The 283564-nt window shown below is 44.6% G+C and overlaps 2 protein-coding genes and 1 long non-coding RNA gene across 12 annotated transcripts; 2 read left to right on the forward strand and 1 right to left on the reverse strand.

Annotated features, from left to right (window-relative positions):
• Positions 1-47481: 47481 nt before the first annotated feature.
• Positions 47482-200872, reverse strand: Arnt2 (aryl hydrocarbon receptor nuclear translocator 2). 10 transcript variants are annotated; one of them, XM_021647270.2, is made up of 20 exons: positions 170196-170371; positions 170041-170103; positions 161946-162060; positions 154510-154557; positions 147205-147418; positions 143214-143427; positions 114326-114428; positions 108366-108431; positions 107953-108038; positions 87844-87920; positions 86691-86825; positions 84720-84794; positions 77948-78099; positions 72061-72130; positions 71165-71288; positions 69057-69156; positions 66641-66779; positions 65897-66047; positions 53437-53573; positions 47482-51631 (listed from the first exon to the last, which is right to left on the reverse strand). In XM_021647270.2, the coding sequence occupies exons 3-20, from the start codon at positions 162056-162058 to the stop codon at positions 51533-51535; spliced, it is 2103 nt and encodes a 700-aa protein (XP_021502945.1). In that variant the 5' UTR covers positions 162059-162060; positions 170041-170103; positions 170196-170371; the 3' UTR covers positions 47482-51532. The 10 variants fall into 10 exon arrangements, with proteins under 10 accessions (XP_021502945.1, XP_021502948.1, XP_060223463.1 ...); XM_021647273.2 differs by lacking the exons at positions 170041-170103; positions 170196-170371 and adding an exon at positions 200662-200872; XM_060367480.1 differs by lacking the exons at positions 170041-170103; positions 170196-170371 and adding an exon at positions 200419-200655 and having other exon boundaries at positions 53405-53573; positions 147205-147406.
• On the forward strand, positions 183373-183612 carry LOC110554592 (transmembrane protein 258-like). Its single transcript, XM_060366267.1, has one exon. It carries the CDS (start codon positions 183373-183375, stop codon positions 183610-183612), a length of 240 nt encoding a protein of 79 aa, XP_060222250.1.
• Positions 200873-202776: 1904 nt separating the features above from the next.
• On the forward strand, positions 202777-204672 carry LOC132647052 (uncharacterized). The gene is made up of 3 exons (XR_009585337.1): positions 202777-203257; positions 203982-204152; positions 204572-204672. It is a non-coding gene; the product is annotated as an uncharacterized LOC132647052 (long non-coding RNA).
• Positions 204673-283564: the final 78892 nt, after the last annotated feature.

Genomic DNA, 283564 nt, shown 5'->3' on the forward strand with positions numbered 1-283564 from the left:
TGATGGAACTAAAATTTGGGGGTCCCTAATAACCAAACAGAGCATTATCCTTTTATAGCTTTCAGATTTATTTTTAAAAATATCTCCACATTGCTTATGTGCGGGAGATATATTCTTTGTGATTAGAACAGCTTCTGCTGGGAAGGAGAATATGAATGTGAAAAGATAATTACTGCATGGTATCAGAAGTGCCACACTAAAAGGATGTCTCCGACAGCACAAAAGAGGGAGTGACGAGTGCTGCAGAAGTGGGAGAAGGTTTTCTATAAAGGAGGTGGGTTTTAAGATCCCTCTTATACAATTAGGCCAATGTGTTCACACGGGAGGAATAGCATTTGCTAAAGTACAGAACACTGCATGAGCGCAAATGGCAGGAAGTATTTAAGATCAGAGTTTGTATGATCTTAGAACTTGAGGTCTTCGTGTTTTACTTACAGGAGAAACTGCAGGAGCTGGGTGGTGGATGGATGCAAAGAGGATTCGGCTGTTCTAAAAAGTTGTCAAATACCATATGAGGTGACGGGACTTGGAGGCCACTGAGGGAGACTCCTTACTTGGTATAGTGAGTTGGTGGCAGGGAGCAAGGGTGGGGCAGGAAATCATTTCAGTGGGAGAAGAGAAACAGGGATCGTGAAGATACAACCTCAAGTGAGAATGGCTCACAGATATCAGCTGCCACGTAGACGGGGAAAAGGTGGCAGGAGTGGGAGATAATCCAGCTGGATTTTGGTCATGTGATTTACTCACAGAACGTCCAGTTGGAGTGGTCTGATGAAATGAAGCCCAGTAGAGAGGCGGCGATACAATACCACGAACGCCTGTTATGATTCTTTCTCTGGGACTTCTCCCTTGATTTAAAGAAAATTTCCAAACTAAGTCGGGTGGGACAGCACGTATTTGTAATCCCAACACTTGGGAGGCAGAGGCAGGCAGATCTCTGGGTTCTGGGCCAGCGTATACAGTGAGACACTGTCTCAAAACAACAACAAAATTTCCAAAATATTCATACATAGTGTAGGGGACCACCAGGGGGTTAATATCGTTTCAATAATGATTCAATAATGAGTCAACGGTTACTCTGTTTCTTACCTATCTTATTTGAAATATAATATTTTAAATGAACTCTTTTATCCATGTGTACAATGTATTTTGTTTATCTTCATCCCACACTCCTCCTCCACCTTTTTCTAAGTCCATTACCCTGCGTCTTCACTCCTCTCTTGATTTCATGTCGGCCTTAGTTAGGGTTTATTATACAGTGATAAAGTACCATGATCAAAAGGAGGTTGAGCAGGAAAAGGCTTAATTTTATTTTTGAACTCTCAGGTCACACTCCTTTCCTGAAGTCAGAAAAGAAACTCAGAGAAGGAACCTGGATGCAGAAACAGAAGCAGAAGCTGTGGGGAAATAAATGCTTCTTACTGGCTTGCTTCCCTGGCTCGGCTCAGTTTGCTTTCTCATACAGCTCAGGACCATTTGCCAAGGGTGGCCCTGCCCACAGGGAGCTAGTCCTCCCATGCCAGTCATCAATAAAGAACATGTCTGCCAAACCCGTCTATAGTTTCTCCAGCCCAGTCTTACGGAGGTGTTTTCTCGATGAGGAGTCTCTCTTCTCAAATGACTCTAGCTTGTGTCAAGTGGACCTAAAATTAACCAACAAATTAAAAAAAAATAAGCCACTGAGTCCAATTTGTGTTGCCCCTATATGCAGGGGGGTGGTCTTTGCTAATTACTTTGATTCAAGTACCTTGTGTCTGGGATTAGCCCTTCATGTTTAGCACTCAGGTTTCTATCATGCCAAGGAAGCCAGCTAATGTATGAGGATGAAACAGGTGTAAGGAATACGCAGAGCAAAAGAGTCTCCATACTTTAGAGTCTAGGACTTGAGGGTTCTAGAGTCTTCCCTGCAGTTTGGCTATTTGACCTAGGGAATCTTTGACCACTCCCATCTCTGAATCACCAGGCCCTGTCACAGTGCCCTCACATTCTCTAGAGTTGCCCTAGAGCTGTTGGAGCCGCGTGGTACAGTTAAAACTTTCTAAAACCAGCTGCGTAGCTCCCCTGTCTCACCACCAACATCCGTATACGCTGTCCAAGGTTTCCGCAAAGGTCTGACAACTGTATGAGGAAATAAAGGCAGTTTCACTTTGCCATGCAAAAGTTGAGAAGAATAGTTACAAAGACTGGGGCGGTATCTCAGAGTTTCTAAGTTATGCGTATATAATAGAAAGTGAGCATCAAAAAAAAATTAGAAATATAGACATAATAGGATCAAGAAATCAGCATTACTGTTCTATTATTGTTTTTGAGACTATGTGGCCCAAGCAGTAGTTAGAACTCATTCTGTAGCCCAGGCTGTCCTCAAATTAGTGGCAATCCTCATGTCTTAACCTCCCACTATGCCCAGTTTATGTTCCAATTTAACAAGAATATTAAGGCTGCCCACATGAACATGAAGCCATTGTCATTGCTCTTTCTAGCATGTCCCCCATAAAGATGACCAGGACTGAAAACAGAGCACACTTTATACCACAGCTTCTCAGACTACAGACTTACCCTAGAGACTCCTGCAGGCCCTGTTTCAAGACAGAGTCTCATTCCATAAATCTGCAGTGACCTGGATTAGATTCTGACAGGGAAAGCGCCTGACAATACCAACGTCCAACTAGGTGAGACCGCTCTATGGCACAGGCCTGTTTATACATCAACGGTCTACAAAGGAAACAGCCAGAGAGATTCAAAAGTGCCTAACATCTACACCTAGTTGCCACGATTTGATTCATCCAGGCCGAAGCTGAGCTTTGGGAATTTAAAAAGATCTCCAAGCTATTTAAATATGCAAACAAGCTAGAGACATGTTTTTTATACATACAAAAATCGAGATATTTGTGGCACTGATGCTTTAAAGAAGCATTACATGTTTTAATATGTAACTACAGACAGGCAAAGAGCAGAGAGATAGCTTATGATTGTGCTCTGAGATTAAATATCAGTAACACATTACCGTAGTATGTCGTTTGGAACATACATATGTATATATGCATATATAAGTTCAGATAATTTTGTTTCTGCCAAATGAAATTATATCTATAGAACCCTTTAATTAACCATAATTTATTTATGGAGCCAAACCATTTTGGGACACGTGAATTGTCTGAGCGTTGGATCATTAAAACTATTTCATCTTAATTTCTATGTTATGCTCATGGGTTTAAAAGTATAACTAGTGTTTCGCTCTGCTTTTCCTTAGCATTTTTGTACATGATTGTCTTTCCTTTGGGGGATTTATGTGTAAATGTGTGCCTGCATTTGTGTCTGTCACATATACGCAGGCAGAAGAGGGCATCAGATCCCCTGGATCTGGACCTTTCTGCTCCTTGATCTCCTTCTTCCTTCCATGTTCATGTCTTTTTAATTCTTTTAAACAACCTAATGTGTTTTAGTAAGCTTGTTTAAAGGAGCACATAGCATAGGGGCTACATTGCAGAAAATGTATTCTCTTCACATTAGCTGTGTATAAATTCGCAAGGAGGGGTAGAGCCTTGGAAGCCCCTCCTCTTTCCATGACAGAATATCAGTAGGCTCAGTCTTGTGCAGATCATTACAATTACCCTAAGATCAAGAGTGAATGACTGTGTCATGCTCAGAAGTCAGTGTTTCATCTCACTCTTCATCCCCTTCCTCTGGGTCTTATATTCTTTTTTTTTTTTTTTGCTCCCTTTTCTCTGATGTATCTTGAGCTGAGGCTTAGAAGAGGTGGTATAGATGTTCTGTTCATGGCTGAGTTTTCAAGCGCCATTTACGCTTATCACCGTGACCAGTTATGAGCCTCTGAAGTTCTGGCTACCCACTGCAAAGAGAAGCTTCTCAGGTCAAAGCTGATAGCATCATTTATTTTTAGTTATATCATTGTCATTAGAAAGCAATTTGACAGGCTCATCATTCCCTTTTGGCAAATCAGCTGCAGTAGCGTCCCTTACCAGGGCCTATGACGTTCCCTCCTGGTCATGGGCTTTTGACTGGGTTTACCCCTCCAGATGTGCCTTCCTGTGGAGTGGGTCTCAGATCAAATCAGAAAGTGGTTTGTTACCCTTACAACAGACTTGCCACTATTACACTGGTGGGTTCATCTTGCTTGGGCTATAATGTTGCATTTAAGGTCCAACTAACTGAGTTGATGACATTTCTCCTCAAGCAGACTGCATCCGCAGTTTTCTGGTGCTATGAGTGCTAGCCAGCAAGAAGGAGGCTTCCAGCCAGGTTTCTGTTTGATTTCTCCGTGTCTCCCTGCAGTGATTTTAGTAACTACAGTCTCCTCACTGTTTCTCATGATTTTTCATGAGCTGATGCCATTTTGGTGCTTGTGGTCCTGAATTTGCTGGTAAATCATAGGCTAAGACCAAGCGTCTTTGCTTTAGAGAGGAATGGCCTCCCCAGCGCCTCAGTGTTTTCTTAGACTTGAGGTGGATAGTCAGCTCAAGGTCATGAAACTTTTTCCAAGTCCAGATAGAGCCTTGAATCTCACTTTGGATTGGAGATGGATCATAAAGAATTCATTCAGTGGGCTTAGGATGTTTAACCTCGAACCGGCCCTGGCCCCCAGTATTCCAAAGAGCAGGCTGGCTCTGGACATACTCCTAAAATGTAGCCTCTGATAATGCAGTGTTTCTGTACTGTATCAGAACGCTTAAAGCTTCAAAACAGAGCAGAAGGCTTAAAGCTAACTAACACTGATTTGGGAGGAGGACCTGCTACATTGTATCAGTTTGATCTCCGGAGCAACCAGAGCTAAGGAACAAAGCCTCCGCCACCAGGTGCTGTGGTTTGAATGTGTTTTATCTCCAAAAGGTCCCTAAGATGGACTCTTACACTGCAGAGTAGAGGTGTTAGGAGGTCATGGGACCTGTTAGCAGATGTGTGTGTCAGGGTACGGGGCAGAGGGAGGTTAGACCACCAGGAGAATGATGCTAAGAAGAGATAAAAGTAGCTCTCACAGGAATTGTGTAGTTTCTGTAAGAGTGGGCTGTTATCAAAGGAGCAAGGCAGCCTCCTGGCTTCTCTCTCACATCCTACCTTGCCATGTGATCTCTCACTTTCACACCTGCTCCTACCATCATGTCATCTATTGTGCTGTGGCACAGCTATGGTGGCTCTCAGCAGAGGCCAAACCAGGGGCTTACCCTGACTGGGACTTTTTGTCTCAAAAAAACTGTGACTTAAACATACCTCTTTTTATCTGCCACTCAACTTCAGGAAATGGAAAAAGTCACCAAGACTCTGGGAGTTCTGTGGGTGGCAATACGTGGTTTTTGAGTGAACTGAGTACCGCCGGAGGACCCTGGAACATGTGCCTGGTCTCTTCTCAAGTCCCCCTTTTGCTCACCTCTCCTTAGGCATTTCCATCGCCGGTGAAAACTGTATAAGCCTAACAGCTTTTCTAAATCCAGAGTCACCAAACTCGAGAGTGACCGTGTGTCTTACTCAGAGTTACCATTGCTTTGATGAAACACCATGACCAAAAGCAAGTCAGGGAGGAAAGGGTTTATTTGGCTTACACTTCCATACCATAGTCCATCACTGAAGGAAGTTAGGACAAGAACTCAAGTGAGGCAGGAACCTGGAGGCTGGAGCTGATGCAGAGGCCGTGGAGGGGTGCTGCTTACTGGATTGCTCTCCATGGCTTGTTCAGCCTGCCTTTTCAAAGAACCCAGGACCAGCAATCCTGGGATGCCACCACCCGCAACGGGTTGGGCCTCCGACATCAACCACTAGTTTAAAAACCACTTAAAGCAGGCTCTTAGGAACATATTTTTCTTGATTGAGGTTCCTTCCTTTTAGATGACTTGAGCTTGTGTCTTGTTGACATAAAAGTAGCCAGCATACATTGGTACTTCCTAACAATGGACATCAAACTAAAACTAGAATAGCTAATAGTATAGTAGTATGGTTATTAGAAACTCAAATCTCAGAAAATCATAAAGGTTAATGTAACAAATATCCACATATCCATCACCCAGAAGAGATGAGTACCTTTTATTATATATGCTTTGGTTCTACTTTGTCTTTTTTTTTTTAAAGAAATAAAACATAATATAAACACAGCAAGTTTCCTTTATACCCCCTGTCATGGTTCCTGTGGTGTGGGGTATATTATTTGGAATATTTATACCGCCTTCCCAGATATGTGTGTATCCCTTCATGAGTCACAGGGGAGCCTTGCTATCTTTTCCTCACTACAATCTTGACAAGCGAGCGAAGCTGTCACACTTGACTTAAATGCTACTCAAAAAAAAAAAAAATGCCAGCTGAGAAGTGTTCGCTGGATGTCAAGTATTATACCAAGGTCTATGGTGGCCACAGTGTCGGCTTGGCTCTCATGGCACTTCTAACCAGGTAAGTGTAATCCAGGCTCACTGAATTTTCTATGTGTTTTCTCTCTAGTCCTAGAACAGTACTACTCAATTATATGAATATTTTTTCAATCATATCATGCATTAACATGACAAGAAGAGAAAGTGAGGACAAGGCCCAGGACATACTCAGAGCTGAACACTTCTCAGACGTTGGACAGCTCAGCAGCAGAGGAGAAGAAGAATGTTCGGCTCCTAGGCTTGTTCATGAAGCCTATCACCCACCCCTGTTCCCTGCATATTGGGCTCAGTCACTAAACCTTGCTGTTTTAGAACTTGGGCAGATCTCACAATGCGTGTACTCAAAAGGACCCAGTCCACTGGTCATCGACTTGACTTGATGAACTGTTCTGTGTGGCCTTTGTTTCTCCAGCTGTAAGACAGATGGCTTTGGAAGACTGGTTTGTCTAGCTCTCACCCTACAAAACAAAGAAACAAAACCCACAAAAACCCAAACAACTCAAAATGTATCAATGATCTGAATCTTAGACCTAGAATGTTCAAACTGTTAAAGGAAAGCAAGAACACAGGCATGGGCAATGTTCGCATCCTTAGCCACTGAGATTACATCTCAGTCTAGTCAGATTGACCATCATCAAGAAAACAAATGACAGCAAATGCTGGCAAGGAGGTGAGGAAAGAGGAACCCTTCACCACTGTTGGTTAGAAAGTGAGCTGGTACAACTGTTATGGAAAGCAGTGTAGAGGGTCTTCAAAAACTGAAGAGAACTACCATATGCCTCGTGATAGCATTCCTGGGCAGGCACCAAAAGATACCTAAGTTAACATGCAACAAAGCCATTTGCACACCCATTTATGGCTGTTCTGTTCACAAAAGCCAAGATATGGAAGGAATCAGCCTTGATGTCTATTAGCAGATGATTAGATAGTAAAAATGTGGTGCATATACACAATGGAATGCTATTTAGCCATACAGAAAAATGAAATTCTCTCATTTGCAAGAAAATGAATAGAATTTAAGACCATTATGTTAAGCAAAATAAATCAGATACAGTCTGAAAATACCATGTTTTTCTTGTAGATAAACAAATATATATACATATATATAAGCAAAGTACAATGATATATAAGTATGAAGGTTATTATTCAAATCATTATTTTATGTGCCAATTAAAATTCATTAAAAAATATGACTATTTCACCTTCCCGGTACTTATAATGTTTGCATTCAATCTATTTGAATTTCTATGACCCTCAAAGCAGTAACAGACATTATTTGTTCCATGAAACTCTCCTCTCAAAGGAAGGTAAAGATGCTACACAGATGATTCTGCATGAGAATCCATGTTCTTCCCAGGGTTTTCAGACTGCTGTGTTTTCAGCAGAAGGGAAAGAACTCTCCTGGGCTCAGTGAGGGGAGCAGGGCTCACTCAGCGCTACCGTGGACAAACCACTCAGTTTCTTGTCAACTTGCATTCAGTAAGCACTTTCCAAGTGCTAAGTAGAGCCACAACCAAGGAATAGAAAACCTTCAGAGAAGCACAGTTTATGGGGTGTGTGTGTGTGTGTGTGTGTGTGTGTGTGTACACCCATAGGGATGCTTTCTAGGAAGAATCAGGATGCCTTCATAGAGAAAGTGGCCTTGAAAGTGGACTCTTTTTAGATATTTGCTTTTATTTGATACAGAGCCTGCACCACACTAAAGCCCTGGAAAACCAGGGAGAGTTAAGACAAAATGTCAGACTTCTTGGCTGTGCAGGTTGCCAAGCACAGAGGGATGCTATAGAGAGAGCACAACAGAGAAGGCTATCTAAGGATACCCACCTCTCTGAGGGAGGGGCTTATGCAGGTTTCCAAGAGAAAGGGTTGGGGCTAAGCAGGGCTGGGAAGGATGCAATGTCAGAGTGATGAGCAAAGGCCTTCTTCTCAAAGCCAACACTGGCAAAGGCATGGGGAAGGGTGCCTGGAGGGCGATAAGCACTCTACTATATCTGAACAAATGCTTGTACACAGGGCAAGCATCCAGATGAACACAGGGATCCACTTGCAAAGAGCACAGCAATCAGTGAACAGACATGCCCATTCACTTAGCTCGTACTTGCTCTCAGGCGAACTTCAACTCAGTGACATAGAAGACTGACACTGAGACCGAAGGGAAAACATGCAAACATCCACTGATGCTAATGAGGCATGGATTTGGAAAGTCCCGTGTTTCAAGCATGACAATACCTCCTTGCAGGTGATTGAAAAAGCAAAGAGGAAATGGGCTTTATCATGGATTGAACAACTGGGGTTTACCATTTTTTCTGCTAAAGCAGAAATGACTTCTCTCCCGGAAAACCACAACCCACAGAGGAGGAGAATAAGCAAGACATAAACATAAGTGAGGGGCTGGCAGCAAACACAGGCTTCCTAAAGAGATGAGTCCCTGATTGCAAAGTGAGGTCAGATAACATGATTCATCACCAGGGAACTAGTTAAGCGGAGGAAACCCAGGAAGGTCACAGATACCACGCTGATTGTGAACTGTCCTGGCTAAAGTCACCAAGCCAGGTACTTTCTGCTTATGCTCTGGTGATAAACAGGAAGTGCTCTTCTGGAAGCTTCTTGTCCTTTATCCATTGCTAACCCCCCTGTGGGTAATGGTGTATTCTGTTTGCACAGCATCCAAAACCAGAATCAGAGCCTCAGCCTTCTAAGCCACTGCTTTCCCCAAAGCAGAAGCTGTGAGTGTGTTTCCTGCTCCTGGGCCCCAAGCTGCTGACAGCGCTGCTGCTCTTGATGGGGTACTCTACGCAAACCTTTCAGGGCCCTGTATATACCCTTCCCAACTCCATTCTTAAAGAGCTTTACAGGCCAAGGACCAAACGTCCTCTTCCTCTCTTTCTGAGTCTCACCATTCTCCTCTGAACTCACTGCAGCTGTTCAATGACCAAAGAAAAGAAATGTGACTTTAGTTTGCATTAGCAGACATACAGAACTGTCACAAGAACAGAAAATCAGTATCCTACCCATGAGGCTGTGGAAGGAATTTTATGCGAGAGAGTTCAGAATTAGGTACAAAGTACTATATAAAAAGCCCTCGATAGTTATTTCCTCTATGTTCCTCTGCTGTAGATTGCACAGTATCAAACTACTATGCCACATACTCTTCTCTGAGGCTTTCATGGTCAAGAACAGGGGCAGAGAGGCAGTGTTTCCACTCTCTGGCCATCTGTAGTCAGTCCACAAAAGGCCTGGGACCAGATCTAGTTGGGTCAGAATCTGAGAAGAGTTGAAAGGTGGGTCATGTGTTTAGAATTCTGTCTGAACTGGAAATAAACTGTTACAATCCCTTTTGGCTACAGTTGCAAATGGTTGCAGAGAGAGTCTCCCAGAGCCAGGCCCCATGGGTCCTGGGCAGTAGTGTCTGTCTAGCCACAGTTCAGGCTCATCTCTCTTCCAAACATTAATTACAACATTGACTTTGTTGCCATGACGTCAGCTTGCTAGTTTTTTGTGGTGCTCAGTGGACATATTCAGAAGCAGAGAGGGGCAGCGATGTGTGCGTGGCTGAAGCCGCTCACTCATTACTGACCCTTGTGTCATCAAAAGCCAGTGACGCTCTTAGGTTGTGAAAAGAACTCCGGAAATGGATGGCGATGGTTGCACAATATTGTAAATGTACTTGCAGATACTAGAAACGTACACTTAAACGCAGCCAAGATGGTAAATTTTATAGCAGTTGAAAACAAAGATGATGATATCAAGTGATCATGAATCAGCCTCCAGGAGGCTGATTTTTCGTTCGGAAAGTACAACTTCCATTCTGGGTCAGCTGGCATCGCCTCTCCCCTCTGGTGTTACCTGGGCATGTTTACTAATTACTTGCCATTCCACATGCTGGTTTTTATAAAGCAAAGAGGTGGTGGAATGATTCAGTGAGATCAGCTGAAACTTTAAGTACATGGATGTCCAACCACTCTGATTTTCCTGGTAATGGGGGATTCCCAGGTCATGGGACCCCTGGTGCTAAATCCATAATGAATGCAGACAAGAGATGATGACCAGCTACTTTTCACTCCTGTCTGTGATGATTAATATCAACTTGGTGAGACCTAGCATCACCTAGAAGACCAGCCTCTGGCCGTGCCTGTGAGGGATGAGGTTACTTGCAGTGAGATGATCTACATTAATTATAAGTGGTACCATTCCATAGCATGGAGTCCTAGACTGGCTGAAAAGGAGGAAGCAAGCTTGTACTTATCTCTGCTTCCTGCTATGGAGAAAATGTGAACCCAAGCCCTAAGCTCCTGCTGCCATGACTGTCCTGCCATAACAGAGACTAATCTGGGACCGTGAGCCAAAAAAAATCTCTCCTTCCTTAACTTACTTTTGCCAGGTACTTGTCTCAGCAACGAGATAAATCACCAAAATACTGTGATAGAATAGATCACCCATGACACAAGATATTGGTAGAGGGTATTGCTGCCTCCACTAGCTTATAAAGCTAGCACTTCATGCTCGCTGTCAAGTCCTATTCTATGAGTCTTCCATGCATTATCTCGATTCATGTTAACAGCCACAGGGAAGTGGGTAGCAGTTATCTTTTCAGAGGAGAAAACCAAGCTGCCAGAATCTGAAGCCATGCAACATTTGGGTTAGGATCTGATACCATGAAGTCTTAATCAACAGGCCATTCTCTGCAATCATGGACTCTTTGGTAAAGCTCTTGTCTGGCACACGCTTGTCCCTCCTACTTACCAAGGAAATGCCAAACCTATCACAAGCATCAATGTTTGCCAGACGCACAAACACTTCAAATACTAATGATGACCCAACGCACGCAAGTTCCTGGAAACTGGTACACTCATCCATTGTTGGGGGCACGGTGAGACACCCAGTGAGATGTTGTGTGGTTATCAAGCTGATGAAGTGTGTGTAGCAACATACAAACAAAAACATGTGCTTCCCAAACAAACAAAAACATGTGCTTCCCCCATTTGCACTAATGTCGGCACTCATCCCCAGGCTGGGTTTTAGGTGCTTAAATTGTGACATCATTGAAAATGATCCTATTGCTACTGTTACAGAAAAGGGGAAGGGGGCCAATGTGGAAGGGCTGGGAGGACTGTTTATTAATAGATCGATAATCTGTTCTATTGCAGCATGTTAGTTACTAATTGCTGAGACAAAATACCAGACAGAAGCAACTTGTATGAGGAAGAGTTTAGTTTTTGGCTCACGGTTTCAGAGCACAGCCCACTGTGACAGAAAATGCGGGACAGCCAGAGGTTAAGGCTGATGACTGCATTGTGCCAAGGTGAGTGTGCAACTGGCAAACCACGCAGAAGACAAGGTGACCACAACTTGCCTTGGAGTTAAGACTCAGAACGTATTCCTCAGACTTGAGCAAACCCAGATTCACTTATGTGAAGAGTGTGCAGGTCCAGGAAAGCCAGAGAAACCGAGAGATTAACACAGGCAGGAGGAGCTAGGCCTGGTAAACAGAAGAATTGACACACGCTTGTCCCTCCTACTTACCAAGGAAATGCCAAACCTGTCACAAGCGTCAATGTTTAACAGATGCACAAACATTTCAAATACTAATGATGACCCAATGCACGCAAGTTCCTGGAAACTGGTACACTCACCCATTGTTGGGGGCATGGTGAGACAACCAGGGAGATGTTGTGCAGTTATTAAGCTGATGAAGTGTGTGTAGCAACATACAAACTTGCTTAGTACTCGAGCCTAAGGGCGAACAGCTGAATTTGGAACTCTGGAACCGGGCCCGAGCTGTGTTTACCACACAGCATAACATTTTTGCATAAATGTCACCGAGGCCTGGAAAAATAAAAACATCTCATGTGTTGAGGAGGAGGACTGTGGCGGTGCTCCCCTCTCCACCCTCATTTCTACTGTTATTTTGTTTGTTTGTGTAATAGCCACAAGAGAGAGAACACCACCCCAGTTGGCCCACTTTTCCACCCCCAGCTCTATTCTGGCCTTTGGCCCTCCCAACTCGCTGGGTTATTCCAGACTTAGCAACCATCCTGCTTCTAAACTCAACTCTTGCTTCATTCCTCTCCTCCGGCTTCATTTGGCTCTACCTGCACTCTGGGAGCGATGCTCATTACCACACCCTCCTTGTTTACATGTGGTACAGACAACACTTAACTAAGGGGGAATTCAATCCGACACTTGGCTGGTTTCCTCTTCCTGGTATTGTGTGAGAGGCCAATGGGTAGGCAGAAGTAAAGGTGAGGTGAGAGTAGTCTGATGGTCCAAAGTTAGGGCAAGATGGATTGTGGGGTCGGGGACCCACTAGGTAATTTGAGACTTATGAGTAATGAGAATAATGAGAAGATGAACACAAACATCCTAACATAATCCAAGGAAAGGCCCCAGCCCCATGCTGTGTATCTCAGGACTCTAGAGAAAATGAGATGTGAGTGGAAGGATCCCAGGAGGCATCCAGCTTGTTCTTCAGTGGACAGGTTGGTGGTGCCCAGCACTAGGACGAGTCACAGGCCACTCAGGCCCATATCCCTTGTTCTTCTCTATGAGCCAGTTTTCTCAGGAGTAGTACAGATCACCCGGTCTGCCAAGGTTCTAGAATTTAACAACATTGTGAGTCATTCCCTTTGAGATTGCCTTCTGGTGATAAATATCGGTTACGTTTCCTGGAAGTGGGAGCTGGGGAACTCATTTGGAGCCGTCATCAGCTCAGCCTGGATCACATGACCTTAGACCTGGCTTTACAGAACCTCCCTTCTCTATGTTTACCATGTGTTTACATATGTTTGTGGGTTTGGTATGTATGTCTAAGGCGGGCATTGATGTGAGTGGTGAAGCACTGGAATTTCAACTGTAATTATCTGTAAGGTCCAGACCTTTGACACAGATATCTGTTCAGAAACCATTTGTTGAAATGTTGATTTTTTGTTGTCGATAATTTGAAATGCTGCTTCATTATGTATTATATTTTACGACAATATATTTGGTATTTTAAAGAAGAATTTATTACCTAAATATAATGAATACCTAGTTTTTAACTAGGCCCCAGAGGAGGTAGGGAAAAGGATAGACTTTTGTAGAAAATAACTACAGGAAGATAGACTTTCCGGGGGAGGAGGCAGAAGACCAAATGGAGATACAGCCCTGGAACCCTGTGTTTTAATCCATACTTAGGCAGAAACTTGGCCATCAAATGTGACAGCCATGGAAAATGCCTGCACTACCAGCTGTTGTGAGGATCAAGGAGTCACAATCTCTTAGTTCTAGAAGAAGCCATTTAGAAAGCACTCGGCAAGGGGAGGGAGTCTATGGTAGAAAGGCGATGGAGGTCAAACATGTCAAGAAAAAGCAGGGACTGCAGTGGGCTGTGCTCGAGCCAGGGTGTCTGATGGACACAGAAATCTCTATGGTTGTAAAGCATGTCCTGGGCATGTCCTGGTTCTCACTGGGCAAGTTCATCACCCCATACAGCATCACTGGAGAGGGCTGACACCTGCCATAATGAACAACAAATGTTCCAAATCCCTAGAAACTTTTCTTTCAAGGACTTTTTTTTCCAGGACTTTTCTTTCAAGACTCTCTCTCTCCTCCTCCTCCTCTTCCTCTTCCTCCAAGCTCCCATGCCTTCTGTCCCCCAATGAGTGTGAGGATCAGCTACTTCCATCACAGGCCTGACAGGACACAGGATTCCAGGACATGTCATGGGAAACAGGACACAGTGAGGGGAGTGTAGGGCCAAGGTGAAGGGAACTTAGGTTAAGATGACAGCAGCAGGCCACGATGCCTCACAGGCGTGAGAATAACTGCCACTGTCTGAAAGTGCTGGCTCTGTTCAAATGCCTTGTAAGAATATGATGGGGAGGGGGATTCTCCTTGTTACCAATAAGGAAACCAAGGCACAAGGGAGGTTAAGTTGTTCTCACATCGAATACAGATTTGAACCAATATTTAGCCTTTGTCTTGCTCACACTAAGATACTGAAATTTGGACACACTTAGAGAAAGTGCCAACGCAATGCTTACTGCCCACCCAGGATGGTCTTACAAAAATACAGCTAAAGAAGGTGGCAAATGTTGGCTCCATTCCCAGCCGAGTTGGGATCTCAACAGAGGCACTTACGCTTCCCAGCATTCCCCTATAAAACAGGAGGTGAAGTCTAAGATGCATCTCAATTCCAATGGGAGACATTTTCCTATTACATCCAGGGCTTTCCCAACATCATGTGGTGTCTATTTAGGTCAATAGACAATCTAGAGGACATTTGGGACTTCCAAATCAGTTAAATACTGTTTGGAAAAGTATTCTCAAAGATGAAGGGAGCTTGTCAGAAACAATTGAGGCGTTTTCTTTGCTTTCCAAAGGAAGTGATTCAATCTATCCAAAGGTCACTAGCAAAGGAGATGAGTTCAATCATGTTATAAACACTGCAGCTCATCTGAGCTAGATAGGGAATCAACATTGCCTCTGCTGTGTGGGTCTGTCATGTGTACACAGTGTGTGTGTGTGCATGTGTGTGTGTGATGTACGTGTATGTATATGTATATGGTGTGCATGTAGTGTTTGTGTCCGTGTGTGTGTGTGTGTGTGTGTGTGTGTGTGTGTGGTGTATATTGCATGGTCATGTAGTATGTGATGTATGTATGCTGCATCTTTTAAGCTTTTGATTGAAGTCTCTCTTTTCAAAGTGTAGTTCTCAAACCCAGCTATTACACTCTCTGGAGGCCTTGAGAAAATTCCACACCTGGGCTTCCCTACATGGCACTGAATCTGAGTTACCCTGAAGTGTGAGGCTTTGGTATTGGCTTTTCACACAGTTCCCCGGAGGTCTTTGAAGGCTCAAGATGAAGACAGTGTTCTAAAACAATGGTTCATAGCTCCAGTACCCACAGAACCACCTGGAGGGCCTCGTCCAAGAGAAGCTCTTGGCAGCGTTAGTTCGGCAGGTAGGGTCAGGGGTTGAAGAACATTTACAACCCGTTTCCCTAGAGGATGCTGATGTGGAATAGTGCAACTCTTTACATCCAGTACGGGACGACTCCCATGCTTTGTCCTGGGCTCCCCAGAAGCCCTGGACCTCTGGAAACTCCAGCCATACTCCTAAGCCCTTCAGCTGCATTCTCTTGGACAAGTTTTTGCTGCCAACTCTCAAATGTTTCACGATGCGTTCGTTACCTTATTGAGATCCAAACATGACCAGTAGAAGTCAGAGCAACTCCCATTACTGATTCATGGTAGAAATGTGAAAGTTGCACTCACAGAAGCAGAGGCAGGTGGATTTCTTGTGAGTTCGAGGCCAGGCTGGTCTGCAGAGTGAGTCTAGGACAGCCAAGGTTACACAGAAAAACCCTGCCTCAAAAAAAGGACAGAGGCTGAGACTCCTTTTCTCCCACACCATACACAACCTGTCCTTGCTCACCAACTTAGGGCAGAAGAAGACCCAGGAATAGACATACCAGTCCCCATGAAGCCTTAACTTTTATCTAGGCACACAGTGCCTCAGCTGTTTTCAGGAACCATACCCAGTAACAGGCAGAAATCTCAGATGTACCCTAGGTGTGGAAAGAGAGACTCATCTGGACTGAAACTGGTTGAGACCAGATAGGCTTGGAGTCCAGGCAGTCCTTCACTCTTTAGAATAGCTTCTTTTCATTGGTTTTCCAACAGTAGCTTCATTATCGTAACCGATACCACTTTGCTGTTTGAAACCATCTGGATCCATGCTGCCTACAAACAGAATCAGGTCAATGGCCCCCTTCTATGTTGTGAACCATCCACGCTGGCTAATTTTGAATATCAGCTTGAACTAAGGGATGCCCAGGTGGCTCATTAGCTGTTATTTTGGGGTATATTGGTAAGGAAATTTCTGGAAGGGGTTACTCATCGAATCAGAAAACTAAGCAAAGTCAGCCCTCCCCAGTGCGGTGGTTGTGCATTGTGCAATCAGTTGAGGGTTTGAGCAGAACTGAAAGAGTGAGGAAGGGAGTCTTCTGTCCCCTGAGCTACAACATCCTTTTCTTCTGCCATTGGATGTCAATGCATTTGGTTCTCAGGCTTGTGCTTGGACTTGGACTTAACCTCATTGGCTCTCCTGGTTCTCAGGTCTTCAAGCTTGGACAGGAACCACAGGATTGCAGATGAAAAATTGTAGAACTTTTCAGTGTCTAGTCATTAACAGAACACCTTTCTGTGCATTTCTATGTCCTAGTTGTTCCTTTTCCCTGAGGACCTCCAGCTCTTCTATGACTCCTTCTTAGAAAGCATGATGTAATAAACTGAGGTAGATCCTTATTTTCTAAAGTTCTCCCCAATATATGTGGGTGGTCCATTCAAGTAGAGTCAGGCTGGCTCCAGTATTCACAGATGCCTCAAGTCTGGACATCTGTACTGTGTTTTCTTATGGAAAATCAACACTGGAAAAAAACTCATCTTTTTTTGAGGTCCAAATGGTTACCAAAAGAATCAGTTGAGAAACGCAGAAGGAACACTGAAATTTTGCAGCCCAGGCGGGAAGTTGCACAGAGCAGGGCAGCTACACTTAGAAGCGTGACTGCAAATCTGGTTCCACTGTAATCCACTGAGGTGCTTTAAACACTGATGTTTTCACTAGTCCATTGTTATAATTAAATCGGTTTGTGTTATGGCTTAGTTATTAACATTTTAAACATCTTTAAAAAATATCTCATTCCTAGGTGTGTATACATTTAGTAGAAACAGGATTGTATTGAATTACATATAGTTTCATATTTTCTTTTTTCACTTTATTAGGGCTATTCAACAAATATTTTTATAAGTCAGATATTGTTTTCTAGTATTATTGCAATATCTAAGCAGTACTTTATAATGTGGATTTATAAATGACATAATTTATTTAACATCATTCTGCTGTAAGCTGTATATGTTACTTCTTCCAGCACTATAAATACTGTAATAAAAATCTATTACATCATCCAGTTTGTATCCATCAATAATTATTTCCTGAGAATTTTCACTTCTTCAGAGTTTGTTGAAAATAGAGGTAGAAAATTGTATTGCAATATATTCTTTTTTAGAATAAAAGTTATGGATGACATTGAATATCGGTATATGTGTGATGGATTACACAATTTTGTTGTTGTTTTGGTGTTTCTGTTTCTTTTCTTTAAAAAAAATAATTAGGAGGTTTTTTTTCCCCTTTGAAATACCTCTTGGAGCCCTTCAGTCCACATCTTTGGAAAGATAAGAACACGCTGACTTTCTGGACATGTCTTATTCCTATGTTGTTCAGCCTGATGATACCCAAGTCTTCCTTTAGAACTCAAGGAGTATACCTTTGGATGGTGTCTACGAAACAGCTCCAGGCTGTAGTCCTCAGGCTTGACCTTCCATAGGTGAGACCACAAGCTGGGAGATGGCAGCTACTGCTGCTGGACTGATGCAGGAAATGGAAAAATGAAAGAGATGTTCCTCTATCTTCCCTTCTCCCTTCAGACTCTCTGTTTACTTTTGAAAAAACTTAAAAGGTAGTAAGGGACCTAGGAAAAGCAGCTTGCAGACTCCCAGATCCACTCCCTTAAGCGGCTTACTGAAGGATGAGTCCCAAGGGCACAGCCCTCCTGGGCTATGATCTGCCTAGATGTGATTTCCACGGGTCTCCCCTATCTCGCTCTGCTAATGACCTTGCCCTAGCTCCGCACTCCAAATGGTTCATTCCCACCCACAGTTTACCTCATGTCCTCAGGAGTCTTCTTCCCAGCTAACCATTCTCTCCTGTGCTCTCAGGAAGCTGTTTAACTCTTAGTTTTGGAAGAAGACACCATCAAAGTCTTCCAAGCTGGTGGTAACTCCAGACAGCAAAATAACATTTGACAGCCAGGTTATGATATGCTTTAGTCGGCGTATTTATGGCATACATGAGATGATCAAACTTTACCTTTGGTGAATTCTGAAATGGTAAATTACTGAACCTCCTCCACCAGGACAGATCTCATGCTGCCCTTTAACCATGGCTCCCCAACACTGATGAGTCTGCCTCATGGTTGCTCCGGCCACAACACAGGACATCAGAGGGTTGTTGACCAGCCTTTGGCTCTTCAGATGGGGAGAGGCCATGAGAAAGCATGCCAAGTAGGATAAAACAAGCCAGAGGCGTTATCCTAGTAGCTTTTCAGTTTCACTTGCTTCTCGTGTTTGTGAATTGCTTCTTTTCTGCTTCTGGTCCTGGCCCCCTACCCAGGCATTCATGCACCAAATGCCTGTCCCTGACCCTTCTTCAAACACCTTGGTCAGCCCATCACTAACCCAGACAAGCACTAATGGGAATCTGCCCCCACAAGGCTACTCTTTTCACCAGCGCTCCCAGCACACACGAGGGACACTGGACGAAAGAGAGTGGGAGAGCCAGCTCAGTGAAGTATCCTGAGATTGTTAATTAACACTGATAATCAGTTTCATGGGATGGTAAAGCACATAAGAGATCAATGAGGCACACTGTGTGTGTGTATCTGTGCGTGTTTCCAAAGAGAATTAACTAATTGGTGTAAAAACCCACTCTGAATATGGAGGACGCTTCCCCAAAGGCTAGGTGACTGGACAAAATAAAAGGGAGAAAAGGAGAAAGCCAGCAAATTGTCTCACCAATTCCTGGACACCATTAAGTGAGTGGCAAACTTCCATACCTTTCCTGCCAAGATTGTCAGAAACTGTGAAGCAAATTAATCCTTTCTCTCTTAAGATGTTTTGCTCAAACGTTTTTGTCTGGGGCAAAAGACTAACACACCTGTTTCTCCGCCTTTGTACATGCTTTCTTCCCAGTGGTCTGGGGCTCTTGCAACTTTCCAACTGTCTTGTTAATGCATACATGTCACTGGTGCATTTTACTGCAGATAACTTTATTTTGCTTTCCCTTAGGGACCCAACATTGGCTCTTTCCTTGTTTCCATGTCTACCCTACCCAGGGATAGCTCAGCAAGATCCATTCCAGTCCTCTGGAACTCACGCCTTTGATCCAGAGACTTACCTCTCCTTAGACTGACCCCGTTCTATGCTTGCATGGGCTTCTCTGGATGCCTAAGCCTTTTGTCAGAAGAACGTGATGAGTGTTTTTTAAGGACGTTTTTGCTTCGGCAGGGAGGAAGCCATTTGCTCATGGGTATCCGTCTTCCTTTAGCCCGCCAGAAGCAGAGCTATCACCTCCTCTAGCTTACTTCTCTTCCTCCCATCTCAGCAGGTTCTTCCAGGTAACTCCTGGAGAGGAGGCTTATGGGCTCTAAGATCTGTTGTTCAGAGCACACAATCCTCCATATGCCCAGTCCTTGGCAGGTCAAGGGGCCATGGCAGTCACCACACACAGTCTCACTGGCCCCTTGGCTTGGCTCTGGCACCTCTGCCAGAAGTTGGTATGTTGAAGGCTCTGAGTTTGATGGAAAGATATAGGGGAGGACACTGTGATGTCATAGAACTAAGGAATGCTCCATGTGACAAAAAACAAAAACAAAACAAAAAAAAACCACACACACACACACACACACACACACACACACAAACTTTTAGAATTTGGTGCCAGAGGAGAAGCTCATTTCTATAAAAAAACAAAACAAACAGACAAAAAAAAATGCTTCTGCCTTTTAAGTAAAAAATAGCAATGTGAACTCAGTTTTTGTCCTCCCCTGGGCACAGTGAACCAGGAGTAATGACAAAATTGGAGGGATTCCAGCAGCAGGCTGGTGGTCTCTTCATAGTGTCTCCAGGGAACATATTTTTGTATGCTTGGACCAGAGCCTCCTCACCCGCTCCTGCCTTGACGTTGGTTTTAATCTCTGCAGAAAAAAAATGACTACAGGGATTCTAGAATCCCAGAAAGACCCTGGAGATCAGTAGGCTGTAAAAGAAGAGTGATGCAGTCATTAATGGCAGTCACTATTCACTGCATTAGTGGATAACCCACTGAATGCGTATGAACAAAGAGTGAATAAAATAGACAAGTAAATCTGTCTGTATTAGATAAGGTCAGTTTTTCACAAGCTCAAGCTCTGTCTGGGATGGACGTTAGTTACTTTCTTCCCCTATTTAGCTACTGCGACCACAAAATCTTCTCTACCCTTGCCAGGCTAGTCATTTGTCTCTTGATGGCCCCCTTCCTGCCCCTCTGCTCTGTTCCATTTGGAAGGAGGTTAGGGCCCTTCACTCTGCTTAAATTCTGCATGCTGGTTACATTATATAGATCCTGCCCATTGGGACTTGGTTGGGGGATGGGAAGGCAGAGAGGGACAAAAGAAGCCTTCCTGATTTTTCTTACTGTCTGTATCAGCATTGTAGAGGGTGGGCTTCAGTTCCAGTAGCAATAACAATGACCGTAGAGAGGATGGCTATTTAAATAGCATGGTGTTTAGTGAGCCTTGGCTTAGATCATGCTGGGATCATCTGGCAGCCTGGACCCTACAACGTCAGGAGGAGGATAATGTTCGGCTTTCCCAGTGCCAGTGTGAGCAGGGAGCCCCAGGCCAGTTCCTCCCAAAGTGGGGGGTCCCAGACTACAGAGCTGTTCTCCTGGTTATCTCTTTATCTGGAGGCACAACTTCTTGTAGTTCCAGTCTCCTTCAAGCCTCACTGCTCTTTTTCTCCTGCTTTAGCTTTCTGAATACTTTAGTAAGCAATGCTCTTAATTTACTGCCTGTATCTGCAGCACACAGAGCAACTTCTGAAGTCTGGACTAGGTGCTGACTGACACATCTTCCCTCTGGATCAGGGGTGGCTTCCAGCCCCGGCCTAGATAGGCTGCTGGGCCTGTGACCTTCTGAGGGAGCTTCTTCTACTAAAGGAGCTGAGGAAAAGAATGTCTGTGGCTGGCCATGTTTTCCCTATAGTGCTATCAGCTTCCTCTCCATAAACTAAAAAGAAATCTCTCATGTCTTAGGGAAATTAAATGTGCCAATTGTTGGACACATTACTAGAAGCTCCCATTAGTACTCTGCTGCATGCAATTTATGGCCGTGTAAGAACAAAGCAGGATTCCCTGTGGGAGGAGGAAATCTAGAAGATACGCCCTTCCCCCGCTCCCATCCCCACTCCCACCCCAAACATGGCTGTGCTAGTTACAAAGATCCATTCTGGGGCTTCCCTTCTTTATTTTTACATCTTCTATTCATATGGCACTTTGATTCCAACCAGCATGTCTCAGGCTGTTCTTTCCCTTGTCTGTGAGAAAGTAAATATTAGTAAAAGCCTGTGCCTGTCCTTTTCAATGCCAATTGTCATCAGAGGGACTGTCACTGGGCAGCTTCCTTCCCTGACTCACTCCACAACGAGATAAAGGGGATGTTTACATATTTCTTGCCAAGGAACAATCTGTCTCCTTAGATATGTGGGTATAACTTTTTAAATAATCTACTTTTGGTTTAAAGCATAAATAAAGGAGTATGGTGGTTTGAATGAAAACGGCCCTCGTAGGCTCATGTATTTGAATACTTGGTCCTCATGTTGGTAGAACTGTTTGGAAAGGATTAGGTGGCATGGTCTTGTTGGAGGAGGTGTGCCACTGGGGATGGGCTCTGAGGTCTTAAAGGACCTGCATCATTCCCAATGTCTCTCCCTTTCCTTTCTACCTAAGGATCAGGAAGTAGTAAGCTTTCAGCTGTTTCTGCTGCCATCACAGACTCTAACTCTTTGATAGCATGAGCCCAAATGATTCATTTTGCCTTGTAAGTTGCTTTGGTCATGTGTTTTATCAGAGCCATACAAAAATAACAAGGATAGCTGTACATCATCGCTATTATGTAGTTATAGATTATTTTTATAGTCTATAAAAATAATTATAGATTATATGTTCAAAGAACTCCCGGTGCTTTTATCAGCGGTTCCTATTCATTCATTCTCTTAGATATCCAGCTGACTACTAATTTAGTTTACGTTTCTGTGGATTTTTGTATTACGAATACTTCCTATCAATGGAATCTAGCCATGCAAGAAATATTGTCTCTTCTATCTGGCTCCTTTTACTTACTGTAGTACTTCTCAGGTACCTTTATGTTGCATTGAGGGCCAATACCTCCCTTTTAATGGCTCCATAACATCCCATTGTATGGATATAACACATTTTAATTTTCCGTTCATGAGTTGATGGTCATCTGGTAGGATGGTTAATATCCTCAACAGCAGGATCTAGAATCACTAGGAGATAAGGTTCTAGGCATGCTTGCAAAAGATTACGTCAGATGAGCTTTTGGGCACGCCTGTGAAGGATTATCTACATTAGGGCAAGGTGGGAAGGCCCAGCTTAACTCTGTGTGGTACCATCCCGCTGGTGAGGACCCTGGACTGTGTAAGAAGGGGGAAATGAGCTGAGTGCAGCGTCATTAACCTCTGTTTCCTACCTGCACATGCTCAATGACTAGCTGTCTTAAGCTTCTGACACTGTGACTTCTCTACTAAGATAGACTGTTTCCTCGAACTGTGAGCCAACATAGCCCAGGGCAGTTGCTTTGTCAGTTCCTAATAATCATAATAACAAAAAAAAAAACTAATACAGAAATTTGGTACAGAGAAGTGGGGTTGTTGCGGTGATAAATCCGACCACGTGATTCTTAGGCTCTGGAACTGGCGTAGGGAAGAAATGCAGGAGACTTGGAAACTTTGGGCTGGAAAAGCTCTTGAATATTTCAGTGGAAACTAAATTGCCAAGAATGAGCTTAGGAGACAAGAATTTTTAAGAGACATGTGGATAGTGAGACTCACTCATGAATTTTGTGTGGGGAGCAAGGACTTTGTGAAATGAGGCAAAGAGGCACTTGTGCGGTATCCTGGCAAAGACTCTGCCTGTGTCCTGAGAACTTGAGTGAAGTTGGATTTAAAGGGGATGGACTACCTTGCTGGGAGGAGGAAATTTAAAGACATGAGAGTCTTCAGCTGTGCTACGGGTACTGCTCACTATTCACAAAGGTTTAGTGAGAGACAGCAAAAAGTGGCCAGAAAAACCAGGAAGGGGAGAAAGGCGTGGGCTCAGTGTAAAGTTTCAGACAAGAAGGATGCCGATGATGAAGAGCTTGAAATTGTCAAAGGGATTAGAAACATTAAATAGAAACGCAGCGCTATGGTACATCAGGAAAAGTGCTGTGAGGGTACCGCTCAAGGCTTTCTCTCGTGAAAATGCAATCTCATTTGAAAGGAGAGAGCCTAAAATAACAATGCTGCTCAAGGAGCTCCCTGACCTTAAACACACCTGTCCCCGGAAATGCGTTCTGAGTCAGCACACAGAACCTGATGCGACTATGTTCCAAGCAGGCCAGGCTCCATCCTGAGCTGGCAGCAAAACTTGGCAGTGTCACTGTTGTAACCTTGTCAGCTTCATGCAATAGCCTCTGAGGCTCTCCTTTGCCCTGGTTTTGTAAGCAGGAAGGATTAAGGGGTCACGGAATCTTACTTCACAGTTTCAGAGAGCCACTGGATGCTGGAGACGAAAGGACCATGGGAGACAGGCAAAAGGAAGGCTTAATCTTGGAATGATGCTGCCTTCAAGGTGAGACAGAAGAGCTCGATGAGCTCTGTAGCCCAGATGATCCCATCATGAGCTCCAAATGCCAGACATGAAACCAAAGGATTTGCTGTTGGGTTTTACTATGAATCTGATCATTCCTTCTAGCTCCCCATTCTTCTGTGAATGGGAACATTTCTTCCATGCCATTATATGTTAGAAGCATGTAACTTACATGTTTTTGTGTATGCGCTGCATGAATGCATATGTATAAAGTGTGTGCACATGCATGCAAAGGCCACAGGAAAGTGGGTGTCCTGCATAGCAAATGCTCTGTCCTGCTGAAGCCATCTCTCCAGTTTGTGTAACTTGTTTTTTTATTATTCAGAGGCTCCCAGAGGTTTCCTGTGTCTCAGAAGAAACTCAGCACTTATACTTTTAAACAGTGTTGGATCTGTTAAAGACTATGTAGTCTTTATGTGCTGGTTTAAGTACATTTTTTTCCAGTATAAAATGGCCATAAGTCTATGGAGACCTGAGAAGAAAAGTGGCTTAAAGTGATGTATTTGCATGTCAAGTTGACAAAGGATGGAATTGTTATGGTTGATATGGCCAACTGGACAGTATCTAGAGCCATTCAGGAGACAAATCTCTGCGAATGCCTGTGAGAGATTATCTAGGTTAGGTTAATTGAAATAGAAAGACCCACTTTAGCTCTGGTGGTGTCATTCTGTTGGCTGGGGTCCTGGGCTGAATAAGGAGAAAAGTGAACATCTCTTCTATACCATGATGGACTACCCCTGAAATTATGAACCAAAGCACACCCTTCTCTTGTTTCTCTGCTCAGAGTGCTTCATCACAGTGACAGAACAAATAGGGAACACACCTGGGTTATCTCTCCTCTCTGATGAAGATGGATAGCACTACTATCTGTTATCATACACAAGCTCCACTGTGAAGAGCTTTCAGCTTTACCGGGCAGGGTTTGCTAAGAGACGGACTGCTAGGCCATATGGAAAACCGTGTTAATTTTTTTTTTTTTTTTTGAGGAACCGATAGAATGGTTTACAATGCTGACATGTCATTTTATATCCTCACCTGCAGTCTGAAGGTTCTAATTTCTCCATGGCCTATAATTTGGCACTAATAAATTCATGAAGTATCCAGGGCCTGAGAAATTCTCATTTAAAACTCAAGATTAGGCTTGGTGACTTGTCAAAGGTCTTATCTGGTGGTCGTAATCCCTGGCATATCTGTTCCTCTGATGTCAGACACGGGTGTGGTAGGCCAGATGACCTTGATTTCTACACACAGTGTTCAGTTTTTGGGGTGGTTTGAATAGGGATGGCCCCTTACAGACTCATGTGTCTGCATGCTTGGCCCATAGGGAGTGGCACTATTAGGAGGTGTGGCCTTGTTGGAGGAAGTGTCACTGTGGGTGTGGGTTTTGAGGTCTCCTATGCCCAAGCTATGCCCTGTATGGCACACAGTCTCCCTCTGCTGCCATCGGATCAAGATGTAGAGCTCTCAGCTCTGTCTCCAGCACTGTCTGCCTGCAGGTCACCATTCTTCCTACCATGCCAATAATGGACTAAACATCTAAAACCATAAGCCTGCTCCAAATTTTCCTTTATAAGAGTCTTACTTTATAAGAGTTGCCCTGGTCATGGTGTCTCCAGACAGCAGTAAAACCCTAACTGAGCCATTTGTTAAGTGTCATCTTACAGGGAACCAAGGAGACGGACAAGGAGGTAAGGGTGCTTGCTATGCAGGCAAGAGGACATGAGTTTGATTCTCCACAAACCGCTGGCATGTTCTTTCCCCTGCTCTGGGTCCTCTAAGATGAAAGCAGGAAGGCGTATGCTCTGTTCCCAAGGCTGTGCAGGTCCACAATCCACAGCAGCTTTCTCATGTCGATCCTCTGCTTCCTCTGTGACCATGTTTTTGTGCGTCTCAGTGAGGCCCGCATGCCGGTGGATTGGTCCAATTGGTTGCTGGCAGGCTGACGCTGGACACGAAGTAGTCTTGCTTGGCCTTCGTGATTTCCTGAAGACTGGTGAGTCCCCTTGTGTTCTACCTTAGCTGGAAGAAATGAGAGGTTTTGGCAGCCCTGGGCCTGTGTCTCACGTGTGGCTGAGGGATGTGGTGGGAATGAGGTGTGAACTCAGTTGGCCACTATGTTCTCTCCTTGCCCTTTGACACTTATTTGCTGTTTATTTTTATTATTTTTTTAATCTCACTGATGATTGATTTTGAGAAGTGCTGGAACTCCTCTCACATATCTTCCTATGTCTTCCCATGGCATTAGCTGCCGCACAAGGTGTTTCCATGGGCCCACAAGCTGGTCGTCTTTATCATAGTGGCGTCCAGCCCCTGCAGCATGTCGCAAGTGCCTGAGAGTTCTTTTATGTTCTAGGCCCTGGTTGCATCACATCACAACTTCTCATCCCTCACAAACAGCAGTAAGCTGGAAAAATCCTCTCTAGAGGGATAGAAAGTTGTGGAAGTGCTCTGGTCTGTAGCCCTTAGTGACCTGCAGGCTGTAAATATCCCACTTGTGGCTGCTTTCAAACTACTCCCGTGTCGTCACTGAGGAGGGCTGGCAAGAGACCCTCAGGAGGCAAACACCGCGTCTCATTTGTACCCAGGAAGTAGAGGTGATCTCAGGAACTTTGATGCTAGCTGAAGAAGATGGTTTGGAGGTGGCAAGTTTTGAAAACGTACTATTTTTATTTTAAATACAGTTTAGTTAGTTCTGTGTTTATACAATTTTTAAAATAATCGCTGTCTCTATGCTAGAGAGATGGCTCAGTGGTCGGGAACACTTGCTGCTCTTGCAATGTACTTAGGTTTGGTTTCCAGCAGCCACATGGTGCCTTACAGCCATCTGTAACTCCAGTTCTAGTGATCTGGCACCTTCCTCTGGTCTTGGGCACCTACAAACATACAGTGCACATACATACACTCAGGCATACCCACATGTGCATAAAATAAATACTATAAATCTTTCCCCCCTTTGGATTAGGTTTTAGATAGTCTAGGGTGACCTTGAACAGTCTATGTAGTCAGCGTTGCCTTTGAACTTCTGATCTTCCTGACTTGCCACATTTTGAGATTACAAGCATGTGCCACCATGCCCAAATTAGTTTGGGCAATAAGTTGGGTTTCATGAATGTTAGGTAAGTATTTTATTAACTGAGTTAAAACACAGATCATGCTTCTGGCTGAGGATGTCTCAGGTAAGATTTGTCTAACCAGTTCCCAGGTGACTAGGCTCTGGCTGGTATGGGGACCACGCTGGAAGACTGAAGACATGCCAACAGCAGCACACAGTTAGCTTCCTCTTACAGAATGGGCCAGGTTTATCTAGAGAAAGTCAGCCCTGATGCCTGCTTTCAGGGAGTAAACCCTATCAGGGGACAGCAGGCATGACAACCGATGGGTGCCTTCTTATATCACTGCAACCTGAAGTTGATGGGAAGTCTATTAAGCTCCCAAGACAATCTGTGAATTTTCACAGAGCCTTCCCCCATCTCACCCCCAATATCGAGGGCAAAATGCAAAAGTAGGTGGGGTTGGCAAACAGCAGAGCTAAGGCCATTACCAGCTTCCTAGGGGCAGCATAAGTGTCTCACTTCTGTCAGTATGGACACAGATTATTGTTGGTAGACTGGGAACTGAAGAATGAGAATGGAGTGCAGAAAGAGAGATTGCTTTTTGGCCCTCTATGTGCAAAAGCTAAGGGAAGTTAGAGGCTAGGTATAATTTTTTAGAGGAGCATAGCCAGTAGGAGGTAAACTCCCACACATACTTACATGTGTACCTAGGTGTATCTATATTCTGCTATATGATTCTGGCTCATACATCATGGAGTCTGAGAAGCCCAGAGAGTGTTGTCTGCAAGCACCAGGAAAGCTACTGGTGCAGTTTGAAAGCCTTAAAGTTGAGATTCCTGGCTGTGAATCCACATCGGATAGCCACCGGCACCGAGGGCAGGAGATTGTCATTCCAGTGGCATCTTATAATTTTGATTTGCATTGGCTTAATGGCTAATGCTGTTAGGAACCTCTTCATCTGCCAGGTATATCCTTTTTACAAGACAATTTGGCAGTACATTTCAAAAATTACTAAATGTGCATATAATTTTATCATAATACTTTGATCCTGGAAATCATTCCAAGAAACAATTATGGATAGCTAAGAAGTTCTCTGAAAAGATGTTTATAGGAGATTATGGGAGATGTGTAGGTCTTTGTGATCACAAATAAGTACTAGGGAAACCATGGATGTTAAAAACACAGGGTTGTCTCTGCAAAGGGAGAGATGTATAACCCGTTTTCCACCCAGAAGGCTGGGTACAAATGTGGCTAATAGCCTGGTCACCCCCAGAACCTTATCTTAAGCCTGTTTATCTCAGTCAGTCTGTATCTCTACCCTCCCCAGACCCTTTTTAGGAGCATTGTTTTCCTTGAGCCTGTTTTCCCAGTTAATCTATAGAACCCATCTTTATGGAAAATGTCATTTGTATTTTACAAGAGGTTTGATGTAATCTTAAGTCTTGTTATGCACATGGGATCAAGTTAGTTATCATCAGGAAACCTTTTCCAAATTGTGATGTCAGACTCCTGAAGTTTGAACCAACACTGTCTGCTGGATCGTCTTCATCCTGACTTCCTTCTTGCTTCTCCTGGATCGACACTCTGCTGGCTGTGGTGTTTGCCGACATGCTCACTCTCTCACACCGTGTTATGTAGAAGTGGGTGTTTCTGTAAGCAGCATTTCAGCATACAGGAGGGCTGCTGAGAAGTAGTGTCTTCCAGCCGTGGCAGGGCCGCTGCACTTAAGAACTCACAGTAGTTGTGGTGACCTGCACAAGACCTGTACAAGATCAACCCAATCAGCAGTCTAGCCTGGATGAGGAGTGGACCAAAAGACCCCACATCTAGTTGAAGAGCTATTTATCATTAATAGTTCCTTCAATGATATAGCCCTTGGTAGGTTTCCCATGCTCCAGCGGATGGCCCCACATCCACACTGATTAGACTTAGAGGATTATTTAAAAACTTGAGAGAATGTGTACTTGGGAGAGGAACATGGTTATAGAAGGTCCAGAAAGAGTTGGAGGATGAAGAAGGGTAGTTATAATCAAAATATATTGTGTGTGTATATGACTTTTCAAAGAACAAATTAACACATTTTTTAAAAAGTCCAACCTTAGAGCATTGATTAAATGAATTCATTCATGAAATACAATCTGATAACTGGAAGTAATTATATAAAGAATAATGGCATGGTTGAATAAAAATGCAGACCATGAAATATTAAAACCCTAAATTTGAAATATATGAATATATGGAGAAGAAGACTCTAAAGGCATAACCCAGAATGTTAACAGTGAAATAGATACAGAAAAAACTAATTGACAATGCATTAAAGATGATCCTTCCAAAATAAACATTTCCAATAGAATTACTATGCGAGTCTGAATTTTGATTCTGGATACACACACACACACACACACACACAAAAAAAAAACCCAAAAAACAAACAAACAAACAAAAACCACAAAAAAAAAAAAAACAGTAAAAGCAGTGTTTCAAATAGATATCTGTAGACTGATCCTGGCAGCATTATTCACCATAATCAAAGGGTGGGCACAAATTGAGGTTTTGCACTAACTGCTTTAAGTTGCAATCTATGTACCACAGAACTCATGCACTTAACATACAGAATACAGTCTTAGTAAAATTGTGAAGTTTTCCACCATCATCATAATCAACTTTAGAAAGGCTTTGATGCTTCAAAAGAAACTGTGAGCAATTATAAGTAATTCCCTATTTTTTCCCACCTAGTCCTGAGCCCTGGGCAAGGACCAGATGCTTTAAATATGTTATTGTGTCATAGAATAGAAGATGTGGTCTCTCCTGGCAATCAGCTTAGTGAAATATTTCCAAGGTCCCTCCGTGGTGGAGTATGTGTTTGTAAAGAGTTCTTTCTATGAACAAATATACATTGTGTGTATTAAACGTTTTTTCATTTGTTTATCCATTTATAAACAGTTTTTCAGTGGGTTCAGCATGATAAGTAATGCTGTTAAGAGTATTCTTGTACAAGCTGTGTGTGTGTGTGCGTGTGCGTGTGCGTGTGCGTTTGTGTGTGTGTGTGTGTGTGTGTGTGTGTGTGTGTGTGTGTGTGCTGTTTGATTTTCTTGGTCACATAGTAACCATTTTATTTGAGAAACTCTTGGATCTTTCCTAAGTGTTTGTACCATTGAACAATCTCTCAGCAGCAAATAGAGATTTAGATTTGCGTTTTTACATTTAGGTCTTTGAAAACTTTTTCAAAATTACATTTTAATGTGTGTGCGTGCGCGTGTGTGAGTGTGCATGTGTTTGTGTGTGCATGTGTGTGTGTGTGCATGCATACACATAGGTCAGAGAACATCTCATGGAAGTTGTTTTTCTCTTTCCATCATATGGGTTCTGGAGCTCAAACTTAGGCCATCGGGCTTGGTTATCTCCTGAGTCATTTTTTTGGCTCTGGTACGTTTTATTTAGAAATGGTGTGAGACTAAGCTCCATTTTTTCCCCTTTTGTGTGGGGGTGTCCAGCAGTACCTCCATTATTTATTGAAAAGACTATTCTTTCTCTGCTGAATTGTCTTGGCATGCCTGTGGATAATCACGTGGCCATCAATATGGAGGTTTATTTCTGGCCTTTGTTCTAGTCCATTCATCTATGTGTTGATCCGCTTCCAGGTCCAAACTTTGGTTATTATAGTTGAAGTAAGCTTAAAATTGGGAAGCATGAGCCGGCCAGCATTGTCTGTCCTGAAGACATTCTTATTACTTTGAACCCTTTGAATTTCTGTACCTCTTTTATAATTCATTTGTCACTTTCTGCAAAGAAATCCATGGAGATATTGACAGGGATCATATTGAATATTTCTTTTCTTTTGTGCATTAAAAACCTTTTTATTGTTTGAGAATTCATGTATGTATATGTCTCTTGGTCAAATCTATCCCCAGTTCCTCTCCTCCAAGTCTTCCTTTACTCTTTCTTTTCCCTCCCACATGTTTTGGTGTGTGGGGATGGGTGTAGGGCCATCTGTTTGGTGTAACCTCACCAGGACACATTCCTAAAGAAGATGGACTTTTGTTCTGTGAGCAGCCACTGATTACCAACAGTCCCTCAGCTATCGTGGGACTTCATGAGCCCATCTTCCTTCCATGCTGGGACTTTGGCTGATTTAATCTTTGATCTTGAGCATATATTCATAGCCACTGTGAGTTTATGTTACAGTCATTGTGCTGGGGAAATAGGCCAATATGATTTGTGTTGCCTTCAACACAAGAGTAGGTCTTCTGACCTACAAACATGCTTGTCTCCTGATTGACTTAAGTCTTCTATAATTTCTTCCAATACCATTTTTCTTTTAACAATTTTGAATTATTTAATAATTTTCTACATCATGTGTTGAATTGTCGTTGTTTTCCACCTCACTCTCTTCTCTTGACTTCTCGCTCTCCCACTGAAGCCTTATTCTCAACAAGTCTCCCTCTTACCTCATGTCTTCTTCTTCTGTTTAACACACTAAGTTTAGTTTCTTTCCGAACCATGTGCAACTTTTGGATTGTAAGTCATATGAGTCTTTTGTAAATGGGTACATTTTTGTGATAAAATATGAAATATAAAATAAAATAGAAAACTTGCCATGTTAAGATGTAATTTGATGTCATTAAGTGCATTCTTATGGCTGTGCAACCACAACCACCGTCCATCACTCGAATGCTTTCATTCACCCAAGTGAAACTCCCTGCCATTGAATAGTGACTTGTCACTGCCTTTTTCTCAGAGGGCCTTGAAACAAGTATTACACTTTCTGTCTTTGATTATTCCAGATCCCTCACAAAGAATCATATTCTACATGGCCTGGTAAGCAGATTTTGCCTAGGCTGTTACAATTAGATTCCAGGAAGCAGAATCAGGAATTAAATCTTTTGTTTTGTTTTGTTTTTAATTTATTTATTTTTATTAATTACAGTTTATTCACTTTGTATCCCCCCATAAGGCCCTCCCTCCTTCCGTCCCGTTCCCATCCTCCCTCCCCCTTCTTCACTCATGCCCCTCCCCAAGTCCACTGATAGGGGAGGGCATCCTCTCCTTCCTTCTGATCTTAGTCTATCAGATCACATCAGGAGTGGCTGCATTGTCATCTTCTGTGGCCTGGTAAGGCTGCTCCCCCATAAGGGGGAGGTGATCAAAGAGCAGGTCAATCAGTTTGTGTCAGAGGCAGTCCCTCTTCCTATTACTATGTAACCCACTTGGACACTAAGCTGCCATGGACTACATCTGTGCAGGGGTTCTAGGTTATCTCCATACCTGGTACTTGGTTGAAGTTTGAGTCTCTGGGAAGATCCCTGTGTTCAAATTTTCTGGTTCTGTTGCTCTCCTTGTGGGGTTCCTGTCCTCTCCAGATCTTACTATTTCCCACTTCTTACATAAGATTTCAGGCACTCTGCTTAACAGTTGGCCATAAGTTTCAGTGTCTGCTTTGATAGTCTGCAGGGTAGAGCCTTTCAGAGGCCCTCTGTGGCAGGTTCCTAGGTTGTTTCCTGTTCTCTTCTTCTTCTGATGTCCATACTCTTTGCCTTTCTGGATGGGAATTGAGCATTTTAGTCAGGGTCCTCTCTCTTGATTAGTTTCTTTAGATGTACAGGTTTTAGTAGGTTTATCCTATGTTATATGTCTATATGAGTGAGTATATACCATGTGTGTCTTTCTGCTTCTGGGACAGCTCACTCAGGATGATCCTTTCTAGGTCCCATCATTTACCTGCAAATTTCATGATTTCTTTATTTTTCATTGCAGAGTAATACTCCATTGTACAGATGTACCACAATTTCTGCATCCATTCTTCAGTTGAGGGGCATCTGGGCTGTTTCCAGGTTCTGGCTATTACAAATAAAGCTGCTACAAACATGGTTGAACAAATATCCTTATTGTGTACTTGAGCCCCTTTTGAATATATGCCTAGGAGTGGTATGGCTGGATCTTGAGGAACTGCAATTCCTAGTTGTCTGAGAAAGTGCCAGGATTGCTTTCCAGAGTGGTTGTACAAGTTTACATTCCCACCAGCAGTGAAGGAGGGTTCCCCTTTCTCCACAACCTCTCCAGCATGTGTTGTCACTTGAGTTTTTCATGTTGGCAATTAAATCTTAAGAATGTGTTTTACAGCCAGGCATGGTAATGCATGCCTTCAGTCCCAGCACTCAGGGAGGCAGAGGCAGACAGATCACTTTGAGTTCAAGGCCAGCCTGGATTACAAAGCAAGTCCAGGACAGCCAAGCAAACACAAAGAAACCCTGTCTCAAAAACAAAAACGCAAAAGAAAAAAAAAAGTGCTTTATTCAGAGCTGTCAATCTGAGAAAACTGGATTTATGTCCTAGAGATCTAACTTGGCTTTATCTCCAGCCAGCGGGGACTATGGGGAGGACTGGGAAGGAACAAAGGCACTCATTCTGTAGTTCAGTCTTGCTTCTCTGGTCAGGTGGTCAGCCATATTTTTGAGACTTGTGATGTCTTTGTTTCTCATGTTAGGATTCCTTGCACTCTTCCTTCACTCAGTAGATGTCAGGGCTCCGGTAATCTTTGAAACCTCAAGTCAAGCTAGGTTCCACTGGCATCATCCTTGTACTTCTGATGTCTTCTGTAGCAATAGGCTTGTCTCTTGGATACTCTGCCCCTCTTTCCTCCCCTTCACCCCCAGTGCAAAGGCATTGACCTCCTTTGGTTCTGGCTCAGGTTCCTGCTAATGACACTCCAGCAGCGTGGTCTTCCTTTTCCCAGGCAGTACATAAAATGGGAAGGACAGAGTTCAAGTGAGAAGCCTAGCTGAACATGCCAACATGCAAATGAGAACAAGAGCCCCGGGACTTTCCTAAGACAAACAGAGGACCTAGAAGAACAATATTTAGCTGAACTCAAAGCTCCCCCTCCAAGATTAAGAAAACAACTTGGAGGAGAAAACATTTAAAACTCGCCTTAGTTTAATCTAAAAGAGACTTTCCCTCATCATAGTTTCAGACAAAGCACTTAGAAATGGAATTTGAGAGATCCGTTGTAGATGGGCAAGCATTACTTTTATCTCAAGATAGATGTCTTGTCTGGCCTTGTCTGGCCCACCCCTAGTAGGTCTCTTCTCTTGCCTATCCCTTGGTTCCTTCCAGCTCTCCAACTGTCCCATTTCCTGTTGAGTTGCTGTTGTCCATAAGCCCTCAGGATTCCACTGAATCCTGTTATTTCTCTTAGGAAATCAATCCGCAGACATTTGCCCTTTGGCAAAAGTGAGTCAGGGCTCTAGGCAATTGTCAGACCTTCCTCTTCTGCAGGGCAGGCTCTCCAAGGGGTTACACCACAAAGTTCAGACGCAAACGGAAGTGACCAGGCTCTGAACCCTGGCCAAGGGTGGCCTGAAAACAGGGATGGAGCTGTAGGGAAGAACCCACAGAGCCCGGATATACACTGTTTCTAGAGGAGTCATCTTGGCCTCAAATCCCAGATGGCTCAGATTTGAGTTTGGGTCAAGAAACTCTGGTCTATTACATAGATCAGTCTCTCTCACCCTAGCTGACAACTGGGGCTGGTAAACATTCCAGATCAAAGACCCAAGCCTTGCGATCTCTTAAGTGACTTGTCTAAGTGATTTTCCTTTCAAATTAAAATATATATTATTGTATATTATGTTTTGCATGTGAGGTGTGCTTTACATGTAAATAGGACAATCTTGCAGCATTTTTTTTCTACTTTAATGTGGGATCCAAGGACTGAACTAAAGTCTCCAGATCTGTGATGAGATTTTTAATTACTGACCCATATTGAAGGTCCAAGAGTAATTTTGTTAGTGGGATGAAGAATAGAGCTATTCCAGAGGTGGATAACAACAATACTTTCACAGAGTTAAGAATGCTGTAGACTCTACCACCTATGACCTACCCATGGCCTGTGGGTTACCTCCAGCAAAGGAGAGCTTTGAATGTAGACCAACACAAGACCACAACTTTATTTCTGGTTCTCTCTCTATCCTGTGTGTGTGTACATGTTTTCATTGGTGTGGGCACACCTGTGTGAGTTTCCCATATATATGCACGTGTTTATGTAGAGAATCGATGCTGATGTTAGAAAACATCATTCTCCTACCTTATTCAGTGAGGTAGCTCTCTCAGTCAAATCCAGTCCTCACCAAGATGGCTAGCTTTGCTGACTCCACCTCCTGAGGCTAGAATTCCAAGCACCAGCCCACTTTTGGAGCTCAAATTCATGCCATTGGGCTTGCACAGCAAGCACTGTTACCGACTGTTATCTCACGTCCCTGAGACTAGTCATCTACTCTCAGAAGGAAAAGATCCCAGTTCAGCTCCAAAGACTTGCCCGGTGGCAAGTTTGGACACTTGCTTAAGACAAATTTTACATGAATAAGCATGGCTGGGATGCTGCGTGCCTTTCTTACACTCATGACCCAAGCTCCATTCTGAACCATGGCTGTAGCTCAAGGCTGAAGACAGCTTCAAAACTGCATTGTTGTCTTGTGGAAGAATAGGTCTCAAGGTCAGAAACAGGCTTAGTGGGTGGAGCAACAGGAAATTTGGTGGAAGACTCTGTGTACAGCATTTGATGAGCAGAGCCAGAAAAGGCTGCTGTGGAGAGCAACTGCTTCTTGAACAGAGTGCAGTGGAAAGGGAGGCAAGTTGTGGTCAGAGGGTCACTGGGTGATGGGATTCCATCAGTCAGAAGATTATGGCTCAAGAGTCAGGGTGAGAGGAGGTGAGCACTGAAAACATTAGCTAAGAGCATGATGTTCAAATCCCTGCTCCATCACTTACTCGTCATTTGGCCAGCTAGCTAAGATGAAGTTCCCTTCTCAAATCCGTACAGTGGGAATGGTGGTTGCTACCACACCAAGATGCTGTGAGGGTGAAATTGCAGCCGGTACCAAGTGATAGACGCTATTGTTGAAAATATACTACAAGAAATTGTCATGTACAAAGCCCAGCAGTAAAATTTCTTTCTTTTGATATTTTGTGTGTATGAGTATTTTGCCTACATGTGTGCTATGCATCACATGCATGCCTGGTGCCCATGGAAACTAGAAGAGGGTTTTGGATCCCCTGGAACTGGAGTTAGAGGTGGTTGTAGACAGCCATACAGGTGGTGGGAATCAAACCTGTGTTCTACTGTGTTCTAGCTTGTTGCAAGAGCAACAAGCACTCTTAATTGCTAAGCCGTCTCTTCAGCTCCTCTCCCTGTTTTTTATCCTCCATTTCAAAACTATCTGAGGGCGGTAAATAAAGGAAATAAAATAGTCTTCATCAGCACCCAGGCAGACGGTGACCATCCATTGTGTGTCTTCCCTAAGACCTGTGACATAATGCACACTTCATTACAACTACTCCCTCAGACTGACTTGTTGAATTTCTCTCCACAATTCAAGAGGTCTGAGCAAAGAGGAGACACTGCCAGATGCAGAAATGACAATGTGTTACAGATGATGGCTGGTAGGGGCTCAGGAAGTAAAGAACAACACATTAATTTGTTTTTCTATTTCTGCCTAATGTTTTACAAAACCATTAATCAAGACACCCATTTGGCTGAAAAACATCGGCGATAAGTAGCCAAACACCAGCTCCTGTCACCATTGCCCGTTCTGATGGTTTCAGAAGTTCTGGACTGAATGGCTTAACAGTTTAGCTACTGTGAGAGTTGTTTCACATGGTGTAGGTCCTCTTGGCTGCTTTCCAGCTATCAGGACTTTCTTAAACAAGCATAGACAGGTCAGCTTAACATCTGGGAGGAGGAAATGAAGATTCCTAAAATTCCTCTTAATCCACTTCTCATACTGGGTGCTTATAAGACTTTGGTTAAACAAGGTAAATTGGATATTGTCACTGCCCCTAATGAGATCGTCTCATGAAAAATGCGAGGGTGAAGTCATTAGCTAAGGTTTTGAGCCTCAGATGCAAAGCTACTGCAGGGTCAAAGGCAAAGGACATCAGAGACTGGCAGTCTGCACAGTTACCAAGGGAGGGTCAGGAGGTAAGGAAAGGAGTAGCTGGACTGAAGTTGGAGTCCAGTGGGGCCTTAAACATTCTGGTTTCATCAAATCATCGCAGACTCTCATATGGGAAATATAAAGGGTTTAAGAGATACAGGACAGTCTGATTTGCATTTTTAAAAATATTCCAAGGTGTGTGTGAGAATATGGGTGCCCATGAGGTCATCAACTGCCCTGGAGCTGGATTTAGAGACAGCTGTGAGCCTGCTGACATGGGTTCTCTATAAGAGCACTTACTGCTCTTAACTGCTGAGCCATCTCTTCCTGCCTCTTGATTTGCATTTTCAAGTAGACAGCTTGTAAGGCGATGTGTGGAGGATGAACGCGATGACGGCTGCACAAGGACCATGCCCCTCCCTCCGAAACCTGGTGTCCAAGTCTGGGATAACTCCGCTGTCACAGTGCTGCTTACCTACTTGACAGGGAGCTGTACCCTGGTGTGGCACCGTAAAGCATGTGTGCTGGGAGTCTCCACCTTCCTGGCTGACGAGAGGGAAGCCAGGTACATCCGACTTATTATCAATTCCTCCCATCCTCGTTTAAGTTGGCAGGGGGAGGAGAAACTGCTGCAGTGAAGCCTGCTGCTGGCAGTCAAGTCCTGCCCTTGTGGGAGGTAAGAGGATATGATTTGAACAGCAGCGTTGCCAGAAAGAAAGGGGGTCGGACAGGAATGACATGAGGGTTCTCAGGGATATGTGACGCTTCCCACACAACTCCCTGAGGCAGCATTTTGTCACCCAGCTTTATGTGTGAAAGATGTGGCTCAGGCAACGCATCAGAGGCTTGAGCTCATCACTGCCTAGATACTGTTCACTCCTACTAAACGCACTTCACAGAAATCTCAGGGTGGAAACCCACGTAATGGGGTGGATTTCTTATTTCTTAGACCTGGTCTCTTACAGGTTGAATAGGAAATGCCCTCCCCCCACCCCCGCCTTGTAGAGGCACATGCCTGCACAATTGGTCTCCAGCTGATGCTGTTGCTCTGGGACACTGAGGAACATTTTGTACATGAGTCTTAAGGGTGGGGCTTGAGCTCTACTGCCCAGGTACAGGCTTCAGCCAGAACTGTTTTAAGACTGCTCACACCAGATAGCCAGCAACTGCACAGCCTATTGCAGCCACAGGGACCTTGTCTTCCTGCCAGGATGGACTGTATCCCCTGAACTGTGAGTCAGAATAAATCTTCCCTCTTAAATTGTTTCTTGGAAGGTCACAGAATGGGAAAAGTGACTATCACAGTCTTCCTCGGTATACCAGGCTGGCTCGGCACCCATCTTCTCCTCCACTAGCTCCAAAGTGCCAGGAACTGAGTTTTGGATAACTGCTGTGGCACTGTCTTCATGGTAGGTGTGGGAAGCTGAGCAATGTCTCCCCAAAATATTCATATCTGAATCCTAGAAACCTGTGACTACACTGCCTTAAATGGAAAAAAAGGAGTGTGGTAAGAGGAGGACAGGAAGAGCAGTATTAAAAAGATGAAACAATGGTGACAGAGGTCGAAGGTATTTAAGGAAGGGTCTGAACATCAAGGAATAAAGGGAATCTGTAAACTGTTTACATATACATGTAACAATTAACAATTAAAAAGAGATGGTGAATTTGAGAGGGAACTAGGGGCTGAGGACATGAAAGGATTGGAGTTAGAAAAGGGAAGCAGGACAGGTTGTAAGTATATCTTAATTTTTTTTTTTTGAGGTAGGTTATCTCTGTGTAGACCTGGCTGTCCTGGAACTTGCTCTGTAGACTAGACTGCCTTTAGACTCTGAGACTTGCTTGCCTCTGCCTCCTGAGTGTTGGGATTAAAGGCATGCACTACAAGCACCTGGTTTAATTCAAAGAAAGAAAGAAAAAGGAAGGAAGGAAGGAAGGAAGGAAGGAAGGAAGGAAGGAAAGAAGGAAGGAAGGAAGGAAGGAAGGAAGGAAGGAAGGAAGGAAGAAAGAAAGAAAGAAAGAAAAAGAAAAAGAAAGAAAGTTGAAAAGGGCAAGGCACAAAGCCAGGCGTGGTGACGTACACCTTCATACCTCCAGACCAGTACTCAGGAGGCAGAGCCAAGATCTGGAGTTGGAGGTTAGCCTCAAGTAGGAGGAAGAGTAAGAGAAGGAGAAAGAGGGCAAGAAAGGAAGAGGATGAGAAGAAAGAGGAAGAACAAAATGAAGAAAAGAAAATAGGAATTATTAAAGAAAAAAGAAAAGCGTGGAATAGATTTTTCTAGGAGCTTACTAGTGGACCACCCTGACACCATCTAGACTTTAGTCCTGAGTCTAGCTTCAGACTTCTGACCTCTTGAACTGTAAAAGAATGAAGAAAGCTTTCGTTTTCAAAGTTCAGTTAGAACACCCGAGAAATCCTTTTCACTTTTAGGAAAGACTGGGTCTTGTAAATACGTGCCTGCGTCTTATGTCTTGAAACCACCTTGTCTCAGTTCCTGAAAGGCATCATCTGGAAAGGGCACCCTTTCTCATCTTCACTGTGCAAACAGAAGCCCATGCCCACCGCCACAGCCAGACAGCCTAGGTTGCTGTCACGGCACACTGATGCTGGTGGGGCACGGCATCTTACAGCACATGCGCTTTCACTGCTGCAAGTAGCGCGTTCCCAAACAATGAGAAAATGTAAAAGTCACGAGTAACATTGTCAGCTATCATCAAGTTCGGTGCACTGTAAGTATTGTACTTCCTGTGGGTGTACGTATGTGATAAATACGTTTCCTCACCCATGCATGTGCACGTAGAAACAGAGGTGAACATTCGTTGTCTCCTATTCTGCATCTTAATTTTTGAGACAGCTGAAGCTTGCTGCTTCAGCTAGGCTGGCTGGCCAGCAACCTCACAGGATCTGACTGCTTTCACTCTGGGTGTTGGGGTTATAAACACACACTGCCACAGCCAGCTTTTATGTGGGTACTGGGGATCTGAACTCAGGTCCCCTTTTTCTTCACCTAAACCTCTCAAGTCCTATACTTTCACATGGCTGTCAGTACAGCTAGTTTACACAAGCGTCTTCACAAACATACGAGTGGACTTGATGGCTATACCATCAGGCAATAGGTACAGGCTCTATTAATATTCTCATAGAACCAGCACTGTGCATATGTGTATGTGCCTCTATTCCTGCGGAGACATAACAGAAAGGTCTATTCACCCCAGCTCGGGAACTGATGACAGATCAAAGTAAGGATACTACTAAAATCCAACTGGGTGACCAGTGAGTATATTGGGGTCACTTAAAGGAGCAGAGACTATTCAAGTGCAGTTGTAGCACTAAAAGCCTTGCCCATCGTGGGTGAAAATTCATTAAACACAGAGAACCCTGGGGTTCTCTGCAGAACGTGCCATCAGCTTGATGAGTCAAGGTATCTCGTCCTTTGTACACAGCTGTGCTGACCTGAGTCTCCTTAGCAGTGCTTACTGCCTTATAACCTTGAGAAGGGGGAGGTCTTGCTTTATTTGCCAAGTTTTGGGGGAATTACTGAGACTTGTAAGTTTTTTTTACTTCCAGGATCTGAACAGCATCCCTTTAGCACTTTCCGAATCTTAGCGTTCCCGGGATGGAACGTTCCAAAGGGAATTGATTTGCAACAAGATGGCTCATTATTAGCCAAAAGGCATGGTTCTATGACATTTAATACTTTCATTAACTCCTGCTCATTCTACTCTCCGCTAGGGGTTGATAGAGCCTGTTCCTGCTCTTAAGGTACAGTGAGAATAGGAAAAAGTGGGAAAGAGGTGATAAAATATCCATAGTTTGATACTAAATTTTACTTTATTATGTAAATTAATGAAGATATTTTGTGAGCTTTTCCTCTTGTATTGAATAATTTTTCCATAATAAATTCTGGGTTTAGATGAAGAGGCCACTGGGTATACATATTAGCTTTCATGGTTGTATTTAGAAATGATTTTGTACTTGGAGAAAAGTCAGAAACTTGGAACGATCTCTAAGCTTCCTGTGACCAATGCTACATCACTAGGATGATATAAACAGGTAGTGAAGGACAGTCTACAGGTCCCATTTTTTATTTATAAGACAACTGTGCAACAACAGAGCCTTCTCCTGTGAGGCTGAGAACATGAATGAGGATCCTTGTAGACTGATGCTGGGATCATTGGCTGGACAGCTCAGTGGTTTGACTTGTCAGCTTTCAGCTTTGTGATGCTGCAAAAGCCATATGCGCTGGGGAGAAGCTGTAATTTTCTGGTGCCCATGTACTGATGCTGTGTGCCCATTTAACCAGTCCTTCTTCCTTCTCAGGACACCATTCAATAGACTGCACTGAATTATAAGACAGGCTTTGTGGTACACGATTGCTCCAAACTCCAGCAGTGTTCTCGGCCTGTTTAAGGCAAGCGTGCCATGCCATGATGTTCAGGAAGTTAAATTTATTACACACACTTTGACTTACCATATCCTTAACTTAAGAGCTTAAGATAACCTCATGAGAGTATCTACGCATTATTTGAACATCTGCTGATACAGGAAGTGGCCAAAAGGGCCAAAACAAAACCAACAAAAACACCCAATCCATATATACATGCATATGTTTTACCTCTTTTGTTTATACATTCTCCTTTCTTTCCTTTTTCCTTTCTTCTTTTTTTCTTTCCTCCCTTTTCTTTTTTTTGAGACAGGGTCTCACTACGTAGCTCCGGTTGTCCAAAAACTCATTATATAGACTAGAATGGCCTCAGACTGAAGAGCTCCACCTGCCTCTGCCTCCCAAGAGCTGGGATTAAAGGCGTGAGCCACTAAACTCAGCTTAAACCTCTTTTCTAAACAAATGGGAAGTTAATTCCATGAAGAGTCCCTTCTGTGAAAGTTTGCTAGGACAACTAACCCATCAGCCTTTGCAGATAGCTTCACTGCAATAATCAAGGTTGCCTTCAGCGGCTCCTTGCAGGCCTGGCTTCCACACTTCTGAGGTAGAGCCTCTGGAGACTTGCATTTTCCCACGGTGGGTGTGCCACAGGAAGACTCCCATCGCCCTTCCCCATGTCCTAAGACTGTTCCCGCCATAAGTTTGTGTAGTTCTCAACTGCTGCCGCCGATGTGTATGATTTGTGTGGAAGCAGGGTCAATGCAGGTCTAGCAGAAGCCTTGCAATACTGTTGTCCCTGGATTTATGGCAGACCCCTATATCAAGTGGCTGCTGTCCTTGGGAGATGAGACACGGTGGTAAGCTGATGTGGACAGAAGCTGGAGATATGCTGCCCTGTGCCTTGTTGCTACCAGAAGCGGAAAGAGGCAAGGAGCCTGCCGTCTAAATCACCCCTGTCCATGCCTGGGCTTCAGACTTCTGCTGTCGAGAATGGTGGGAGAGGAACTTTGCTCTGTTTTAAGCTGCCCAGCTTGCGCTAACATTCTACTGCAGCTGGCGGTGTGGAATACACCAGCTGCACCGAGAGGACTCCTGGGTGTGGCACACAGGCGGGGGAGAGTCCAGACTGTATTACTTCTTCCCCAGGACCTTGCCCCAGCCTCTTTCCTTCTTCCTCCTCAGAACTCTGGGGTCACACACACACACACACACTCACGTCTCTAGATTCCCTATGAGAAAACATGGTATTTGTCATTCTCCAGCACTATCTCTTTTCCCACCTTGTTTGCTTTTATCCCTTCTTTGGCTCCCTAAAAGTAACCCTTCAGGTAAAGTGGGAATAATGGCCAGGGCTGTTTAAGTGAGGACTAGGATGGGAGGATGGAGTGGAAGGAGGAGTACATGTGTGGGAGGATAACACTAAGCGTGTTTAAAGAGGCCACAGGCTGGTCTTGAACTCACAGATTTGCTTACCTTTGTTTTCCCAAGTGCTGGTATTAAAGGATGTGTTCCAGGGCTGGAGAGATGGCTTGGTGGTTAGACCATTTGTTGCTCTTGCAGAGGACCAAAGTTAGATTCCCAGCACCCACACAGAAGCTCACAACTGTCTGTGACTCCAGCTCCTGGGGAGCTGACACACTTCTCTGACCTCTAGGCACGCATGTAGTGCACATACACATATGATATACATGCAGGCAAGACACAAATACATGTAAAATAATAAAGTAAATGAACTTAGAGAAAAAAGGACATGTGCCACCAAGCCTGGCTGTCTGTCTGCCTATTTTTCTTTCTTATAAAAGAGTTTAATAGGAGCTACTCTACAAAGGGATGATGCTTCTCCCAGAAGCCACAGGTTGCAAGTTATGGGATATCCCTACTCGAGTTGTTGTTCCAGGGCGTCTTAGAGACCACCAGATCAAAGCCCACTAGAAACTTGAAGACACACTTTTGTCACAGGACATGGGAACATGAAGTGGTAGTTAAATGGAGGGAGAACTAGACTCTGCTCTAAATGTCTACCGGTCGATTAGTGCAGCTCTAGACCGTATCAGCTAAGTTTGTGTAGTGGTCAGCTGTTAGTGAGTGGACTCCCAGCCAGCTAACGTGCAGAGAGTGTCTGCAGAATACCCAGCCACAAATCACTCATCAATATCACCCTGCTTCTCTGAAAGCTCAGGGTATAACCTGGAAGAGGGGGTGGCCTCTTGATGATAAGAGTCAGAGGTCAGGGAGAACCAGACCAAAGCACTGCCTTCTAGACAGCTGTGGCTGCCTGCACAGGACCCGTGCAAAATTAAGCGTGGAGCAGGCACTCCTGAGTACCTCCTCCCCCCCCCCCCCCCCCCCCGCTGAGGAGATAGTGACAGCTGTTTTCCAGGAGAGAAAAAGTCACTTTTCTTTAAGTGTGTGGCCCCTGGTAGGTGGACTGAGGAGAAGTTAGGAGAGTTGGGAGTTTAAATAGGATCAAAACATATTATATGCATATATACAATTCCCAAAGAGTTAATGAAAATGTTTGAAAAGTACCCCTTCTACATTCATGTGATATATACAAATACATATGCATACATGTATATGTTTACATATGAATGTATTTAAGCCTATCTTTTGCGTAAGAGAGAAAAATATGCACTACTTGTCTGAGACATGTTCTTTAGTCCTATTTCACTCCAGATGACCTATCTTGTTCTTTTCTGCTGAATAAAACTATGCATATCACATTTACTTCTTTGATGGACAGTTAGGCAGTATACACAGGATTCACAAATCATGCAACAGCACACATGTGCAAGTGTGTTATGGTAACTTAGACAGCAGGCTCAGCAGAGATCATGAGCTGGCTTTCCCCAAAGGAAAGCGTTTTCTTCAGAAGTCTGGCTCCAAGTCAGTTATTCCTTTAGGGGTAGAATTACCAAGTCAGGCTCTCAGCTGCCACTCTCCCTGTGGTGTAGACTCAGGTAACTTTGACTAGGTCAGGCTCCTCCCGGTCAAGGTGTAAAGGTCATTCTAAGCCTGTTTTGTGAGTTGTATGGAATGGAAGTGTTCCTCAGTTTCTTGTGCGCAGGGTCTGACACTTGGTCTTCAGGTTCTGGAAGGTCTTAGCCGGGTGCAGCTATCATCTCTTTTTCTTGTGTGTGTGCTATACATGTGCCTATTACCTATGTTCATGCATATAATATACACACAGTCATATAGGCAAGTGGGCACACATGTATGTGTGGAGGCTGAAGGCTTATGTCAGCTGTCTCCCTTGATTGTTTTCCCCTTATATGTAGAGACAGGATCTCTCGTTGAACCTGGAGCTCACTACTAGTACGGTTAGGGTAGCTAGCCAGCTCGCTGTGTGTCCCTTCTCTTCCTCCCAAGGGCTGGGATTATGGGCTGTCCCACTGAGATCTCCCTTTGTTTATGTGGGTTCTGGAGAGTCCTCACACTTGAGTAACAAGCACTTGACCACTGAGCCATACATACCTCGAGCCCTCAGCCTTCCTCTCTTCATCAGGCTTTTGGTGAAAGAAAATAAAACTCCTTTGAACCTCTAGAACTTCTCCTCATCTGAGAAGACAGTCTCAGCTACCCCTAAGAGTCATGCCAGCTCCTGTCTTCTGTGGTGTTGCAAAATCCTGTCTACTTCCTCCTCTCCAGGACCTTGCTTTCCTTGCCAAGAAATCCTGGGGTCCTGGGCTGGGTGACCAAATGTGCTGGTTTCCCAGGACTAAAGGCATTTCCTGGAACGTGGGGCTTTTGCTGTGAGCAGTGGAAAGTCCCAGGTAAACAAAGAGAGGCTGCTCCTCCCAGCTCTTGGAAAAACAGGTTTCTTTGAGTTCAAAGTCTTGTCCACATCTTCAGTATCAAAATAGTACAGACACAGTGATTTTTTTTAAAAGGAAAGATTAAATTGTGTCTACAGCATTTGTGAATGTGTGCATGAAGAGTGTGTGTGCATGTATGTGCCCTTATGTTGTGCATTTGGTATATGTGGGTGTGTGTGGCCAGAAATGTCTTTCAAACTCTCTGTCTTGAGTCTCTGAGGCAAGGTCTCTCACTGAACCTGAGGCTCGTTGACTCTTAGGCTGACCAGTCAGTAAGCTTCAGGGAGCTGCCTGTATTCGCCTTTCCTCCAGAGCACTGGATTTGTGAGCATGTGCTACTATGCTGTGTTTGTTCATGGGCACTACCATCCACAGCCAGGCCCTCGCACTTGTACAGCAGACAATTACCATCTCTCCAGCCCGCACTGCGCCCTTAGTACTTAAAATGTCATAGAATAATCTCTACGCATGCACTTCCAAGTTCGATCACATTTTAAGTGCTAAGGGCATAGTCTGGCCTGGAGAGATAACAATTGTTTGTCTTGAAGGTAGAACATGAGTTCTAGTCCAGAACCCAATAAAAAAAAATGCTTGGCACAACGGCATATGCTTGTAATCACAGCACTGGGGAAGCAGGGACAGGTGTGTCCCTAAGCTTTTCTGGCCAGCCAGCCTCACCTATTTGACAAGTTTCAGGTCAATGAGAGATTCTGACTAAAGGAAAAAGTATGTGAAGGGCAGGAAAGATAGTGCAATCAGTACACCATCTGCCTTTGAGGAGCCTGGGGAGAAGAAATTGCTCACAGGCTGAAAGATTGCGATGGTAAAATGTGTTCTTTGCTCATTAGCATCAAACCACTTAAATATACATATATATATATATTTACATAAGCATTTGACTTTAGTAAAAATGTGGGAGGGATCAGGGACTGGGAAATTGTAGCTAAAGAACCAGAGGCAGGGTGCGTGCCAGGTGTTCTAACCGAGCGTCCCGCTGAGAGGCCGCACCTGTGGCATACCTTTACTAGTCTTGGGTTTTGAGATGGGAATGCTTTAAGTGTTCCCTGCACAATCTGAGCTCAGAAGCTGTGAGCCCAGCCAAGAGACACCATTGTGACAGGACCCGGTGCTTAAAGTCACGCTCATCACCCCATGTGTCCTCCAGCCTTTCCTGAACTCAGCCCTCTTTCATGTTGCTGTTTGATGGATGACCTATTCCTAGACTCTTAGCACATTCCAGAAAGCCATGCTCTGCCTGCTCATCTCTCTTTCCCTATGGATGGGGGACTCCAAAAAAATAGATCTGTGATGAGCATCGTCAACGTGACAGACTCTAGAATCACAGGCAATATCAGGCATGTCTGTGAGGGGGTGAGACCACGGTTAGGATTATTGATGTGGGAAGACCCATCTTAACTGTGCAGGACTGTTTTCTGGATAGAGGATCTGGGCTGTATAAAATGTAGAAAGTGAACTGAATGCCAACTTCATCCCTGTTACCTGATTGTGGATTTGAGATGACCAGCTGTTTCACGCTCGCCATTCCTTCCTCTCTACCGTGACGAATCCTATCTGGAACTGTGAACAAAAAACACCCCTTCTCCCTTAAGTTGCGTTTGTCAGGGCATTTTATCACATCAATAAAAACTAAGAAAAAGGCCTATTAAAATTTTGCAAGGAAACTTCATGTGAAGAGGTCACACTATTTCCCATGAATAAGGGCTTCTTTTTTTTTTCTTATCCTGAACAACACTTGCAATTTTTGGCCACATATTAGGGTGGTATCTCGTTGACTTTTTAGTTTGCCTTTCTCTAGAACTAAGGATGCTAACCAGAAATGTCATATGCATATATGCTGTGTGTGAGCCTGCCTGTGTTTAAGAGAGCTTCACACTGTGTTGCCTAGGCTCGTCTGGAACTCCTGAGCTCACTAAGACAATCCTCCTGCTTCAGCCTGCTTGATGCTGGAATTATAAACATGGGCCACAACCAGCAGCCTGTATAGAAATTCTTGGGAAAAACATGGATATGCAATGTGCAGCTAGTTTTTTATTGGTACTAAAATTTCTGTCTTAAGTTGTAGGAGTAGTTCCCTGCATTTTATGGATACAAGTCCTTAGATAAATGATTCAGGGCTACTTTCTTCCAGGTATTCTCTTTAAAGTCTTTTGAAAAGTAAATGCTGTTAGTGTTTGTAAAGTCCAGTTTTCCAGAGAAGGGTCTAGAGAGCCTCGCCTAACACCAACTCTCAAGAATCATTAGTGTCCCTTTCTGTCCTTAGTAGTTAAAAATTTGCAAAGGTTGGCTCTTTGCATTGCCTGTACCGCTTATTTTTGATTTGTTGGAGATACACTGTGGCTTATCCCTGACTCCCAGGGGAAGGTGCTTCATGCTGATCAATTACCAAGCCGGTCCAAGGCACTCACTGTTCAGAGCAAAGTCATTTTTTATTGTAATGAAAATTTAAAAGGCAGTTACATTAGTTATACACATACCCAGTGACTTAATACCTGTTAGTCATACAGAACATTCAAGAAATACAAATGATTTACCCACGGCACAGTTCACATCCATAAGAAAGGCTAAAAGAGATGAGTAAGTGCTTGCTGTTCTTGGAAGCCTGTTTGTGATTTTTTATTTATTTATTTATTTTTTAAGGATAGATGGTTAGATGAAGCAAACTGTTAGGCCCTGGATGGCCTATGAAAAGTTCCGTTTTTGCTAGAGCCAGTACCCACAAGGCTTTGCAGGCTGCCTGAACAAATCCAGCTCAGGGCACAAGACATGGCATGTCACAAGTGGAAATGTGCCCGGGCCCTTGTGAGCTACCTCAAAGCTGTCTCAGATTCTAGGCGATGGAGGACGCCGGCAGCCAGAGCGCTGGTAATTCCTCAGCACGTGAAACTTGGCCAAGTTACTCAGGTATGTATTTGTTTTTGACATTGGTTTCATTATGCTGCCCAGGTAGTTCTTGACCCTTCCTGCTTCAGTCTCTCCAGTGGCACTTCAAGTGAGGAGCAGCTTGGTAGGGGAAGGGAGGGTGGACTGACAAGTTAGGACATAGAAGCCCGTGGCCACATATAAAGAGGCTTTTAATCTTGCCTTTTACTGGTGGTTAGAAAATGGCTTGTTTTTGCTTGTGTGACAGGCCGTAGCTGTCACGAAGCAGGTGAGCTCACACTGGGAGTGGCTACTTCTCACTGGCTAAACTATGCTGCAGGAGCACCTCCTGGACCTGCCAGAACTGGAGGGAATGTGGATGTTTGCCAGGTTAACCTAAGGGCCCCACTGTCCTAATTACAGGGGAGGGTGAGTTCCTCGGTGTGGGTTCTGTTGCTCATCCAAACTTCACTACCCATAATAGTCACTTTATAATGCACGTAAGGGCTGCACTGAGCGCGATGAGTTGTGAGTGTTCATTTTGACTCATTCACTCCCTGAAACCAAGATGAAACTAATCAGGAATGACACAAAGACAGGGTTCTAGAACCATCCTTGGCTGGCCTGACGGTCTTGGGCCCATTCTCTGGTGCTTCTGTGCCCTTGACAATGACTCAGGTGGTCCCTGCGTGTCCCTCTCCTGCTCCCTCAGCCTAAGAGGAGCCCGTTGCACTTCAGCATCAAATGAAGTGGTGAGGTACAGAGCTACAGGAAGACAGCATGCCTTATCCTTTGCTAGCCTGCTAAGACAGTCACCAGGACAGGTACCCGGATGGACATTAACTGGAGGACCAGTATCCTGGCTTCCTCAGCAGGGAAGGACATACAAGGGAAGTTCTTTTGCAGGATGATGGTGTTGATTCTGACTCTGGTGTGTTCCAAAAATACTTGGGTGGAAGAAACCTTGTGTGTGTGTGTGTGTGTGTGTGTGTGTGAAATTCTCCATTTCTGGCTTCTCCCCCAATTCCTCCACATGTGGCTTCTAATCACAACATAGAAGCAGAGGAGCTGTAAAAAGGACCCAGAGTTCAAACCAGCCTGCTGAGCTCCCTAGATAAGACTGTGAGGAAGCAGGAGGCATTTGGTATTGTCTGGCTTGTGGCTGTCCACGAATCTCCCCCGTACCCCTGCCTTCCAGGACCAAGGACTAAGCTGGTTATACCCTAAACTTCTTACGAAAGAAAAGACATGAAATGATCCCAAGCAAGAATTCTGTCCTATTTCTTCTCAGTGCCTTGGGCCCAAAGCAGTATGACAGCTCATGTATTCACCCGTGTCACATATGCAAGAAAAGCCCCGACTTAACTCCAAAGGCAGTACAACGGAACCCTCAGCTCCCACACGTCTAAACGCACCAGCTAAAGGCCATGGCTGTTTTCATCACTGAACAGCACTCTTTGCTCCTGAAGCTAGCTTTGGCTTTTTTCTCTCTCTCGTGCTCACCACCTGGGGTCAGCTGCAGGCTTCCGGGGACAGAAACTGTGCCCGGCAGCACATGTAGAAGACTGTCTGGGGTTCTGAGGCTGGGATGAAAGTAAGACTGTTGTCTCCATGGAAGTTCGAAACTGCGTGAGGACCTCTGGGGCCACAGTTTGTCACGGACGGGGATTCCTTAGGGTGGGTTGCTCCAAGGGCATTCTGCTAAGCCAAGTACAGTTTGCAGCTGAGTCCTGTAAATGCTTTGGTGCTCCCTGGGTGCCAGGCAGAGCTGAGCGTCTGAGTGGAGTGGTACACTCCTAGGCCCTTAATCCACATGCTCATTCTGCCCTTGGGCAACCTGGGGCCTATTGTACCCCAGCTTCCCAGGAGCCAGGCAGCAAGGCAGGGCTCTTCTGAGAGCCTGCACCTCTACAGTTCTAACAAGGGGTTCCTGAAGGGACTCCGGGGAACCCCAGGGCCTGCCTAATAGAGCTTTGACTCTCACCTTTGGGCATCAGTGGGCTGATACATGGTGATGAGATACCTGAGATGAGGGTCAGTTAAGTGAAGGGAGGTGACAAGCACTTACAGTAGCACATGGGATGTGGGAGGAGCAGGGGACCTTAAAAATGGGGTGGGATCTGAAGCTCTTTAAAATCTGACCAACACAGCGACTCTGGTGTCAGGGGTAAGCCAGATAGAAGCTTGTAGGACAGCAGTTCTCAACCTTCTTAAATTCTCCAACCCTTAGAGTTCCTCAGTTCCTCATGTTGTGGTGACCCTCCAACCAGGAAGTTATTTTTGTTGCTGTTTCATAAGTGTAATTTTGCTTCTGTTATGAATTGTAATGTAAATACCTAATATACAGGATATCTGATAAGTGACCCCCGTGAAAGGGTTGTTTGACTTCCAATGTAACCCACAGGTTGAGAACTACTGTTCCAGAAGTTAGCTCAGAGTTCTCCCTTAAGAGCCCTGAGGAATTTGTGACTTTGCATGAGGGTAGCCAGAGCAGAGTCCCTGGCCTCTCAGGCCTGGCTGTGTCCCTTCTGAGATACTCCTGGCTCTCCTGCCTGCTGAGGACAGAGGCTGAGCTGGCCCAGAGCACCCTTCACCAGAGTGTGGCTCCATCTTCTCTCCAGGTCTCTGAGCAGAAGGTGTCAGGGACACTGTGAGGCAGGGCATACTAACTTACACAGAGGGTCAGGTGTGGCTTCTTGAAGGGGCTGGGCAGAGAGGCAGCTCAGCTCTGCTACACAGCAGCGAGGTGCAGTGACCTGCATGAAGGCAGGACACTGTCCCTCAGGCCGAGTGAGAGAAGAGTGAATGCTCTCCTAGGTCGCAAGGAGGAAGGACTAGGAACTTTAAGAGGTGGAGGATGTCTGTGAAAGGGGCAGGGGACCAAAGAACTGGCTTACAAAGGGAGCAGCAACCTAGCCCTGACTTCTGGGGACAGTGCTGGAGGGCTGGCTGTCAGCCCAGCTCCCAGGCCGCAGTCACTCTCTCCTTTGAAATGCAGCTGAGTGGGGACGGCTTCTCACTCTCACTGGCCACACACACCAACACGCCACAGTACATCTACCAAGTCACAACTTTGATTCTCACTGTATAAAGCACACTTGACCTCAGGCTATCAAGGACAGCGCGTGGTAGGAGCCTCACATCCTGTGCTCCCGCCCCAGCACAGAACGCACAGGTTACCGCCTCTCACTCTGACCCAAAGCCTCCAGGCAGCAGCTGTGAAAAGGCAGAAAGACATCCAGCTTCTGCGCCAGGCAGGCCTGCTGGTGCTGCCTGCCATTGTGGATGCCAAGCACACACTTGATGGGTGCAAACTGTCCATTAAGAGATTATTCACAATGAAATTTAAGGAACCTGGAGGTCCCCTTCCGAGCACACGGATAAAATACAATAAATACAAAGATCCCAAAGCCAAGAAGCCAGGCTGTGGCGTACAGCCAGGTGATGCCATGTCCAGGGAGGATGGGGAGTAAGAAGGACTTCTGGGGGTCCTGCAGCAGGGCAAGCAGGGTGAGGGGGGGCCCTTTGAACATGGGCATCTATGCCATGACAAGGAGAGTGCCTGGGCAGCAGGAGCCTGGCTTTGCCTGGAGCTACTCAGAAAATGGAGGGAACATTCCCAGGTCAGCAAAGTCCTCGATGTTGTAGTTGGCAGTCCCCTGCGTCGGGTCCCCTGGCATGGGCAGCATGTCCTGGAGAGGAGAGGAACAGAAAGCCCCGGGCATCAGCGGCCTCACCCAGAGCCTGCCCTTGTCCCGGAGTCCAGCCTGCCACTGATCCCCACGGCCATCTCTCTAGTGAGCAAGTGTTCCTTTGCAGTTTGGTGTAGAGAGCTCTCTTCAAGGGTCCTTCAACACCTGACCCTCCCCACACCCAGTAACTGTTCTCCTGGGAGTGTCATGCTGAACGTAAACCCCACTAGGACACTTCTGAAGCTACTCCAGGCCCACGGATGGAAAGAGGCCAGCTGGGCAAGTGAGCCTGGACAGCCATGTGGCTGCCAACCAAACAGGAGCCTGAGCATATGAGCCTGAGAACAGTGGCCGGTCAGGGTGGTGCCACCCCAGAATGAAGGGGCAGTTACTTTATCTAGTCCTAGTTTGCTAGACCTTGAACTACCTGCTCTAAACACTTCGAGGGACTTCCAATTCCTTAGGGCAAAAATCCCACTGTTTACTGTGCTTTGTCCAATTCCCAGCCCATGTGATAACGGTGAAAAAAGAATTCTGTGGACAAAAGTGCTTGGGAAACAAGGCACGCTTTCCTGCCTCCTAGAAATCCATGCCTCACTGGTTTAATAAAGGCTCTGATAAATCCTGCAAGAAAGACACTGAATAACTTGCTTTAATTGGTCTTTCACAGTTATTTGACCAAGAATTCTTTTTATCAGGGCGACCTTAAAGACACACTGTCAGAAAATTGTGCCTTTCAGGGCTGCTCTGTGAGATGAACAATGGGGTAAGGGCTGGTGCTTACAGTGAGAGGAAGGAAGAAAGCCATAGGGAGGCCTGGGAAAGGCATTTCCCTCTACTGGGAAGGAAATATAACCATGTGGACCCATGAGTGATTTCTAGCTCTATACATGGGTCTGCAAAAATGACATTTGACCTAGTGGGAGTGAAGCGTGTGTGTGTGTGTGTGTGTGTGTGTGTGTGTGTGTGTGAACAGAGCATTGAGCCTTGGGGAGGAAGAGTGTGGCCCCGAGCCTCCTACACCTTGGCTCTTGCCTGGAGCCTTCCTCTACAGGGCAGGCAGTACTCTGGGGACCCCACAGAGGAGCCTGGGCTGCCGCTCAAAGACTGGCTGGCAGACCCACCTCCAGGTGAGGGGAGCCAATGGGCATTTATAGCATTCCAGCAAAAACTGGGAGGCTGAGTCCTACATGATAGGAGGACCATGTCCTTGTCATCAGCACAGTGAGGTTGGTGTGTGCGAGGAACTGCGAATGGCAAGGCATGTCTTTAGTAGCAGAGGTCTGGAAGCAGCCCTGGGACCCTCCGCCTACAGAGTTGAGCCCTGACCCAGCTGACATGGGCTGATCGGAGTCCCTCCTCCTGGTTGCCATAGCAGAGAGGAGACAGATGGAGGCAAGCAAGTCCCTGCATACTTGCGAGTCTTAGAGGCTGTGTGTACTGCCCATGGCGAGCCCTGAGGGTCTTGAGCTCTTGGGGGGGGCATGGACCCTGCCCCACAGTGAACCCCCTACCATCTTTGGCTCCATACATTCCTCCTGGGCAACTTTGGGCTGTGGGTCAGAATGCAGCCTCTCCTGTGTGGGCGCTGCTGAAAAGCTGATGGCCCCTGTGCCTCCTGCGTACCTGCAGGCTTTGACTGGGCAGGGCAGAACCTTCTGTTTGTGGGCTCCCCATGTTGCAGGCTGGGCGGGCTCTCTTGCTGGTTACCGGGCAGGGCAGGCAGAGGTGCAGAAAGGGGCATAAGGAAGCAGAGAAGGCGCAGGTACCTACACCTACGAGAAGGCGCTGCTCGCTGGATTTACCTGGAACACTTCAGTCTGGCCAGGCTGCTGGTGGGAGTGCTGCTCACCGCTCTGCTGTCCGTGGTGCTGGCTCTGCCACTGAGACCAGACCTCCGAGGGCCGGCCCTGGAATTGCCCGCCACTCTGTCCACTCTCAGCTGAAACATCCAACGGACAGGATACTTTAAAAATCATCATGTGTAAAAATACCACCATCTCTGTATCCATTCCTCCGCTGAGGGACATCTGGGTTGCTTCCAGGTTCTGGCTATTACAAATAAAGCTGCTACAAACATGGTTGAACAAATGTCTTTGTTGTGTACTTGAGCAAATTTTGGATATATGCCTAGGAGTGGATCCTGAGGAAGCACAATTCCTAATTGTCTGAGAAAGCACCAGATTGACTTCCAAAGTGGTTGTACCAGTTTACATTCCCACCAGCAGTGGAGGAGGGTTCCCCTTTCTCCACAACCTTTCCAGCATGTGTTGTCACTTGAGTTATTCATCTTAGCCATTCTGATGGGTGTAAGGTGAAATCTCAGGGTTGTTTTGATTTGCATCTCCCTGATGGCTAAGGATGTTGAGCATCTCTTTAAGTGTTTCTTTGCCATTCTATGTTCCTCTACAGAGAATTCTCTGTTTAGCTTTGTACCCCATTTTTTAATTGGATTACTTGATTTATTGCTTTTTAACTTTTTTACACAATGGAATACTACTCAGCAATCAAAGACGAGGAAATCATGAAATTTGCAGGCAAATGGTGGGATCTAGAAAAGATCATTCTGAGTGAGGTATCCCAGAAGGAGAAAGACACACATGGTATATACTCACTCATATAGTCCTATAAGATATGATAAACATAATGAAATCTATACACCTAAAGAAGTTAAACAAGAAAGAGGACATGGGGTAAGATGATCAATCCTCACTTAGAAAGACAAATGGGAGGTGCATGGGACATAGGAGAAAACAAGTAACCGGACAGGAGCCTACTGCAGAGGGCCTCTGAAAGACTCTACCTAGCAGTGTATCAAAGCAAATACTAAGACTCATAACCAAACCTTCAACAGAGTGCAGGAAATCATATGAAAGAAGGGGGGGGAGGGTTTTATGACGTGGAAAGGATAGGAGCTCCACAAAGACCAAATATACCTGGGCACAGGGTTTTTGTTTTTTTTGAGACTGACACTCCACGAAGGACCATGTATGAATATAACCTAGAACCTCTGCTCTGGATGTAGCCAGTGGCAGCTCAGTAACCAATTGGCTTCCCATAGTAAGGGGGACAGGGACTATTTCTGACAGGAACTCAATGGCAGGCTCTTTGACTCCCCACCCCCCAAGGGAGGAGCAGTCCTGCTAGGCCACAGAGAAGGACTTTGCAGCCAGTTCTGAAGATACCTGATAAAACAGGGTCAGATGAAAGGGGAGGAGGTCCTCCCCTATCAGTGGACTTGGAAAGGGGCAGGGAGATGAGGGAGGGAGGGAGGGTTTGGGAAGGAATGAGGGAGTGGAATACAGCTGGGATACAGAGTTAATAAAATGTAACTAGTAATAATAATAAAAAATGTATATTAAAAATAATAAATAAGTAAGTAAGTAAATAAATAAATAGAAGAAAAACATCATCATGTGGCTCTGGGAACCTAAGACGTGCGGACCTGCTTGTCACCTTCTGTCATTCCTCCATGCTAGTGCTTTTTGAGGGCTCTACACTCCTGAAAGGCACATCCCATCCACACGGGCCTCTGCCCTTTCTGACAGAGAATAAGCTGAGTGGAGAAGAATGGAGAAAGCAGTGTTCGAGTGCCTGGCCAGAAGAACAGCTTTTTCTAGAGTGTGCCTGTCAGGTAACTGTGCTTCAATCCTCAGAGCCCTCCATGCCCCTTGTGGCTGCTCATGTTGTCCTCAAAACAGAAAACAGGAGGAACGAACATTTTGCCTAAATTATTTTTAGGTGTGTGTGTATGTGTGTGTGTGCGTGCGCGCACATGTGAGCGCCTGCTTGCATGCATATGGGTAGTAAAATACATATGCATGTAAAGTACAGAAGACAAGCTCAGGCGCTGATCCTCACAACTCGAGCAGCCACCTCCTCGCCTGCTCACAGCCTCCAGCCAGGGCTCCCCTCACACTTCCTGTCTCTCCCTCACTGAGTCCAGCACAAGGCCTTGCTCAGTCCCCGCTCCCTCAGTTTCACATCTCACCACACTGCCTTTCCTTCAAGCTCACTGTCCCACTATCACCCTCACTCAGACCTATAGGGCTCTGCCTCTGCCCTCCTGCCTACTACAGACAGCCGAGGGTTCCTTGGATGCAGCTTCTCTCTGCTCCTCTTCATGTCTGTCTTCATGTCTTGGTAACCCCAACCCTCTCATTCTATTCACTTGCTGGTGCTCGGCTACCACAGTCCAGTGCTTTCCTTTTCCTTGTGCCCTCATGTTCTTTCTTTTTTAAATAAATAGAATTTATTAACCTGTACATGTATGGTACATGTGTGCAGATGCATGTGTGGAGGTCAGAGCTCATCTTCCACTGTGGGTTCTGGGAATCATCACACTCAGGTTATCAGGCTTGTGCAGCAAGCCTTCTTCCTGCTGGGTCATCTCACTGGCCCTGCACTGTGTTCCCTTGGCTGGCCCTGCTCCAGCATTTTCTTGGTTATCTCTCATGGTCCCAAGGAAATGTGACCGCAGGACCTAGCGTCCGTTCTTCCTGAGGCAACTGAGCCACCTGTTAGATGGTGTTCTTCACACTAAACTGGCATCGAAAGTAGAGTCACTAAGGTCAACTGTCCTATGTCAGCTGGACCAGGCTGTCTGAGACGGTGTCTGGTAGATACATGGCTTCAGTAAGTGCTTAAAGAAGGGAGGCGAGGAGGAAGGGATGACATAGGAAGGAGAGAGAAAAAGGAGGCAGGAGGATGAGATAAAGGCAGGAGAAAATGGAAAGAAGAGGAAGAGAGGATGGAGAGGGGGAAGTGAGGGAGAGAAGAGGGGGGATGAGGAAGAGGAGTAAGATGGGAGAATGTGGGTATGTTGTATTAGTCCTCTTCACCAATGAGGCCTCCATGTTCCACTGATGTGTGATGATGTTTTCTCAGCTGCACCTCAGGGGTACTCAGAGGTAGAATGAAGGGAGGGGGAGAGGACTGGAGAAGATGAGCTGAATATTCATATCTGGGGGTGCATGCCTCTATTAATTACAGATAATACATTTCGAGGAAAAATCAATTAACTATGCTGTTGTTGGGAATGGCATAAAACACTGAAGGATGAAAATGACAGTATTTTGAAGCAGTGACAACTGCATGCTACACATTAAGCTTGTCTTGGGTACCCTATTTTAATTCACTTCCAAATCTAAGAGATGAGTCCATTACCCATATTTTTCAAATAAGGAAGTTGAGGGCTCAATAATATCAACAGAGTTGTCCTATCCATTTATTACATACACCTGGAGGTTGAACCTAGATCCTCCTGACATGGAGTCTGCATGCACTCATTTGATAAATACAGCTAAAGTCAAAGACATCGAGCGGTGATGGGGACCAACTCAGTCTGCTGAGGCTGGCAAAGAGTTCAGAGGTCAATACAGTTGAGTGTTCTTCTAAGGGAAGCACAGACTACCATGGGGCATAACAGCTGGTCCCACCTAACCTGACTCTTCCTGGAAGAAGAGCCTGTGGTGCCTGAGCTGAAGAGGGAAGGTGCTAGCCATGGGAAGGGAGACTTACGGGGCTGCTGAAGGTGTTTTTGTTTGTCCTGAACTGGACTGGTAACGTTTTAAACTACAAAATGAATATGACCTTCACCATGACCTCTCCTGGCTAAGAGAGCATTGTGCGCCCTTTGTTTGAACCCAACCAATCTGCAGATGATGAGCAGGGGCTACACGTGGCCTGTTCCTAAGGTATACCTAAAACTCCTTTCTGGAGTCCCCAGCATCTTTATTAGGTCATTGTTCCAAAAGCCACGAGTTCAGTTAAAAGCCATGAGCTAGATTCCAGTCACACTGCCACCCATTTCCCAGCTTCCAGAGTAAGACCCAGGATGCTGCAGCCTTGTATAGATGGTTATGTTTCCTGCTAGGTCAGATGTCTAGGGTAACTGAACTATTCCTCCCATGTGGGGCAGCTGAGGACTTACAGACCCTAGGGCAATTTCTGGTCTTAAGGGACAGAGGCAAGGCTGGCATCATCCATCTTCTTTTTTAGCTGACGTTTAATGATATACTTCATTCTTGCCCACTATCATTTTTCCTGGGAGGTGGCAGTGAGTGGAAATTGCCCTAAGATTCCTGTGAAACCCTATGCAGACGTTCAGTAAGGTCAGCGCTGCTGGGTTTAGCTTAATGGTTCTTGGTGAGGGGAACTGCTGGCACTTCTCATTCTCACAAACAGCAGGATGCAGGCGGATAAACACACAAGAGCCTGATAAACATCCTTAGTAAACAGACATCCCACTCCAGTGGGGATTAGACCAACCCATCAGCGGTGCAAAAGCTGAGGAATCCTGCTGCGTAAAGTCAATGTGCCCTGATGGAGGCAGCTGCTTTTTACCTAGCCTACTGAGCACATCAGACAAGGACCAGAAACTTTTTGACTCCTTTGGAAGGGAGGTCACCTTTCAATATGGATTAATAGGGTCAGATATGTCTATAATACCTCAAAATTTGTAGGTTAAAAGTGCAGGCTCTTCTCCACCCCCCCCCATTTGTGCATCCCATTTGTCAGTGGAAGAAGTGTCAGACGTTTTCGGAATGATAAATTCCATTTTCCTTCAGCCTCCACTCAGCCTGGACTGGGTGGGGCATGCGGGGGTGGGATGGGAGGGGATTTCCTGTCTTTGCAAAAGAAGCTTGCCCAGGGCACACTCACGTCTTCTTCTGCGGCCTGATTTGATCTGTTTTCACCTGTCTGGACTTGTGTCACCATGACTGAGTTGGTGGAGCTACCTCAGCCTAAAATTGAAAAACCAATGCTAAATGCAAGACACGGGCATGCTGGTGCTTGCCAAGCCACTGTCTCTGGAAGCATGCTGCTCTGCAGTGCAGGCCATATACAAGCCACAGTGAAGGAAGGGAGGGAGGCAGAGAACGCCTGCATGCTTTAGCATCTGAAACTATCCTTTCTGAGCAAACTGTGGGTTTGGCTTCTTACATGTCTACAAGAAATATTATACACCGAAGACCACATTAAGATGGAGAGATTAATCAATTTGGGGATTTAAGTTGTACACTCCCTGACACTTACCAACCTATTTTGTCTGAGCTCCAAATTCAGCTTTCATTGCCTATCTTTGAGATACTGGCCTCAGTTTCTTTCTGCTTGTGCCAGTGGGTGCAGAGACCTACCAAGATTAGCTAGCCTCTCCCTCACGCTGTACATAATAAACATGTTGAAGTTTTGGGTTGCTGCATAGTAGGTGCACTCTGTCAGAGTGAACACAGGTCACTGGATCCTAGCTTTCCTGTATGTGTGTCTGTGTCTGTCCTTCCTGTCTCTCACTACCCCAGTCATGTTTCCTGGTACAAGTCATGATAGAATTGGCACAATTGGCCTGTCAGCTGTCTGACCAGGATCATCCCCTGCCCAGTTGATTCTTCTGGGGACATGGCCAAGGAGATGGGAGGAATAATTATGCCCTCAATGAGATAACTCAACTACACCCTCTAGAAGCCCCTCTCTTAATGCAGTTGCTTACAGACCTTTACTGTTAAGCCTGCCTGACTTTCTAAGTTCTAACTCAAGAAATGTAATTTGTCCTTTCTTCTTTGAATACCATCCAAACATCTAAACATGCTTGAACCGATGCTCTGAATGTTCTCACTGTTTCTCTGAAGACCCTGCTTGTAGGCCTCCATTACTGACATCAGCCAAAAGGCATGGCCTTCTTCCTTCTCCATCTCCCTTTTCTTGAGAGATGCCAGGATTTATGTCTTGCCTGTTCTGCTGTTTTTCTCTAAAACTCCAATAAAATTATTCCCAAGCTTCCTTTTGTGTCAGATCTTAAATAATTTTATGAAGGAGACTAAGAACCTACAAAAGGGAACCTAGATTCTCCAGTACATGTGGTGAGCACAAACAGACTTTGAAGCCATTCCACTGGGGACAATATTGGTGACCATATTCCAGGATATTTCAGGTTAAGCTCCTTCTGGTGACCAAAACTCCCAGTGGTTACTCTCTGGCTTAGATTCCTTTTGGAAAGATTTGACCTCGAGGGTTATCTTTCCATCTTGCCCTTTGGTATTCTACCTTCATAGGAAAAACAAGTCTCTCCTTCCTTCCTCTCCCAGGCTCTCCCATGGGGATAAGGGCCAGACATGAAGGGCACATGTAATGTCTTTCTCTCTTGGATTGTTTCCCCACAGGTCTGTGGCCAATGGTCACATGGTGAAATGTAAATGTCACTAAGTTTAACTTCCCTTTTCTCCCTGGTACCAGGATTATCCCTTGTATCATAACTGTCATTCCCTAGGAGACAGAGAGGTCACAGACTGAAAGGAAGAGATAAATCAACCAGCAGAAATGGGCACACAGACCCCTAACCAAAATAGAGGGCACTGATACTTCCTTGGACCATTTGTACCATGCTCTCAGCCAAGGCCCTCAGGAAGTTGCTTTTCCAATGGATGAAGGTTTCACATAAAGGCTGATGAGACTTCAAATCAGAGTTAACTGTTTTTTAACAGCATGGGATTAGGAACTCCGGTGTTTGCCAACACGGACGGTCACAGGGCCTCTGGTCTCAGCCCACCCCATCCTCATGTGGAACCAGGGCATCCATGTTCTAGAACACTTTCTTCCTACTAGCTCTTTCATGTGCTACCGAAGCAGTAACACAGATGCATGCTGGGCATGTTTCTCCCTCTTAGGTCTTTCATGGGTTTTTGCTCCTTCAGCAGCTTATAAAGCCAAGGGAAATGAAAGCAAGATCCAGGTGACATCTTTTGGTGTTCCTGGTCTCAGATCTCTTTTTGGTAAGGTGTGGACTCCCCCACCTTCAATTGAGACCATAATGCCCTCTACTGTTTTTTTTTTTTTTTTTTTTTTTTGCCTACAACTTTCTTCTATGCAAGTAATTCTGTGTCAGTGTCCAGGATCTGTCCAATGTTTATGATTATACATCTCAGATCACTGACTCTTATTTTACATGTTGTTCTGTTTCCTGTCACATCTCTGCTAACCTAATTCAGGCACGTTTTAAATTAAGAAAAAAAAAATGTGGTTAAAGCTTGATCCTTACCAATCAAGACAACTTGTAGGTCATGACCCTCACTGGCTGGGAAACCATTCATGCTGACTGGTTAGGTATGCCCAGAACTGGGGAAAGCGTGCTATCCCAATTCCCAGATTTGGGCTTTGGTTCTCACCATCCAAATTAACTCATGCCATGCAGGGTATTAGCAGAACTTACATGGCGCAAACAAGATCATGCATTCACATAGCTGCCTAATGGGACTCACCTTGGGAGGCAGCTGTCAAGACTGGTCCATACCTCATCTGTGAAATCATGAATCCTATGAGGACTAGTGTCCTCATGGTGAATGAGCATATTCTATTCTGAACTGTCCCCACCACAGGTACAGGACATCTGCGTGATCAGCCAAGATGTAATATGGCAAGAGCCATGTGACTTCTCAAGTGGTGGTAACCATGGGATTAGGACTCCTAATGCAGCTAGGTCCTTCAAGGATCTACATACCCCCAAATGTTTCTGTGGCACAGGCATTCATTCATATATCTCGGTCTCTGCCCCCTCAATTCCTCCCCATTTCTTTCTTCTTTTCACCTTCCTGGATGCCTGCCAGGATCATGGAAACTAAAGACCCTGATAGGCCTGATAGGTTTCCCACATGGTATTATCTCAGTTTTCTCCTGTGCTTCCCTAGCATCCTAGCAGGATAATTTTCTCAAAGACCTAACACTATCCAGATGCTTCCTGGGTGGGGAAAGAGGAATATAAGGTAAATGTTGACTCTATTCCCAGCAGGGTCCATCTTTAAATTCTGCTCATTCCTGGTGTCCCCAAGCTTACTTTCTTTTTCTGCTCCCTCTAAGGAGAAAATCTTGTGGAGTCAGAATTTTGAAGTCTAGGATTTCATCTCATTAGGCTAGAGAGTAAGAGCGGATAGGAATAAGAGCAAGTAAAAGAGTAAGAATGAGATAGGTACCGTCTCTGTCCAAAAACTAAATAAATGTCTAACCCCATAGCTGGAGAGTATAACATGAAGCAGGCTGGTACTAAGTGTCCTTTCTCCTCTCAGGACTCCAGTGCAATTCACATTTGTAGCACTATAGTAATGTTCTCAGCTCCTCTCTGTTCATTTACTGTTGATAGTCCTGTCCTGTTGATAGTGGGCATGAAGACAATTCCTCAGGCAGAAAGAAATTCTCTTGAGAATTATAACCAAGGTCGGGGGAAACTTTGTCTGCTTACACTTTTTACCTCTAAGGGGAATTTAAGGCAAAGAAAACCAAAGCCTTTTATATAAGCAAGTTTCTTCTCTGAACCTATTAACCCACTAGTTCAGGTTTGCCTTCCTTCCTTTCTTTTCTTCTTCCCTCCCTCCCTCCCTCCCTCCCTCCCTCCCTCCCTCCCTCCCTCCCTCCTTCCTTCCTTCCTTCCTTCCTCAAGAGTCCTTATTCTACAAAGGTGAAAAAGAAAAACCTCAGAGTTGCTCACCGCAGGAACTTGCGTTCATCATTTATGACTTAATTCTGAGAGAGATTATACAGGTAGTTGGTTTAAACTCTGGCAGGTTAATGTTAACTCTCAAAGGCATTTGGGACACAAATCAGTGTCCCTGGTCCTTTGGGGGCTATACTCAGACACCTTTAAAAGCGATTGGTGGAGGTGTTAGAGGATGGAGGAGGTTATTTTGAGTGGGCAAGGGGACACTCCTTTTTTTCATTCCAGAGGGTCTAAAACTTCTCTGTGTCTACTTAGGACCACCACAGAAAATTTGCCTTCAGTTTCCCTGACTACACTTTGACACAGCCTTGAGAATTAAAGTAAGGTTAGACCTGGGAATCTAAAAAGAGAGAGGGGGCTAATATTTTACAATAATACCACCTGGCCCCATTACAGGATCAGCAAACAAAAAATAAATAAAATAATAGATAAAAACTGACACTATCATTTGCATAGCTGGACCCATTTTGTTGGGATCAAGGAAAATGGTCTAAAGTACCTATGTACAGGCAGACTTCATGGCTGTCAGGATAGGAGACAAGAGAAAGAAAAGAAGAAAGGAAAAAGGGAGGGAGGAAGGGAAGGAGGGAGGAAGGGAGGGAGGAAGGCAGGAAGCCCAATGCCCCTGCAATGCTGCAAGGTTATATATGGTGTCCCGGGATGCCCACAGGCAGGGTTAAGCTCGGTGTTCACTGTAGTATGCACATTGCACTGTCTGTTTTAACTGTTTCATGCTTCCTTAATAATTAATGAAACTGACCATTAATGGAGACTGCTCTATTTCTCCTCTACTTTCTCCTACACCCCATGAGGTTGACAATAACCGCCTCCCCCAGGTCCTTTTTCTAATCATAGACTTTTCCTCTGACCTTGACCAAGGTTGTTGCTCCCCCTCCCCCAGTAGGACTCTGCTTCTTGAAGTCCTGGGCATCAGAGGCTGAGGCCTCCAGGAGCAGGGACCCATAGCCACCTTCTCAAGACATCATTTTCTGCTGAGGTAAGTTTCCTTAGCCCTCTGAGGCCCTGCAGCCTCCTGGGATGGTGGCAGCTCCCTTTCAGCTGGCTCCAACCGTCTCTCCTCCTCAGCTTCTCAGCTCTGTTTCCATTGATTTTCTCCCCTGGTCATTTTCACAGGCAGACTCTCAAACATGTGGTTCCTGCATCCTGTTCTACAACAGGCTTCTGGAGTCCCTGTGTGATGCCCTGAGGGTAGGGTCACATCACATTCCTCAGTTCCCTAACTTCTCTGCCTTGGCTTCCCTTCCACACCTTTCCAAAAGAGTTCTCACCCTTCTCATTATCACAAATCAAAGGACACTTGGCAGATGCCCCTTTCGCCTATTTCTATTCCCTGAGGAATGGGTCCAAAGGGATAGGAAGCACAGGGCAGTGAACAGAGGGGCACAGCCTTGATCCCTTCTTGCCTCCACCACTGATCCAGTAGGATCCAGTGGTTCTCAATCTGAGGGCCACAATCCCTTTGTGGGTAGAAAGACCCTTCCACAGAGGTCACCTAAGAAAACAGAAATATCTACGTTATGATTCATAACAGTAACAAAATTGCAGTTATGAAATAGCAGCAAAAATAATTTTACAGTTGAGGATCACCACAACATGGGGTACTGTATTAAAGGGTTACAGCATTAAGAGGGTTGAAACCACAGCATTAGGAGGACTTGGGGCTTCCATTGTCTCATTGAAATAGGAATAAGAACGATCTCTCCCTTATGGTTAGGTAAATTCGAAGTAAACCCAAACATATGAAACACCCAGTGGAAGCCTCCTGGGCAGTGTTCAGTAAGTACCTAGTAATGACAAGCTCCTGACATACTTACTCCCTAGCAACACACAGCAGAACTGGTTGAGTTGGAAGTCACAGTGTGTGATGTTGTTGGTCATCAGAGTTGGACAATGGCCTCTATCTAGGATCCTACCTCCATTTACACTTTAGAACCTAGCCATTACTTCATAGAGAGTGACCAACCAAATGCAGACAGTAAAGGGACTGGACTGCTGGGACAGGGAGGAGCCTGCCCGCCTGTCTTGTCATGATCACATGATACTCCTAAGTCCTCCCAGAGATACAAGCTGTCTTGCTCTTGAAGACCTCCCTGGTCCTGTAAAAGTGATCATTCTTCCTGTCTCTAGGGCTTCCATGAATATATCTGGCTGTTGGACCCTTGGTGTTTCCTGTCTCTATCTCTGCCTAAATCTTTGACTGTGCCTCTGGCCTGAGCCCTTTTCTGGGTCAGGCCAGTCTCTTCTTGTCTCCAGTGCTGGCGCTGGACCTAGCATTTATGAAGGATGGCTGAGAAGTGCCACTGCTCCCAGACAAAGGGAACATTCCGATAATGAAAGCAGGAAGGGGCACTATCCCTGGGAAGCAGGGGCCCTGTCCTCAGGTTGTAACAGAGCTGAAGGCCTCGCTGACTGAGAAACTGGCTGAGGGGTCTGCACTTCTTACACAGTGTCCCTCAGTGACCCAGTAAGAGCATTTAAAAAATCAAGATGTGTGCTACACATAAGTAAGGTTTATGCCTGGAGTACTGTTGGCTCGAAAGGGAACAGACAAACCTGGGGTCTTGGCATGTTGTGGCCAAGACCTTGGGTTTTAAGGCAGAAGCATTGCTGTCATTGGTGGAAGTGGAGAGAGGTGGGGACAGCTCATAATTACATAGTATGATGGGCTACCGAGGGACACTTTGCTGTAAGACTGACTGGCGAGCCACTCAAATGGAAGTTTTTAACTTGACAAGTGAAATCAGGAGGTTTAGGCTTGGCTTCCTGCTCACTTGAGGGTGATGGGGCTGCACAGAAAATCTCTGGGTGCCTCTCTCTTGGATGTCACCCAGTGACTGTACTACAAGGAATCTCACAGGAGTGTGACCCTGGCCCTGGGAGAGATTCTGGCATTTATCAAATGCACAAAGAGCTGCTGGCAGGAGTGTCTGAGACTGAGCCAGAAGACACAGCCATAGCCACGACACCCTTTATGGCCTGAGCCTTTCTCACAGAGCTAGGAAACATTCACACGAGGTAGGAACCATTGGTGTGACAGGTAATATTAAGGATCTAGAATCAACCTAGGAGACAAACCTCTGTGTGTGTGTATGTTTACAAGTTAGATTAATGGAGTTGGGAAGACTTGCCCTAACTAGGGGCATCACTATTCCATGGTCTGGGAAAATACAAATAAATACAGAGGAAAAAGTAAGTCGGGCACCAGCGCTCACCTCCTGCTTCCTGACTGCAGCTACCACGTGACCCTTTCCCTGTTATGATGGACTGACCCGCAAACTGTGAGCCAAAACAAATCCTTCTCTCCTGAAGTTACCTTTGTCTGGTATTTTGTCACAAAATGAGGAGAAAAAAAAAAACCAGCAAATATTCAAAAAGGGAACTTTCTGGTTTCATGGACACAACTGTCCATCCCTGGCTTCTCTGGGTTTCTGAATGGAGAATGGAAAATCTTTCACTTCTGGGATTCAAAAGTCTCTGCATTTGGGTCAAACTAGCAATTGGGTCACATCACAACGCAAGAATGAGGGCTCAGGCATTGAAATAGCAATGTTGAACCACAAGGTCAAGGTGCATGCTCCCATGACTTAGGACACCTGAGGCCCTCTTAATTATAGCCAGACAGGAGAGGAGCTAAGATACTTTGCAGCCCTGCCCATATCCTGAGAGTCTGGGGCCCTGCCTTATGTTCTGGAAGTCTTGGGGCTCAGCCCCTGGATACATGATGCTCAGAACAGGAATTCTTTTCATTGTTTCCCACCTACCGAACCCTGGAGTCCTGTTGGCAAGACTAGGGTACGCATTTCCGCTTGGCGAGGAGGCAGCTGGGCTGGAGAGAGGACTGTAGGAAGAAGGGTCAGCCGGGTAGGGGTGGCTTGATCCAATCCCGAAGGCGGACGACTGTGTCTTGCTGGGCTAGGGTAGGATTTGCTATGGTCAGGACAGAAAGAGGCAGGGCCCACCAGCTTCCCACTGAGCTCCACCCTTGAGGTCCCTTCAGGAGCAGCAGGCCCTGCGTCCCTCACTAGCCTGGGATGAGGCTGGTGTGGGGCGGGGGCAGAGTCCTGGCCCTGGACAATTGGGGTGGAGCTGGTTAAAGTTATTCTGAGGACTCCAATGTCCTGGATTTTCTAAGTTCAGCTTATGGAGGAGGCCTCTCAGCTGATAAGTCCTTTCCTTCCAGGTAACCAGGAGTGTTGGTTGCATGTTTACGTATTTACGGGCCCCTTTTTGGCATAGTAGCTACGAGTTGTTCTTGCTGGAGAAGCTTTGGGTGCCCAACCTCCTCTTGCTCCCTTTCCCAAGGGGAGGTTGTAAGAAGAAAAGGGTGCCAATCAGACTTGGCGTAAATATTGCACACAGCTCTCCAAGTGCCCTGTGGATGACAAGGACTCTTGGCTGTTCTAGGTGGGAGCACTGACTACTGTCAGAGCTGGGAACCTAAACAGCACATGGTAGGTGTTCTGCTACTCTGGGCATCCAGGGCCATGTCTCACGGTCACTCATACCTGCCCTGGGAAGGGTGGACGGCTGCCTGTCCATGCCACCTGGCCCTGGTTCAGCTGCCGGGAGATCTGGGATATGTTCTGGCCCGTGGAGGAGGAAGACTGAATGTCACTCACTCCAGGCACGTGGACCACGGAGGAGCTAGGAGAAGAAAATACATTTAGTCCCAGGGAATATCCCGCTTTCTTAAGGCACCGTGGTACGATCCCATGTTGGCTTGTCTTCCTGCCCTTCTCCTCCTTGTATGCTGCCCAGAGGTCCTTGCTGTTTCCTATCCTCAGCCTATCCCTCCCACCCCCGCGCCCCACCGGCCTGGCAGCTTTTTGCATTTGCCCACCACTGCCTTTCCCTGAACAACCGCAGCTCCCTATAAAACATTTCATTCCAAGAAGAGACATGAGCCTCAGAATACAAGTCAGACTCCAGGCTACCTGCTCTTTGTGCTCTAGTTAATTTGTTCCTTTGGGGCACTGAGAAAGCTTACAGACTCTGGATGTAGGCTGCAGGCTGTCAGTCTCAACACTGAAACAAACCTGAGAATGGCAGGCGGCTGCGTGTGGCTGTTGGTTTCCCTCTTCCGCCTTCAGACGGATTAACGTGGTGTGCCTTTATCCGGCACATGTAGTATGTATCATAACGGGCAGCTCGCTGCATGCCTGGTGAGGATGTTCTGACACCGCCAGGCCCTTCTTTCAGGAGCTTTTTGGGCTATGTGCAGCGTAAGGTCATCCAAGCTGGAAAAGGCTGGAGGGAGCCCTGTGCTTGCTATCTCCCTGGGTCTGTGCTGGGGTGGGGAGTGGGGGAGGAGGCAGGGGTATGAATGCATTGAGTGAGGTGGGCTCTCTCTAATTTTACTTTTTTGACAGAGGTAGATTTTTGGGTGGATTTGGAGGGGAAGAGAGTTACAGACCACAATTTCACTAATTGTATTCTAACCTTTTTCTATCTTCTCTAACCCCTTGCAGACTGTAAAGGAAATTCTGTTGTTTAAGCCCCATGTCTGTCTTTCTAAATGAGTTTACTTAGCACACTAGCTTCTCTCCTTCTTCCTACAGATGTACGTTTCAGTTCAGAAGATATTTTGTTGTTGTTGTTGATTTTTTTCAAGACAGGGTCTCACTCTAGCTCTGGCTTTCCTGGAACTCATTATGTAGACTAGGCTGGCCTTGAACTCACAGAAATCTGCCTGATTCTGCCTCCCAAGTTCTGGGATAGAAAGCATGAGCCAGCATGCCCTGCAAAGGATATTTTCTTTATTTTTCATTTAGTTTCCTTTTAAAAATCATCTATATTAATTGTGCAATGTATAATTAATTCTGACCCTGAATTCATAGTATTCTTGCTGCCTCAGACTCTGGAGCACTGGGATTACGGGTGTCAGCTACCAAGCCTATCTTCAAAGTAATGGATTACACTGTGGCACTATTACATGTACCCATTACACACTTTGGTCACACTACTTCTGCATCTCCCTTTCTTTCAGAAGACATTTTCTGGTCATTGTTCCTCATGGTTCATCTTTAACACATGCCTCAGCCTTCACAGCCCTCCTTAGGATGCTGACCAATAAGAGACAGTGTAACTCTGCCTGGGATCTTTGGAACAAAGTGCTGGCCTTTGTGTCCAGCACTCCCTAGGACCATTGAACACACCTGCCAATGATGGAGGAAATCTGTTCTTAGAACAGCAAGGAAAGGAATTCCTATTCCAGTGGCCAATGTAGTTTCTGGGCACTGGATTTGCCTGTCCAACCCTGTTTCCTGCATGGGCCCTAACACACTGTTCAGAGTTGGGCCAAGTGGAATGTAGGGAAAATGCCACCTTGCTGGGCCTGAGACATGTGAAGCTTCTAGGGAGCTTAGAAACATTTGTTGTGACATAGGAAGATGCCTTCCCTGAGGACTGCTGGCCTGTCCTTTGGCAGTCTTCCTGGGTTCATGCTTTTATTTCCCAGAAGACACTTGAGCCAGATCTGGCTCTCAGTGGTGATGTCAAGTTTCCTCAGTAAGCTACCGTATGCTTTGATGCTTATATCCAGGCACCCTGCTGTACCCTTGACGGCCCTTAAGGCAGAGGCTCCAATATGACGGACCATCTTTTCTCTTTGCCCTTGGCCACAGCCTCAGCAAACTAGAGAATAGGGTACTTCTGACTACTTTCCCAACTAGCCCCTACTTGAATCTTGGCTATAGACCATCTCTTTTCCCCTTTTCCTGTAGAACCACAGAGAGGCTGATATTGTCTGTGCCTGAGAGTCACTGACAACCAGTGCCTCTGAAGGGGCTGATAGAGCAGCATCAGGAGTCGAGAGTATCTATCCTGGCTCCATCCCACAGTACGCCTGATTCCTGCTCGGCTCACAGAGCCAATGCTGGCACACAGGTCTTTCCTCCCACCACTCCCCTCCCTGGCACCTACCTGAAGGCCTTGCCCGAGTGCCCGGCAGGGAATGGACTTCCTTGGGAGTAGATCTGCTGACTGCCTGATGCTGAGGCTGAGCTCATCATCTTCTTCTCCGCTAGGAAAGCCATAGGAGTTGCATGTGAAGGTCCCTGTTTTTTCCACAGGCATGAGGGGGCACCCCAGAATAGGGCATGGGCATGGAAACTCAGGAAGTCCACATAGAACAGCCTCCTCACCTTCACCTTTGAATGTCCTTTTTTAAACTTTGACTCCCAGGGTGAGCCCAGCCACCTGAAGGCAAGCCCTTGAGTGGGGAAGGCACGACTGCATTCAGTCCTTCCAGTTTCACAGGGAAGTACATATTAGAAAATGTGGAGAGAGGTGAGCACAGCCAGGATATCCTCGGCTGCCTGGCCTTGGACCTCAGCCTGGCCTTTTATATTACAGATGTCACCCAAGACACTCTTTGAACTCTTCCCTGCCTCAGTTTTTCCACCTCAAAGAAGCAGGAATAAGACGTGAATGGATGCAGCCTCTAGACCGCTGAGCGTCAACTGCACCCCTCCCTTGGTCACATGGTGGCCCTAGAGCATCCCATGCCTACACGTCTCATTTATATAATCACCCTCAGGACACGGGGAGGAAGGAAATCTGGACCTGTGGTGTGAGAGCCTGCCCCTCTCTCTAGGGTGGCTATCCTCAGAGGCTTTGGATGCATGGCAGTGACTATGCAGCACGCATGCTCTTCCGAGCCCGGGGAGGGTGTGAGCAGTAACGGGCTGTTGCTGATCAAGCTCTTGGGCCAGGGTCTGGGAGGCAACACAGGAACCCAATATCATACTCCCATTTCTGTTTGGGTCTCTAAATAAAGTCATTGTTGTATTGCAGCTGTGGGACATCCTGAAGGGACGGGAGTTCAGTTTCCAGTCTAATACAAGGCCTTGAGAGTAGGGCATAAAGAGCAAGACTAGAGTGGTGAGGAGACAAGGTTAAAACGTACAGAGTAAAGAAGACTCAGGCCACCTTCTTGTCAATAAACACATTTCCTAGAGGCTGGAGGTGTAGCTAGTGGTAGAGCTCTTGCTTAGCTTGTCCATTCTCCAGCACCACACACAAAAACAAGTGATAGACAAATCAACTACCACTACAAAAAGCATGACTTTGTGCAAGTTATTTTTTTCTCATGTGATTTGCTGGAAAGTAATAAACGCATCGCTTACACATTTATATATGCATGTGTGTACATGTAATCATATAGATGTATATTAATGTATATATATTATTTAGTCTTCTAAATTTTTTCCTGTTTTTGTTTTTGTTTTTTTTTTTTTTTTAATTTTCATCTACCTGATTTGTTAAGAATGAAAGAAGGCATCCTGACTTCCACTTACTTTGCTTTTATCCGTTTCTTCCTGTATTGTGATTATTTGGGCTTTTCTGTGTTTCGGAGTTCATGAGATTTACAGTGAGTTCGGTTCTATCCTTTCTGCCCATTGTCATGTCTTTCTCTGGTGATGCTGCCACTCTACTTCCGTGCTTGCGTGTGACAAGCATCTTCATCACTCTCACGGAGGGCTCGATAGTTCATCTCCTTTTTCCTTTTTTTTTTTTTTTATTATGTTGAATTTTGACAGCATGCTAACTGGGGATTATCAATCTGCAGTTCTTGAATATCCTGTCAACTTATCAGTCTCGGCACTTTCTGATTTTTTTTGTTGATTTTCTAAGTTTCAGAGTCAAAACCATCTTTCCTATAGATTGTTTTCTTAGGTATTTTGTTGCAATGATGAAGTCTGACCAGTGACTAATGCGTTGTGTAATAGATTAGATGTCGTTAGAAAGGTGTTGTGTAATAGTTTAGATGTCGTTTGCTCTGACCCTTTACATTTTAAACACGAGATACCGTGGCCTGAGGTTGGGTGTGACAGGTGATCCGGAAGTAAGAGGAAGGACAAAAATACAGGGAATCTGTTCTGACTCCTGTACAGCGTGCTTTTTATGCCTTGTGGCAGTGACACAAACGTCACCTTACCTGCCCTTCTCTCTAGGGTGGCTATCTCCAGGTGGTCTGAAAGCAACTGTAAACCCACAACTTCACAGCCTAGCGCTGTCTGCACACTTACATGCACTGATGCCTGCAAACATCTCAGCAAAACGAGGGTCTCTCTCTTGGGAGAAGATTGTATCTGCCTTATCCACAGACTTCCCTGCCTCATGAACACTGGCGGGTAGGTTGGGTACAGGGACCTGTTGGCACATAAAACACAATGGCAATCTATACATAAGGCACATGCTGTCTCCCCACATGGTCCCTCTGGGTGGAAGAGCTAGCATTTCAAGGCTTGACTATTCTTGCAAGGTTGGGAACTTACCCAGGAAGCTCCAGGGCATCTGGGTTGGGGGGTGTGAACTAAGGGTTATAGGAATAACAGCAGTCATGGCGACTGCTTTCCTGTAGATAAACAAGAAAGTACCAACCTACTGTAAACATCAGGAAGAGATTCTAAAGGTTAGTTTGAGAATGAGGGCAGATGTTGACCTATGTCAGGTTCTCTGATGGCCAGCTGTCAGGAGCAGGGACAAAGAGAGAAGGAGAGAAGAGGGACTAGAGGAAATGAGAGAAGGAAAGAAGAGGGAGAGTATGACAGGAAGAGACACATTAAAGCAGGAAAGGCATGGGGACAAAGGTGAGAAATGGCCAGGAAGCCAGACAGCCCACATCCAGAGCCTGCTCTTGCTGGCTTCTGGCCTGTGAGACTGGGGCACACACTGTAATTTCCCTGACCCCTAGAGGTGCTCAGTACTGGCTCACCACCTGCTCTTTTACCTGAGTTCTGTGCCTTGCGGCTCCCTTCAGGAAGGAGGAGCCGCAGCAAGACACAGGAAGCTGAACAACTAGCATACCTGAGGGTGGAGGGAACAGGGTGCCTTGGAATGAGGGGAGGGCGTCAAGTTCTGTGCTGAGTTTAGTTCCCAGTCCTCTGAGTGCCAAACAGAGAAGAATTCCCCAGAAATTCACCTGAGATAAGTCATAGGACAGCCCGTCTCGCTGGTGCACCTCCAGTTCGGCCTGCTGCTGTTGGAGCTGCCTGTGGAACCAGAAGTCAGCACAGGTGTGAGGAACAGAAAGGGAGGCAAAAATCGCTGTTCCAAAGTCACGTAGCCCATGCTCAACAGATCGCTAAACGGCTTTCCACTTTCATTTTACTCCAAGCCCTGTGTTTCAGGTTTTGCCTCCGACATGGGCTGTTGAAAGGTAAAGCACATGTGTGTTCTGGTGTATGCGCATGTGTGTGTGCACATAAAGACCAGATGTTGGCATCAGGAGTTTCTTCTCAATCGTATTCCACCTTATTCTTTGTGACAGGATCCTTCATCAAACCCAGAGCTCACCGATTGGCTAGACCGGCTTGCCAAGGAGCTGCAGCCATCCACCTGTCTCCACTCCAGCAGCTCCAGGGTTATGCTGAGCTGTTTACATGGACGCTAGGGATCCAAAGGCTTTATCCACTAAGGATCTCCTCAGCCCTCAAATTTCATTTCTGACGAACAGAGTCTTGCTATGCATCCCGGACTGACCTGGAACTCTTGATCCTCCTGCCTCAGCTCTCCAGTTCTAGGAGGATAGACAGGCACCACCATGCCTGGCTTAGATAATAAGCTTCATCAAATGACTTTGTTTTCTTCAGAGTAAAAAAAAAATACAGTGTTAAAATTGTTTTAAAAACAAAATTCAGGAAAGCAGTTGCTTTAGCACTGAGCAAAGCTGCTGGTTGTACTGGGCACACCTACTGTAGGGGTGAACACCTTCTTATTCATGCTCAGGCTGAAGTTTCATGGGGCCTACTTCATCCACATGCTAAAATCAAGAAGCTGGAGCTCAAGGCTGGGGCTAGGTCAGAGCTGTTCTGCTACAGCAGAGCAGGGTGGACTCCCGTGTGCTTGACTGCCTACTCTGCCAGGCTGTTCTGTTGGGGGTGGGGGATGGTACAAAGGGTTGAGAGAGAAAACTCATGCTTCAGGTTTCAAAGTAGGGAGACTGGATTGCTTTCAGTGAAGCCTATACTTCAGATGCTACAAAGAAGGTAGAACGCAAGGTCCTTAGCTCTGGACAGCCCAGTGAAGAGGCTCTGTAGGAGGACCCGCTGAGCAGCTGCTCTGGAATCAAACCCAGAAGTCCATTCAGTGAACTACGCTGAGGCAAAGAAAACAGCCATAACAACCGTAACAAGCCATGTCCTGATGACTCAGAACCCCCAGATTCCTGCTCTGAGGGAGCTGGGGCTCCAGGGAAGGACAGATGAGAAGACCGAGGTTCTAAAGGAGTAAGGGATCTGGCCTTCCACTGTGGTACAGGAGCCCAGGAACAAAGGCAAGGACGGAATCGGAAGCATGTGGTATACTAGCAGGCAGTGTAAGCCTGTGCCTCTCACATCAGCAAAGTGCAGCATCAAGAATACTTTCCAGAACAAACAGAGTTTTCAAAAAATTTAAAAAGAGGGCTAGGATGTAGCGGAATTAGAAGAGAGCTTGCCTAGCGTGCATGGAAACTGTGTGTTCAGTTCAATTCCCAGCATCGCACAAAGGCAGTCATGGTGGCCCATACCTATAATCCCAGCACTAGAGATATGGAGGCAGAACCAGTAATTCAAGGTTATATTCAAGGCCAGCCTGGGCAACATGAAACCCTTCCTTAAATCAAAAAAAAAATCAATATAGACATTACTACAGAAGAAGCATCACTGTCCTTCCTTGTTCTTACTCCATTATCTGCTGTCTCCTGTACCCTGCACCTTGGGGAAGCCTGATGACTCACTGGCAGGCTGCTAGTATCTGAAGAGAAGACAGATCACCAGCCGGCATTTTACACCTTTACAGTACAAGACTACTAATTACCAGATAAAGGAGAGGAGGCTCGGCAAGTTTAAGGGGTGTTCCCAGCTGTAACGTGGCACGGAAGGGGTTCAGATACACAGGGTTGTGGACCTTGTAATCTCCCTTCTCCCCAGCCCAGATTAAAAACCTTCCATGTCCTGGGGGAGTCCGGACACACGGCACTGATTTGATAAGGGCAGGGAATGGCATGGTCCTGCATGGGTTCAGAGACCTCAGAGTAGTGCTATTCTTATAACAAAGGCTTGGCCTAAGGATAATTGTATGCCACTTGCCCTCCCCCCCTCCAAGAGAGGTGAGAAATGAATGTCCAGGAGCTAGGTTGGGCAAATACGAAAAGATGGACACGACTGGCACTCAGTCAGCTCACGACCAGTCTTTCAGGATATCAAATCCCAAACACCAAGCCCTGGCACAGCTCAGAGATGTGCACCCAGTGTGTTGCATCAGTCTGTTTTTCTGGGCTTCCATCTGTGTGGAAGGAACAGGAAAAGTCAGAGGTGACAAAGAGCCTTTTCAGCAGCTTAGCAAAAATGCTAAACACCCAATGCTTGCTTAACTTCTTCAGGAAGTTGCTTTTGGATGCTCTCAGCTGAAGGCTACTGAGCAAGCAACTCCTGCTCCTCCCCCAAAGCACAAGGCACTAGAGGAGGATCTTTCTTAATTAGCTGGCCTACCGCTGGCAAAGTTGACTACAGGGATTCAAGGAAGGGCTGGTCTGCTCACACTCATGGTCAGCACTGCCCTCTACCGTCCAGAGTGAGCTTTTCAGTCTTGACACTGAACACCTGGCTTAGAAAACTGCTTGCTGTTCTGCTGCAGCTGCTGCAGGTGCCCCGGGGGCTTTCTGATTCACCTGTCTTCCAGGAGCTGTTGAGACTGACTGGCCTGAGGCAGCAGGACGGCCCACTCCTGAACAAAATGTTTTTCTGTCTCATCAACACTGCCTGGCTTCAGAAAAGGAGGTCAACCTTCTCAGCCAGGCTGGCTTGCAGAGGAGAGTGACTTTGCTCTCTGGCCCTAAGTCAGGGCTGTCTCCAGGGGGTGCTCCCCAGGCCCTGGGAGACTGGTTTGTCACCTTCTTCCTATTATCCATCCATTGTCTTGTGTTTGCTCCTTCCTATGTGCTCATAGTTTGGAAGCCCAAGCCTTAGGCTTCCTGGGACAGGGTTCCCCCTTAAAAACAAGAGCCACATCCGGTCATAGTGATCAGGGAATATCAGCTTCGTTAGCTGTGACCAAACATTCGACAGAAGAAGGTTAACAAAGACTGGAAGAGAAAAATGATGAAAAACTTAAAAGTGCCGAAACCTCTCCCAACAAGGATCATCAGTCTGCTCTCCACATTCAAATGGAGAAAGCTCCTGAGTTCTCAGCCATAATTCAGGACTATTAGAGTAGATGGGGTGGCTCTGACATTCTATGCAAGTTGCTCATCAACAGGGAGGATTCAGACTTGGCAGTGAGGCACAGATGACACCTTAAAAGCCCAGTCTCAGCCCAGAGCCTCTGTTGTACACAGGCTTCTGCACACAACCACATGTTGAGAAGGAAAAAAGAGGGAAGAGGAGCAGAGAAGGAGGCAGAATCCAGAGAGGATGTGGCCTTCCCTAAGATCCAAAGGGGAAGATTCTGGAATAGTGTCCAGGATTCTGAGTAGTTGGTGTGTTTGTCTATTTTCATGACTTCTTGGCTCAGCCGCCTAAACTGGCAGATGTTGAGGCCATATTGGGAGAGATAAGCCTAAGGGCAAAGATCTGGCATGCACAGGTGCTAAGCAGATCAGGGCTGGCATCATCCTTCTTAACTCTCTTCTGTCAAGGACCTGGCACCCCGGCTTATGAGCACCTAAGAAGCCTGCTCATAGCCCTCTATACCCTGAACACATTAGCAGCTAGGGCCTTCCTAGTCCCATGCATCTGGCTCTAATCCCATGTCTCAACCATTCTTATTTCCATCAGACCTAGGACCAGATATAGGTGTGACAAAAATGGGTGTCTCTCTGGTCCCTGGGTAAAGAGCACCCCTCTTCCACATTGTGGCACTGATGAGGAGAAAGTCAATATGACTGAAACCTCAAGACAGAAAAAAGACGAGATAGAATCATCTTTTGCCCATCTGGATCTATGGCTTCTCAGATTTGTTCTGTACTATTTACAGGTTTGACCAGCAGATGGGGTAGAAAAAGAATCCAGTTGTTGTACGAAGTACACAAGAAGAGAAGATGTTCAAAATGAGAGCTGGTCCAGGAGACAGTGGAGGGAGGAGTACCTGGGAGCAAGATGACAGGCTGGCAGCTGTTGGGCTACTGTAAGTGTCAAGCTGCAAGGGACTGGGACAAGCTAAATGGCAGTGGTGGTCCAGCAAGGCCAGGTGGGAAGGAATGCTCTAATGGAGGGGTCTGGCAGGTCTTCAGAAGGATCCCCTTGTGTCAGGAGATGGGGACAAGAAGAACATGGGCTCAGGACCAGCCCTGACTGAGTCAGGGAAGTGGAGACGGAGAGTTCCAGTGGCCATGAGTGGCAGACACAAAGGCAGTCTTCAGTATGCCTGTCTCACTCCACATCCTTTGCCATCCTAGGCACAGCTTCCATGTGCTTTAACTCACTGGGGCACCTCTGTGTCCATATGTTTGCATGTGTTGGTTCCTTCGTGAGTACATGTGTCCCTTAGCTCACACCAGGGTTGCACCTAATGAACCCAACATAAGTGTGTGGTGTTGTAAATCACAAAGGCACCTCTTTCCCTAACCTACAGCATCATGCTTAGCCACACACACAGAGTGATGGCTGTTTCCCCTCGTGGATGTGTGGCTGGGTGGAGCTGTCTCTCGCTGCCACAGCTTAGCATGCCATGGTCTTCCTCTAGTACACTGCTAACCCAGGGAAGGGAAAGTATGGGTTCCCTCGAATGCACATCACCTTCACAGCACAGTAAACTCAAATTACAGCAAATGCAGAAGCAAGTAGACCTCTGTGACCTCCAAGTCAACCTTGTCTACACAGTGTGTTCTAATTTAGCCAAGGCTGCAAAGTGGGTCACTGTCTTAAAAAGAAAGAAAGCATCAAAAATAGTGTAATGGAAGCATCTAAATCAGACTTCATCTGTATTTCCTCCATGTCTAATCTGAAGAGACATGTCTTGCCCACAGCCATGCTCCTGATGGCAGGCACTGTGCCCACAAGTCTGTCTCACAGATCTAAGCTTAACTCCTGATAGGAGGGGCCATGGGTTGGGGAGATGACACAGTCAGCGAAGCATGCCAAGCTGTGTTTGATCCCTAGCACTCATGTAAATAACTCAGGCTCAGCAATGCTCATGTGATCCCTGGGAAGCAGAGTCAGAACCTAGCCAAACCTGTGAGCGCTGAGTTCAGTGAAAGACTTCATCTCAAAAAGTAAGGAGGAGCAACGGAGGAGAACTTCAGATGCCACGCTCTGGCTTCCACACGCATGCATACGCCCATACACACACAAAAGAGGGCACGTCGAGGAAAGGAAGGGAAGGGTAAGAGAGGAAGTGACTCCCTTGAGGTCACAAAGCCAGGCACCAGCAGGGCCAAGACATGAACTCAGGTCTACCCACCAACTCCATGGATATGGAATGTATACATACTGTGAGTGGGGAGGGCGGCCTCCAGGCTTAGGTGGTGCTGCTACAGCAGGCTGCCTGACCTTGGCCAGGGCTTCAAGAAGCCCTGTCCCCTTCTTCTCTCCAGTAGCTTCAGCAGGACCAAGAGACCTGGCATAGAGGCTACCACAATAGGATGTGGAGGTGGGCACTGACAGAGCTCTCCTCTGCTTGACTTGGTGTCAGGAGGAAAAGAATGGAATGGAGACTGTGGTACATGTTAGGTATACACCCCGCAGTAGCCTACCCTTTTCTTGCTCCTTCACCCTGTAAGGGGTTTTGGGTTGCAGCTAGAGCCTCTAGGGAAAGGGAGCCTCGAGCAAAGCAGTTCAGATGAGACTCGTTATGTGAGTGATGAGCAAACGACGGGGTCGCGTACGTACTTGACATTGGTGTTGGTGCAGATGACGTACTCGATCTCATCGGAGTAGGGGTTCTGGAAGGTGAAGCTGCTGGTGCGGATCAACAGCCACTCTCGGTTCTTGGTGCGGAACCGATACATGACCGACAGCACTTGGCCCTTCAGCTTCACCACCTGAAAAAACATTTGGACAAGGAAGTCAGCAGGAGGAGGAAGAGGGAACAGCAAGGCAGTGCGGCCGGCTGCTGAAAAGGCCAGCAGGACTGCAGAATGGGGTGCTGCTGCCAACGGCAGTAAGGGGGGCTTTGAGAGTAAGAGTGACAGGTAGCAGCTAAGTTCATGCTTCCATCTGTTTCCCTTTGAAACAGGGACGGCCCTGCCCTTGGGTCACTTTGTCATCCCTGTGAGAGACCAACAGCAATCATGGTTCTAACTTAGTGGCTACAAATCAGATGGTGAGCACACTGTCAGCACAGTGCTTGGAACAGAGTAGCACCAACACAGAATTATTGTTGTTGTTATTATTATTATTAGCCTTGGAGTAACTGTCTCACTGATGTGTGCAGCTACAATGGATCAGACTTATTTCTTAGGTGGACTTAATTCACGTAAAAATTTTAACCTCTGTTTGACATTGTAAAATGGATTCAATAAACTCTCAGGAAGGAGGTGAAATAAACGGCAAATCTGTATGCATTATTTATTTGTAATTTATTGATCTACCACTACTTTCATGTTGCAGTATGGTTCCTAGAGTGCTTCCACAAACACCTGTGGTATAGCCCAGCAAGGGTCTGGCAAAGTGGCTTCACTATTTACAGATGATGTTACCAGGGTGCAGAGAAAGTAATTAAATTCTTCAGGACCAGGCAGATCTTAGTATCAAAAAGGGACAGGAACTGTGACCTTATATCCAAGTTACAAGCCTGTCTCCCTGAGGACAGTTTGCTTTTTCTTTGTTCACCCTGGTATGCAAAGACACCCCCCAACCCCCCCCCACACAGCTGGAAGCATCCAGTTGTTTGTCTCACTAAAAGAGAAAGAAGTGGGAGATGAAAAAGCTATAAGAATCAGTGACAGACCTCACCTGGATGTGATTGTCTCCAAAGACAAGATAAAGTAATCAGAAGTCCTCTTTGTAAGCCTACAGCCCCTGATCCTGGGAATGTAAATCTTTAGTCTTCCTGGGTGTGACTGCAGATTGATTGTTGACAAGAGCAGGGCCTGATTCTAGAGCCAGGTAAGCTCTGGCTCCTAATATCATTGCATTTGCAGCCTGCTTCACATTAGGAGTTTGCAGTATCAACCATACTGTAACACAGCCTGGGAACATGGTGAGCTGAGCCTCACACAGCCCAGCCCAGTGTCTGGCACAGAGTAGCATATACAGCACACCTCACAAGCTGGTTACATAGCCTTAATCATCCAAGATTGAGGCAGAAGCAGCTAGGTGACTTCTCCCACACTTCCTGGGGAAACCAGGCACTGCAGAGTATCAGATAAGACCCTCTTGGGGGAATACATGATGAAAGACAGAAAGAGAGAAAGAGAGAAAGAAAGGGAGAGAAAGAGAGAAAGAAAGAGAGAAAGAAAGAAAGGAAGGAAGAAAGAAAAAAGAAAGGAAGAAAGAAAGAAGCAAAGAAAGAACAAAGAAAGAGAGAGAGAAAGAAAGGAAGGAAGGAAGGAAAGAAGGAAGGAAGGGAAAAAAGAAAGGAAGGGAAGAAAGAAAGAAAGAAAGAGAAAGAAAGAAAGAGATAGAAAGACAAAAAGATAAAAAGCTGGAAGAGGGCAGAGGTTAGAAGGAGGCTGACTAGTGGTGGAGTGAAGCTGGCCTACTCAGAGAATGCTGCCCCATAGACAGTTGGACCCTATCTTAGTCACTGTTCTACTGCTGTGGACAGACACCATGGGACTTGGTAAGGGTCATATAAGAGACATGCTTATAGTTTCAGAAGCTTAGTCCATTATCATCAAGGCAGAGAGCATGGTAGCAGGCAGGCATGGTGGTAGAGAAAGGGTAGACAGAGAGAGAGGGAGAGGGAGAAGAAAAGGGAGAGAGAGGAGAGGGTGAGGGAAGGAGGGGTAAAGAAAGGGAGAGAGGGAACACACACACACACACACACACACATAGAGTGAGTGTGTGTTTGGGCCTTTGAAACCTCAAAGCCCACCCCCAATGATACACTTTCTCCAACAAGGACACATCTATTCCAACAAAGCCACACCTCCTAATCCTCCTCAAATAGTACCACTCCCTGATGACTAAGCATTCAAATGTATGGGCCTGTGGGGATTATTTCTATTCAAATAACCATAGTTCCCTAACTGGGAGCTGTCTTTTCTCTCACAGGAAACAGAAGTCAAAGCCACATTCTCTCAGGCCAGCAGTTGAGTTGCTCCCTTAGTGCCTACAACATATATAGACCCATGTCCTCTGTCCTGAGTGTGTGTGCCTTCTGTTTTTTCCAACAGAAAGAACTGATAGGGTGTGAGAGTTTTACAGACGAGCAGCAGGTGTTACCTGTGTACAAAGGTGAACTTATGGGGCTGAGGATAGAGAACAGAGGAAGGGGGATGTCAGTCCTTCCCCTTTAGCCCATGAGTCAGCACAGCAGTATAATGTGTATTAGGAACATGAGATTCAGAGCTGATAGACACCTACCAAGGCTTTGCAATCATAGGAAGGAAAAATGCATGTTCTGAATCCTTGATTTACTAGCCTTTACACCCAAAGTCCCCATTGCCAAGGTAAAGGTTCTGTTCCAAAGTACCTGTCACCTGAAGGGGCTAGAAAGATATGTAGATAACCATAATCCACAAAATCTGCAACAAACCCATAATCAAATGTCAGGGGCCCACCAGGAGGGCCAGAAGTTGGACCTACTGTTAAGGTCCTGACATGAATGAAGGATTGGAAGGATTGCAGAAAGGAAATGAAGTTTGGGAAAGAGTTGGAGGGTAGGCATGATGCTGGCAAATGAGATTGTTTGCTGTCCTTGCATAAACCACAGCGTAACAATTGTGTATAGGCAAGAAAGCAGAGAAGTGATGGAAGATCAATTCTCGTTGTGCTGGTAAACAGGGCTGGTAGCATGATCCAGGTCTAAGTCCAGAGTGATGCATCTACTGTGCTTCACTCAAATGTGGGGCTAGAAATGCAGGAGGCTGCAAAGATCATAAAACCTAGCTTACCTTGGCTCTTTATGAAAACAGCTGCCATAGGCGTCATCACCAATGTTCCCATCACCACCATTCCAGTCATCATCACCTGAATCATCCCCACCATCACTGTCTTAACATTCTATCACTGCGAAGAGACATTCTGATCACGGCTACTCTTACAGAGGAAAACCCAACTGGGGCTGTCTTATAGTTCAGAGGTTCAGTTCATTATCGTCATGGTGTGGAGCAAGGGGGCATGCAGGCAGATTTGGTGCTGTAGAGTATCTGAGAGTTCTATCTTCAGTTGGTAGGCAGCAGGCATAGAGAGAGACCCTGGGCCTGGCCTGAGCATTTGAAATCTCAAAGCCCATCCCCAGTGACATACTTCCTCCAAGAAGGCCACACCGCCTAATCCCTGTTAAATAGCATTACTCGCTAAAGACCAAGCATTCAAATATATGAGCCCATGGGGGCCATTATTCAAAACACCACAACTACTGTCACCATTATCACCCTCACCACTAACACAGCTACTACCATCACAATCATTGTCATCATCTTCATCACCACACTAATTACTATCACCACACCATCACTGTTATCGCCATCATGGCATCACAATCATTGCTATTCTTATCATCATTAGCACCAAAATCATTACTATCACCATTACTGTCAGCATCAGCACTTTCACAGTCACTAGTATCTCCATTATCACAATTATTACCATCACCACCATCTTCACTGTCAGTGCCATTATCAGCATCATGATGACTCACAATTATCACAGTCAAAGCCATTACTATCATGACCATCAATGTCATCATAGTCATTACCATTATTATTGCTATTACCATCACTATCAACACTATTAATGGCCACCAACCATCACCTGCCACCCATCCTGGCCTGGATCATAACAGCAAGACTAGAGAGCCTCCATCCACCTCTCACCTGCACTCCCTCTATTCCGTGTCACATTTGACAATGTAAGCTACATATGCCACAAGATCCTGGCAGGTCTGAAAAGAAAAAGGAATTGGGCGTCTCCTCTCACGCTAGTAGCCAGCTTTAGTAACTTATACTGAGACCAGCTACCTCATCCCTAGTGAAAGGGAAACCAAGGCTGTGGCATCAAAGGGGGAAGCCCTGGCTCAGGCCCAGGACACACGGGCAGCAACTGTACAGCCACAGAGACATCCCAGGGCACACCCAGCCTTGGCCTGAGTTTGTGTTCTTTGGGCACCGGCCACCAGCAACGAAGAGGGACTAATGTTGATAAAGGGAAGTGGTTTGTTCTTGAGAAAGCTGAGTCAGCCCTTGAGCTCTTGTTTTAAACAAAAGCACTGAGCTGTGCAGACAGGAAGCCCACAGAACACACACACACACATTCTGAGTTTGGTGTGCTGTCGGTGTACCTTCCCAGGGGCCAGGAAAGTATCCATTCCCAGAACCCATTTCTCAGTCAGTTTGCCAAGAGGTCAAATGACAGAGAGAAACTTCTGGTAGGTTCCTACTCCACACCCATCCTTTCTGTTTAGACAGGCTCCATCATGATGGCAGTGGTGGTAGATGACACTCAAAACTTTCTTAGTCCCGTTGTCTACTAGGAAAAACATGGTGACAGTATTCATGGGGTAAGGCTAGGGATTCCATGGGAAAACACAAGAAGAAGGTTCTGGATAGTTACTGGAAACAGGATGACAGGCCCATCACCATGAGAGATTCACATCCATGCCCTCAGAAAGATGAGACCAACAGCTCTACATGCGGTTATCCTCACTTTCACACGCTTAGCAAATGTGGCACAAAGCATCCTGGTAAAATTTTACCATTCTGATTTCACAATTTCTGTAAATGGAAGCCACCTGCTGTGAGTTCGGATCTACGTAGGCAGCTTGGTTCAGATCCACCCTCACAGAGATGATGTGCACAAGTACAGACATGGGTGTCTGCCCACAGTAAAGCCAGGTTTCAGTGGAAACCCAAAAAGGGGAGGCGGACAAAGGAAATGACATGTGGTAAAGGAGAAAGCAGGGAGACATCATTCTCATGAAGGTTCCAGGAGGGCCTGTCATGGGCTCTGTTCTAAGGCTAAACTTTGTCCTGAGCCACTGAGAGACGAGGCAGTGTACTGGGTCTGGAGGTGCCTGGGCACTCAGATGGAATGGTGCAGAGCTGCCTGGAAGAAGGCAGGCATAAAGGTGGAAGGCAAGTGGCCTCTTGCCATCTGGTGCTTGAGGTTATGAAGAATAAATGGCTGATGTCATGTCCTCCCGTCATTGTTGCAGAAGAATGTGAAGAAGCCAACCGAATAAGAGCTAGGAAGTGGAAGAGAAACAAGTAGTGGGAAAGAAACTGGAAAGCAGAACTGAGTACAAGGAGGAAGGCGACCTCAGAGTGTTGCCCATGTAGGTATGAAGCCGGAGGGCAAGTTCTCTGCAGATGGGGAAGCCTTCCACTGGCTGGGCCTGAGATACTTGCAAAGCAAATGCTAAATTAAGCCCACACTCCAGTGGATGACAACAGATTTCTCTCTTGAAAGGTTACCCACAGGTCTCTTTTCTTACGTTCATTTTCTCCTTTTCCTGGAGTATTATCAGAGTCTAGTGGAATGAGTTTTCTCCTCTTCCCAGACTAGCTCAGGAGCTGACAGGCCTCATTCTCAGTTAGCTGTAATTCACCAGAGTGTGATACTCTGGTCCTTTGCTTCAGTGAGCTCCTCCTGTCCCCTCCTCCAACTCTAGGAACCATCAGGCCTTCCTCCTGTGACCCATGCTATGGATGCCTGTCACAGAGTGTGCGCTTAGTAAGTAGAAATGATCTATAGAGTGCCACTATTATGGTGGCCATTCTGCCAGGCTGCCTCTTCCTCACTATCCCTGTCTGAGTGATTCTCTCCTTAAGTTGCTTCCCAGTTCTAATTCCCACAGGTCCTGCACAGCTCTGGGACCCATCACTCATTTTGTATTTTTGGTTGTGAGCCTAGCCTTTAATGGCTGAGTCATCTCTCCAGCCCTCCATCACTCATTTTAAAGGTCTTCTGACTTATCTTTGTTTTCACTTATTTGCGAACCTGGGCTTCCCAAGTTGCTCATAAAGCATTGTTCTGCTTATGTACTCAAAGGAATTGCTACTTACCTTTATGTGACCAGGGAGAGAACTGAGGCCCTGTAGCATGACTCAGGAGGCCTCAGATCTGGCCTGGCCGGTCCCATTGCCAGCTGCTTCCTCCTTGTCAGCCCTAGGAGCTGCGGAGGATCCTCCTAGCAGGCCACATTCAGCATGTGTGGCCTAGTCCCTCCCTCTGCTATGTTCGCTCATTTCTTTTGTATTCTCCCTTTACAACTCACGTCAGCTGATCCCTCCCCTGGGAGCTAGCTCTTCTCCCAAGTCACCCTCTGTAGCATTCGTGCTTGGGGAGACTCTTCAGGGCCTGATCTCCACTCCTGACACATAGCGATGACTTCCTCATGTATCTTACCCTCCTGCTTGAAATCCTGCCCAGAATGGCTGGCTGACATCGAAGCAGGGCACCCCCAGCCTGGTGGCTTACAGTAGGCCTTCATCGATCTAGCCACCCCCTAGGTACCTCACTCAGCAGCAGCAGGAGCAGCAGCCATGGACAATACCTGCTGGAAGCTCTCCCGTAGGTGGCTCTGATCCTCAGGGTGGCAGAATTCCAAAATATCCTTTCCCAGAAGGTCCTAAAGGGGACAGACAGCCGAAATAACCCCAAAGTCCACTCGCTCTTTTACCCCTACCCTGGAGACAAAGGTGTTGTTTGCATCCCCTCCCTGTGAGCCCACTTCCTCTTACCTGCCCACTGGAGTATTAAACATAAAATGGTCTTCCTGCTCCTGTCTGCTGAGGAGTCGGCTTCCTTGCATCCATTCTAAATTCCCCTGGCTTAGTCCTCACTTATTTCTAATTTTGCTTGGGCGCTAGATCAGCAGCTTTACAACACAACTTTATTTCTGTTTGCCTTGGAGAGGCAAACTGCAATCAACATATTTTTAAAAACACCCAAAGAAAGCTCAAGGACAGACACGCTGCCTACGAAAACTAAAACTGTTTAAGTATGGAAACCAGTGGCTGAATGAGGCTATAATAACTGTGCTTGCCTCAAGCCTGTTCATTATTGACCTTCACTAGTCTACGTGTTATTTGAAAAGATCCAGCGTTCATCTAAAACGTGTGTGCTTCACAGTGAATAGGAGTAGACTACAAAAACCATCAAAGGGCAGTTTTGAGCATGCTCCAGGGAAGTGTCTTAAACAGCAAAATGTAAGCTATCTCAGCGATGAGAACCTGCATCAGTACATGATGCCTGAAGTGAGCTGACTCAGCAGCAAAGGGCGGATCCTATGCCCAAGGAGCGCCCCAGACACACAGGGGAGTTGCTGTAGGATGCAGGGTCTGTCCAGAAATCCACTGCTGTCAGGGACAGTCTATTCTCACCTTGCTCTATCTGAGAGGGTACCGTTTGCTTGAATCTAGCTTCAGAATTACAGAAAGCTCTGCTAGCTCTTCTTTGGACTGTTCCTAGTAGTAAAAACCTACACACAGGGCTGATTCCAGCACAGATAAAAAGTTAAGTAAATAAAATAAAGATACACATGCAGTTAAAATAATTCATGTTAACATATTCCAAAGCTTCCCAAAGATTTTTCCTTAGGACAAAGAGCCTTATCTTTCTTTTTTTAAAATGATTTTTATTAAAAAAAAAAAACAACTCTATAGACAAGGTATACCTCAAAGCTTCCAAAGTCTGTTCCTTAGAACAAAGAGCCTTATCTTTTTTCCTTTAATGTTTTTTTTAATTTTAAAAACACTTGTATATCCATTGCATTGATTCAATTGTCAACATGTTACTAATATTTTCTTTATAAATGTCCACATACAAATGCAGACAGGAGACTCTATGTGTGTTCGTGTGCATGTGTGTGTATGATCTCTTAACAAAAGTAGTAGACTTTCTCCATAAAGTCTTTTAGCATTAACATATTAAGTGTCTCATCATACTACAAAACCAAGACATGATCAGGAAATCAATACTCATTTGCTAACATATCCATACTCCCCACACTGTCCCCTAAGTGTCTCCTCTGGGTGGAAGTCCCGGGGCTTAGGGCATGGCTCATGGTTTTGCACTACACATGGTTGTGGTTCCTTGGCTTCAACTGGGTAGCTCATGACTTGGTTTCTCATGTCACTGGTTTCTCAGAAATGATCTGGAGCAAAGACCTGAAAACATGCCCTAAGTAAAAAAAGGTTTCCCCAAAGACAAGGCAACATTCCTCAGGTATCTTAACAGATGTCCAGCACAGACAAGGTCTGCAGTTAAAATAAACTGATCTTAACTCCCCATCCTTTATGAAAGCTCAACTAGAACAACAGAAAGGCTAGGACAAAAGACAATGAGTCCACTTAAAGTGGTGTTGTCTTACAACAAACAGTTTTGCTTATGAAGAGTGTCAGCCTTGCTGAACAGGGAATCTGGCCTCATGTCACTTCTCCATGATATCATTGTGCTGAGCCTTGAACAAGTAAGATAAATACATTTTGAGTGAAGTTAAATCTTTTGCCAGTTCTCCACTGACCTGGGGCTGGTAGCCAATCACACTGATGCATCTTGGGTCCACAAATGTGATGATCCCGTCAGAGTTATGACGTGACAGGAACTCTGTGGGCACTGACATGCCACTCATGTCCATGCACACAGGAGAGCTAGTCACCTGGAATGGAGGGTTGATAAAGATGCAGATGAGGATATGACAAGAACCCACAGAGCTTGCAGTTCACACATCCTTCTGTGTCACCAGAAGGATGAGTGTGAGGGTTTTAATTAAAGCTTGGCCACTTTCTTTACATTTCTGAGTATTTGCCTCCTTATTAGTCAGTGGGAATAATGAATAATTACAACAAGTTATAATGCCAGTGGACACTTGTGATGACAAAAGAGATACTGCCCGCTTTGCTGCCAAATGGTTGATGCTCAGCAAATGCTCTTACGTTCTCCTTCTCTCATCTTCCCCTCTACATATAACTGGTGTAGAGACTTGAATTCTCTTAACACTGAGCCATCTCTCCCACCTCAAGTAAGTTAAATTTTAACAAGACAGGGTCCCTGCCCCAGAGGGCCTAGTCAGGTGCAAACATACCCTCAGGTAACAGTGTGAGAATGAAGTTGAGCTGAGAGCTCTGTTGTGTGAGAACACAGTGGGAAGCTACAGTGTTAACTATGGGGATTTTGTTAGGTCTCAAGTGGCAAGAAGGTAGGAAGTACACAGAAGGAATTTTGAAAGCATGAGGGCAACCAAGAAACACAAGGTAGAAGAAACAGCTTGAAAATCCCCACAGAAGTGGGGACCATGTGGTGGCTTCATGACAAGGGAAAATGTGGTTTGGTAGGAGGATGTGGTAAGGTGGGAAGAAGGGAAGGAAAGGGAGATAGAATGATGAGTTTGGACTTTGCCCCACAAGGCCCTTGGGAGACTTTAAAGGTGGTTAGTAAGGATTAGACTTCTGGAGGAATTGGTGTAGGTGGGAGGGAGCTGTGTGAACCCTCAGCACAGAAAGGTCTCTGTGGTGTATCTCTCATGGTAACCTCCCCCCTTTTTTTCTTCAGAGTGAGACACATAAGCCAGCAAATATTGAGCACACAGGAATTCCAAATGAAGAGGCATCCAAACCCAGTCTCTTGTCCTGTGTCGAGCCCTCACTGAAGATGAAGAAGACAGGCTTTTTGCTTACCTGGAGCCGCCCGATTGCCACAAGGCAATATTTACTGCCTTGTCCTACATCAGCGTCTTCTTCAGGTATGGTCATTCCTAAAATGAGACATGCTAGCATCATCAACATGCCCAAAGTGACTGCCAAGTAGGGAAAGAATGCATCATTTCATTCATGCAACTGAAAATACAGCTCCTTTGCTGCCACTCAGAGCTGGGAAGCTAGCCAGAGACTCAGCAGCCCCACACTGTTTCCTGTTCCCCTTTGCCTGACAGCGTCTGATGATTTCATGACACATCACCATCTGCATCTGTGAATGACACAGAGGCAATGAAGGGGGCTAAGATGCAAGTCATTCATCTCTACGTATGCAGTTTCACTGAAACAGGGGTGAAACACCAATAAGAAGTCTCGACAGGTCTTGTTGATCATACAAACAATTAACTTTTCTGTTGACAAGGAATCAAATACCATCATCAGAGGTGGTGCGCAACTTGTTGATTGTTTTCTGTTATCTTTTGCTTGTTTGCTTGTTGAAGGCAAGGTCTCCCTATGCAGCCTTGTCTGCCCTGGAACTTGCTATGTCTATCAGGCTGGCCTCAAGTTTACTGAGCTCTTGCTGTCAGCTTCCAAGTGTTGAAACTAAAGTCATGCACCACCATGTCTTAACTGGTGCACACTTCTCATCCCAGCAAAGATGAGCAACCAACTGGGGCTTGCTAACCAACTAGCCAGCTTAGATTATTTGGTGAGTTCCAGGCCACTGAGAACAAACAGACAGACAGACAGACAGACAAGAACAAGAACAAACAAACAGACATCCAGACAACAACACCTGAAATGGCCCTCTGGCTTCCACATACATGTTCTTACATACATGTACACAAACATGGGCCTGTATATACACAAACATACATGTGTACAGACGCACGTGTACCACTCTTAGAAACCCTCCAGATTTGCTCACAGAGCTAGCTCTTCCCCAGTGTCTTTTCAGGACTACATAGCGCTTCGTATAGATGCACCATGTGTAGCCAACCATTGCTCAGGTGTGAAGGGGGAGGCGTTTTCAGTGCTGTGCAGTTAGAAGCAAAGGGCATTCTAGCATGCATGTATTTTCAGTCACTGGAGTTGTACCTGTTGCGTGGCAGTTCTCCAGAAGGGGGATTACTGGGTCAAATATAGATACACTTCTGCTTGGTTAAATTCCCTCCAGAAGGGTTGTACCAGTTTGCATTCCAGTCACTGATGTCTTAAAGTCTGTTTCTCTATGTTCTTGGCAAACAGAATGTGCTGTCAGTTTTTGTCAGTTTGACAGGTGAGAATCGATGTCTTAATTTGCATTTCAGTAATTATAGTTATGTTTGAACACCACTTTTATGTTTAGAACTGCTTTTACATTTTGAGTTTTAATGAATTGTCTGTTCATGTTCTTTCCCATTGTTTTGCTGGGATTCTGATTACCTCATCTCCCAATGTTGGCCTTGAACTTGGGATACACTGGAGGATGACCTTGAACTTCTTATCTTGTCTCCACTTCCGAGGGAAGACAGGATGATAGCTATGCACTATCATGCCAGGTCTCCCTATTAAAGGGTTGTCTGCAGGGGATATTGTAAACATGTTCTCCCACAGGGTCCTGCGTCTTCTAACTCTGCTTACAGCAATAAGCCTGAGCTGCAGTTGAAAGCCATTTCTCATGTGGAGATTAAAAAAGACTCCTCTTTGTTTTCCTGTGGCGCTTTCCTGGCCCCAACTTTTACATTTGGCTGTCTTGGGCACTCAAGTTACTCTTGTGTAAGGTATGAGATACATGTTTGTCTTCAAATGTGTGACTCTTCAGTTACCCATTGACATCTGTTTAAAGTACAGAGGTCTGAGAATCTACTTTCATCTTGTAATAAATCCCCATTGGGTCTAATTATGGACCTCCCCTTTTATTCTATTAGTCACTAATCTACCTCAGCCCCAGTGCCACACTACTTGAATCCCAGAGACACTACTGTGTGTTCTAATATCTGCTGGGGCTTCCCCTGTAGGATATTTTGTTTTGTTTTTACGGGGATGGTGTTGTTCTTCCACATAAAACTTAGTATCAACTTACCTAACTTCATAAAATGGTTTGATGGTATTATTAGTAGATTTGATTAAATTTATAATTTACCTTCGGGAGAACTGATGTCTTTGCAATGTTGAGTCACCCTCCCTAAGCAGAGGGGAAGGTTTTAATCACGTATTTTTCATCCTCTTGTTAAAATTATTCTCTCATTCATGGTGGGATGTCATCTGGTGTTGTCACTGTGCTCATCTTGTTTGGGCGACCATATTGTTAACATTTCGTGGGTGTGAAAGAAATACAAAGCAGTTTCTACTTGATGGGATTATCACTGCACTCTCTCCCACTTTCTGAGAAGACTCAAACTTTGGAACGTGCTTACCACTACCCTGTTTGGATATTGTGTAACTGTAGAAAATGATTAAGTCCGAGATGCTCCCAGCAGAGGAGATGGGAGTGAGGATGAGTGTTGTATCATCCATGGCTAGGACAGGCATTTCTGAGCTCTACCCTTACCTTGTGTGGGCTTCATAAATAAGTATTCATTGGGAAAAAAAGATTTAATGAATGCAATTCCCTGTTATAGAAGACACTATCGCACAACAGACATCCCGATTCTTACAGTCTTTCCACTCCCTTTTCTGCAATGTTCCAATAGGTATTGGAGTTTGTTGTAAATGTAGCAACTGGAAATGAGCACCCCACAATCAATTGTTTTCTGCATTTTGACCACTTGTGGACGTCTGTGATTATCTCTGTCTGCTGCAAAAACAAGACAAACAAAAAACCCTTCCTTGATGAGGGGTGGGAGATCCATTTATCTGCAGATATAAAGATAGATATTTAGAATTAAGTTGAGAATTATACTGGTTTAGGAACATGGCAGTAGTGGGTTCTCCTCTAGGGTTCATGGCCTCATCAGTCATAGGCAGTTGACTAGGTTTACAGTACCAGGCTATTGAAGAAAATAAAAGCCTCCTAATGAGTGGGCCTTATGTCCAATTACATGGCTGTTGGTTACTCCCAAAACATAAGTGCCACAACTGCACCTTTGGTTTTATCTTCTTATTATTATAGGTTGTGGGGCTTTGAATTATTCTTCAGAGGAGGCTTTGGATCAGTTCCAGCTTGGTTCCTCCAAGCTCTGTGTCTTATGCAATAGGATCTTACCTTCATGCCCTGGGAGGCAAACAAGGGCAATAGCCTATATTATTTTGGGATTCTCCTGAATTTCCTTGACCAAGAACTCAAAGGATTTCCATGCCTGGCACTGTTTTGTTTTTGTTTAGTTTGGTGTGTGTGTGTGTGTGTGTTTGTATGTTTGTGTGTGTGTGTGTAAAAGAGAGAGAGTGTTTTAGTCTATGTCTCCTGAAGCATTATTACCCACCATGTTCTAAGTTCTGTGCCAGTGGTGTGTGTGTGTTAATGCTATAGTAATGCCCCTTTGGAGAACCCAAAAGAAGATGGACAAATAGATGTAAAAACTGTTACAAGGCCAAGTGCAAACTGATCAGGTCAAGGCAAACCCAGTGGCTGGGAAAAGGTAGTTGCTGACAGAATAGGGCAGAGCTTCTTGGGTTCATTAGAATTGAGCTCCATACATGTGGAGATGACCAGAGATTGGAGAAAGGGCTCCTGGAGCACACAGCCTGGTGGGGGAGGATGGACACTACAATACAGTGAGGGGTCTGGTGTAGATACACTTTGTCTTCTAAGTCAGCAGCTGAAGCTTCTGTGCGCCCCTGTGGATGTGAGGCCTCCCCTGACACTCAGCCTGTATCCACTGGGAATGGCAACCCAGCCGTCTCAGCTAAGGAGAGCACGCCTCTGTACAGCAGACATCCCATGGGCCTTCACTGGAGCCTAGACCTTCAGAGTCTTATGCCAACTGACACGGCTTTGCCTCTCTTTTATACACATTGTACTGATGGGCTTTGTGGTTTACCTTTATAGACCATGCAAGATGAAATACTTTGTGACTGGATAAGGTCACCAGAAAAGTAATACATGCAAAGCGAAATGATAGATCAGCCGCCAGAGAATTCTTATGAAGAAAAAAGAGAGCTGAAAACCAAACCAAAACAAAAAAACAATCAACAGCTTAGCACCCCCCCACCCGGTTGTTAAAACTCTTTATACTTGGAGAAGCCCAAGGGAGGACATCTAAACTGCAAGCTCTGTGTGTCTAGAAGAAGAAAGGCATAGGTGCAGTTTTACAGTTAAGCAGACAAAATATTCTGTGGGCTGGAATACAGCGTAAGCGAGAGTTGAGGGCAAAGTCAGGTTAGAAAGCAATGTTAGCAACACACATAGTGATCAGGACACAATTGTAGCAAGGTCTCCTAGAAGAAAACAGGAAAGGCACAAATCATCCAGAGAAAAAGAGTACACACTATGAACAAGCAACTCGGAGACAAACACCCACATATTTGTGTGTTCAAAAAGGACAGGGAATTTCACTACAAAAGAACATTTTATTGAAAACATCACATCTCTTCCAAGTTTATGCCAAATATCAGACTGACACAGCTTATAAAATGATGGAAATTTCTAGAGGTATTAGGAGGTGGGGAAAGGGCACTTTACTCTATCCTGCAGGATACTTTGGTGGTAGCTTAGCCAATTTAAATCATCTGACTAACCTTCAGAAACACCAGCACTCATAAAGTCCCCTGCAATGTGTAGACCTCAGCAGTCCCGTCCCCCCTCCCCCCGTCCCAAACTGGAGATGAGCATCATGATCCCATCTGGAAATGAGTGACTCATGAAACATCATGCAGTCATGTAAAAGAAGGAAGCCACAGAAACTGCAGCTTTTAAAAAGAGAAAAACACTAGGAAGCTACACACTTGGCATTCAGGGAAAGGAACAGGTTTAGTTTAAACCTTTAAACAAATTTACAATGGGCTTATGAGTGAATTTTACTTTTATCTTATACGTTTTTCCTGTATCTTCCAAATTTTATTAATGAACATGTTTTGTGTTTCCGCAATTTTTTAAAAAGACACAAAATAAGGTGGGTGGGTGGCACAGCCTATACTGCCAACACCGGGAAGGCTGAGGCAGAAAGAATGTACATTTTGATTTTAAAAAGGCCAGCTCATGATGCTTTGGTCCTTATAAAAGTAGGTCTCCCACTCTGAAGAAGTTTGCTTGTAATGCCCTGTGCTCTCCAGCAACACAGAAACACCAGTGGGCATGGTGATATCCAGACTTAGGGCCCTGCCCTTCGATTAGCAAATGTGCCTGGCGGTAGCAGAGGCCTAACCGAAAGGTTAAGCAGAGACACAGTGTTCCCCTTCAATCGCCTGGCCACCGAGCCAGGAAGCAGAGAAGTTCCTTCCTTCCCTGGGCTGACTGGGTGGTTACTACTGAGTATTCTGATAATTAGATTTGGACCCGAAAAGCAAAACTTCATTTCCAGGAAAAGGGACCTGTAAACACAGGGGTATCTTAACACAGACGTGGTAAGTCTAGTAGGCTAACTAGAATGAGGGCACATGGCTCTATACCTTGCCTCTCCATCAAGAAAGCACAGTGAGGAAAAACTGAAGCCTCCCAGTTTACACCCATCATGTAATTCTGAGTTTGAATTATCATTCCAGTATGAGTAATGTGGTTTCCATGGGGAACAGTAGCCCTTTCCCAGGAAAGCTGAGGGGTTTCTGCTACTGTTGATGGGATGCTCAGAGAAGTACAATGGGTTTCGCTAGCTTCTCCCTTCACTCCTGCTTCTAGATCGGTGTCCACCTGCCATCCACCTGCCTAAGGTGACATCAGAACTCCCACCACCATGCTTTCTTTAGGTGTTCTTGGTCCACTGGTCACAGTCCCAGGACATCAAGGTCTGCTCACCTCCTCTCATACAGTGGCCCCACATCCTGTTCCACTGTCCCTTCTCACAACCATGGCATGTACTTTCTTTGTCTAGCAGGATTGGCCTCCACTGCCCTGCTCATCTCTCCTGAACTAATGAGGCCAGAACCACTTCCTTAAGCTCAGCCCTGGGAATGCTGCTTTTCTTACTGAAAGGCCCTGACCTTACCAGCTGACCTGAAGGTTCTGTGATATCTCCTGTTCTATGGTACCTCCTTTATCATGACAACCGGCCCCAACAGTTACTTTCCAACTCTCCTACTCTGGGGCTGCTTTAAGACAACTCTCTTATGACTGAGGTGCAACGGTCTCTTTTCTTTTCAAACACTTCCCACCATCCACTTCCTGATCTCTCCTCTTGCCCTGGCTCTGGACATCTACTGTACAGCCATGTGCACCTTGGCTTTGACTAGGTTTGAATGCTTTTATTTTTTAATACCAAAGCTCCTAGCAGTTTCACAGCCCCCACTCCAGTTCCATTTGTGAGAACAATGCTAGTGCTTGCTGCTGTGATAGCCTCTCAAGATCTGAGATGGCGACCTGCTCCTCAGAGGAAGGTGGCTGTGATGAGGAGGATGTGATAGAGAGACCAGAGCTTCCTGGGAGGAGGGTGCAATGGCTTTTTTGCTGCAGGGTAGCTTGCTGCCAGTATCTTTCTGCCTCTTCCTGCAGCCTCTGGTCACTTACAAAGACCTTATGGAAAGTGATCTATGGTCTGAGCACACGGAGTTGGCAACCGCATCCATTGGAGATAATTACCAGAGCTCATTAGCTCATTGTGAGTTACTCTTCCTTTGTGAAAGCACAAATATCCAAATTAAGAACAATGGTGAAAAGATTCTCTTTGGATGTTAGAGTCATAGGCAGCCTCTCAGGGGGGCCTAATGATGAACCCATTGAAGGCCAAAACTGGCTTCAGGAAATCAAACTGGCTTCAAGGAACCAAAAAGTTGACAGGAAGACATTCTTATTAGTGTATGGCTCCATGGTATTAACAATGGGCTTTAGCTCTGGGGTAGCCAAGGCCATCCCGAATCAAGAATTCTGAGTATGCCATTGATGGAAAAGCCTGTGGCCCTCTGAAGTTCAGGAAACAACCAGTCACACTTATCATGTGACACGGGTATGAGTACCTTTCTTCTATGGTGCTTCTGTAAGCATTTGGTGGAGTAATATATATGAAGCATCAACATTGTGCATGGTACAGAGACTCAACACATCCAGTGTGGTGATTTGAATGAAAATGGCTCCATAGATTGGGAGTGGGATTATTGGAGGTCTCGCCCTGTTGGAGAAAGTGTGTCACTGGGGGTGAACTTTGAGGTTTCAGATGCTCAAGCCAGGCCCAATGCTACTCTCTCTTTCTGTTGCCTGAAGAGTCAGACATAAAACTCTAAGATACCTCTGCAGCAGTATGTCTGCTTGCACTCTGTCATGCTCCCCTCCATGAACATAATGGACTAAGCTGCTGAACTGCAAGCCAGCCAGACTCTAATTAAATACTTTTGTTTGTAAGAGCTGCCATGGACAGAGGTCTCTTCACAGCAATAGAAACCCTAACAAAGACACCCAGTCTCCTAGTTTGCTTCTGTTGTGAGAAACACCATGAGCAAAAGCAACCTGTGAAGAAAATGATTGACTTGGCTTACAGATTAGAATCCATCATCAAGGGAAACCAAGAGAAGAAACCTAGAGTAAGGAACTGAAGGAGAGGCCCTGGAGGAATGCTGCTTACTGGTTTGTTCCCTGTGGCTTATTCGGCCTGCTTTCTTATGCATTCAGGACCACCTCAGCTACGTCCCCTGCCAGCTATGTCAACTGGCAGAGGAGGTAGGGTCCTGCTGGGGCTGAGCCAGCTCTCCTTGTGCTGATCTCTACCTACATGCAGGGCTCAACCTTGGTTCAGAAGGGCCTAAGACCACACTGCTTCTTCAGGATGGGTGTTGCTGGCTTGCGATGCGGCCCAAGGCTCTCGGGCTGTGACATTCTCTAGGTACAAGCACCAACAAGGGCCCTGACGCTCTGCTGTAGAAAAAGGAGAACCTGTTCTTAACTCTCCGGAGTTTACCAGCTTGATGGGAAAAACAGACCCAGCTTATTCCAATGCCATGTGCTTAACTATGTCACAGGGAACAGAACAGTGCCTGGAGGAGGGCCACAGGGCCACTGTTGGGTGCCAGAGAGGGTGGAGAGAAGTCAGGAGAAAGTGCTTCCTGGCAGGAACTTTGAAGTGTTTCTTTAAAACACGAACAGGATAACTGCAGCTATTCTAACAGATTTTAGCGAGTCTCTAATCGGCTTCACAAGCTCATTTCACCCCATATTAAACTACATGGCCCTCCTTGGGTAGCCTCTCCTCTCCTGCCAGCTAGAAATCAGTCTGGAGGATATAAGCAATGCAAATGAGAAGGAACTGGAAACCGCTGTTGGGAAGGGAAGCCAGCACTGCCCCGAGGAGGCTTCTTCATTCCTCACCAAGGATTACAGGAACCCAGAGCAGACCGGTGGAAAGCGGTGCTGTTTTTCAGTCTCTCTGGAAAGAGGCCATCCTTGGCCTTCACCTCCTCATGTGAATTAAGACATATTTTTACGCTTCACAAAACAAAAGGCAGAAGGGGAACAACTGTCTTCTGGCTGCAAGCAGCTCAGGGCACTTGCTCACGGCACGCTGCCAAAGCCTTCCCCGAGGAACATTTGTAAACTTTAGGAAAAATTTACTTTTGCAAAAACACATTTGGGAAACAGTCTCAATAAAGATAAAGAGTTTTCATCACCATGGGCTTCTCAGAGACGGTGCTATGCTGCATCAATGAGTCCCATTTGCCAGGAGAGAAATGCAGAATGTGGCGTTTCCCAGCGGATTGCATGGAATCCTTTTGTTGCGGTCTAGGGACTAATATCTTGGCAGGTATTTTGAAAAAGATGTTGACCTGTGGGTATCTTGTATTTCAGGGATCTTGCCTACTAATTCTAAAAGTGGATTTTCAATTTTGCAAAGTAAAGCTTATGGGTGTAACTGGTGCTTTTGTACCTACTTGTCTCTCCCAGAGAACAATGAAAGGTGCCAGGGACTGAGAGAAAGAACTATATCTCAGTGCCAGAAATCGGGGAAGGTGAGCGAGGGTGATGCAGTTTTAGGATGCATGGATCAGGCCAGATGGTGGTAAGGAATGATACAACAGAGCCCTGTATCAGTCTGTGGATGAGTGAAAGGTTTGTACCAGAACAGTCAAAAGCTCAGAGCAAGCTTGGCGGGAAGTGAACCCAGAAGAGAGGCAAGTCTCAGCGAAGAGCCTGAGACTCCTAGGAAACCTAAGATTGTCACTGGGACGATCTGTGACTTGTAACCTGGCACTCCTGCTATAGCCCTGGCAAGAGTCAGGTGAAACTGTTCAGGTGTTCCTAAGACTGTAGCAAAAGCAAACATTCCTCGTCTGTTCTTGTCATGGCTACTCAGGTCTTTCTAGAACCTATGCAATGGATGATAGAACAATTCTCAGATCTCAGAGTGGACCATCACACAGTAACATGTCTATCGTGAGTCACATGGAAATTAGAAATGTGAGAAAGGGGACATCAAGGTAAGGAACCAGAGCACACATTTCCACTTACTTTTTAAGAGAGACAGGAAAATCTAAAATCAGCCATCTGGGAGTCTTGAGGATGTGATATTTACAGAAAGATACTAACTTTATCAGTGAGGATTGAGTTTAGATGAAAAGCACTTGTCATATTAAAAAACAAAAAAGGAATGGTAGTCATGAATAGAAGATTAGATCAAGAAATTAATATGAAGAACAAAATTCTAAGTGGGGACAAAGTAGACCCAGGAAATTGGTGTGGGGATTGAGGCAGGACCAGAGTACCTGAGGCACGGGGCAACTCTGAAGCCTGAAGGACACTTCTCCACAGGAAGAGACCAAGCCTGCAGTGCAGGTGAGAAGCAGCCTGGTCATTGGAATGAGTGGACGCAACCTCCCTAGAGTATCTGAACAAAACTTTTAGTTCAAGGACTTCAGGAAACAATCTACCCATGTCATAGCAGGAAAGGGGGAGATTCTGAAACAAAAGGCAGGGGAGGCTGAGACATCTGTACAACAGAGGGTAGGAACTAACGAACTGCTAAAGATGCGGAAGAAATGTCCACTTGAAAACCCTTTGACCTCAAGAACTCTCTTTGCAACTGCACAGGGCAGTTGGAAAAATTCTCAAACTGGAAGGATCCAGGAGTATGGGGCCTGCTCACCCTTCTAGATGTAAATTATTTGGAGACTCATGTTGGCATGGTGGGATGGATTAAATAATGGCAGAGTGATGGTGCAGAGAAAGACAAGATGAGCAACAAAACCAATGGGGACTGATACTGCGGGTAACATACGAGTGACAGAGAGAGATGATAGAAGGTAGATGACGGTTTGATGGATGCTAATAGGTTTGAGAAACAAACAGATGAGAGATATAATAGCTGATAGATTTGATCAGTTGGTGACAGACAAATGATAGGTGATAGATGACAATTTTGAAAATGTATTTTAATTTATTCTTTGAGAATTTCATACATGTATCCAAAGTATTTTGAGTATGTTTACTCCAACTCCTCTTGGACTCTCCTGCCATATGCCCTTCTCAATTTCACATCTTCTTTTATCTTTTTATATTAAATTATTTTTTTTTCTTTTTGAGACAGGACCTCACTGTGTAGCTCTGGCTGGTCTGAAACTCACAGAGATCCACCAGGCCTGGCCTCTTCCTTTTTAAAAATAATCCACTGAATCCAATAAATGTCCTCAACATGCACATGGGTGAGGGGACTCAACAGAGAGCAGTTCTGACAGAGTATAGAAGATGGATGATAGATTTGAGAGATAGATTTGATAGACGACAGACGACAGACAGATAAATAACTTATGTAAATAGATGGCATAACATAACAATGACCGAATAGCTGAAGTACAAATTCCAGTCAAAAGCCCATAGCGATCTGTACACTATTCGAGGAGTAAAAGAAGCCCGTCAAGTTTAATAATGATGTGTAAGCACACAGACCCTGCAACCGGACTTCCTGGGTGTGAGCTGCGAATTTCCCACCTGCCTCACGTGGCCCTCGCCCACTGCCACTTCTGCCACCCGTACCCTGCTATCTCACATCTCTATACCAGCACAGCCATTGTCCTTCGTTTTCTCCCAAGTGAGACAGAAGCACTAGTCTACACTGGTCCTTCGAGCAAGTTCCATCTGGTTCACAAAATAATCTTCAAAACTCTGTACACAAAACCCATAGAATGATCCAAGCTTTCAGGATTAGCATTCTAGCCCTGTGGCAGTTAGAATAAAAATGGCCCCCATAGGCCCATAGGAATTGTCACTATTAGGAGGTAGGGTCTTGTTGGGGTAAGTGTGTTTCTGGGGGTGGGCTTTGAGGTCTCAGATGCTCAAGCCAGGTCTAGTGTGATTGTCTCTTTCTACTGCCTGCAGATCAAGATGTAGAACTCTCAAAGCTTTTTCTCCAGCACCATGTCTGCCTGTACACCACCATGCTTCCCGCCATGGTGATAAAGGACTAAACCCCCGAACTTTCAGCAAGCCCCAATTAAATGTTTTTTCCTTTGTAAGAGTTGTTGTGATTATGGTGTCTCTTCACAGCAATAGAAACCCTAACTAAGGCAGGACCCAAGATCTGATGCTATCCCGTGCCTCACCTCCAGTCCCAGCCCCAGTACCCCTTTTCCTCATGGCAAATGTACAATAGTGAATGCACCAAGATGACTGACTGTACAGCCCAACCGTACTCCTTTACCAGCATGTGTGCTTGGCTAGCTGCTTCACAAGGCTGTCTTTAGGTATCTAGAAAGCAGGAAAAAACAGTGCCTGTACCACATCAGGGTTCTCGTGAAAATCAAATACAAAGAGGAAGTCAAGGGCTTTTCACTGAGCTGAGCTCTTGACAGTCTTCCCAAGGGAAGGTGTTGCTGTTCAGAGCCCCACTGCCTACGTTATTTCCCTTGCTTGTAACATGTTTGTTATCCAGCAAAGTTCTTCTCCTTTATCCTTCCGCTTCAGCTCAATGCTACTCTCTTTCTCCACCAGCCAGCCTGGCCTGCAGGATAAACAAGCTTTGCCTTGACACATTCCAGCAGTTGAGTTTGTGCCTTGCTTAGGACTTGCAGCTTTGCATTGACTTGGAAATCAGTGTGTCCCCTCTACAGCACTGACAGCAGGCACTGTCAGTCTCACCTCAAGATCCCTAGGACCCCACAAAAACTTGGTCTGCACTAAGAGCTCTGAAAACATTTATAAAAGGAACAAGAAGAGCCAGTTCTCCAGAGTGGTTGTACAAGTTTACATTCCCACCAGCAGTGGAGGAGGGTTCCCCTTTCTCCACAACCTCTCCAGCAATGTGTTGTCTCTTGAGTTTTTCATCTTAGCCATTCTCATGGGTGTAAGGTGAAATCTCAGGGTCGTTTTGATTTGCATTTCCCTGATGGCTAATGGGGTTGAGCATTTCTTTAAGTGTTTCTCTGCCATTCGATATTCCTCTATTGAGAATTCTCTGTTTAGCTCTGTACTCCATTTTTTAAATTGGATTACTTGATTTGTTTGTTGTTTAACTTCTTGAGTTCTTTATATATACTGGACATTAGTCCTCTGTCATATATAGGGCTGGTGAAGATACTTTCCCAATGTGTAGGCAGTCGTTTTGTTTTGATGACAGTGTCCTTTGATTTACAGAAGATTTTCAGTTTCATGAGGTCCCATTTATTGATTGTTGCTCTTAGAGCCTGTGCTGTTGGTGTTCTGTTCAGGAAGTTGTCTCCTGTGCCAATGAGTTCAAGGCTCTTCCCCACTTTTTCTCCTAAGCGGTTTAGTGTGTCTGGTTTTATATTGAGGTCTTTGATCCACTTGGACTTTAGTTTTGTGCAGAGTGATAAGTATGGATCTATTTGCATTTTTCTACATGTAGACATCTAGTTAGACCAGCACCATTTGTTGAAGATGCTGTCTAATATCCAGTATATATAAGGAACTCAAGAAGTTAAACAGCAAAATATCAAGTAATCCAACTAAAAAATGGAGTACAGGGCTAAACAGTGAATTCTCAATAGAGGAATATCGAATGGCAGAGAAACACTTAAAGAAATGCCCAACCTCATTAGCCATTAGGGACATACAAATCAAAACTACCTTGAGATTTCACCTTACACCCATCAGAATGGCCAAGATGAAAAACTCAAGTGACAACACATGCTGGAGAGGCTGTGGAGAAAGGGAAACGCTCCTCCACTGCTGGTGGGAATGTAAACTTGTACAACCACTCTGGAAAGCAATCCTGGTGCTTCCTCAGACAACTAGGAATAGCACTTCCTCAAGATCCAGCTATACCACTCCTAGGCATATACCCAAAAGAGACTCAAGTACACAATAAGGACATTTGCTCACCCATGTTTGTAGCAGCTTTGTTTGTAATAGCCAGAAGCTGGAAACAACCCAGATGCCCGTCAGTGGAGGAATGGATGCACCAATTGTGGTATATCTACACAATGGAATATTACTCAGCAATAAAAAACAAGGAAATCATGAAATTTGCAGGTAAATGGTGGGGTATGGAAAAGATCATCCTGAGTGAGCTATCCCAGAAGCAGAAAGATGCACATGGTATATACTCACTCATATAGACATATAATATAGGATAAACCTACTAAAATCTGTACACCTAAAGAAACTAATCAAGAGGGAAGACTCTTGCTAAAATGCTCAATTCCTATCCAGAAAGGCAAAGAGGATGGACATCAGAAGAAGAAGAAAAGAGGGAACAAATCAGGAGCCTGACACAGAGGACCTCTGAAAGGCTCTGCCCTGCAGACTATCAATGCAGATGCTAAGACTTAAGGGCAACCTTTGGGCAGAGTGCAGGGAATCTTATGAAAGAAGTGGGAAACAGTAAGATCTGGAGAGGACAGGAGCTCCACAAGGAGAGCAACAGAAACAAAAATCTGAGCACAGGGATCTTTCCTGAGACTGATACTCCAACCAAGGACTATGCATGGAGATAACCTAAGACCCCTGCACAGATGTAGCCCATGGCAGTTCAGTATCCAAGTGGGTTCCATTGTAATAGGAACAGAGACTGTCTCTGACATGAACTGATTGGCCTGCTCTTTAATTACCTCCCGCTGAGGGGGAAGCAGCATTACCAGGTCACAGAAGAAGACAATGCAGCCACTCCTGATGAGACCTGATTAACTAGGATCAGAAGAAAGGAAAAGAACACCTCCCCTATCAGTGGACTTGGGGAGGGGCATGCATGCAGAGGGTGGAGGAAGGGAGGGATGGGATGGGAGGAGGGAGGGAACCACAGGGGGATACAAAGTGAATAAAGTGTAATTAATAAAGAATTAAAAAAAAAAAGAAAGAGTCAGTTCATCCTGTTTGAGAATGAAAAACCAGAAGACTGTGACAGTCATTCTCCGTCTGAGAAGCTAGCGTAGTGGCTTTGATGTCTGGAGAGATCCCGAGCATACCACATATGGGCAGGGCAGGGTGGATGGGGAGCACAGGGGTATAGCTATGGCCTGTGATTTAGTTGGTCTCAATACCAACAAGCAATTTTTGGAGACTTTTGTCTTCAATAAGCAAACTGCCAGAAGCCCAGAGCTGTCGGAGATGAGCTCATGGCAGAGCCGAGCCGTCGGGTGAAGTACAAGCACTGGCCTGACCCCAGAGGCTTCTGGGCAGAACTGCCAAATAACCTCAAGCCTGTGGCATGCTGTGGCCACAGCTTACTGAAAGTCAGCAACAAAGTGAGAAAAAAGACACCCACCTCACCACTAGTGAGGAAATGCCTAGTGCCAACACAAGCTCTTTCCAGGTCTGGATTGTCTCCGGGGTAAATCACCAGGCCTGGGTTCACCTAGCCTGGGTCAGACCTTGGCTCTCTTGTGCAGACATTTGTCCAGGCAATAAGGCATTCTACATGGGCTGATAGGTGGTAAGCCATGCCTCCACTTTAGAAATAACATCTATTCAAAGATAGACCCTCTATGAAAGGCAAGGGGCTGGGTGGTGACAGTGGGTGGAAATAAGTCACACTTCTGAAAATTTAGTGTCCTTCAGCCTCTGAATACACCCCCAATGTATAAAATGCATTCTGCCACGAGCGGTTTCTGACAAACTAAACAACTAAATGATGGGACAAGGGAACTCAAAGCCTATCAGACCCACAACAGATAATGAACTATTAATAATGTAAAATGTTGTCAGGCTAATTAGAAAGGCTACTGTACTACAGAAATGGCTTCTGGAGAGGCAGAGAAAAGGAAGATTCATGGATGTACAGCTAACCTACTGAGGCCTAAGGCCTAAAGTATACATATGCTTTTTTTTTCCATTTATAATGTTAAAACCATGTTATAAGTTGCAGGCAAGGAAAAAGGCCACAGAGCTCCAGTTTGCATTACAAAGGCCATCCTGGCTGCTACCTGTTTTGGGGGGTTGGCTTTTTTATATTTATAGTGACTTTAGTTAGCTGCCATAAATCTTTACTGTTGTAACTCTGTCATTGTTTATGATTGCAGAGCTTAAGCATGTGAGCATGCAGGGCCAGAACTGTGACTTCATAAGGCTTTGATGGTCCTTACAGTGAGCTGTTTGCTGCTCTAGTACACTAACTCCAAAACCTTAGGAAGGGGTAAGAGAGTCATGACTCCATTTTAGCCACTCATCCAAGCCACACAACTGTCTCTAACCATCTCAAGAGTTCCACAAAACTTAATTCTATAAACTTAGAAACTCTAGCAAGAAATTCCTTCAGATATGTATCCCTCTAGAGTCACCATTTTTCTTTTGAGCAAGAGCCTTTCTTTCGCTACCATCCACCCACTCACCCATCCATCCATGCATGCACCCATCCAGTCTTCATAAATACAATGTTTGCTAAGTAGGAACGATATATGGGTGTGAGAAGATGAACACAACATATGCCCTTGGGTCTTGCAGGATGCCAACAGTAAGCCAGAATTAGTATTCTATATATGCCAAGAATGCAGCTATTAATCAAGAAACAGTACTGGTAGCCACAGAACAAGGCATCAGGGGCAGCTAAGTCCCTGTAGGCATGCATGAGTCATGATATAGGAAGATGGCCTTCTTCTCTAGAACCTCTGTCCTCACAGAAACACCAAGAGCAGACCAAAAAGGCAGACAGTGACATACTTCCAAGTTCACCGTAAATCACGCAATCTGATCATTTAGGACACCTCTTTTGAAAATTCAGATTGATATCTCAAAACATCATTTTCTCTTATTTTTAAAATTAGTTAAAACTTTGGGAAAACGCAGGCATGAGCAGAAAAGAAAAATGCTCCAACAATCTTAGACAGAAGTAAATGATTAATATTCCAGTTTTAACATATACATATGCTTTATTCATTTATAATGTAAAAACTAAAATGTGTATGTCTTGAAACATTTAAAAACAGTTCTTTGCACTTTATTTTGTTCTCAAACATCCTTGAATAGCACATATGCTCATTAGTGTGTGTCCAATGTGCTGCTGTATAGACTCCACAGAATTTTAGCCATTTTTCTGCCATTGGCATTCAGATTCATTTGGAGCTTTCACAATTGTTAACAGTGCTTAAGAACATAATATACGGACATCTCTAGTCAATTTGTTAGAATAAATTTCCACAAATCTGAGGGCTGTATCATAAGTCACACATTGTCAAATGTTTGATACATACTGCTCAGTTATTCTACTCAAGCTTTGCACTAATTCACATTCCTAACAGCAGTGTGAAAGTGTCTTTTCTTTACTAACACTGTGTATCATTTGCTTTTTCTCTCTTTGGACCATTAGAATGTAAGAGAAAATAATATCAAATTCGTGCAGTTCTGGTTAACCATAAAAACTGTTTTTTGTCCTCATGACTTAATGAGTCTATCTTGCATTTTTAGTGCCTTTTCATGGCTTTGACTCACTTTCTCTTCTGTAACTTTCCTCTTTTGCTCCGAGCTGTGCCTTCTGGAATTATCCTGAGACCAATCCTTCCTTCACATGACACCCCCTCAAATACTTGAAGACAGAAATCATGTCTCATTTTCTCTAAGTGAAACACCCTGGCCCCTTCAGCAATTCCTTATGTGGCAGTTTCAAGGACCAGTATTTAAGATGATGACTAAGTCCTAGGACCCCAAACGATCTAATACCAACAGTCTTGAAACACATGCAGGTCCAGGGTTGCAGCCAATGCCTGCATCTTGGACCACATCTTTTTTTCCCTGTCCACAGGGCCTGGTGAGTTTTACCACACTCATGGGAATTTTATCACACTTAAGTGAGATCATGGGCCTGGAACCCCAGGAAATGGGCAGAAAGGCATAATATTGAGTCCATCAGCAGAGGAAGAATTTACCTGGTATAGTAAGCATGATTAATTAACTTAAGTGAAGAAAGATACAGTAAGAACCAAGGTATCCTCTTGGCATAAATTCCAAGAAGGTTGTGGAGTACTGATGCAGCCTAGGTATGAGCATTCTTGAGGACAACTTTCCTAATCTCAGCTGGCTTAGAGACCCTCCTATCCCCAAGGATGACTGCCCGCTAACACTTGCCTATAATCACCTGTATATATGTAATATTTATCTGAGCACTTCTAGAAGGATGGGCCTGGGGTCTGTAGCCCTAAGTCCTTGCTCGACAATGGCCACAGACAGGCCATGATACACACTGGATAACTAGGGATCTATTTGTTTTCTGTGGTTCTGACTGGTTCTGCAGCACTATCAGACTATGAGTGAGCCAAGTTGAGGGCTAGATGCATTCTGAATCTCTGTCCTTGAGTCTGGCTCAGGCCTTTGTCAAACAACACACCGATAGTTTTGTAAATTACACTTCCTGTGGTTTAAAGATGTCTCTTGCGGGCTGGAGAGATGGTTCAGTGATTAAGAGCATTGGCTGTTCATCCAAAGAACCTATGCTGGATTCCCAACATGGTGGCTCATACCATCTGTAATTCCAGTCCCAGGGGATCTGACCGCTACAGGCATACATGTAGGCAAAACCAACCATACACATTAATAAGAAAAGAAAGAAGGAAGGAAGGAAGGAAGGAAGGAAGGAAGGAAGGAAGGAAGGAAAATGTTGCCAAAAGTTCATATGTTAGAAACTTGAAACCCCGAATTCCTATGTTGATGGTATTTTGATGGGACCTTTTGCGGGGGAATGAGGATTAAATCAGATCCTATGATGACGTAATGATGATGTCAGTAGCTTCTTAAAAGAAAGGGGCTATGTGTGGTGGCACACCCCTGTAATCCCAGGACTCGGGAGGCAGATGAAGGTGGATCTCTGTGAATTTGAGGCCAGCCTGGTCTACATCATGAATTCCAGATCAGCCACATGTATAGTAAGACCTTGCCTCAAAAATATAGTAAAATAAAATAAGGAAGCAAAATAAAATAAAATAAGAGTCCTAAACTCACAGGCGTCAGTTCTCTCCCCAGATGACATTCTCTGGCACAATATGACACATAGCAAGAAGACCTTGTCAAGCACAGCCCCTTAACCCCGAAGTCCTCATCCTTATAAGTAACTGTGAGAAGAAAATTTCTTTTCATTGTCAATAACCCAGTCTGTAATATTTTGTAATAGCAACCCAATAAAGACCAAGACAATGTTGTAAGTAGAAAAAAAAAAAGCAAAAACAAGACAAAACAAAACAAAACAATACCAAAAAAAAAAAGATTTTACCTCCAACAACAACAACAAAAGCCTTTAAGGGCATGCATATATATATATATATATATATATATATATATATATATATATATATATATGGCGCTGACAGGCTGTGCCATGCATATCTATGTGTATACATGAATATATGTGTGTGTACATACACAGGAAGTCAGTGTGGAGTGTTTAGATTGATGAGTTTTGAATTGCAGATGCTCAGAATCTGGCAATTCCATAGCTCTGCTGTGATTGTTCTAATTACGTTGGTCATGGTAAACACTCAACAAACAGCCACTCCTGTTAAGAGCAGGCAGTGCATTTCAGAACCACAGTAAGGTGCTAATGGTGTTTGTGGACTTAGAACCTTTTTTCTTCGAAAACCTTAAACAGTGTCAAGAAACTATTTTACTTCCAGACCACCTATGGTGTGGGTGAAAATCAACGTGCTAGACCAGAGGTGCAACCTGCTGGGCAATAAGCAGCCCAACAAGTGCCACGCTATCTATAAAGCAGGTAGTGCTAGACACTCAGTGAAGGAAGGGTCACCGTAGATCCCTGCATTGGCCGGGGAGGGCTCTTGGATAGCCCCCTCCAAAACAAAAATCCAGTTCATACTGAGCATAATCCACAGCTCACTGCCCATAAGAAGCAAAGCCACAATAAGAAGCTCAAGTCACCTCATCTTACAGATCCTTATTATAATCTGCCTGTCAAAGGCCAGCATACTGTATGTAAACTTTTTATTTCTTCCAAGCAATAGTCTGGCTATTGATGTATATTCTTTAACTGAATTATAGCCACAGGCTTTGTGTTCTTTCCTTTGTGGCATTACTATGCTTCACAGGAATATCCTCTGTATGGATACATGACATTTTATTCATCTATCCATCACTTAGTGTCTATTGGCTATTCATCTATCCATCACTTAGTATATATTCAGGTTGTCCATTTTATATATATATAAATTTATATTTAAATTTCTTTGTAGACTTAGATCTTCAATTCTTTTGGGTTGATATCTAGGAGTCAAGCTGTGAGGTCATACAGTAACGGCATGCTTAGCATTTTGAGATTGTTTTTCCAAGTGGCTACGGTATTTTACATTCCCCCCAGCAAGATATGATGGTTTCAATTCTCCTTTCCTTGCCAACGCTTGTTGTCTGTTATCTCACTGTGATTTTGATGTGCGTATCTATGGGGATACAGCTGCAACTGTCATTTCAAATCTGCACACTACATTACAGAGGTTGATGGCGCAAAGGCTCCACTCATCCTTAAATAATCAGCTTTTTAGAAATGTATTTTAAATAGCTGTGCTTTCTCTAGTAACAGAAATGACATTCTAGCCACACACACAAAAAAATACCTTCCTGCTTTTTCTCCAAGAATATTCTTAACCCAATATTACAGTCGGGGATGGAGGCTCCTTCAACCTTCTTGGAAATACAACAGCAACACTGCTCACCTGCTGGTGGCCAAGCCTTGATGTAACCTGTGCAGTGGACCACAGCATACTGGGCTTCTCCTTCTTTTACAGGGCCAAGGCCATTTCTGAAAAAGGACATACATGAAGTTGTCTTCATTTCATGAGAACAAGGCAAGCTGCTGATAAGCCCTTTAGTATCTAAGCTGCCCGTTTGATTAATGGATTTAAATCTTCATTTCCCACCATCCTGACCTCGTCCTTCAACAGGGCCTGAAAGTCACACATAAACTCCACCCAGCTCCCAGTTCCCACCCTGGGCATGGCCACCCTAACACATGCCCTCATGGTTCTCCATTCTTAGCCTCTCTTCAAGCTGAACTATCCCCCAGTGTGGGGCCAGTGAGCCATTTACTAGCATAGTCCCCAGGTACAGCACAGAAAGGAATGCCCACCTGAACCTTTTCCTCATGGTGGTTATTCTGTTCAAAGGCAGGTGATCCAAGGGTGCATTTCCACACCTAAGAGTCAACACATGTTATTAGAACCAGGGAGGATGCAGTGACTATATGAGGCATGGTGCTGCTGAGACAGACAAGGGGCATTAGGCGAAGTGTTAAGATCACTGTTAGTGTAACTTCTTCGTGTGTTCAAGCGTGTGCAGGTGTGTGTGGTTGCAGGTGTTACATGTGTGCATGTGTATCTGGAGGCCAGAGGATGCGCTCAGGTGCCATGCTACTTTTTCTTTTGTGGTAATGTTTCTCACTGCCAAGCAGCTTACCAAGTGAGGCTGGCTGGCGGCTGAGCCCCAGGGACCATCCTGGTTTTTCGTCTCCGATGCTCGGACGAGCTAAAGTGTGCCACCACACCCAGTTTTTTTCATACGGGCTCTGAGGATCAAGGTCAGGTCTTAGCTTATAAGGCAAGTATTTGACTGACTGAGACATACCCTCAACAGAAATGAGGAGTTCTTTAATTAGTAAACACTCTTTATGATGTTTACTCTCCTATAAATGAAGGTATTTATTACAAATGAAGGGGAAGCAATTAAAAATTTTCACCCATGGCCATTGGACTTCTTGTACCTGAGACTATCTTGAGCAATATGAATACTAATCAAACAGTCAGTCGGACTACCCTTATGTGAGCACTGGCTGCTCCGAACTCTTCATAGACACCTTATAAAAAACTACCCTTGATGGTGAAGCGCTAGCCAGAGTTATTTGAAATAGTCCTTACTGGAATTTTTTAACTGTTAAAAGCCTTGTTGAACTCTGGATGACCCTAGTACATTGTCTACCTACGCCAGGCGGAGAGTATTTCTGGTGGCCTAGAAGAGGGGTAAGCTTGTGACTGGGGCAAACACTTGCCTTCATTTGCTTGCAAGCCTTGCTATAACGGATGCAAACATCCTTTTGGCTACATAGCGGACTCTTCAGCTCACTTGGAGAGCTGGCTGAGAGACACTCTTGTGTGCCTCTCCTGTTATTACATTAAGCGCAATGAAAGGCTTTTCTCAAGTAGTCTTTTCTTAATTACTTTTTATTATTAAAGCTTGAGCTAATGACACACACACACACACAAAAGAAACAGCAGAGATAAGAGAGCATCAGTGAAGGCAGAGGCAATAGAGCAGCAGTGCTAGCTAGCAACAGCTAAGTCACCAAAGGGCTGAGCTGCGTAAACGGCAGGGTGGTCCTTGACAGCAGCAGGCTAGAAGCCTGCGTAGCCAGAGATGAGACACTGCATGTCTGATGGTTGGAACAATTATATATTGTCAGGCCTTTAGGGTCAAACGTCTCAGCAGCGCAGGCCTGGGAGCTGTAACCCCGGCTGTTATCAAAGGCTGAAGAATGTGATACCTAGATTGCCTGGAAACTGTAATGCCAGCTGTAGCCAAGAGCTGAGGAATTTCAGTGTCTTAGACCAGCACTCAACACTGGCAGGGCTAAGGATCCTTTTACCCAAGGCCTACACAAAAGCCCTAACACTAAAAGATGCCTTCCACTGCTGCTCCTACGTGCCACCACATGCTGCTGTCAAACACCAAGTGACACAAAAGCTGCTAGGTAGGACCAGCACTTGAAGAATTTCTCCCCTCCCTTCACTCTCTATTCCTGCACATGTTGAAGGGTAACCCTGCTATCAAGTAGATGGTTCTCAAGTGTCCTGTGTTCTGGGAGTCCATGGCTATTATCCTTCCAAAGCGCAGAAGTGGGCTTGTTGGGTTTTGGCATTTACTTGCCATTAGAGTTTGGCCAGTTTTTTTCAATGCACGAGAAATATTTCACAGCCCATCTTAGTACGAGAGACTTACAGAAAGACTAAAGGAAAAGCCTAGCCAGCTTTGGTCCCATAGATCATTTCAGTGGAACCAGTGGCTTTGTGGAAAGGAGGAGGGTGATGACAGCAGCAGTGTCTCCTCAGGCCTGAGCAGAGACAACCAACTCAAAACAGATGTTGCCAGCTGATGAACAGTAGCATCTTCTCAGGCTTGAGCATCACACTGTGGACATCCCCCCCTCCCACCATGCTGGCTCTAGGAACAGCTACACAGCTGGAAGCCTGCTGGTGGCAAAAGAGAGAGTAGAGACAAGGGACTAATAGACAGAATTAGGTCTGCCTGGAGGCCTCTCTTTGGAGCTCAGAGGATGAAGCACTCTCCACAGTGGTGGGACCTCTCTGATCACTTCTTTAATGGCTCTCTCAGCATCCTAGGTATGAAGCATCCAAGCTCTGGACACCACTTGGCATGCCTGTTCGCTTAGTGCCTTTCTATTTCCCAACTGCATGCCCAATGCCAGCCTGGATGTCTTTATTTGCAATACGGAAAAAAAAAAAAAAAAAAAAAGAGTCCAATTATGCTTTGCGACCTTGGAGAGCTGCCAGCACTGGAGTGGCTTTCACAGCAGGGTCCATCTGTGACATTGCCTCTCAGGGATGCCAAAAAGGCCCTTTGCCCCTTTCTGGCAGACTGTGTCCTGAGGAAATAGTGTTGCTTTGTTGATGATGTCATGCTCTAAGCAGAACAAAGTGCTGCACACCTCTCAAGCCATTCTGAGTAGCTTGGGAGTAATGCTCCAGTGAGCAACTATGAGCACATTCTCTGGAGGTACCCCTGGGCTTGGAGAGATGTAATAATCTCGGTGGTAACAGTGGCACCATAAGCTGCTGATAGAAACGGTGTGCTTGATGCCTCCAAGCAATTGATTCACAGGATTGTCTGGGAGGGTATAATTAAAAATTTATATCGCTTGGGCTTGCTAACTGCCCCCGAGCTATGATGGGAGGATCCTTCTGTGACCGACTGCATTAGCTGATAATGTGTTGTTTCTGGATGGATGCTGTGCAGATGAGTCCTATGTCTGGCTCACCCACAACACAAAGCCGGCAGCCAGTGGAACTCTATCCCTAAATCAGAGAGCATTTATGCACTGCCACCCCAGTGCCATCTTGTCGCCTGAGGCGGGTGAAGGAGTTTCATCAGGGCTTTCTGGCAGAGGTCCAGCATCCAACCTGGAGAGGAGCAGATGCAGGAGAAAAAGCAGCTCTCTCACCTGTCCTCTAAAGTGATGTTTTGTAAAAGACACACTTAGGGTGAGGAATGTAGGTCACCCCTCACTAAATTATATTGGAGATATGACTTGTAGAGTTGTATATTTCTCTCTCTCTCTCTCTCTCTCTCTCTCTCTCTCTCTCTCTCTCTCTCTCTCTGTGTGTATACATGTATACAGGCACATGAGTTCAGAGATGCACACAGAGGACAATTTTAGCTGTTCTTCCTCAAGTGGCATTCGCTTGTTTTTAGAGACATGGTCTCTCGCCTAGGATCTGCCGAGTAGCCAGCAAACTTCAGAAATCTGCCTGTCTCCACCTCCCCATCACAGAGATTACAAGTGCACACACCATCATGCTAGACTTGTTCTTCTTTTAGAGTAACACAGCTATCTCTCCAGCCATGATGAATAGACTTCGTTAAAACATACACAGCTTTAAAAGATTACTTTGAATCAGAAAAAAATTAATATTTAAAAGCATTTTCTCTTTAGAAGTGTATAGGACCCACAAGATGTGCAAGTACTAAGTCACTTCAGGCAGCAGACAACTGCGTAAAAGTGACATTAGGTAGTGGCTCTGCTGAGCCTGTCTGGGACGGGCACTTCAGTGGGATCACATAGCTTGAAGGGGAGGAGAAGGGCTGAAGAAAGGTGTAGGCAATGCTCTTAAACCAAGATGGATGCAGAATCCTACACTGGTTAGGAGAGGTGTTTGAAGACAGCCCAGGGTAAGCACATGCCAGGGCAGGCTGGGCAGAGGAGGCTGAGTCTGCCTTGCTTGCCTGCCTGCAGCTCCAGTTTCTCGTTTCTCACTCTGAGGAGCAGCCTTGAAGCCCCAGATCCTGCCTTTGGGACTCAGTAGCGGCATTTCAGATTCTTCCTTAGTCCTCTCTGTTCCCTCCTCCCTGCCTGGATGCTCAGCTCAGCTTTCTGCCATTGGTGCAGCAGGGCCAACGCTCTCCCCAAGTGCTGTCCTAAAGGATCCTCTTTAAACTGCCTCCCGGCGACTGTCCTCTCAGGTCAGCTGCCATCTCAATGTCCATCCCTGAGTCTTTCTTCATCCCCTGCCTCTCCTCTGGGTTTCAGAGTTACATAGCCAACTGGCTTCTTATCTTTTTCCATTTAGCTGTCTGGTTAACATCTCAGTCTAGAAAGGATGACCACTCCCCTCCATGCTGAAGAAGCTCCCAGCCACCTTTCTCATCTTAGTTCACCCCATTTCTCCAAGGGGACAAATACATATCTAACCTATCTCATTATTTTATACCCTGCGTGTGGCTGGCATATTTTATATTTCATAATATATATCTGCAAGTATATTATATATCTCAATACCTACTGAATGGTAGGTATATTATATATTATATTATATATTGGTATATTATATATCTCAATACCTACTGAATGGTAGGTATATATTATATTATATTATATTATATTATATTATATTATATTATATTATATTATATATATTGGTATATTATATATCTCAATACCTACTGAACGGTACAAAAAGCTGCCTTGGCCTTTTTTTTTTCTTCACTAAGAATCAGAGAAATCTCTTTCCCTCCTCTTTATCTCTCTACCCCTTTCCCTTTCAGACTTTGCTAGTGGTAAGGAAGGAGTCTTGGACCCAATCTTCCATGAATTCAAGCAGTAAGCATATACAAAACATTCTCTTGAAAGTGAGGGAGGTGCAAAGAGCCATAAATCATCTGGGCAAGGTGGCTTAAGCTTTTAATCTCGGTTCTCAGGAGGCTAAGATAGGAGGATCAAGAGTTGGAGGTTGGACTGGGCTACAGAAGTGGCCATCTTAAAAAAAATGAAAAAGCCAAAAAGGTATAAATCAGTCTCTATCCTTAGGATGATGTGATTGAATTATGAAGCCAAGCCATTTGCTCACTGATTTAAATACAAATCAACAGGGAGTGGAATATGGCTCAGTGAATCAGTAGAGTGCTTGCCTAGCATAAAGGACGTTCTCTCTTTGAACTTCAACATCCTATCAGGCATGGAGGCCCACACCTGTCATCTCAGACCTTAGGAAGTGGATGCAGGAAGATCAGAACTTCAACGTCATCTGCAGCTATATATATATATATATATGTGATGCCAGTCTGGGACACATGAGACCTCAAGAACAAAAACCAAAACCAAACAAAGAAATCTAATCAAGAACAGTTGGGGGCGAATTAAAAAGGTATGATGAGGCACGGGATCAGTGGTTTCAGCACAAACCATGTTGAAGAATACAGAATCTGGAGAGGCATGGCATGTGGAAGGCCTTGAAAGACAGTTAGGAAAAAAAAAATCAAGAGGCACAGAGGAGTAGGGTTATTGCAATGCACAGGCTAAGGAGGTAGGGGCGGGAGGATCAGGAGTCCCAAGCCAGCCTACACTGCACAGAGAAATCTTGTCCCCAAAAGCCAAGGGCTGAAGAACAGCTCAATGGCAGAGCACTTGCCTGGAGCCACAAGTCCTGGGTTCAATCCCCAGCACAATCTCTCCCCAAAAGGACAAAAAAAAAGTACTGGTGTCATAGTACACACTTTTAATCCCAGCACACAGGACACAGAGGCAATTGAATCTTTGTGAGTTGATGAGCCCAGCTTCATCTACATAGCAAGTTCCAGGATAGTTAGGGCTATATTAAAAGACCAAAACAAAAATTTTAAAGAACAAGAAACAGAGAAAGGAAAATACAGCACACAAAGGTGTGAAAACGGGATGGGTGAGAAATGGTGGATGACTAAGATGGATAGGTGGCAGAAAGGGAGCGTTTTCATGCTGGATCAAGAACTGGGGTGTATTTCTTGTCTGAAGTCACACAAGGCCTTGGCCTCTGCCAACCAACAAACCTCATCCTACAGATGAAGGAGCGCCGAGAGCCCATACACATGCGCATGGACGACTGCTGTCCCTCCTTCTTCACTGTCCCGGTCTTCAGGTCCAGGATGCGGCCTGAGGGAGAGAGAAGCACAGTGGCGTGTGAGCCTCTGCCTGAGATTAGGGTTGAGATGGAAGGTGGGGGGGGGGGGAGCTCTCCAAAGCTCTGCCACGCCAGGTCAAGCCAGGCAAGGCTGCACAGACTTTTTTTCTTGGCATCCCCAGTGTTCTTTGGCAGAAACTCACAGAGAAATGGAATCCATACGGTTCACGAGGCCTTGTTTTCTTCAGTGCAATTTCTACTTGTCAGCTGTACTGCTGGATGCCTGTACTTCAAGTCACTCTAGTTTGGCCACCTCCTCCCCCAGCCCATGCAAACAGCCTCTGCCAAGGTCACCGACAGCTTCCCCACTGCTGAATCCAAAACACATCTTTCCTTTATTTGATCTGGCTGCTTTGCTGAAATTTGTGAACTATACATAGATTTCCTTAAGAAACAAACAAACAACAACAAAAACATCAAGGCAGGCCTGGTAGGTGGACCTTGGGGTGTTAAGGCCAGCCTAATCTACAGAGTGAGTTGCAGGCAAGTTAGGGATGCATAGGGAGATTCAGCCCTCCCAACCTGGGTTTCTCACTCCTTTCCGGCACCCTCTGGTCTTTTCCTGTGAGTCTTTTCCTTCTCTGGGCTCTCCATCTCTTCTATCTTTTCTTTTATCTCTATCTCTTCTGCCTACACATCCCTTGTAGAGTTTTATTCTTGTCAAAGTCTCAGAGGTCAGCTCTGGATGCCAGTGACCTAATGTCTTCTTCTACAGCAGCCACTCAAAGTCCTCTGTCTGGTAGAGCTGTCCCCTGTTAAGCTGGGCTCCGCATTCGGCTTCCTCTACTGGCCCAAAGGGTACAGTTTTAGAAAGACTCCTTAAGTTAAGTCAGTGTTAAAAGTTTGCATGAGTGACCTCAAAGTCCATGTCTCAAATACTTGGTCCCCAGAATGGCATCACTGAATATGGTGAAAATTTAAAAGGTGGAGCCTAGTAGTGGTCCTTAGGTCACTGAGGATGTGTCTCAAGATTGCGAGACTGTGGGCTGTTCCTCCTTGTACTACCTAGCTTGTGAGTCAGGCAGGTATGTGCTGCACCCCACCCCACCACTGTCATATAGCACATCTATCAGAGATCCAAAGCATGTTCCAGGCCACCATTCTCTGACTGGAACTTCCAAAGCCATGAACCAAAGCAAACACTTTATCTTTCATAATTATGCCAGGTATTTTATCATAGCAGTGGAAAGCTGAGTAACACTACTGGGCAAAATCCCCACCCTTAGTATGTGACCTCCACTGCTATCTTATCACCGTGGCCTGCGTTCCTTCGGTAAGATCTCTGCTGAATGGGTCTAGAAAGAATTCTCTTGACTCTGTTGTTCATTCTTAGTAATTCCCCACCCAGCTGGTCTCATCCTTTCTTTGGTTCTAAATTTCTGTCTTTGTTGGGGTCAAAGTTCAGTTCTATCTCTTCCCTCACTGCAGAACACCACCGCTGTGGTTCTCACAGCCTTCCCCGTGGCCTTGAACAGTGTTTCTCAGCACATTCGATGAGCACCATGCAGCCAGACCCCCTCTTAGAAGCTTCAATGTGTCTGAATGTCTCTTAGGCATCACAGACATTTTATCATTCCCAGGGGCAAATGTGTCATCCTTTCAAAGCTGCCCTTTCTCCATGGTCTTCAAGCCTACTACTCAACTGCCCAAGTCCTCCACTTAAGAGCAGGCGGTACTGAAGAGATGGCTCAGTGGGAAAGAGTACTTTCTGTGCAAGCATGACAACCCTAGTCCAGACCTCAGCACCCATGTAAAACAGCTGGGCATGGCTACATAGGTTTGTAACCTCAGGGGTGTTGGGGAATAGAGACAGGAGGGTTTCTGGGACTTGATGGCTGGCAGCCTAGATCAAGGTTCAGTGAGAGAAGTAAGGAGGAGTGATAAACAGTCAACATGGTAGACTTAAACACACAGTCATGCCCTTTCTTGAACATCTCTCCTGCTCCTTACCTGTGGTCTTCAAAAATCCACACCCCATACACCAGGATGAAAGTATACAGGCTGAGCTCTGCTCACCAAGTGACCCTTCTCAGCTTTGCCTGGAGCCTGGACACCTGGTGCAATGCATGGTTCCCCATTGTGCTCCTGGATGCTCTCTTGGCCCTGAGCAGTGCTTTTCTCCAAGCATTTCATCACGATACCCACTTGTTGCTTCAGTAATCACAAATAATCACTCAGCACTAACAATGCACTAACCTAAGCACAGAGAAGGGTATGGGGAGATAGGAAGGAACCAAATAGAAAAGAATGAAATAGGACAGGAGAGAACAGACTTTCAAACAGAGACAAATGCTAACGAAGGATACAGGGTATAAGAAAGTGGCCCGAGAGCCCCCTCCTTTGAGTCCCTCTCACTAGAAAGAGAAGAGCATTGAGAAATACCTCACCCCCAGTTTGGGCTTGCTGTGCTAATGGAGACAGGAGATGAAGGACAAATATGTGCAAGACATATAGTCACTTCCCTGACCCAAACTGCTGAGGCACGCTGTGCTTTCCTGAGCTGGCTCTCTGGCACTGTTTTGGGCTGGGCCTACCAACTTGCTCTCCTCACCCCTGCAGTACTCTGGGACACAGCAGCCTTCTCTGCAGATGTGGTGCTTACAGCTCTGTAAGGTGGAGTGTTCTGTATCGACACTAGGCACTGCTGAGGGGCACCTCTAAGCAAGGTGTGTGCCCACAGACTTCAACTCCCCCTGGAGGCAACACTGGACTTGAGCGCTGTTAGTGACCTTGCAGAGCAGACCCGGAGCTCCGCTGACTGTGCTGTCTGCGACTCTGCTTTTGACACCTGTCTGTCTCATTCACAGACAGCATCTTGTACAGCCCTTTCAGTGTAAACCGTCACTTGCTTTATCATCAACCAAATGGCAAAAGGTTTCAGCTGTGAAGCAGGAGGCAGGAGGGTCTGTCAAATTCCAAAGTGCTCTGAAAATAAATCCCAGCTGCGAAGCCAGCTCGTGGCGCAACATGAGGAAATGAACAAACACATCTCCTATGATCTGCTGTGGGGATCCTGAGAGACAACTGCCCCAACGTTTGTTTCTCCACGTGCTTCTCGAGTTTCCTTGAGCCCAGTGAGCCCCCTCTCCAGGCTTCTCAGGAATGCAAGCATGCTTAACTGTCCTGTAGGTGTACTCCTGAAAAGGAGTGTATGAACTGGATCTGACAAATACAGTCGTAGTGGAGATATGTAAAGGCAGGTGGTCATCCCTGGTATTGGCCCTGAATCCCTATGTGAGCTGATATGAATGTGCCTCTGCTTACAGGCTCTGGGGCTTAGGCTGGCTCACAATGGGATTCCAGCAGGAATGAACACGGACCTCATGTTGATGTTTAAGTTTTTGACCCATGAAGCCTTGGGGCTGGTTGGTCTGGATGTCCAGGCCAATGATGACTTCTTCCAGAATCTCTCCTCTGCCCCCATACTCTTCATGAATAGGATGATGTGTTTTCATGAAGTTCTGGGGACTGAATAGAGAGTTTTCCTCATGTTAGGCAAGCACTGCTGAGCATTATCTCTAGCCCCAGGTGAGAGGACTTGTTCTCTCACACTTGTGTCTCTGGCTCATCCCACCTTCCACATTCCCTCCTGCTTTCCTTGGTTGGATCCCCTAGTCATCTATTTTCATCATTCGTGGTCCATGCCCCATTCTCTCCTTCCCATAAACATGTCTTACAAGTGCCCTCTAAATGCTGCCCTCTGAAATAAGCTGACCTGTGAACACTCAGCTCTTCAGAGATTCCCTCAGCCAGTGCCTCAGGAAGAACCAAGCTCATCTCTTGCCTTCCAAACAGCAAAACCCTGGGACAGGAAGCTCTTGCTTCCACACACACAGACTAGCTCTCTCCCTCAGACCCAGGCCCATTCTGCCCTGGCATCTGCTGTGCCGACCTGCCACTCCTCTGTTACTGCAGTCTTCCAGTAACAGCCACGCTTCCTCCTTCACTTTAAATGTTTTCATTGTTCTAGAGGTGCTGTGGACAGAGCCCAGGGCTTTGCACATCCTTGGCAAACACTCTACTACTGAGCCATATCACAACTCATTCCTCTTGTAGTTTAGAATTTGGCAATCACTCCCTTTCTTTCTCCTCACTTCAAGACCTGCCATCATGCACTGGAGTCTCAGAGTCCATTTTCTAATACCCCCCCAACTCAGTACTCACTCTCATCCATCCCTGCACTGCTGGTCTCCTCCAGGGAGCCCCTCCCTTGCTATCACATCTACTGGCCACGGGAGGCCAATCTTCCGGGTAAAATCCTGGCCCTGCTTCAGGTCTGACTCTGTTCTGGTCCAGCCATAATGTAAGAAGCTTGGACATATGCTTCTATCACCATGAACTCCACCATGATTTTCCCTCTATGACGGACTTAAACTGTGAACTAACATAAGCCCTTCCTCTATGAAGCTGCTCCATAGACACTTTGTCACAGAGATGAGTAAAGTAACGAATTACATGACGTTTCCTTGTTCTTTGAATTCTGTGAGAATCTAGTCATACAGGCATCCATTTTCTAGTAAATACATGAGAAGCTTCTCTGTGGCCCTGGCACCCTGTCACCTAAGCCAGGAGGACTCATGTCATGCAAAAGCAGCTTTTACCACGGGCCCCCAAGCACTTTCTACTACATCAGGAAATAGCCACCTGATCTGTTATACAAAGAAGAGCCAGCAGTGAGTGAGAACAGTGAAGCATGCTATTTCAAAAGGAACAGAGAGAAGGATCCAAGACATAGCTGATTCATAAGGCAAGTATGAGAGTTTGAACAGGTCACTTACATTCTTCGTTTCTTTGACTCGAAAATAGGGTCACATACCCCTACTTTATAGGGTTACGTGAAGATCTGACTTATGCCAGGGGTCCACTAGGCTAGAGTGCCAAGTGCTGACAGGTCTAGGCAGCACTCTGTGAGCCCCAAGAAGACAGCCTTATGGAGCAGAGAGCCAGAGCGGTGCATCTCTGAGGCCTCTGGTCTGGTGCAGCCCCTGCCCCGGCTTCTCTGGGGGACAGGACATCAAGCCAGCCTCAGAATATGGAGCCTCAGGCTGAGAGCTATACAAACCTAGTCTAGTATTTTTCTCCTGAGATGCTTTTCTGTTCTGTAAGTAACATGATCACTTGTTCTACGCCACCCACACCCATATCCATATATTCATACACTCCTCAAGTAAAATCTCAGACAAATTTCTACAGAGAAAAAAAAAACATACTTTCCATGTAGGCGTACTTACTGTCAATCTTTTTCTCTACATGCTTGCTCTTTATTTTAATTAGCTGAGGTTTCACGGATACACTTTCCCACCTCATGTCACTTAGCATAAACTAATAAAGGATTTTATAACAAATTTCATTTTCATGGTTTTATAGTATTTTGCACGGAGAATTTACTCCTGAATATTTAACTTATTCCAAGATTTTCCATATGGTGAGGGTAGTGTGAACATCTATATGCACACGCATATTTACATGTTGGTACATGTATGCATACATACATGTTTGTGTATATGTATATGTGCAAATGCATTTGCAGGTGTGCATAGGTGTGCGTGTTTGTGTATCTGTGTGTATATATGTTCATGTGTGTACATCTATGTGTGTTTGTATCTACATTTGTATATGCATATGTGTGCATGTGTATACAGGCATATATATGTATCTGTGTGTATATATGTACGTATGTGCTTGTATATATGTACACATGTGTACATACGTGTGTATTCATATGTGTATTTGTGTCCACACATGTGCAAATGTGCTTGCAAATGCATGATATGTGTGTGCAAATGTACATATTCATATGTATATTATCTCAGCTTAGGATGAGTTCTCCATCATGAAATCACTTCATCATTAGACTAGCCTCACCATTTTTTCATCTCAGACCTCCAAAGATCATAGTGAGCCTCACTCTCAACACTTAAGCATTCAGTTGCTCTACCCCACTGCCGTAGTTAGGGTTTTATCGCTGTGAAGAGACACTGTGACCACAGCTACTCTCATAAAGGAAAGCATTTAATTGGGGCTGGCTTACTGTTCAGAGGTTTAGTCCATTATCATCATGGCAGCACGCAGGCAGACATGGTGCTGGAGAGGTAGCTTAAAGTTCTACATCTGGATTCTCAGGTAGCAGGAAGAGAGAGTGACACTAGGCCTGGCTAAACTTCAAAGCTTACCAGTGGCACATTCCTCCAACAAGGCCACACTCCTAATAGTGCCATTCCCTATCAGCCTATGGTGGCCATTTTCGTTCAAACCACCATGCCCATGAAATGGTGATAAAAATGTCAACCATCCACCTTAAAGTTTTGAACTGTAATTTTTCTCAGATAGTCAAAAAGCAGGAAATGCTTGAGAACTAGGGTTAGCTGAAATCTGGCCCACCATCTGCTTTTGTAAATAAAGCTTTAATGAAAAACAGTTCTGCCCACTCATTTGTTTCTGATCCATGGCTACATTCAAACTACAATGACCAAGTTGAGTGACTACATAGTCCACAAAGATATCCACGACCTGACCCTTTACTAAGAGACATTTAAAAGATTCTGGAGCAGTGCACCTTTTCCTGCGGGCATATGTTCCTTTTGTAACATTTTTGGTAAGCTGGCTTTTACGTTTTATTTTTCTTAGTAGTGACTTTTTGAAAAAGAAGAAACAGAAGTTTGTCTTGGATAAGATTACAAAAGAAGACTCTGTGCACATAAAAATGCTCCCCAGGCTACAAGAGAAATACAAATATAAATTAGAAATATTTCATCAAAAGAACCTTGAGAAAACCAAAAACATCTTATCTTGGTTTTAAAAAGGAAAACCAAGATAGCAAGGGAGAAAAACAAGAAAAAAGATACCTAGTGACAAAAACGAAGTAATGGCCCCACAACATGACAATATTTGATGTGGTTCCAAAAATGTGTGGTCCCCTGAAAAGGGGACTTGGGTTGAAGATACTTTCGTTGGTGTTCCAGCGATAATGTGTTCCTTTTCTCAAAAGGTTGACCCCACCATCCTAGCAGCTGTACACACAGGAAAAAGCACCCTACTCCAGCTCAGGAACCCAAGCAGTGTGCAATGAGCCTGAGACAGTATGAGAAAACAGGCTCTCCACCACGAAAGGTGTGTTTTAACCTTCTGGAATGCTGTAACAAAATGCCTGCCTGACAGGATAACTTGTAAACAGTCGACTTTATTGTCCACAGTTCTGGAGGCTGAGAAGTTCAAGAACAGGGCAGATCTGATGTCTGATGAAGGCCTGTTCTTCATAGATCTCATCTTACCACTGCATCTTTGTGAGGACAAAGAGGCAAGCAGGCTTCCATGAGTCTGTCTCATCAGAGCATTGCGGTCTGAACCAGAAATGTCCCCCACAGGCTCATGTTTTGAGTGCTCATTCTGAAACTGACAGTGTTGGGAAGGATATTGAATCTCTAGGACATGGGGTCTTTCTTGTGGAAGTGGTACCCAGTTCCTGGTCCTGCTTTGCTCCATTTACTGTCTACTGTGAGACTAAGTAGCTGCCTCTAGCACACAGTCCTATTGCCACTGATGTCCTGCTGATTGACCTGGCTGCTATAGCCTGAACTTTCTGAAATTCTGAGACAAAACAAACACCTCCTTCCTTAAGTTATTTCTGTTGTATGTTTTGGTCACAGAGACACAAAAATAGCTGACACAGGTACTAACCCCATCAGGCTCTCACGGGATAATCACCACCTACAGGCCCTATCTCACAGTGAGGGAAAGCGTCAATATGGGAACAGGGAGACAACAACACTCAGATCACAGCAGGTGGGTACAATTCCCTCATCTTTCATAATGTATGGCAGGAGTTTGGGTCATGCATTAATCTCTTCACTAGTTCTGGTCAAGCCAATTCCTCTCCAAAGCAAAGGAAGAGCATGGAGGGCAGCAGAGCTGTGTGGAGACACCTGCTAGTCTATCTACCAGTTGCTTCCTATTGCAATGCATTTTTAGAATGGTGCTCAGGCTAGTTCTCTTTATTATGAACACGGGGAAAAGAGCTGCCATCTTCTTACAAGAGCTCTCCATCCTGGCCACAGAGATTGGTTGAAGGCTAAGCACCTCATTCAAGCTGGGCTCCCTTCTGCTAGCCCCTAGGCCTCTCACCCACCTTCTGCCACAGTGACTGGGTATAAAACTGGTATTCTAAGCAGGCCACAGACAATATGTAAGCTTTACCACTCTCCTCTCTTTTTCTTGCAGATCTGAGCAGCAATCTTGGGGATTGCAGCAGAAACGTGTCACAGAAAAGCTAGATCTATAACTTCAGAAGAGCAGTGGAAACACAAAACACAGGAGTGTGTCCTTCCGGTGTCCATGTCTTAGAGCCAACGAATTTCTCCACCCCTCTTTTGTGCAAGGTCACAAGTTCAATCTCAGTTTTCTCCATTTTCAATCAAACAGCCAAGATTAATATGAGGCTCTGTGACTGTGATAGTTTGAATACAAGTACCCTCATGTATTTGTGTGCTCAGTGCCAGTTGATGAACTGTTTGGAAGGGTTAGGAGGTGTGATCTTGTTGCAGTGGCTATGTCTTTGTTGGAAGAGGTGTCACCTGGAGTGAGCTTTGAAATTTAAGAAGCCCATGCCAGGCCCACTGTGGTGGTTTGAATGAAAATGGCCCCCAACAAATGAAAATGGCTCTTGCCTTGTTGGACGAAGTATTCACTGGAGGTGGGCTTTCAGGATTCAAATGCTAAAGTCAGGTACAGTATTATTCTCTCGTCCTGTTGCCTGTTGATCTTGATGTAGTTACCTCTCTAGCACCACCCCTTCCCCTGATGCTGCCATGCTTTCTGCCATGATGATACAGTGTAAGCTAGCCCTAACCAATTGTCCTCTTTAAGAGTTGTGTGGTCATGGCATACTCTTCACAGAAATGTAAACCCTAACTAAGATATCTAGTTTTTGTCTGTCTCTGTCTTTTTCTCTCTGACTGCTGCCTCTGGATCAAGATGTAAAGCTCTCAGCTCCTGTTCTAGCACCATGCCTGCCTGCTTCCTGCCATGATGATAATGGACTAACCCTCTAAAGCTGTAAGCAGGCCCCCAAATAAATGCTTTGTTTTATAGTCGCCTAGGTCATGGTATCTCTTCACAGCAGTAGAACAAGGACTAAGTCAGTGGCCTTTAACATAACAGAGCTAGAGAATTAACCACACAGTCTACACAAGATCCAATATTACACAACAAATGTCTACATAGATGATTTTTTGTGATCATATAATAAATGTAGGAAGTAGCTCACAGTGCTCTACCATGGAGGAACACTGTCCTAGTTAGGTTCGGCTCTCAAATTGACACAGCATAGAATCATCTGACAGAGTTTAAATGGAAGGATTGGCCAGATCGGACTATCTGAAGGATTTTCTTGACTGGCGATAGACATGAAAGATCCCAAACCCATTGTGGGTATCACCACCCCTAGGCAGGTGAACTTGGACTATATGGAAAAGCTAGCTGAGCATGAGCAACAGTGAGAGCGAGAGAGCAAGAGAGTGAGGGGACAAGAGAGAGAGAGAGAACTAGGAGGTGACATTGCTCCATGGCTCCTGCCTCAGGTTTCTGCTCTGACTTCCCTCAGTGATGGGTTATAACCTGGGAACTGTAAAGATAAAGTAAACTCTTCTTTTTTCCTAAGCTGATTTTTGTAAGAGCGTTTTATCACAATAACAGAAATCAACTAGAACAAGAACGAAGAAGGACATTTAGAAGCCAGCCTTAGTGGGAAAAAAAATGCCTTACCACTGACATACCAGAAACTGTTGAAGCACAGAGTAAAGGAAAACAGATTAATTCCCTGTAGCTTACTATTGTGAAGATGGTATGGACAGTACAGCTCACTTCTGTATATGCTCTAGGCAGACATTCTCAACAATGTCCCCTCCTTGCTCATACCAGTAGGCTTTATTTTTTCCCATGAGGAAACTGAAGTCCAGGTACATTCAATAATTCAACAAAGATGGTGTCCACAGCTGAGGAGTAGGGAGTTGGGCTATACACTGCACAATCCAACCCCTGCATAAGAGCTTGATGCCCCATGACAGAAGACAAGATAATACCCACCAGACAGAAGCAGATGGGCAGTGAGGGGACAGAAGGTCAGCCATCTGCAAGGGACTGTGGATAGCCTGTGTCTGTTTCAGGGTCAGAGACCTAAACTAGGGAAATCAGGCTTTGGTTTGGTTTGGCAATTCTTTCTGTGTATTTGTTTATTGCTTTTTGCTTTTTCCTTTGACTTAATAGAGTCTTTTGGATCATTCTAGTCTGTCTCAGCAGTTCCTGGGAGAGCGGGGTCAGGGAGGTGAAAGTTTACACGTCCCTTTGGGTGGAGTTATAGAAAGAACAGTTCTCTCAAAGCAGGCGCGGCTACAACTGCAGCCACATCTTCCTGTTCTGCCTGCGGTGGTCCAGGCTTTTAGCTATTACACTGCCAGTTAGCTTTCGTTCTCAAAACATGGAACCGTGAGCAACAGATAATCCACCCACTCACCCTCTACAAGGTGGTAGCAAAGGAAGAATCCTAGCAAGAAAGGAGCCCCACCTCACAGATGCTAAGCACCTCAGGCTGCCTCCTGGCTTTCACTCAAGCCTGACTGCTCATAGACAGGGCTTCAGTTTATTTTTCAGGATAGAGGGTAATGCTATAAAAGCTCCTAAAAGCTAAGTATGCCATCAATGCAGTATCTGCTCCCAGGAGGGAAGGGAATACAGCTGGACTTGATCATTGAGGTTTCAAGTTCATGTGAGTTCAGTCCAGCAAGGTGGGGTGGGTGGGTAATGTTCACACACAGTTAGAAAGCTCCAGTCTTCCACAGAAATGTTTTCTGTGGCCCAAATGGAGCTTTTGGCTGTACCTGATAGTATTTTGGCCTGAACTCCTCACAGGCCAGCACTCACTCACATTCAGCGGTTCAGCTTGCAGCAAACACTTGGAGACTAACTGGAAGCTGAAACCCTAAGGAGTGAGAAAGTCTCTCCCTTCTCTTCTCTGAAATCCTTCTGGAAATAAGGCCCTTCTCTATCACATCCACAACAACACGCCCAAGCTTATCAGCTCTCAAATACCTTCCTCCTCTCAACATACATCAATGGGCTCCCCTGTGAGGATCTTAAATGCCAGAATCAAGGTACAGACTGAGCTGAGCTGAGCCTCTACCCATTCAGCTTCTTGGCAGGATTTGGTTCTATGCAGCTGTGAGTTGTGGCATTTGTTTTCTTACTGGCCGTTGGCTGGGGTCACTATGAAGCTACCCATAGGACCAATCAGCAGTGCCTGTGTCAGAACTTGGAGGGCTTTCTGAATGGCACAAAACAGTACTGCTACTTGGGTGATGATGTGCCTCCTTTACTATGTTAAAAACTGTGAACCCAGATAAGCAGTGGGTGAGCAGGTGTGTATTACTGGGACAGGTACCTCATACACCAGAGGTTTCTGATAGCACCGTCCAGAATTATAGCTACTTCTTGGGAGGTTACAGTCACTCACACCTGGACAGAAACTGAATCACAATTCCTTTGTATTTCTGTGGATGTCCATGTGTTCTTCTGTTCCCCATTTTCTAGGGTATTGTTAATGATTTAACAGAGTCCAGCCTCTGAGGAGAAGTCCCTAACCCAATCTTTCCTTCAGCTGCAACTGCTCCAAGCAGCATACAAAACCTGCTGACATCTCAACAACCATGAGGCACCAAGCACAGGCCCTTCCTGATACCTGGGCCACCAAGTAGCAAATGCAGCTCCTCAAGCCTGGTTTCCTGTGGCAATCCAGGTAGAGCAAAGACAGTGGCATCCAGTTCAGAACTATTTGCCCACTTAACACGGTTTAAAACTCTGCAGTTGACCCAGGCGGAAGTTGCCGTGGACTGACAAGTTCTCCCATATGGCATGAGATGCTCCACACTCAAGTCAGCAGAAGAGACAGTGGGGCTGGAAGTGTGATGAATTCAGTCAGGAATGGACTGGAGGGAAAGAAAAAAAAAACCCTGTTTCATCCCACCTATGGGCCAGGATTATCCCACAGGATAACAGAAAATGTTTTCTCAAAATAATATTGTTAGAAGAGAGTGCACAGGAGTTCATGAACCCTCGGAGGGTGGGTAAGGAGCAAGGATCTGTGATATCCCTCCTTCCAATAGAAACATTGAGATGTAAGCTACTGTTCCAGCACAACAGCACAGTCTGGGATATTGCGGCAAGATGTTGTTCCCACCTCTCTGCAAAACTAATTCAGCTGGAGCTGGAGAAGAGCCGAGAGGAAAGTCTGCGCAGAGGCAGCCTGGGATCAGAAAGAGTGGAGACAGCGCACTGAGGATCAGAGATGGCAGAGGGGTGTCAGGGATGGAGCATGAGCTGTTAGAAGGAGCTCTGGGCTCCACAAAATGTCATGCTCAAAGGGAAGGAGCCCCAAGGGATGGGTGACCTGGGAAAGGGGGGTCTGAGACTGGGACAAAGGATTCCTGCTGGGCTGGAGCTTGGAGGCCCAGAGGCTATGGGCAGGCTGGAGTGGCTGTAGGACACTAGTGAGAAAGGGGCTTAGTGTTCCCTATTAACTTGACTGCATTAAAAAAAAATCACTGGAGAGACACACCAGAGAGTTTGGACTGAGAGGGAAGACCTGCCCTGAACGTGGGTGGCATCCTTGCATGGGTAAGGATACCAGACTAAGCAAAAATGGAAGAGGGAGGAAGCCAAATAACTACTGGCCTTCACCTCTCTGCTCCCTGATGTGGACCTGGTATAATCAGCGGCTTCACAGTCCCATCTGCACACCTTCCTTCTGTGATGGACCCGTATCCCTCCTTAAACCATGAGCCAAAGTAAGTCTTCCCTCCTCTAAGAGTCCTTCAGGTTTTTCTCACAGAGATTAGAAAATCAAGGGATGTAAGAAGTTAAGTTGGGCAGTGGTAGCACACGCCTTTAATGCAGCACTCAGGAGCCAGAGGCAGGTGGGTCTCTGAGTTCGAGGCCAGCCCGATCTAAAGAGTGAGTTCCAGAACAGCCAGGGCTACACAAAGAAACCCTGTCTTGGAAAGGAAGAAACAAAACAAAACAAAACAAAACAAGAAGTTAAGCTTTCTGGAAGTTTCTACACCTATCCCTCCTCCCTGACTACCTTATTCCCTCTCTTTCTCTTCCCTTCTCCACTACACTGAGGCATGTGCTTCTGCTGGACCCCACCGACACCTTCATATTGTTGATAGTGAATGTGCCTTGCAAAGGCCAGAGCATATGACCAGAGTAAAACCCTTGCTACCTCAGAACTTCCCAGGGAAGTTACCGTGATTTTTCCTTTAACATATATTGATAAGGTATATTTTAGAAGCAAAACTCTGTAACTTGAACAGTCACATCCAGTACTGCCCTTATGTAACACTTGGGGAACAAGCACACCCTATTTGGAGACCAGTGTCCTGAAGAGTGGGAAAACACCAATCCAGGAAATGCCTGCTGGGAAAAAGGGATGACTGGTAGCCACGGTCCCACCCACTCAGCAGAATACTGCACCTTCACAGTTGGCAGGTGGAACTGTGGTCCGTGTTAGGGGCAGGTTTGGGGAGAACCACACCACTCATCCCTCTCTTGCTTTTCTGACCACAGAATAGGGCCCTGGGTTTGACTCCAGCCTGAAACAGTAGAGTCACAAAAGAATCTTTGGGAAGGCTGATCAGGACTGGCAAACGGCCACGGATGGGCCCCTGTCCCACTGACACTCAGAAGGAGCTTTCCTGCCAAGGAGTCTGGTTTGTATTGTCAGCCCTCTATCCCCCACCCTCCATCTGGGAAAGGCGCTAATGAGGTGTTAATTAGCAAGGGGCAGGCAGTAGATGGCAAAACAGGGCAGTGGCAGTCTGCAGCGAGCATCAGAGAGGACTCCTCTCATACACAAAGAACAGACTAAGGCTAGGGGGACATCTCTACCAAGGGGCAGAGAGCACTAAGGGAACAGACCCTGCCACCTCTACCACCTCAGCAGCTGGGCCCCTCAACTCTCAGCAGAGCCCCATAAGTCTTTCCTACACTTGAATTCCAAACATAATGTGGAATTACGGGGGCGCCTCCTGCTGCAGCCTGCTGCTCTGCTATTCATTATAAAATCATCACCCCGCAGTCCCCCCACGGCTGGCACCTCTTCTGCTATTTAATCTGTAGACAAGAGTACAAATTCCTCATCCTGTTTAGAATATGTTGGAGTGTGATTTAAAGAAATACATTTCTCTTGGGGGATCATGCTACAAAAATGCCAGAAATGTGAGCCTGAGGGTTTTCATTTCAAGGGTAAATGATTGTCCATTCGGGGCTGAAGACAGTCAGGGTGATGGACGGCAGGAGGCCAGACTGCTAGGACGTTTGAAAAAAGGCAACTTCAGGTCTGGACTCCTCTCCTTCATGATTTGCTAATGAAATGATTAAAAATATCAAAATAGCAGAAAAACCCTACATCCAGGAAGAACAGTGGGAAGTGATTAGATCACTGAAGAATTTCTGAAAGAAAGAAAAAGAAACAAAAAAACAGTGTACCTGGGGTGGGATGGGTATAGGAATGAGCAGCAAAGTAGTTTGACAAATACAGTTGGCCATCTCTCTGTGTTCATGCATTTCACACCTGCAGATTCTACCCATCATACTCTAAGAAACGCATCTGCACATTTTATTTTCCCACCATTCCCCCTAAACAACACACCATAGCTACTATTTACAGAACTTGTCAGTCAGATTTCTCTCTATATAACAAACATACTGGAGTTCATCAACTTATAAGAAGATGAAACTGCTTAAGTTCATGGTTTTGGGTTTTCCCCCCACCATCAGTTGGTCACACTGTGTTTGTGATGAGGCAGGAGTGCATGTTGAAGAACCCTGTTCACTGGTGGCTAAGAAGAAAAAGAAAAGACCTTCCATCCACAATAGTTTTATTAGTATGTCTAATAATCCAAAGACTTCCCACTGGGCCCCAAGTCTTAAAGGTTCTACCAGCTTCCAACAGTGCAACACAAGGAGATTTGAGATGTATTTGTGATCTACAATCACATAGCACTTACATTGTATTGGATTGAATAAGCCATCTAGAGATAATGTTAAGTATGTAAGAGGATATGTTCAGGTTACAGATGACTAGAGACCTCTATGTAGGGCATCTGAGCATCCCCACCATGGTCCCTAATCCAAATGACCTTAGAGGTCCATGGGTGACTGTCTAAAGGAATTGCATGCCAGGGAAGGAAGTAAAGAAATCTGCCAGATGTGTCCACAGAAGATGGAGGACAGGGAGTCAGGAAGCAGAGACCTAGTCGACAAGGGCTCATGGCAGAGAGGCCAGCAGGAAAGGTTCTTTTGGGCTGCTTCCAAGGGCAGGGCTCCAGTGGGAGGAATGTTTGAGGAGCCTGTTCCCTGCAAGTGACCAGGACCAAAGTATACATCTGCCTATTGCTAAAGTCCCTAGACACTTGTTCCCAGATTTTTTTTTATTATTGTTAACGCCAATCTTATTAAACATTAGGAACTTAAGTTGAATGGAAAGGGGAAGAGGTGCTATTAAGTGCAGAAGAAAAGAAATGATGGGGTAGTATATGTATAAGGAAGTCCACTCTCCTTTCTGAGGCCATCAAATTCCACCAAAAAGCTCTCAAGTATTGGTGAGCCATAAGAGACAGGGAACCCTGACAGACTTGGAAAAAGCCAAGAACCAAGTCTCCCAACTTGGTTGGGAGAAAGCAGATGGTCTGAGACAGATGCCACACACATGCAACTGATGTGCAGACGCGGTCCAGGAGCAGAGGCTAGGCCTCAACCACGAGACTGGGACAACTGGGCAGCCCGTGCCAAAGAATGAATGCCCTGTTTAAAGCCGCCCTGAGGATTAAAGGAAAAATATTTGTAGAGTCACCTTGCACAGCACCTCTAATAGTACTTAAATATTAGCTCTCATTCTAAGATTCCAAAAACACATTTCCTTCCCAGCAGCCAGACAGCTTTTATCAATAAAAATGCAAATCAGACCATGCTAACATTCTTCCAGGGACTGTGCCTTGAACTATGAGTAAATCTTAAATGTAAAATGACTCTCTGGGGCCATCACTGGCTATCCTGCTTCCTTATCACATCCACAGCAGCCCTCCCTCCTGAGACGTGCTAACTCCACAGCCTAACCCTCTAAATTATGAACTCAAATTATGTAAATGATGAACTCAGGCATAGCTTCAGCTCTTGCTGAGTCATTTCCCTGGCCCACATCCCCCAACATAGGAGTTAGGGTATCTTAGCATACTGCTCCTTTCTTCTGAGCACACAGAGCCTTTTCATCTTGGGTTTACCTTGTGGCCACCAGTCCATGCACACTGGGAGTTCCACTGTGGATGGCGACCATGTCTATTTAATCCCTGACTGCATCTTCCATTTCTATCAAAGACATGTGCTTAATAATTTGTGGAATAAAAGAGAAATAGTGGCCTACCAGAAGGAGGCCCTCTTCACTCATGAAAAGTGGGGACTAAGCCTTAGGGATTAAATTCAGCCATAAGCCAAGCTGCTGGAAGTCCCAAGAAGAGTGGGGACCAGAGAGCCCCATTGCCTCAGCTCCAGTCTTAGCGTGCCTGACACCTGCTTTGTCAGATTATCCTTGGAAAACCTCAGCTGCTCTGGTGGCCCAGTCAGCTTGGGGCTCATCAGCTCTGCCTTGGAGATCCCTTACTCTGAAGGACCTTTCAGATGTTCCACAGAGGCTCCCTTGGGTCTTTTGTCCCAGGAGGACTGGAGTGTCCCTCCCTGACCTGTTACAGGCTCCCACCTGCATTTTCTTCACAGAATTGTCCTAGAAACCACTTGGCCTGAAGTCTCCCCTCTCAAAGCCTGGGGTCAGTGACTGCTTAGAACAGGGTGTCCAAAGACTACTTCCTTACTCCTGATGGAACAAATTTTATGCAATTTATACTCCGGAGGCCCATTTCTACAGGTCAGACCCGTTCTGAAACTGGTTTCTTTTCTGACCTCCCCTAACCTTTCCCCATCTCCCCTCAACCATCTATCCCAATAGTGTTCATATATGTGTACATGACTGTCCATCCAGCTTGCATGTCTAGGGAACTCCACGAAAGACAAAGGTACCAAAGATGGGGGAAAAGAAGGTGGTGGCTGAGATAAGGCAGGCACAGTCTGAACACCTCACGTCAACACTGAAGAAAAAGAAGAGGCTTAGGGAGAACCTGAGCTTTAGTCAAGGTCACCCAACAGAGCACATTCTGTCTCTGCAGCCCCTGCCATTACCCCACTGATGATCTTTAAGTCTGCATGGGTCCAGCTCTTCCAACCAATAGGAGCTGTGGTGTTTGAGACAGGTATACAGTCATAGGCCACAATACTTGGTATGCTGAGTACAAGCATAGTGTTCTGAAGTGGAAACAGCTCTTTCCCAAGGTGGATGGCTTTACTGCTACCTACATTCAAAACCATGGGCCATGTCACAGACAAGTCATAGAGGGAGAGATGTGAATGACAGGCAGGGCTGGCCCCCACCACTCCACTCTATAGGGCTCTTATGATTCTCAGTCCTTAGAACATGTGCATTGGGTCAAGGTTAAAGAACGACATTGTAAATAGCTCACTGGGGAGTAATTTATGTCATCACTCGAAGGGGAAAATTGCAAGCCATCCATGCATCTTTCCATTGGATCAATGCCTAAGCACGCAACTGGCAGAGGAAGCTTTCTGTCCGGGTGTAAGCAAAGAATTTACAAAAATAAAGGGAAAACTGGATGCAGATGCTTTCTTCAATTAGCATCCACCAAAATGGCAGTGAAGAGGAAAGACAGAGCTTATGAGTGAATTTCCATTCAACCGTTTGCCTTGGGTCATGCCACTTCAGGGGGAGATGTGTGTCATTCTTTGGTGAAGCTGGAGGAAACTATTTTAATTTTCTTGAGCACGCTGGGGTTTTGCAATCAAGCTATTTTTAACTGAATGCTTTAGAAAGTCTGACCATCACGTGAGGCTTTTACCAAGATCTAAATCAGAGCACCAGGAAGCAATGATTCAGTGTCCTCTAAAAATGTTCCAAACAACTCAGAATAATTACATCTTCCTAAAAAACAATACTATTCCCGTGCTATTTTTTGTCATAGTTTTTCTTTCTAGAAGGGGTGGGGGTTGGTCTGTGGACTTACTACTTGCATATCAAGGTTAAGATGAAAGATACTTGCTTAAGAAATGGAGATTCTGGCAGAATGTTTAATGTGCAGATGCTGTGCGCTTTCCATCATGTTATATATCATTAACGTTCTGTTTGTTGGTAGAGTAAAATCAAAAGTAGCTTTTTTATCTTTCTGAAATTTCTCTCCTGGGTATAGGACAGTTGAATTGTACTTTATTCGTGGTCTCTTTCCTTTTATTCTTTTGTTGTTCCCAGAGATTGTACTGGGATGTGGGAATTCTTAGCCTTTGGTTCATGTTGGAACCACAGAGTTGCTTTGAAAAATAGAGATTTGGGGACGGGAGAGATGGCTAAGTGGTTAAAAAAAAATTGTTCCTCTTGCAGAGGACCTGGGCTCAGATCTCAGCAATGATGTGTTGGCTCACATCAGACTATCACTCCAGTTTCAGGGTATCGAAGGACCTCTTCTCTCCCCATAGGCACAGGAATACACATGTCTGCCAATGCAGACAGAACAAAGTGGCAGGTCTGCTCCAAGGCAGGGGGAAGCTCCACATCAGATGGTGAACTGAGTCACAACAGAGGAAGGCAAATGAAGAGAGACAGAGCCCAGGTTTAGAATTCAGTCAGATATGAAAGCACAAGCCAAGAATCATGAAGAGGTAGGCTGGCTGCTTGGATCTGACAGGGTCTGAATGCCAACCCCAGCATATCCGATCATTGTAGACAGGAATATACTGCTCTCTATTATTTCGCCTAGGGAAGACTTAAACCTACTTCAGCTAGGTGGTCTGGCTGGAAAGAAATGAAGAGAAATCAACTGAGGAGCAGCGGAGAAATTAGGCAGCATGGATCAGTCTACATCACGTTTCAAGCTGAATGGACATGACCAAGATGTTGAAGCAAGTGAAGTCACGTGCCACCCCCAGGACTGCAAGATCCACTCTTGGGATTTTGATAATGCTGACTCATAGAACAAGATGGTTCACAGTTATAAGAGTAATAGCGCTGAATATGCTTGGGTCTGAACAGCTCACACTGCAGCTGAGTTGATCTAATCAAAGATGCTAGGTGAGTCCAGGAGACCATCATTAACCACAAACATACCACAGGGAGGGATAAATTCTGTGACTAGATTCAACAACAAGAACTCAGGGACAAGGAGTCAAACTCTATAGCCAAACCCACTTCCAGTAGAAATGATGTATTCGTGAGAACACAGGTCAGCTAAAATTTGAGAAAGGCCATTTCTATTTGGATATGGAAATAACCAAACAAAGCCATTGTGTCAACTCCTCTGATTGATTTTTATGCCTAAAGTTCTCTTGGATATACCTACTCCCTTCTATCTCCATGTGTGTTACCTGGACTTGATTTGGTTTTCTGCTCCCCCAAATTCACACCTTCTTGGAATTGTATGTCATATATATATATATATACATATATATATATATATATATATATGAAGTCATGCTGGATTAAGGTGGGTTTAGCCCAACATAACTGGTGTCCTGATAAGAAGGGACACTGAGACACCAAGTAATGCTAGAAGCACTGATCAAGAGGCATCTACAAGGATAGGCATGGGGAGGCTTAGACATAGTTTTACCCAGAACCCACAGAAGGAACCAATTCAGTTCACACTAGGCTTTCAGAAATCTGGCCACTAGAGCTGTGAAAGAAGAAATTCCTGTAGTTTAAACTGTCTCAGATTATGATCGCTCGTTACAGCAGACAGAGGAAAACTTCACCACCTAGCCATGTGTCTTACCTGGATAGCTCCCACACCTGCACAAGCTGAATACTTCCATCCCTGGAGCTAAACCCCCCCCCCCCCACACCTTCCTGAGATAAAGCCTCCGTATCCTCCTGAGATGAACTCTGCCTCCCACACACAGCCAATCTTGCTTTCCACTCCCCCACCCTGCCCTCACATACAACAGGGACGCAGGAAACCCTTAGGCTCTAAGGTGCAGAGGCTCATGATGCTCTGGGAATAAGTACCACCTCCCTCCATTGGCCACCTTACCTGGTTCACCCTTGGCTTCCTTGACAGATCTTACAAAGCAGTGCTCACCCGTCTACACAGGCCCAACCCTGTGTTACTAGCTTTTGTTACCATTGAGGCCTTTACCCTATGTCCTACCATTTTATGTGAACTAAACAGAAGTCCTTTTCTGGGGTCTGTTTCCCCTTAACTGGGAAGTCCACAAGAGCCTGCCTCCTTTGGTTTAATTCATTACCATATCGCTAACACTTAGCACAGTATCTTGATAGAATTCATTGGTACCTGGTGAGTCTGTGCTTTATGGATGACTGAATGAACAGAACTTAGAAAGGATAAGAAGCCCAGCTTTTTCTCTCTGTGTTCCTTCTAAGCCTGTACTGACAAGACATCTCCAAGGGATAAGGGAAAAATGAAGCAGGGCAGGCAGTGACATTTGGAAAGCCACCCATCTATGTTAGTGGGTTCCATGCCACTCTTGCTTATTCAGTAATGAATGATGTATCAGTTTCCAAACACAACCATCACTGCTGTCTCACAGATGAGTTCTGGAATGCTCTGTATTGGTTCTTAGAGGATACAATGTTATCTGTATCTACAGAAGAGGAAATGAATCCTCTGAGTTAGTTAGTTCTCAAGGTAAAGATGCATGGCTGCAAATGTCACCAGGGCCAGCTGACCAAGGGCAGGATCCTCCACCCTTCCATTTGCCTCCCCGGGTCCCCATGTCTCCTCCTCACCCCCCACTTGGTCCTGTGCTTAAGTCCCACTAGATCACCTCATGGGACTTTTGGCAGCATGCAAAGAAGGCAGCCCTGCTGGAGACTGCAGTATGTGCAGAAACAGTGCTCTGGCTCCTTCATCTATTGTGGCACCTCCACTATAATGAACCCAGCATCTCAGGCTGGAGATCTGTCCAGATTCATGAAAAAGCTTTCAAAATAAAATATGAGAGAAAAACAAAAACAGTTCCGGAGGCATCAGCATGCTATGTATTCATGAGCAAAACAAGGCAGGTTGTGTAAATATTTAACAAGAAGAAAGAACTGAAACAGCTCCAAAGAAGCATCTGGGGTGGAAGGCGCTGTGGTTTCCAGTGGGAGTGTCTCTGTAAAGAGGCAGAACAGCCGGCTGCAATGCTCAGTTCCGTACTAGTGTGCACTTACTGGGCATCTCTGACAGCCCAACTCCAAGCACTTTCCCTGTGGCTTATGTGTTTACTACACAGCTGGGCAATTTCCAATGGCTTAACTCAAATAAACATGCTTTTCTAACCATTAAGATGTTTCATTTTTCTTTCAAACAACAGAAACTCAATAACAGTGTTAATAGTTGAGATAAAATCCAGAATTATTTTTTCTTCTGTGTTACCTAATATGGCAAGAAATGGACTGCTGAGTATGCTTAGGGTTTCAGATTCTGGCATTGGTCCAAAGACTAAGTTAGGGTGTTCCAAAGAAAATAAACTATGTATCTGAAAATATGGTTTTCATGAAGTTACCTTCATGACTGACAGTTGGAAACACACCATCTTTTTCCTGAACTGATACCACAGGGTGGACTGCATAGTTCACAGAACTCCTGTGGGACCAATTATCTGCCTCGCATTCTTCCCCTAAAGGACCCAAACGCACGGCTCAATTCCACAAAGTCTGTCTTTGCCCTCTCTTGTGAAGTGTTACAAAGGCAGCCCAGCTGCTTGGGGTGGGCTGAGACTGAATGGTAACTACCGCCGGCTATTTTCCCAGGACCACGCATCCTGTGTTGTGTGTTCCGTCTCTGCCTGGCCTTTGGAGCATCTGGCAATGGCCTTCAACGAGTCTATATTCCAAGAAGTTCCTAGAAGATTCAGATGCTAATGGCCCATAGAACACTCTTCCAAACCTCACCAAGACTGATCTGCCCAGATAACTACGAATAGAATTCCACAATCAATAAGAGACTCCACAAAATATTCTCTTTCCTATCCTTTCAAGGTGAAACTTCAGTGGAGGTCAAAAAGCCTGACAAGGTAAAGAATAAAGGTAGATTCAGTCTGAGGAATTTGACATAAATTTCCAAAATGGTGCCATGAAGTCAGTACGTCTCAAAGTTCAGTGTGCATCTCAAGGACATGGGTAGACAGACAGACTCCTGGGTCCTAGTTTCTGACTTAGTGGGTACAGGGTGATCCTCATTTCCATTATGTTCCAAACTGATGTTCACATAGCTGATTGAGAACCATACTGAGAAGCAGTGTTGGAGACCATGGAGAGTGATGAGACACCTATCTGGACTATCTGCTTTAGTCCCACAGTCCTGATACGATCCACCTCTCACGTGTACCTGAGCCTTCAGTGCTACCCTGCCCTGTCTGGAATGAGCTGCTGTGCTGGACTGACTGACTGCTGCTGCAGGGATACTGGTGGCAGTCTCTATGCTCAGAACTGCAATGTGACAGAGGAGGCCAGAAAACACTGCTCCTTCGTGCCTCGGAGTCATCACCTGGACCAGGTCCCTCCGTCAAACCCTGGGTGAGTATATCTGCCGGCACTCTGTAAGTGGCTGTCGCTGGTGTGCAGCGTGGGTGGTTATTCTCCACAGTGCATAAGAAGTGCCGTAGAAATGTAAGTGGATTAATTATAGGTATTAATATTTCACTGCAACAGTTGAATGAGAAAATGAAAGTCATAAGCATCTAAAATCCCACAAGTGCCTTCTCTCCCAGACAGGCAGGGAGACTCTTGAGTGTATGTGGCATCTTGAGGCTCTCATGAAAAATGCCTGATGAGAGGCTGTGAGCACAGCTGGCTGAAAATGGCTCCCTGATGGCCTGCTCTCAGAGCAGCTATCTGTGCCCAGACCGGAGCCTGGCCAAATACTATGATCCAAGATTCAAAGCATCCTTGGACTTCAGCAAAACTCAAAGGGAGATAGAAAAGCTTAATCACAGCTGATTGGGGTGAGTGACTCATACACAGGGGCTTTCCAGATGAAGCCTTGGGGACCAACCAAGCTTGGGTTCTCCCCAAATTACTGCAAAGAATCTAGGCTGCAACAGTTGGGAAATGGGGGTTTACTCATAAACAGAAGCTGGGAGAGTCTATAGGTGAGAAGCTGAAGAGGATGAGCACAGGGAAAGTCAAATCCCATGTGACCTGTTCACAGCTGCACAAGACAGGCTATTCATGAATTAATGAGTGCACAATCATTGAAAAAAGAAAGAAGAGAAGAAAGGATGGAAGTAAAGAAGGAAGGGAGAAAAGAAAGAAGGTAAGTGAGTAAGTTAGTTGGTTCACTCCTTGCTTGTATCCACTTCTACCATTGGGCAGTCTGTTTCAAAGTTATTCCCTATACTGACCCAAAATGCTGACCCAATTACCTGAATGCAGGAGAACCCTGCGGATCCTTAACCACAGAAGGCAATGCATGGCACGTGGTCCAAATGAACTTCCTTTTGAAATGTCCACAGATTAACCTCTCCCACATCCTCTTCCTGGTTGGAGAATCGAGGCCATTTCTCCCAGTGAGGTGCTGAGGTCATTGGCAAAAAGCCATCTGTTTCTACTCACCAGGATCAAGGTTTTCCAGAGTTCGACCACCAGGAAACACAGAGAGGATGTTGGCTCACTCCTTGTCTCTTGGGTGGCATCTCTGCTGCCCCTGCTTGCTCTCTGAACCTGGTGCTTGGGTATATCCAATTACAGCAAGAGGGCTTGCTGGGCCTTTCCATACCCTTCCCCACTGAGCGTGACTACTCAGATCGATCAGAGATCTGAGGTGGTTATTTCTGTAGCCCCTCCCCTACAAGGCACTCCTGAGTCTCAACCACACCCCCTCCTCATAGTGATCACCTTATAAACCACTGCTTGGCATCCTTCCTTCCTCTGAAGAGTTACTTAGAAAATGGTAGGAGGAGAAGGGCTAAAACCTGGAGCAGTAACAAGATAGGCCAGTGTTGTGTTGACTTGCTGTCTCTACCATTCCGGAACGCAGCAATGGCCTTATGGAGGAAGTAGGGGTGTGCCCAATAACCTCTGTCCAGCTTCTAGTTACAGTGTTGATGGCTCTGAGTGCAGTGCGGGTCCAAGTGCCTTGGATGAAGAGACTGGTCTCAAAGCCTAGCTCTGAGTCTCCTTAGCCCTCAGCATGGGTCAGGGCAGGACAGAGCAAAGGTGTCTAAACAGTGCTAAGAAAGGCAAGCCAGGAACACTCACAGACTTTGGCAGAAAGCCATTCTGGATATTACATGCTGCGCAGCCAGAGGCCTGAAGCCCAGAGCTGCATATGAATGTGTGACATAGCTTGAGAGCCCCACACGAAACAAAGGAGAACTGGGGATAAATAAAAAAGACTCAGGGTCAATTTACATTATTTGGTACAGTTATGCTTCATAAAGCTACCGTGGACACTGAATGAGGAAACACTGACCCACTGCTCCCAAGGGAAGTTCAGGGTTGGGTTTCTATAAGCCTTGATTCATGGATTCATGTTTTTTGTCAAGCAGTCAGTACAGAGCCTGGTTTTATGAGTAGCTCTATTGAAAAGCACACTGACACTGCCAGTTGGTGACCATTGCACTCAGAGCCATCAACACTGTACCCAGAGGCTGGATACAGGTTATCGGACACACCCCTACTTCCTCCACAAGGCCATTGCTGCCTTCTGGAATGGGAGTGACAGCACTGTAGCACAGCACTGGCCTATCTTCTTACTGCTCCAGATTTTAGCCCTTCTTCCTCCTACCATTTCCTACCTAGTAGATTAGATCCTATTTGGTAACCTTAGACGAGAGAATAAATTCAGAGCTCGTAGGAGCTTTAGGGATCCCCTGCCCTGGGATAAGAAGAACAAAGATCAAAGAAGAAAAGAACTTCCCAAGATCACCAAGACAAGACCAGAGTGAAAAAAAGGAGAGTCTCCTAGTTCCCTTTCTACAGCTCTATTTTCAGCATTGCTGTTGCCAGCGGAGAGCATCCTCATTGTCTCCCAACAACATTAGAAAGCTTATTCACAGAAAGACCAAAGCACTGCAATGATCCACACTTCTGTGGCATTCCATGCATCTTCTTACTACCCTTGGTCACACTTGAGCAGCTATGGAAAGATTTAACTCAACAAGGAACCCCACTATCTCTTCTTGATACCACACCTCTGTGCAAATATCACTGCCTAGGTCCCTGGACCAACAGGGCAGGCTGAACACGCTGCTCTGGCTCCCTCTTTGTCCCTTCTCTCACTGTGCACACACACAGAGCATTCCCTGCCTACGTTCAGTACAGATGGGGCTGCAGGTCCAATGAATGGGACATCTACTCCCTAGGAGAGGGGTTCAGGGGAGGGAGTCTTCCTTAAGGGAAGGGCTTGGCTGTTCTCCTTAAGACACCTCTATTCTAGCAGGCCTTGCCTAGATTCCTGATCCTGGACCTGTCACCTTAACTCCCTTACTTATTTCTACCTTAGACCACAGAGGTTCAGGGACAAAAGGATTTGAGACCCTTGTCCAATAATCAAAGGCATCAAGTAACTCTTAAGACTTTCTAATGAAAAAAAATTGTATTAAATGTGCACTTTGGATACTCAATAATCAAACTGCAGCCTGTTCTGGGCACCAGTGAACCCCATGCCTGTCAGCATGCAGCCATGCTGCAAGGAGCCATTCTAAGCTATCTCCCCCAGCTCAAAAAGTCTTGTATCTTGGAAGAGTCTATTTCACTACGTGACTCCAAAAAGAATCCCATGGCCTCTTATATTCCCTAAGGATCAGGACCCACTGTATCAGCTGTGGGTACCGTGACTATTGCTCACAATCCCTCCAAAGTCGTTTCTGCTCAGCCAGATGCATGAAGACTTCACACAGAAATTGTCCAGGAGCCGCCTGTGAGCCAGTTAACAACACTCTTGGACTGAATCCGCACTGCCTTTGGCCACCACTTCCCCTGCCATACGCCCCTGCTGTGTCTCCTGATGAATCTTGAAGAAGCCACATACTGTGGCCAAATACAGAAAGTCTAGGGAGAACAACAACAACAAACCAAACCAAACCAATAACAACAAAAAACACCCCAGCTGTTTCCAGAGGGGATGACTTCAGCTTTACAACCAACACTTCCTGGCTGACTTCTTTTCACACAGTTCCTAAATATTGAACTTTACATTCTGTGTTCCTTACAACAGTCAGCCCAAAGAGGGAGCTACAGTGTCTGGATCTGTGCTTGGGTTCTTCTTTCACATACAAATCCCATCCCCACGCTAAATCTCTATCTGTGGATCACTCGCACTAAGAAAACGAGTACCAACCTTCAGAAACAGCTTAACCTCTGCCAGTCTAGACACCATAGGACTGGATGTGATTCTAGGTATTACGGGTAGAATTGTGACCCTCTCTCAAAAATTCATAGGCTGAAGACTTAACTCCCAGAACCTAAGAATATGACTGCTTTTGGAGCAGGGCCTTTAAAGAGGCAATTAAGGCAAAACTGGGTCATATGACTGGTATCCTTCCAAAGAGTAGGGGAGGTATGAGGAATGCAGGCAGAAACAAAGATCTTGGGGGACTGAAAGGGAAGCATCTGGAAACTGACGAGAGGTCTCAAGAGAAACAGGTATGCTGACACCATGATCTTGAATGAAATGAACCGAACGCTTGACTGCAACTTGGCAGGTTGGCATCCTAATCCCCAGGGTGATGGGAGCATTAGGTCATGGGGATGGAACCCTTGTGGCTGTGATAGTTCTTTCTACCCTTTGAGGACACAGCTCGAAAGCATCATCTATGAGCCAGAAGGTGCACCCTCACCAGACATATTTACTTACAGCTTGATTTTAGACTTCCTAATCTCTAAAACTATGAGAATGTATATAAACAGAGATTTAGCATGAGGACACACACACACACACACACACACACACACACACACACCTTTTATTTTTAATTTGTGTGCATGAGTATGTGAATGTGAGTGCAGTTGCCTGCTGAGGCCAGAAAAGGGCTTTGGAGCCCCTGGAGTTGGAGTTACAGGCAGTTGTGAGCTGCCCAGTGTAAATGCTGAGAATTGAACTCAGGTCCTTTGGAAGAGAAGCAAGAGCTCTTTGCTACTGAGCTATCTTTTCATGCCCTTAAAGCTACATGGTTCACAGTAGTTTGTTGTAGACGAAGCGAACTGAGAGACTAAATTTCCAGCCTCCAAAGTAAGAGAAGATCAATTCCTGAGTTGGAGTTACCTAGTCTATGGCACATGTCACAGAGGCCTGAGTTGACAACAGCGAACAGTGACTCACTTATTCACTAGGTTTCTGCTGAGTGGCTACTGCATGCAAACTATCAGAATTTAGCACTGTACTAGACACAAATGAAGAACCCCAGCAGCATATAATCAGGGAGGAACATAGCGCATATGTATGTTATATAGAAGGATGCAAGTATTTTGATAGAACGCATCTGTGACTTTTGTTAAGAAAATATAAGTTTGTTCTTTTTTGAGGGATACGGGAGGGAACAACTGGAGAAAATGTGAGTTTTGTGTTTGCTTACCCATGAAAAACAGTAGATGAGCAGAGAAAGCTGCACCTGGCTGAATCAAGCCACACAGAGAGCCGTATCATTCACATGCCCCAACCATCTACCAGCAGTTGAGTGAGTTCCCCATGAGTTATCTACAATTGGTGTAGAAACTCTGATTTCACATAGCTGTCCTGGTAGCACTTTATGAGAACCCACAGGAGACAACATCTCCTAAGACTGGTTTCCTCAGCCAAAGTTGCTATTTTCCAGGTCAAGAATCAGGCTTAATATTATTTATGAATTTCCACTTGTCACTTAAAGCCATGCTGTCATTTTCATTAAGTTCCTACTTTTACTTTTGTCTGTTTTGTTTTACTTCCAACCCACTTTCCCCAGTGAATTCTATAGATCTTATTTCATGTATTGTATAGCGAGGTGATTTTGAAGAAGGTGTCTATTATGTTATGGCAGACTTACTTAAATATTTCAATATGGAACTGTATCTCAGGTGGCTAAGGCCTAGGTTGTTAAGTGATGGGTACCATGGAGATACAAAGAGAACATTTGGGTCTCACTAATGTAGCAAAGACACCTCCTACTGACCACATACTCTAATTACGGTAAAAATTAGAAAAAAGTGACATATTAAATGAATATTTTAAGATACTATTAATGAAGCCATTACACAAACTAAATAAAATATATCATCCCATCTTTAGGATATTTTATGAATTCTAGCTTGCCAATGTGTCAATGTGTTTACTGAAGAAAACACTTTTTTTTTTTTGAGACAGGGTTTCTCTGTGTAGCCTTGGCTGTTTTAAAACTCACTCTGTATACCAGGCTGGCCTGCCTCTGCCTCCCAAGTGCTGGTGTTAAAGGTGTGCACCACCACCGGCGGGAGAACAACTTTTTTTTCAAGACACGGTTTCTTTATGTAGTCTTGGCTGTCCCGGACTCGCTTTGTAGACGATGCTGGCCCCAAACTCACAGAGATCCACCTGCCTCTGTCTCACCAAGTGCTGGGATTACAGACATGCACCACCACTCCCTGCTAGGGAGAACAATTTTTAAGGTCAAATGGCCATCCCCGCAAAAGTTACACCGACCTGTCATGGAGTTTTCCGAAGTGCACAGCTGCTCTCTCAATTTCTCCACGTCATCAGGGTGCACCTGTTCATAGAGCGTGCTCCCAAACCACTCGGACTGTGGCTGGTTCAGAACAGGAGTGACAGAATCAGACACATAGATCACTCTCCCCGTCTCAGCTGCCACCACAAACAGAAATCCATCAGCGGCTTCAAGGATGAGATGCTTCAGTTCCTGGGGAGAAAAGGCCATGGTCAGCAAGTGTACTAACAGACCCAGATCAGTTATCGTCTCTTAATTAGCAACTTCAACTTCCTTTATGTAACTCTTCATTTTGGTGTACAAATGATTAGTTGATGAACATCATTTTACCTGTTTAGCTTATTTTTAGAAAAAGGCACAAAACTTGCACCATCCCTAAGACACACTGTCTTTTCTTGGAGAGAGTGAGTGGGGAGATGTCTAGTGAGGGGAGGTGAGAGAGCAGGGAATGATGATCAGGAGTGCAGAGTTGCCAGTTATCTGAGCTACCTCCCTCAGGTACTGAAACTGATGTCATCATGCTGCAGAGAGGCCCAGCACATGGCACATGACTCATGGCACAAAGGGTCCTAGATGGTAGGAAGGGACGGGGTGAGAGGGAGACAAGAGAGAAGCAGACCAGAGTCTTCCTACTGTGTGGGGATACTGCATTCTTGTTCCTGCATGTCCCAGCTCAATTCTCACACCGTGTAGAAGGGTGTCCCCTTAACTTATATGTGTCTTTTGGGCTTCCAGAACTCTGAAAGCCATCATCATCATCTCTGCAGACAAGAACAGCACAGGACACAGCAGAGAACAATGAACTAGCCACTTCACCAAGGAGAGGCTGGTGTGCTGGCCGGGGGAGCACATAGGCTTACCAGAGATATGACAGTCATTAAAGGCAGAAAGGAAGTGCTTGCAACTAATAGATGAGCAAGTTGCCCTGCTGTCAGGGGCCACAAAAGAGCCAATTTTTATAAAATGAGTTATCCATGCCTAAAGGCAGCTCAGTGGTGACTATCTATACACTTTCTCATCAAGCTAAATAAAATACCCGGACTCCTGGCCTGTAGGAGGTGTGGAGCTGACTCTCCCACAAACACTAGAGTCTGTGCCCACCACTCCAACCTTCTCACACACTGCCCAGGTCCCTTGGGGTCAGCAGTTAGCAACCGTTTTCCCCATCCCAGACTCAAGTGTTCAAACATAATCCCACATGGAATGGTTACCATACAACAGTCAGGGCCAGCTGAGAGGAAGCAAAGGATGGAATCCAGGACTTCTGGTCAGAGTGCCCTCCTGATGCCCAAGAGGGTCCAAAGACCCAAGTCTACAGAAGATCTTAATCTTCTTGGAGCACAACCTAGGAAATTTGTGGCTGGGGAGCCACTCAAACGCACCCAGCCTGGGAAATCAGATGGCAAAAGCATTTTTCAACCAAAAGTTTACTCTGTCAATTTTCCATGTGCACCTCTGCTTCCTGTGTCTCTTAGATTCTTCCGTGGTTCTAAGAATGTCAGCATTTTTATTCACAGTGTCAGGAAAAAATCTTCCCAACAGGAAGATCCTTTAAAAAAAATCGGGGTAAGATGTCTGGGGAAGGAGAGAATTCTATGTCACTGGAGGAGGTTGGGTGGCTTTGTTTATGCATGCATGCATGTTTCTACACAGTTTGCAAGGATGCAAAGGCCTAGTGGGACAGAGCCACCATTACCCATCTCTTCCCACCCTTCCTCCCAAGGTTCATCGTCTGAGAGCTTGTTACTCATAACTGGCCTTTCCTCCTTTCTCTGGTAAGACACTATGGGTTTGGGAGTGAAAAAGATCCCATCCATGCCCTTCCATGTAACTGTACAACCCTGGTGTGGTATTTAATGGCTTTGGCTTCTAATATTTTATAAAGATTCCTTTCAGTGAAGTTCTGGGAGGTTAAGTGAGCTTCTGGTGTGCAGGGCTAAGTAAGGGTTTGCCACATAGTAGGGCTCTTTAAGTGTACATGTGGCCAAGAGAGAAGCATGGATAGGGCACATAAGTGTGTAGCTGCCTTCTCGCTGCCATCTGTGGAGTCACTTAGAGTCCTTTGGCAAGAATTTAATAAATTCAGGGAAAACATTCTGTACTGACCCTGAGGTTAGTAGTACTTAATTCTGTCTAAGACAGGTCATGTCTCGCCATTCATCTTCATTACAGTAACACCCCACCACAATCTGCACAGGGATGCCTTCCCCACCACAATCACAGAACTGGGGGCTAGCACGCCTTTCATTTTCATAGAGACGGGAATGTGGGTGGAAGTCCGTACCTGGACCACCATGCTCCATTATCTCTAAGACCAAATATGGCCACTACCTTCTTCCTGAAACCCTCAGCATGAGGGACCAAGTGACCCTTGAGAGGAGTTAAAAGGGATCAGAGTGTGTACGGCACCTGCCCAGGAGGACAGAGGGCAATCTAGTTGGTTTATCTTCCTTGTTCTTCTAAAGCTGCTGCCACAACATAGACAGATACCCTGCACCAGCACAACTAGAAACCCCTCGTGCCTTTTCCTCTCCTCCCTCTGTACATACTGTGGCCCTCTTGAAAGGCCCCAGGCTGACCTCTTCTGTGCTCATTCTGTGGTTCCTTCACTGCCTCTGTCCTGAGCACGGCCCCTGCAACACAGTCACTTTCCAATTTCATTTTGGCCTCATGTTCTATCTTCTTAAATACTGTATTACTCAAGATTCCACACGCGGGGTACTTGGCACTTCCAAATTAACACCTCTGACAACCATGTAATTTCATCTCTTTCCACCGAGCCCATCGGCTCATTTATCTTAGGAAAGCCATGGAAGTCAGAAGTCAAAGCTTCATGTGTAGTTAGACAAGTCAACTAAAGCTTTAAGTGCCAGCTTATGCTCACTGTGACCACCACAGGAAGGACAAGGACTCGGAAGACAAGCTTCCTGGCTCGTATAAGCCCCTCTACCAGTGCCGCCTTGCTATTTCATGTAATTTTCTCTTCCGAGTTAGCATGGGTATAAATCCATGGCTTCAAGGAAGTCCAGCAGACCACTCTCCAGTTCCTTCTCTAAGCAAACAACCCGGGGGAATGCCTGCGAGGGATGCTCTCGAAGCTTCAACTTCCTCTTCTGTCAAACAGCGATGAAGAGCAGTGGCTTTTCAGTGAAAGAAAATGAATGGCACAAAAAGATGTGACTTGGACCAGGACCACGGATGCCTTCCAGTGCTGGCTGTGATGACCCTGTAGTCATCACCATCACAGCTGTTGTGACTCTCATGGCAAGACTACCCGCTTGCTACCTGTCACTGCCATCTTCCGGTGTCAGTATGCTCATCACATTTTTTAAAACTACTCCTTAATGAGGTTTATAGGATCTAAAAGAGTAGAATATAGACAGATCTGGCACTCTTGAAGAGACCTACAGAGTATACTAACCTGGGTCCATGGGGCCTCACAGAGACTGAACCACCAACCAAAGAGCATGTATGGGCTGGACCTAGGCCCCCCCCATATGTATGTGGCAGATGTGCAGCTTGTTCTTCACGTGGGTCCCCTAACAATTGTTGTGGGGACTGTCTCTGGCCCTGTTGCCTGCCTTTGGATCCTTTTCCCCTAGATGGGTTGACTTGTCTGGACTCAGTGGGAGAGGATGTGTTTGGTCCTGCTGCAACCTGATGTGCCCGTGGGCCATGATGTGTTGATACCCATGGGGGAGGCTCCCCTTCTCTGAGAAGGAGGGGGGTAAATGGGGTGGAGAGCGTGAGGATCAGATAGAGGAGAGGAGGCAGGGAACAAAGATTATAAGACCCGGTGGGGGTGGGTGGGGAATACTTCCTGCCGAGATATGGAAGCAAACTTCCTTGCCTTCACCCCTTCCCCAATCCCGAACGCTACGCTACCACATAGTTTATCTCAGGCTTGTGACCCCAAGGCTCTCTCCCACTTCCACCAGCCACAACCCCAGAAGAGTAACGCTGTGGCACCTGCTCGGTGAGGAAGGAAGGCTTGTATGCGCCGTCAGTAGATTTGTTCCCGGTGCCCCTCATGGACTTCATGTGTGAGACCGCCATGCGCAGGATGGTGAGCTTGTCTGGCTTCCGAGCCAGCGCACTGCAGGTGGGAACCATGTCGGAGAGCTCCGTAATATATTGAGTCATCTTGTTCCGCCTGCGCCGCTCAATCTCACTGTGGTTCTCTCTTCCCAGAAAGCAAGAGGTTAGGGGGAGGGAAAAAGAGAAGGATCAGACCAGGGAACACCAGACATTGGGATAAGATAACACACTGTTAATATCAGATGGCCAAATTCCTGGGCCTAACTTATAATGGCTCAGTGCTTTGGGCACTTGTGGTTGAAGCTGAGCCCTGATAGAGCAGTAAGCTCTTGTCTATGTGTGGGGAGCATGGACCTCCGTGATCTCCTTTTCCAAATATGTACTGGCCTTTCCTAAATTACACACATGCCTATCGACTTTTCCTGGACATGCAAAATTAAGACCAGGGACCATGGAAGACTAAAACATCCTAGCAGGTTTTCTGTGTATAAGCATGATCTTAAACATGAATCATGTTTGGACATATACTTAAACATGAATATGTGTGGACATAGACTTACTAATGTAGCTTCTGACTCCTTACACATGTGATTTATATACCTCATGGTATGAGGCACTGTAAGATAGCCTTTAACTTATGCTCCTTTAATGTTTTTGATGGTGATCATCCATTCAGTAAACACTGTACCTCAAAATACATAAAGCAGCCAATACTGATGAATACCCACACTACCATGCTACTTTTACCTTCAATACAACATTCAATATACCTCATGAGTCCTCAACACCCCACTCTAAAGTAGGAATGTGCTGGATGCTTAATCTGGCTGAAGGCAGCCCAAGCCAGGCTGAGATGTTGGCAGGGGCTTTATCCAATGCCTTTCTCCTTAACAATACCCTCAGCTGACAATGGACTGGCAGTATCTAATGCCTCACAAGCCTTACTACTCTTTGTGTCACTAAGGAGCCCACTGATGACACAGATTTACTTTATATAAAGTTGTGAGTGTGCCTTTGTTCTACACCCAGTGCATTCCCTGCAGCACAGTGACAGAACAGGTGTGATCCTGGCTTATCAACCAATAATCAATTAAAAAAAATACTGCAAGGAATTACCCAGCTCCATCTCTGGGATGTTTAAAATGAAAAAATAACAGAAGGGCTGGGAGAACATTTCTGCCTCAAATTATTTTTTACCTTTAGGCTCAAAAGAGAGTAAGAGCCAACCTCATTTGACACACTTAAGACAAAAGTGATTCCTGGGATGAAACAGTAAAAATACAATCTGTGTCTGCTGCTGCAGGACGGAGGGCTTTGTGGTTTCTCCAGGAAGGAAAGTGACACTAACAGCAAGAAAAGAAGATCTCCAGGCAAGGCTGCTCCACACACTGCATGTATTCATCATCTTTACACCCCTTCCTTCCATGACGACCAGCCGCAGAGGTGTGACGATATGAATGCCGTGTGTGCCGAGAGGCCCTCTGTGAAAACAGCAGCCATCCCTTGGGTGAACTAGTGTGAGCATGATTTCCATTCAAGGAGTCCTGAGCCAGCACCACCAGGGGTAGAGGGTGGCGGAGAAAACAAGGACACCCAACATGGTCTTCAAGCATCAGGCTCATTAAGTAGGAAGGCAAAACATCTACTGTGCACAGCAGAACCCAGGGGAGGCGTCTGATCACATGTTCTGAAACACCTTGGAAGGTAAAAGGTAGGAGAGAAAAAGACATAGAGGGGAGGGTCTAGAAGGGGTTGGGGTCAGCAGGCAAAGTTAGACCTATGTAGCAGGAGAAAAGGAAGGTGTGTTCTGGAAGGTTTGTCTGGAGGGTCAAAGGAAGGCCTAGGATTGGGAGGACGCATTGGGAGAGGAAGTGGCATCCCTGTAAGAAGGGCAGACCTTGAGAAGCTTGGAAAGCTGGGGAGCAGTCAGAGCTCAGTGAGAAATCTAATGTAAGCAAAGCCAATGGGCCCTGATGTAGTAGCCAACATTTTAGAGAGGTTCAGAGGAGGATGACCCATGTAGGAGACAGGAGGAAGACAGGTTAACACCAGCAAGCAGATTCCTGAGGCCAACCCCACCCCACAGATGACAGCCTGAAAGATAGAAACTGTCCAGGGAAGCACCAATGATCTTGTACATTGCAAACACTCTCCAGGGGTCTCGAAAGTCTCCTCCTTCAGGCAGAAGTGGGAAGAGCTTGCTGAGGAGGGGGAAAAGAGTCAAATAGAGAAGGAGAGATTAAGGTTGGGTACCTCTAAGCCAAAGAAAGTGACACAATACAGAATTTGGTCAGAGGACTTCAAGCTCTTGAACACAGGCAAAAATCTTGCCACAGAGAGACCAGGGTCCCTTTACTCTCCTTCCATAGCCACAGAGCTGGTCATGTGGTACAGACCACTTCTTCAACTGGACATTTGTCCAGGAGGCCCAAGGCAGGGCAAGATCCAGAGGTGCATACCCCCACCTCGCCACACTCCCTGGCACCACCCAGAGAAGGTGGTACTCTGAGAGTGTATGGGGTGATGAGGTTCAGGCACTTATGGGCAGAACATGATTTAGGCAGGACCTCCACACCTGCATGTTCCTGTGGGGATCACGTGAAACAGACTTTCCTTGCTGTGCAGAGCAACCTTCAAGGAGAATCTGCTCACTCCACTGACCTTTGGGATGTCCCATCTGCACCCCCCCACACTTCTCCCTTGGTCCCCTTCAGTATTCCAGTATATATTCTGTCACTCAGCGCCTCTCTGAATCATAAGAACACAATGTCTACTCTGACTTATCTCTAGTCCAGCACATGCTGAATGGCTTCTTCACCACAAACTTCTGTCCCTGCCAAAACTCTTGCAAAACCCTCTTGACTCTTCTCCCTTCCCCATGCCCATGCCCACTGCCTGCTGTGGCTTGTCACCACCTGCACCATATGGCTAAGCCTCCTCTCATCTCCCCTCCCCCCCATCTTAGACCTTATATTGTAGCCAGACTGACAGTTGTCCAAATGCAAGTCTGACCCATTATAGCTCTTCAGTGACCCCAAGCCTACAGAGGCAAGTCCAAATCTTTCAGCTAGAGTCTGTGTTGAGCAACAGTGCCATATTGCTATGGATTAATTTTCCTCTATAAACATGGAGAGAAGTCTTTGTGAGCTTCTTTGATGGATCCATAAATAAACTTAATTTGTGGACTGAGGTGAATGAAGAAAACAATTACAGGAAGACCTAAAAGCTAAAAACACCACATTCACTGACCAGTGCAGGAAATGATACAATAATCTTAAATTTTATGAAATAAGCTTGAGCTTCTCGCATTTAAAAGAACCAAGCATTCTAAAAGAACCAAGACCTGCCAGTTGCCTGGCAACAAGATCTGAGAAACAAGTGGTATGCACTGATGTGCATGATTTCATTTTGAAGCCCTCAAGGATACAGAGGAGAGGGAATGCTATCTTGTGAAAAGAGAATAATACATGCTTAAGACCCTATTCACTGGTCCAAGTTCATCTTCTCCCCCAGAGGGGACAATGGAATCAATCTGTTAGGCCTGGGAATGTGGTGTCTATGAGCACCCATAATTGCTGGAAGGCAGGAAGCCATAGTAAGGAAACCTGCTGCTTGATATGTGGGAGCATCGTAGGGACTCTGCAGCAAGAAAAGCTGAGGTGCAAGAGGAGGTGACACCTCTGCTGAACCAAAAAGACCAGAGTTTTGCCCCAGGGGGACAACTGAGGGAATCAAGGGCAAAGAAGGAGGTGCAGCTAGCTGCATGCTGACTTGTATTTCTTTTCCAGCTCTGCTGCAAAGGTGCATCCAGAGTTTACTTAGAATAGTAGGGGGCGTCATCCATCTTGATTTACATACAGAAAGGGGACACTTCGTAAACTCTCCTCTTGATGTCCATGAGGTGCTGACACAATCATGGTGTCATTCTCCTGCGACCTAAAGATTAAGGCCATAGAAGATTATGAAAGTATGTGATGAGGAGGGCTCCTTAAACAGAAGTCTCAGTGAGTACATGCAGGAACCCCAGAACCCAAGTCAATGAAGGCAGGACTGACTAAGAGGAGCCATGCAGTTTTGTGCTAAGCCTGAATGCCTCTCATTGCCTCACCTGACACAGGGAAGAGGTCTGAGGAAGAGTAAAGTACATGGAGAGTATGGTGTGTAACTCTGACTTTTGATAATCACGTGGGAATGTCAGTTGTCCACACTCTGAAACAATAACTGGAATGTCGCTTCCCCACTGGCGGCAGCAGATGGCACCTGCAACACAGGAGCGTCCTGTGTATTAAAGTGGGAAGCTACCCTGGGCTGGCCAGTGTTGTGAGAAGGCTTAGGCCTTACTTTGAGTGCAGGCTTGTGGATTGCTGTCAGGATGCTGACCTTTTGAAGGATGGATGCTACTAGGTTCTGGAGTCCTTTGGGGGAGGTTTATGTTTTTGTCTGGTGTGTCATCAGAGTCTTCTAGAGGCGGAGAGCTCATCCCTGCCTGCTGTTAGGGACTGTTGCTGTTAGTTGCTGTTAGTTGATAACGCAACTCAAGAGGGAACAGAAGTCAAGCCCAGTGGTAGCCAGTGAAGGCAGCTTCCTTAGGCCATGCTGGGAAAGAAAGCCAAGCTCTAGATTTGCATCCTGAACCTCTTGAGCAAAGAGACTCCCTCTTTTGGAGCTCATGTGACTCGTATCCATTACCTTGAAGTTCTTTGTCACTGTCTCCTTTGGGCACCCACATTGACACCCAGCTCCCTAACAGTATACACACGAGATCAGGCCTTCCACGGGGCTCCAGCTACCATAATGCAGGAACCATGAATCAGCTGATATGTCTTGGACCATATTCCCCAAATCCAAAGTCAAGGTATAAAGCATGATGATAAGCAGAACATACAGATCCAGGACCATCCTTGAGAAAATCTGGGCATGCTCTCTAGACTTAGAGCAGGAGGCAGAGATCATGGTACTGCATCTGCCCAGATTATGAATCAACTAATAAGGATGGGAACTGTCTTGCATCACAGTCTCCTTGCCTGATGGGACTACTATGAACTGACTGCAGGCATAGGGGCAGGAACTGGGAGAGGCCTTAGAGTGTACCTTACAAAGGCTGGCAGGAGACCCCTGGATAATTAAGTGGAAGGTAGGGAGTGAACTTGGTTGTCTCCCCAACACTGAGCAACTCAGATGTGCCCATAGGTCCATCAGCCATGGATTATTCCAAATACCATATTGTACTGAAGTCAGTGCCTCTGGGGTCCCATGAACTCAGCCCTGTAAGTAACAGCACATGCTGAAGGCACATTCCATCTCTCTCTTATTTTTAAGGCACAGAGGAAAGGATGTGGTTGGTAGAAGCCAAGGACTGAACTTGACTGTGTAACATGTGACTCACTGGCAGGCTCAGAGTGTTTCACAGTGTGAGGTTATTGCCTCCTCACAGTTGGGTCCAAGACAATGAACTCTGTGTATCTCTGGTGTTCTTTCTTCACTGACACTGATCTACAATGTCAATCTATGTTGCTCTTCCTCTTTACATCCTGAGAACCAGCATCGCCATTTCCTGAGGTTAACATGCTGTGGTATGTAATCTCAAGGGAACTTTGATATAGAGGACTAAATGTCACTGTTTCTTCTACAGAGAGGCTGTGTATGGTAAGAGAAAGCTCTGGCAGAGAGAGACAGAGATCAGAGACAGACAGACACAGACAGACAAGCACACATAGACATACACACAGAGACAGAGAGAACAGAGACAGCCAGAGATAGATACAGACGGACAGACACACAGACACATACACACAGAGAAAGAGAGAGAGAGGGAGAACAGAGACAGACAGACAAACACACAGACACACACACAGAGACAGATGGGGGAGGTGGTGGCAGAGAACCATTTCTGAGGCTAGCTTCTTTCTAGGAACAGAACACCGCTTGCTATTAAGGCACATCTTTAGAAACATGGACATCCAAGATGCATGACCATGTCTGCACAGGAAGAAGTAATGGTTGTTGTCGATAATCAATTGTTCTTGAAGCTTACATCTTGTTTTGACTGGAAACTTCAAGGTCACTACTAATGGGTTGGAGATGTGTTCTCAGCTCATCTCTTATGCTTCACTTGAGGATGAAGCTGGGAAATGGGTGAGCCTGGTCTCAGTGGTAAAGTTCATGAGATGAGGAGATATTTACTATAGACTTGAAGCCTGGGAATCCCTGGGAGGGACATGCAGCCCTCCTGCATTTGTAGAGAACACTGCTTAACTCACAGCTATCATTTTGGTTATGGTTAAAAAGAACCAAAGGCCCAGCATGGAGAAGAGTAAACAGCCACTTCAGTGTGCTACGTGGACATCACACTTCTCAATACTGCTTTAAACATCTAAGACTGTTAGTCCAACAGGAATAGGAATACAGTACACAAGCATCTATCACCTGCCATAAATTTCTAAAATCAGCAATAACTACAAATGAGGTCTGAGTGATGGGGGCACTGGGGCAAGCCCTGCCCTAAGAAGAGAGGCATAAGAATGAGGGAACGATGCCTGTTTTCAGCACACTTCCAAGTGTCCCACAATGTCTCAAACAAAAAAAAACTGACTCAGAAGCTATGGTTCATGCTACCTTATACCACCAGCCTGGTGACATGGGAGCCTTACTAAAAGGCAGGCTATGCACAGGCCAGCCCCACAGAGCCAGCTAAAGACGGTGTCACATAGTCAGAAGCTTGATTGTGAGGACATTGATATCACCTCCAAACAGGCTATACGTTTCTTGTAGTTCTCCTTATTTTCCTCAGTAGAAAGAAAGAATTCATGTTGATCATTTCCTCTGTACTTGAACCCTCTGTTTGTTTTTCAAAAGGGAGTCCATCAAAGTTGGTAGTTACTGTTTAATTTCAGAGCAAACAGGATTAAGAACTAATTACTTACTCCTCCTATTTGCTACAGGTTTTTGAGACAGGATCTTGCTATGTAGCTCAGATTTGCCTTAAAATTGCCATCCTCCTGCCTCACGCTCCCAAGCACTGAGATTTCAAGCATATACCACCAGGCTAAGCTTGGGACGCATCAGGATTACTAATAGCTGTCTGTCACTAGGTCAAATACTTGCACTAAACAAGGCATACACAAAAAGGTGAAAGTATAGACACTGGCTTGCCCAATGACAAGAGGCACCACATGCCCATGCATGCCAGTCAGGTGAATGCTGGCTGTTGGCTTAAGAAAGGTAAAATAGACTCACCTTGAAAATTTACTGGGACCTTCACCATCTTCGTCATCGAAGTCCATTCTGAAAAGCCAAAGCCACAGGTGAGCACTAGCTACAAGCTTCAGAAGACTGTGATTGGTTACATGAGTCGTGAGAGCAAGGAGACCTTCACCCCACCATGGCAATATGCAATGCTTCCAACCGCAGGTGGTGCTAAACAGAGTCCCTACAGTCACAGGAAAAGAAAATCACAGGTGAAAGGTCTCCAGTGTGTGCACTGTTAGATCTCTGGTCAGAAATGGGAATACTCAGAGTGCCAACTTGTCCCCCCAGAAGGCTTCTAGGTCACCAACAGATGATCCAGGCCATGTTGGGGGAAGACATCAATATTTCTCGTCTCCCATTATCTCTGGGGTATGTGGGTTCCTCCACCTCCTGTATTCCATATCAACACTTCATTTCTAAACTTTATGGTATATTGCTTAAGGGATTTAGAAACAGTAAGTTCAAAGGGTGATGAAGCAATATCTAGGAATAGGGGCCCTGTCTGAGAATACTGCTTATAACTTGGTGAGTTATAACCATGAACCTCTTGGGCAAAGGTCATTCAAGACCATCATTCTCTTACACCAAGGATCAAACAGGAGCTTGTTGAGGAGGAAATGGCCATGTGGTACCAAAATCCCTCAGGTTGGTTGTCTGCTTGATGAAGCTTATGAAATTACTCTTCAGACTGCTTTTTTATTGAGCCTTCTCTTTTAACATCAAACAATGTCTTGATGAATTCTTTATTAGCTAGAACCCCAAATGTTCCCTCTCAAAAACCCAAGTTCTTATACTGTCAGCAAACACAAATGTTAGGGCACAGGGGAACCTAACTATGATCAAGTATACTCGAGTTTCTGAGGAAGAAAATGAAACACCTACAGTAAGTGAGGCTCCTGAGTGAGGCATCTGCAAGCCCTAAATTACTCTGCCATTTCCCTCATCTCTTAAGTGTGAGGAAAGCTGGCTTTTGAGAACGAAGGATCCAAGTTAGTGAGGGGTCACCTTGGGCAAATTTGGGCATGTCAACTCAGGCTTCACTGTACATAATTCAGGACAAAGACATGCAAAATCTGTCCTCCCTCCCTTCATTTTGCCATATCTGATCCTAGTTCCTAGGTCCTTAGTTCTTAGTAGGCTTGAAGTGTTTGATGAGGCACATTCTCATGATCCAAGTAGGAGGGAGGCTGGTTGGCTGCCAGCTAGGTCTGAGGAATCCCATGTTTTAGCAGCTTATTATGAGAATGGAGTGTGCTGGGATACACAGTGAGATTCTGCTAAAACAATAAATAAACAAAGAACGGAGTCTGTGCCAGAAGACCACAGCTACAGATGCCAGAGCTCACAGGAAGGGTGACCTTCATTCCCTAGTCGGTAAAGGCATGGGTAATAATTGACCCAGGATATGCACAGGGTACACAGGCCACCAAGAAGCAGTCGCGTTACACATAAAGAGACATCTTTGTATACATATCCCAGAGATGGGTTTTGTATAAATATCCCAGTGAAATGCATGGTGGCCTCTAGGTTTTGAAGTAACGTGAGGGACCTAGGAACTAGGATTAAATAAGGTAAAATGAAGGGAGAGAGGAAAGCTTTTGCATGTCGTTGTCCTGAATTGTGTACCGTGCAGCCTGAGTTGATATGCCCAGAATTGCCTGATGGGATTCCTCACCAACTTGAATCCTCGGTTCTCAAAGGCCAACTAAAATATGAGAAGAGAAAAATGTCAGTTGTGATAACAAAAATGCCTCAGTACAAAGAGAAAAGGAACTGGGCAAGAAGATGGGAAAAGAAAGACCATATGCATGCCACCGGGGAGACGGTGGCATGTACCCTGTCCCCACAGCCATTATTACGCAAGTCCAGCACTGGAACACTGAGCTGTCCACAGGACAAGTGGAGTTGAGTGTTGAAATTCTAAATAAAGAAAACTCATTAATATCCTGTATAATTACTAAGCTATCAACTCACCTTCCTGGAAATTACATGTGGGAAATAACCACCAAAAATGTAACTGAGGCCAACTGCATTTTTGCAGAGCCACACTGCCACCTAGTGCTTACAAAGGAAAGATCAGCTTCTCTGCCTACCATGTTTAGCGTTTTCAAAATTCCAAAGAACTTGTGCAAGGATTTATTAAAACCTCAAACGGGTGTCAAATTCACAGTTATCTTTAAAATTACATTCAGTTCAATTTGACATCAAAGTTTCTATAACGTGTGTGCGTGTTTATACGTGTGTGTGTGTGTGTGTGTGTGTGTGTGTGTATGTTTGCTCTTGAACTCTTGTGCTTGCCTGTGTGGGTAGAGGTAGTTAATTGAGGGAGTAAGCTCTCTCCTTCTACCATGGGGAACTGATTATCTAACTTGGGTCATCAGGCATGGCACCAAGTGTTTGTACCACTGAGCTATCTCAAGGGGCTTTCATCACAGAGTTGACTAGTCAGCCCCCACTCCAGGCCTAAAGATCAATGAGACTTTGGGGGTGACCAAGGACAGGGTATTCTTGGGTTCCATGACTTCAGTGCTGACAAAGTCTCAAGCAAGTCAGGGCGGTTGGTCACTCTCATTTTAACAGTTTTTTTTTTAACCCAATACCCTATGGGACAGATAGTTTGGGAAATGAGTTGTATAAAAAAGGGTCCCAGCTTGGCCATGTGAGCTGCATATCAGGCCAGCAGAAGGTAAAAGAAAAGGATGGTCTGGTCTGGACCCTAAGTTTATTGGAGTCCATTGGGAACTTGGAATCACTATTTGTATATGAAAAATTAAAGACCAAGAAAGTATTCCTATCTGTGCAAGCGTGCAATCACACACATGTAGCATGTAGAAACGGCACCCACCACCTATAGGTATATATGTAATCATACACATGTAGCACGGAGAGAAACTGCCCCTACCACCTGAGTGTATATTCAATCACACACATGTAGCATGTAGAAACTGCACCTATCACCTATAAGTGTGTGTGCAATCACACACATGTAGCATGCAGAATTGCACCTACTGTCCATGAGTGTGTATTCGATCACACATATGTAGTATGGAGAGGAACTTCCCGCCCATGAGTATGTATGCAATCACATACATGCAGCATAGAGAGAAAATGAACCTGCCTGTGTGGACTCACACTTAGCCAGCAATAATGTTTAGTAATTTGGAAAGGCATGAATAAAGTGGGCCTATCCTAGGAGATAAATCAGAACCCCCAACACACATGATTGTTTAGATCCACCCAAATAGTCTCACTAGCCCTTCAGCAACACACACACACACACACACACACACACACTCTGCTGCCCCTGACTAAATAAAAGACCTCACAACAACAGTTGCCCAGGTTCTGCGTTCAGGTCCCTGTCACCATGTCCAACTTTAAATATGACTACAATAAGCTTCACTTATTTCTTCTGCTATAAAAAGTTAAGTAAATCATCCTTTGTTTTATGTCTTTTATGTTTCTCTATTATACTGAAACATCTGGATAATAAAAAAAATCAAACTATGACTTTAAGCCTTATTGCATTCACTCTTAGAAACAAAACAAAACAACAACAACAACAACAAAAACCCCTCAGCATAGTGAATGAGTGCCTGGGTGATACAAGTCTTCAGAAAGTGAGCTGTCGGTGGTGAGCCTGAATAAGAAGCTTGGACAGGCATTTCAGAGCATAACTTGTGTGAAAAGGAAGCGATGAGAATCTCCCTAGCAGTGCTGTTCAAGAATAACACCGCAGCGTCAGTAAGAGTTTGCACACAGCATTCGCTTTTTAAGCAAAGAGAAAGGTCATTCCAGTACAGCTGTTCCAACAGTGGCTACACAGGAGCAATCCTGGACCCTGCCACAGGTCCCCAGAACAGAGCGGTGACGTGACTGAAAATGTTCCCGCTTCAGAGCCTGGATCTGCAGGTTGATGTTACATCTGAGCTACATATTTAAACCTGAGGAACACCCACTTACAGAGACAACCTCCTCCTCCCTCCCTCCCTCCCTCCCTCCCTCCCTCCCTCCCTCCCTCCCTTCCTTCCTTCCTTCCTTCCTTTTTTCCTTCTTCCTTCTTTCTTTATTTTTTTAAGCAGGGTCTCAGTTAAACAGTCTGCAGCCCAGACTGGTCTTGACCTCTGGAGTCTCCTGCCTCCATCAATTATTGCTGGGATTTTTCCTCAGTGATAGTGTTTCAGAAACTCAGCCCTGGATGCAAGGCCGTGGGGGGAGCTGATCCATTCCTGTCCATCCCTGTCTGCAGCCTCCACCCTCCGTGCCAATGGTTAGCTTAGGAGTGGGCTCAGCTTATCACTTAATTCATCACTGCCACCTCCTCACTAAGGTGAAAAGCACTGCTTTCGCCTGGTGGGAGCCCCTCTTCTTTGCCGAACTTAGGGAGGTCACAGCAAGAATGCATGTCAGGTGACTTGCTTCAGCTCATTTCTCCCACACATGTGGAGCTACTTTGGAAAGAATCTGAAACGCCTGAACCTTCACCTTGTGTCCCAGCTGCCAGGCAGAGAGTGGAGCCCTGTTGAAACTCTCACTGCAAACTCTGTCAGTGAAGTGGGAAGAAAGCCCAGCCAGGACGGACTCACAGCAGTAGGCCAGACACACAAAGAAGGATCCAAATTCTCAAGAGGCCAGTGAGGTCAGATCTAAGAGGCTGTGAAGCACTAGAGAGGAATGGGTGACTGTCCTGAGCACCTGGCGCACTTACCTCCATGAGAATGACTCTTGGGTGAGAGAGGAAAGGAAAGGGAAAGAGCATGCCAATGCTGCTTTTTCTCCTGACATCCCATTCGCTTCCACTCCCCTGTCTTTCAGTCTCTTCAAGCATGTCCCACAACTCAACAGAAGGAACAGTTGGAGACACCATACTGGTGACAGTGACGGCAAACAACAGTCAACGCCCGTCATGGCACAGGGCCCTGATGGAGCTATCTGCCTTTTGAAGCCACATGGCCTCCATCAGTGCCTCACAATGGAAGGGGTAGTTATCAGGCTGTTCAAGAATAGCAGTGGCTTCAATACAAGAATTTCATGAAAAGAAGTAAAAAAATGCCAGGTGCAAGAATCAGTATGAAAACAGGTCTGTAAAAAATGGAGGTTCCCCTTCTTAGACCCAGAATGAATCTTTAAGTTGTGGGGTATTATTCCCACAGGAGAAAAGGGCAGGAAGCATACAGACTCAAAAACAAACAGAAAACCAGGATTCCCAGTGAAGGTCCAATACATTGGTCTGCCCAAGAGAGCCCCAGTCTCACCCTATGGCAGGGTGTCAGAGGTCACTGCCCACCACCTACCTTAATCTCTATTTCCTTCTTGATAGGTTGCTTCCTCGGCTGTACGTGGAACTGAACCCAAGCTTAAGTGTCAGCCTGCCCAGCGACCACACTAGCTTCTAGTGCCACAGTGTGTGTGGTGTGGTGTGGTGGTGGTATGTGTGTGTGTTAGTTTGAATAAGATGTCATGTTCCCCAGAGTCTCACATATGTGAACACTCACTTGGCCCCCAGTGGGTGGCCCTTTTTAAGGAGGCTTGGGAGTTATATCCATGTGTCACTGGGGGCAGCTCTGAGGTTTCAAAGGCCACACGTCTTTCCCAGTTCACTCTCTGCCTCGTTTGTGACTTAAGGTGTGAGCGCTCTGCTGCTTTAGTTGCAATGTCTGCCTGCTGCCATGCTGTCCCGCTGTGGTAGCGATGGGTTCTTATCCCTCAGATAGACCCCTCTTTCTATAAGTTGCCTTGGTCATGGTATATAACAGCAATAGAAGACGAAGTAAAACTGTGTGTGATGATACAGGACAGCGGGCATTTTCTATGGGGATTTCTTCAGACATGGAACCAAGACCCAGATCAAATCATCTTAAGCGCAATGCAGAAGACAGGACCTGCACTCCAGGATCGGGTCAGGACCCTGCAGGCCAAGATGGAAAACTGCTGGGGTGTATAGTAGCCCAAACCATGAGGAAGCAGAGGCAGACACACACACACACACACACACACACACACACACACACACACACCAGCATAGGAAGGGCTCATGAGTCTTCAGTATGGAGTAGGACAAAGCATTTTTTTTGCCTAGACTTGGACTAACCTCAGTATTCGCTGTAAAGCCTAGTTGTCTCTTCCAGAAAAAGACGAAGATAAGCAATGAGTTTCTCTCTAAAGAATGTGCGTTAAGATAGTAACTCATGAAATATTGTCAATTTTTAATTGAAAAATTGATATTTTAACACTACATAGATTCTTTTAGCAAGCCAGACTACAGAACTCCACAGTTAGCAAGAACGATGGCTCAGAGAGCAGGCAGCTGTGCAGGCAGCCCAGAGGCAAAGCTTCAGCCTTTATTAGGTAGATATTTGCAGCACCCGCTGAGGGGACCTAGCAGCAGCAGACAGAACACTGACTGCCTCAGAGAGTGTGCAGGATCAAGAAGAGGCCGGCCTTGCCACCAACCTCAGATTCTCAGCCCCTTGAATCCTCAGAGTAACCACGCACCTCTGAGGCCCTTTTCCAAAGACCCCACCACACACAGCAGCTGGCACATAGGCTGGCATTGTAATACTGTGCTGTTTCATCCTGTCCCTACTCCGTCCTTTTCAACACAGATCCAGCCTCAAGTCTTGCGGCTTTGGAAGGTGTGCTTTGTTCTCACTGGATAGGTACAGTCAGGCAGAGTGTGTGATCAGAAACTGAGCAACCTCATGAGACAGCTTGTTTATTAACTACTTCACTGAACATGAAAAAAAGAGATCAATGGGGTGTAGGGCTGAGTAATATATTGAGACAGAAAAATACCAGTTATGTTTTTCCTGAAGGACTTTGGTTGGCTTGATATGGGGTTCTGAGGATAGATGATAACAACATCCAGCACAAGTCAGTGCCAGTTCTGGTCTCATCTGCTTGAAATGGTCCTGTGACCTATCAGAGCCAGTAGAGTTGACAATACTTATTCACTTTATTGTCTCACTGAACACATCTGGCTGGCCTTCAGGTGCTGGGTCCTGGCCAGAGGAATTCCGGCATATTCTTAGGAAAGATGAGCACTGGAGGAAAGGTTGGAGGGCCTTAGTTAGATCATTTACAGTCCCTGGGTCTGGGTCTGCCAAATGAGGTTGGAATGTGTGGGCAGTTAAGGGTGGGCTCCTCCCTACGGAGAGCAAGCAGAAGTGAGGCCCAGCAGGATCCCACAGGGCACTCTGACTACAAGGACAAGCAAACAGAAATCCCCAGCTGGGTGCCAGGACCCAGAACACTTAGAATCAAATCATGTGCATATTTAGGAATCTTGCAAAATCTAAACAGGATGCAAACTGCTGAGCTTTGACTCTCCAGGAGGGGGGAAAAAAACAATACTTTTCTAGCTGGGAAAGAGCATTGCTCAACTTTTACTAAATCCAGTTTCCGGAAATGATGGGTCTGCTTACCCGGATCGCCGCTTTCCTCCTCGGGCAGGCATGGCCCCTGCCATTCTCACCTGTCCAGTGGCTGCCATGGGGGCAACAGGCAAGGTCACAGATCCGGGTATGTCTGAAGCCATTTCTGGAGGTCAACAGAGACAAGAAGATTTGTTAATGACAGAAAAACCCAGTAACAAGCAAGAAAGCTGTCCTACTGTCCCACGCAAGCCCTCCTGTTAGGAAGCCCAAGGACCTGGAGCTGTGGCCGCTTTGCTCACTGCTGGTCATTTGACTGGGCAGGTCCTGGGCTCTCCAGTCTTTCACCTCTGGGCAGTACTCCCAAAGTGAGTGCATGAAAGCAGCTTTGGAGTGGTTCCGTCTCCCGGTTCACCTGCAGGCAGGTGTGCTCAGTAGGTAGAAGCGAAAGCCTGAGAGCCACAGCTGGCACCAACCACTGTGCCCGAGAGGAAACTAAGTTGCAAAAGTGATTTGCCCTCGCAGTATCCACTGACCTCCACCTTTGCTCCCTCACAGAGCCTAGGCTGGTTCCCCACCCTCAGCAGAGCCTCAGAAGCCCTGACTGTCAGACCCCATGAATTCTGGGGCGCTGAGAGTCTCCCACTAGGTGTCATGACATTGCCTCAGGGTGAGGCACCTAGGTCTCTCCAGAAAAGCTTTTCCAGGAACAAATACTAATTTAAAGAAAGAGAATGTTGGGCAACAGAAGGGAGTAATTTTCCCCCTATTCATCACAGTTAACACATTGTTTCTAATAAGCCAGGCATTTCTGGAACCTCCTTTAACACCAAGTTAAACACCCTTGATTTCAAATCAATCCACAGTCAAAAGTATCTTCTTTGCACTTTCCGGGTTGTCAGGCAACAGGTTCTGCCCTTATCGGTCAGACCAGAAGCCTTTTGTGAGCTGTGCCTGGCCTTTTCCTCTCTGGTCTCAGCCTTTGGGCCCTTGGGCACAGTACCCTCCTCAACACCAGCCCCCTCAGACCAGCTGCTCTTTAGCTGATCTCTTTACCCCACACCCAAAGCACTTCACCAACCTGGGCCACAGGAGGAGGGGGTCTTTTCTGTCACACCCTGAAGTTCAATAGCTGTTGACCATTTTTAAAATTACTCAGATTTTCAAGTATGATTTATGGTTTGCTTCTCCAAACAAGGGAAGGGAAGGAAAGGGCCTGTCTGGTCTGCAAGACATCTTTTGTGTTTCCCCCTGTGAGCTCTGCTCAGCTACCTGGTGCTCCCCACTGGACTTCCTCTAACTCCTCCTTCTTGTTTGTTCCTTATTTCCTTTGAGCTTCTCTGCTGTACCTAAAGAAGAGAAGTTTGATGTTTGAATTTAAAAAAAAGAAAAAAGAAAGAAAAGGTGAACCTTCGGAGCAGCTTTGCTGACGCCTCTCTCTGTTCTTTGGAATACAGCCTTCTGCTGGGTTCCCTCTTCTTAGCTCAGTCCTTCCTTGGGGCGGAAGGGACACGGCAGTCTATAAAAGACATGCTTCAGCAGGACAGTTGAGATAAAGTGTGCATCAGGCTCCTCTGAGGACAAAGGAATGGCCACTGAGGCCACTGCTGCCCCATCCTGCACCCTATCATTGTTTTTCTCTATGGGAAGTAGGAAGTCATGTGACAGTTATCCCATAGGCTAAAAGCACACTTGAGCTATTCCCCTGAAAACTCTTGAGTACTATAATACTGATATAATCTTAAATCAGCCTCTCATTATGTCCACAAAGCTTGAGTGCACACACTGGGAAGTACAGAGTCGGGGATGGGGGAAATCCCTCACTTGGGCAGCTACTGGGTTTGTGACTGTGAGGAAGGAAGGGCAGCGATGCCCTGACAAGCTCCTCACAACCCGCTTCTAATAAGATATTATATGTGTTTCTGAAATAACAGCTTAATTCCCCAGCTTCTCTCAAGTCCTAAAGATGGAGGTCAGGGCTGTCAATAGCAGACAAGGGCTCCAGGGAAAACAGCGTACAAAAAGTTGGGCATCGATCTCCCTTATTAAAACTGCCAATGCCCATTACACACATACTGAGAAATCCTATGTGAAGAAGTTACTTTAGCCTTGATTAACCCAGTAGATAATAAATGTCTACGATTCTGGAAACTTAACATTTATTACCTGCTATTCTAGTGCTCCATGCAACATTAGTTTCAGCATTTTAAAGCCAACAACCTCAATGCCTGTGAGTAAGAGAAACATCAGAGTGGAATTGATCTTGACTACCATTTGAAAACCTTGAAAGGTCCACTGCTTCTCTAGGCCAGTCATTTCCAGCTCTGAGCAGGAGGGATGTGGCAACTGAAACAAAATTGCCGATTGTGATCCAACTGCTGAAAGCGAAGTTCCCCAAACCCTGTCTGGCAAGAAAGACTGATAAGGGACACACAGCAAAGACAATGAGATGGCTTTGCACAAGTATCCTGTTGGCCAATGCATATCCAGCAATCACTTCAGGATCACAGCCCCGCTCGCCCCTGTGCTTTGCTATCTAGCTCCTCCCTAGAGTATATTTCAGTAACAACGACCTACATGGGGCTAAGAGGAAGACCAAGTGGGTTAGCAGTCAAACAGTTCCAAACAGCTGCTCAAACAGGTGTGAACTAGCAGAATGACTAGGACGCTATTGGTCATAGAACCATGCGTGAAATGCTCAAAATACTTACTTTGTGAGGTAAGGTTTTTTGTTTTGTTTTTTTAATTAAGAGTAATGTATGTAAAGAACCTAACACAATGCCTGGGAAAACAAGCTTTCAAACAATAACTAAGGCCGTGGACACAGGGATGATGAACAGCTTAGCTTGTTGTCTGGATTACTAGGGATGAGGTGCTGGTCTAAAACAGGCATTCTTTGTCATGTCGGAGGAAACCTGCTCCTGTGTCTATTTGCCCATTTTAGTTAAGGAATACATATTCTGTTTTACCCAGGGTCATCTACGTTAGTAACCAAAATACAGTTCTAGATATTAAGTAAAACAAAAGGAAGATGCAATCCTCCAGGCTAGCATTCGTGTTAAAGGTTAAATGTTTCCAGTGTTGATTTTAGGAGGCATCTTTAATAGATTCTAGCAAATTAAAAAGCAGTCTCTCTCCTCTGCCTGTGCACACCCTCCCTTGGAAGATAACTGCCTGCTTCTCAAACCTGGCAGTTGTTCCCTTTAACTAACATATGAACAGGCAAAGATTCCAGGATTCTTCTGGAAGATGCTACAGAAATGTTCCTGGCCAGGTCTGAGCCATGGCCTGGTACCAAATATAGCTGGGATGCCCAAACATTACCAGACAGAGTCGCCCTATGGCACAGTGTTGATTCGCTCTAGGGTTTCTGAAGTTCATTCTATAACGAGGTAAAAGGAACCCTGGCGATCACACTGTAAGGGAAGAAGTTACCCTTCAGGGTCGGCATGTTGGCAGTGCAGCCACTGCCACACTCTGCAAATGAGGTCCATGAAGGCAGCCTCCCTGGAAGACAGCGCAGCAGCATAAACAGACATGAAAGTATCTGGGCCCCCAAAGAGTCTTAGGACTGAGGAGGTATGTGGTATGAGATGTGGTGTCATGTGGTGGTGGTGGTGGTGGTGGTGTATGTGTGTGCGTGTGTGTGTGTGTATGTGGTATGAGATGTGGTGAGATATGGTGATGGTGGTGGTGGTGGTGTGTGTGTGAGTGAGTGTGTGTGTGTGTGTTTTACAGAACATAGACAGCCAAGCAGCGGTACACATCAATGCCAATCTAGTTGCTTCTGTGGTAGCAATCACAGGTGGGCTTTAATATCTTAAAGATCTTATTCATTTTTTAATGCTCTAGTTCACTCTGGTCGTAGGTGTGTGCAAATGTGTTTGTACATGTATACACATGTACATGAATGCGCATGTGTATAGAAGCCAGAGTTGGGCGTCATTGGTTGGGTGTCTTCCTCAACTGTTTGCCACCTTAATTTTTGAAACCGAGTCTCTCACTGAACCTGGAACTCACTAATTCAGCTAAACTGCTGGCAGTGAGACCCAAGGGTCCTGTTGTCTCTCTCTCCCTAATGCTGCAGCTACAGACACTGATCACCATGCCTGGCTTTTACATGGGTCATCCTGAGGACTGGAACTCGGGTTCTCATTTATAGAGCAATTGCTTTACCGACCGAACCATTCCCACAACTCAGCATGTGCTATTTTAATACTATTTAATGATGTGTTAATTGAATGCCACAAACGATAGCATATTTTTAAACTGTTTCATGAGGAACACACAGTAAAGACTATATATATCCAGTGAACTTGAACAATGCATGCATGAGACAGTGACACAGGAAAGGGGCCCAATAGGCACGTCCAATGATGAACAGCTTGTCTTAGTAACAATGACAGAAGACTTGTTCAAGACTTGCTCAAGACTTGTATTGGGTACTGTTTTCCTGGAACCCTGCCGCCTTCCTGCCGTGAACTTGACTTCCATCCACCCATGAGGTAGATACAAAGGCATCCCTTATTGCAGACTGGAGAACTCAGCAAGGAGAGGTGGGCGTCAGGCTACAGAGCTAGTGAGTGGCAGAGACTGCTCAGGTTTTAGCCACTCAGTATAGGGCTGCCAGCCTCAGGGTGCCCAGCAGAAGTAGGGTGCCCTGACAACCCCCACCTTTGCTACCCCAAGAGATGAACCGACACTGAGCTTCTCAACCACAATCGCAGTAGAAGCTGTGTGGCACACAGGCCCATGGCTTGGGGTCACTCAGTTGAGCCGTAGAGTCACGGGAAGTGACACCTCTCCAAGCTTCAGAGGCTTCAATAAGTTAGGCAAACACCTACATCACGAAGCTGTTATGAAGCCAGGAAAGCAAGTATGATGTCTACCAGAAGAAATCTCCCTTCTCTCTTATTATTCTTATTATTTTTTTCTCCAGGAAAAGAACATATTTCAACATAACGCGCGCACTCTCTCTCCACTCCCTCCCCCTCCTTTGTGTGTGTGTAAGATAGACACACACAGATGCCTACAGAGGATAGTGTTCTATAACTGTTGGGCAAATCACTTCTCTGTGCCATGATTTCCTACCTGTAAAGTGAGAATAACAGCGCACATGTCCTTAAGTTAGGAGAACCAGAAACACCAATGTATGTGCACAGCACTCAGATGGTGCCTGGCGCAAGTAAGCACATTCGTTCAGCTGAACACACACATAGGTGCTAACATAATCATCTTCCTATGAGATTCTTTGGCGCACTTCTGTGCTTTTTGTCTTTCTGGCCCTGCCTCACAAGCGTACAGGGAAGACTACATTCCAGGACCCTTGTTCCCCCCAAAGTGCTCGTCTGGAACTGAAGTCACCGAAGCATGGAGGCTGTCTGAGAAGGACTTCTTCCTGAGTTGAGCTGCTGTGGTCCCCTTAGGGCTATGTCATTGTGCCAGCTGGCACCTGGCCACATTTTGGGGAGAGCCAGCTGACCAGGCACTGAATCTCTCCAGCAGAGTTGTGTGAAGTGGTGAGCCTTCATTTCCTGTGTCGGCACCTCTTCTCAAGGCTTCACACACACACAAGCACACATGCATTACACACTTACATACACCATACAAACCACACAGATGCAGTATATATACAAACAACTAGTTGCAGGATCAAGAAAGATGCTAAGGGGACACACACACACACACACACACACACACATTATTACTATGTGTGCACCTTGCCTTGGGCCTGGCAGGGCTACAGTTTCTCCCTCACTAGCACAGTACCTGCTCTCATTCCTGCACAGGTTAGAAACATGGCCCCTGGCGTCACCCAGGTTCCCACAGCTCCAGACTCCCTTCAGAGGGTTGATGTATGTTGGCGAGGGAACCCAGAAATTCTGATACTCCACTCTATTCTTAACTCCTATTCCCTATAGACAGGTCAAGCAAAGGAAGGTCAGGCTTCAGCAAGAAGCCAGAAAGATGAGCCTCACTCAGAGATAAGGGTTTGCCACATTTAGTAAGGATGGAGTCTGCTGCACAGAAACTCAAATGCATTCCATGATAACATCACCACACATCATATGCAAACCACCTTAAAATAGATATAGGGTTTACATGCCATTGTGCATGTAAAAGTTCATAAAGCAGAGGCAAAGCTCCTACCTACAGCTGCCTCTCTGCTCCTCCCACTCACCTGCGCTGCTCCTCCACTCAGATATGGCCCTCCCACCAGAGATCTGGGGTCATACAGTGGCCATAGCTGGCTATGGTCAACAGTGACTCTCCTGTCCCTCTTATTTGTACCCATGCAACCAGATCATAAGGCCAGCCACTCCGTCCTCTTTCTCAACTTCTCTTTGTTCTTGTGGAGTCCCTGTCATGACCAACTTCTTGTTTCTGCACAGTCAGGCTGCTGCTGCCTCTCCTGTTTACCCTCCTGGCTCCGGGCACATTTCCCTGTCCATCCTTGCACCATATACCATGTTCCCGTCTACCCCAGGACCAGCGCACACACTATGTTCTATGTTCTTGGAGAAGGATATGCTCCCATCCTTCTCTTCACCCAGTTAGCTCCCTGGTCATTTAGATTCAGCTTCAGTATCAAGTCTCAAGGAGGCCAGTTTCCAACCAGCCTTCCCCTCCTCAGTGTAGATATGGTCCCACTCTACTTGTATTCCTCCTGAAAGAAAACGAAGGTCACAACAGTCCAGGTGAGAGACCAGGGCCGGAATGACAGAGTCTCAAGGATGAAGGATGATGTCACCTTCTCAAAATAATGGTGTGTCAGCCTCAAGGCTCAAAAAGGGAAAACCCAAAAAAGAACCTTGGTCACCTGATCCTCCTACACTGAATGGGCAGAAAATTCTAGAGGAGGAAGAAAAACCACGCCAGGCTGGCTGCGCATTTACATGTACTATGCCACAGGAGCTTGTGCTAGGACCTGTTGCAAAGAGCAAGTGCATCCACGGCCTCCTGTGTCCGTGAACTCAGAGGAGCACAGGGCCTGCAGAATCCTGCACTGCTCTCAGTTCATCCATCCGGACTCTAGCTAAGAAACTGGATTAACCAGGTATCTTTCCTTTGCTCGGGCTGCCGTCTGCTTGGATCGGAAGCACCGTTTGCAAAGCCTATTTTGAGCCACAGGCTGTGCTAGAAGCCGAATGGCAGCCAGAGATTTTTAAAGACCCAATCAAGACTGCGCATGAAGCTGGCTTGGCATTCCACAATGAACGCTGCTGGCAGTGAGAAAGGTAGCCCTGTGCTCTGGGGAAGGTTCCAGAAGGCTTCCTGAAGGAGGCTAGCCCTGGGATAGCCCATCTATTGTCCACAGAAGCACAGCAGGAGAAGTTCTCTCCTGAATGCAGTCCTTTAATGGCTTCACAATGTCCAAGCACACCCCATCTCAGTCACCTCTGAAGGGTACACCTTCTGGTTCATTTTCAGTCACTGGAACTTTCTGGAAGCCTTTGAGCCCAGGTGTCACTCTCAATAGATTCAGTTATCCCCCATGTCCAATGTGACTCTTTCGTAATGACCCGCTCTCAGGGTTACTCATCGTAGATGACGACCGATGCAGAAACAGACATATCAGCACCTCCAGCAAGTTCAACCCCACCTGCAAGGATCCCCCAGAAAACACCTGCCTGCCAGCTCCTAGAGAGCGCTGTGACGAGGCTGTGCGCACATCAGAATATCAGCCCAGACCAAGAGTGATACAGGCTCCACCACGACACACAAAGTGTCTCTGGCCCATGGCTCAGCATCCAGCTACAGACTATTTCTCATTTCAGATCCAGCCATGCTAGGTTGGGTTCCTATAAAACAGAGCAGGCAGGAATAGCCTGGGAAAACATGAAACTTGGGGGTATTAAGATGAAAGCAAGAAGAGGAAATAAAAAATAGACATTCTCTTCTCCCTCTCACTATTTCATGGAAATCCACCTATGAGAAAACAGCCCTTGATCTTCACATGGAGAAAACCAACCACATGCAAACTTTCACAATACAAACACATTCAAATAAATAAGAAAGCCAAAAGGCTCTCTGCACGGCAGGAGAAGAGGAAGGAGGCGGCTAAGCAAAGGAAATGCTCCCTCCACACCCATCTTTCCCAGAGCGACACCCGTCACAGATAGCACATCAAATGCTCCAGCCCTACCTTCTCAGAGGGTTGAACAAAGACCTTTCTTCTTTGTGAACAACACCTTCTTAGGAGGATATGCTGCCCGAGTAGAAAAAAATGTCAGAAACCTCTGGGAGCAAACGCACTGCATTTGTATTCTGCTCAGAAAATGTCATCACAGATCTGTTTACCTTAACTGTGGACCATGATTCAGCCGTGACAACTGTCTTGCATACTGATCAATTTATTTGCAGCAAAATTTCCAGCGTTAACTGCTTAGGTTCTGAAAAACTGGATACTTGGATTTTTTGTGCAGCTGCTGCGGCACATAAAGGAGAGCTCTGAGCCTGTTACCAAAACATTTCAGTGAGAGCGTACAGAGGATTTTTCTTGAAGTGTGGGCAAGGGAGGGTCCACTTCCTCTTCCAGATAGGAGGCAGAGCTCATGCTTCCTACAGGCCTTCCTCGAGGTAGGATGTTTGTAGTACAATGCATAGGAAAAATACTGTCAACAGGGAGCACGGGACTCTGCAGCAAGGTTTTCTGTCAGGCTTTAACGAGATGTGTGACCCTCTCTAAGACATGCCTGTCCCACAGGTGGGATGTGCCAGGCTCTGCAATAGGGCAGGGGGTGTCAGAAACAGGAGGGATTTATGGTTGAGGTCAGGAAATGAGGGAGAGGCCAAGCCCTGCTCTCTCTGGCATCTATCATCCCAGACTGGACACTGAACCCCTCCCAGCAGGCAGCCCTTGGCCTTGGGGACAAGAAACAGATGCTAGGCAGACTCAGGAGAGGACCTTCCTCTTCTACTAGTAATGGTGGCACTGGAGGATCCTGTCTCCCCAGATCCCTCTGTGTTCTGAAACACTGGTGTCAATATATAGGTTCCCATCAGTGTCCATGCCCAGAAACTATCTTCTTTTACCTTCCTCTGGCTGAAGGCCCAACGTCTCTGGGCTAAACTTTACTTTTTCTTATTAAAAAAATTTTTGTTTCATACAATATATTCTGATCATGTCGTCCCCTCCCTTAGCTCATAAAACCCTACCCACTGAACTCAATGTTCTTTCTCTCTCTCCAAAAATAAGACAAAAAATGAAAATCAAAACAAAGTCCAGTATGCGTTAGTCAGCTACTCTTGGGCAACGGATGTGCCGTAGAATGTAACTGATTGATGTGGTAACAACCCACTTGGGAAACTAATTTTATCTTTCCCAGCAGGTATCAATTGCAAATAGCTTCTTGGTTGGGGGTGAGACTCAATGTGGGACTTCGTCTGTTTTGAACCTGTGTAGGACGTACGTGTGCTGTCACAGTTCCTGTGAGTTCCTATGTGTATCATCAGTGCTGTTGTATCTGGAAGAAGCTGTTTCCTCAGGCTTTTTCCTGTCCCCCAGCTCTTAGAATTTTCTCATCTCCTCTTCTGCATAGGTCCCTGAGCCCTGGAGAGTGGTATGATGAAGACACACCATTTAGGTCTGAGGGTCCAGAAGGCTCACTCTCTGCATATTTAAATTTTATTTTTAAAAGTACTGAACAAAGGTCTGAGCACAGTGAACCATCTACCCACAAAGGGTTTTATTCCGGAGGCACCCTAACAGCCAGAGCCCTTCAGAGGAAAGGTGGGGTTACTGGCCGTATGAAGACTGGCCAGGACACCTGATGGAAAAGGCTTAAAGTACTCTGGGCAGATTGTCGACCACCAAAAGGGGCTCCAAGGGGAGCTGGGCTAGAACTCAGGCTGAGGCTTACCAAGGCCTGAGTCTAGGCAATCTGGCTGAGAAGGAGGAGAAAATAAAGGGTGTGGGTAATTGGTGGAAGGCCTTGCCAGGGTTTCAAAGCCCTGCACACTCAGAAATGTAAGAACCTCAAGAGAGGCAGAGTTCAGAAGCTCTGAGGAACAGAACCCATGTGAGGCAGTCTGTCAGCCTGGAGTACAGTCTTCGAGGAGGAAGAAGAAATGAAACCATCTTCAAACACCTGAGGGGCCTCCCTGCGAGAACCACCGGAGACCAGTTCTCTACTATGGAAGGTTCCTCATGCTGATGACAAATATGAAGGGTAAGGGACAGAAAAAAAATGACTGAATGCACACAGGCTGTCCAGAGACAGTCTAAGGCTGAGCAGAAACCAAATGAATGAACGTGTCTGATGTAAGGAGAAAAGCTAATAATTTATGGAGCAGTGGTACAGATGAAAGTCACCCAGCTATTACATATCACGATTCAAAGAATAATCTTAGGGGAGATTGCTAGAGTAAGTAACAGAGCAGGGTGAAAAATCTTATGTGAGTGTATTTACCAGGGATCCATCAAGTCCAGCTTCAACCACTCTATGTGTCCCAAACCTACTAGGCAGCTTTAGCTTGTGCGTCTTGGTTTGAATGTTGAATATGCCCAAAGGGTCTTTATGTGATTCTAGATTTTAATTTCTTTTGTTAAAAAAAATGAGGGAAACACACCTCCTTCTTCCTGTCCTTTTCCTTCACGGAGACTCTGGTGTCTCTGGATACTATCGGTTCTTTCCACTAGCTCACGAGGATCCTCCCCCTCCGGGCTGGCCCTCTGAGGACATCATGTCACTTGCTCTGAGCTGCTCTCTACTCTGTGGTGTTTGGGGAGGTGGTGGAGCCTTCTAGAGGTGGGTACTAGTGGAAGGAAATCCGTCATTTTGGTGTGTGTGCCCTTGATGGGAATAGTACGACCTGTACTGTGTAAGCATTCTGTTTTGTTGTTGTCAACTGGACACAAGCTAGAGTCACCTGGAAGGAAGGGAGAAAAGTGAATTGAGAAAATGCTTCCGCATGTGCAACATGGCACAAACATTAGGTATTCATACATAATGGTGCTGGGGAGATGGCTCAGTCGGTAAGAGCACTTGTTGCTTTTGCAGAGGGTAGGAGCTCAGTTCGTGGCTCCCACATCTGGCAGCTCACAACCATCTGTAACTCCAGCTCTCCAGGTTATCTGATGCTCTTGTCTTGCCTTCAAGGGCACTCACATACATATGTACACATAGACACGCTCACAAACTTAAAAGACAATAACAACAACAAACCACCAGGCAGTGCAGAGCTGCAGAAAACGACACCCAGCACTGCCCTGCCTCCATGTGGGGGGTCAGCGGGCGCCACTACAATGAACAAATATGTGATGGAGAAGTGGGAAGAATAGGAAAAATGGAGTGGGCCAGAGGGATGCTACACAACAACCTGGAGCTTACGCAGATGTAGACTCAGCTCCTGAGCCTGCAGCCCAGCCTCCATATCTCCCTGGTCCGGGCAACAACAGAGGCCCCAGATAAGGAAAGGTTCCTCAAAGGACCACTGATGGTGGTCCAAGATGCCATCAGAGACCATGGTGTGTCTGCAGCCCATGCTGCCACCCCGGACACGATGAAGCCTGAGATCAGTGTGTATGTGTGCAGTCTGTACTGCTGACTGCTGATTGGTGGTGTTCTCAGGCTTTGCTCCTGGGCTGGGGGGAGGGGTGGCATGCTGATGTGAGTGGAATGTGTAACCACCCGAGGCCATGTTGAGGCTCCTGGTCCATGTAGCTGACAAGGTTCATGAATGGTTCGGTGGTCCTGATATGGCCAGAACCCATGCTGATGTCTACAGTTTGTGTTACCACTGAAGCCTATGATGTCTGTGGTCTGGGCTTCTGCCTGAAGCCATATTAACGTCTATGGGTGAGGGAAAAGTAGCCCAGCCCCAACCCTGCTAGGCTCTCCTTAACTGATAGCTACTGATGGGGAGTTGAAGGGGAGAAACGCTCAGCCTCCCTTTGGGGAGAATGACTGCTAAGAATTTTACCATCTTCCAGTGAGTATATGGACAACACATATATGGACAACACAACTCTTCCTTCTTTTTTTTTGGGTGGGGGAGATGTTCAAGGAGAAGAGTAGGCAGACATGGGAGGACTGGGAGGTGAGCATGACTGGGGTGTATGATGTGATAGTCCCAAATAATCAATAAATATAAACACCAATTAAACAGTACAAGTATTAAGAGTAAAAGGATTAGCTAACTAACTACCATCACAGATTGTTACATCCTTTCTAAGCAAAGAAGCATAAAGAACCATAGATAATAATATAAAGCAACATAAAAAACTATTACACTATATCATAATCCATATCTGTGTGGAATTATTTTTGTAAACTATCTCAAGAGTAAACAATCCTTAAGATCTCATTCCCTTATTTGTTTGCTTAGAGCGTACACATTTTAAGGAAAGGTCTTATTTGGACCTTTCATGTCTTTTCAAGGATAAACTAACAATCATTTGTCAAGTTTGTTATGCAAAGAATTCTCAAGGAGTGAAACCTCCAAAATCACACTGCCACACCTACAGTAAATCATCAGCACAGAGATAATTTAGAAGTCAGAGAGAAAGAAGAGTAGAATATACCAGGGAACTGTAAAGTAGCACCAATATGCCCTGCTTCTTCATAAAACTCAGCTGCAAACACACATTTGTTAAACATCACAGCTTGCACCAGACTAGGAATAATGACATCGAACAGGGCGGGGTCAGATAACTGCTGTCCTTATACAAACATACTATTTCTGCAATGTGAATGCCACTAGTAAATGACAATAAAAATAGTAGCAATACTCATGCTTGTTACAATGTCAGACTGTCATTCAATAACTGTAGCATCTGACTGCAGACTAGAGCAGTCACACATTGACTTTGATGCTCCACAACCAGCATTAAGTCATAATGAATTAATTCAATGCACATCCAATATGTGTTCATGCAAAAGAAAAAGATTCTCTTTCTTTCCCTCTCTTCCTTTCTCCCTCCCCTCCTTGCCCTGTGTGTGCATGTGTGTGTGCGTGCACACACAGCACACCACAAATGGAACAAAGCTATTATTTTAATGCTAAGTATATGTGATTGTTGGTTCCACTTATTCTCCATTATCTCCAAGTTATTAATACACAGAATGCAATATTCTTGTACCTGGGAAACAATGCAAATGATAGGACTGAAAAGAAATGAGAGCACAGGGATGCTAGAATCTGGAGGTAGGCTGAGTAGGAGTAGGAGTCATAGAGGTGGAGAGTGGCACAGGAGCCAGCAGGTAAGAAATCCTGATGCCACCCACAGCTGAGCTAACATACTCTGCAGGGAAAGGTTGTGCTGGGAAGATGCAAGTCAGAATTGAAAGACAAAGTGTCTACTGAGTTCCAAAGAAGTGCCAAGACTGAGCAGGCTCAGGAGCCTGGCACCAGGGCTATGAAAACACCAGTGTTATTCCCATGTTGGAGGGAAGGTGCTGCTTAGCATATTCTGGTTTACATACTCTGTAGTTAGCTGTATGTGATAAACAGTCTGAACATTCCACAATCCAAATATTCAGGAAACATAAGGAATGGGAAGAAAAGACTACCAAGAGAGATGAGGAAGGTGAGGCTCCAGGAAAGACAGACTGAGAGAGTCACTAGTCAAGGTCAAGGGGATCAGAAGTCAGGGCAACAGGAAGAGTACATGGAAAGATGTGCCACACACCTTCCAGTAATGGCTTTGTGACTCTCAGCCCAAGTTTATAGTATTCTGTGATCAGAAACACACAGAGGAGGGTGGCTGCTGCTGAGAATGGGAGGAAAATAGCCAAGAAAGGAGGGTGAAAGAGCCGGCTTTTGTCCTGAGGTTCCAGATAAAAGGAAGGCCCTGAAAGGACTGTGCAGCCTCAGTGGGCCTTGCCACTCTGGGAGCAGCAACTGACCAGACAGTGAATGGCCCTTCTCAGCAGGAGTCACTGTACCTTAAATCCTGGAGCCTCAGGGTTACTGAACAGGGAGAACAAAAACAAACAAAAAAAGGAAAATGGTGTTCCATACAAACGACCTCCACAAACCAGAAGGGAATGAGAAGCCGTGGCCAATGGATCTAGGGAGGAGGTGATGGGGAGCCCTGGGCCAACATTCAGAGAAATGGAGAGTGAAGGGTGTGGAGGCCCAGAATTGTGTGGCTCAGATGACATGGCCATGCAGGTCACTGGCTGTGTCTGTGAACACCACAGCACCATGGACTCTTGGAAGTGGGGTTTCAGCGACAACAGTGGGCATGAGATAACAAGGACTTGCCAGTCTTCAGTGTTGATCTGGACTTACATATCCAGGTGTCACCTCTCAGGAGCGGGACTTGGGAAAAAGAAAGGCAGGGATTTGGAAAGAAGGCTCAGTCTTTAGCAGAGCTTATAGCTTACAGACATTATAGGGGGCCTGAGTTGGGTCCCCATGTCATGTCAGATGGCTCACCTCTGCCTTTAATTCCTTTAATAAGGAAAGGTTCCTCAAAGGACCACTGATGGTGGTCCAAGATGCCATCAGAGAGGGGATCTGACATCCTCTTCTGACCTGTGCTAGCATGTAGGTGTACACACACAATTACAAATAAATATAAATCCTTTGAGTGTTGTTGTTTTTAAGAAAAAGGAAAGCAGACCATGGGTCTGAACGTGTTCATCTGCCCCACCCCCACCAACCTGCCACCAGGACTTTAGAGACATTCACCTTTCATGAGAAATAGCCACAAAGAACAATCCTTCTACCTATTGTAATGGTTAATCTCCACCTAAGAGTCACAGTCTGGACAGGTCTGTGAAGGTATTTCTGGATAAGCCTAACAGCAAGGGTAGACATAACACCAAATGAGAGACCCTCCAAGAGTGGGTGGTGTGTCTTGAATGAAAAAAATTAAATTAAAATTTTTTAAAAAAGAGGAAGTGATCTGAGCCCCAGCACTCCTTTCTCTGCCTCCTGACTGAGGACACACTGCTTCCATTCCTGCTCTACAGTTCAAACCACTCCTGCTGTCCCCTTCGTCACCACACAGGACAGCAAACTGAGCCAAAATAACTCCTCTGTCCCTAAGCTCCTTTTTTGTTTTGTCCCAGCACTGAGAATACTAACGAATAAGCTTTCTCCACTGGAGCTACTTGCTCCACTTCCCAAGTCTACTCATTCCTCTCATTCCCTCCCTCCTTCTCTAGTCTTCCTCCCCCCTCCTCTGTCCCATTCCCCTTTGCACTGCTTCTTCTCTCTTGTTGGCTGTTGCCTCTGCTCCTCAACCAGCTCTTGGTCTTTCACTCCCTGCCTCCTCACTTCGTGCTCTCACATCTTTGTCCCTCTGGAAATCTCTGATTCCTATGCTTGCTTCTCCCTTCCCTCCAATGAAAGCGCCAACCAGCACAAACTCTGGCCTTCCCACGGTCTTTCCTCCCCAGGTCACTCTCCTCTGCCTTCATCCCTCTGAGCTTTGCTTCTGGCTGCACAGTTGCCACACAGCCACGTGCTGCTGTTCAACTCCATGTAAAGATGAATGCCAATAACAGACATTTGCATAGGAAGATAGTAGAAAAGGCATATTTGTTATTCTCTCATTATTCAACTAGAGAAAAGTTTCTATGCAGAAATATTTTGAAGCCAGAAAAAGAACATATCATACTATAAGCTAAGCACTATTATTCCCTGAAAATGTCTTTTCTGAAAAGGAAAAAAAAAATTAGCATCTCCCCTGTTTACACAACAATTGATTAAGTAAATCACATATCTTTCCACAACACAAAACTCTCTTTAGGAAGTCTTATGAAGTGCAATGGTTTCCTTGTTGAATATATTCCTTGATGAATACATTCATCCATCATTCAACAAAAACGTTTTGTGTTAAATTTTAAACAGTGAATTACTCTACAAATATAAAATATGCAAAATAGTAAAACTGTTTACATGCAAAGCATTAGAATGGCTTTTCTTGTTGGAATGGCTAAGGTATTGCTGTTAGACTCTGTGGTACTACACACCAAATGGGATCTGTCTCCCATGGCTCAATTTCGCTGGTCACCTGTATTCCCCCACAGGCTCACATGTGGAAACACTTGGTCCCCAGTTGGTGGTGCTGTTTTGGGAGGATGTGGAACCTTTAGGAGGTGGGGCCTCACTGGAAGAAGTGGGTTGCTGGGGTCAGACTGAAAGTTTCATAATCCAGGCTAAGGTTCCAATATTTGCAGCTTTTCCACCTAGATATGAGGTCCGAGGTTTCAGAGGCATCCTTCTAGCATCACGACACCACCTGCCACCATGCCTCCACTACCGTTATGGGCTATAGCCCATCAATATGAGCAAAGTGAACCCTGCCTCCTTCCCGTTGCTTCTGTTGGATGTTTCATCACAGTGACAAGAAAAGGAACTAGGGCTCTAAGACTTGCAGGGAGAAGAGGACTGCGGGCTGTCTGGGAGCACATCGCACTGAAACAGGTGCTCCTGAGGAACACCTTGCGGTTGCAGATAAGGCTACACAATGTAGAGATGTCCTGGGAATGCTGGGATACCTCACCAAGGCAACAACAGTTCCCCAGGGAAAGAAATCCTCTCTAAGACAGTGGCCAGTTCCTTCAGGCATTGTAGGAGAGAAGAGAACCTGGCTTGACACAGTCCCAGAGGCAAAGGAGGAGAGGCTTGAGGCAGTGCCGTTTAATGTCTATCTTTTCACTTCAACAGGCTTCTCCATCTGAAAGACCTCTTGGAAGAGGCATATGCCAAGATGGAAGAGCTGTGAACTCCTCACTAACTCAAGGCTGCAGCTTCTCAGGGACACTTTCAAGTTCAGGGATCTTATTTTAGTTACTGGTTTTAGTGGGTGTGGCTGTGGTCGCAAGTGGCTGATTTTTTCATCTTAAAAACTGCACTACCATGATTTATGCGGAATCATAACGGCTGGGGTTCTGATCCTAACATGAAAGCCTAGTGGGGACCCCCTCAGGCGGGGCTGGAGAGGGGCTTAGCATTGTAGGCCAGCACTACCCAGAGTTCAGACTGCAGCAAGTGTAGCAGAGCACACGAATGGGTACTAAAGAGACCTGCTCATGGATGCCCTTCACTGACCTGTACAGGTTGCTGTATCCAGCTGAGCTTTCTGGGTTTTGGCCACTAGCCATATAATTGGCATAGAAAAGAAACTCGTATCTCTCTAAAGATGCACAAACGAAACAAAACAAAACAACAACAATAAAAACTGGGAGATCAAATACATATTTAATAGTCCAGTTGGAACTTCAGCTGAGCAGTGTCTGTCCACACTATTCCTTGTTCTACAAAGTTGCCCATCTCTTTACTTTCTGGTGCTTCCTGCCTTGAAAGACCCATGGTAAGAATAAAGGATCTTGCAGTGACATACACATTTCATGGCATAAAGTATGTGCCACCAGTGTTGAAGATTCAGATCATTACACACTGCAATATATTTTTGTCTTCCCCTAGATGCGGAGGTCAGATGAGAATGTGAGAGGATGACAGGAAACTGACGGTGGAGGCTCTGTCTTAAAAGGCTAATTAATACCCGCTGCCTTCTTTACATGTTCTCCCTCTTTCCTGCAGTGGGGCAGGATTCACTCCTGCTAAATTAAGAGCTCTGCTTCAAAAACTTTGGAAGGCAAGGCTTAGAAGCTAGGTCCTATAGGCTCCTCCTCCAAAGCCTTGGTGTTCTTCAGCCTTAGTTTCCACACAGTGGTGGTAGTTACAAGGACCTGAGGTAGTTCCCACTCAGGCACTGTGGGAAACTACATGAGACATTGTGGTTAAAAACATGGACCAGTAATGCTGCGGCCACTTCTAGGCTCTTCGTTGTCTTGCCCAGATAGCTTGGTACCAGACTAACTGCTTCTGTATGTAGATTATACATCTTCCCTTGCACTAGGGCCTCATCGGGTGATGTCAACAGCATTGTTAGTAAGGGCAGCATGTCAGGGCATGGAAGAGCATGGGTGATACTTTCAGCAATTCCCTCGAAAGCTCCCCTCTCCTGTGAGCTGTTTGAAAGTTTTCAGAAATAAACTGTATTTTACACCAAACTCTCCACAAGGCTGATTAACTGGTTAGAACTCCAGTGATTCAGAACCTAATTAAAATCCATATTAGGTTATTTACCCTCCTCTGTGTCTAACCTAACATCCTTACGACTATGAGGTAAAACCCTCTGGGACTTATTAACTTAAGAGATCACTAACTTCTACCCACCAAAAGGCTAAGAATGTCATCAGACAGCATCTGAGGCCCACAGCACGGACTTCCCCGCTTTGCTGTAGCTGCCTACCCAATGTTCCCACCAATGTATTTGAAAAGTGTCTTGATTCATGGATTCTTTCTTCTGTTATTATTTTGTAACAAGTCACGAAACTGTTACCCTGTTGGAACATGGAATTTGGAACAAATCAAATGTGTGTTACTGAACATGGTCATTCATATTTGATTCCAAAATAGACTACTCCCCTTGAGGTAAATGCTGTATTTCTTGGGTCATCAGAGTAGACATTATGGTAGGGTACTCTAATACAGAAGCCATTAGACCTATGAACCAAGAAATAGTCAAAATGTCTTCATAAAAGCAGATGAGAGACACTAAATACAGTTGCTTAAGCCTCAGCAGGACCAGAACCCTAACTTCTTGGGTCAGCACACATACTAAGTCCATTGCCTCATCCTGTCTTTCCCGAGTTAGTGAACTTTGACCAAGTATAAGTCACTTACAATTTAATCTCATCAAATAACTTTGGTTGGTGCTGTGAACTGAATTATGCCTCATCAAATGAATGTGTTGAAACCTTTGCCCCTGAAATGACACATTTGGAGAGGAGACTTTCAGGGATACCCAGGTCTGGATAAGGTCAGTAGAGTGGGCCCCCATAATGGGATTAGTGACATTAGAAGAGGAGAGCCCAACCCTGTGTCTCTGCCCTATGAGGCTAGAAGAGGAAGGTATTTATTTAACACCAGGAATTCAGCCCTACCCAGCAACTGGGGGATTGGCCCCTTCATCCTGGACTTCCCAGCCTCCAAACCAAGAGAAACTAAATCCCTGTGGCTTTAGCCACCCCATCTATGACAGTTTGTTATAACAGTCTGAGCTGAGGGTGCAGGGTCCACAAGATATATTTAAGTTGTAGAATGTATTTCTCTAAATAAAATAATGTAACAAAGCCAGTGACAGAATCACCTTTCTTGTTCGTGAGGCCTGATTTAAAAAGAAAAGTCAATGAAAGGTCATAAACTTTTATTCAGCCCTTCTATTCCTTAGGGCCTCCCCTTCCCATGTGGTAGCTCAAATCATATGAAGGTCGGTTTAACCACTTGTAAACCAGTCTCAGATCAAGGATGGCAGTGACAATGGCAGCCATAGTTCCTGCCTTGGACCCTGTGAGGTGCTGAAGTAAACAGGCCACCTGCATCACCTTACACACACACACACACACACACACACACACACACACACACACAGTTCTTCTGTGAGCTCGAGGTCATCATTTACACTTTAAAGATGAAGAAGGAAAAGTACAAGGCTGAGAAACATTCGTAAACTCACACAGGGACAGGTGAACAATGCATGCAAAACCAACACACATCTGAAACATAAGACAATGCTTCTAGGCACGTAACATAACATAACATACATTATGTGTGCAACACATAATCTAGTATTATAGTCTCTTTGGATACATTTTTTATTTTATAATAAAGTGCAGAACCAAAATGCTAAGAAATATAAATAAACAAAAGGCTCTACATACAGAACGACTTTTCAGGGCTGGGAAGTTGACTCAGTGGGGACAGTGCCTCTCACACAAGCGTGAGGACCTGAGTTCACATCTTCAGCACCCGCATAATAGCCTGGCATGGTGATGCACTTGTACTGCATGGGCCCCTATAGGTGCTGCAGGGGACAGGACAGAGATAGCCAGATCCCAGAAGCTCACTGGCCAGCTAGTCTAGCTGAAAAGGGAACCAGGAAAAACCCAGTGAGAGACCCTGTCTCAAAAACCAAGATGGAGAGTGACAAAAACAACCAGCCTCGACCTCTGGCCTCTGGACATGCATACACTGGCAAGCACACACACCTGACCCAAACACACACAGAAAAAGACAACTCCTCCAGACATATGTAAATGCAAATAAACTTTAAAATTATAATACGATTGGGATTATCATACACAATTTACTTGTTGAAATTATTAAGTCATGAAGAGTTTTTTCCATCAATAAAAATAAAACGAGACCCCTCTAATGCCCAACTGGTAAGCCATTTAAAGAACACTGTATATACCCGGGTGCAATGGTACAAGGCTATAGAGCTAGGTACTAGGTAGCCAGTAGAATCAGTACAGGAACCCAAGACCAAATAGAGCAACACAGTAAGCCCTTGTTTTCTGCACCCCCACCCCCTCAAAAACCCACAAAGACTGTAAAGGAGCCAAGCATTTGAAAGAAACGTGATTGACATGGGAGGGTTTGAAGGGAAGAAAGGGAGGGGGTAAATTACGAAATTATAGTCCCAAATTTAAAAGAAAAATATTGTAAGGGCTGGAGAGTGATTACGTAATTAAGTAATGGCTTAGTGGCTAAGAAAGCTTCCTGCTGTTCCAAAGGACCCACGTTTGAGTCACAGCACCCACATCAGGTGGCTTACAAGAACCTGTAACTCCAGCTCCAGGTGAACAGATCAATTCTTCTGGCCTCTGCAGAAGCCCACACACAAGTGGCATACATTCACACACACACACACACACACACACACACACACACACACATACTCAGACACACACTCAGACACATATACACACACACACATACTCAGACACACACACGTGAATACATACAAATAAACATCAAAATAAATCTTTTTAAAAATACATACAAACCATTATGGGTTTACATTGTCCTTCTTGGACACTCAGACTCAGTTACTTGCAATGGTTAGACTCTTTCTGCCTTTATAAACGGCACTGTAAAATGGAGTTTCCTCATAACGTTGCTTAGAACTGCGATTATTGCCTTAAAATCAATGAGCACGTCTGAGTTTCTGAATCACCGTTTGTACACTCAACAATACCACAAATGAAGCATTGATTTGGATCCTACCACCAGCAAATAAGCAGACTTCCCAACCCTTCCAAGATCACTTCTGCTGTTGAGTCATTGCCAAGATGACCCACAAAGGCACATTTGTTTCAGCTTTTCTGTCATCAGTTACTAATGGATGTAAGTGGGATTTTATGAAATATACCTTTTATTAATTTTTGAATTATCTGTTTCTGTGTTTCAAAAATGATTCCTTGAGATTGTCTTCCTCTAATTGTTTTACATACATATACATATATACATATATACTTGTATATACACATATATATGAAGGCTTGATTTTAACTACTGTGCAGTTTTAAAATATTTTTCCATTACCATTTAATTTGGCCTAAATTGATCTCTAAAATATAATTTATGAAGATATTAAGATACATCAAGGAATAAAAATGTAAACAAATCTCCTCCTTAAGAAATAATACATCATCCTGTGCAGGGCAAAATGGAGCTCGAGGCCATGCGTGCATATACCAGCCCAGTGAACCAGGCTGTCTTCCCACACCTGACCGTCATACTTCTGGCCGTCGGCATGCTCTTTACTGCCTGGTTCTTCACGTATGAGGTCACCTCCGCCAAGCACACACGCGACATTTACAAAGGGCTCCGTATCTCCTTGGTGGCCTCACTCTTCATGGGCTTTGGAGTCCTCTTCCTCCTGCTCTGGGTTGTTGTCTACTTATGAATCCCCAGTGGAACCCACAAGGCAGCTCTTCAAGTTCCTGCTTTGTAAATTAATTTTTTTTATACCATTGCTACAAGTGTCCCACCTGCTGTTCACAATAAAGGCAGATGTGTGACAGCAAAATAACAAAGAAAAGAAATAAAATGTCTACACAACTGAAGTCAAAAGTCGAATCCAAAATATATTTCCAACATCTTACCAACTACAATTGACTCTATTTTTAATCCTGCATTTTGCTTCCTAATGCATAAATTTTAGTCCATTAGTAAGTAGGGACTATTTACATATAGAGACTCATTTCTAACTCTTCTCATTTGCTACCTGTTTTCCCAAGCCTTTTGTCCCCCTGAATTGTTCATGTTGTGTTGAGGGAAGGGAGTTACAGACTTTGCTCTCTGATTTGTTGCCCTACCAACTTAGAGGTGATTTATATGCACTGACAATTACTCTAGAGATATTATTATGCACACTACAGCAAAAGGTAGTGGTCCAGAACCACACAGCTTTCCTTCTGGCCATGCCACACAGCACATGCTGTTCTTTTGATAGTCAAAGCACATCCTTTTTTATTCTTTTGTTTATCATTTTCATTGCCCACCCCTCTTCCCTGTATCTAAAAATTCCCAACAAGGTCACTGTTCATCTTCCACAAGTAGACTCTCATTTAATAGGGCCTCTGGTTCTTTTGGCTTTCTGAAAATGTTTTTATTTCCTTCTCATTCTTGAAAGATAAATTATGTGAGCACAGTGGTTGGGAATGGAGGGGTCTGGCCAACGTTTTGCTCTCAGCACGGATTATCTTCCAGCTTCCATATTGCTGCTGAAGTTAGGTTCACTAGACTAACCTACCCCCGCCAATGTGATCACTATTGCTATTCCTCTTAAGCTTTTAACTGTGTTTAGTAGTTTAGTAGTTTCCCTACATTTAATTTGGTTTCAGATGTCTTCTTTATTGATCTTGCTTAGGATTTATTGTGGTTTCGGATCTGAGTGCGTTACTTTCATTTCTGCGGCTATGATAAAATGTCCTTAAGAGACAAAGGGGTTTCTTTCCATTTACCATTCCTGGTTACAGCCCACCACTGTGGGGAAGGCATAACAGGAACTTCAAATAGCTGATCACATCACAGTCACGGTCAAAACCTGAGGAATGCATGCTTGCTTGCTTGCATGCTTGCTTGCTTGCATGCTTGCTTGCTTGCTTGCATGCTTGCTTGCTTGCATGCTTGCTTGCTTGCATGCTTGCTTGATTGCATGCTTGCTTGATTGCATGCTTGCTTGATTGCTGTTCAGCTTGACTTCTTGTTCACACGGTTTGGGACAATCTGCCTAGGAATGGTGCCACTCACAGCAGGCTGGGTCTTCCCACACCAACTAACTTAATATAATGCCCCCTCAGATATGCCCACAGGCCAACCTGATGCAGTCAGTCCCTCACTGAGATTATTCTAACCATCATGCAAACTAAGACTCAAAGCCACAAGAATACTGCAATTACCTGAAGCATATTTTCAGAACCTCTAATTCTGCCACTCTGCTGAATTCTCTGTAATTTTATTCATTCTTTCATTCACTTGCTCACTCATTTATTTACGTACTGACTTATCTGACAGGGTCTCATGCATCCCAGGTTAGTGTAAAATGAATATAACTTTCTAATCCTCCCGGCTCTATCTCCTGAGTGTGCTTAGAACATAGTGTGTGTACTACCATACCAGTTTATGTGACACTGGGGATTAAATCCAGAGTTTTATCCATCGGGGGCAAGTACTGCCAACTGAGCTACAATGACTAGCTCCTCTGAAATTTTCTTCACTCTACCTTCTAAGTCACCAATTTTCTGTTTGTCTGTGTTTAGTCACTATTTAACACACCACTGGTTTACTAGGTTCATTTATTTTTCAATGCTATGATTTCCTGACAACCCACTTGGATTAAGTTACAATGAGCCTTAACAAAAAGCCAAAGATTTGTTTCTAATTTTTCTAAGCTCTGAAAGGCCCGAGGCAACGTAAATGACCCTAGGAAAGATATTCACCTTCCCCAAACAAATGATGAGATTGAATGCTCAAAGTGCCAAGAATTAGGTGGGTTTAATTTGATGGAGAAAATGAAGCAATTAGATATGGTTTGCATTTTACTATCACCAGACATCGCATCAACTGTCCAATGATGTTCTAGACCAAAGAATAATAGGATAAAATGACCTTCTTTGTGCTGCAGAATATATTTTATATTAATTTTACTTTTACCCATTTAATACTGTGACCATACCCTTCCTTGTATTTGCCTTGGCTTGACAGACCAGTCTTTAATTCAAATCACTCTTTCCAAGGTAACAATGCTAGTATCTAATAACACCACTAAATTTTGTTGCTCTGTCCAATTAATAAACTTCTTTTTAAAGAACAAAATTATCTAACTGCTTTTTTTCAAAGTCACCTTCCCCCTTTGAAAATAACAGAATGAACACATGACTTCATCCCTCTTCCCCAGAACCCCATTAACAACAGGAAAGGAATTCTAATTCAAAATGCCAGTGAGCTGGCTCCAATTCCTGGGCAGAAAAGGATTGGAAGTTGTAAAATACATATAAAATGAAATCTCCCAGAAGTGATCAAGGAGTAAGGTAGGAAAAAAGGAGAGAACAGATAGATGATGGCACTCAATCCAGGATTAGTTTATTAATTTTTCATATTCAAACTGAACGCCAAAATCTCTAGATTGAAAGTGCCCACCCCAAGGGCAAAGAGAAGATTCTGGACTGAAGAGTCCTGGTGTTCAGTGAGAGGAGTCACCTCAGAGGGAAGAGAATCCAGAAGACCCCTAATCTACATTAGTATGTTCAGATGCTACAAGGTAACAAAGAAGTACCTTGAACATGCCATGACCATTGTCTGAAATGTGGCATTCCACAGCCCACCTACCAACTCCTCAAGAGTAAGGGCAAAAAAAAGAAACCCAGAAAGACAAAGGCCAGGACCTTCTTAGGCAGCATCCACAATGTACTCTGGCAAAGCAAGAAGGACACTGAAGAAGAGATATAGGATCCAGGTGACTTCAAATAGACTCCAGAAATGGTGAAGTCAAACAGTGGATGAAACCTGTGTCATCGGTCTAAATCCACAGACCTCCACATAAGCAGATGGACAGAAGCCTCAGATCACAGAACTGTGACTACTGCCAAAATGCTAACTAAAAATACTTCAAAAAATTCGTGAAAGGCTCCTCATCCTAAATTGTCAACACAAGAGCACACAGTAGGCCACCTACCCAAGCCCACTCTTCAAAAGGTGGCAGCCCCCACAGAAAGACATTCCTAAATTTGGCAACCTAGAGAAAGAAGATTTGGTTGTCCATCTATACCGATGAGATAAGGGCCAGGGAAGTTACTCGTTCCACTTTAATGTGAAAAAGAAAACAAGACACAGATATCATAACATCAACCTGATCAATAAGTCTTTATTTCCTTTAAAAATTTTTAGATTTATTTATTTTATTTTATGTATATAAGTGTTTTGCCTGTATCTCTGTCTGTATATGTACACAGTGTCCAGGAAGTCAGAGGAGAGCATTCAATCTCCCCAAATTGGATATTCGTGAACCACCATGTAGGTGTTGGAAACTGAACCCAGATCCTCTGCAAGAACAGCCATTTTTTTTCTCCAGTTATTTATTTACTCATTCCCTTTACACCCTGATCACTGGGCTCCCTCCTCCTAAATCCTCCCTACATAGCTCATCGTGACTCTTCCCTCTCCTTCTCAGAGAATGGGGAGATTCGCCCATCAGTTCCAACCCAACTGGTACATTAAGTCACTGCAAGACTAGGCATATCCTCTCCCAGACCAGGCATCCTAGGTAAGGGAACAAGATCCAGAGGCAGGCATCAGAGTCAGAGAGGGTCCCTGCTCCAGTTGTTGGGGCACTCACATGAAGACCAAGCTGTGAATCTGCTACCTATGTGCAGGGACCTAGGACCAGTCAACAACGCATGGTCTTTGGTTTGGTAGTTCAGTCTCTGTGAGTCCCCATGGGCCCGGGTTAGTTGACTCTGTAGCTCTTCCTGTGGAGTCCTTGACCGCTCCAGCTCCCTCAGTAGCTACCTCAACTCTTCCATAGGACTCCCCAAGCTCTGTCTAATGCTTAGCCGTGTGTCTCTGCATTGGTTTCCATCAGCTGCCGGGTGAAGCTCTCAAAGGAGTTATGGTAGGCTCCTGTCTACAACATAGCAGAGTAATATTATAGTGTCAGAGACTGGTTCTCTCCCAAGGGATGAGTCTCAAGTAGGACCAGTCTTTGGCTGGCCATTCCCTCAATCTTTGCTCCATTTTCATCCCTGCACATCTTGTAGGCAGGACGACCTTTGGGTGAAAGGTCTTGTGGGTGGTTGGTGTCCTTATCCCTCCACTGGAAGTCCTGCCTGTTTACAGGAGGGGGCCACTTCAGGTTCTATACCTCCTGCCACTAGGAGTCTCAGCGAGGGTGACCCCCATAGACTTCCTGGGGTCTCCCCTATCCCAGGACCCTGGCACATCCCAGAGATGCCACCCACCTCCAATTTCCATTCTCTCACTGCCCCCTCCCTATTTCCAACCCTCACTCCTGATCCCCTCGCCATCCCCTCTCCTACCCAGTTCCCTCTCTCCACCTACCTCAAATGCCTATTTTATTTTCCCCTCTGAATGAGATTCTAGCCTCCTCCCTTAGAACCTCCTTGTTACTTAGCTTCTTTGAGTCTGTGGATTGTAGTGTGGTTATCCTGTACTTTATGGCTAATATCCACATACCACACATGTCTTTCAGGGTTTGGGTTACCTCACTCGGTTTGATATTTTCTAGTTCCATCCATTTTCCTGAAAGTTTCATGATACCCTTGTTTTAACAGCCAGCATTCCTAAGTGTTGAGCCATGTCCCTAGCCCCAGAGTGTTTTCCTTAAGACCTTTTAGGTGTTTAATAATCTTTAGCTGGAAAATAATCCACATGCCCACCATGCACATGGGCATTTCCTATTGCCTCTTGAGAAAAGGCAACATGCAGTGCTCATCCGTGCTAAGTACTAAGCACTGCCCACATATGTTTATCATGTTCTGTGATCATAACAACCCTCTAACCTGTGGATTCTTCACCGGGAAGATGGATACTGTTTTTTTTGTTTTGTTTTGTTTTTGTTTTTGTTTTTCTTCTCTCTCTTTGTTACAATAAGGACATAGAAAACAAGATCCAGAAAGAATAAGTTACTTACCCCAAGTGGCAAAAATGGAAGTCTATCCCAGAAATGCTTGTTATCCCTAACCATATCACACTGACTCTCCAAGGACAGCAGTCTGTCCTTTTACTGGTATAAATATAAACACATTCTATATGTTGATAATGTAAAATCATATGTTTCTAAGAACATTTTTTTAAAAACCAAGACTAGAAGAACTCAAAGCAGAACCACTTCCTTCACGGCAGGCAAGAAGCAGGGATGGAGGGAGCAGCCAAGCTCACCACTCTCCCCAAGCACACACCCCAGTGAGCTTCCTCCAGCTGCTAAAGGCCCCACCTCCTAGCAACATCATGGTCTAGTGTCCAAGCCTTCAACACACAGGCTTTAGCTTTGTAAGAAACAAACTATAATTGGGTGTGGCTTGGTAAAAGGAAGGGGAATAGAGTGAAGGAGAGGGGAAAAAAGGAGAAAGTAAGGATGAAGGTCTGAGAATGGGAACACTGGCAAATTTCTACAGGCAATTTTAATCCCCAAATAGGATTTTAAAATATTTTTCTTAATTTATTTTATATGAATGAGTTGGTTTTATTTTTTTTTTCTGCATGTATGTCTGTGCATTACATGAATGCCTATAACCCACAGAGGCTAGAAGAGGACAATGAGTTTTGAGCTACCAGGTAATGGCGGGAATCAAATCCAGATCCTCCAGAAGAGCATTCAGTGTTCTTAATGGCTGAACCATCTTTCTAGCCCCAAAATTATTTATTTTTTAATGAAGCAGAGTAAAGTATAAAACTGCTTCTAAGAAGAAATTAAAGGAAGCATAAAATTAAGTTTCCAAAATAAACACAAATATGCATCTAAATATGGATGTGCACCAGTACCCAAGAATGGGATGGCAGAATAATTATTGCTTGACTGTAGATCCCACTGTTAATCAAAGCTCATTCAGACATTCCACACAGGCAGCTTACCTGACAAGCCTTTCAATTTGTATGTCAGGGAAGTTGGTAATTAAACACTTCAACTGCCTTATTGGCTTTATTAAAGGTATGATAATCTTGGCATAGTTAACTTACAATTATTCTGTTTATGAAATGAAGTTGATATTTAGATTGGGAAAGTGTCAGCCCTGAAGCCCTTAGGTTAAAAACCCCAAGACCTGTATTGAGCTCTGTGTGTACTTACCGTGGTAAGCAGAACCCTGAGAACAGTGTACTCAGGTACAGTGTAACCTTAATATAGACAACTCAAAGACTTGCTTTTAATAACAACTATCAAAAGTAACCTCATGCTATAATACCAGTTGTATGTGAGTTACGTGGTGTTCTGCTAATAATACTTAAGATTTGAAGAAAGCAAGATAAAAGAGAAAGACAGATGATAGATTAGATAGATAGATAGATAGATAGATAGATAGATAGATAGATAGATAGATAAAAAGAAAGCAAGAAAGCACAACCCCATTGTAATTGTGTGGCAGAGTCAGTTGAGAGACATGTCTCAAAATAACTATGCCTGACAAAGAGTTTTAAGTTACGAAAGACAAAATTAAAAAAAAAACAAAAACCAAAACTAAAAAATATTCCAGAATCAAAGTAGGCATCACAACTCAATGGGTTTTCTAATCCAGGATTAAACTCAGAATCAGAAAATAAGTTTTGTGTGATGAGGACCAACTGACAAAATATAAAAACAGACCACAGACAAGATGGTGCTATCGGATTAACGACAAATCCCTCAGTGAGGCCACTGATGCTGGGGGAACATCATGCTTAAGAAACACTGAAGTTCTCAGAGTTAGAAAGTGCATCCTGTGGAGCTAGAAAGAAATCATCCTGAGTGAGGTAACCCAGACCCAGAAAGAAAAATATAATATGTATCCTCTTAGATGAGCCGACATTAGTCATTAGATAAATGATAACCAAGCTACAACCCATAGACCCAGAGAAGTTAGGTACAGAGTAAGGAACTAGAAGGGGTACAGAATATATTTTGAGATGGGAGCAGGAGAATCAGGTGGGAAGGAAGGGAATATGAGGACAGACATCTAGAATCGAAGTGACGGGCATTTAGGGGTGGTATAGAAACTAGTACAGTGGAACCTTCCTAAAATATCTTATCATAACATAATTATGATATATTATCATAAGGAAGTCTCTAAATAAGGAGGTAGATGGGGCTCAACAGGCCGTCTCTTGAAACCAAACAACGCTTCCAGTACCAGGACTGGGTTACATCCAGTTGAGTTTTTGGCTGAAAGGGTCCCATGAAAATCACCAAACAATCCAGGCCAAGACACCAGATTGTTCTCTACAAATTGACAGCAAGGCCCTATAACTGAAGAAACCACCTACACAACTCGCTGAACATAGAGGAGGCAAGCTGGTACCTACATCGAAGCTTTACCTTCTAGTGTCTTTGGTATGGGAAGGTACTCTGCAGGCTGTCAAAACAGAAGTGTAAACACCAACCTAGCTACAAAACTTTTTGATCTACAATCTGTCCTGTCTACAAAAAATATGTTTAGAACAATAGTGGCAGATAATTAGGTACCAATTACATAGCAGGAATTGAAGAAGAGAGTAAAAGAGGGGGAAAAGAAAAACAGGAAAGAAGAAAAAGATGAACAGAACAGTCCTGCTTACAAGGCGGGGGGTGGGGAGGCATGTGGAATGAAACCACTCAGGTTTCTGGTATACCCACCTCTGAACCCAAGGTACCTCAGTCTCATGTGTGAAGAATAATCGCATGATTCTCCCAAGCCTCCAAGAATCGCTGTATCTTAGGGTCTACAACGGGGAATGATGCTTGCTCTGCCATGTTTCCTTGTCTCCCACTGGCTCTACAAGCTTTCTCCCAAATATCTGGAGGCTCCACCATCACCTTTTTCTATCACCTGACCCAGACCTGCAGAAGGAGCTCCCAGCAGATTTCCTCACCTGGCTTTCCTGCAGCCATCATGCATGTTCCTCACTGAGCTTCCACAGAGGGTGTTTCAAAAGGGACCTTGAGTCTCACTCACCCCTGCTACACTTATTTCAATGGCTCCCTGCTGCACTGGAAAACAAAGACTCTTTTCTCTCACCACACCTTTTTTAAAGTTGTCCTGTGCATGTGACCACTTAATAAATGACTAAGGAAGCAGTCATACAGCAAAGCCCAGTGAAAGCAGAAGCCATGCCTGGGTTTGCATACTACTGTAAGTACACACAGTTGGCATTCAATTAATATTTGTTTAATTAGGTGGATAGGCAATTAAAATAATTAATGTCTGGCCTGGACCAATGAATGAAGTGTGGTGCCATTAGTAGCCACAGGGGACGAAGGGGAGGAGTAAGCTTGGTGGAAGCCAGAGGCTTTGTGGAATCTGTGGGACCCCACAGACCCAGCAGACAGCTGGAAACACAAGTCCACCCCTGAAGATACTCATTAGGAAAAGGCACACTTTCTGGCCACCACAGTTCCATAGACCCTTTAGCTTTCTTCCTGTGCATGCAGGAAAGAATCAGGATAATCCAAGTCTCCTCTGCTCATCAATGACAACTAACAAATGACAAATTTACATAAATTTGCATAAACCTGTCCCAAGGCTGCCTGCTGTAGAGACTGGCTAAGTCCACACCACATGCAGCCAGCCTGTTTCATCAGCATCTTTCATGCCCCTAACCCCCAGCACAGTGCCCTCTGCTCATGGAAGAAAGGAGGTGCTCAGGGAAGAAGGGCCATGTTCAGGGAGGTTGGTTGAATAGAATTGGAAGTTTTCTGGTGTGATGTGCTTTAAAAAAAAACCAGAGAGCACAGCTGTGATCCTTGATCACATTCATTCATTTTATTCTTTGGGGGACTTGGAATCCATCAAGCATATCAAATTATGGCAAACGATTCCAGACTATGCCTCATTTCAAATTGCTGATGCGATAGAATTACCAATGCCGTTCTAAAAATAAGAAAAACTTCTTGCACTTCTGTTCTTTCACATTGAAATTAACTTCCATCATGGATTTCATAACTAGCTCAAAAGTGTCATCTTAATCCAGGTGTGGTGGCACACACCTGTAATCCTAACATCCAGGAGGCTGAGGCAGGAAGACTGAGAATTCAAGAACAGCCTGGCCTACATGACAAAGCTCAATCTCAAAGGAAGGGATAAGTACCTCCTTGCTTTCAAGGTTGTCATGTTTTGTAGACACCTTTCTTGCTAGTCAGCCCCTTTATGTACCACACACTCTGAAGGAACCTTATGTATTTTTTTTCCAGTTGTCACTCTCCAGAGGCCTGTGACAGGTTTATCCCCTAAGTCAGAGCTCATCAGCAGCTCTAGTGGCCAGTGAATGTGGATACATTAATGTGGAGCACTGGTACTCTGTGCCCTAGAGCTTGCTGGACATCATCCTGACCTGTACCACAGATGCCGGTATCACCCCCAACCCAGAAGCCATGCCAAGCAAAAATGCCTCTATGAATGGCAAATGCCTTCATTTGAGATGCACACACACCTACAACCTCTAAGCCCAGGCGTCCACTGACCCACAGCAATGTGCAAGAAGAGTAAGAGAATATATTGTGTAAAACTATAAACAAAATAATGAGAGCACAAATTAAATTTAGGCTTCTTATTGTTTGCCTAAAATAGAGAAATAAAATCATTGTGACGGTTAATCTTCTCAAATTGATGGGTCTCAGAAATATGTAAGATGAGCTAAAGACGGTTTATTGGGTAAAGGCATTTGCTGTGTAGCCCTGAAGATCTGAATTTGATCCCTGGAACGGGCAATGAGGTGTAAAGAGATAACCAACTCCACAGAGTCCTCCTCTGATTTCCACACCGCATCACAACACGCCTGCATTTGCAACCCATGCACACACACACACACGCACGCACGCACGCACGCACGCACGCACGCACGCACGTACTCATACACCAACACACACTAAATTTTCTTAACTGAATGGTGCATGCCTTTAATCCCAGCACTTGGGAGGCAGAAGCAGGAGGATCTCTGAGTTCAAGCCCAGCCTGGTCTACAGAGTGAGTTTCAGGATAGCCGGGGCTACACCAAGAAACCCTGTCTCAAAAAAAAAAAAAAAAAACAAAAAAAAAAACAAAAAACAACCAAAACCACCTAGGGTATTAGTGGCCTAGTAGATCTTTCCAGGGAGAAATAACTGAATACAGAAGACCAGTCCCTGAGAGATGTGGCATCATGCATGAAAGGAAAAAGAAGAAAGCCACCTGGGCAACAATATTCCATCGCTGCTGTCCTGATGAGATGCGAGCAAGGAGCCTTACACTTTTCAGTCATGCCTTCCCTAGCATGATGGATAAGACCCTCTTGAACTGTCAGCCAAAATGAATGCTTTCTGTCTAGTATTTCATCATTTGCTAATATACTCATGTCTCAATCTGTTGCTCGCAGCAACCATGCACCTTCCCTGGCCTCCCTTCAGTCATGTGGCAATTAGGGTGATTCAAAGGTCTAGGCAAAAATAGGAAAGAAAATGACTCAGCAGGCTGAGAGGCTCTGATGGGCCAAATGGATGCCGAAGGGTCCTATTGAGTATTTGATGTTGGATATAATGTTCTCCTTTGGCCCCACTTCGTTTACCCAGGCACCAGTAAGACCAACAGGGATCTTCCAAAAAGAATTCAGTAGAGTTTTCCCAAGGGTCCTTCCACTGCAACCACCAGCCTCTCCATCTGGCCTCCCTCCTTTTGTGGTTTGCATGACTTCTTGCCTTCTTACATGAAGTCTAGAGAAACTGGTCAGGTTAGGGATTATCATGGTAAAAGTCCGCTATAAACTACCCAGCTCAGAGATGCATACGTGAAGGGTGGGCACTTTCTTCAAGGCACGTAAAGGAATCACAGGTGAAGCTCTAAGACAATTCCTTGGCGTCCATTCACTAACAGCTTACCAGGTGGAAATCAGTAGAGCAGGGGCTTGTGTGGTTACCGGAACAGGCGCACTTTCTGCCTTCCCAGGTTTCCAGTCAAACCACGAACACGAGATCCTTCACCCAACCACACAATCCATTCAATTCCTGTTGAGTAGGGGTGCTCAGCCATGCCTCAGGAGAAGCCACTGCATGAACACATTACCTGGATAAAGGGCTCCACATGGGTTTCCTCAAGGAAGCAGAGTTCACCCTGAGCACAGGGGGAAAAGAGCTGGGATAGGAAAATGGCCAGGTGTGAAGAAGGGAGTAGGGAAGGAAAGATGAACAATTTATCACTCCTAGAGAGGCTCAGACACAGAAGCAGCCATCTTGCTAGAAGAACCATAATAGGAAATGAGAAATGACATTTATCCTTGAAATGTGAAGTCCTATGTAGTAAACCAACTTCCAGCCTGATGATCCCATCAGCGCTCTTGGAGGAACCACACATAGCTCTGGCAACTTTACGGCCCTGTCACACAGCATATTCTTCTAGGGGCTCTAACTACTCTCACCCCTTGCGTATATCATGAACTAGCACAGGTCTTAAGTCATATACACACCTGGGAAATGAGTAAATACATGGTTCTGGGAAAGATGAGGAAACCGTTTCCCTTTGACTTTGCACCACACCACATCTCACTAAAAACATAATAAAGCAGTGACCAGAGTCCTGCTTGGGAATTAAGTATTCAGCCCAAACAATCTGTATTCTGTGACCCCTCTTACCCTGTGAAGCATCTTCGGGTCTCTGTGCTAGTTTGCCTAACATCTCTCTCTGTTTATGTCTTAAGCCCAGATCTCCAGGCCTCTCTGACAGCTCCACTGATCCCTTCAACACCAATGTCTCATCCTGAAGCCTCCAGGATGTGCCACTGGCTACTTGCACTTCATTTCTCCTTAGTACCTCCATCCACCCAGCTCCTAGGACAGAAGCTTGGGACTCACCTTTGACTCATCCTCCAACACTTCACCTAAGATCATGATGACTCTGTCCTGAAAAGGTCATACCCTGAGAAACTGCAAAATAGACGAAGAGGTCTTAGAGTTGTTCAGGACAGTGTCCCTGCTGTATACATATATATCTCATGTCCAAGTCTGTACCTCTCACAAAAGACTTCAACCAGCTCTTCCACAGCATCCAAGATGCACATCTGAATGTGTGTACTATGGTACTGGGTTCCAGACCTCTCCCTCAATACTCTTCAAAGGCTTTATAGAAGCTTTAGAACCTTTAGAATCAAACTGGAACCTTAACCCAAGATCCATGGCCTTCTGTGAGCCTGCCTCTTCTCACACTTGCAGCCTCTTGTGCTGTCTTTGTTCTGATCATCATTATTTGGCAACACTGCCCTTTCTGTTTTCTCCCGTCTACCAAGTTCTTCCTCACCACAGGGTCTGTGCAGGAGCCTCTCCATCTCAGCCCAGCAGGGTGGAAATGCTCTTCTTTACGATTCTCTTCCTTCTTCAGAGCCAAATTTAAGAGTCAGTTCCTCATACAGACCTTCACTGACTTCACAAGGCTTTGGCCAATCCTTCCATCTAAATCAGGTCCACTGGTTGTTTATTTCAGGGTATCATTTCTTTACAACATTGACACATTTTACTAGTGTAGTTATTTTGGTGTCCCAACTTTACTTGAGGCTGGACAGTTTGCAAGCACAGCATGCATCTGTCAAAGGATCTAAATCTACTGCATATTCTCATGTGCCCTGCAGGATTCCCAAGAGCACTAAGGAAATAGTCCACATGCATTCACAAATAAGTCTGCCCCTACTCCTCAACACCAGTTCAAATGATCCTTCCAAAATTCTCTGTAAATCAATGTGTCCCTCTGCAAAAGCATGTGTGTATGAGTATGTGTGTGTGTGTGTGCATGTGTGTGTGTTGTATGTTCATGTGTGTGGGAGCATTTATATTCATTCATGTGCACAGAGGTTAGAGGAGGAATTCAGGTGTCCTGTTCTATCACTCTCCAGCTTATTCCCTTGAGGCAGAGTCTCTCACTAAACCTGAAGGTAGGTTGGCAGCCAGCAAGCCCCGGAAATGTCTCTTCTTGTCATAACCCCCACCCACTCCAGCATATAGTTTATGTGTGTGCCATACATTTGAACTCAGATTTTCATGCTTGCACAGCAGGCACACTCTTACCCATTGAGCCATCTTCCTAAACCCATTATTTCCCCTTTTTAAAAATAAAAGTTAGTCAATTTATACACGTCCTCTCTGAGATTTTGAACTCCCTGGAGTCGAGGGACAATCTTCCTTATCTTTTCATTACCCTGCATCCTGAAGAAGGTTTGACACACCAGATATATTCACTAGAATGTTGAATCATTCCAGACACCCTCTCACCTACAGTAACCTGTCTAGACAATCATCTTGTTCTCTATAATCAATAACAAAGTAAAATGCCAAAGACCAGAAACTAGAGGATGATATAATAACTAATTCCAGGGGGGAAAGCGGAATTCTAAATCTCTTTAAAATATACCTTTGAATTTCTTTAACATGCACAAGCTTGTCAGTCCCTTTTCTTGCTGTGACAAAAGCAACTTTTAACTGATACAGTCCATTGTAGTGGGGAAGACCTGGGGTAAGGAGCTGGAAGCAGCTGGTCATTTGCATCTTCAGTCAGGAAGCAGAGAGAGATGAATGCTGGTACTTACTTTTTGTTCAGTTCAGCAACATCCCCCTGCCGCCCATAGGATGGTATTTCCCACCTTCAAAGTGGGTCTTCTCTGCTCAGCTAAGCCTTTCTAAAAACAACTTCACAGATACACTCAGAGGTATGTCCCCTAGGTGATTCTAACTCGGTTGAGAATTGCAACTCTTATTAGTTACTCTGCAAAACTCATTTAAGAGAATGTGTAAGGCCAATGACTGCTCTGAGTGAGTATGGACCTGGTTTCTTTGCACTGAAGTTACAAAGGAATCATGACACTAGCTCCCTTTTAGACTGTGCCATGTCGGGAGCAAACACCACAAATGCCTGTAGCTAATTCAAACCTGCACAACTTCATAAAAATCAGAAAGGCTTAAATATCATCTAACAAGGTAGAACAACACCTCCACACAAAGCTCTGGAACTCCCTTCTCTATTCCAGGAGATAAGTACATCATCCCTGGTCAGAAACAACAGAGACTATTCAGACCATACAACAGTGTGGGGTCAGTGTGAGGAGTGTGACTTAGAAGTTGCAAGATGTCAAGAACTATGGACATACCTGAGAACCATCCCTTCCTCCAAAAAACTCTGTTCCCATAGGGCAAATGGTAGAATGCTAACCTAAATCTCAAGCAGGAGGCCTTGAAGGACCAGAGTAAGGGTTTGAAGCAATGGAGTGACAGGTAAAAAGACCCAGTTTCATCTACCACTACTGAGGTCCCAGGTACTACTATACAGTGTCTTTGCAAACGTTCAGCTGGAGTGCAGTGGTCAGCTGGTGGGTGTGGGAGGTGGCCATGGTACTCCGAGTACAGATCGGCTGCAGAAGCTAATTGTGCTGCCTCTCATTCCATCTAGATGTGTTTACTAAGCTCTCATTCTGTGAAAATCCACATCTTGGGGGAGGGCAGAGGTAGGAAGAGACATCCAAAGAAATCTCACATGACCTCTGGTCATGGGACTGAGCAGCTAGCCTGGTACAAATATCTCATACAATCTGTAATATCTCTCTTTGGTTCACATGCTTAACCACATCCCTCGAGATATGGGACAAAACCAAGACATCCTGTAGACCCAAAAGCCATCACAGAGGACCAGTTTTTAAAAAAATGATAGAATAGTTAATCACTGCAAGAAATTTGTCTTGAGAAGCTGGCCACGCTCACGATTTCTGGTATTTCTGTCTGTCCACTGAGAAAAGACCTGGACATCACAGTGTACCAAGTTGACCAGATAGTGGCCAACAGCACTCCTTCCAAGTCCCAAGGTCCGTATAGCATAGAGAACGCTGTAACGGACAAAGGGGTTCCCAACAGAGATGTAATGGTGGATGAATTACGTAAGTCACCTAAGAGTTTATGCTTTTCCCCAATAGAAGTCTATTCTGGACTCAGCCATATTCTTTTTTTTTTCTTTGCTTTTTCTAATATTGTTCCAGTTGAATCTATTAATTTTCTACTGATTTCTAAGTAGAAGAATAGGTTGAAAGTACATCAATGGTAAACAAAGTGACACAGCCGTGTTTCCAAGCCAGTCATCTACCCACTCAGTGTTCCAGACAGGGACTCCATGTCTGCTCTCCTAGGACTGCCTGTTTCAGTTAATCAGCCTCCTTTCTTGGAATTATAAAAGTTCATTGCCTCCTTGTCCCCACAGGCACCTGCCTCTGTGTATTCTGGCTTTCCTCATTTGCCTTTACCCGAGTCTAATGAAGGCCAGATCCCACACTCTGGCTCCCTGGTACTTTCCTTCTCTGTTGAGGTCACTATAGCTAAGTCTGACTGACTGCACCTGCCTCTTTTCAATGCAGTCCCTGCTTCCAAACTATCTTCTGTTACCTCAGCATAGTGGACAAATCAACCTTACAAGAAAGCAGTGATCATGTGGCTCCTCTGTTCAGTATCACTTAAGACCCTCTCCTCATGTGGGAAGAGGCTGTCACAGTCCTTGTCTTTCAAGATCCTTTGAACCTGGCCACATCCATGCAACTCAACACCAGGTCCCTCTGTTCCATCTCACACCTCGTTCACTGGCCTCCAGCCATGCTTAGAGCATGCCCATTGTCACTTCATGACTTATGCCTGCAATGTCTCTCCGACTGTATCTCTGCAGTTTCAAACCGTACCTTCTGCGAGGTCCAGCTAAAGTGTCCAAAGTCCCCGAGCCCTCTGGGACCAGCATGGATGGAGCGGAGCTTCCACTCATAACTCTGAAGACATTCTTGTCCCACAAGCACTCTGGTAATTCACTCTAAAAGGTCTGGGTCTGCACCCCAACACAGGACCCCTTCCACTGGACTTTCCTGGGGTCTGGGCTCTATGGCTGTCCCTGCCTCAATCTACAATGACCCATGATTCTCCAGGCCCACAGCAGACTGCACAAGACCTAAAACTTGGGGGCAATCTCACGTCTATCTTCTCAGCCTTTCATGACACCATTGGGAACTTTGCCAACGACAAAAGGGCTCCCCGCCACAGTTCCACAGCAGCCCAACACTCCCACTTATTCATGAACTCCTTGATTTTTCTAATCTGCCAGCATGAGCCCAGTGATCACAGGCTGTACCTTGGGGGACAGCAGACAATCGGACAGGGACTGGGCTGCTCCGGGTTACCTTATTAGCAGTAACTCCAGAAAGGACTGGGATATACAGTGGCCAGGTGTAAACCCCTCCAAAGACCAGCGCGAGGGAGGCGGGGCCGATAGGCAAAGAGTCCCGGGAGTTCCGCCCTGTTGAATCCCCGCTCCAAACTTTTCTCTCGCTCAGCGCGACACCTGGCATCTGCCGGCCCCCGTGGCTCTTGAGCCCGCGGACGAGCACTGAGTCACCCGCGTTAGCGGCGGGCGCCGCCGGGACAGGCTGAGCACCGTTTGTGAAGGAGGATGCCACGGCCGATGCTGATGCTGAGGCTGCTGTGCGGCGGCCGCTCCCCATCCCCGGGCTGCGCTGCTCAGGCTGGGCCCGAGGCTCGCCCGCTACTCACCCGGAGGGTTGACGGCGGCCGGGGTTGCCATCTTGCCGGGAGGGACCGGCGGGGGCGGGGACGGGGACCCGGCGCGGGCCAGCGCCGCCGCGGCCGCGCCACACAAAGGAAGGTGCGGGCGGTGCTCCCCGCGCTCCCGCGCTCTGAGAGCGCCCCGCGCTCCTGCCCGCGCTGCTCCTCTCGCCCCGCGCGCGCCCCGCTCCTCCGCGCGCACCCGCGCTCCTCCCTTCCCCGGCCTCCTACCGGTTCAGCCTTTGTGGTGCGTCTAGGGTGCCGGGCCCGCGGCTCCCGGGTCCGAGCCGTAGCACCGCGAGACTTGGGGCAGCGGGCAGCGGGACCCCACTCGGGCCCGCGCAGGTGCCCAGGCGGGAGGCCTCTGCACACTCCCTAACAGCCCTCGTAGGGTCCCCACGTGTCGGGGCCACATCGCCGAGGGGCGCTGTCCCCTCGCGGAGGAGCGGGTGAACAAGCGACCCATTTGGATGCAGAGGACAGCCGGCCTCAGAAACAAAGGCGTCCCAGTGCTTCCACTTAGCATGCCAGGGCCGCACCACTGGACTCCCGGGACTCCCTAGCTAAAGCTGTAGAGGAGGGCATAAGGGAAGGAGCTCAGAATTTCCTGAGGCCACCGTCCTTCCAGCGCGCTCACAGGCAGCTTCAGCATAGAGCTTGGCCCAGGAATGGAGAGAAGCCTGGGAGGCTTTGAGGACAGTGCCTATCTAGCTCTGCCTTCCTGAGGACATGGCCAACTGTCAGCGTTTATTCATGAGTCCTCTCGAGGGCCTTATTCACACCTCCAAACCGGGGCCATAAGAAGGTTTCTAATGATTTCATCTGCATATGCAGGTGAAATTAGAGGGCAGAGAACACGTGAAGAGGTGTTTTTCAGACAGCTACTAGCATTCCTGGTGGGGATGTTCCACGGTAGATGCCCTGATGAGGTGAGATTGGAAGACCAGAGCTGAGGGCAGTCTGGCTTCTAATACTGTTACATCTACAAAAGATGCCACGCTGTTTCTTGGGGTACGTTTTCAAACCAACATTATCTTGGGCAAGTGTTTCTCTCAACTGCCATAATTAATTGGGCAAATGTTGAAAGTTCTGTGTGTCCAGGATAGACCTGGGCATTGGGCATACAGGAGTCCTGTCCTGCAGGGCTTCTAGCCTAGGAGGGAGGTGGGAAGAAGGACAAAAAGACCCCCACTGTGTTGGGGTTAGCCGCTGCTGGAAACAACTAAAATGTGGAACCTCTGAAATTTGGTCACTGCTGAGTGAAAGGGTCAGAGAGCAGGTGACACCAAAAGTCGTCGTTGAGGAAATGACCAAGATATAGAGAAGGACAAAAGCAAGACATTTCCAAGGGATAGTAACACACTACGTCCAGACACAAAACAGACCAAGCCCAGATGGAAGCTCGCCAATTCAGCCACAACATGTGGCTTATTTTGTCCCCAAATATGTGCCTTGTATTCTCCATAAAAAGTAAAATTGCAGCAAACACAACTGTCATACACACATAAGCAGACTTGCCTGGCTATTGACAAGGTTTTTGTAATTATGCTCTTGTCCTCTATCCATTTTCTGAATTTCCTCTATTAATTGTGTGTGTGCACGTGCATATGTGTGCATAATGGTACTCATGTAGGGGTCAAAAGACAACTTGGGGGTGTCTGCTTTCTCTTTCCGCCATGTTGATCTCAGGGATAAAATTCACTTAGGCTTGGGCAAGTTCTCTTTTCTTGTATCTCACCCGTGTGTCTTCTTGCTAGTGTTCATTCATTATAATAAAAGACAGCTATCAAGTGAGGAATAGCTGAAAACCCAGGCACTTTCTGGTGTCTACCTTATGCCATAGTTTGGGGTTTGGGGTTTTAATTTCATAAGAAAGGAGATACTTTATCTCCCCCTTCTGAAGTAGAAAGTACCTGTGTCAACAGTTAGCTTTCCAGAGAGGAAATAAACTCAGAGTAGAGAAGTGAATTTATCAAGGTCATACACTTTAATGGCTAGATGAAACTTGGTGCTGAGTCACCCCTAGCATGAGGATTTGGTGGCTGGGAAGGGAAGAATGGGCTGCGGAGGAGGAGAGGAAAAATAGGGGACCAGGCCCATGTTAGCCTGCTTTGTCTCTCAGAATTAAACAGGTTCAGTGCCCAGAAACATTGATTGTGGATGAAAGCCCCCCCTTAAGTAAACAGTCTGAAATGGATCAGTTAGTCATTGCTGAGCACAGAGCAGTGGCGTTTATACAATACAGTGGTCCTGTGCTAATTAAGAGAGCTAGCCAACTGTGACCAGTAGCAGGCTTAGAATTTCCATTCAACCTTAACCCAGAATTCTCAAATGCCAAAGGAGGCATTGAACTTGAAGCTGAGATTTACATTTTTGAAATGTGTGCCCGTAGCACACAGTTACAGGTCTAGGCTCCCAGAAATGGCCAGCGAGTGTCTCATAATACCCAAATCTCAGAATATTTCTTTCTTTCTCAACTTTAGGAAAAGAAGCTGTGACCCTGATTCTGCTTCGTAGCCTGAGTCCCGACTCCAGAGACAAAGGACTTCTTCAGTAAGACAGAAAATTATTTGAGGGATGTTTATTTCCTTCTAACTCTACGTGAGGTCAGCAAGAGACCAGAGGAAGGAGCAGGGTTATCAATAGAAAGGGTGAGTTAAAGGATGAACAAGGCCACCGTGAATCCAACCTCAGGCTTGGGAACTTCTGAAGGCCCCTAAGGAAGCCTCACATTTCTTGATTCTGCAGCTGGTTGACCAATTAGAACTTCTGTGACTTGGGAGGCAACCATGTTGCAGACAGAATGCCAGCATCCTACCACTATCAGGTAAAACCTTCAGAATATATTATTTGAACAAAAACAAAACTTTAGCTTTCTCCAACCCCAAAGCCAAGAATGTCGTCAGAGTCTATGTGGTGGATCACGCCTGTAATCTCAGTCCTAAATGGCTGTTGTAGAAAAATTACTGCAAATGAGATACCAGCCTGGGATAAATAAGTTCCAGCCAGCTTGAGTTACAGGAAAAACTCTGTCTTAAGTAATATAATATAATAAATATAACACAGTATAAATAATAAAGATAGGTTTTGAGACCCATAGCAGAGTTTGCCCTGTTTTGCTCTAACCTGCCACCTGATGTCCCCACTAGTGTATTTGACTCAGGATAAGCGTCACAAGATCTGTGTTTTGCATCCACAGGCTTTTCTTCATATTTCCTTTCATCTTTCTTCGCTCCTTCGTTCTTTCCTATTTACCTTTCTTTTCTGGAAAGAAAGATTTCTGGGAGTCTGTCATCTCACGCTCACCTCCTTGTCTTTCACTCTATTTGACCAAAATCTGCCCCCAGATGGCCCAGACAGGCATCTCACCTCCCCATCCCACCTGCCTTCTCTAGCAGGCCTCTCCTCCTTTGGAAGAATCACATACTTAGGCAGACAGAGGAGATGAGACGTTAATTTTAGGCAGTAAGGTGCACCTTTTCTGCCCTCGAAGCAGGTTTTTCCACTGTTACTTATTCTCTTTCCCTGGACACTTTGCTCAACCTCCCTAGGTCTCACCTTCCTCAAACTATAAAATGGGATTGCATTGCCTACTGCGCTGAGTCACCATGGAGATGAACTTAAATGAGAAAATCCACGTGCTATGAACACTGGAGAGACTACAATGCTCTGCAGGTGTATTGCATGATAGAAGATGTGGGAAGTCCTTGTCCAGAAGAAAGGTAGGAGGGAGAAGCCCACCATGTCAGTCCATGCTGCAGAGTGAGGGGAGAAAAGGAGAAGAAAGGAGATGTGGAGGAGAGGGAGGAAAGGGGAAAGGACGGTAGACCCATGGGCTCTGATTGCATGTTCTGGACTAATCCCCAAGACTGACAGGTCAGGCAAGTAGAGAGAAAATTCAAAGGAAGAGGGATTCAGGTCTGTTTCCTCTTTAGAAGGCACAGAGGAACCTCCACAGGGCAGTTCCACAGGGGCTAGAACTCTGAGTCTCACATAGTATTCCTGTACCACTTGCCTTCTTTTTATCCCTTTAACACGGGGGTAAAATGTCAATAACAAAATCATTTATATATCTAAGGATTAGCTACGGCAAAAATCACAACATGGTGGAAACTTTAACCAAGCTTTTGTGATTTGATAGGTCCCGAAACCAGCTACAAAAGCTAAATGTAAAACACATTGTTTGTTGGTCAAATTGCAGAAATGTTAGACTCTTCCTCTTGCCTTCTGCTCAGCTCCTCCTCTAAGGTAAGTCAAAATGATCCTAGACCTAAGGGGAAGACAGGTGTCTGGGACCGAGAAGGTTGGAAATGAGGCAATACTGGCCCACAATGCTATGATGTGCATTCCTTAGCTGGTATGCTAAGTCTTGGTTTGCAGCTCTTTGCTGTACTCTCTGGCTTGCTTTCTCAATTGTTTCTAGCTTCTAAACTGGCCCTTGCCGTATAAGCAATAGCTCTATGTGTAGAGCCATTTCAAGGCCACACCTCTGAATCCTTTCCAAACAATTCCACCAACTAGGAACCAAATATTCAAACAGATGAGCCTCTGGGGGGTCATTCTCCTTCAAACCACCGTAGATCAAATAGAAAATAGTTTAGATTCAGCTGTTCTGAATATATCCTGAAGCCTCACAATCCCATGTTAAAATCTCAGCAGTGGTATGTACCTGCTGTGTGAATCAAGATTTCTGTGCCTCAGCCTGTTCCCTATGAAGAAAACATAATGACAATGCTTACCTCAGAGGAGTTTTATAAGGATTGCAGGAGCCGATACTATCTGGTGTGTGGTTGGTAGGATGCATGTGCTGACATTGCTATAGAGAGGCTAAGTAAGGTTCTTCACCTAAGATTGTGATGGAGCATGTGGTAGTAAATTTTCTGTTGGTAGAGCACCATGACCAAGGCAGCTTGTAAAAGAAAACATTTAATCTGGAGCTCATACCTTCAGAAGGTTAGAGTCCCTGACCATTATGACAAGCAAGCATGGTGCTGGAGCGGTAGTTAAGCATGAGGTAGTGAGACCTAACTGGCAATTGCCTGGGTTTTTGAAACCTCAAAGGCTTCTCCTAGTGGCATACCTCCCATAACAAGGCCATACCTCCGAATCCTTTTCAAACAATTCTACCAACTGGGAACCAAATATTCAAATATATGAGCCTCTGGGGGTTGTGCTCATTCAAACCACCACAGAGCAAATAGAAAAGAAAAATAAAACAAGCAACTGACAAATTGGAAATTTTAATGATGACACTGTCCATCAGGAGCTATATCTAGAGAAAAAAAATCAATGATGGTTATTCACAACAAAAAAGTAAGTAAACTTAGAAATTATATTTAAAAATCTTTAAGTGAATTAGTCAGAGTTTCTTTGTACAGGAAAGCTCCCCAGTTCAAACTGTCTTAAGAGAGATGAACTTCCTTGTGAGGTGCTAACAATGTCCAGGTCATTTGTTGGGGTAATCTTTTTGTGCATTGTGTAAAAATTGTCTTTGTAGTATTCAAATGCTAATTTCTGTAACAGCAGCAGGTTGAGTACAGGCTGGATTTTGGTGTTGTTATTCTTTTGCTGTATCGTATTTTATAAACACTCTCTCCAATACCTTCTGACTGATTTAATAAACAGCTGAATGGCCAATACCAAGGTCAGGAAAAAGAGGCAGGACTTCCGGAAGAGATAGGAACTCTGGGAAAGACTCATGCGCTAGAACAGTCACCAGCCACAGAGGAAGAAACAAGTGCCGAGACTAAGGTACTGAGGAGAGATAATGGCCATGTGTCAGGAGGTAGGCCAAAGCAGTATTGTTGGCTTAGGATAGCTGAGAATCTGTCCAGCTCTAGTGTCTGAGCTAATAATAAAAAAGTCTCTGTGCTCCAAAGAAAGTCTCGTTTTAGCCATTCAAAGAAAAGATGGACAACAAAAACAAGAGGGGAGGGGCCTAATCAGATGCAAGGAAAACCAGACCCAGGTCTCAAATTTTGTCAAAACTGACTGCGCTTACTTCTCTTCTGACTGATATTGCTTCTCACTCCATTGCACCTCTTTCCCGTAGTGAAATGTATAGCTCCTGGCAGGTAGGGTTGAAATGTTTAGGGAGTTGTTTCACTTCCTTCACTGCAAAGAAGGAATGACATGTGACAAAGGCCAATTATTCCCTAGTTTGCTCAGTGTGCCTTTTTCTGTAGATGTTCCATGTCCATGGGGCAGGTGATCATGGCTGTCCCAGCTTGGGAGATGACACAGGATTGTGAGGAAAGAAGCTACATGTGTCTTTCTGAAGTACTTAACACCTTTCTAATGTTAGGGAATTCCTGAGTCTGTCTGTCCTACCATCTTCTGGACTGGGTTTTATTTTTAATATCATACTATAATTCTGGTTCATATCAGTTCCCCTTGGAAAACAAAGGAAAAATGAATATAACAGACGGGTTTGTGCAATACTGAAGACCATAAGAAAGTTGTCAATAATCCTGTTTTCCAATGGGGACTATAACAATTCCTATGTGCACTGTCTTTTGACTCTCAAAACATTTTAGTACAATTATTTCACTGGCATATCTGATTTAATCTTAATGAGGAAATGCTACATCTATGAAATTATTTTGATTTGTGTGTGTGTGTGTGAGTGTGAGTGTTTGTGAAAGAGGAGGAGGCAATTTATGTAGGATTGTGGGTTCATTTGCATCAAGGGGCAGAGGCAGAAGTCAGAGGACAGCGTTGGGTTTGAGTCCTAACCTTCCACCTTGTCTGAGGCAGTCTTTGCTGGCCACCTTTGCCTACATCAGGCCAGCTGGCACTTAGACTCCTGGGTTCTCCTCTCTTCCTCCTGTATTCTCATAAGAATGCTGGGATTGAAGATGAGTCCCACCATGTGCAGCTTTAGCCGGGTTTTAGGGATCCAAGCTCTAGTCCTCACACTTCACCGTAAGCACTTTATCCACCGAACCATCTCCCCAGCCCCTGGTTTTAAATAGCTAACAACTTTCCTGTTGTGTTCATTCAAACTGGAAGCCCTACAAAGAAGAGCAGTATTTTTTTCCCTACTATAGTTCTTTAGGCATTTTAGTAAGGTGTGCAAAATATGTATATTTGATTTCTTCTCTTATTATATAAACAGAAGTAACTTTGCTTTCAGAAGTCAAGAGAATTAACAGGCTTAGTTAAAAATTAATCTCTCTCTAAGTGATATTCAACGTTTGGCTGCCATCAGCACTGGTTACTCTTATACAATACAGCTAGACCAGGTTCATTATTCAACTCACTGGTTGGAGACTGCTTAATCATTAGCATGCAAATGACTACAATCAAAAGGCAGGTGACAATGATTTCCTGTAGGAGACATGGTTGGATAAAATCAAGCACATTTCTGACTAAGAAAATTTGAGATACTCCAGGTAGTCAAGGAGAGGCTGGATTTTGGTGTATTGGCTATCTGGCTGTTTTATACATTGCCATGGAAGTTTAGCGAGCCAACTTTAAGTGCTCTTTGGGATAGACCATAAGGGTGGTTCTTTGGTGGTCCCCATTATTCTTCTGGATGTCTATATTAGAAGATTAAATGTTTGAGATAACACAGGTTAGTACCATGTTAGCTTTGTGGGTAAAAGGGGGAGAGTTGTGGGTAAAAGGGGGAGAGTTGTGGGTTGGAGAGAAAAAGATCATCATTCAAGTATTACACAATCACCCCTTTGAGAAAAACTTAGTCTTTCACAAGGCTCTTTTCCAAGACATCTTCAAGGAATTTGAACTTGCCAAACGTCTTTCTTGGTTTCCCCTTGCCACTCAAGTTGGCCACTCCCTGTCCTGTCTAACTCAGCCTTCTTCGCAGCCAGTCCCTATCTCTCCTGATAACCCTCATGGATTTCTGTGTTCGTGGAAAGTGGGAAGACACAGAGCCAACACCAAGACTAACCCCAGGCAACTCCAGGGCAGCCAGGCCTTTTCAGCACCTAAGGCAGGAGACAGGGTCAGATCTACCTAGTCCGATAGCCACTGAGCCCTTTCCCATAATGCTTATTCACCAATTATTTGCACTAAAATCCAGCTTTCAATCAGCTGAAAACCAAACCAAGCCAAAAACATGTGGATCAGCACCACCTGCCCTGTGTGCGTGCGTGTGTGTGTGCGTGTGTGTGTGTGTGTGTGTGTGCGAGTGCGTGTGTGTGTGTGCGTGTGTGTGTGTGTGTGTGTGTGCGTGTGTGTGTGCGTGTGTGTGCGTGTGTGTGTGTGTGTGCGTGTGTGTGCGTGTGTGTGTGCGTGCGTGTGTGTGTGCGTGTGTGTGTGTGTGTGTGCGAGTGCGTGTGTGTGTGTGCGTGTGTGTGTGTGTGTGTGTGCGTGTGTGTGTGCGTGTGTGTGCGTGTGTGTGTGTGTGTGTGTGTGTGCGTGTGTGTGCGTGTGTGTGTGTGCGTGCGTGTGTGTGTGCATGTGTGTGTGTGTGTGTGTGTGCGAGTGCGTGTGTGTGTGTGTGTGTGTGTGTGTGTGTGTGTGTGGTATGTTCAACTGTGCATGCACCCCGCTCATCGGCCAAGTGCTAGAACCCGTCATGTCTGCAGCCCTAATTCCTTCCAGTTCCCTGAAGGACAGGGCCTCCACCATTGGCCAGCCAACCCAGACTCTACCTAAGGGATACAGATATAAAAAAAAATTAAATTTAAACCCAGTTTCCCACACTATGTTCACAATGAATATCATTTCTGACATGACAAGAGTGCATTTTACACACAAGTTTTTGTGCGTTGAATCATATTCATCCCACTTTCGTGAGGTGTATTGTCATTTAGGGTTTTTTTTTTTTTTTTTCATAATAATACATGTAACTCTGCAGTTCAGTTAGACTTGAAAGGGAATATGGAAAACTCAGAGACTAATGAGCTGTGGTAAGAGTGTGAAGCTTACAGGGGATTTGAGCACATGGGGACGGATGCACTCTTCTGAGCTGCATCCGTGGGTAAGATGCAAGCAAGTCAGATGCTTTAGAGTTGTCCACAGTCATGCATAGTGGGCTACTCCTTGTCTTGCCATTCCTGGACCCAAGTGTTGCATGGTTTTTACAATATCTGGACCGATTTTTCCCTCCCTAAAGGCTACATACTTACTATCTATCCACCCAATCTTGGCAGAGCAAATTAAAAGCCTGGGAATCATTTGTGTTTGCTTCAGCCTTTGCCATGACCAGATGCCAGGACCTATATGATCCAGTGTATTCCCATCCTCAGATTCTTGTGCCCAGTGTCACTGTGGTGTGTGAAGTCATCACCTTGGCATATGACTCCTGGAATAACTGTGAATGTGGTAAATGTTATAACCAAATCCTTTCTCCAAGGTACTCAGAGAACAATTGTTTTGGGGTTTTTTTTGTTGTTTTTTTGTTTTTTGTTTTTTTTTTTTCTGTCTGGAACTTTGCAAAAAGCTCAAAGGAGTCACAATTCAAGGACTTGCCATCAATAGCAATGTCAAACAATACAGTGTGGTTGACTATGCCTGGCAGGGGACCACCATGGTGGACAGTGGCCCCTGGAAAGTTTCATCTCACTTTTGAATGGGAAAGTCACTGACAGTCTTGGTTGAGGGCTGGACTGATCAAGACTTTTGCTGAAGTCCTGATCCATGGAGAATGAACATAGCTCCTTCTCAAAACCAGAAACATGCTTGGCAGAACCAGCTCTAGCCTGGGGTCAGGGCTGTGGAGATCCTCCCCAAGGACCTGAGGAATAGAAAAGGAGCTATGTTCCCTCTAAAACCAGGATATGCTTGGCAGAGCTGGAAATGGTCTGGGGCTAGAGCCCTGAGGGAGCTGCAGCTTCAGATCCCCAAACCACAACCCTTCCCACCTTGTGGGGGCTATGGATACGAGTTCCAAGGCCTCTGTGTGCTCTGGTTGCAACGCTCTTAAGAGATCCTGTATTCCCTTTGTGCAACAACTTTTAATTAGGTTATTGCTGACTTTGTTCCCCAGTACAGTAGTTTCTGCTGACTTTGTCTCATTTATCTCCTGGAAATAGTACATGAGATGCTGTATTTCTTATTAAGCTTGTTTGGCATAAGATAGAGCTTGTGCAAGACCTCTGGACTGCAAACATTCTTATCTTCTATCCTCATTATCTTTTGATCTCTTGGTCCTCTCTCTCTCTCAATATCCTGTCACTGAAGAAGATCTGCTGTTCCAGGTCACAATCCCAATATTCCTTGCAGAGACATCACATTTGTTCCATATAGCTCCCATCACTAACCTATTTATTCAACTCATAATAATGTGGGGTATGGAGAGCCCACTAGAAGGGCATCCTCATTGACGATGACATGCTCCAGACTCCCTGATAATGGATATTTCAAAGGTTATTTCATAATGCTAAATGATGTTTCAAAAATAACATTGTTTTGAAAGCCCACTTTTTTCTTCTTCTAGGGATTCACTTGTTCTAGGTAGAACTTTCTAGAAACATCTACTAAAAAAAAGGGCCCTGGTAGAAAAGGAGCTGTCTGGTTAATCACCATGATGGATTCTAGAGCTGCTTCTGAAGTCCCCGAAAAGCCAGGAACTGAAGATGATGCAAAAATAGATGAAATTTCTCAGATGTGACACTAACTCAAATGAGGATCGTTCAGGGGTCAAAAGCAGGATGAACATGGCTAGGAAACTTAAGCAAGATAAAGTAGCATTAAAGGCATCTATAGGTAAAAATGTAAAAACATGAAACAAATACTGAACACGTGAGCAGGCTCTAGAACCCCTCTGTTGATGGGAAAGCAGGCTGGGACGGAACTGTGGAAAGAAACAACAAAGAGCACAATGGGTCCAGGGCTTGAGCCCTGTCCAAGACATGTGGCCATTTCCCTCTTACAGGCTGTCACATGCAGTGCCCCAGCTACAAAGCACTCTTTGTCATCTCCAGCCACACTCAGTTTTAGCCTCAAACCTTGCCTGGAAAAACACACCGTGCTTTATGGCAGTGGTTCTCACCCTTCCTAACGCTGCGACCCTATAATTCAGGCCCTCATGTTGTAGTGCTCCGAACCATAAAATTATTTTTGTTGCTACTTCATATCTGCAGTTTTGCTACTGTCATGAAGCATAATGTAAGTATCTAATATGTGACTCCCAAAGGGGTCGTGGGGAACAGGTTGAGAACTGCTGCTCTATGGCCTTCAGCGTGCATTCTGGCCTCTTAGGACTTTTTCACTGGGGAGTAATGAGCAGACCAGCATACAGGATTGCTCTGGTACACCTATTTAAAAACAACAACAAAAAAAAAAAAAACAAAAAAAAAACGCAGCTGGTGTGTAGTTAGTTCTGTCTGCTCCCTGAGGCCTGGTATTTTGTCCTTGAGAGATGAAAAATGGACAAAAGCAAGTTTCCCTGATGTGGCAGTGGCCACACCACTGAATGTGATGCTGAGCAGCTCAGGCTTTCCCTGGAGAGTCTTTATGTCTCTGAGTTCTGGTTCTCAGGGGCACACTGTGTATTTTAGTTATTTTTCTCACTGCTGTGACCAATTTAATGCCCAATGCAATTTAAGGGAGGGAGGGCTTATTCTGACTTATAGTTAAAGGAATTCATTCTATCACAGCAGGGAAGGCATGGCTGCGGGAGCAGGAAGCTGGCTAGTCACATTACATGCACACACAGGAAGCAGAGAAAGAACTGGAAGTGGGGCTGGGCTATAAAGCCTCCAGTGAGCCTTTACCTCCCAGGAGTTCTATACTCTTATCAAATGGTCCCACTCTGTCCAAACACATGAGCTTCTAGGCAATATTTCACATCTAAATTGTAACACTGTGTAAACACTTTGTCACCTTTATATTTTGTGTGCAGTTTTATAGTCAGTGTCTGTGTATGTATGCATGCAATATCTGTCATATATGTGCTCTAGTTTGTTTGTCAGCTCCACGCAAGCTGGAGCTGTTTGAGAGAAGCAAATCACAACAGAAAAGATGCCTCCATAAGAATGGCTGTTTAGACAAGTCTATGGGGTCGTTTTCTTGACTAATGATTGTGGTGGGAGGGCCCAGCCCATTGTGGATGACACTATCCCTGTGCAGGTGGTCCTGAGGTGTGTAAGAAAGCAAGGTCCATGGAGATGCAAGTGATCCATGGAGAGTTAAATCAGTAAGCCCATTTCTGCATGGCCTCTGCTTCAGTTTCTGCCTTGAACCTGCCTTGGCTTGCCCTGTTAACAGACTACTAACCTTGTAAGCTAAATAAACCCTTAGGTCATAGTGTTTATCTCAGCAATGAAAGCTTAACTAGGACAAGACAATATCTTTATATATTTCGTCTGTAAAGTGACAAAAAGATTACAAAAGTATTTTGTGTTTCTTACCTACCCCTTAATCTTCTAATGTAACATCCTTGTATAGTTACTTTTATTTCTACTGTTTCTGGTGACTGATATTCAGAGAGGTGAAGCATCACATAGCTAGTAAATGACCTAGCTAAATATGTGAACCCAGGTCGCTCTGACACCAATGTTCCTGCTCACCCAGTCTCAAGGTATTGATTTATGCAAAATAGAGCTGTTCCTGCTGATCACACTTCCCTCTTTCACACAGAAAGCTGCAATGGAAATTTTCTTGTTAAACTAGTGAAGTAATTTGTAATAAGACCTGGTTTGAGTTTATAACTGGAAGAAAAAAGTGAGGACCATCCAAGCAGATATCTGTGGCTTGGGTAGCTCACATGGCAGAGATACACACTCAGACTGTCAAGAATGACTTAAAAGTAAATGGAGGTTGAGAGAAATTGCCTAACTGGTTGAGGATCATATAACTAGTGAATGACATGATCAGGATCCCAAACCAGGCGCACATATAAACTAGTGGATGTAGGAGATAATGGGGTAACTACTCAGAAATGGCCCTTGTGTGGCTGTGGCAATTGAGTGGATGCTCTTGTTATAAGTACCTGACAAGCTGGGGAGGATGCAAGAATAAAGAGAGGAAATAATAGGGCTTGTTATAATTTAAAAACGGTACCACCACTACATTTTATACTCTTGTACAATAAACTTAAAGCACTATATCATTAGTAGATGACAGAAATAATGAGAAAAATTATCAATAAGAAGGCAAGTGAGCCACCCAGACATAGCCACAGGGTGGGGTCCCTAGAATGTAGCAGGTCTCTGTACTTTGCCACTGTGAAGATTGCTCATATGAAATACGGCTGGATTAGAAAAAGCAGCTAGAAGGAAGGATATCCTGCTATAGCACCTCCATTTGTGCACATGTCAATCATGAAAGGTGGTGAGGGGATTCAGAACGCTGTCATTGGTTCCAGTGAGTCATTTAATGTGCCCATGTGCCCTGTATTCTTTTGCAGTAACATTGTTTCTTCAGCCCTTTATTGTTTTTAAATTTTGAAATAATGTTTTTGCAAGCTTTTATAAAAAAACAAAACAAAACAGTAGAAATAATTATCACAGTCATTATACCCTACTTAACAATATTTTATCTAACATTTGACTTATAATTTCTCTGTGTATCTTTGTGCTGTTTTTCTGGCTTTTTGGAAGATGTCACACCCCATTCTGCCAAAACACTCCACTGTCTATTTCTCAAGATCAAGTGCATTTTCTTATATAACCACATTTTGATTATCAAATCAAGACCTTATCATTGGTATAATACAATTACATAAGCTCTAAATCTTATTTATTTTTTTCTAATTATCTAAAAAGTGACTTTCATGAAAAAAGCAACTCCTATTTCAGGACCAAATCAAAGATCACAGGCCACTTTGTCATGTCTCTGTCTCTCTTCAGTACCCTGCCACCTAGCAATGTTTCTGTTGTTTTCATAATAGTTCTAAGTTTACAACATAACTGAGTGGAATATATGTGGCATCCCCGTATACTCTCTGTCCTTCAACAATACCTCCGTGCCCTCACCGTCAACTCCCTCCAGTACATTTAGAACAGACGATGATCCAACACTGATACATCCTTGACATCTGGAGCCCATTCTTGTTTTAACAAATATGGGATGATGTGGCTCCATCATCATTAAATACTTTCACTGCTCCGCAAATCCCGCATTCCTCCCCTTCACCCCTCCTTTTCCATCAGCCTCTAAGGACCACTGCTCTCTCACCTCCCACCACAGCTATTTCAAGCTGCCATATAGCTGGGACCCTACAATGTGTATACTACTCAGGTCTACTTCTCTTCCTTTGCTAACGCTGCTGGAAAGATAGGGATACAGCTGTTACAAATAGCTATATGTAGGCTTTTGCATGGGTAGACGCTTTCAATTTATTTAGACAAAAACCAAGGAGTTTGGCTGTTGAGCCATAGCAGGAGTACAGCCAGGTTCTTACAAAGATCCTCAGCTGCCGTCCAAAATCCTTGTACCATTTTGCATCCTATCACCGATGAATGAGAGACCCTGTTCCTCCACGCCTCACCAGTATTTTGTGGTTTTGATAGTTTAGACATTAACCACTTTAGTAGGTATGTAGTGGTGACATATTTCTGCCTTTTACAACATAAAAGTCTTTGCAACACTGGCTACAAGATTTTGCCTCAATGAAATGTTATACACCAAACTCATTCCTGGTGAGATAACCTTACTTAATTACTAATTAATTACTTACTTAATAACATGACACAAACAACTAGCTGAATTTTTCCTAAGATGGGCCTCGCTGCTGTTCAACTAAATACATACTTTGTTGAACTTTGTTCTCTGTGATCCATTTGTTTCAAGCCAAATTACATTCATTATTTAGTAATCTGTGTGTATAAAGCTATCTCCAAACATTAGTGTGACAGTACTACTTTTAAATTAACACACTTTAACATACTAACAGCTGCTGCTTAGTGAATGCATGTTAGGTGCCCAGCACTCCTGCAACCACATGGAAAATGTTGTTACACCAGCCCACAGATTCCACGATACGCACTCCAGAAATGGGCGGCTGAGGATTACTGGTGTTCCACAGTCATTACAACTACACTAAAAGTCTTTTGATGGCCGTTTGGGTAATAGGAGTAATGTTAAGCCTGAGACCAGCAGAATCTCCCAGAGACAGCAGTAGGATACTCATGTGGGACGTTCTCCAGCACTCGGTGGGGCTCAGAGAGTCCTACTACACAAGAACTATAGAAGCAGATTGAGCTTAAAATGACTCAGGTCTCTGAAAGCCACCCCGCTTTAAGAAACACCCAAACAAAGGATACAAAATTAACAAACTGTAACTAATATTAAAAAAATAAAAGAAAAAAGAGAAACACACAAACAAACAAACAAACAAAACAAACTTACTAGTGTGTCTGTATCCTTGGCAGAAATTAAAATCTGAGTCTAAACAAATCTAAAAACTCTCTTTCAAGTATTAGGAAATTAAAATGTCAACTACTAAAAAAGTATCATGAGCTGGAGAGATGGCCCAGTGGTTGAAAGCACTGGCTGCAGTTCCAGAGATCCTGAGTTCAACTCCCAGCACCACATGATATCTTCACAATCATCTTTAATGGCGTTCGGTGCCCTCTCCTGGCATGCGGGCATATATGCAGACCCAGCATTCATACATTTAAAAAACTACATAAATAAAAACTTATTTTATCATTGTATCATTTTATTTGCATATTGAAGCAATGGACTTGAGAAATACTTGTTGTCTTAATCAAGACCTGGGCATCAGGCAGGAGACTCAGCGCACTATGGGCATGCAGCTCCGCCCTCCCTTCCGTTCCATCCACTTTTTGTTGTTATTGTTGTTGTTTGTCAGCTGCTGATACCTAGGAACAGTTTCTTCCTGGGACACCCAGAGGCCACACTAGGCTTTGTCTAAAGTGTCATCATATATTTATTATGTCAGGAAATCAACAGAACAAATTAAGTTCAAGCCGAAGGTGGTCTTGGGAAGAATAGATGAGCAGACTGTGCTCTGCGTTTGGTCCCTGTGGCGCCCCCTTGTGGCCTGTGTGCAAGCACACTGATTGTTCTTCCTGGCAAGGACTGCTTCTTGCACTTCATAAATGTGTTCAATTGCTCAAACTGAATTGTATCTAAGCCAGCTGAACCTCAAAGACACCATTTCCTACTCTCACGAGGCGTTTGCCCTATTTTTTCCAGGCCGCATTAGGGGAGACATACTTCTCATAGAAGTTTCCCATTTTGCTGGGAGCAGAATGTTCAATAAAGAACATTCAATTTAATTAGCACATTAACATAATCACATCAAGCATAGACACAGAGCTTGACAATAGGAAATTGGGTAAATGAACGTGAATGATTTCAGCCCTGTGCTTTATAATTAGGTAAAGAGGAGAACGCTTAATGCTGCCCTGTGTACTCAGTGTGCTGGTTTCTGATTTAAGAGGCCGGGGTTGTTGACGCCAAAGATACTTAAATTTATCTTACTATTCAAATGAGACAGAAGAGTAAACACAGATTTTCTATTCGTGGGCACTTTTTGACCTTCTGTGCTCAATGTGAAATGTTCTTTTGCTTCCAGCAGCATTCATCAAAGCCATAACGCAGCAGCGAGGAGCTTTATAAACCAAAACAGTTGTCAATGCCAATTTCTAGAGCCCAGAACACAGAAAACATAAAAGGTGACCAAAATAAATAAATAAACTCTCATGGAAAATTCTAGGTTTCAGCCTGCCTTTTATAATGTGCCAGAATTTTTGTTTCTTTCTTTCAGCCAGGGTCTCATGTGGCTCAGGCTGCCCTCCAACTCAACATGCTGCTGAAAATGACCTTGGACTCCAAGTACTGGGATTACAGGTGTGTAGCAATTTTGTACTGGAAGCGTTCACAGATTTCCCACTCTCAGGTCTGTCCCATCCACCAGCTCAGGTGATCAGCAATTAGAGGTCATGTTCTCAGCAGAACTTCTGAGACATCAGATAGGAAGCAAACAGGGCAAGCAGGTCCAAAACGACCAAAAGTTGATGTGATCGGTGCTGGTCTTTTGACCATCTGGAAGTTGGCAAGCAAAAGACAGAACATAAAGGACAGACAGAAGGACAGACGGTAAAAAGATCATAGACACTGACATTGGTGTCACCCAAAACTAAATCTGCGCTGTGCTGGCTAATCCTTATTGTCAACTTGGTAGGATTTAGAGTCACCGTGGAATGCATATTTCTAGGTGTGTCTGTAAGGGTGAGTCTGGAAAGGCTTAACTGAGTAGAGAAGACGTGCTCAGTGTGGGCAGCACCATTCCACGGGCTGGGGCCTCCAGCTGAACAAAAAAGAAAGAAAGCGAGCTGAGTACCAGTATTCATGCTCCCTGTCTGCAAATGTGATGTCATCAACCATGCTCTTCGCCTGCCACTGTGCCTTTCCCATCATGGTGGCCCGTGTTCCCCTCTCACACTGTGTGCTGAGGTGAATTCTCACTCCTTCAAGTTGCTTCAGGGAGTGTATTTGGTCACAGCAGTGAGAAAAGTCACCTACCTGCAGTGAGGCTCTAAGCAGTTTGCGTGGCCTGTTTCCTCAGTGTGTGAACTGGGAATGGCAGCGCTGATGTCAGTCATTTCATTGCTGTAGACACCCAGTGAGACAACAAGAGATGCACTGGGCCTGGCCTAGGGTAGGCTGTTCCTGGGTGTCAATGAGACAGCTTCAGGATGGAAACGGGACTGTCTCCGTGGGGCCAGGGTGGCTGTGGCTCTATGAAGATGCACTTGCTGAAGGGCGCTGCGTGCCTTTGCATACCGATGGTGTTGGGCACTTTACAGCTCCCCATTCTTCTGTGTACGTTAGGACCTACCATGGCAGGAAACTGCAAGACCCACCTAGGCAACTAACCACGTGGATTCTGCCTTGGTCTTAGTCTAGATAATGCTGCTTAGTGCCCCTTAGGTGCTCTTTCCCCCTTTGATTAGGGTTCTTTCCCAGCCCTGTGCTAGTTGAAACCTTCCCAAGGTTTCACTTCTTTACATTTCTATCGATTTTCCTCTCTACCAAACTTGAATGGAATCAAGCTTCCTCTGACTCACCTCAGTACTTCATCTGTACACTCTTCAGTGCCAACTCTATCTCCCCATCTCTGTGTGGCTTGAGCTATTTCTTATATAGAACAGTAAACTTCAAGCAAGGCAATGGCTGTGTCCACATTTTACACCCTAGCTTGGTGTTTGACAAAGCCTAAGGACTATAACACATTCCCCTTGAGAACTCCCTCTTGCTAGCTCAGTGGCCCACAGTGGCTTGACTGTTCTACAAGGCCCTGTTCATTTTCCCTTTTTCTAGGTTTATCTGAACGTTAATCTGAAATGTTTATGTTTTCCAATAAAGTTGAGGATAGCATAAAGCAATAAATGCCTAACTTTGACTAGTGTATATGGACAATGATCGACACATGACACATTTATTTACCAGGGGAAGTTATGTTTCTGGGATACATTAGGGGAGGGCAAAATCTTTAAACCAGAGTCAATATTCACTGACTACACATTCTTCTCCTGGAACAATATGCATAACACTGTGGCACAGCAGCATTTCCCCAGAGGGGAGGATTTTATGACTGCTTTGTTGTTGTTGTTTTCATCAGGGAAGGCTGTGCTTCGGTGAGGTCAACTTCACCCGGGGCTCCTCAGCGGCGTGAGAGCGGTAATATCAGTAGATGGTGAAAGACCATCCTAGGCCATTCTGGCTACCATTCCCCACCACATGGCTTGAAGTGGACTTTTAAACAGAGTAATATTCTCTTAGAATACGAATAAGAAGTAACTATACTGCTCAGAGTGTGTGGTGGTGGTTTGGACGAGAAAGCCTCCCCATAGGCTCCAGTGTCTGAACACTTGGTTCCCAGTTGGTGGTACTGTTTGTAGTGGTTGATGTGGTCCAAACTTGGGGGGGGAGTATGTCACTAAGGGCGAGATTTGAGAGCTAAAAGCCTCAAGTCACTTCTTGTTTACTTTCTGCACCATGCTTGTGGTCGAGGAATTAGTTACTGCTCAGCTTCTTGCTTCTGCCATAGTGCCTGCTTCTTGCTGCCATGCCGTTGCATGAGTTCTTACCCTCTGGAACCATAAGCTAAAATAAACTCTTCCATAAGTTGCTTTCAGCCACGGTGTCTTAAAAAAGATCCATGTCTCTTGTCTTTTAAGAGATTTATGTGTGTGTGTGTGTGTGTGTGTGTGTGTGTGTGTGAATGCCATATGTGTGTAGGTGTGTAAGGAGGTCAGAAAAGGGGGTTGGATCCCCTGGAACTGGATTGCAGGTGGTTGTGAGCCATCTGATGTGGGTTCTGAGATTTGAACTCAGGTTGTCTGCAAGAGCAGGAAGTGCTCTTAACCTCTGAGCCATCTCTCCAGCCCCCATGTCCTGTCTGCATTTATTTTATTTTTTTCGCAGAAAAAGACTGTGTGGTTTCAATGAGAAAAAGCAGGGCTGGTCCTTGAAGTGTTGTGTAAATGAAAATCCCAGCATGCTTCTGTTTGGTATCTGTAATATTAATGCTACAGGAAACACACAGGGCAGAGCTGAAAATGTTCAGAACTTCAGGCTCCCACTGTGACAACAAGAACTAGAATTAGCCTTACCACACCTGAAACTACACCTGACTCTGGGTTCTAAAGACTTTGTGTCTTTAGAAAAGTCACTGATCACCTCCCCTATTCCACTCCCCATCTCCTCTTGACTCCCTAGCTCCTTTATCAACCCCCATCATGAGCTTTCTTGGTTATGTGCTGGAGTATGTCATAGCTACCGGGGTTTCTTAAAAGAGGTTAATGCTGCGGTTAGGGTGAAAACCTTCCTGGCTGGGGTGTTAGACAAGCGGTTCCCTCCCTTTTGCTGAACTAAGACACATTTTTTTTTTTAATTCACATGTGCACTTCCTGTTCTACATGCTGTAATTATATTTTGCCCCCGGTGTCCTACCCAGAGTATGAGTTAGGAGCAGGGAGAGTGATTTATTCACTTGTGTTTTCCCAACGCCCCAAACCTGAGAATAATGGCGGCCTCTCAAGGTGACTGTTGAGAGTAAATGAATCAGTACACAGGTGGGTGGCTGGATGTTATAAGCTTCACCGTGGAGCAGAGCTGAGTGACACAAGCTCCACTCTGCTCCTCCCCAGCCTGAGATGGCTCCCCTTCCCAGAGTTCCTAACAAAGCAAAGGGAGGAAGGGGCTGGAAATGTAACCAGTTCCCAGACAAAACTGATGCCGGCATAATGCTGTCTAGTGACTCTACTGGGATCATTAACTCTCCTGCAGGAATTCCTCTCTGGAAACTGGTTTGCAGGCAGTAGCTAGCTCTGTGATGCTTTGGGACAGAAAAATCAGGCTTGACCATTATCTGGTCAGCTTATTTTGTAAACTAAGTCTTTTGGATCACTGTGGTCTCAAACTACCAAGCCTAGAATGGTGGCAGTCAGCCCGAAAATTTTTAACAGTGGGATGTGAAGGTTGGAGGAGGGGCAGGCACATGAGTTTGCCAGTTTCTGCAGTATATTCTATAGACCACACTGTAGCCAATTTTCAATGGCTGATGTGATGTCTTCTGGCTCACAACAAGTCTGAAAATGTGGCAATGGGCTCTCACAAGCAGTCAGAGCAGGTGGACTGTAGCATGCCAGCACTTGGGTCCCCAGCCTCCTCCAGGTCTCCTGTTCTTGACACTAGCCTTTTTCTTGTGGGCAGCCTCTTTGTTCCTTATTGTCTGTTGGGTCTCTTGTTCCCCACCACTACTTCAGATTAAGGGTGTCTTCTTTCCTTCCTCCCTGAGCTTAGGCTTCCTTGATCTTGGCTTGGTGGCTTAGTAAAATTATAGTTCTGCTCCTATCTTTCTCAAATCCAGCCAGCTCCATCGCTTATCCTCTCTTGTCTCGGGCCCTACTGTTACCAAACCCTCATGGTAAAAATGAATGGGGTCAGAATGACAGCATTCAGGTTCCTTCCCCTGTTTTAAGACTCGGAGAGGCTGAGCCATGGAGGAAGTTCATTGTTGGATAATGCTGAGGAGCTGAAGCACTCTGGGAAGCAGGGCTAACCAAAGCATTCAGGGGCCTACCTTTTCTCTTTTTCAACTGCTGTGATTATTCTGCAAGACAAGCCTGATGCCTGAACCTGACAGGAGATGAGAGACTGGAGGTTTATGTTTCTGTGTCACAGAGAAAAGCTGCCTAGCAGTAATTAACCCTCCTAAGTTAGAACTTAATAAAAATGTCTTGCTGTGGGTTTCCAAGGTTCTTTGCTGAAGAGAACAGAGAGTGAGAACATTTTGGGAAACACAAAGGGAGGTTTCAAAGCTCAGGCGGGGTGGAAGCCATATGCCTTCTACCACATGCCTCTGTAGTTTTAGTGACACGGAGCCTTGCAGAGTCTGGAAGATGCTTGGGGGAGCATTCTTGCTTTCAAGTCATGTCTTTGAAACTCTACTCAGATAAAGAATAGAAACTAGGTTTAGAGAAATCTGATTCTGCACCCAAGCTCACTGCTCCGTCCAAGCAGCCCACCAGAGGGGAAGCCTGCAATCAGATGCCATCTTTGGCATCTAGTTTCAGGGAAACCTTTCTCTTTGGAGAAAACCCCGGGGTTATTTCTACTCAACCTTTCAGCCACAGCCAGTAAGCAAGACCCAGCCATGGCTGGGAAAAATAGAGTAGAGAAGAAGATGGTGGGGAAAGTGAGGAGTGATGGGAATGCAGGAGCTGTGGTGTTTATGGTCCATCTCCAGCTGTGCTCTTGTGTTTCTGGGATCTGGCCCACCAGTGTCTCTGATGAGTTAATGGGATCAACCTCTTCCACCTCTGCCAATGCCAATACCCTTATGTATGTCCATTGGCTGTGAGTCACAACAGATCCCAGCAGCTCACATGTCCTTAACGTCTCTGAGCCGGTTTCCTCACCTGTAATGTAGATATCATGGGAACAAATGGCTCTGTTTGTGGAGAGGATTATCGGCCTGGGAAAAGGATATTAAATGAATTCTAGCTTCATGTGTCCAACTTGAGCAATTAGCTTCAGAATAGCTTCTTTAGGTCTAAGAGCCTCTTCACTCTATCGTAGCCAGAAAATAAAGCTTTAATTTTCTACGTCTCACGCCTGCTCTACTGCAGCTGGACCTCTTATCACTCCGTAGCAGTGTCATGCACTCAGCCACTCTGACTGCCGCTCCTGTCTCCTCTCTTTGGCTCATACTCCATATGGAGATCTTCTCTTTCTCCCATCCCAAGCATAGTCCGTGCCACAGACCCCAAACCACCTGAATGAGCACTAGTTCCTTCTATCCTTGCCTTCATCCTTCACATCTTCACACAAGCAGAGGGACGTTTTCAGATAATAAATCAAGTCCATGTTTTGCTTTCAATCTTCAATGAGATTGGATAGGATTTGCCTTCCTTCCTTTAGACCAGAGTCCTACATTTCTAAGCTGACCACTGCCCAGCGTCATCTTCCTTTCTCATCATTCTGCTTTCTCTACCTCTATTCTGAGGACTCTCCGGTATAAATAACTTGCGTCCAGGATCTCCTAGGAGCCATACTGCAGTGTGTTGTGCTCCTGACCTAGAATTTCACTGTTCTTCCTGTGAAAGAATACATGTGCACAGAGAGATCCATGTGCACAAGGACATCAAATGTTTTGGTTTCTTCTCTGCCTTCAACTTCTACATATATCTCTAACACACAGTAAGGGATTAAAGTGCTTGTAGGAACTACAGATAAGCCAGAACTAGTTCCTGGCACAGTCAGCAAGCTCTTATGAATATGACTCATGTACTACTGCCTAGCCACTTCTAAATTTTCCCCAAGATAAAGAGCTCAGTATATCAGAATTCAAATAGAGTATTACTTCATTGAATAGGTACCATAAAAGGACTTTAACATCCTTTACTTCGCTCTGTACTTAGGTCTGCCTTTCGAATAAGTTTTATTAACCCCACTTTTCAGATGAGAAAAAGAAGAATTAAAATTTCTAATAACCCATATCTGCACTATCTAAGGTCACAGGCTGGAGCAGAGAGCAAACTCCAGCTCTAAGCACAATGCTCTTTCAGTCATATCCACCTTCTGCTTCAAGAATCCCAGGCACAGTGCTCATGACAACCCATCTTTTATCCTTCAGAGAAGATATGATTCACCTCAGCCTTCTCTGCCTTTAGAAGACTCTTTTGTGTATGCTGTGAGTACCTTGAGAGGAAAGGCTAAGTCTTGTTCCAGGAGCATAAGGCTGGAATTACAATGGGAGATCAGAAACAGCTCTGCCTGAGCTGGGTCCAGTGTGAGGAGGCAGAAGAAAGGGGAAGCCTGGCATGGTTCTGTCCTTATCAAAGAGGAGAGATGTGCTTTGACACTTCAAAAACAAAAGCATCTGACATGGCGCTTGCTGGCTGTGGGTTTTCCGAACCCTGTTTGGCCTGATAGGGCAGTCGGTGAGAACAAAGAACTGTAGTAAGCTATGTGAGAGTTGCCAGGGAATGCCATCGGCATCAAATGGTCTTCCTGAGGTCTGCCCACTTAAGGAAGCACTAGGGAGCAGCAACTGGGTGAACGGTGTGGGGCAGAAGTACACCTCCCTGCAGTGACGCCCCAGGGACAGGCCTTTCCTTCTTTTAATGAAAGAAGCTACGAAGGCAGAGGCACTCTGAAATGATGGTTCTGTGACTGCAAAGAAAGCTTGCCGAAACTCTGACACCTGTTAAGAACAGTACCTGTCACCCTCAGTCAAAGTGACAGTGCTGAACATTTTTTTAACACTCTACATTTTTTCCAAGGCTCTCCTTGAACCTTGGAATGAAGAGCGGAATGGACTCAAGGACCTAGAGAGAAGTGAGGGTCTGTTTTTTTTAATTACATTCTGACACGAGAACAAAACCAAGCCCTGTAGTGGAGGCCTGGGTGACTCAGGCTCCAGAGCGGTCCCCTGAAGGTGTGACACCCCCTCCCCCTCTCCAGAAGCCAGGCTGAAAGCGCAACTAGCTGTGACCCTCACACCTGCTAGGAAGAAGCCGTCTTCAAAGCAGCAGCGTCCTGCCCAGAGGCATTTGACTCAGGATTCTGGACACATCCAGGAATTGCTGAACATCCTACAATGTACAACGCAGATTCTAAAACCTGGCCTTATGGGAGCTTGGGAGTTTTGTGGAAGATTGGGAAGAGGGATTGAGGGAGCTGGAGGGGTCAAGGATACCACTACAAGACCTACAGAGTAAACTAACCTGGGCTCACGGGGCCTCGCAGAGACTGAACCATCAATCAAAGTACATATCCAGGCTAGACCTAGAGCCCCTACACATATGTAACAGATGTGCAGCTTGGTCATGGAGCGGGGGCTGTTTCTGACTCTGCTGCCTACCTATGGATCCCTTTCCCCTAGCTGGGCTGCCTTGTCTGGCCTCAGTAGGAGAGGACGCACATAGTTCTGCTGTGACTTGAGGTGCCAAGGTGGGTTGGCATCCCTTGGGAGCCTCCCCTTGTCTGAGAAGGAGATGTGGGAATGTGGGGAGGGGACATGAAGGTGGGAGTGTGAGGAGAGGAGGGAGGGGGCTAGAATCAGGTTGTAAAGTGAATGAATAAATAAATAAATAAATAAATGGGAAAAAATCTGGCCTTAGGTTCTGTTGGCCAATGGTCGCCTTAATCACAGCTGTGCAATTTAATACATTCTACATTTTGGCTGTTGTGGCAATTTAATATGGTGTCTGGAACTATTGTAGGCATTTTCAGACATGATGGGTCCTACATTGGGAACCACCCAGCAAACATTCAGTCAAGTTGAAAATGTACAACTAGCAAGCCCACTCCCAGGTATATATCCTGAAGGGACGCAGGTATATACATAGTTCTCTGTAGCCACTCCAATACCTAAGCCTCAAAAACACACAACCTTCACCAACTGGCAAATGGATGATTGGATTTTGATAGGATCACTTTGAAGTGAGTAGCCCTCGGTGCGCATGACTAGATTGCCCATTTGCGTGTGCCTTACGGATTTAACCGTAAGAAATTCAAATTGCCTTTTCCTTCCTTGATCTGTCCCTATGGCCATAGGTACCCTCTGCTGGCAGTCCTTTGCTATCTAAGCCTATACTGGCTGTTTGCTGCAAGGCTGGCATACTGGGCAGAGAACAGAGAACTTTATTTCAGGGCCTGCAGCAAAGAAAGCTGGCTTCTGGAATGCTCAAGATACAGATTTATGTTTCTGGCAGGGAGAATGTAAGGCTTCCTTCATATACAGCCCATGACTTCAAACAAGCTGAGGCTGCTTCATTGTCTTCTCAGTGTCACAGTACTAGGCAGGATCAACCATTGGTCTTACTCAAAGCCATACTTGGCTGAGGAAAACTGATGAAGACTTAAGAGTCAGGGGTTACAACTCTGACTCTCATTTGGTGCACTGAGAGCCCCATTCAGATGGGGAGGCTATTCAAGAGAGTCCAGGTGCCCATTGGCTCATGCCAGCTAACCAGACCTTGAATTTATCCTTTCAACAACAAAATTAGCAAATACCACTCGCAAAAAGTTTGCCTAAGCCTCTTTACAGGTGTGATCTACCACATCTGGCTTAAATTGTGCTTTTATTAAAGTTTCCAATTTACATGTAATATTTGCAAAGGATGAGGTGACCCTTCAATACACACAATGTTCATACCAGGGTAATGAGCAAATCCACCCCCCTACATACTTATTTCTTCATGTTGGAAGCCTCTGAAATCCTTCCTGCTGGCCATTTTGAAACCCTGCTGTGCTTAGAACACTGGGAGTTGTGTCTAACTGGCCCCTGTGCCCACTAACAGTCCTCTCTGCATCCCTTCTCCATTCCTTCCCAGATAGCACTTATCATATTTTACCTTTGAGAGAACATTAGGTTTTTATTTTTTTGTTTATTTCCCTAACATAATTTCCCCAAGGCTTAACAAATGATTAACTTCTTATACCAGGACTGTGTGGAGTCTTGCTCAAAATGAAGTTTAAAATAATGAAAATGCTAAGGATCCTTTTGTCAGAAAGAGGGAGCTGGAGGAATGGAGTGGTTTCTTAAAAGGGGAAACAAAGGCCACATCTCACATCATTGATCTTCCTTTTACAAGATATGAGCCTTGAGTATCAAAAAGTTAGGGAGCAAACTAAACAATTCCTGTATAGTGGTTTAATATCAAGAAAATTTTCTATTGGACAAACACTCATAGCAACTACTTGTGCATGATACTAATGTAGAGAAAAGCCCATGTTTCTTATATGGTATCAATGTTATTGACTCACTGTTTTGTTTTGTTTTGTTTTGTTTTGTTTAGTCAGAAGTAGAAAAATATTTGTTCAATGTGGGGAAATAAACTTCCCCAGTAACCAGCCCCCACCTATCCCAAGTATGTCTGCAGGGTCCTGGGAGAGTAAGGGGACTAGATAGAAGGCAAAGACTAGTGAGTCAGCGGGTGTTAAGCTTGAAGATCTGAGTTCAAACTCTGGTACTCGTATGGTGGAAAGAGAGAACTGATTCTCATAAGTTGTGCTCTTGGCGTCCACATGTGTGCCAAGGCACTCATCCCCACCCCCCACACACACACACAAACACACACATGGACCTTGTTTTTAGAAAATGGAGGCAAGAACTATGAGTAACTCAGCAGTCTGGTCAAGGTATGGGCCCCCTACTTCAGATTGCTTTGAATAGTTGTGATCCACACTTTAAAAATGGATATGAATTGCTGATGAGCTCACGGTTCTGCTGTATGTGTGTGTGCTACCTAGTCTATATCAACTGGACACAACTGGACACAAAAATAAGGAATTTTATTATTAGTGATTGTTGGAGGAAGGCCCAGCCCACTGTGGGTGGTTCCATCCCTGAGCTGGTGGTCCTGGCTTCTCTAAGAAAGCAGGCTGAGCAAGCTATGATGAGCAGGCCAGTAAGCAGCACTCCTCCATGGCCTCTGCATCATCTCCGGCCTCCAGGTTCCTGCTGTTTGATGAGTTCCTGTCTTGACTTCCTTTGATGATAAACAAGCAATATGGGAGTGTAAGCCAAATAAACCCTCTTCCTCCCCAACTTACTTTTTGCTCATAGTATTTCATCATAGCAAAAGAAACCCTAACTAAGACAGTGTGCAAAGGTTATTCCATGAAAAGACAAACTTACAGTTCTCAGTCATGCTTGGTATGCAGCTTTCAAAAGACATTCTTGGTCTGTGCATTTGCAAGGAGACATCAGTTTTATTGAACTATTTCAAGAACTTTATTGGTTTTTAATATTTTTAATATATTTTTAATATTTTTCCATGATTTCCTTCGATAAGAAGCCATTTCTGCTTGATAAAATTTTCATTTTAAATGTTTATCCTCACAGAGCATGTCAGATCCCTTTCAACTTACTGAAGCCATCCCTGTTTCCTAAATATGCTTTCAAACAGAGGCTATGGTGGGATGCTTCCTTTTTGCTGCAGAATAATAATGTTATTTATATAAAATATTATCTATTGTTCCATGTACGTACACATATGCGTGCTTAATGGAAATAAATACATGTCTAAGTTGATATGCTCAATACGGATAAACAAAAAACCATAAAGAATGTCAAAGCGTAACTGTGTTTCCAGCCCAGTTATTTTTACAATCAGACATATGCATTCTCCTAGGGAGAATTTTAAGGGTCCTCATGTTAGAGGATGCAATTTTGTCATTTCACCTGAAATCTTCGATGTCAGACAGCAGGTTCAGAGTAGAGCGAAATGAAGCGGAGGAGTGGGGCCTCCGTGTGTGATGTGTAAATGTGTGCTCCACGTCACCAGGCCCTAGTCCCTCATAGGCTAGGAGCCCAGGAGAACCTCTGGGGCCATGCCCCCTAATTCCACATGACTCCCAGGAGTTCCTCATTCATAGCTATTTTTTTTAAATCACTCACTACATGATTATAGCCTCCATAATTCACAGCAAGAAAGATGTAACAACTCCTCACGATACTTTGTCTTTTATAATTCCAACCATTATCTCTATCCCACATTCCTCTACACACATGGGCACATATGCCTACAGGGTTGGCTGGCACTACTAGCCAATCCTATTGTTCCTCTGCTTTTTGGGTCCTTTTGATTTCCAGTTCAATGGAGATCTGGGCACTTGTGTCAGATCCCTTACACACACACACACACACACACACACACACACACACACAGCTGTTTTCTGTTTTTCAATGGCTTTGCCTCAGGCTACCATCTCTGCCTCCCTAGGAGTCATTGTTGGCATCATCACATTCTCTCCCTGTTTCTGGGGAATGGAGATGATGAACAATTATTTTCCCTCATTGGCTCTCATTACCCATTGAGCATTGCCACTGAGCCCTAGGGTTCAAGACTGAGCTTCCTCCCTAGAAGAGACCTTCTCCAAATAATTTATAGTACATTACCAGTCTATGGCCCAATAGAAATGGAGGGCAAGTCATTCCTTATTACATAGTTGTCCCCCTACTCTTCTACTACCCCTCACTGTTCCTTACTGTTACCCCAGTTTTCTTTTGAAACACTACTCTCTCCCTGAGGCACATTCAGACAATTTGATTCTCTTCCCAGGATCTTGCCCAAGATCATTTTCCTTCCACCCTCCACCAATTTTGAAATCTCCCAGCTGTGGTGTAGCGAAGGCGAACCCTCCATGGTGACGTCTTTGATCATTGGAGGGAGACCACAGAGCTGGGTAATGGAGAAATGAGGCTGTGCTGTGCTGAGCAGGTCTTCAGAGTCAAGGTAAGGCTCGTGTGCTCTCCGCCCTTCCATCTGGTCACTGACAGGGAAACTGCGCCACAGCTGGGGTGTCTCTTAGTGGAGCTGCGCTGTAGATCAGCAGGCATCTCCCCAACCACAGCCCACATCATTTTTCTTCCTCTGATTCTGTCCTCCTGGTGAGATCAACCATCTGTTACATTTCCATGCTTGCAGAAAGATACCTACTTCATCTTGGCAGAGCATGTGGGGGCAGAGCTGCCACTTTTGAATTGATGTTTAATTCTACCAGGGAGACCCTGTGCTATGAGGAAAGCCACTGGTGATGCTCTGTCACCTCTCTTGGCTCCAGGTAATGTTCCTTCTTCCGTTCTAATAAGAATGTAAATTTTTCCAATCTATCACGAGATGTTGGTTAAAGTCATCTCCCCGAGAAAGCTTAGCACAGAAAGCTCCAGCGAGGTTCTGAGTGATCAGCAGGGCTTCCAGGGGCTCTCCGTGACATCAGCACCAGAATGGCTCACGTCTGTATGTTCCACTTAAACTTACACATGGCCACGAGATAAATAAAGGCCATGGACTAAGGAGGACAATGTGGAGAAACACAAACATAATTCAGGGTCATCAAAGATTTCATGTCAGGAAATACATAATAAACAGTTCAGGACTTGAAAACCACATGTGGCCTCTGACACAACTACTCAACCATGAGGTAAGAACGGCACCAAAAATATATAATGAGGGGCTGAAGATGTGTAGCTGAGTAGAGTACTTGCCCAGGATTCAGGAAACCCTGTGTCTAATACCCAGCACCACATACAAAGTTACGATGGCACACACCTGTAATCCCACTATACAAGCGGAGGTGGAAGAAGCAGAAGTTCAAAGCCATCCTCAGTTACATAGTGACTCCAAGGCCAGCCTGGACTACTAAGACTGTATACCAAGATCCCACTATACAAGCGGAGGTGGAAGAAGCAGAAGTTCAAAGCCATCCTCAGTTACATAGTGACTCCAAGGCCAGCCTGGACTACTAAGACTGTATACCAAGAAACAAAGCAGACTTGGTTGAAGTACAGTCACTGTTTTCGAATGAACACAAGCCAAAAACCATGCACGCATAGCCTAGAGGCTGGAAATCTATTAAAGACTTTTTAAAAGATATATAACATGACTATGTCCCAGCAGAACCTTATTTACAAAGACACGTAGTGGTTAGCTAAGTGTGCTGAGCCCTGATGCTGCTTTACGGTCTCCTATGTGCCACCAGGGGATTCTCTTTTACTGAAAAGTTTGAAACATGGGAGAAACTGAAGACACGTGAGAGCAAATACCAGATACCCACCTTCTATTGCAAACAGCTCCACTTTGGCTTTATCACTGCTTTTATGGTTTAACCTGGATCTGATGGTTGTGCCATATACATATTTTGCACCTTGTTACAAGGTTACCACAGTTTGTAGAAGCAGCTGAGAAAATAAACTCTGAGTTCTGAACCAGTTTTGCATGATCCCTCCTGGAATATTCTGATTTGATTGATTTAACTGATTAAAGATTGGTTTTGAATTCAGTGCCCAGCTTCTGCTGAGCGTGTGGTGTCTACTGAGAAGCTGTTGGCTTGCAAACTCCATTTAACAGTAGCCAAGAATGACCTTGAACTTTTGGTCCTCCTGCCTCTTACTGGTATGTGCTCCCACCCTAAGTACTGGAATCACAGGCATTTGATACCCTGTATGATTTATGCAGTACTGGGGATTGAACCCAGGGCCTTGTGTATGCTATAAATGAGTTATATTTCAAGCTTACAGACACATCTAGAGTGGTGTTTGAGGAGCTGTCTGGGCACTATTGCCTCAACAAGCTGCCATGGACAATTAGCCATCACAGGCTTCTAATAGACTTGTGTTTGCTTGTGTTCTGTCTTCTTTTTTGGTGGTTGAAGTCATCCCAGTCCACTGGGATGCATGGCATGATCCTCACAACCTAAACAGCATCCTTTATTGCTGAGTGCTTAGTGGCAAGATGGAAATTTCCTCAGAAATCATGTCATGAAAATGTCTCCTTCAGAAAAAAATTAATCTATTGACATCTAGAAGTGTGGTTTCAGAGACTGGACCTGAGATAAAGGTTTAATCTCCAAATATTCTAAAACCTTGGGTTGGTTTGGCAGATTTGATATGTCCTGCAGGACTGAGGAAGGCTTCTAATGAGGAGTCTAGACGTGCCAGAAACAAAAGCAAAGGGCTCCATTGACAGAATCCCAATGAGCAGCCTTCACGGTTTCAAATAGATCCCATTTTCTCTCTTAAGAGAAATTGAGATCACATTAGCATTGTCTGAGTGTTTGACCTGGATATGACTGAGGGGATATTTTTCAATCTGCCATAATGAGTGTTTGGGTTGTTTTTATTGGTTCACTGTCTTGCCCATTTTAATACATAGATAAACCATTGCTAGGAGTGAGAAGAATTTTTATTTACACTGAGTACTAGACACTGAAAGGATATCTACAAATAATTTTTTCCTTTTCAGGTCTCTTTTCACTTTTTTAAAATTGAGTCTCTGAAAACACAAAAGATTTCAGTTTTAATGAGCCTTTTTAATTATTTCTTCTGATGTCATATCAAAGACACCTTGCCTAATGCAAGAAAATGAAGATTTCTTCTAAGAGTTGCTTAGTTTTAATTTTTATATTTAAGTCCTTGACCATTTCAAAGAAAATTATGTATATTCTATGAGGCAGGAGAATGGCTACATTCTTTGGTATATATACATATTTAAACAAATTGTGTCTGTGTGTGTGACTGTAATGGTTCATTTTTACTGAATTTGAAAACTGCATGGCACATTAGTAAAGCTCACCCAGAAGTGGGTATCTGTGAGGACTCACAGAGATTAGATCATGAGGCCCATGACCTAGCAAACAGCTTTAGGCATTGATGGATTAAAAATTAGATAGCTCCTTCTGTGAGTCAGAGGATCTGTGGAGAGTGGGGCCTGATTGGCGAAACAGCCCACCAGGTGTGTTCCTAGGGGAATTATCTTGATCTGGCCCTTATCGTTGCTCCTCTCTGCTCCGTATCTACCAAGAGGTGAGTTTTGTTACACACTGTGTGCTGCTCATCAACCCAAACCCACCATGACAAGCCAAAGTCTCTGAAACAGAGCAAGATAACCCCTCCCTTGTTTTTTGTGTATTTTGTAACTGTGTTAATATACTGTCAAGTGGACAAGTTCAAGAATCAGCTAGATGGCAAAGACTACGGGCCTCAGGGATTATCTGGGATTATCTTGATTAGGTTAGTTGAGGTGGGAAGACCCACTCTAAACGAGGTTGGAACCATTCCCTAGGCTCTGTTTCTGGGTCCCTTAAAAGGCTTAAAACTAGCTGAGCACCAGCTATCATTACCATCCTTGCCTTCCTAACTGGAATGCAATGCGACCGGATGTCCTTAAACGCCTGCTACCTTGACTTCGCCACCACCATAGACAATACAATTCAACTGTGAGCCAAAATAAATCCTTTCAGTTTCCTTTGGTCAAGTATTTTGTTGTTGCAATGAGGAAAGAAACTAATGCAGTAACAGAAGCAAGAGTCTAACACAGTCTCCAATTATCCTGGCATCATTTGTGAAACATTATTTCCTCCTTGAATTTTCTTGGTATTCTTGCCAAAAGCTGGATGACTATAACCATGAGGGACTATTTTTGGACTCCCAGTTTTGCTCTGTGGATTTATATAGGCATCCGTATGCCAGTATCACATTGTCTTGATTATATCTCTGTAGTGAAATTTATAATCAGAAAGTGCTTTGTTCCAAGTATTCAGAAATAGTTTTTATTTTATTTGGCGCTCTTGCTGACTTGTTAATAGGTTTTTTTTTTCTCTAATAGTTGTTTCTGTAGATTCTTTAAGATTTTCCATATGTAAAAATTTATCACTTACAAATAAAGAGTTTATTTTTCCTTTCCCAGCAGGGTGCATTTCATTTCTTCCGCCAATTTTCCAATTTTCTGCCTAGACTTTCCAACCCAATGATGAGTTAAGTGCTAAAAACATCTCTGTCCTGATTTTAAAGTGGCAAAAAACATGTCTTTGTTCCCTGATATTAAAGGGGATTTTACTTTTAGTGTTAAATATATATTGGTGGATGTTTTCCAGAGGTGTCATTGATCAGGTTGAAAAACTTAAAACCTTTTACACCTAGTTTAACCATTCAATTTTATTAGTTTGTTAAAATAGTTTCCATCAATTGAGATGGTCTTATGAAAATTTCCCCTCCATATTAGTACAGTTTATTAAATTTTCATAGTTTCTATTAGTATTGAATTCCTGTGATAAATCCAACTTGATCTGATTTTATATATTGTTAGATTCACTTTGTTAATGCTTTGTGAAGGAGTTCATAGAATTGGGCAAGGACCCTATAAAACATAGATGTGGGGAATGGGGCTAGACCTCAAAGGCCAGACAGGGAGTCTTTTGCACTTTCTACTTTTACTACTCAGTTGTCATCCAATTCTTTGAATACATGACACATTCAATGTTCTGCTTCTGTTATGTCCACCCATAGTGATGATGGAGATGATGGCTAAATTAAAGGATGCTAATCTCCCCACGCTCCTGGGATCTTCTGGAACCAAGAGCTTAGGGTTGTTCATTCAGCTGTGGAAGACTGAGAGGCCCTGTCTTCTAGCCAGAGGCTTCTGAGAACATTGCTGTGTGTGTTAGCTTCCTGAGCCTTGATGTAGGGGTGGGATGGGCTCCTTTCCTGCCACCATCATCTTCTGTGAATCTCCCCCACACTTTCCATAGCTCCACACCTGTCATTTACCTCTGAGTATATGAGTCCCTGGTGTGGGAGCCCACATTACTTGTGCACAGAGCAAACAGTGACAGCAGGGACTTAGGAAAGCCACCACTCTGGAAACAGATGTTTAGTCTGTGATGCATTTAGGGATTTCTCTTTGTCACATGACCTTCAAGTTGATTTATTTATTGCAACATTTGTTTAATGCTAGATGAATTTGCTCGATGCTTGGAAACGATTTTAAAATCCCACGGAGTGTGTTGATGTGTGACCACTCTGAGACACATTGAAGGGAAGTGATTTTTCTCAGTGAATTTAGTCATCTCTCAGCCCTAGATACGTACACTACCTTTCCGCATTTTTAAAGGGAAGACATTTACAATAGGAGCTAGAGAATTATCTTTGGTACTTTAAAACTCTCTCGTGCATAACCTTTCCTGTGGGTCTGTGGCTTCCTTAGGAAAGCAATGATAGGTGAAAATGGCCTTTCTGAGCAGAATGTCCGTGAATGTGTCCTTGTCAGATGGACTCAATCAGGGAGAAAGCAGAAACAGATGTCTGTGTCTAGAGGCTTTTTTGATGCCAGCTCTTCTGATGATGATGAGTGGCTCCAGGTTGGGGCATGCCGGCCTCAGGCTTTGTGTATATCTGTGGGCATAAGGATAAGTAAGAGGTCAGAGTGAATAGGGAAGGACAAAGGGTGCCGAGGGGCCTGTGGGATTGTTCTAGTCCAGGAAGAGATGGAGAAAGGAGAGGACGATGCTCTTTGAAGGACTTAAGAGGATGAGGATTCAGGATGTAACAGTTTATATGAGGCAGGAGAATGGCTACATTCTTCTCCCCCCTCCCCCATATAAACTCTTCATCCAACCTCTTTGTTGCTGGTGGATTTGGTCCACATTCTTGTTTTCCAAGGGGTCTCTGTCCTCTACCTCTGTTTTAAGTGACATCATAGCTTCTGTGAGATTCTGCTTTCACCCGGATCCTGCAAGTTCTGAGGAGTTTTGTGACATCATTTCTGACAGCCCAGTTCCAGGGCATAGTAGGATCTCAACCTGGCAACAAGGCAGCCATGGTAACTGCTGAAACAGCAGTGGGGTGAGGGCAAGAACTGAACTCCTCTTCCTGTCCTTCTGGGTTCCACCTGCAGAAGAGGGGGGGGGGAGTGCAGAGAATGGACACAGACTTCAGTGGGGAGTGCTTTCCCAGACCTCTCCCTGCCTCTGTCTGTAATTGTCCTCCACAGCACTAGTCACATAAGCACTTCTCTGAGATTTCTGGGATGCCCAGCCTTTACCCAAACTGCTCACTCTATTCTGTCCTCTGTTCCTCCTGTTCCGGAAGCCTGTCTCCCCCCTTGGATATACATGGTGGCATGGAGCTGCTTGCTTAGGCGCCTGTTGTGGAAATGGCTCCCTAGGAACCTGGTAGGTTTGGAGTGATATATCCTGCCTCTCTTCTTCAACTCTTTGACTGAAAGGACCCTGTTACATCACAGGCTAAACCAAGCAACCCTTAAAACACTGGCTACAACAGAATTCTCATAGGAGTTCCTCTTTTTTATGAACACTGGAGGTCCTAACTGGTGAGGATGCCCAAGCTTGTGATAGACTTGCTCCATATCTCATAATCTTTGATGAACTTTTCACAGCAGTGTTGGGGTCAAGAGGAGGCTCTCTACTGACTACAACACAAGGCAAAGATGAGCTTTATCTCATGTCTGAATTGCATAAAGGAGGCAGCTGTGATACCAAGAGCTACTCCATGTACTCTCGATGGATGAAGGAATGCGTGGAGACTCCTCAAAAGACCCAGCCTTCTCACCAAGTCTTGAAAAGTGTAGTGTGTTTACAGTATCACCCATGGGAGAACCCAGGAACTGTTTCATGACCCCTGAATGGCAGCGAGTATAATAGCCACTGTTTGGAAGATTAAGAAGACAATAAAGGAAAACCTGCTGGTCTTTCTTGGACTGGATTCAGCTGCTTGTCCAGATTGCCACTAAAAGCTAAGAACTGGCAAACTGCGGAACCTTTTGATAAAGGGTTTTGAGACAGCTGACTTTAACTGGGTTAAGAGTCTTATTATTGACTAGCAAAGTGCACTTCAGTATATAGGTGAGGTTGTTCAATCTGGCACTTTCTCAGACAACTAGGAATGGTGCTTCCTCAAGATCCAGCCATACCACTCCTAAGCATATATCCAAAAGAGGTTCAAGTACACAATAAGGACATCTGCTCAACCATGTTTGTAGCAGCTTTATTTGTAATAGCCAGAACCTGGAAACAACCCAGATGCCCCTCAACTGAAGAGTGGATGCAGAAACCGTGGTAAATCTATACAATGGAATATTACTCAGCAGTGAAAAATAAGGAAATCATGAAATTTGCAGGTAAATAGTGGGACCTAGAAAGAATCATCATGAGTGAGCTGTCCCAGAAGCAGAAAGACGCACACGGTATATACTCACTCATATGGACATATAACATAGGATAAACCTACTAAAATCTGTACATCTAAAGAAACTAATCAAGAGAGGGGATCCTGACTAAAATGCTCAATCCCCATCCCAAAAGGCAAAGAGGATGGACATCTGAAGAAGAAGAAAACAGGAAACAAACTAGGAACCTGCCACAGAGGGCCTCTGAAAGGCTCTGCCCTGCAGACTATCAAAGCAGTTGCAGAGACTTCTGGCCAACTGTTGGGCAGGTTGCATGGAATCTTATGTAAGAAGTGTAAAATAGTAAGATTTGGAGAGGACGGGAACCCCACAAGGAGAGCAACAGAACCAGAAAACACAGGGGTCTTTCCAGAGACTCATACTCCAACCAAGTACCATGCATGAAGATAGCCTAGAACCCCTGCACAGATGTAGCCTATGGCAGTTTAGTGTCCAAGTGGGTTACATAGTAATGGGAAGAGGGACTGTCTCTGACATAATCTGATTGGCCTGCTCTTTGATCACCTCCCCCTGAGGGGAGAGCAGATTTACCAGGCCACAGAAGATGACAATGCAGCCACTCCTGATGAGATCTTATAGACTAAGATCAGAAGGAAGGAGAGGAGGACCTCCCCTAACAGTGGACTTGGGGAGGAGCATGCGTGAAGAAGGGTGAAATTGGGAGGGGAGGAGGAAGGGCTTAGGGGGATACAAAGTGAATGAAGTGTAATTAATAAAAGTTAAAAAAAAAAAACAGAGAATTAAATATTGGGCCGGGAAGACCTGTCCTGAATATAGGATGCAGCATCATAGGCTGGGGACTGGATGGGCGAAAACGGAGGAGCAAAAAGCCAGCAAGCACAGTCACTCCCCTTCCACATGAGCTACTCTGTTTATCATACACATTCTTTTTTCCCTGGGTTTTGTTCGCCTGTTTGTTTCTCTCCTCTTGATCTGCTTATCATTTACTGCCAAATGGTTGTTTTTGCAAAGTTGTTTATAGAAAGGATTTAAGGTCGAAGTGGTTCTCTTATCTTGTCCAGATCAGATGCTGTGTTTCCACCTGTTCTCTAGAGCTATCTATCAACTCAGACTCCCTGCAGATCCAGTATGAGATCTGGCTGAGCTGGGCTGAGCTCAGATCGAAGGGAATCTGTGTGCTTCCAGCCATCACATTCAGTTCACATCCACCTGAAGGGCTCTGCCCCAAAGAGTTTTCTCACAGGGCCCTCTCTCCCCTGGATAACTGTCCAGGCATTCTTCTCTGTCTTCTTATCCATCTCTGGTCTATGTTTTTTTTTGCCATTTTGTCCAGGAGGAATATTGATCAACGTTTTCTAGCTCCCCACTTACAGAGGCTTAGCTGTGCATTTTTCAGAATTGTCTTCTTTTATTTTATCCATGTAATGTAATAAGAAAAAATTCTCTACACACAGCTCAGCCTGACATGTTGCCAAAGCTCTGCTTTCTAAGTTCTCTATAATGAATATATTGTTGAAATTCAATAAAGAGTCATTCATAAAAATGAAAATGTGATTACAAGAATCTCTCTCTTAATCCCTAGGATCAACACTAAAAGGATTTTTTTTTTCATAAGAACTGTGAGGGATTGTAATCATGTGCATTATATGAAAATTTATTCACAGCACATAGTGGCTTATGTGCATCAATGTATTTATCTTCCAAAACTCTATAAAGTAGACAGTTATTTAATGTCCTTTATAATGAGGAAACTGAGGCAACACAATTACTAGTGACAGATAGAATTCAGATCAGGCAATCTGATTTCACAGGCTGCTCGTGTCCCCAGCCCCTTGTCACAGACACAAAACTCACTTAAATTAAAAAGAAACTTCTTTGAGTTTTTAAGTTTTCAGACTCATTACTGTGTATTGAGCATGTCCCTTCATAACACAGTCCTCCCTTTTCTGGCTCCTTCCATTGGTCCTCCTTGTCCTCTAACCAGTCTAGTTCTGTTTTTATATTGTAAATGCACGCATCCTTCGTGTCTCTCTAGGAACCACAAATAGAAGAAAATATTATATTCATCTTTGAGACTGACTTAATTCACTTAATATGATCTCTAATTCTATCTCCTTCCTTGAAAGCAACAGGAGTTTGTTCTTTTTTTATGGATTAAAAATATACACCTACACATATTTTCCTACAGACAGGCAGGCAGGCAAATACGTTTATCAATTTCTCCAGTTTTGAGTCTCCCCCAATTCAAAAGAAACCAGCTGGTTGGGGTTTAGATATATGCTCCTTAAAGGCCCCAAGGTGGTGCTAGTGGTAGGCTGTAGCACTTTGAGGATGTGGGCCCAGCGCCCACTACTGGTCCAGGTGTAGAATGAGGCCCTCTCTTCAGAAAATGGACTTGACAATTTAGTGAGAAAGTAAAGGTGCTCTTTCTGGTCATCCTACCCACCACAGGGAAATATACACCCAAGAGAAATGGGAGCACATGACTGTTACACAAAGCTCTGTTCCACTTCTGTTTATTATCCAAAGCCAGTCCAGCACAAGCGTTCATTGAGCAAGGTTTCTGCATTCATACACAATAGTGAAGAGTGACTCAGCGGCGAGCAAGGAGCAAATCCAGGACATGTACGATAACATGGCTACATCACCGAGTGACCGTGCTTGTGGAAGAAGCCCGACAACAAAGAACTGTGTTAAATAATTCCATTTATGAAAAATGGGAAAGAAAGCCACAGTGTTAGGAAGCAGATCACAGCTGCAGGGGAAGTGGGGAGGTAGGGTTCAGAGGAAACAGGGGAAGATGGACGCAAAGGGCTTAAAAACCCATGACTTGGCACTACTGGGTCAAAAATGTAAACTTTTAGATGAAGGGTCACTTTCTGCACAAGCATAAGGGTCCGAGTTTAAATTCCTAGAATGCTCATACAAGCCAGATGTGGCAGTGTGCCTCTGCAACCCTCCTGCTCCCACAGCGAGGTGGGAGGAGATGGGAGCTCATGGGCCAGCCAGTCTGCAATGATGAATGAGAGGCCCTGCCTTAAACAAGGTGGAAGGCAAGGACTACTGAAGTTATCCTGTGATCTCCGTATGCACACCATGGCATGTTTGTGCCCGCACTCATGCGCATGCACACAGAATGATGAATGTGTGCATTAGACAGAACCAATTAGGACAGGCATCTTATTATTACTGAGAAAAAATGTACATTTAAGGAAATCTCAGGGCCAGGAAAAGGCTCAGTGGGTAATCTCCCAGCACGAAGACTTGAGCTGACGTCTGTAGTACCCACATAAAAATGCCAGGTGAAGCCAGGTACATCTGTAATCCCAGCTCTGGAGGGATGAAGAGAGATTGCTCTCTAGAGCTAACTGGCCAAATGGTCAGTAACAGATTCATTGAGATACTGTCTCGAAACATAGGGAGGCGAGCAGCTGAGGAAGACACTTTTAGCTCCTGTGCACATTCACACATACATGCATGCACACATTTGCACACACATGTGAACACACAAACACACCACACACACAGAGAAAAATCTTTAATGTGCCTTTTTAGCTTACCATTCTTTAATTTGAAATAAACCTGTCATTCTTGTGCGTATTCAATGTCCATACTGCAAGCTTAATTATGCAAATAAATATCGTCCTGAAATGATTTGAAGTAGCATAATTGGTTCCTGTGAACAAGGGCTGTTTTTTCTATGATTAAATATCTCTCACCATATGTTCCACAAACCTCCTATTTTCCCTTCAAGTATTACCAAACCCATCCCAAATATGGCTATTTCCCCTTCCACACACGCAAATCTTTTCTCTGCTTAGTTTTCAGTGCAGCTTCTAAACAAAATTCCACCCCGGTGTTTGTGAACTTTAGCTAGCAAACAGAGAGAAATTTGCACAGCTAAATAAAATTATTAATACATAATTAATGAATGCCCTTTCCATCTTAGTTTTGTGTTTGAACAGACATTTAATTCCCAAGAAAATACTGATGTAAGTGTAATCTCTCAAATCCTTGGGGCTTGGTAAAGCCTCACATTTCCATGCCTGTTGCTAAGCGGAGATTTTATTTTGATGTGAATTGCAAAGAGGCTAAAGCCTTCTATTTTTTAAATGAAAATATAAGAAGTCAATGAATTGGCTTTAAAAAGCACATCAGACAACCTCAGTGTAGTGAACGGAGAGGGAGCCAGCTCTGGGCTTTCTACGCACTAAGCCCTGGGTGGCTTAATCAGATTTTAAAGACCCATGTGTAGCAGATGAGATGTAACCTCTGAGTACTTGTGCATCTGAAAGTTAATTTTCACTTGAATTGACTCGGTTTGAAAACCAGGAACTCTTAATTGAATGGTTCCCACACTCAGCCTGTGGGTGGATATTGGTTATTAAAAGGTGAATTCATTAATACATAGTTAAAAATATTACTTGTACCTTTGTCTTCCAAATTTCCATAAAAATACTCAATTGAAGTTTAAAAGTAGAACAAGAAAGAAAGAAAGAAAGAAAGAGAAAGAAAGAAAGAAAGAAAGAAGAAAGGAAGGAAGGAAGGAAGGAGGGAAAGAAAGAAAGAAAGAAAGAAAGAAAGAAAGAAAGAAAGAAAGAAAGAAAGAAAGAAAGAAAGAAAGAAAGAAACCGGAACATGACTGTCTACCCTAGGATAAAGTTGCTGTTGTCCTTTCAGACTGAAATATAGGCATCGATAGTGTTCTCTTTTACACCAGCTGACAGTCCTTAAAGATGGTCACTGCTGCTTCCTACCTGCAAGTTTTCGCTTCCTCATAAAACCATCTTCACAGTGTGGCCTGGTCCTCAGGCCTGGCTTCTACAGACTGGAGCTCAGCACTATGATGCCACTTTCAATGTGACTTCTTTTCTCTTGAAGCTGGCACTGCCCCCAGTTCTCACTGCTCTGAGGAAGCCAGCAGCTGGCCTCAAGCTACACTATAGAGAGGCCCAGCTGGCAGAACCAGGAGATAGCCTGTTGTCAATCGCTAGTACCTACCAGCAACCACTTGAGCTTGGAGACAGATTCTTCCTAGTCAGTTTGAAGGTGACTGAAGCCCTGTCCATTGGCTGGATGGTGACATGAGAGCTCTGAAACACAGGTCCCCTGAGCCCCCACGAACGCTGTGAGCATCCATGTTGCTGCTTAGAGCGTCGATGTACTTCTGCAGTCAGCAATAGCTATCATGTACAGTCCTGCCTGTTCCTGAGCTAGCTCACCATTTATATACAGAGCCTAGAGAGACATCTTTAAACAAGATCATAAACTGCAAGAAAATAATACGTTTGCTGAACATAGGATCATCCCTCAGAATCGACTGGGAATCACCACACTCATACACACACACACACACACACACACACACACACACACACACACACCTGAAGATGAACATTCAAGTTCCTTGTACAAAATGCTACATAGAATTTGCATGCATCCTCTGTGTGTGTGTTATCTATAATTATGATTTTAAATGTGACTGAAGGCTGTTTACATAGTTGCCATGCTGAGTTTAGGAAGTAAAAGTAATAATTTTTACATTAGAAGTACAAATTCTTTTAAAAACTTTTTTTTCACATGCGTTTGGTTGAATCTACAGATGTAGAACCTTCAGGCAAGGAGCTAACTGTATCATGCCTTGATGTCACATGGGACAGGCATCAAATTCAAAGCAGCTGATTATTATTTCTAGTTTCTCACAAAAGACAGGAAATCATAAACTGAACGGACAAATAAAAAGATGGGAAAATTTAGTGCCTGTGGCAATATCTATGGTCTATCATGTTCAAACCCATTTAAATAGATGAGATAAGTAATTGCAGAAAATGTAAGCCAAACGATTACTAACTCTGTGAACGTCCCAAGAGACTTGCAAAATAGTTGTCCTCTTAAGCCTGACCGACTGACAAAGTTAAAATGAGTCTCAAACCCCACTTTAGCTAGTTAGTAGAAATGGGAATTGCTTCCGACCATTAAAAACAACCTGGCAGCCCATTTTCAAATAAAAAGTTAAAACTGTTTATGTTTGATCTTGCAATCAAATGCCTGAGATTCCACCTGCAACTAAAATGCACAAAAATGTAAATGCTCATGTACAATCATGTTTATTACACTGCAATTTGTGCAAGCCAAACCCTAAAAGCCACGTGGATGTGTCTTTGTAGAGCAAGTGTGGTAAGAAGATTTTGTTCTGGCAGGCTGGCCAGTTGCACATGGCTTGTGTAGTGTTTTCCAAGGGTGGAAAACAACATGTAAAGCTGCACCTATGAACAATATCGTTCATTTTTCAGAATTAAGGATCTGATTTTGTAGATATTTTACCTATACCCTATATCGGAAGAGATCAGATCATGTAGACTGTAGGAGAAAGAAGAAAATGGAAAAAAAAAAAACCATTTTTTTAACATGCTGGAGACATGAGAGGAAACAAAGAAGTGAGGAATTGAGAAGGAAAGAAGAGAAGTGAAGAAGAGGAACAAGAAAAGAGAAGAATTTGAACGGGCATTTAAAATGCTATGTGCAGGAACTTCTGCATAGGATTGTGTGTGTGTGTGTGTGTGTGTTTGACTGAGTATGTGCATGTGCACAAAATTGCACAAAGATTCCAGGAGAGATAACAGGAACTTCATTAGACCAGTATTAGAGATGCCCCCCTAATTTTCCTCATGCTATATTCTATTTCATTCTTTTCTCTCAACAAACATGTTATTTATATAATCAACAGGGGAAAAAACCAAAAATCTGTTTTCACCGTGGAATCAACTCATTAATCATCTTTATGGGCTTTATTTATTAAAGTTCTGTAAAAAAAAAAAAAAAAACAAAACAAAAAAACAACACCTAAACAAACTATTAGCAGAAAACTCAAGAGACAATGCTACACTGGTCGCTGAGGCCATGGAATTTCAGAGTAGAGATTGTTCTCTCTGACTGTAGCAGGAGAGGCATCGGGTAGTATTTACAAAGTTAGTGATAGGCAAAATCCTTGTGGAATTAAAATATGTTACAAGTTACAATATACAGGACAGTTAAAAAAAATGACAGGCACAGGCTGTGTCCAGGTCAGAGTATTATAATAGGCTCAGGCAATGTTTCTAAAACTGTATTTCAATTCTAGTCAGAAGGTGATTATATACCCCAGAAACGGTCATTCCACCATTTCACTGCCCCATCATGCTTATCCAAACAACCATGATTAAACTCAACAGGTAACACAAATGAAAAGCAAGAGGGGTCTTTGATATATTCTTGGGGGGGGAAGTAGTTTGAGGAGAGTGGTCAAAATACATTATATACATGTATGAAATTTTCCAAGAATAAATAAAGTTTCAAGAATAAATTTTATTAGCAGAATCAAGAGATTTCACATAAAAAAAACCCTCTGGATATCAATGTGGTTGAAAAATGATAACAAATGATAACAAAGCTGTTATCATTTTTATTGTTGCAGAATATAAAGTCTTTTCAACAACTAACTCACATCCTTGCGCAGAAAACAGCCAGCTAGACCCACAGTGACTGTCTGACCCCCTCTGACAGAAAGATGGGTTTCTATGGCCATATTTCACATTTTCTAATGGATCTCTACCACGGCACCTGGCTGGCATCTGCCTGACACTCGCCTCCATTCTAGATGGCTCCCTCAATTACTAGACAGTACAGCAACTGGGACTCTCAGAGAATGACCCTGAGCTGCGCTCTGACGGTCCTGGCATTAAGCAGGCCTATGACCTGCTAGATACTGTACCCAGGACACTTGGCTATCTAAGATTTCCAGATTCTAGACCCCAAACACCTGGAACTGTACAGTCAAGGCGCAAGCCCAAAGCCATGTACTGTGAAGTTTTGGGAGGTAGGCCCCTCATGAATGAGATAAACATCCTCACTAAAGCTGCCTCAGAATGCTGCCCTGCTTTCTCCCTCACGGAGTCATAGGGAAGATCCTGGCCTTTAAATGTAGAGCTAAGTTTTGCCAGCTTGCAATAAAAACAAAGGGACTAAACCTCCAACCAAAGCATAAAATGTGAGATAGAGAATTTAAAATCTGGGACTTATGATGACATGGCAGTCTCTGGTGCATCCAGACATAAAAGAAACTGTTTAGTGTTTCACTGAGTTAAGAAAAGTTACAGAATCTTCTTTGAAAGAAAGCTCTTTGGCCTTGGCAATGTCCTACAAGAGCCGGAAAGTTCTGATTAGTTCTGTCATTAGTTACTAGGTAGGCTTTGTAGCCTTGGCATTATGGTTAGGATTGGACTACGTTTTTTAAATAGAAATACACAGCCTGAGTGCCTTTTTCTATGGCCTCCTGACTCCATATTGTATAACTTGGACAGCCACCGCCAGATACCAGTTGACGGATGCTTTAGGACTTCCTAACCTCCAGCCTTGTGAGAGTAAATTTCTTTGAGTCTCCCAGTTTGTGGTAACTTTTCAGAGTCTCACACTGAGACAACTTCTCAGACAGCGAGCTGCACACAGATCTGTGCTGCTGGTCCAACAATGTGTGCCTTGTTCGCCCATACCCAGAACAGCAGGCCAGAGGGGTGTGGGGACCACAGAATCCTGCTAATTTCTCCCTCCCAGGGAACCTTGGGAGGAAAAAGAACACTCCTTCTCTCATTGGCTCTGCCTCTGAAAGTTTCTCCTCTCCAGGGCTGGTGAGATAGCTCATCAGGTAAATGCATTTTCCACGAAGCCTGATGACCTGACATGTGGGATGCCTGGAACTCACATGTGTAAGGAGAGACGTGACACCTCCGTACATGCATACACACACTAAACACACAAACGATGCCAATATTTTCCTCCTATTGGGGCTGGGGAGTTGGATTAGCATAATTAAGTGAATTGGCTGCTCTTTTAGAGCGCTAGGGTTCAATTCCAGCACCCACATGGTAGCTCCCATCCATTGAATTCCAGTGCCAGAGAATCCAGTACCTTCTTCAGGGTAAGCACTGCTTGTGTGTAGTACTCTGAAGTACATGCAGGCAAAACACCAAAACGTGAAAATTTTTGTGTATAATTCCAGTACTTGGTGAGGCAGAGGCAGGTGGATCTCGGTGAGTTCAAGGTCAGCCTGGTCTACAAAGGGAGTCCAGGACAGCCAAGGCTGTACAGAAAAACCCTGTCTCAAAACGAAAGAAAGAAAAACTGGTTCCCGAGCTTCCCCTGGTTGAGGAATTCATCACAGGCTGGATGAAAAGACACTTGCGCTGGTCTCCCAATCCTTCCTTCTCCAGGAGCTCTCTGCCTGTCAAGGTGGGCTAGTCCTGTTTGCAGGATTCTTCTCCCGCCTGTGATCTGTTCCTGCTTCCCACCCTGACGCTGATGACCACAGACAGACAATATGATTCTAGAATGTTTTCAGCCTTATGGTCAACACGTACCCCGATCATGATCCCGTGAGAAGAAACTGCCATGACTGCCAACTTCCCAGCTGATTTTTTTTAATAGTCTCACACATAGACTGAGACAAGTGCTCAGACGGCTACTTGCACACAGATCGGCGCTGCTGGTCCAGCAGTGCTCTGCTCTAAGCACAGGCATGTATTGCAATAGAGGAGGGCTGGGTTCTTTGCTATAATGTCTGTTTCTATCACTGAACTGTAAAGAGGAATGAAGGAGGGAGAAAAAGACTTTCATGTGACTTATTCTTTGATGACAAACTGCATTTCCGGTTGAGTGCTTCCGGGCACGTGCTCACCATCACCCCATCATTCTCTGATCTCTGATTCCTTCCCATTACTCCCTAGCAGTGGCCTGAGGCTATTTGCAACTAGAGCTACTTAATCCTGTGTAAGTTTTGGAGTTAGTACCACGCATCTTCAGGTTGTAGTTTTAACGTCTGGCTTGCAGGAAAATAAGAGCCACTTCACAGGCATACTCCTGCTAATTTACCTATGTGTATGTAAAATAGACATTTAGGGTTATATTAAAGTGGGGAAGACCATTGTGGAACACAGAGGGTCAGACACCCTTAAAAACGAGAGGATGCTCCCATAGTTATAAGAGAAAGTTCTTGTGAGGCCTGATCTGGTAAGACATATTTCAGAGATTCTGAAATGAATGTCGGGTCAGGAGACAGGAGAAATTTATAGAAAAATGAAACATGGGCAAATCCTGAGCCCTGAGCACCTACAAAGATTAAGAAGAAAAAAAAATAGTTCCAAACTGTGTTCTCAGATGGAGAGGAAGACTAGGGGACAGAAAGTCTATCAAGGATTCACCCACACTGTTCATTGGTAACAGATTCTGAGGGCCCCTCACTCATCCAACAAATGAGTAACAGATTCTGAAGACACGAAACCCACCTAGCAGAAGGCAATGGATTCTGGCAACACAGGACATGCTGAAGACTCCAGCCTCCAGCTCATCATTTCTCAACCATCCCTGAGGATCAGTGCTTAATGGCCAGCAAAATAATTAATGATCTTATTGGACTTGGTGAGTTGTAACATCCCTCTTGTCCTTTGAGCCTTACAGCAGCTATTTGTTTTAGAGCAAAGATATTAAATTCATGCTTGAGAGTATTAAAGGGAGAAGACAAACGGCCTTGGATGAAATAAATGACTTCTCAAGGCACATTTTTCTTAAGCTGTTCCAACATCTCATCTTCTACAAAACATTTTAGGGTTTGATTTTTCTTTCTTTTTTTTGTCTTTTAAAAATTTTTTGAACTGAGTGTCTTGCTGGTCTATAAACCACATTTTCTTTCCCAGTGTTGTCTGGACCTGGCATAGCCAGCTACTGTCTACTTTGAGTCTTTTTCTTCTCATGCTCAGCCTCCACCTTTCTTTGTGAAATGAAGCAAATGATATGATGAAGTCTTCGTCCTTTCATGTCTGAAATTTAAGGATTCTGGGATTTTCCATCTCTCATTGTTCCTCTATGTTACTGACCACAGAATTAGAAACTCAGTATATGCTGTAAATAGAAATGAATTAGAAATTAGATTAGATTTAATTGGAAATTAAAAGATAAGCTTTTCTGAAGTGTGGGTTTCCATAGCACCCAGCTGGAGTGGGCCATTTAGACCCCATTTAAAGGACACACATCTGTTCCAAGTTCTTCCCTGATTTAATTTTAAAAAATGAATGCCACAGACTGTGTTCGTTAGGCAGTCTGTATCACAGGCATATTAAGGTGCTGTGGAGCTTTCAGCTTTATTTAATAACACTAGGAATAGATGATGAAATTACTCTTAACATTTCAGTCAGTGGCGGAGGAAGTGAGATCAGGAAAGCTTACTTCAAATTAAAAGCAAAATTGAAGGCCATGAATCACTCTCAATGCAGACACAAAGCATTTTCCTCACATTTTCCATTTTACAACTCAAGTGCTTTTCAAGTTATGACTCTGATATGAAAATCCCTCATCTAAAGGATGAAGGGCTGCTCAAGCCAAAAGGATGGCAGTCCTTTGACCCAGCACACTCTGTCTCCACATGCCTGGAGAGCAACCTTCCTAGTCACTGCGTTGGTGATAGAAAGGGCTTCTAATACAAAGAGAGGTGCAGAGTGCTGCACTATCTGGGGATACTGTGAGTGTTCCCAAAGACAAGCTCCTGTGGTTCTGTCTCTGGAAGGGCTCAAGTAGTATTTTCACAGCTGATATTCCTGGCCTGACTTTGAGCCCCACTTATGCATTGATTCATTGGTAACACTAAGAACATGCTTCCTGCTCTTCACCCAGTACACTGAGACAAGGAGCGGCCCCATCCAGAGAGGCCGCAGCAGACTGGGTGTTCCCTGCTGCAGGAAAGCCCTTCTCTGTTCTGCCCCCAGTGCCTTTCATTCCCAGAGTCACCGGGGGTCTTTCAGAGCATTTTGCCCCCTACTCACTTGTCCCGAGACTGTCAAGGCATCTTTGTGTTCGCAGGCGAGGATCTGGCAAATGGCGAACTCTACATAATGAATGAAATGCCAAGTATTTCATAAGATAATACTGTGCTCCAAATTGTTTTAGAAGATTTTGTTTTTCTATAAGGACACAGAGTTGGGTGGGTGGAAGAAGGACATGAATTGGAGAAGAATTGTAGGAAGGGAAGAATACAATCAAAACCCATTGCATGAAAGTCTCAAAGGATTAATAAAATTTTTTAAAGCAAAACAATACTGAAATCATAGAGAAATCGCAATAATTATCTGCTGGTTATCCATTTAATAGGAGACTTCAGGGCTGGCCTGCGGTAGAGATGCCTGCTTAGCATGTATCTCAGAAGGTTCATTGGCCAGTCTACCTGAAATGGTGGGCTCTAGGTTCAACAAGAGGCCCTGTCTCAAATAAATTATGAGAAGAACAGTAGAAAAAGACATATGAAGTCATCCTCTGGCCTTCACATGTGTATGCACAGGCAGCTGCATTTGTACACACAGGTGTGCGCGCACACACACACACACACACACACACACACACTGATCTATCTGTCTGTCCGTTCATCTATCTATCTATCTATCTATCTATCTATCTATCTATCTATCTACCTACCTATCTATCTTTCTATCTATCTATCTATCTATCTATCTATCTATCTATCTATCGTTCATCTGCCTATCATCTATCTCCAAACAGAAGCATCATATACGCATGACAGGATCACTCCCAGTGATACAAAGTAAAACAATGGAAATATGTCAGGAATTGAGAAGCAATAATTTGATAACTGGTACACTGTGTAGTGAGGGAAGGAAAATCACTTACTGTACTGTGAAAAACAAAATGTGCAATAGGCATGACAGAATGATGACACAAAATATATAAAGTCAAACTTATTAGGCATGCAAAGAAAGAAACTAAAATTCTGCGCATTGTCTATAATATTGCTGAGGATCAATAACCATTTCTTGAAGGTCTTTAAAGCAATTTACCAGATTCGCCATTGCAGCAAACTTTAAATCATCTTTCTAAAAAGATTTTGAAGGTAATTTAGTTGGCAGAGGCCTGGGATTTATCTTCAGACTGTGTTTAAAGAACAGGGTAGGTATTTATTGAAGTTGTATGCTTCCTGAGAATTTTGGAGTCTGAAAACTGACAAGAGGATGAAGTGGGGTATGGACTTTCACTCTGTAAAGACTTTTTTACAAAGCCAGGCACTGGTGATGGCCCTCGGTACTGGAGTTTGGAACTCAGTGCTATCAGCACTGAAATGATTCAACAGAAGAGGTCAGAGATTTTGAGGAGCTGAATTCATTGCTAGACCAGTAACCTCCATATACACACATGTGTGTGCTCAAATACACAAATATACATAGCAAGCTTTGTTTTTTGAGAGGTAGCATATTTACAGATTAAAATTATTAAATTTATCAAATTTCACTTTAAATCTTAAGATTTAAACTGTAGCCACACAGAGTTATATTTAACACTGGGTGCAATGATGTTATAGATGTAAAATCAGGAAAGATTCTCTTGGATAAAGAAGGGAAATGTTATTATATTTATATAATTGATTGTCGTGGTTCATTAAAGATTAAGTTTTCAAATGTTCTTGGCCCAGGGGAATATTTGTAACACGACTTGACAGTCTAATATTCACAAGCAACCTTTCCAGGCAGTACGACATCAAATGGAGTTATTGTGAGCAGCAGGGATGTGCATAGAGAGACAAGGAAAGGGAGAATAGATCCTTGAATTTGGCTAGAGGATGTGTCCTGATGATGTTGTCAGCTTCTCTCTGCTGCTGGCATTCGCCAACTGTCTAAAATGTCATAAAATATTAAAATACTTATTATCTCTTTTATCAGCAGCAGAGCCATTCTTTTGGGGTTGAGGTGAGGTGAGTGAGGAGGGAGCAATGCTAAGGAAATTGTATTTTTTTAATGTGTCAGAGGAGTTAACAGTGTGGGCAGAATGATGCTATGAGCTGCAGATGCTAGCCTACCATCCTCTCTTCCTTCCAGCTAAAACCTCAGGTTCCACACAAGTTTCACAGTACGTGACCGTGTCAGGGATCGCTGAGCTGCAAGTGGCAGAAATTCAATTGAAGCTGAATTGATGCTAACAGAAATGGAGAGCAGGATATATAGACTCATGACTGAGAATTCCAGATGTCACCAATGGTATGTCAAGGGACCACGCAAACTGTCTTGTTCCCACTCACCTCTGTTGGCTTCTTTCCTATAAATCCTTTTCAGTGTGGTTAGGCATGGCACCGACAGATGAAAACTTTCACTCTGTGTGTCCTATCACTAGAAAGAACAAGTCTCCTCCCCAGCATCTATGAAGTCAAGAATGGACCCAGTGTTGACTGCAGAGATGATGGTGGAGCTGGCCCTGTACGGAGGCCTTGTGGATCTCTAAACCAGCTCATGATTCCGTTCCATCAACCAGGCCCAGTGGCTCGCTTGCTCTTCTGTGCTCATGGGTCCAGATGCAGAACTCTCAGCTACCTCTCCAGCACCATGTCTGCCTGCATGTCACCATGCTTCCTGCCATGATGACCATAGACTAAGCTCTGAACTAGAAGCCAGCCTCAGTGAAATGTTCTTCTTATGAGAATTGCTGTGGCTGTACTGTCTCTTCACAGCAACAGAAACCCTAACTAAGACAGGCATGATTCCTACCTGCGTTCTAAAACGTATCCTTCTATACACAGAGAGGCGTAGCTCTCACCCTTCATTTAAGCTCTTCTTTACAGAAAACAGAAACCATTACAGAAAACCACACTAGACTACTATAGAGATTGATGAGTCATGTGAATCCCACCCCAAATGATAGATCTCCAGCACAACTTCTCCACCCAAGGCTCTCAGGAAATCTCTGAAGAGGGGCCAGAATGATTGCATCAGAGGACCAGGAAGTCTTCTGTGAAACTGTGTCTTCTAGAAATGACTGTAAATCTACATCCCAGATACCTCAAAATTGTGGCTGCCTAAACAAGACACTATCAACAGACAAGCTAGTGCGGAAAGAGGAAATCTTACAGGGTCCCACCCTAGACAAAGAACTATAGGCAACTATAGGCTGAGAGAGGGATAATTGGTATCTCCAAGGGGTAGGTCCCCTAACTGATTATCTTACACAAAGCAGACAGCCTCGAAGCCATATGCCCACAAGGAGAACTATGTGGACACAGCAGGTTTTATTTATATACTTATGTGGTCATATGTGTATGTGTGTGTGTGTGTGTGTGTATACATATATAGAGAGATGATAGATAGATAGATAGATAGATAGATAGATAGATAGATAGATAGATAGATATTTCATACTATGATGCTATAGTGTTAACTTTTTTTGAATGCTGGATTTTATGTTAACATTTTTCTGTATTTTGTGAATTTTTTTCTATAATGAGCCCATAGCTCTTCCCAAATAATGATAAAGCATCAAAAAATATGTGGTGGCCATTTCTGTGGCATGCCCCCACTTGCAGAAAAACATCCTAATTGGCTCCAGGGCTCTGGTCTTGGCATTCAGAGCTTGATGTCTTTTTCAGTGATCAGCATGAGGACGGATCATTCTGACTTTCAAGATTTGCTTTTAATGTGATGCTGAAACAGCCTTAGAGATATCACAGGTGCCAGAAGCAAAAGAGAAAATAGCCTCAACAAGCTGAACAGCATAAATCTAAGGACGAATACACCCATGATATAACATACTTCTAAGTGGGTTCAAAAGCTAATTGCTCGATCAAGAACTGGAAGTATCATAGCCAATGGTGTGATTCAAAGAAGTTGAGAGGTAGCTTGGCTCTAAATGCAGTGTCAGCCAAAGAGTTGATAAAATGCTGAAAATGAATGCTGACACTGTACTAATAGAAGCAGAGTTTCTAGAACCAGGGAGCAGGAACCATGGCCTTGGTCTTGAGGCGGCGATCAGTTTCACGGCTATTGGGGGCATTGCAGTGCTCTGGATGCCCTTTGAGAGGGTGATTCAAGTGAAGTCTGCCCAGGAGAAAGAAAGGAGGTTGCACTGCAAAAACAATGGAGCTCACATCCCAGGGTCAGAAAACCAGAGCAAATCTAAGGGGCCTTGTGCTTGTGGTGGGAAAGGGTTCCCTTCCCTCATCACAAGAGAAAGAGAAGAAAATCAATGGCAGGGTGCATGTTATTGCTCACCCAGATTGGCAGGTCAGCGCAATGGCAAGTTCAGTGGTGGGGCCCTGATGCCTTGCTGAGGAAGAGTAAACTCAAAGTATATTATGATCTCCACGGTAGGTCACTTTAAATACCTGCTCCTCAATATATATGAACTAACTATTATGAATTTTAATTTTTTAATTTTAATTTTTGTTTATGTGCCGGGATTCCAGATATAAGATATCAGTCCTGGGTTATTATGAACCTTTATTAAGAGTTAAATGAAATGCAGAGTTTTTTTTTTTTCTACTCTTGGAGTTAACCTAGATTGTTAATCATACCAGTAAAAAAAATGGTAAGATACAAACATAAAATAAGCATTACAGCACACAAAATGTAGTGGGTTGATGCTGTAAAATTTCATCAATACACGGTGACACAGACACATCTACAATGGATTCATCACAGGACTGAGCAGTAGCCCTGAAGGTTCTGTTAAACCTTAGCTTCTGCAGAATTTTAAGCTCTGAAGTGACAGTTCAATCACCACAACGCAGTGCGTAATCGAGGAAACTCAAGTCCCATTCCTCTTTTCAGTCATTTTCTCATGCTGATTTCTTTTAAGTTCATTAATCTTTCTAAAGGCAGACATGGGTAGTACATGGAGTCTGGAGACAGAAACTTCCCGCAGAGCAAACCTCTTGCACCTGGAAGCTCTCGTTCACACAACCTTGTTTCTCTTTCTCCCCACGAAAATGTAGCTATACCTCAAGGGGCCACCTTATGACCACGAGGTCACCAAATTAGCCTCCACATAGACAAAAGGCAACACACACACACACACACACACACACACACTCATTATAACCCACATTTTATAAACTGAAGCAAGAAATCAGAATGTAGATATATTGTAGTTAACTATTTTTCTCATTGCTCTGACAAAATGGCTGAGCAAATCAACTCAGAGAAGAAAGAACCTATTTTGGCTCATTGTTGGAGGGTGCAATCCATCATTGTGTGAGTGAGTGTGTGTGTGTGTGTGTGTGCGCGTGTGTGTGTCGGGTTGGGGTTGGCCACAAGAAAAGATCTAGCTATGGCAGTAGTAATGTTATTTGATTCCTCCCACTGCCTCCAGACTCTGAAGTAGAGAGAGGTAAATACTGGTGCTCAGCTAGCTTTCAACTTCCTTACTCGGTCTGTGAGACCTTAATCCATGGAATGGTGCCACCCACAGGCAGCCTGGTCTTTCCAGCTCAGTAAACCTCTCTGGTGACATCCTTGCAGATATGCACAGGGGTTTGTTTCTTAGCTGATTCTAAACCCTGTCGTGTAGACAGCCAAAATCAACCACCCCAACTCTACCCTTGTCAACTTGACATGCGAAACATCTACTTGACTTCCTAACATTCTCACCTGATCTCTAAAGTTTCACTGTCAGCTCATAATGTAAAATGTGTTTAGTCCATGTGCTAAAGACCGAAAGTCTTCGCAGTTCCAAGAGCGTAAGAGTAAGGTCTCTTCCAAGACTCAGACAATCTTTTCACTGGAGACCTGTGTAAAATAAAAAAAAAAAAAAAATACAAGTTGTAAACTTCCAATGTACAATGTCACATAGTAATATGTCCTTGTTACAGAAAGGAAAGGATAGAACCATAGCAAGGAAATACTTGACCAAAACTAAATCCAGCAGAGAAAGTAAATTCTGCAGATCACTGTCTGGCATTTGGAATTCATAATAGAATCATTTGAGCTCCAACAGCCTGGAGAAGTCCACCTGCCATTTGTGCTGCCTATAGCATGCATACCCTCTGTGTTGGGCTGGCTCCATTCTGCTATCAGCTTGCTTTGGCAGGTGTCCCGTAGACCCTGTATCTCTAACATTCTTGAGTTTCCATTGCAGCCTAGGATTTACCTTCATACATTCACATAATGGCATCCTGCAGTCTCCTTGCAGAAAATAAAGCCCTGCTGTATACTGCTCAGTCTTGATGGTTTTAAGAAATCTTGGTGCAAGTCTCCAGGACCCCATAATTCTTTTACATGTTTGTAAAACCAGCACAATAAAAATGACACTGTCAGGTCTGACTGTCAACTTGAGATGTCAGCTTGAGCTCCTTCCTCCAAATTTCCACCACTGAACAAATTACTCAACTACCTTCAAATGCAGCCTAAGGACATGGGCAGGATGAAAGTAGATTCTTTATCAGAGCATAACACAAATATTCACTAGCCCAGTTCCCAGGAGAGCCCATGATCCCCTTTAAAATGTCTCCCTCAGGAATGTCATAAGCTGGGCCTTCACTGTCCACACTTTTCTTGGCATCAGGCCTTCTAAACTTCCAGCAGAGGACCCTTAAGCTCTGGTTACAGCATTCTAAAACTTCTCTATCCCAAAGCTCCAAACTCTTCCACATTCATCCCGTAAACCAGTTCTGCAGGCCTAAGGACTACATGATGAGGCTTAGCCCAGCAACGGCCTCATGCCTGAATCTATTTTCTGTGTCAGCTACTTGTCTGGTTGCTGTGGCAAAATACAAAGCACTGGATTTATGTTTCGTCTTGTGGCTTATGGTTTTAGATTACACTCCGTTGTGATCGGGAAGGCAAGGTGACAAGTGACAAGGACAGGCCTGGCTGTAGCAGATGAGCATGGGCTGACTGTCACTTTATGTCTGCAAGGAGCAGAGAGGGTCAACTACTGATGTATAGCCGGCGCCCTCCTCCTTTTCTTTACAATTAGTCCCAGAATCAAGCCCGTAGAAAGGTACCATCCCTGGCTCAAGGTAGATCCTCTCCTCCCAGTTAAACTTCTCTAGAAATACCCTCCAAAGGATGCCCCAAGAGGTGTGTCTTCTAGGTGATTCTCAGCTCTGCCGTGTTGACAGTCGAGGTTAATCATCACAACTGAGTGCTCACAGATCTGGAGGCGGAAGAAATTTTTCATCACCGACTGCAGAATTTTCAGTTCAGGGTGGCGATAAGGAGCCCACCAATTTTGTTGTATGTTTTAAATCGAATTCCTATATTTTTTTTCTTGCAGTGTTAGGAATAAAACACAAGGCTTTAGCCAGGTGGTAGTCATGGTGCATGCCTTTGATCCCAGCACTCAGCAGGAAGACACAGGTGGATCCCTGGGTTTGAGGGCAGCCTGGTCTACAAAGCGAGTTCCAGGACACCCAGGGCTACACAGAGAAACCGTGTCTCAAGAAAACAAAAACAAAACAAACAAACAAAAATGCCAATACTTTGACAATTTAGGCTAGTGCTCTGAGATACCACTGAGATAAATTCCCAGCCACAGGACCTATATTACTCTTAAGTTTTGCACAGATGATATGTCTCCACAGCCTATATGGGGTTGGGGCAGGATCCATCTACCTTTCTAACTTAGAAATGCCTTTGAAAGGGAGCAGAACTCTAGATATTCTATACTCTTTGAAAGAAAAAGTGACATTGTCAAACATACTTCCCACTTCATTCAGCAGTTTCAGTTCTGAGAGTTTCACAGCACGGAAAACCTGGCATATACAGAGACATCAATCATACAGCAAATCATTCTCTGTAACTCTACAGTTGTAATGTCAAAGGACTAGAAATGACTCGAATGCTCAACAAACAGAAACAGGTTAGATTTTTTTTAAAATACTGGTGTACGTAGATGTAATGGAATTCTCTATTACCAGGCAAGGAAAATAAATATCTCTTCTTGCTGAGTTAGAATTAACAAGTACAGAACACCACAAATACATCCTCTGTCCTAGGATGTTTTTTGTTGCTGTGATCAAAACCCATGACCAAATTAAAACTTTGGTAGGAAAGGTTTATTTCTTCATACACTTCCTTGTCACAGTCCATTATTGAGGGCAGTCAGGGCAAGGACTAATGGCTGGAACCTGGAATCAGAAACTGGAGCAGAAACCATGGAGGAATGCTGCTTACTGGCTTGCTCCCTATGGCTTGCTCACCCTGCTTTCTTTCTTTTTTGTCCCCCTTGTAGAACACATTATATTTTGAACCTCATTGCCTCCTAAAAATGTAAGTAATCAAAACCAAGTACATGAAAACACATTAAGTATTAAGATTGGCAGGGATGGACGAAGTACTTCAAATCTGCATGACTAGATTCTGGCAGAATCTATTTTTTCTGAAATATACTTTTTTGTTATATAAGATATCATTACAGTATCCCCTCCTTCTAGTTTTCCCAATTCTCTCTCGTCTCACTTCACATTTCTGTCTCTCATTAGAACACAAGCAAACTTCTAAGGGATAATATAATATAAAATATAATAAGATACAACAAAACATTTACTTCAGGTTGAATCTTCTCTGTTAAAATAGCTGATCAAGGCACTGATCTATTTCTCCTTTTTTGGAAATCCTGAATCCCTTACTTTGACCTAACTTTTACCTAACATATGAGCCTATGAATTGTAATTGCTTATCTTGGAATACGTATCATATTTCTTCATCTGTGATGGCTTACCTGGCATAGAATAATATTTTCTAGCTCCACTCAATACTTACAGATTTCATTTTTTTAAATGATGGTGTAATATTCCATTCTATAAATGTACCATACATTCTTTTTCTTTTTTTTTCCATTTTTTTATTCTTTATTAATTACACCTTATTTACTTTGTATCCCCCCTATGGTTCCCTCCCTCCTCCTGTCCCAATCCCTCCCTTCCTCCCCCCTCAGCACACATGCCCCTCCCCAAGTCCACTGAAAAGGGAGGTCCTCTTTTCCTTCCTTCTGATCCTAGTTAATTAGGTCTCATCAGGAGTGGCTGCATTGTCTTCTTCTGTGGCCTGGTAATGCTGCTCCCCCCTCAGGGGGAGGTAATTAAGGAGCAGGCCAATCAGGAGGAAACCCCACAGTGGGGGGATTATCAGGTCCAATGATCAGGACACCCAGCTCCAGAAGACTTTCTGGATTCACGCAGGCTCTAGGCTCTAGCCTTCTACTGCAGGCATGAGCGCTGTGCTCACTTGCCATTGAGTTCCACTATGGCACTGGGGCACACAGCTGCATACTCAGACCTACAAAATCTGGAGCGCCATTACAGCAGCCCTCAGATACTGCTCCAAGATTCAACCAGTTATCCTTAGCTAAACTGACAAAACTGTGGGAATCCCTGGTTCTTCAAGAGGGCTGCACCCAACAATTACATCTTAAGAGCAACAGATGCAGCTCACTAAATTCAGAGCAAGAAATCCTGAAGCAGGACAGCCATCACCAGGACTTCCCCTGATGAGAGGAGAGCCTTCCTGAACACTACAGTTACCACACAGGTCCATATGCCTGAAGGGATCTGTGACAATTCCTGAGAAGCACCACCATTCAGTTGACCATACCCAAAAAGCTGAGGAGAACTTCTTCAGAACCCTGCCAAGTGGATTCTCCCCACCCCAGGACCCAGCAGGCACCAGAAATTAACAGACAACATCTGAGACAGAGAGATGGGTAGAGGCCAGCGAAAAATCATAACCAACAAAAGGCAAAGCAATATGGCATCCCCAGAACCCACTTATCCAGGAGCAAGTACCCCTGAACATCCTAACCTAAGTGAAATTCAAGAAGATGACCTTACATCTATGTTTATGAAGAGGTTAATGGAGGAAGCAAATAAAATGCATAAAGAATTAGGGGAAGATATAATAAAACAGACTATGGCCATCCATAAAGAAATACAGGAAGATGCAGCCAAACAGTTTGTGGCTTTCAGAGAGGAAATGATTAAATCACTGAAAGAAATAAAAGACACAGAGGAACGTTCAAAGACACAGGTGAAGGAATTGAAGGAAAGCCAGGAAAATAAGGTCAGACAGGTGAAGGAAATCAACAAAACGGTTCAAGATCTGAAAACAGAATTGGAAAAATTAAAGAAAACACAAATGGAGGAAATCATGGAGAGGGAGAACCTAGCAAAGAAAACAGGAACTACAGAGTTAAGCATAACCAACAGACTACAAGAGATGGAAGAAAGAATCTCAGGTATGGAAGATACAATGGACGAAATCGATGTATCCGTCAAAGAAAATAATAAATCTAAAAAATTCCTGACACAAACCATCCAATAAATCCAAGCCAACATAAAAAGACAAAACCTAAGAATAATAGGAATAGAGGAAAAAGAAGATTTGCTCCTCCAAGGCACAGAAAATATTTTCAACAAAATCCTAGAAGAAAATTTCCCCAACTTAAAGGAGAGGCCTATAAGAATACAAGAAACCTACAGAACACCTAATAAATTACATTAGAAAAGAAAATCCTCCTGCTACATAATAATCAAAACAGCAAGTATACAGAACAAAGAAAAAATACTAAAAGCTGCAAGGGAAAAAGGCCAAGTAACATATAATGGCAAACCCATCAGAATCACACCTGACTTCTTAACAGAAACTATGAAAGCCAGAAGGGCCTGGATGAATATCATGCAGACCATAAGACACCAGATATGTCAGCCTAGGCTATTGTACCCAGCAAAACTCTCAGTCCTCATAGACGGAGAAAACAAGATATTCAATGACAAAAACAAATTTCAACAATACCTACACACAAATCAAGCGTTACAGAAGATACTAGAAGGAAAAATACAACCCAAGAAAACTAACTACTTTCAAGAAAACACAGGAAATAAATAACCTCACTACAGCAAAACAAAAAGTAGCCAAACACACTACCATAGCCAACATCAAAATCAAAGGATCTAACAGCCACTGGTCATTAATCTCTTTCTTTTTTATTATCTTATTTTATTTCTATTAATTACAGTTTATTCACTTTGTATCTCAGCTGTAGCCCTCTTCCCATCCCTTCCCAATCCCACCCTCCCTCTTCTTCTGCTATACCCCTCTCCCAGTCCAATGATAGGGGAAGTCTTCCTCCCCTTCCACCTGACCCTAATCTATCAGGTCCCAGAAGATCTTTTATTGTACAAGGTTGTTTTAGCAACTCTGGATTTTTTGTTTTTCCACATGAAATTGAGAATTGTTCTTTCAAGTCTGTAAAAAAAAAATTGTGTTGGTATTTTGATGGGAACTGCATTGAATCTATGGATTGCTTTTGGTAGCATAACCATTTTTACTCCATGAGCATGGGAGATCGTTCCATCTTCTGATATCTTCTTCAATTTCTTTCTTCAGAGACTTGGAGTTTTTTTTCATAGAGGTCTTTCACTTGCTTTGTTAGAGTCACACCAAATACTTGATGTTTTTGTGGCTGTTCTGAAGTCTATTGCTTCCCTAATTTCTTTCTCAGCCTGTTTGTCTTTGGTATACAGGAAGACCTCAAATTTTTTGAGTTGAAGATCCAGAAATAAAACCACACACCAATGGATACTTGATTTTTGACAAAGAAGCCAAAACCATACAATGGAAAAAATATTGCACCTTCAAAAAATGGTGCTGATTTAACTGTATGTCTACGTGTAGAAAAATTCAAACACACCCATATTTATCACTTTGCACAAAACTAAAGCCCAAGTGGATCAAAAACCTCAACATAAAACCAAACACACTAAATCTCTTAGAAGAAAAAAGTGGGAAAGAACCTTGATCTCATTGGCACAGGAAACAACTTCTTGAACAGAACACCAACAGCACAGACTCTAAGATCAACAGTTAATAAATAGGACTTCATGAAACTGAAAAGCTTCTGTAAAGCAAAGGACACTGTCATCAGAACAAAATGACAGCCTACAGACTAGGTAAAAGTTCTTCACCAACCCTACATCTGGCAGAGGACTGATATCAAGAATATATAAAGAACTCAAGAAGTTAAATAGCAACAAACCAAGTAATCCAATTAAAAAATGGGGTACAGAGCTAAACAGAGAATTCTCAACAGAGGAATATCAAATGGCAGAGAAACACTTAAATGTTCAACGTCCTTAGTCATCAGGGAAATGCAAATCAAAATGACCCTGAGATTCCACCTCACATCCATCAGAATGGCAAAGATCAAAAACTCAAGGAATAATACATGCTGGAGAGGTTGTGGAGGAAGGAGAACCCTGCTCCATTGCTGGTGGGAGTGCAAATTTGTACAACCACTTTGGAAATCAATCTGGCACTTTCTCAGAAAATTAGGAATAGTGCTACCTCAAGATCCAGCTATACCATTCCTGAGCATATATCTTAAAGATGTAAAACCATACAACAAGGACATTTGCTCAACTATGTTCATAGTAACTTTATTCATAATAGCCAGAATCTAGAAACAGCCTAGATATTACTCAACAAAGGAATGGATACAGAAATTGTGGTACACTTACACAATGGAATACTACTCAGCAATTAAAAATGAGGAAATCAAAAGTTAAATAATTTTCTGCCTTTTTTCTTTTCACTTTTTTCTTTTCTTTTATATCCTTTTTATCACTTCTTTCCTCCCTTCTCTAGTTTCTCCACCTTTTTGTAGAATATGGGAGATTAGCTAACACTAAGATTTAGGAAGCCAGATTTTTTTTTTCTTGCAACAAACTCTATGCAGTTAGTAAGAGAAATAGTATGAAATCAGTGCTTTGACAAATTGACTTGACTCATTAGATTTTTTTTTCCTGCTTTATTTTCCAGGTGTTTGTCCATTCTTAAAGTTAAGTAATATGCTATAGGGAACCAATACAAAAACACTTTGCTAAAGTGAATTCAATCTTTTGTTGCTACCTGAAATCCCTGTGTTGGAAGATTTAAGCAGTGACTGTTGGTCCCATGACTGCTGTTATTCTTTACCTCTCTGCCTTTTTTTTAAAATTTTTCATCAATTACACTTTATTCATTCTGCATCCCCCCATAAGCCCCTCCCTCCTCTCCTCCCAGTCCCACCCTCCCTCCTCCCTCTGCATGCATGCCACTCCCCAAGTCCACTGATAGGGGAGGTTCTCCTCTCCTTAGAGAGAACTCAGATTCCATTCATAATTACAAAACAATTTCAGGCTTACCTACAAAATACGTCGTATTTTTACATGGATAACTATCAATGTTTCCCTAAAAATGTTGAATAAGTATATACAAACATTCCTATGAAAGTGGTTGTAAAATATTTAACCTTAGGATTAATCAGAATTTTACAGACAATTCATCCATTCATCTCTAAATAATACTAATATCTTTACAATGCAGCTTGATCAAGAAGTGAAAATATTTACATAGTTTTTCTTACAATAATTTAAAAGTATGTTAGATGGCAGACTTAAAATATTAAAAAATAAAAGTCAAAGAGTTTCTAAGAAAAATCTCTACACTTGGCAATGCATATGAAGTATAGACATTATATGATTTTAGTATCATTATATCCCTGGCATCTTATCTATGAGTTACATTTTCCAAAATTATTATATTAATATTACATTAATTTGAAACTGTGTTAAAAATAAAATCATATTTCCTTTGATCCAAAAAAACATGAGGAAATCATGAAATTTGCAGGCAAATGGATGAAACTAGAAAAGATCATCCTGAGTGAGGTAACCCAGAAGCAGAAAGACACACATGATATATACTCACTTATAAGTGGATATTAGCCATATAGTATAGGATAAACATATTAAAATCTACAGACCTAAAGAAGCTAAACAACAAGGCAGACCCTAGGGAAGAGTCTGAAACCTCACTCAGAAGGGCAAGCAGGATAGACATCAGGATAGACATCAGAAGTAGGAGAAACAAGGAACAGGACAGGAGCCTTCCACAGAGAAGCTCTGAAAGACTCTGCCTATCAGGGTATAGAAGGAGATAGTGAGACTCATAGCCAGACTTGGGTAGAGTGCAGGAAACCTTATGGAAGAAGCGGGAGATAGAAAGACCTGGAGGGGACAGGAACCCCAAAAGGAGAACAACAGAGCCAAAAGACCTGGGTCTAGGGGGGCCTGCAAAGACCATGCATGGATAGGACTTAGACCCCTGCTCAGATAAAGCCCATAGGTTGCTCAGTTTCCAAGTGGGTACCCTAGTAAGGGGAGCAGGGTCTCTGACATGAACTCAATGGCCAGCTCTGTGATCACCTCCCCCTGCAGGGGTGTGTGCAGCCTTGCCAGGTCATAGAGGAAGATGATGCATCCAACCCCAATGAGACCTGATAGCCTAGGGTCAAATAAAAGTCAAAGAGGTCCTCCCCTATCAGTGGACTAGGGAAGGGGCCTAGGGGGAGAAGAGGGGAGTGGGTGGGACTGGGAAGAAATGAGGGAGTGGGCTACAGCTGGGATACAATGTGAATAAGTTGTAACAAATAAATGAAAAAATAGCTATATTGATAAAAGAACTATTTCACAGAAAAAAAAACTCTCTCATACAATACATCCTTGTAGCATTTGTTTTAAAATTCTATTTTATTGGGATTCCTTAAAGCCTTTCCCTTCCAGCTCCCAACCCTAGGTAGGAGAGAAAAAGTTAGGTCAGTAAGGTGCAGACCCCTTTACTTCTTCTGGCTGTTTAGGGTCAGTGGGTTCTTGTGGGGAGTTGTATCAATCTTCGTCAACGACAGATGCTGCAAGCAGTCTCCTCTAAGCTGTGTTAGAAACTGTGTTGAAACATTTCTCTCTGTCTGTCTCCAAGCTGCCACACCATCCATCTCTGGTCTCTCCAACCTGTCACTTGCCACACACACCACCACACACCACACTTTCTCTTTTTGGGCTCTCATATTTATATCCTCAGAGCCCTACACCATGTCTTTCTCCATGCCCCATGAGGCAGGCTGTCACCCGCTGTCAATGGCCACTCCCATCACAGGACAGTTTTCAGCTGTGGACAAACTAAAGCCCTAAGTAAAACCCCACACTCAGAATTAAAACAAAAACAAATTTACGTAACATAACTGAGTTTTTAAAGAAACCAAAACATCCGTTACACATCCTGACTGCAGCCTCCCCTCCTTCCACTCCTTCTGGTTCCCCTCCCAACTTCCTCTCTTCCTCAGGTCTCCTATACATCTGTTTGTCTTCAGAAAAGAGCAGGCCTTCTGGGGCTATCAACCAAGGGCAGCATAACAAGGTAAAATAAGACTAGGCACAAAGCCCCATATCAGGGCTGGACAAGGCAGCTAGGTAGGAGGAAAAGGGTCCAAAGAGCAAGCAAAAGAGTCAGAGACACCCCGACTCCTCCACTGTTAGGAGTGCCACAAAAACACCAAGCTACCAACCGTAACATTTGTAGAGGATCTAGCGCAGACCAGTGCAGGCTCTGTGTCTGTGAGCCCCTATGAGCATTTCTTAGTTGATTCTGTGGCCTGTGTTCTCCTGGTGTCCTCTATCCCTCTGGCTCCTGCAATCCTTCTTCCCCCTCCTCTGCGGTGTTCCATGAGCTGCCATTGAAAGGACCCTATGGAGATACCCAACTGGGGTTCTCTCCACCTAATGTTTGGCTGTGGGTCTCTGCATCTGCTTCCCTCAGCCTCCCTGATGATGACTGGGCAGGGCACTGACCTATAAGCATAACAGAATATCATTACGAATTATTGTGTTGATTTTTCCTATCCTAGGTCCCCTGGGCTGTCTAGCTTTCAGTAATACAGACCCAGGAAGATGAGTATGGTCAGTGACTTATCTAGTTATCATCAGAGAGGCTTCCTCTAGTAGCAGATGGGAACAGATACAGAGACCCACATTACTCAGAGAAAGAATCTAAATGGGAGATCTCCATCAAATCCCTCCCTGCAGAGCTCAGGTAATTCCACAGAGGAGGAGGTAGAAAAAATCTAAGAATCAGAGGGAATGGAGGACACCAAAATAACCAGGCCCTCTGAGTCAACTAAGCCAAGTGCATCTGAACTCACAGACATCGAAGCAGTAAGCACAGGGCTTAGGTGTGTCTGAACCAGGCTCTCTACAAACATAGCCTTCAGCTTAGTATTTTTATGGTACTCCTGAGTGTGAGAATGAATGGGTCTGTGATTCTTGCACCTGCTCTTGGGCTTTTTCCCTTCTGTTATGTTGCCTCATCCAACTTTGATAAGATGGTTTTTGCTTTATCTTACTATATTTTATTTTGTCATATTTGGTTGTTATCTCATAGAAGCATGTTTTTTTTTTTTTCTAATGAGATACAGAAAGAGAGTTGATCCAAAGAGGAGGGAACATGGGGAGGAACTGGGAGGGTAGAGGGAGAGGAAACTATATTCGGTATATGTGTACGAGAAAAGAAAGTTTTAGTACAAGAAAAAAATGTGCAAGTCCTTACCATCTAAAGAGAGGAAAATTTTGCTTAGGAATCTCTTGTCATTCCTCACTTTCTGCCCCTTCCGGGATCTCTTTAGCAATTGTTCACATTCAATACTTCTTCCCACACATTTGAGTCTTAGCCTCCTCAACTGTGGGAAAACTACAAAGGCCAGAAGTGTGTGGGCCACACGGACTTTGAGGCAATTGTTCAGCTCTGTTGCTACAGCTAGACACATCCATAGATGGTCTAGAAATGAATGGGTTTGGCTGTGTCCCAATCAAACCTTTTCTTTTAAAAAGCTGGTGGCTGGCTAGATTTGACGCCTGGGTTTTCCTGGGATGTTTGCTAGCCAGCGCACTGTCATGCACATCTTTGGCTACATACTTTCTTAATGCCTTTACATTCACACATTGTTCATACCCTCATAAATGCACTTCTTCTGACTCATCTCATCTTGATAACTATTAAAGGCTACAGTTTCTTCAGCCCTTTCTCACTCCCTTTTACCCTCCATACTCATTCTCTACTCTTATTTATATATACAATTGGTCCCCAAAATCTCTCTCCTGAATTCCTAATTTACTTCTGGAATTGCCAACCTGACCTGTTCTTATCCTTGGAGATTACAGAGATGCCTGAAACTTCTCACACCCAAGCTTGAGCTCAAAATCTCCACCTGCACCATCATATCCCTTCCCAATATCAATATGTCATACCACTGGAAATCTAAGATTCAGCATTTGTCTTTGCCGTAATCCCAAAGTATGTATCTCATTATTTTCCAAGACCTAGCCATTCTACTTTCTGTACCTAACCAATATTTGTTGAATAAATAATTGAAATTCACATGCTTTGATATGGATATGTAACATGTCTTTCTTGCCTGAATCCTCAAAATTTCTTCAGATTATCTTGTGTGTGGCAGCCTTTTTGGAGTTAATGGCAAATTTGGAGTTAATGGCATCTGAGCAGTGGAATTCGGCCTCTTGGCTTTGGCTATTTTCCAAAGTCCAGTTTCTCATAAACGGACCTTGGTGGTCCTACAGCGGACTGCTCTGACCCCGAGAAACTCTGTACAACCATAGTAACCAGACAGCAGGCTCTGTGTAACCTTGAGTGAGCTCTCCTATGTTTTGACCAAGTAAAGCTCCTACATGAGAAACTGCTTGTACTTTTTTGCCTACTTAAGTGTTAACCCGACGTCCATTAAATCGACACCTGGATCAGCATGTAGACTTGGTGTCCTTCTCTGTGTCGCCCTGTCTCTCTCTCTCCCAGCCCTCTCTCAGGTGGTATTCAGGTGTCACTGCTGGCAGGTGATGTATAACTAGAATGCTGATAAGGTTATGAACATAGCATCAAAGAAAAGCTGATTAGGAATGAGAGTTTAGAGCATGTTAGTATTGACAACAAATTAGTATCAGCTAAACTTTATAGTGTATGAAAAGGCTTCATTAAGAATACAAAGGAACCTCTTTTTGTGCCTCTCCCTCCCTCTCCATTCCTTCCTCCTTCTCCCCCTCCCTCCTTCTTCTTCTCCCCCAGGTTGCTCTGTGTAGCTGTGTTTTCCTTATGTAGGACTGTGCTCTGGGTGGACACTCCCCCTTTCTTATTTTAACCATATCATTTTCCTGTAATCACATAACACTTTTTGCTCAAATATTTAGAGAAGAAAAAATCAAAGAAAATGTCGATCATCTATAATCTCGCTCAATGGCTCTTCATCCCAACTGGCTTTCTGAGCACTCTGCTGAGGTCCCTGAATGGGGCCAATGTATCCATGGCACTCTTGAAGCAGGGAGGGTGTCAGGCCATCCCAAGAACTGCTGCATAAATCAAGTGCTCCCTTGCCATTTGGTTATCTGTGTGAAGCCCTGTGATGCAGGTTGGAATGCACGGGACTGTGGGAAGTTGGAACAGTTTTAGAGCAGGGTCCAGACTCACAGGGACCAAAAGAGACCCTTCCTCATTGCAGAAGAGGCTGGAATAGGTAACGAGGGCTTCCACAGTATCCTTGGCTGTCAGTGTGGCCCCTTGTTTAGATACAGGAGACCATGAAGAAACTAGCTTAGAGCTTGTCGGTAGAGACCATGTATTCAGAACCCCTGATTGTGAGAAAAGCAAGGTGTGAAAAGTCACTTACCAAGCCAGCACTTGCTCTTAGGATCCTCATAGTCCACTAGCCAGGACTAACCCTGCACTTCCATCTTCTGGTGGAAAGAATCCACAAACCATTCATCCCCTTAGAAGTTGCAGGGCCACACCCTCATCGTCCGGGTGTTAGAGGTGCGCCAGGTGCTTGGAGGTTGCGCTTTGATTGAGACAGTGAATCTGTAAACTCACCAGGAAGTTGCGCATGTCCCATCGGGGCAACTTGTCTAAGATGGGGAGGGTCTTCTGCTTATATAGGTTGCTGAGGTTAGCAGAAGCCACTGTGGGGTTAATACAGGGGAGCCATACACACCTCGTCCCCAGAATACAGCCACGGTACCTAATGGCATGCTCGCTTGAGTGGCAGGTAGCTAAGGACATCACGAAAATTCATAGCAACAAGAATGTCCTCCCATACCTAAAATCGCTGGGTGCACCACCATCCCGTAGGGTCTAGTGTGCATATGTTGAGGCCTAATTTGTTCAGGATACAAGACACACTCTTGTTTACGTAGAAGTTACACTTGCCCTGAGAGCAGCAGTGGGTCTAGAGCCAAGACGGCATCCTGTTCCCTAGAAGGCCCTGGTGTAGGCAACCCAGAGCAGTGAACTGCCATTCTTCTCACAGGAGGACAACCCTGTAAGCCAAGTTTTCTTTCGCAGCACCCCTCCATTTAAAAAAATGTATATGTGGTTATGCACATTATATACTTAATGCATGTACGTGTGAAAGAGGCTCATTTCTATGTTTGTGCCTGGAGAGGCTAACGAGGTATGTTAGACATTGCTCCCCCACGTCTCTTGAGACAGGCTCTCTCACTGAGCTTGTAGCCCTCTGTTTTTCTGCTAGGCTAGCTGGCCCTAGCAATTCTTCCGTTTCTATGTCCCCACGCTCAGCACTGGGTTTACAGGTATTCAGGGCCACGCCCAGAATTTCATGTGGGCACTGGAGATACAGACTCAGATCCTCACACCGGCACAACAGGTATGGAGCCATGGAGCCGTCCCCCTCCCCCATCCCTTGTAACTCCATTTCACTGATTCCATATTCTTTTTCAAAATGTATGTATTGTTTTATTAATTACAGTTTATTTTCTTTGTATCAGAGCTCTAGCCCCCTCCCTTCGTCCCCTCCTAATCCCACCCTCCCTTCATCATCTCCTCTCATGCCCCTCCTCAAGTCCACTGATAGAGGAGGTCTTCCATCCCTTTCCCTCTGATCCTAGTCTATCAGGTCTCATCAGGACTGGTTATCTTCTTCTGTCGTCTGGTAAGGCTGCACCCCGCTCAGGGGAAGGTGATCAAAGAGCAGGTCCCTGAGTTTATGTCAGAGGCAGGATTCCGTATTCTTCGCTAACATGGATCTATCACTAGATATGGTCAGAATTTTACTGCTGACTGTCGGGTAACTACTCACCCCATGGACACTCTTGAGCACATCCCTGGAAGAAAGAAAAACTCCTCCAAGAAAGATGGAGTCAAATGGTGTGTGCATGAATACATTTCAGAGGCATATTGTACAATGCCAAACTTCTTTTCAGAAAGCAAGTTTCCCATGTCTAAGCACAGGCCTGTGACCAGCGTCTTCACCAAGCCTCAGTACCTTTCCACTGATATTTTGTTGATTAAATTGTATTTGCAGGAAGTTTGTGCACGTCCTTTTATTGTACACCATTCAAACGTCTATTTTTGTGTATATGAATGTCTGTATAGGTAGGTGCTTGTGTGTGTGTGTGTGTGTGCGTGTGTGTGTGTAAATGTGTTTCCTGATGCTCAGCCTCTACTGTCATCACTAGATACTGTCCACTCTCCCTCTTTTTCTTTTTCTTTATTGAGACAGAGTCTCTTACTGGGACTTAAGGCTTCCTGGTCTCACTAGGCTGGTTAGTCAGTGAGCTCCAGGCATCCACTTGTTTTAGCTTCCCCGAGTTATGACACTATGCCTGACTTTAATGTGGATGCTGGGAATCGAATTCACATTCTCGTGCCTGCATCGTAACCACTTTGCTAACTGAGCCATCTCGGTTTTATTGGGGGAGGATTATCACACCCTTGTTGATTTTAAAGTGTTCTTCATACACTGAAGATATTATTTCTTTTTTGCATGCACTGCGGGTATGTTTTCCAGTGGGGGCTTAAATGAAACAGTGAAGGTTTTGGGGCCCTACAGACACTATGATTATTCATTTATTCGCCCCTTGGTGCGCATAGCTGTCAGCCTTTTGCAGCTGTTGTCAAGGTACCAGCGGGGACAGTGGGCTTGCAGGGTCAGTGTCACATAAGTTCCACATGTGACACGCAGCACCTTTTCCTCAGTTATCACCCAAAACCATTTTAACGTGTAAATATTCCATCTACCTGCAATTAATGTGGATTAATTGTCTATGTGTATGCATGCGTAGATATGTCTGAGGCTCTCGCTTTATTTGTTTGAAATTAGTTTTATTTTAGTCACTGCTGGGAAATGCCATTACTATCAAATATTAATTTTGTTAAAACGTTTAGTGTCTTTTCCATCTCGCCGCCTGTTCCTGAATCCCAGCCAGCCGTTTTAATTGTCACCGGTTTCAATCAATACTGATAGCATAAGCCCAGCCATTATCATTTTTATTTCCTCAAAAATACCTTGACTCTTTTTGGACATCTATCATTTCAAGTTAATTTGGATTCAATTTTACAAGTCCTGAAAATACTCTGTCTTTTTTTTATTATTGGAATAACATTTTATTTATAAATTAATTTGGGAAGAACTCGTATCTTGATAATTACTGCCATTGTCTGGATATATCTCTTCAATTACTCCAACCACACTTTTAAGTGGTTTGGGAAATAGAAAAGGAGCATTTATGAAGATAAAGACACAGATCTTTGTTAAGTTTCCCCTCTGCAGTCCATAAATTGTATTGCTATTGCTTGTGGACTCTGCTGTATTTTCTATTTGCCTATTGCAAGCAAAAAAAAAATACGTATATATATATATAGTTTATCTTTAATATATATATATATATAGTTTATCTTGCCCTTTCTCGTCGTTATGCTTCCCCTGTTTTCTTGACTGAGTGGTAGAAAACTCCAAGAGCCAGAATACATTGATAAAGGCCATCCTTTTGTTTCTGGATCTAGGGGGAAACTATTGCACACTGGCTGCTGTTTTGAGAGTTACTCCCCAGCCATGTTGAAACATGCTTTTAAAATTTGTGTTTGTTTGCTTACATATATATTTGAGCACCACATGAATGCCTACTGCCCTTGGAATTCAGAAGATTGAATTAGATCCCCTGAAGCTGTAGTTATAGATGGTTGTGAGCGCCACATGAGTCCTGGGGACCAAACCATGTCCTCTGCAGGAGCTGCAGTATAGCCGAATCTCTTCCAGAGAGAAAAATGCAACTATCCATTAATATCACTATAAGCAATTTTACTAATGTGCTGACTGTAGATAGAAAATCTTCCTATTTGAATTTCCTTTTTTCTGAAGTGCTAGAAAGAATATATTTCTACAAGTTCTCATATTATGTATTTTACTTTACATATATATTGACATTTGAAAGTGGGTTGGTCCCTTGAGGAAAGGGGGGAAAAGATTTTTGAAATACATCTAGGAGAAGTAATTTATGAACACTGTTGGCACTCACACTGCAGCCAAAAGCACCATTGTTTCCCCCAGTCCTAGACAAATTGAAGACTTGGAATGAACAGTTTCTCAAATTTTCTCTTAAGATATTGACACTTCAGCCCCTGTCCAAGTTTCACAATTTTCTCTATACGCTACTTTACTTTTTTTATGGTGGTCAAAAAAAAAAAAAGAAAAGAAGATAAAATTTTTCATCCTTACCGTTTACAAACAGGTAGTCCTGTAGTGTTACGTACGGTTGTGTCATTGACACAACCTGAACTCTTTCATGTTGTAAAACTGAGTCTCTGCATCCCTTAACAACAACAACAACAAAAGTCTAATATCTGGCTTTTCTTCCACTATGAGCTTCTGAACTTGCTGATCTTGGGTAGCTCACATGAGTTGTATTTACTCGTGCTATTTATTATTTTGTGAGTGGCTCACCATGTCTTCATAGCTCAATCTTAACGTAGCTCTTGTGAGACTCTTCTTCCTGTTGAGCTGAGCGATGCTCACAGGTGAGGGATTCTCCATGGACTTGATATAACATTTTTCACCCCGCCATGATCGATTTCTGGGCTGTGCTCACTTTTGGCTCCCAGCCACGAAGCATAAAACAAATGACCACATGTAGGCATGAGCTGAGGAACTTACCTTCTCTCCAGAAACCAACACAACTGTGAGTGAGCAAGCATCCAGGCCTGGGAAGCTCTCAGTCTTAGGGCTCTAAATCCGTACTCCTGACCCTTGGCCAGCCAGACTTCTGGGTAGCAACATAAGCCTCCAGTCTGTACGCTAGTGTTGAAGGGCTCTGACACACAGTCTCAGCACTGGACAAAGGTGGAGTGTGAGGAGAAAGGAGACCAGAACCCAGCTTCACTTTTCACCAGCTACAAATATAGTGATACTAAATACCAGGACTGTTTAAAAAGTGAGGTGAATTTTAATCTCAGCTAATTGCCATTTCAGCCATATGAGGCAAGTGTTTGGCTGTCCCATTAGAAGTCTCTGAAGCTCAGAGCAGTTTAGTCACCTGTTCCAGGTTACATGGCTCTGAGTGCATAGCTGGTCTTAACCCCAGGCCGTCTGGCTCCAAGGACCTTGCTCTTCACCTTTTCACCGGCTGCTGTTCACAGGAACCAGCCTGCTGAGTGAAAGCATGACTCCTCCATGAGACACATGTACTTTAAAATACACGAGAAAACCTGTAATTCCAGCCTGTGGGAGGCAGAGGCAGGAGGGACCGAAAGTCAAAGTCTGCCTTACTTTAATAACAAGTTCAAGGCAAGCCTCAACTATATGATGTCCTATCTCCAAAGAAAAGTTTGTTTTTTTTTTTTTTTTTTTTTTTAGAGGTGAAAAAAGTTAGGGAAACCTGCAGTGGGAAGAGAAAGGGTTAAAATTTACACAAACTGTCCTAGAACAAGATGAATTCAAGAATGCAACTGCATTTCCATTTCATTCCCTGTCCCTCTATCCATTTACCCACCCACCCATCCGTCATCTATCTCTTCTGTTGCTTCTGTTTCTCTGGAGAACACTGATTAGTATAATGGTTTGGAGGCGGTTGTTATGAAATGCTCAGTAACTACCATGCAGGAGTTCGTCAGGTAATTTTCTCCCAGATAGGAGAGCTGTTTTGAGTTAGGAAGATCTTGTCGTCCACTGTCTTCTGTATCTAGTGTTGGCATTATGGAAGAGTAAAGAACCGGGGTGAAAGTGGGGATAAAAGGAATAAGATGAGCTCTTTGTATCTGAAGTCTACTAAATGTTCGTGGTAGTCCCAGAAGCAGAAAAGAAAAGGGATGGGGAAGACAGGCAGATATGCAGGCAGACATGGTGCTGGAGGAGCTGAGAGTTCTACATCTGAATAGGCAGGCAGCAGGAAAAGAATGCCACACTGGGCAAGGCTTCAGCTTCTGAGACCTCAAAGCCCACTCCCTAGTTACACACTACCTCCAGCAAGGTCATGCCTATTACAACAAAGCCATGCCTCCCAATAGTGCCAGTCCCCATGAGCCTATGGAACCATTTTCATTCAAACCAACACACAGAGAAACATACACACACACACACACACACACACACACACACACACACACATGCCACACACACAGAGAGAACCAAAAGAATAATGACAACACAAGTATATTAGTAATCAATGGACATGTTCTAAAATAAATAAATAAATAACATTTTGAGTATCTAAATTGGGAGAGTCCCAAAGGAGTTTTGATAAAACTGTTTGCCAGTTATATGTGAGAGCCAGTTGCATCTGCCAATACTAGATACAGAAGACAGTGGACCACAAGTTCTTCCTAGCTCAAAAAACCTCTCCTGGGAGAAAGTTACCTGACAAATTCCCACATGGCAGTTACTGAGTATTTCATAACACACTGTCCCCAAAACATTGTATTAATCAGTGTTCTCCAGAGAAATAGAAGCAACATGAGAGATAGGTAATGGTTGGGTGCATGTGTAGATGGATAGCGGACAGAGAATGTAATTTGACAGAAGTCAGCCCCTATAATAATGAAGGTTGAGATTCCCCGCTTTTTGTCATCTTGAAGTCAAAGACCCAGGAATGCTGATGACAGTACCGAAGACTAAAGGCCTGAGAACCGAATGAGCCAGAGTGAATTCTTAGACATCCAAGCTCAAGCATCAAGGCAGGAGAACCAGTCAATTTCTTCCTTTATCCCCATTTTGTTCTGCCTACACACATCCTCAATGGGTGGGGCAGGGGTACTCCCAGATTGGAAGAGCTATCTGCTTTATTCAGCCCACATCCAGAATCACTGTCTCAACACTCCCAAACATGATTAACCTGGGCATCCGGCAGACCATTCAGGTTGGCATGTGAAACTACCATCATGCACTCACATGTTAGCTTTCACCGGTCTGGGTAGCTGCATTTGCCAGAGCAAGGTGGCTAGGATGGGACAGCCCTGCCTCTTACAGTGGGTCTCCACGCGTCTCTCCTGACTTTCAGGGACCCAGCAGAGGGGCAAGGAGTGCACAAAGGATACACAGGTCAGAGTTAAACATGAAAATTCTTATTTTATTTTTCATCCAAGTAAAGAGATATTGGCAAAACAAACAAACAAAAACAAAACAAAACAAAAACGCTGCTGAACTACATGAAAAAAAAAATGGGCAGCCTGAAAAAAATCTTAACAATATAACAAGGAATAATTAGAAAAAAATAAATAAGCATAAAAGCAAGAGCACAAAGCCAAGTCGGCAAATGTGTACTGGAGGCCTGGCATTGTTCTCCACTTGCTAAGGCAAGCCTGGCATAACCCACATTTTATAGACAAAGAAACTTAGCGCTTAAAGATTATTGTCTGAGTTCATAAAGCTAAATAAGAAGCAGAGATGGGATTTGAACTTAGGAAATCAGAGTCCACAGTCCAAACTTCCAAAATGCTACTCTTCTAACTGAAGACTGTGCTGGCTGTCACATTCGCTTGCCAGTTATTGCCACAGTATGTTTCAATTGCTTCTCCCACTGGGTTATAAGTAGCAACGATAGCAGAAAAGCCAAAGCTGGTGTCACAAGCAAGTGATACAAAGAAATAAATAAGCCAGAGGTTTCAAGAGAAAAGAACACTCTAAAAAGTACCAGGAAAATTATACAACACAGAGAGGCCCTACAAATACGAGATCTGAATACAGACAATGGAAGAAAGAATGATGAGAAGATGCAGGGCTAAGACATGAGAAGGAAGTAGAATCCACAGCACCTCAAAAGGCTAAGGTGGAGAAAAACGAATTGCTGAGAAGCTTGGGTGAGTAGCAAACTTATAAGGATCAGCTCTTGAGAGGAGATGTTGGGCCAACTCACTTACAAGCATTCCCTTGAGAGGTTCCGGTCAGCAGCAGTTCCCACTCTCCAGTTCCTCAACCACCTGAACACATAGAGAAGTGAGAGGCCATGCGGTCTGTTGTGGGAGGGAGCTAGGTGCTGTGGAAGATTACAGTGGGTGGAGACTAGTCAGTCCAGGTTTCTTGGGGAGGTAACGTTAGAGGTGAGATCTGATGAAAGTCTCTGGTACACGCCTTCCCTGTGACATCAGCAGCAGCCCCTGATCTTGTCTCAATGTTCTTCAACTGCCTGGTCTGTTTGTCTTGCTATCATCGGTCGCTTTTTGAATATCCGATATTGTCTGTAGCTAGATTCCGTCTGCAACAAAGGCTAAGTTTGAGAGAATCAAGCCAGCTCATGGCAGATTCCAGATAACCACTGTCTGACCTACAAACAGACCACTGCAGTCCCTGACGTGTGAGACACACCACCGTGCTGCTATCACCTCTCAGAGCCCCGAAATAACTTGATGCTGGCAAGACCCACCCAGTGCAGAGTGATGAATTAATGATGGAGGAGAAAAGAGAGAATTGCGGGCACATCTCCCAGAGCCTGGGTGTGGATGGCATCTCAGCAGCTACACAAGACAGGAGGCCATCACACCATGCTCGTCAAGTCCCAGGACCAAACTGGGGAGAACAAATGCAGATGAGCTAAAAGAGGTGGTGAGTGAAAGGTGAGATGTTCTCAAAATCAAGCAACTTCACCTCTGGGAAGTGTGCCCGTGAGAGTGACATATCGGGCCTGCCATTGGCAGTGACAGGTATTCTCTGACATGCGGAGGCCTGAAATCAGGACAGCATATGAGCTTTTGCTGCTGAAGCTCATAAGGACTTGAGTCCACAAGTACAAACCTATGCATGCCTACTGGGAAGACTGCACAAATGGGTTTAGGGGTTCTGAGTTCAAATCCCCTCCTGACACTAATCCGCCTTCAGGTAAATAAACCCCACAAAAGGTAACACTTTTCTTACCAAGTCACTGCTGCCACCTGCCTATGGGGACCCTGTTATTGTTTTAAGAGTTTCCAGGCCTTTGCAGCCCAGAGAAATGAATAGCATGACAGCCAATGGCAAGTTCTATCATTTGGTTGGAACTTAAAACAACAGTACCCATATGGAGAGAAAATTATTTAAAAGGACCAAAATGTCTAATTTGCATAACCTATGTTTTTTGTTCCTGTTTGCACCAACTGGGTGTTATATGAATATTTGAATGCTTGATGACAGATTAAGATATTAATGATCATTTGCCAAAACATTGCATTGTTGAGAAGGGTTTGAACTAATTTTCTCTTTTTCTTCAGGATGCCAGGATATGGAAAGAAACTAAAAGGTGCCCAAATTGTAAGGGAAGAGGACTTCCCCTATCAATGGACCAGGGGATAGGGATAGAGAAAGAAGAGGGAGGGAGGGAGGGACCAGGAGAAAATGGGGGAGGGGGCTACAACTGGGATGCAAAGTGATAAATTGTAAATAATAATAATAATTTTTAAAGGTGCCCAAATTGGTTAAAGAAAACTGTAGTATGTGTTATATCTAGCAAAATGATATTTTAAGCATATAAGTATGAACACAGTGCTTCAAAGTCCAGGCCTTTGATCCTACCCAGGCTATAGCCATTTGCACCATTATTATTTGGGGCCCGTCGTCTGTCTCTTACTCTGTTTAGTTAGTAGACTGTGGACTCTCTTGCTGAAGCTCCTACTGGACTGGTCATCTAAGGATCAATAAGTGAGCCCCACCCCAACTTTGTCACTTGGGGCAACCTCTTTTCTAAGCTAGAAAAAGTTAAGAGTGACCCTTAAAGGATCTTTTCAACCTTCCAGACGTGACCATGTTCATCTCTAAATGATAGATTTCACCATCATGTTTTTATTTAGACCAAACTAAGCCTTGCAGAGATTGTTTTTTTTTTTTTTCTGTTCCACTCACCCACACAAATAGTCTTGGAATGACTCTCACCGTGCTGATTGTGGTCTGCTATGGTCACTGCAGCCTCCTGCACACACACCTTTGAGGCAGAAACAATGTGCAGCAGGAGGGATGAGTTAACCTTCATCCTTCATCCCTGAAGTGAATCAATAGCCCATACTCCTGGGACCATTGTCTTAGGAAATTTCACAAAGAAAACATAAATATACAAAATTCCTTGAAAAGTCCACATTGGGCTGCCAGGGCTGGCCTCAATAGTTTTCTCCCCCTTCTCCCGAGTTCTTACATGTGCCCTCATGTTTGTCCTAACCACCCAAGTCACATTTATGTAATCACTTAATTTCCTTCCTTCCTTCCTTCCTTCCTTCCTTCCTTCCTTCCTTCCTTCCTTCTTTGATCCTTTCTTCTTTTTCCTTCCTCTCTCATTTCTTCCTTTATCCCTTCTTCCTTTCTTCCCTTTTCTTCTTCCCTTCCCCTCTACTGAAGTCCAAGACGAGTTAATGAAAAGAAACCAAGAGGATTCATGTATACTATCTGGTGAGGGAAGTAGACTTGGCTAAGAAGGGACGTCATGTGTTCACACCTTGGATACACGCTGGGATCCCTTGGAGGGAAGCAGCCTCTTTACTGGGTTAATCTTCATGAGCCTCATGTGGATGTGTTACATCACTGACATTTGAATATGTTATGGTTTAAACCTGCATAGTAGGTGGATTTTCAGATATCAGGGCTCCTCCTGCCCTCTCCAGCTGCTCTTCAGGTCTTGGCAGCCTGTAGAGGCAGCTGAATGGCAGGTAAGATCAACACGTGTTTTGTCTGCCTTTTTCAAGTCACACCAGGTCCCAACAATAGGTCATATCCCATGTGAGGCATAAGTTGTGCACCTGGGATCCTTGCTACCAGGCATGGGGTTACCTTCTGAAGATTACCAGTTGGTTCCCTGAAAACAGGCTGAAATGAAATTGGGGACACCTGGTGTTCGTTCTGTCTGAGAATGGAGAAAGCATGCCTACATCTGCCAAACAGGTCACTTGGTATGGAAATGACAAGCAAGTCTGGAGCATAATCCTTGACCTACAAGTCTACTACACTTCTCCTTACTCCTCCCCACAACATTCTTGGACACCGGATATGGCTTCTATCCTGCATACCCAGTATTTCTTTCCTCCTGCAAGGAGGCCACACTTTCCCTGAGAGGTGCTCTCTCAGGGAGAGTCAGAGGGAGAAAGTTTCTTCAGATCAAAATGTGGAGGCCTCCCAAACCTTTATCATTGTAATAACCTTTCTGGGGGCCAAGGAGCTCTGTCATGACCACAGTTCCTGAAGATGGACTGCATTGGAAAGTGACCTTACCCCAGCCCACACTGGGCTGAGCCAAGCCTGTCAGAACTCCAAGGAGCTCTCCAACTCATGGGACCAGCAGGAGTACATGGGCAGTTCATGCCATGAACAGCTAGATCTTTAGGATTCAGGATGAGTCAGATCCAGGACAGCATCAGAGAGTTCGGTGCCAGCAGCACAGAACTCCTGTCAGTGCTGTGGGCTGACTCAACCTATGACTTTTTGTCTCAGAGAAGAGAGAATCAGTTGCTCCCACTGGGAACTGTAGTGACCAGAGATCAATCAGCTTCTGTCCAGAAGCTGAACTCCATGGGACCAAAACATGGCTGAAATCTTTTCTAAGGGAAAATAGCTGTGAGCTGGGTCACTACCCAAATGGTCTTGCTTGATGACAGAAGGATCTAGGAAGTAGTAAATGTTAGGAACAGACAGGCAAGGGAGGGGATCCCACTTCCCAAAGCCTTGAAGGCACTTTCAATTTAGCATGTGGCAAATACAGTGGAGGCCAAATCAAGAAGTGGTTGGAGCTGACTGCAGGCAGATACAGTTCAGCACAAACTGATCCTCATCTTCCCCACCAAATGTTCCTATACCTCCCACCAAGCATCCCCTACCAAGGCCCAACTCTGTTGTCACCGTCACACGCAGAGGCCCCAGGGTTTCCCCACAGACCCACCTCTTTGGCTGTCTCCAGTCTCACTGCCCTAACTCACTGTTCCTTGCTGTGCCTAATAACTTTACTGAAGTCACATACTGTGATATTTACCCTTGCACTTGTCCAGATTGCTGGTTTGAAGTTGGTACACAGCTGCACAATCACCACTATTTGATTCCAGTGTATTTTCATTACCGTAAAAAGGTCATACTCATTAGCAGTCAATCTCCATTTACCCAGTACACAGACACTAACGGACTTAAATTCTCTCTCAGGGATGGGCTTTTTCTATAGGCATACAAATGCGGTCTCTGTAACCAGTTCTTTAACTGTCACATAGTGACAGCATTCATCTACATGTATAACGTCATCTGTTATGGTTAACTAACGTTCTACTATATGGTTGTACCGTACTTTGTCTATAGATTTTGTTTTCTCTATTGACAAATGATGTTAAACATATTTTAATGTTTGTTATCCTATATGTGTGTGTTTGGGGGAAAATGTATTAAAATCTGTTGTCTATTTGCTAATTGGGTTTCTGGTCCTTTGTGGAATGGTAAGAATTCTTTGAACATTACTGATTTTTTTTAAAGAAAGAATAGAGGGAAATCATTTACTGGCTTGAAAGACATTTGGGAGCCACTGATATCTATGGTGGAATAAGCCGTCTGGGGTGTTAGAATGGGAAAAGGGATTCCTATGAGTTGAGTAGTGAGTAGAGGTACAGAAAACGCTATGAAAAGGAACTAAATAGTTTTTGAAAAAGAGACAGAACAAAGGCAGGTGGCTAGGGAAATGGGGAGGATATGGGAGAAGTTGGGAGAGGGAAAATATATGAAAAAAATAATTAAAATACCTTTTTAAAAAGAGAAAAAGAAGTGGGAGGCTGAAGGCAGCTGAAAGGAATACAGCTAATATTCTTTGGGTACAGTGACTTGTGTGCTTTCTTCTTGTTTGCCTTGAACTGAATGCCTTCCTGACACAAGTTATTTAATGCTCTGTCTGCCTCTGCAGCCAGTCCCTAATATTTTAAATCCAGGGAGAGTCCTTCACCTAGCAACAGTCCCAATGGTGCCTACCACATAAGTACTGATCAATAAAAGATCTGGGAGTGGAGTGTACATTTCTGAATGACAAGTGCTGTCTGGTTAAGACCGTACCATGCCTTTCCGAGAGTTTGATGGCTTGTTTTGATGGGATTCAAGAGAATGGAACTCAGGTTCCCCCACTGTTACAAACTGCACATTGAGCTGGTTCAGCCATGTAGGAGAACTCATTGCTTTTTCACCATATGCTCTGGTACTGACAACAGCCAGGGAGAGAAGATTCCAGCTCCCGCAAGCCCCAGGATGTGGGATGAATGCAGACAGTGAGGATGAGCATAAGAAAGGGCCAAAAGGCATCTTGCATCCTACTAATTTAGATCCTAAAGACTCAGTTCTGCTTGGCCATGTTAATGGCAGAGCTTATTGGCTGTTATAGAACATTGTCCCTTAGCTCTCATGGCCCAGAAATTTGATAAAAATTGCATGTGGGTCCCTCATTCCTAAAGTTATTAAAAATCTTGAAAGTGGTTGAGACTGCCTTACATTTCATGCTCTTTGCTTGTGTGGTCTGCTAGTGGATGGAGGAAAGAGAGAAAGGGGTGTAGGAGTCAGGCAGACACATACAATTCTCAACTCCAAGTTCATGTAGCAACTGTGAGGCTCTGAGTGTACCAACAAAATTCACTTCTGTTATGCTGGGTTTAAGCACAGGGGAATTTAGTAGGTAATGGAGATTCCAGGCTCTTATTGGGATGAAAAGCTCTCCATCCTTTTTGTCTCGTAGGGACACAGAAGGTACTATTCATGAGAAATGGACCATCAGCAGACAGAGTACCTGCTGATGCTTTGATTTTTGACCTCCTGGACTCTTGCACCGTGATCAATAAATTTATATCATTAATACATTACCCAATATTAAGGTACTACGATATAGCAAATTAAATTAAAACAAAACTCTAAGGTAATCTCCAAAAGACTTGTTTACATAGCTTCTTTGGGACACAAGGGAGGAAAGGCATATGTGGGTCTTTGGTGTGTCAATACTGTAATGCTCTTTCTCGGGTTCCATTACAGCCTAGTTGTATCAGAGGCTCAGATACACTCCTTTGAGAAATGTATCCAAACAGCCTCATTTGGTGCTATTGGAAGGTAGAAAGAGGCACAGAGTGTCACTGAGTTTGAATCTTATATTATATGACAAGCATTGAATTAAAATATGAATCAAACACTGAAATGCTGTGCACACAAGGACTCTGGAATGCTTTTTGCTTTTTCTGGTACAAGAAAAGAATAAGGTGAATCTGGTGAAACGTTAGTATTCGTTGAATCTGAGTGGCAGGTGTACGCTTATCTATAATAAGCAGCTTTGCATCCTGAAGTGGCGGGGAAGGAAGCAAGTGGAAGGAGCAGGGTTGGGAGAGGAAGGGGATGGTGGGTGGCTGGGTGCTACATAAAGTTTTCTGTGAAGAAGTGAGCAAACATCTATCAAATATGGAACACTGAGCAAAGAAAGCTAGGCAGGCCAGTGAGTTTTCTGGTGCCATTTTCAGAAGCACAGGGGCCTCAGGAAGCTGAATCACCAAAAAGCATGGGTGACAACTCACACAAGCACCTTCACACCTTGAAGGCACCTCCACTGAAGGTCTTCTTTCCCCAAGCAATGGCTTGGTGGTTATAGATCCTTGGAGAGGGACCTCGTGAGTCTTGTAAATTTTGTATTTCTTGAGACTTGTAAGTTTCTGAGCTTGCTGAGTCTTATGAGCCCTCCCCCCTTCTTTCAGGAAGAGAATATTTCCATATGGAGGAACGAACTACATAACAGTCACACATTACCAAACCATTGCCTAAGAGTACAACAGGTTCGTTGGGGGGGGGGGAGGGCTACAGCAATTCTGGCTTTAAAAATTAGCATAAATGAAGAGTTACAGGCCATTAGTGACTGTTGAGAGAAGGAGAACCGGTATTCCTGAGGAATAAGGCCCATAACTGGTCATCCAAGAAGGCAGTCCTAAAAGCATATGTATGCAAGCAACAGTAAAGAGACTCAGTAGGCCACTCCCCTCCCTGTCCATTACAGGCCTCCCCAACCCTGTAACAGGCTGCCTGCTTGCAGGTGCCTACCCTCCCACCCCACCTTCATTCCCTGGGGGCTCCACCAAACTGTGGACCCTCTCTGATGTCCCTTCTAGCCCATACCCACCCCTTTGTTTTAGCCACTAGAACCTAGAGACACTTTTTACCTGGGACCCCCAGTAGTCCCATCAGACACGGACTCAGCCTTTTCTCCTAGCACACCTCTACTATTCTCTGCCTCTCACCAATCTGCAGAAGTGCCCCATACCAGGAAATCTCCAGCCATCACACTTCCCTAAGATCCAGAGAGGTCAGCAGAAACCAAGGAGTAAAACACCTACGAAGCAAAAACTGGGACAGATGTCAATACCTAAGTCACCTCGATCATCCTATCCCAGATGTCTAGACACCAGCACAAAAACACAGACATTAACAGCCAAGACAATATGCTTCCGCTAGCACCCAGTAACCCTACTGCATTAGGCCCAGAGAAATAAAATACAGGTCAAACACAAGAACTTTTTACCTTACACCCATCCAAATGACTAAGATAAAAAACTCAAGAGACAACACATGCTGGAGAGGTTGTGGAGAAAGGGGAACCCTTCTCCACTGCTGGTGGGAATGTAAACTTGTACAACCACTCTGGAAAGCAATCTGGTGCTTTCTCAGACAACTAGGAATGGCGCTTCCTCAAGATCCAGATGTACCACTCCTAGGCATATAGCCAAAAGAGTCTCAAGTACACAATAAGGACATTTGCTCAACCATGTTTGTAACAGCCTTATTTGTAATAGCTAGAAGCTGGAAACAGCCCAGATGCACCTCAGTGGAGGAATGGATACACAAATTGTGGTATATCTACACAATGGAATATTACTCAGCAATAAAAAAAAAAAAAACAAGGAAATCATGAAATTTGCAGGTAAATGGTGGGATCTGGAAAAGATCATCCTGAGTGAGCTATCCCAGAAGCAGAAAGATGCACACGGTATATATTCACTCATATAGACATAAAATATAGGATAACCCTACTAAAATCTGTACACCTAAAGAAACTAATCAAGAGGGAGGACTCTTGCTAAAATGCTCAATTCCTATCCAGAAAGGCAAAGCTTTAACTTTTTTAAGTTTTAAGATCTTTAAAATAGTATTGTGAAAATGTTTAAGAAACTTAAAGATGTATGAATAAATTCCTTAATAAAATTTGTGAAAACACAATGAGTGAAATGAAATAATTAAAACAGTTCAAGACATGAAAGCAGAAATAGAATCACTAGATAAAATCCAAGCAAGATAAATATTGAAATACATTTTTCAATTTTTTAAAACTTATTTATTTTTTATTATTTACAGTTTATTCACTTTGTATCCCAGCTGTAGCTTCCTCCCTCAACCCCTCTCAATCCCACCCGCCCTATCTTTTCTTCTCCTATGCCCCTCCTACAGTTCACTGATAGGGAATATAAAATTTTTAAGAAGTCAAACAAAACCATCAGAGGCAAGCCTCACCAACAAAGTATAAGACATGGAAGAGAAAAAATGTCAGTGACTGCAAACAAGGTAGAAGAAATGGATACCTCAGTCTAAGGAAATGTTAGATCTAAAAAAAAAGCCAAGCATATAAAACATCCATTGACTCCAAGAACCTATGAAAAGACCAAATCTATAAATAATAGAATCCTGCTTTCAAATGCAATAAAAAGACAGACTAACACATTGGATTAAAAAATAGGATCTATCTTTCTACTGCATCCAAGAAATATGTCCTAACATCAAGGATAGAAATCACCTGAGCATAAAGGATGAAAAAATATTTAAAGCAAATGTAGCCATTTTAATATCTCACAAGCATACTTCAAAACAGAACTAATCAGAAGAGATGGAAAAGGACACTACATACCTCTCAAAGGAAAAGTCTGTTTAAAAGATTCTACATTTCTAAATAGCTATATACCAAACACAAGGGCATCCAAGTTCATAAAAGAAACATTACTACAGCTGAAATTTCATATTGCCCCTCACACAGTGATAGCAGGTGACTTAAATATCCCATATTCTCATAGACAGTTCAGGTCATCTGGACAGAAACTAAACAGAGAAATGTTGGAGCTAATGTCATAAACCAAATTGGCCTAAAAATGTTTACGGAATATTTCACCCAAACACAAAAGAATATACCTTCTTCTCATTAGGTCATGGAACATTCTTCAACACTGATTACATACTAGCACACAGAGCAAATTTCAACAAATACAAGAAAATTGAAATAACACCCTGCAGCTTATTTGACCATCACAGATTACATCTGTATACTGACAACAACAGAAACAACAGGAAGATTACAAACTCATGGAAACTGAACAACAGAATACTGAATGATAAATGGGTCAAGGCAGAAATTAAGGAGA

The sequence above is a fragment of the Meriones unguiculatus genome, chromosome 14, assembly GCF_030254825.1.
Source record: "Meriones unguiculatus strain TT.TT164.6M chromosome 14, Bangor_MerUng_6.1, whole genome shotgun sequence".
Taxonomy (NCBI): Eukaryota; Metazoa; Chordata; class Mammalia; order Rodentia; family Muridae; genus Meriones; species Meriones unguiculatus.

Bases quoted from the DNA above. Each gene is read 5' to 3' on its own strand.
- LOC110554592 (XM_060366267.1), top strand. From the start codon at position 183,373: ATGGAGCTCGAGGCCATGCGTGCATATACCAGCCCAGTGAACCAGGCT.
- Arnt2 (XM_021647268.2), bottom strand. From the start codon at position 200,449: ATGGCAACCCCGGCCGCCGTCAACCCTCCGG. The intron at 114,429-143,213 runs GTCGGTGTAACT...TCTCTCCCTCAG, and splicing joins TTCGGAAAACTCCATGACAG to GCCGCATCCTGGACCTGAAG. The intron at 78,100-84,719 runs GTATTGTCCATG...ATGTTTTTTCAG, and splicing joins TACGGGAGAGCTTCCAGCAG to GTGGTGAAGCTGAAGGGCCA.